The sequence below is a fragment of the Hermetia illucens genome, chromosome 4, assembly GCF_905115235.1.
Source record: "Hermetia illucens chromosome 4, iHerIll2.2.curated.20191125, whole genome shotgun sequence".
Taxonomy (NCBI): Eukaryota; Metazoa; Arthropoda; class Insecta; order Diptera; family Stratiomyidae; genus Hermetia; species Hermetia illucens.
Genome location: NC_051852.1, coordinates 136,927,265 through 137,215,622, shown reverse-complemented (window position 1 = coordinate 137,215,622; position 288,358 = coordinate 136,927,265). Strand labels below are relative to the sequence as shown.

The 288,358-nt window shown below is 41.7% G+C and overlaps 1 protein-coding gene across 1 annotated transcript; it reads left to right on the top strand.

Moving 5' to 3' along the window:
* The first annotated feature begins 45,694 nt into the window (after positions 1-45,694).
* Positions 45,695-276,906, top strand: LOC119655525 (putative transcription factor SOX-15). Its single transcript, XM_038061436.1, has 3 exons — positions 45,695-46,093; positions 165,686-166,362; positions 274,510-276,906. The coding sequence occupies exons 1-3, from the start codon at positions 46,050-46,052 to the stop codon at positions 275,991-275,993; spliced, it is 2,205 nt and encodes a 734-aa protein (XP_037917364.1). The 5' UTR covers positions 45,695-46,049; the 3' UTR covers positions 275,994-276,906.
* Positions 276,907-288,358: the final 11,452 nt, after the last annotated feature.

Here is a 288,358-nt window from a genome sequence, read left to right as displayed (position 1 = left end):
TCAATCTGGAGCCGCCTTTATTGCACTGGGTAAAACGATCATGGAACTTTATGAATTCATCAAGGAGCGCTGAAATATACACCAGAATATAAGGGCTATGATAAGAGGCATCCGACTGGCGTATGGCAAGGCTAAACATGAAAGAGAGGTGAAGGCGTCGAGCGAAAAAGTGGCCAGCAGGCACGGATAAACGGTCGTGTGAAAACTGGGTATTAAATACCTGGGGGGATAATTGACGCCAAACTGAATTTAAGGGAGCACCTAGAGTACGTGCCGTGCCACTGTCACCGAAGCACTTGCACAAATGCTGGCGAATATTGGTGGCCGAAACCCTGTCGGAAGTTGCTTCTAGTCTGAAAGTTGAATCCATTCTGCTTTACTCGTCACCTGTGTGGGCAGAGGCGCTTGCATTCTCTCAGAGTTGGAAGCAGGTGAATTCGTTTTAGCGACTGCTGACTTTGGGGGTTTGCAGTGCTTTTAAAACCATATCAGATGAGGCAATACCGGTGGAATAATTCCTGTCAATATTCTGGCGAAAGAAATGAGTGTGCTATACCATGCAAGATGTATGGAGAGGCACACGGAACGCAGGAATGCGGCAAGATCAGAGTTGAATGATCTCTGTCAACGCAGATGGGTTGAATTTACGAAAAATTAGGTTTGGTGGACGCACGGACTCATTCTCAACATTAGAGTGTGGCGTAAGCGAAAATATGGGGGAAACCAACTAAGATATTACATCGCTTTGGATTGGATGATTCACCGAATTGTCCTAGATTCGGTGCCATACCAGAGGATACAGAGTACGTGATATTCCACTGCCTAAGGTCTGCAATGGAGAGGAGGTATCTGAACCAACCGATGGGCAGGAGTGTAAGCTTGGAGAATATAGCTGCGGAGGTGCATGCGATTTAAGGGGAACCGGCTTACGATTTTTGCCGCAAAAGGTCCAGGAGAACTTGGAACCGGGAAATGTTGTACTCACTATGGTTTGCTGGACGTGATGCAGTAGACATATGCTCCAAGCTTCAATCAGGGCGATCAGGCGCGAGTCTGCACAGGGGCTCATCTAAAGTGGCTTTAGGTCACGAGACCTTACCAGGTATTTATTGGTACCATTGAAACCGGGATAGCCCCTGAATTCACATGTCACAGGAGAATTCCTGTCTCATCTTCGTTCAGCTCGGTTGTTGCTGTTGGCCCCCTAGTGGGAATTCCATGAGAGTTGTGGTTACGTCTAGGCGGACAGAGACCTTCGTGCCTCAAACATGGTGTTCCGTCTCAACACGGGTGCTGTATTCCAAAGTTCGGTAGAGATTTAGGTAGATCTTGCATCCACCAGTATAGATTGGGACCGGTGCGCTTATCGCAGCGGTGCTTTGATTGAGGTCATAAAATCAACCCATGTTTTAAGAGGATCGAGCAAACTTGACAGATACCCACATTAAACTACCGAGAGGTAACCTAAATGTTTTTCTCGCTGGGCTGGGGTTAGAGAGGCGGAGGTAGTTTTTAGTGGGTGCGAATCTCTTACTCACCTTTTTTACCTCAGATGTTTGTTCGGCGCAGCTGCAACGGGCGTGTCTTTCTAAGATTTTCCTCCTCCATATAAGGACAAAAAAGCATAAAGGGAGCATCCAGTAACATGAGTTCAAAAGCCATCACTGAAATGTATCGATGCTAGGAACTATGGTAATCTAATCTAATCTGCAAGGTATCGACTTGCCCACAGCTGGGAGCAGAGGGCCTGGCGTCATCTCCACGGCGGTCTGCTTGATAATAATGGATGAAATTCTACGTATATTGGACAAAGTCGGGATAAAGATGATGGTGTATGTCGACGACCTGCTAATATTTATGACGGGATGTTTCCTTCCATTATGAGTGAGACTATGGAGGGCGCGGATTCTACCTCGAGTGGCCAAATGGACCTAGATTGTTACTTCCTCCCAATATAAAGTGTCTAGGTGTGATATTGCATCTTTAGTCAAATTGGAGACTAAATATAGAGCTGAGGGAACTCTGGTCTTCCGAGCGAGCTTTTAGAGGAATTTTGTTGTAGGCTTTCCAATCGGGTCAGAGTGGTAGGCTATATGTTGCGAGGTTATGACACTATATTTTTCACCACCGGATCAAAAATGTGTGGCCTGTGAAGTCGGTGCAGGAGTATTGTCGCCCACTTACAGTGTAGCCGAGTCGTACGGTCTTCCTGGATTCGTCTGCGTATTCCAGCCGGAGGGATTGGCGGTACTGGGGGCCTGTCAATGGGTTGGCATGATTCGAGCACACACATGACATTAACCGCATTATGGAAGTTGTGAAGAGAGAGAAATCCTCAGATAATTATTTTGCGGCTGGCTAACTCTAGCTAGAACAAGAATGAAGATACTGGGTGAACAGTTATTTGAGAGATCTCTAATTGTAGGGTGGGGAAGCAGCTTCGTAAACGATGAAGATTAGAGACAACTAGATTGTGCTTCCCCTGTCCTCCCTACAATAGTCATTATCTTAGGAGTTGGTGGCATCAAAACGGCGCATCACAAGGCTAATTGATTTCACCGGAGCGACCACTGATGCCTCCCTATCTACTTCAGCTAAGAACACCAAATTGGTTAATTTTCACCTTTACCGGCAAATTAGTATAATTTCTGCAAAGTCAAACTAATTAACTAAATAATTTGTGCAAATGTTCCGCTAACATGTCAAAATTAAGCAAAAATTACAACATTAGAAACGCCCATCAACCACAATAGATGTTAATCCTCAAAAATTAGAAGCCAAATTTTTATGTCACGGATGAGCCTTTGCGAAAATAAGAGCAACCCCTTATCTGAGATGTGCCTCAATCAATCTGAAAATTACACATATGAAGATGTGCATTAAGAGTGCGACGGTGCTCAGTGAAATGTGTGTTTTATTCGATGGAATTTACCTTGAGCCTAAATAACAATCATAGAAACTCTCACTTTTTTCCTCACTCTGATTATTGCAAATTCCTGCAATTTCATTGTCAGTGAATATGTCGTGGTTGCCGTGGAAGTTTCATGTCATGCGTTTCTTCCAGCAAACATTTCAATCACGGCATGGAGTCGTTGAAGAGTAGTTTTCCTGCTCGAAATAAATCGTGTGACAAATTGGCGTCGTTTAGGCCTCTAACTACCACAAACCCGCGGAGCTGGAGTAGAAGTTGAACGAGAAATGCGCTGCTACTGGAAATGCAGGGCAGCGAATTGGAAATTGTTATTAAAGAGTGAAGGTGATTGCACCTAGAAACCGGTAATTAAATGAATCCAGGAGAAAGCTATGAGAAAGGGTCGCCTGACTAACCGTGAGTGGTGTGAAACTATCGCAATTTCTAGTGTTCATACCAAGTGAGACGAATATTTTTGGTGGCTTACGTCCTTCAGTGCAAACCACAAATTAACTTGGCAAGCCCAGTAACGACACGAGTAATTTCCATAACGTAAGGTCAGCAGGATTCCCCTTTTAACATTCATTCTGGGTGGTTGAGTTGAAGAGCCTTTACCTGAATGGAAACTCGTAGAATTCCGCCTTCCGCAATGTGCATATATCTGTATATCCCAGGCATATTTGCACACTGGAATGCATACCTGCCAATTTCAGTTCCGTATACAAAACTCGGAGATTTAAGATCTTATGAACTTTATTATATTGCCAAGAGAGGCTCGCCAAAAGGCTCAACATCACAAAATGTCTGATTCCAAACCGAGATTACGAGTTATTAGAGGCGTTCAAGGAGGTTCCAGGTTCGAACCCAGCATCCATATCATATTTGCAATCCGTCGTCATTATGAAAGTCGCATTGCAAAGCCCTGGATGGATGGGGTCGTTCCAAACAAATTAATTAGTGTGGGTGTACTTTAATAAGATTTTTATTTATCCATAATTATTGATATAGGGTCTCCACGTTCGGCAATAAAAAGCCTTGTTTAATTGCGATCAGAGATGCAGATATCGATGCAAATGTAACGAGCCATCATGTGGTACTCACGTTCAATATGGAGTTGATGCTGCATGATGCATCGACATATGCACCTACCCACCTTCCTTCTACAGCGCAGTGATCCGTGATCCGTGATCGGTTCATGAGTGCATTAAGGCCGGAATACGAAATTCGTACAGATGTACAGTCACTTGGACGTCAATCCCCTACGCGGGAAATGTTATGGGAAGCATACGGAATGCATTTAAGCAACATTTAGGAATCATTTTGTCGATCGCGGCTCCTACTTCATGATCTCTGAGCAAACTATGGCGAGTTATTGTTGATCGATGCAGGTCGAACCTCTTCAGTAATATTACAGAGAAGACTAATTGAAGATCTGATTTGTGCAAGGCCAACGACTATCTTACGATGATTTGCTGACCGGTTAATAAAACGCAGTTTTACTGAAGCTGGAAATGGTAATTTGCAAGGGATCCGCACTCGATCCAATTGGCTGATATGAATCAATGGACGTTAGAGCAACCAACAAATTGAGTCATAATGGAACAAACCGATGCGACATATTTGGCTGGAGCACTGATTGCTTTTTGTGTTTATCTTTTTAGAAACAACTATATAAAGGTTGGCTTAGGATGAGAATATATGCAATGAAAATTATTTTTCACTAACTCATGAAAAGTGGCCAAATGAAGATTGCTTTTCCAGTTATTACAATCTCTGTGGAAGCCAAATTTCATCCACTGTGACAAATACGCACTGAGAAATTATTCTACTAAAATTCGTCCTTTATTTGAAGATTAGCTAGAGGCGTCGTCTAGGAATTAGGTAATAATTATAGAACATTTAAGTGAAGTGAAAAAAGGACATCCAAATCTTAAGGGACAATAAAAATGACGCTTCAGAGGTAACTTCACAAGGACTTTTCCCTACCGGTAGGAATTCAAATTTCTTCATTCGCTCCAGTGAATCCTTGCAACTGCCATCTTCAGAGAACACTTGACAAATTCTGGTTCAGGTCTCCATTGTGGAGTCAGTACCTTCGATAACCAGTCTGTCAACTTCCTGTTGATGTTTGACTACCCTGGCTACCATACCAGGAATGTTTGATACAAACTGGTTTGATATGGTGTAGAGCTGATAACGCTGCTTAGATATTGGAGCAGATTCGACTGGTGCGATTCCGCAATTTTTGTTATAGACATTTTCCTGCCGCCAAAAAAGGGGCTTATATCTCCACTTGAGCTATTCTCGTCATTTTTCTAGGGTTTGGGTCAGTTTCTTAATCCGGTTTTCCAAAAGCACTCCTAACCCTAATCCACCTTCCATGACTGGTTCATCGGTGAAGATTATTACCTTTGCAATCCGAAAGGACTGGTGGCCTTTTTTCTTTTTGGCGGAGTATGGATTCTTAAAAACAAATCTGGAAACCATATGATCAGCGGGCCTTGCCTAGTCACTCAACAAATCGCTTCGAACGGGGCACAGCTGAGGTACCTTTAATGTCCATGAATGCGTGCAAAGGGTATTCCTTTTCAGATATCGCCTTCTCGGTTTGTGGACTGTCATCTCTGTAGAATTGCCTAGGTAGGCATGCTGTCTATAGTTAAGCAGTCATCAGGGCATGCACATATTCCTTATAAACCAGTCTAGTCCTTTAAGCAGGAAAGGAAGTTAGATTGATCGTTCAAAAGCTTTTTGGTTCCGTATAGTCGGATTGAGCGTAAATATCACCTTTACTTCACGCGAAGTAAGCATACTAAGCATACTGCCTTCTTTCCCTATCCAACCCACTACTATTAATGATGTTATCTAGATCCGTAGAATTGTATCTTTGGGACATGTTAAATATCCATCTAACTCGCGCAAGTAACACTATTTTCTATACCGTAGTCCAGTTTCTGAGGTGGAACCGTATATCACTGTCGACCCTGGCCTGTAATATAGTGCTATTTTTTTTTCTTGGAACTTTCTGGGTCTCCTTTTACAGATTTCAACCAAACAGTTGAATCAAACTTCGAAGCTCGTTTGAGGAGTGTTCTTCACGTTCTTCGGGTTTCCAGTTTCAACATAGTATTGTATTTTTTGTTGCTTGCGGACTTAGGACTCCTCAAACCCCAAGCGAAAATTGTGCGGCGTAGTGATACCGGGGACAGTGCGGCCGGCCAGCTAAAGAAAACCGGGGCTACTTCACAGTTTTATCCCAGTATTGTGTGTGCGTGTGCGACGGCGGTTATTTGGAGGCACACGCGCCTCATATTAGCCGCGGCGTTTAGGGCTAATATGGCCACAGTGACGGCGACCGTGGATGTTTTACATTCGAGAGAGCGGTCGTCCGACGCCGCGGTCCGCTGACGCTTTGACCCGGCTCTGCGAGATCATCCCATTCACATTCGCATGCAGTTCTTCAGAGCCTGCAGTCGGACTTCAAATACAAGTTCAAGGAGTTTTCTATTTTCGGCTCACATTCCTCTATACTGTGAGATCTCTGAAAAGCGACCTAGGCCATATATTCCATCCGCTTCTCGTAAGAAAGTGATTCACTAGGTGTACTAAATTGCGCACCTCGGTATTCGGACAACGAACCAACTAGTCTCTAGGAACTATTTCTGCCGTCAATGAACAAGGTCATGAATTCTTGAGCTAGAGAGTGCATCGCATGCCAAAGGTGTAAAGTCAGATATGTTAGGAAGGAAGCGAGTATATTCCCTAAGTCTGCAAAGCTCTTCCACACTATACACCCTAACATTATAGGCCCTTTATGAAACTCGTGCGCCTACAAGTATTGCATCACGATCATTGATCGGTTTACGCAGTGGCTTGAGGCAACATTTCTGAAGGACGTAACAGCACAGATATGTGCTGAGGCCCTATTTCGAGAGTGGATTCCGCGCTTTCGTGTTCCCGACAAAATGAGCACAGACCTGGGAATGCAATTTGAATCTTCTCTCCTAACGTTGGTATCGGATGTTGAAGGTAGCGATTATAGTGTGCAATGAGCCGTCATGGTCGCAGGTCTTGCTTTTCGTTCTGTTTGGCCTCCGTACAGTCGTCCGCGAAGAGTTTGTTGCCAGCGCGGCCGAGCTGGTGTACGGGGAGAACCTTCGACACCCTGGCGACCTGGCCCTCGTCGAAAGAGACGGCCTTGGAGGGACCGAATAGTGGTGTTTACTACGAGAGGTCGTTTGCAGATTAAAGTCTTTACACGCAGGCGGCGGCCCACACCCCTAGGAGACTCGAGGTTTGTACCCACGTTCTGATGAGGGTTGATGCTCTTCCCCCCCCTATAAGGTCCTTGAGTGTATAGAGCATGTGTTCAGCCAGGAAACCGGTAACAATCCCAAGAGGATCTTCTTAAACAGGCTGCAGCTTTTCTTCCAGGAAGCAGATGGCACTGGAAGGAAGCGAGAATGCCACGTTCGCTTTGGCGTCCGCCAATGAGCCGCAGCCGGGTAGCCTCGCCACGAGTTCTCTCCCTGCCACCCTTAGGTTTCTACTGGGGGCGGAGTATTGTGACAGAGCGATACCAAGTTCCCGAAGAGGGCACGACCGGCTACGATGCTGGTTAAGGAAAATCGGAATCACTTCACGGTTCAATCTCAGTAATCGTGTGAAGTAGGCCATGGTTTGGCCTGAAATGTAGGCTGATTTTCGTTCAATATAATTCGCACCCATCTTGTGTTTTCCGAATTATAAAAAGGAGCGAATAACACCTGCGAATCGCTTCGGTCACGCTGCTCCTTAGGCAGGGATGGGGGAAGCTTCTAATGAGTTGTCTTGCTCAGGTACGAAACCGTAAGCCGTCTTTAATAATAATAATAATAATAATCGTTGGCGCAACAATCCATGTTGGATCAGGGTCTTGAAGTGTGTTAGAGCACTTCATTCAAGACCGTAACGGTACACTAGGAGGCAATGTGGTCAGCATTGCGCTCGCCCGAGATTATTACCCTGATTTGACTCAGGTACTCATTCACAGCTGAGTCGACTGGTATCCGACGTCAAATCACGATGCAAATTCCACTACTACCAGTGAGATTTGAACCGCGACCTTCCGTACGACAGCCTTGCGCTCTAACCACTCAGCTATCCGGACACATCCGTCTTTGTCTCCTTTTAATTTGCTGTTAGTTGGGAGCATCTCAGTTCTATTTAAATTTCGACAATAGATTTGATGCGTCTCCAACGAATCAGAATGTTTAACACTACCGATACCGGAATGAAACAGCTGAAAGTGCTTTCATGCATATCACGAAATCAATGTGCCTATGATCTAAGAGTGCAGTTCAGTTTGATACCTGCGACTCGCTGGCCAGATGCCATATTCCAGGGGATGCCATCGTGATATCGATAATTTTCCAACCGATTAAAGAAAATGCGTGAAGACCTGGAGTTCTGTCTCTACTGAATATTCTAATAATGCGGATATACTATTGTTATTAGAACTCACCCAACAAATACGGCAGCATTAACATCACATGTTGCTGTTATCTCTATGCTTTTACTCTTGGCATACTGGTTAGGTGTTGTGAAACTCAGTCCTCGTCCCACTACGCAGGCATTAAAGAATCTCCTTCTTGGTTTTTATTGATAATCTCCTAATTGTGGTGGCACTTTCACAAAGCTCCTTAGAATAGCGTGAAGGTCTTTTGAAAGAACAATGTAGGTAAATCAGCATGTCGGAAATTTAAGCCTCTAATTTCGCACTAACAACACTTGGCTTTTCTATACGGTAGTTGAATATCTTGCTGCAATTGATCCGAGGATAGATGGATGTATGATAGTAGTCGTTTTAGAGAAATGCAATTGCTGCGGATTTCTTTCATTGGCCTAGAGAGTTGATGTGTGTAACATGACAGTACAAAGGCCATAGAAATATCCCCTCCAGGAACGACGATGGTAACGAGCTCCTACTCCTGCTCTGTTGTTTAACAATAGGTAGGGGTGTTGAGATTATTTTGGTCAGCAAGTTATACCAGATCCTCAGTGCAATTTGATCCTTGAAACCAGAGAAGCTACATGTTGAACTGTGAAAGCTCTATGACCCTCTTCATTGTTAGTTAGGTATCCTTCCATACGTCATAGAGGGAGAAGTGTCAGCTATTAGTACTGTCGTTGTGAAAATCTGGCTGTAACTTTCAAGGTATACTCCTACCCACTCAAAGCAAATTTTAAAACTTTGTAATGAACTTAAAGAAATAGGAGGGTCAGACGATCATCCTAAGTGACCGACGATCTAGAGGGCAGAGCTATTCAAGAAACCTAAAAAGTTGGCGAAACCTACCGTGAAGGTCCGCCCGCAAAGATTGAAGCTCCATCAAAGTGCTCGGTCGACACGTTCTTGCACGCCTCTGTGCTAGCTAGGCTCGGGAATGTGCGCTTTGATCTCTCACGTGTCATAAAATTCACAAAATCAACGTGTCTTTTCCGATGCGTGGGTCTGGACCGGATTTCAAAAAGACAACAAACGAACGAATTCGCGACGGCCTAACAAATAAAAACCAAAACGCGAGCTAAAATTGAAAAATAAAAAAAACGGCTCGACTGCGCGCGTGGAGCCGTAAGTCTACGGCTCCGAGTGCCGCGATCAAGAGGGAGGATTCACGACGGGTCACAATCCCGATCATCGTTTCTTTTGCTTCAGATCGTGATCGAGGCGCGGCCGCTGAGGTTCCCTCTCTGCCTTGACATCCTCAGGTCATTATTTCAGAGGATGTCCCTAATAAAGGTTTTGCGGGGTCAAGGAAGAGGAGAGAGGGAGGAAGTCCTCAAATCAATCAAAATTATTTAAAAAAAATTCATTGTATATTGTTCACACCAAAAATCAAATATAAAAAATAGAAGAAAAATTGAAAATAATAATATATACTACCAAATGAAATCAAACAAAAAAAAAGAAAATAAAAAAAAATTGAAGGAATAGAAATTAACTTTAAAGAAAAGAAAAATTAAAACTTACACTTGAATCACTCCGAGCTCGGTGTGTTGTGTATAGATGATGATGTTGGTTAGTGGCTAAAAGAAAATTTTTCAAACATTACTATGGGAATTTAAAAATTTACAATCTTCTACTTAGTTTTCCTTTTTCAATACCAAAAAAAACTCTTTTTGAATTCGCGGTTGCTTCATGCTGCCCACTGAGATTTTCTCAAGATCAAGCTACGAAAACTACACTTTTGGTTTGGATTGTGATATCACTGGGATAATTGTTAGTCCAGAAGGTTCACCGACCATCGGAATAACAATGGTTTTCACATCAAGTTAATATGGATCCCAAATGAATTTTCGAGCAAGGAAAATATCCATAATTGAAACACCGGAGAGATGACGAGGATAGTTCTTTCCTTTGGATTTTAGAATTTCTGTGGCAATTGATACACATTAGTTTACAATATTTCTAATAGACACGAATGAAGTCTTTGAACAATTGTCCACAATGGCAGAAGTCAATTCGTGAACGATATCCGCATTGGTATTGGACCAATCACTTGGAGTCCTTCCAGGTTTACGTGGCACGCCCGCTGCGATAACAATTTCATCGGCGCCTTTTTACCCTCCTGTCTCTGTCAATGTCTTGAAAAGATCCTCTTCCAGAGTCCGGACAGTGGCTGCTCCTTACCGCCAAGTATTCCGCTTTCTTCAAAGGCAAGAACGATCTCCTCTTCTTCTCCACCCACCAGTCAAGCTGTTCTTTCTCGCCACAATTCAAAAACTTCCTCTTCTCGTCCTAGGTCCGTCCAGGTGTTCGTTCTCGCCATAATTCAAAAACATCTTCCTTTCGTCCTCCGTCCGTCCAGCTGTTCCTTCTCACCCCCATTCCCCAAAACTTCTCTTTTGTCACCCGCCAGTCCAGCTGTTCTTTCCGAGAACCGCTCCCCAAAGTAGCGGTACTTTCACCTTCAACTCTGTTGAGTTCATGTTGCAACAGCATGCGCGTGCGCCCACGGATGCGGCAAATCATTCTCCTCTGTCAAGATTAATTCGCCCGAATGCATTCAATAATGTGCAATCTGCGGCGAACAGGGTGATTGCACATAATGAAATGCACACAGATTCCGCTCCGGTCGCAAAGCCGCGGTCACTACAACTTCCATCCTCATCAACGGCGCAACAACCAGTATCCGGTCTAGGCCTGCCTTAATAAGGAACTCCAGACATTTCGGTTTTGCGCCGAGGTCCACCAATTCGAAATCAATAAAAGCTGTCTGGTATCCTGACCTACGCCATCGCAATATCTCAAGCAGGGTCTGCCTCGTCTTCTTTTTCTACCTGAGATGTTGCCCTTATTGACTTTGCGGGCTGGATCATCCTCATCTATTCGGATTAAGTGACTCGCCCGCCGCAACCTGTTGAGCGGATTTTATCCCCAACCAGACGGTGGGAATCGTCCATCCTCATATAGGGGGCCAAAAATTCTTCGGAGGATTCTTCTCTCGTACGAGGCTAAGAGTTCGCAGTTTTTTTTGCTAAGAACCGACGTCTCCGAAGAATACGTAAGCACAGTAAGAGCTTTGACCCTATGGTGAGACGTCTGGAGCGAAATAGTTCTGTAAGCTGAAATAGGCAGCCAACAACCGTGCGCGATTTTCATCGTCATAGTTGTTATCGGTTGTTATTTTCGATCCTAGATAGGAGATATTTTCAACGGTCTCAAAATTGTAGTCTTTATTTATCTTTATCTTTATTCTTCTCGTTTGATCAGTGCGATTTGATGTTGTTGGTTCTTTGGTTTTTGGCGCTGATGTTGCCACCATGTACTTCGTCTTGCCTTCATTAATGCGCAGCCCAAGATCTCGCACCGCCTTCTCGATCTGGATGAAAGGAGAGTGTACATCTCGGTTTGTTCTTACATCGGCATTGCGAACCACTTTCTCCAGGGCCAGGTTGAAGAGGACGCATGGTAGGGCATCCCCTTGCCTTAGAGCGTTGTTGACGTTGAATGGTCTCGAGAGTGATCCTGCTGCATTTATCTGACCTCGCACATTGGTCAGGGTCAGCCTAGTCAGTCTTATCAATTTCGCTGGGATACCGAATTCTCTTATGGCGCTGTACAGTTTGACCCTGACTATGTTATCATAGGCGGCTTTAAAGTTGATGAAAATATGGTGCAACTGATGGCCCCTATAACAGTTTTTCCATCACATCCTCAAGTAAGAACGCATAGTAGAATTTAATACTTTTACAGCCAAGTGATAATAAAGTCGAAAAATAATATCTAGAAAAGGAATACAGTTCCTTTATAATAGAAGCCTGTCAAACACAACCCTTATTAAAGCTATATCACATTTGCTGTTTTATCCTCTATTTTTGCAAAAATCCTCTCTTTTCAGCCTAATCCAATAACCCTTGCAAAGACATATTGCAAATTCCAACTGAATCGAATTATTCATACGTTGAATAAGAAGTAAACACACGTTCCTATGTCATTATCAAGTGAAGTCATCCCAAGTCTAGCGTGAAGTAATATTTTGACATACATTTTCCAAGTCATGAATTTTGAAAGTTTCTTTTTCGTTCACTTCAACTTCAACCGTGTATATCATCGTATATCTTCTATCCATGGCTCCATGGCTATGTAAATGGATTTATGGTTTTTGCATTCCAGAAAAATAGGAAATGCTCTGCCAACAAACACAAGTACTAACATTTTAGATGGGTTTGATTCAAATTTCACAGCAAATTATCAAATTAACTTGTCGTGCTTCTGTAGATTAAAAACATCACAATTACGAAATGTTTTCGTGTTAACTGCGATTGAGTGTTATCTGATGAAATCCGATTTAAGAGGAGAATCGATTATTATGGATCTAAGATATGAATCCTTATTTCGGAATTATTCGGTACAATGTACAGTGCAGTAATTCTTCATTTTTTATGGGTTTAATCTTAGCTTGTCTGTCAGTCCATCTCTCTGGGCGGCATTTTACGACCACTGGGTAGCCTTTGGGGATTAGGAATCAAGCCACCAAAAACAAAATATGTTTTCTGGACCAACATCCCTACCTGTTCGAATCGATAAGTAAGCAACGTGAGTAGGAATACTCTCTTCAGCGACATTATGTAGAAATCTCTACTAGAAGTGACAAATCGTTAGCGACCAAAGTCCAAGTACCGAAGCAGGGAGAACGAAGTAGTTCCCAAAAATATATATATGTACATGGCATGAAAATTTTATTAATGGAAAAGCTACGTGGTAGTCAAAGGATAGTATAGGTCCCAGGACGAAACGTGGATTGGTACCCAGGATGGGGCATAAAACCTGGGAAACGCCTACTGAACCAACACCAACAGCTCTACTATCAAACCCTATCTCCACCTCCACAAGGTGACCGCTGAGAGCTCTTTCTTAACGAAAAGCAGCAGACGGAGAAGGGTGAAGGCGAGTCTCTCGCCCTTAAAAAGGGGAAAAGTTGTATCAACTGGTCCTCCAAACAACTATCCTAAGTGGCAGAAGATAACTTAGAGGGAGGAGCTCTCCCAAAACCTAAAAAAAAATGGCAAAGTTACCATGGAGGTCTGCCCGCAAATACTGAAGCTCCATCAAAGTGCTCGGTTTACAGGTTTTTGCGTGCCTCTGTGTTAGCCAGCCTCGGGAATGTGGAGGGGTCCTTTAAGCTCTTCCCTCTAGGTCGTCTTCGGCCACTCAGGATGTTTCCTCACCTTAATTCATCATAATTCATTTCATATGGCGCCCAACGTAGAGCCAAACATTTCCTGGATTCATGTATAATATTTCTTATTTACAGGTTTCCTGAATCAATGGAAGATAGCCTATTGCGGCTTACAATTTCTGAGGTTGGGGTGGCATTTTAGCCATCCGAAGGTTTTGTGGAGTTGATTAAAGGAGTTGAACATTTAGGGAGGACGAATGAATCCACGGTGAGAGATCCTGTGGTTGGATTGATCCTTCCCGGCACAAATACTAACCCATGAGGAGGTGTGTTCAAATCGGTTATGTGGGCAGTAATGTAAAAGGTGTCCTTCTATTATGTATCTGATCACTGACCACTAAACATCAACGTCAACAACGCTCGTCAATCACTCAATTTGCCGCCCTTCAATATCCACGAACACCCTCATCGCGAACATTCCCTTAAACCAAAGGATGAAGAGCAGAGTCGCAGGACTTTCCACGCTGGTAAGCATGTCGGTTTTCATTAAGTGGGTGCGACCGAAGCGCCTCCCACGAATGTGACACTCAATCAAACCTTTCAACAAGAATGAAGTCAAGCTCATTTGTCTGAAGTTCTTTGGATTAGAATAGTCATCTTTTCCAGGCTTCGATATGAAGACTACCGTGACCTTCTGCCAAGAGGTAGACACATAGCCCAAAGCAAGACATGCTAGAAAAATATTTCTTAGCAATCGCTCTAAGGGTTTCATATCTTCCTTCAACATTGCCGGATTGGTGGAGGTACATCCATGCCAGGTGTTTTGTAATGTTCAAAGGACAGTATGGCAGCTATCACCGTGTTGAAGGTGTCGGGACCCTCCCCCTACCACTTCCCTTTCCAGTTCTCCCTGCTGGTGTACTTCCAAAAGGCTCTGTACTGATTCCAGTCTGGAGCTCGTGAAAGTACCATCAGCTTTTCTAAAAGAGTCCAACTTGGCCGACCCATCCCCCCTCTGTATTGCCTTGAAGTCTCTCTTTCGCCTTTCGGTTCCTCACAATACGCTTTACAGGTGTCACGTTTAGAACACTGAACGAGCCTCTTGTATTCATATTGTAAATTCAGGAAGTTTAACCAGTCTTCATTCTTATTGCTTTTACAAGCACGAGAAGTCGCTTAGTTGATTTCTTGAGTTTTTGCAGTTCCCGGTTTCACCAAGGAAAAGTATGTAATTCAGACTTTCCAATTCATCTTCAAACGCCAAAGGAATCCTTAGCCGCCACGGAGCTGTACTCTATTGCCAAGAAGTTCAATGAACTTTGTCCAATCCCTTTTTCTAGGATTCCATCTTTGTATTGCAGACTGTTCGCCAATAGAAGTAAGGTTGAATTCTAGGTAACGGTGATCTGGCAGTGAGACTTCGTCTAGCAACCGGTAGTGTGTAATCAACTTTCACTTTTGAAGTGCAGATCATTAGGTCAATTACTTCACTTCTATGCAGTTATGAGACTAGTTAAAGTTAAAAGATGAAATCAAACAGCTTCTCTCCTCTTGGATTGCATTTGCTACTGGCCTAACAAATATGTTAAGCGCTCGCATCGTAACCTATTAAGAGTTCGAGATCACTTGATTATGCATACGCTACCAGATCCCTTAGTTCTAGCGTTGGTGGAGAATACAAAGAATCATAGGGTAAATAAGCGGAGGCAACTATTATGTTTTTAAGGTTTTGTGTAAACACAAAACCTTATTAAAATCGGTTTACTGTCTGTCTGTCTGTCTGTCTGTCTGTCTGCCCGTCTGTCTGTCTGTCTGTCTGTCTGTCCGTCACACGCACTTTTCTCGGAGACGGTTGTAGCGATTGACACTAAATTTGGTAGAAAGGTGGGAACTGTGAACGCTCATGCATACAGTGAGTTACATCCTTTTACGTTGAATTTAAGGGGGGGTCCCCATACATGCAAAAGGGGGGTGTAAATTTTTTTTTCATCAAATATAGTCATGTAAGGTATCAAATGAAAGGTCTCGGTTAGTACTTTTCGAAGCCGGTCTTAGTTTTGAAATTTGTTGGAAAGGTGGGGAGTGCCGGGGGTTGAAAGTGATCATTCCTTTAAGGGGGCCATTCTCAGAAACTACCAAACCGAAAAATCTGGAAAAAATCAGGAGGCTGCCACTATATGGTGCCTGGGCTCCGAAATACCTTCCATAGTGATATCTGTACAAATGAAGTTAATAATAGTATATTACCATAATTTTTAATAATTGACTGCAAAACCCCCCTTAAGTTCATGCTAGCACGACGAAATTTCACAACAATATAGAGTATAATATAGAGCATGATCTTACCAAGTTTGGTGGAAATCGCATTATTAGTAACAAAGTTATAATACGTCAAAGTTATGGCTTCTTCGCAAATTCAAGACTATGAATGTCAATATCATCCGAAAGTGGATATTCTCACATAATATATGGATATATTACGTACTACGTACTAAGAAATACACAAAACCTTTCGTACCTGAAGCGTCCAGCTTCCGGTTTCCCGACTTGTTTTCTGTTTTCATTAGTCTGGTATTGTACGATGACCGTAGCTAGCTCCTGGGAACAGAATTCTCTCAGCATGGCTCCCTCTAAACGTCTTCACATCAGGACACAAGCTCTCGGTCTTATCGATCTTTCATCGTAGAAGATCCTAGCCAGATTCTATTAAATCGAACCCAAGGCTCTTGTACCAGAAAAATGTAGGAGCAGTCCTGCAGCTTTGTCAGCCGCGCTGCCAGCAGATAGGAGGACGCTTTGGCAGGCTGCAAGTTAATTTGAACAATCTTTATGTTTTTCGACATAAACTTAGGCTAATGTGTAATGGAAAACTGTTAGAAGCGTACCGTACTACCAGAGACTCGATCACCTCGTGTTTGATTTCTCTGAGAATACCCGCACTTGGAGGTAAAGCAGTTACCATGTCATCATCCATGAAAGGTCCCACCTCATCCCGCAGAGCATTCGTCTGTTTAAACTTAACACCTTGACTGGTTTGCGGTGTCCAGTTTGCATAAAATCGATCACTCAAACTAGCATCAAGTCAGTTCCGTTCACGTCTCTTTCTTCCGCCTGTTTCGTAAATGTTGTAGGAGAAGTTACTAGCAAGTTGGATTCACTCAGTAGTCCCTTCACCAGGGCGCTACTGTATGAACTATGATATGATTGAATTTCAATCTATCTATTAAAAAGTGGAGCGCCATTTTGTGATTTCCCCTTCACTTTTAGACTCTTGTGGTCCAGTTCGAATACCAAGCTGAAACCCTCCACTTTAGATTTATCCTTCCTGGCATTCATGAAATCTACGTTCCAGTGTCCGAAGTCCATGGCCGAATTCTACTCATCCAAAATGCCGATGATGCCCTCTGCGTTCCTTCAAGGGCTTGGTAATCAACATCCGACAGGACCCCGAAATTCTTAAAAAAAAATATTCAGTTCTGGCCAAGCTTTGGTGCAAAGTATGAACAGATCTACCCGCAATATAATTCGCAATCATGTTGTGTTTTGCGAATTATATAGAAGAGCACTTAACATCTGCGAGCCGCTGCGGTCACGTTGCTCCCAGGGCAGAGGTGAGGTAGCGTCTGACGATGTGCCTCTGCTCTGGTCAGAAACCGTAAAGCTGTCATCGCCTAATAAACATCCGACATGTTCTGCCCTGCCCAGTTCAGTGTTCACAATAGTGAACTTGGGCCAACGGTCAGAACTCAAAGCCGGAATTACCTGCTGGTGCCACTTTAAACAGCTTCGTCAGTGCTTTCCAAATGGAGAAGCCCATCGCAATAACCATAATTGTTAAATCTTCGCTAAAATTCACGCTCCAGCATTTTTTTCCACAGGTATTCCCAGAGGATTTTTCCATCCTTGGAGAAAACTCGCACGACAGCAGTCAGAACTGAGGCTGCAGGTTGCGCATACCTCCTCTTCCTTGAAGCCTTCGTGTCCGTATTCCTAAAATCAAGAGGATTCTCCTTATAATACCATTGCGCAAAAAAGCTATATGGTAAGGAATGACTGTTGTAAATAGTTGATAGTTAGTTCTTTGTGATCCTCTTGATGAAGCTTAGGTTTCTAAACTAAATAATTAATAAATTTAATATCAAGCAAAGCATTGAAGCAAGTATTGAACATACTTGACATCTATGACACAAAGCTCACAAGAATTTCTTCTGCCTTAATAAGGAACTCCAGACATCTCGGTTTTGCACCGAGGTCCACCAATTCGATATCCCTAAAAGCTGTCTGTCCTGACGTACGCCATCGCTCTATCTCAGGCAGCGCCTGCCTCGTCTTCTTTTTCTACCATAGATATTGCCCTTATAGACTTTCCGGGCGGGATCATCCCCATCCATACGGACTAAGTGACCCGCCCCGATGGTAATTTGTTACCATCGATTAATAACTAATTGACAACTTCTGTATAATTGCCTCTACATTCAAATTTCGGCGTGGAAAATGTAGAATACTTTATTCTCTATTTAAACTGTCGATAAGAACAGACTTTATATTGAAAATGGGTAACCTCCACAGTACTTAGGACTATAGCTATCACAGACGCAGATCTAATATCTGAATTAAATTGGTTCAAACTAATTTTCCGCTTCTTTATCTGCACGAAAAATAACGATCACCCTAACCTTTGCCTTAGTTTAATGAGCAGTTAATCTCGCAGGGAAGCTTTTCGAGTTGCATCACACTAAATCTCCATTAAACTGACTTGAAATGCGTCCATCTAAATCTTCGTTTGAATTTTGGATCATTCGATTTTGAAATCTTGACATTTTCCTAAATTTATTCGCATCAAACGGCTCACCTGTGCTAGGTTGAGTGTGAATAGCCCCCTTCAGGTGTGTAAAGCGTGTATAATCGGCAATGTTGCATATCTTATAATGATGCGAAGCGTTAGTATCCGGTGGTCGATGAATGTTCTTGCAATCAACTCTACACGGATTTCCCAAGTCTTAACCAGCTATTTGCATATCTGCGATCTACTTCGTGGTGGATTATTCACAGGCAAATAAATTTGATCAGACCATGATGGAGCTATAAAAGAAGGAAAAATTTGAAGATTTTATTGAAGGAGGAATTGCTAAATTTTAGCCAAAAGTTGCAGATTGGCCCTCATTCGCTATGCTAATTTTTTAATGGGTTATCCATTATCCAGTTATTTACTGTATACATTTCATCCCAATGATCTCGTTTTGAGTATATCAACTTAATCAACAGCAACATAACTGAGAATGTACTCGTCTCAAATGTTAGCTTAGTTAATATTGTCGCAATGATAGTTGAAAGCCCTTCCAGGAAGAAAAATTATTGAGCGGTTCTTGCTGCTAACTAAAGGATGTATGTTTCTACTATAGGCAGGGCTCAATAAGAGGTTCTATTTCGCCCTATGGGAGATTCCGACTGTCGCTAATAAGCCGTGTCTCTGGGTAGGTGGAAAGCCACAACTAAGTGGCAAACCAATGTCACCTATTTCATTTTGCAGCTTTATACTCAACGGGTTAAGCAAAGCAGAGCCTATTGACAGCAGTACTACCTGCTTAGGTTTTATTCACAACAATGGAGATAGTTTCTAGAATAAAACAAGTCGGAATACCGGAAGCTCGTGCTTCGGGTATAAAGGTTTTGTGTTCATCTTATGTAAGAAATTTCAACGCACATTTTTCTATCCGTGTATAACTACGAATTCAACATAATCTTTCATATTTTTCCAAAGTACGAGACATACGTACATATTACAGCCATAGATATTCCGCTCACCCTAAAGAAACAAACTGTCTATTTCCGAATACTGTACACATGTATGCACGTATATAAAGGGATCGTACCCATATTTCCGATTAACTTCTTATATCTTTTTGAATTAGGAACTACCCGCAAAGTTCATTAGCACGCATATATTATATACCTACATACACACATGTCTGGTTGACAAATAACCAAAAAACTAAAATAAAATAATTCTCTGTGACACCATTCATAACAACTCATTTCGTTGTGGTATTGACGAATTGATATGTGATGATGACGTCATGCAGGTTGTAGAGTGCACGAAATTCACAAAAAAATGTGAAGTTTCACCCCCTATAACTTTGTTAATAATATTTCATCAAACTAGACCCGGGGGTGCCGGGTAAATTTCTAAAATGTGGAAATATACTATTATTAACTTTATTTGTGCAGATATCGGAACCGGATATATTTTGAGGCCTAGATTTCGTAGAGATGCACTACTGCGATTTTTTTCAGATTTTTCGGTTGGATAGGTTCGGAGAACGAGACCTGTTACACTTTTTGGGGATCATATTTTGAGCCCTCACTTCCCTACGTTTTACCCAACATCAAATATTGAACCAGTTTCGAAAAGTACTAATTGAGACCTTTCATTTGATACCCCACATGACTACATTCTGTGAAAAAAAAATTTGCACCCTCCATTTACATGTATGGGGAGCCCCCCTTAACCTTAACACAAGATGGTGCCACTTATTGCATATAAAGGGAACACCAGATTACATACTCTCATCAATTTTCGTGACAATCGGTCTAGCCGTTTCTGAATAAATCGGGTGTGACAGACAGACAGACAGACACCGTCTCGATTCTAATAAGGTTTTGTTTCACACAAAACCTTAAAAAGGTGCATCGATACTATCCATCAGGCTATCAAAGCAAGCGGTGCAAATATTTTAATGGAAAACTACGTTTAGTTGGGATGGTTGCACGCCTGCCGGGGAAATTAGGATTACACTTTGCCAATGAGAGCCCGAAAGAGGGAGAATCGGAAGCATGCGCCACTAGTCTTGGCTACTCAATCTCCAGGAAGTTCTTTTTCTAGCTTCCTAAGGGGGAATGAACTGTTGTTGAATTTCTGAAACAATTTGATGATCCTGATTTTCTAGATGTTATTAGGCAGTAGACTAGGAGTTAGAGTTCATTGGACGTGAGTTTTTGGGGGTATCGATATTCCTGGAACGGGCACGGTAGAGACTTCCAATGTGTATGAGGGGGGGTACATTTGCAACCTTCTTCCGAGGTGTTATTGATAAATTGAATTTCCTCAATAAATAGAAACTCGCAAATAAATTTGGAACTTGCTGCTCTCATTAGCCATCAGGATCAATTACTGCAATACATTCACGAGACATTGGTGGTGTTAGAAAAATTGCCAGTTTGAACATTCCTGCTATTAGATTTATTGCGTACCAATGGAAACGCTAAACAGGAGTCTGTCATTAAAAGGACCTTCAAGATACCGTGATTTGCGATGTACACGATGGTTACATACACCATATCAATCAGAAAGCCTCAACAGAAATGCGAAACCCTTTTAACTTCTCTTTACTTCTATAAGGGAAATAAGCAAGTTCCTCTGACAAGGACTAATGCAGGCTGTTTTAGTCAACTTCTTAATCAATCAGGATGCTTGAAAGATCTCAATGCAGGATACGGTTTGAAGCCATTCGCACCAGCCATTGGCTCCTGGCGGACAATTTTCATGTCGAAAAGATTCATTTGTGAATCAATAATGGTTCTACTCGCCGCGTACCTCTCTATTAAATACTTCCGTTTTTCTCTTGAAGGCAGGCCGCTCACTGTGTTCATGGACTACAAGACTCCTACGTTCGCGCTTAAACAAAAGCTCTCCAACTACTGAGCGTCATCGGTTTGTTTACTTCCGACATCGAACACGTGTCTGGAAAAGACAATATCGATTATACTGCAATCGCCGAGGCGCAGAAAGACGACGCAGAGCTTCAGAGCCTGAGGGCAAATTCCAAATACAAGTTTAAGGAGTTCCCTATCTTTGGCTCACACTCCTACTTACTTTGCTAGACCTCAAACAAGGGACCTAGGCCATTTATTCGGGCGGATTTTCGCAAGGAGGTATTCCCCGCAGTACACCATCATGCGGCATCAGGACGACGAATCTGCTAGTCACCGGAAAATACTACTGGCCATCCATGAACAAAGACGTAAACTCTTGAGCTAGACGATGCATCGCGTGCCAGAAGTGCAAGCTTAACAAACACGTAAAAAAGGAAGTAGGCGTATTCACTTGGTCGACCATGCTCTTTCATACTATCGATCTCGACACGCACGGTTACAAGTATTGGCTCATAATCATCGATAGGTTTACACGGTGGCCTGGAGTAATGCCTCTTTCTGGCATTACTGCACACCATCGGCAGTCCAATGGGATACTGGAACGTTGGCACCGGACGCTAAAGGCCGCCTTAATGGGTCGCGACGATCCGTGGTGGTCAAAATCCTCACCTTTCGTCCTCCTCGGCCTTCGCACAGTCATCGAGAGAAGTTCACATCCGGCTTCGCGGACATGGTGTAAGTTGACTGAAACAAAGTCCTGCGGACAGAATTGCCTCAGCATGGTTGCCTCTAACAATTTTGGCATCAGAACGCAGGCTCTCGCTCGTGAGGATCTCTCATCGAAGAAGATTCTAGTTTCTTTTACTGATCCAATACCAAAGATTTTGTTAAAACGATCCCATAGCTCTTCAACCAGAAATATATATGGACAGTCCTGCAACTTTTCCAGCCTTGCCGCTAGTAGATATGAAGAGACTTAGGCATGCTGCAGGTTAATTTGACTGACTCTTATGTTTGTAGACATAAGTGCAATCTAACATGAAAATCGCCACTGAAAAATCTACTGTGTTCACAACTTTTCCTCACTTTCCGCCGAAAGTTCCGTTTTTTTGCGTCCGACTTCTTTAGACATTGCCACATTTGGTGGTGTAGTAATACCCGTGTCTTCACTCCCAAAAAACTTCGCTTTTTTCGCAGTGCCTTCCATTGTAACGGGCTGGGAGCTTTCCCAGGCTCACGGTGTCCAGGGTGCATGGATCTGTTTTCACATATCGGCATTAGGCTAGTTCTCCTGGTATAGGCGGTGTAGAAGGTTCTGGCAAGCAAGCCTGTAGTCCCTTCTCCCTTGCGGCTGAAGTTTCCTTCTGCCGAGCCTTCCTCTACCGTTTTTTTGGAAGAGTTAGGCAACGGTGTCACCGACAGGCTGGCCGTGGTCAGGTTTCTAGCTCCTCTTATTAAGGGAGCTGCTGTACTTTCTTTTCTGGCCGATCGCGCCGTGGACACCGAGTGCAGGTTTTCCACTGAAGTCGAGAGATTGTCTTCCATAAATTTCTCCGTAGGGGAGCATGGATCCGTTGAGGCCTCCGAAATCCATGGGTCGGCCACAACATAATTGCTCAAAGTCGCGGGTGTATTCGAAATCTGTGTTTTTGGGTACCCATGGTGTTGCAGTAAAGTACTACAGGCGCACCCACCACGACAACGTGGTGTCCGAGAGCGAACCTTGGCTGTTATAGAGGCAAGCGGGTGTTTGTCATCGGAACACTTCGGTGGAGCTTCAATATTTGCTAGAACATCTTTATAGTAAATTTCGACAATATTTTGGGTTTACAGGATAGCTTTCATCTCTTGGCTGTCTCCGACTAGTCAGGATGATCTTCTGACCGTCGACTAATCTCGTAAAGCCATTACAATGGGTAGGTGGAAACTTCAGCGGAGCAACCTGATGCTGCAGGAATTGCATTGTTGTTGTCTTTCAAGAATACATGAAGATCTGACTAGCGTTTCTAACAGGGCATTACCATTAGACTATTACCATAAAATAACTGTACGCAATTTTTTATGAGACTGTTCCTCATACCCAGATGGAGATACATTGTTAGGGTCCACTTTGATTTCTGCCTTTTGAAGCGGTGCAGGCGTAACTTGACTGCACACTATGGGATAGAATATACAATGGACCTAGGTGTTTGGAAGTAGGTAACCTCAGAACCTCTGAACCTGTCTTAGCCTAAGCCAGTCGAAAATGTTTGTTCAGAACTCTTACTTTCCCACATCGGCAACTTTTTCCAAATAGCGCCCAACGTGGGATATGAATATATTACTCTGAGATTTCATGTTACACAGGCCTACAATATGTACAATAATTAGACATATATGCATATAGTTGGATTTTTGGAAAAGATGAATTAGAAATGAGATAACCATCAACAGCATTTTAAAAAGCGATTTCTTTTGAATGCTCTGAGGAAAATTGCCTTAACCGACTCCTCTGGGTGTGCTGGTAGTTAAAAGAGTAGCAGCATCCTGTCCAAGAAAAATGAGTATACCGATTATCTTGCGATAATGGATCCATAACGTAATGTTGAATTCCGACTATAGCTAGAATTACACCTGCTTTTTCTCATTAGTTTTCACTCAAATTCGCGAATTTGGGAGTGAATAAGGTGAGTATTATGAGAACTTCCTTCTCCCTAAATCTTAGGAAAAAGTGAACTCCGATGCAAATTTTCTCTCGACAACTATCCTAATCCTATCCCAAATGCAACGTAGCAATATTTAGATATCATGTGGTACTTGAACGATATGCATACATGTGTGTATGCCTACTTGCGTAGATACATCACCAACTGCTGAGAGACCATCTTTTCTAAGCCCATTCGAATTCGCATGATGGCATGTTTGCAGTTCAGTAACAAGTGCTATTTGGATGTCACTTAAACTTACTTTCCAGAGACAATTTTACCGCTCGCATTCGCATTTTCGCATTTTCTTTTCCCGTTAACGTTAAGTGCAATGCCGACAACGCTTTTACGCTCTGTGCGGTAGAAAATGGCATTGGGTCTATTCGAATAGCATAAATTATGCTACAACAAGCAACCTGATATCAATGCCACCTGAATACCAACATAAGACCAAAAAGGAGAATATTATACTTTGGGGTCTGCAGTAGGTTCCCTCCAAGATGGGCTTGCTAAAATCCACAGAAACATTTCGAAAGGATTTAGTGTATAGGCAAGCGCTTGAGGGAAATGAGACCTGAAGTATGGTGGTGGGACTTTAGATTCCTAGAAATTTCCCAGCTAACATCTCTGTGGCTTCTGTAATTGTAAGAGGGCCTTGGGCAGGTCTGCACCTTTTCTAAGCCCACATATGATTTCCGCACTTCTTTCGCTAGAGAATTATTATTCATTCATGTTCATCCGGAAAATTCATAGTAAGCACTACATGGATCCTTCCTTCCATTATAATATATTGCACGTTTACTAGGAATAGTCCTGACTGCAGGTTCCTCTACATATAAACAAACAAAACGTTTGCTCTCACTACAAAATAGTCGCATGTCCGCTCGTATATTTGATGTCACTTATGTATGTGATTTTACCTTTAAAAGATATTTCAAGTTGTTTGCAAAACATAAAATAAATACAACCAAAATAAACGATATTGCCTTGAATTAAATTGATTACGCCTACGACGATCGTTTCATTTTATAGATATGCCAGCAAGTTTTCATGATACCAAAAATGTCTGTTCAGGGAGTTATCTTGTCACTGATCTGGTAAATATTTTGGAATTTTCGTGGAATATGAGCCCAAGGATCTATGACAAGTGACACGGACACGCTGCCTGGACATGAATACATCATTACAAAATTAATGAGACGTGATTTGTCAAGTGAAAACAAGATGTTGGGTTTGAGTTTACCTACCTGAACGCTCCTGTTGAGAATCCTTTCTTCCTTTAGAAGTGAATTAGATACAAATCACCGCTAGCTACTGAGAATCGCTACTAAGAATTGTATTTTTTCAGTTTTTAAGGAATGAATTTTAGTTTAGTTTACTTTGTGAGGTCTCTCTAGTTCAAGAAAGACTGGAGGATGATTACCTTTGGGGAAAAGTCCTCATTTCAAACCTTTGTTTTTGCACAACCCACTTAGTGGGGGAAGCTGATAGCTGAGTTTTGTTTAAGCTTCGTTTCTGAGTCGGTCTAAGTCCTTTTGGCAAACTTTGTAGCTATTGGCTAAATTGTTACCTAAATGGGTATAAAATATATGAAAAATTCAGTGTAGTAGTAATAATAGAAGGAAGGAATAGCAGATCCATTTCAACATACATCATTTTCATTCCATTCATGGCAGAGAATAATGCGATATTATTCTATCTGATTTGATAGTTTTTATTCAACATTTTTTATGGAGAACAACGAAACCCTACAGCTCAGTACTCTGTGAACTATGGTGATCATATTATAGCCTCATTGACTGGTGTGTATACCACTAATTTAGTAGAAGCTTGGTTTGCGAGTCCTCCAAGAGTTTCGAATAGAATTTGAATTTTATCGGACAAAACAAAGACAAAGTACTGTCGATTGAGCAACGAAAGATTGTCCCCAAGATGGCATGCTATTGCTACTTCTGAGTATCTTGATCGACTCACTATTTCGTGAACTGCAAGGTCTGCCAATACATGCCCAAGTTTATGCGGGTGACGCGACTGTACTAGCTGTTGACCGAGATCTTCTATTTTATGGACAGTTGGTGCCTCAGACATGGGCTTTCAAAAAAACTCAAATTAAACCCCAATAGTATTATTTGCAAAAAGGAGGGAACTGAATGATCTTCGTTTTCCAGAAATATGAGGTGCAATCCTTCCTCCAAAAAAGTGAAATATCTGGGAGTTAATCCGAGTAAGAACCTTCTTTGTGGAGGCACAGTTTAAACAAAGTCTCATGCGTGTACAGGCGAACTTTTAACTTTAATGTGGTAATATGAATATATGTCGCTACTATCAGGTTGATGTTCTTCTCTGCATCAGTAGATTCTGATTCTTAGGTCCTCATACATCTATTTGGTAAAAAATATGACATCATCTAAACGATAAAATGTTGAGAAAACTGAGATAAAGCACCGATGGATCAAAAACGGTTCAGGGTTCAGAAGCAGTGTTCTGGAGCAGGAGTTGAATGGGGGAGTGGCGTTGTTCACTTATCACATTTACCACGAGGTCATTTTGGCTGAAAGTGATCCCGTGTGGGCAGACCCACATCTGTTTTTGGTATTTTTGCCCGCAAACCAGGTATTTACAACTAACATCTGTTATACTGCTAGATGAACGATCCGCAATTTGTTAACATCAGTGCATTTCTGCAAGGTATAGGTGCCATATAAAGTGCCTTCTCAGGATCAAAATATACAAGTCGGGAAACTGGAAGCTGGGCGCTTCAGGTATGAACAACAAATTTCAAAACTAAGGCAGGCTTCGGAAAGTATTAACCGAGACCTTTCATTTGATACCTCACATGACTATCTTTGGTGAAAAAAAATGTACTACCCCCTTTTGCATGTATGGGGGGTCCCCCCTTAAATTCGAAACAAACTGATGTAACTCAGTCTATATGTGAGTGTTCACAGTTTCCGACTTTCCACCAAATTTGGTGTCAATCGCCATAACCATGTAATACACCCAAACTTCGAGAAAAATGCGTGTGACAGACATACAGGCAGACAGACAACCTCCTACAGACCTATTTGTCTTTCGGACACTGTGGGCAAAATGCTAGAGTGAGTAATCTATAATATATTACTCCCGGCTGTTGGGAGCTAGGGAGGTCTCTCAGATCGACAGTATGAGTTCCGTAAAGCCATATCAACCATGGACTGGCTTGGCCGAAGATGCAATCCACGGAAAGGGCAGTACTAGAAAATATTGCGTGGTAGTGACCCTGTATGTGAGAAATGCATTCAATTCGGCCAATTGGAACCTAATACGAGAATATCTGGCGAATATTGGTTCCCGCTTGTCTTGCAGCTATTGTCGATAGCTATTTACAAGAACAGAGGCTTTGCTATAACACTGATGACCGACCCCAGGAGTACGTTATCTCTGCGTGTGTCCTACATGGCTCCCTACTGGGCCCACTGCTGTGGAGCATCATGTAAAACGGTGTATTTAATTTTCCCCTTTCGAAGGAAGCCACGGTGGTGGGCTACGCGGACGATATGGCGCTGGTTGTGGTCGCAAAGCACCTCAAAGATGCTGAGATATACTTATGCGAAGCGATAAGTGCTGTTAAGGGTTGGCTAGAGAGTTCTGGCCAGACACTTTCGGAGGAAAAAACACAAACGCCAACCGCCGTAAAAAAAATTTTCCCAGTATTTGCGAATCATATCATCACTTCTAAGCCTGATGATAGACGGGAAGCTTAGCTGTAAGCAACACGTGCAGTATGCTTATGATAAATCATCTACTGCAAGTGTGGCCTTGGCTAGGATGATACCGAACGTTGGCGGGCCACGGCATGCTTCCAGGTTGCTTATAGCCAGGGTAGTGAGTTCGATCCGGCGCTATGCATTTCCAGTTTGGGGAATGGCATTGCAGGTTATATTTAACGCTAACAAACTGAGCTCAGTCTACAGAAGACCAGCCCTAAGGGTGCGCTCGGCATTCAGGACTGTCTCAGAGGATGCAGCACTCGTCATCTCTGGAATGATGTCTATTGACATCTTGGCAGATGAGATGACGAGTATATATACTGCGAAGTCTATCTCTCTTTTATTGCAGACGAAGAACGCCGAAAGGGAGAGATCTCTAAATAGATGGCAAGATCGTTGGAAACGCTCGGGAAAGGGTGGGTGGACACACAGGCTCATCCCTGCCATCAAGGAGTGGTTAGAGAGTTTTATTATAATCTTACCCAGTTTCTCTTCATGGAAAATATCGCCAGTACCTGTTCAAGTTTAAACTAGATATCTCAGCCGATTGTCCGAAATGCAATGGAGTCCCAGAGGACTGATATCATATATTCTTTCACTGTCCAAGGTTTGTGGAGGAAAGGAAGAACCTAGAAGAAACTTTAGGAGAGGTGTTAGTACCAGAGAATCTGGTGCGAAGAATGTTAGCATGTCATGAAGACTAGGATGCGATCAACTCCACGGTGGCATTTATCCAGAGCAAACTGCGAAAGGCAGAGGAGACCAGAAAAGCGCAGTTACGTACGCCGCGTAGAGACGAAAAGGGACCAAGCTAAAGTGAGCTGACTCCGCCCTATGATGTAATACCGTATGGCGGTTCCATGGGGGAATCGGGGGTGGTTTTAGTGGGGAAGAATTCCACAAGCTGGCGTGTCCAGGCCAGTGTCTTTTGAAGATTTCCACCCCATCACAAAAAAAAAACGGATTATTCAGTTAGTAGTATCACCCGAAATGTTTGTTGGAATTACCTGGTTTACGCGGGAAGTGGTCCATAGACATACGTGGGCCATAAGCTGTCAGGAGTCCATGCAATTACAGTCGAATTGGGGCCCGACGGGCCTATGGGGGGCCGACGTATCGCCTGAATACGGGCTCCGTCCCTACTTGATAGTTGAAATCTCCAAGTATGATTTTGATATCATACCTGGGACAGGCTTCGAAGGTCCGCTTAACTGCCTCGTAGAAGGTATCCTTCTCCAACTCTGCAGTCTCCTCTGTAGGGTCGTGAATGCTTATGAGGCTGATATTTCTATATTTTCCTCGCAAACGCAGAATGCATGTCCTTTCGCGTATATTTTCAAAGCCGATAACAGCAGGTTTCATTCTTTGGCTGACTAAGAAACCTACTCCGAGAACATGGTTTACTGGATAGCCACTATAATATATGGTGTAGCGGCTCTTCTCCAGGAAACCGGTCCCTGTTCAGCGCATCTCTGGCAACGTTGTAACATCAGCCTTACATTAGGACGAGGTACTGCTCAGCAGCATTCGGTCTGTACAGGGAGCGCCCGTTCCATGAGAAAAGATGCAAATCGTTATTCCGTTGTTGTTGTCGGGATCGTCGTTTTGAGATCCATGCTGTCCGAGGTTTCTTCGGTGGTTTCGTAATTTTGGTTTTCCATGTAGCGTTGTCAGCCCAACCCAACCCCCAACTTGGAGGACCAGTAGCTTCCTCTAAACTACAATTTTTATTTATCAGTATAGATATATATTTCGGGAGCGACTTACCCTCTTCATCAGTGAGTCCTTGAGTTTTTTACGTGAGTACCTGTCGTGGAGACTTAATCCCACGGTCTTCTTAAGACACGAATTGATTTTATGACCACAATCAGAGCCTCGCTGTGACAACGGTACCAGTCTATACCAACTGCATGGCTCGCTGGTGGATGCAAGACCTACCTAAATCTGTACCGAACTAAGCAGTACGGCACCCGTTTTGAACCGCAACACCACGTCGAGGCCTGAAGGTCTCTTCTCGCTTGAGCATCACCAACAAGTCCCCATTAGGGGGCCAACCGCAAACAACCGAGCTGTACTTACATACAACGGGAGTTCGCCTGAAGTATGAGAGTCCAGGGGCTATCCCGGTTCTCATGGTACCCGTATACCCCTGGTAAGGTTTCGTGACTAAATTTCTACTTCAGATGAGTTCCCGGGCAGACTCGGGTCTGATCGCCCTCATTCGACCTTTGGAGCATTCGCCTCCTGCATCACGGCCGGCAAGCCAAAGTGCCACCACTATGGAGGTTCTCCTCGGCCACTTGGTTTTGGTTTGGCCGACAGGTTTGCCGCCCCGTCTTCTTATCGCCACCTCTGAGCACCACCTGAATTTAGTACAGGGTGCGGCAGCATAACTTCCTTTTTTAAAATGCGCGCCACTCAGTTAGTTGATGTCATAGCGGAGCGCTAGTGGTCTCGTTCAAGAGGGGATACTGTAAAGTTTTGTCCCGACATGATTCAGTCGCCATCATGCGTTGGAATAGTGAGGAGCGTGCCTTTGCCGTTGAGGTTTACTTTTCAAGCGGATGTTCGGTTATTGCAACACAGCGTGCATCTCGGAATCGCTTTAATTTAGCCGAGCGTAATGCTGACCACATTGCCTCCTAGTGTACCGTTACGGTCTTGAATGAAGTGCTCTAACACACTTCAAGACCCTGATCCTTGGATGGATTGTTGTGCCAACGATTATTATTATTATTTAATTTAGCCCCGTTGGCTCCCGTTCCAGACCGCAAATCAATTCTTACATGGGTCGCTACATTCAGACAAACTGCAAGTGCCACAAAAGGAATTATTGGTCCCTGGTTTTTTGAGGAAAATGAGGTTACAGTGACAGTGAATTTGGACCGGTATGTAAACATGCTACAGAATTTTTTTTTCCCACGGCTAGAAAATTTGGATTTGGGGGATACTTGGTTCCAACAAGACGGTGCAACAGCACACACTTCAAGAGCATCGATGGCTGTTTTGAGGGAACACTTTCCAGAGCGCCTTATCTCAATTAGAGGCGATTTGGAATGGCCGGCACGCTTTCCCGATCTGTCCCCTTGTGATTTTTTTCTATGGGGTTTTTTTGAAATCCCGTGTTTATGTGAACCGTCCAAGAACCCTACAAGATTTGAAGACCAACATCCAAGAAGAAATTGCCAACATAACACCTGCTGTGCTAACAAGAGTCATGACAAACGCCAGAAATCGGTTTACGCAATGTATGGAGAATGGGGGACGTCACCTAACAGATTTGATCTTCAAAACAATGTAAATAAAAACTTTAGACATGTACCTACATTATAAAAAATAAATAAATATTTTCCGATGTATACAATAGTTTTTATTGAGTTTTGAAAAAAGGAAGTTATGCTGCCGCACCCTGTATATAGCTACTAAATTTAGTAGCTTTGTACTATGATAGCATAGCCAGGGTAAAGCTATACATGACGATGAGAGACTTCGATATCCAAACCAAACTGATAAGATTAACTAAGTTGATCCTGATCCACCTGCGAGGCAGATAAAAGCATCAGAATTACTCTCGAGAACATTCAACATCACCAACGGTCTAAGACAAGGGATGCGCTAGCATGCGTCTGCTTTAACCTGGAGGAAGTGATTCGCGATGCAGATGTAAATGCGAGAGGCACCATCCTCTTCAAGTTCCTCCAACTACTACGCTGACGATATTGGCATAATAGGATGAACAACTCGAGATATGCAAACTACCGTCATCCAAATCGAGTAGGCGGCGACACCTCGGTTCTTAGCAAAAAAAAATTCGAACTCTTGAGGATAGACGATTCCGTAGCCTACATAACGACGAAATCTATGAACGATACCACGACCGTCTGGTCGTGGATAAAATTCGGGTCAACAGGTTGCAATGGGCGGGTCACCTAATCCGTATGGATGAGAATGATTCAGCCTGGTAAGTCTATAAGGGCAAAATTTATGGTAGAAAAAAAAGACGAGGCAGACCCAACCTGTGATGGAGTGATGGCGTAGGTCGGGACGCCAGACATCTTTTATTGATATCGAATTGGTGGCGCAAAACCGAAATATCTGGAGTTCCTTACTAAGGCACACCTTGACCGAATACCGGTTGTTGCGCCGTTGATGATGACTGAATTTATTACATTAAATGAATATTGTGTTCTATAAAATTCCACTATATGCCTATACACACATATCATACACACAAAACTGTGCAGTGACCAATAGATAATTCTAACCCAGCGCTCTTATGGCAGCGGGTCTTTGTTTGGTGCTGATTACAGAGGCCTTCGATTAGCACCGCTCCACGGTCCTCTTTGGATACGGATTGGTTTGAAGATCACGATCAGAGCTTTGGCTTGACTGGCATCGCATCATGGAAACTGAGCCCATAGGGAGCTCTGCCCGTGATATGGATGCAAACAAGGTTACTACGAAACTCCTACATGGGCCATCCCCTACCCTCTGTTGAGGTTTCGTAGCAAGAGCGGCTTCAGTTACACAGTCGGTTCAGATCGCCCTTCTCGAGTATGAAATAAGGTCTGTGTAATTTACAAACTAGGATATTTGGGAATTACACTTCGCCGACTGCACCGCTGACAAGCGTGCTTCAAAAGAGGGGTCAGTTTTTTTGGTTTGAAAAGACTATTTTCAGCTTTGAAGTTTTGAAAACAAGTCTTTCTTCGATTTCTGCCGGAGTGTCCAGACCTGACTATGTGACGTAAGTCAACATGGCACTCAATGCTTCTGATTTATAGGACTGAAAAGGGGGAGGAAGCTTCTATATTCCACATGTTGAAAAGGTGAAAAACTATACTGTCACTGAGCAAGAGCTTCCTCCAGCGGTGGAGGTAGTGCATAAATTCCGAGTGTAAACAGAAGGCACAATATTGGAAATAGTAAAAAACCACGCTTCACTGAAATGACTGATGTACCAGTCCGACATGTAAGGTAGACTATCCGGAAGGATGTTGAAGCTTCAGGGATTTTCGTCTTCCTTTTTTGGCCGGAGGAAGAGGCTACTTATTTTTGAGTACCATATTGTTACAAAATTGTTACAATCAATACAAAAGTTGAATTTACTAAACTTTGCCCTTAAAGCGTAACTTAAGATTTTGGTCGAAGTACAACATTGACTGATTAAGATAAAACTTTTAGATGAAGATCTGTGTGTGCATCACTAACTCCCCTGTGATCACATGTTTTTAGGCCATCAAGATCTGCATTTTTCCATTACTTTCCCACAGAAACTAGCCTGATTTGAGATCAGATAAAAAACAAAAACTATCCCGGCCTGCTGATGATTAGATTTGCATGCTTACTTCTATAAAAATGAATACCTAAATCATAAAATTAATGCTATAATTAGTGAAATAGCACCATCAAGCGACCAGGAGAATATCTCCCTAATAAAGTTGCAAAAGAAATCGTGGCGATAGTTGCTTCCATAACTACACTTTGGCGTAGCGGTGACGGTGAAATTAATTAAAATTGATTGCATGCAGTGCAGTTATCTCGGCTTGGTAATTATCACGACCGTCAGCAAATAGACCATTACTCCAGTTATGAAGTTAGTGAGGTGTTGGATGAAGCAAGTCACCTCCACCGCAGCGGCGACAGCTTGATGTCCGTGTGAACCGGAAGCGAATTACAAATGAAAGAAAGTTGCTTTAGAAAAGGCACCTCTGCTTGATGGAAAATGATTTCGTTATAAAGTTGAGTGCAGACAATGCTGTTTTCCTTGGGTTTATAGAGAAGGATTCAGTAGTTCATCGGTGGTCAATACGAGATGAGTATTTATGGCGCTTCATGTTACCGTCTTTAATTGAAACTTCTCTGCTTAGGAAGGCCTCTGTGGATGATTTCATAGATATCTTATCTCATTCAAATAAGATACACTCCGTCTAAACACACCTGGTCTCCGCATAGACAAATACAGCCATTTAGCCACTAACACAGAAGACACGGCAGCGACCATCTTACTCACCTGATGAGCCCGAGGCACCTCTACTCAGTCACTGCACTATGTCGCCGAGTAATTTATTCAGGGGGAGCGAAATTCTTTTACGGTACCTGTCACGTTTGCGTTATTTTTTACCGCAGCGTGGGAATCCTATAACGTAAACACTTTCAACCAACTAACAAAGGAATTTCCAAACTTCATGTCTTACGGCGGCGCTTCATTTCCACCTTTATATGGAGGTAATATAAAAGCGTTCATACCTAGGCGACATAGGAGCAAAGATACATATATACTTAGCAGCGCAATGGTCCGCAAGATGACCCGTATTTACCTGTGAATGCCTTGACTTTTCAAATTATGGATGTAATTCGGTCATATCATCGTATCAACACCTGTGCTGGACTAAGGAAGTACTTGTTTCCAGGAAGGAGTCCTTCGCAGTACTTGCGGGCGACAGTTGGATGTAAAAATTCTTCTGCAAACGTAAGAACGTGTTATCCATCGCCATGCATGAATGCACCTACTTCAGTTTAAATAGGTTTAACGAGGAAGGCGACAGTCTTTCCAGTTTTTATAGCGATTTGAAAATCAGTCAACCGCTTAATCGTCATAAATAAATTTTGCTGGTTCATGAAGGAAGCACTATTTGATAAGGGTGAACGACCCTTGTCATGTGCTATAACGCATTTGTATCTCTGTTGCTTTTTCTTTTTCTTTTTTGGTAGGGAAGACTTTGAAATTCCTTAGAAGACCTTATTAACAATTACATCAAAATAAGCAGTTTTGACGAAAATTTCATTATAACTTTATTTAGCCCCTGCGCCGGACGATTGGCTTTGATGTTTTTTTGAAGACAAGATTGAATTAACTTTCTGTACATACGTTGGTGGCCAAAGGGTAGTATAGGTCCCAGGGCGAAACGTGGATTGATACCCACGATGGAGCATAAAACCTGCGAAATGCCTACTGAACCAACACCAACAGCTTTACTACCAAACCCTATTTTCACCTCCACGTGGCGACCGCTGGGAGTTCTTTCTTAACGAAAAGCTGCAAATGGAGAAGGATGAAGGCGAGTCTCCCGCGCCTAAAAACGGGACAAATTGTACCAACTGGTCCTCCAGGTTGGGGGTTGGGTAGGGCTGAGAACCCTACACGGAAAACAACTTGTTACGAAGCCACAACAGAGCCTCGGACTGGACTGATTATACAACGACGAACCCGACTACGACAACGGAATAACGATTTGCGCTTTTTCTAATGGAACGCGCGCCCTGTACAGAGATGAAGCTGATGAACAGCTAGCCGATACCCTGTCCCAATATAGGGCTGATGTAATAGCGTTACAGGAGATGCGTTGGACAAGGACCGGTTTCCTGGAGAACAGCCGCTACACCATGTATTATAGCGGTCATCCAGTAAACCATGTGCTTGGAGTAGGTTTCTTAGTCAGCCAAAAAATGAAACCTGCTGTTATCGGCTTTGAAAACATAAGCGAACGGCTATGTACTCTGCGCGAAATATAAGTCTCATTAATGTTCACGCCCCTACAGAGGAGACAGCAGAGTCGGAGAAGGATATCTTCTACGAGGCAGTAGAACGAACCCTCGAAGCCTGCTCCAGATATGATATGAGAACGCGGGCACGCGCAGAGACTTATCACGAACTCCCGAGAGCGGAGAAGCGACTTCACAGACGGAAAAAGGAAACCTAGGAGAACCAACAAGTCTGTGAACTAGAAAAGTACAGGGGGCAACCGCACCAGGCGCGGAAGTTTTGCCAACAAGTCAGCAGGATGAAGCCTTATACTCCTCGATGCTCATCCTGCCGAGACAAAGAGGGAAATCTGATTTCCGACAGAATGGGCACATTGGAGCGATGGGTTGAGTACTTTGATAAGCTACTGCACACACCAGAACATCGGTGAGTTGGAGTCCCACCAACTGAAGACGACGGACAAATACTGCCTGCACCAAGTTTAGGAGAAACACTCCGTGCAATTCATTGGCTAAATAATGATAAGTCGCCAGGAGCCGATGGAATTACAGCCGAATTGGTTAAATATGGAGGCGACCAAGTGGTTCATCAACTTGTGCTCAAGTTATGGGACAGCGAATCAATGCCTGACGATTGGCAACGAGGCATTATCATCATACATAAAAAGGGAGATATCACACAGTGCAGCAATTATAGAGATATCACGTTTCTGAGTACCATCTATAAGATATTCTCTACTATCTTGTTAGACCGGATAGCCCCATACGCCCAGAACATCATTGGCCCATACCAAAGAGGCTTCACTCCAGGCAAATCAGCAACAGATCAGATTTTCTCTGTGCGGCAAGCGATGGAAAAACTGTTGGAATATGGACAACAGTTGCACCATCTGTTCATCGACTTTAAAGCCGCCTATGATAGCATAGCCACGGTAAAATTGTACACGGCCATGAGAGAATTCGGTATCCCGACGAAATTAATAAGACTGACTAGGCTGACCCTGACCAATGTCCAAGGCCAGATAAAAACAGCAGGATCACTCCCAAGACCATTCGGCACCAACAACGGTCTACAACAAGGGGATGCCCTATCATGCGTCCTCTTTAACCTGGCCCTCGAGAAAGCGATCCGTGATGCTGAGGTAAATGCAAGAGGTACGATCCTCTTTAAGTCCACCCAACTATTGACCTATGCAGACGATATCGACATCATGGGAAGAACGACCCGAGACGTACAAACTGCCTTCATCCAAATCGAGCAGGCGGTAACCGGCGCGAGATCTTGGGCTGCAAATCAATGAAGGCAAGACAAAATATATGGTGGCAACATCAGCACCGAAAACGAACCAACCAACAACATCAAACCCCACGGGTCAAACAGGAAGAATAAGGATAGGAGAATACAACTTTGGGACCGTTGACAATTTCTCCTATCTAGGGTCGAAAATCACAACCGATAACAGCTACGATGATGAAATCCGCCCACGGTTGTTGTCGGCCAACAGAGCCTATTTCAGCTTACAAAGACTGTTCCGCTCGAAACGTCTCACCATAGGGTCAAAGCTCTTACTGTACAAGACTATGATCTTGCCAGTCCTCATGCATTCCTTGGAAACTTGGGTTCTTAGCAAAAAAATTGGGAACTCTTGACCGCGTTCGAGAGAAAGATCCTCTGATGAATTTTTTGTCCCCTACATGAGGATGGACGATTCCGTAGCCTATACTATGACGAAATCTATGAACGATACCATGACCGTCCGGTTGTGGATAAAATCCTGCTCAATAGGTTACGGTGGGCGGGTCGCTTAATCCGTATGACTGAGGATGATCCCACCCGGAAAGTCTATAAGGGCAATATCTATGGTAGAAAAAGAAGACGAGGCAGACCATGCCTAAGATGGAGCGATGGCGTAGGGCAGGACGCCAGACAGCTTTTAGCGATATCGAATTGGTAGACCTCGGCGCAAAACCGGGATGTCTGGAGTTCCTTACTAAGGCAGGCCTAGACCGGATACCGGTTGTTGCGCCGTTGATGATGACTATGACCTACGTTCTTCGGGAACTAGTTGCGCGTTTCTTCAGGACATTTCCAACTACATATATTAGGTGTCACGCTAATTAGGCAAAGAAGGAAACTAAGAAACTAGGGGTTTAGAGATACTTGAAGGATACCCTTATCGTAGAATGCATAATGTTAGGAAGTAGGTAATAAGCACCTACCAGGTACTTCATTTGCCAAATCTCTTGCACGTAATATGACTAGACTCTCTTGTGCACTTAGTTCCCTGCAGTTGCTGCATTCCCTAATTATATACACATCGAATGTAATGTTACGACCTTTTTCTATAATATGTCTTGATCCCATCGTTTTTCGAGATGTGCGTTGCTACCATTGATTTCTGGATCCTTTTCGTTTTTCTTCCAAATCGTTTCCCTTTTTTACGCATGCTCTTCCTAGCGTATCAAAACTAATCTTCTGGTTTGTCTTACGTGAATCTTCTCACAGCCTAGATACCTTAGCTAATTAGTTTAGTTTAGTAGGGGGAGTCACTCCACTCGAGAGGCAGGGAATTCGTAAACTTTTCGTTGAAGAAAACCTTACCAAGGTATCTTCGTCTGGGGTCTGAGGTGGCCGGGCAGCTGCCGCTTTTTCTTCCTCCTCATGATTTTTTCCATGTGACCGTTTAAGGAGCAGTGTCCTGTTAAAAACGACTAGAGTTTTTAAATCCCATTTCTTAAGGGATAAGAAAAATTCCACTCTAACGGCCCCGGGTTCTTTCACAAAGATTTTCACTTGCCGACAGAAGTGGTCGGTTGCATGAATCCTTGCAATTTCCCCCCTCAGAGTAGACTTGACAGTAGATGGCAGGATGCCAAAAGTTGGTTCTAGACCCTTCATTGTGGATCTAAACCCTTGGCGAGCGAGTCTGTGAGCCTCCTCAATACCAGCGATGTTTGATTGCCGTGGTACCCACTTCAGGAAAGTTTCAGTAGCGCCTGGTGATAACTCTACCCCAACTGGCTCAATATGTCGTTGCTGTTTAGTGCAGATAATACTGCACGATTGTCGGAGAAGATTTGAATGGTGCAACCTATCCATCTTTGGGCAAACATTTTTCTGCTGCCAATAAAATGGAATATATCTCCACCTGGAATATGGTCGTCATTTTTCTCCGGGGTTGAGCCATAATCGGATTTCCCCGAGAACACCGCTGCGCTCGATCCGTTTTCCATGGCTGACCCGTCGGTGAAGGTTATTCAGTCTATAATCCTCGTTACCATCTATCGACCATTCTTCTCTTTTGGAGATTACGCTGGAGTATGTCTTTTCGAGTACGAATCTATAAACCGTATGATCGGTGGGCATCAGAGCCACCTGATGTTTGCAAAGAAATTTCCAGATGAACGCATGACCGTATGATTGGCCTTCTTTCCATGCGCCAATAGTATCTAGCCTATATGAGCCGTTAGTTACTTTCCTTTTGACCTCCAAATGGGGAACTTTAGAATAGCTTCAAGTGCCGCCGTTGGCGTACTATTCATTGCTCCGATAATATGATACATAGGAAACCGAGCCTCGGAATCTGGTTCAGCAGCTTCCTGCTGTTAAGTTGTTCAGTCTCGGTCACCAGATGATGCATGCATGTGTGTGTGCTTGAGGTGGGGAGAGGTAAAGACTCTGAGCACTCAGATCCGAGTTGTCCTTTGTACTCGGTTCCCCTGTCTAACGCAATATTCCGGATTCTTATAAACGAATACATAAGTATCGCAGGATTTTCGTTAGTGGATGTGATGCTACCCAATGCAGTTGTAGCACATCAGAATCAAAAATTTGATGTCTGATGCGTCCATGGGCGGGTCAATGCCTTTCCCATTACAGGAAGGACACGTATCACCTAGGAGAATTCCTATTCTGAACACATGCCCAGTCCAAATACCCACAATACTTCCGCAAGTCTTCCTGCCTTTTGGCAGGATATACTTTGGGGTATGTTTGTTTGGTTCTGACAGGAAAAGTTTGGTGTGATTACCAACATTAAGGCCCAGTCACCTATCATTACTGGAAACTTGTTCCCAGGTTTTGATAGCAGCATGAACCAATGCGACTGACACACCAATTGCTGGTTCCGGTCGGGGCATGGGGGAAATTGAACCCTCTTTTGCTGAACCATTCGAGATTTCATTTCTCTCTTCACCACAATGACCGGGTGCCCGAAGTAGTTTCATTGTATTGAACCTAGAAACAGAGTTCAATCGATTTCTACATTCCTGCACGATTTCTGAAGTGATCAAAGGACAGGATCGCAACAGATCGCGATGCGCCCCTCAACCGCTCGACAGGATCGCTTACACTTTAGTCTGAAAGACCGTTGTATATTGTCCTAAGGGAAAGGCCCACTTCTCGCTTTTATTCGAGAGGTAGGCTCCCGCTCCAGAGCCCTGCTCTGTTTTTGAGCTGTTTTGGGTGTAGAAGATCTCAGTATATCCTGGCACGCATTCTTCTGGTTTGTCCCAGTTTTCTCTGCGTTTTAAGATAACATCATATCTTCTACCAAACAGTTGTGTGGGGATCCGAAAATAAGAGAACATTGCGAAAATCGGATTCAGTTTTTCCATTATTTCTTCTAAAGCTCTCTGCCACCCACGTCCATTGTTTCCCTATAGATCTAATCGAATTAGGCTGTGAGTTGCTCTGATTGCAGTGCTCTAAATAAACAAATCCAAGGGTTGCAAATTGAGTAACGCATTCAGAGCTGCGTCGGAAGTCGTGCTCATGGTACCGGTGAAACCCAGAGACTATTCTGTCTCACCGTAACGAACGAAACTACGGATGCATACATCAAAATGGGTTTAATTTTGGATGTATACATCTAATGAATCCGTTTTGATGAAAGTTCCTAGATCTTACCTATCGCAGTCCTGTAGCACCAGAGCAACGTGCAGGATTTCTGGTATTGTTCCTGGATATGGCGCTTCCACTTTAACTTGCAGTCGAGGTGTACTCCTAAATATAATATTTGACTGTTTGTACCTGTTGAATTCCTGCATCTGCTAAGTTGAGTAGCGTGTAGTTGCCCCACCTGACCTTCCTAGCGAACACAACTAGTTCAGTCTTCCTAGCGTTCACCGTGAGTCCAATATGGAGGTACCAACTGTGGATTACCCGCAGTGTTGCATTCAGGTGGTCATACATACAGTACCCGGAAACTTGTCGATAATTATTATGGCTAGATCGTCCGAAAATGTTTATGCGAAGACCTTTCCCTCCAGTGGTGGCCATAACTATGAGCCATAACAGAGGAGAAAGAACGCTCCCCTGTGGGCAACCTCTAGGACACCCTGCCTCAATAGACTTCTGCCTGACCAATCTTTCCCCACGTTAGCATGTGAAGTATTCAACTGATTAACAGGCATAATTGAAGGCGCCTTCGATGTTCATGAATGCCCCTAAGGTGTATTCTTTATCGAGCATTGCCTTCTCAGTTTTTACCGATAGTTTATGGAATTCTGTCTCCGTGGATTTGCCTTTCTGGTAGGGATGTTGCCTACAGTGAAGTGGCCACTTAGGGATATATGTATTCCTTATGAACCGATCTACTAGCCTTTCCATCCTTTTAGTAGAAAGGAAGTTAGACTGATCGGTCGGAAGCTTTTCACGTCTGTCTAGGCGGGTTTCCCTGGTTTATGAATAAATATTACCTTCACATCACTGCAGCAGATTGGAATATAAGCGTGTACTAGGCAAACACGGTATATATTCCGAATGTTCAGACCCAGGGCATCCATTCCCTCTATTACTAGAGCAGGAAAAATACCATCCGGACCTGCAGACTTGTATCTATGGAACGAGTTAAATGTCCACTTTACTCGTACCCATGAAACTATTTTGCATGCTAGAATCCAATCTTCCGGTTGAAGACTGTATGTATCTGTCGGCTCCAAGATGAGATTTTGGATGCCGCCTGGGAAGTGCACTTCAAGCAAATGGTTTGCCGCTTCTTCATCGCTTTCTGTGTACCTCATTCTTTCTTTCTTTGACACGGATCCATTTTAGTTTGACACGGATCCATTTTAGTTTTGAGGTTGCCTCAAGAGAGTTAGTCGCTGAAACGTTTCCATGATGATCGTTTGGCCGACCTTATGCTCTTCTTTAGAGCTTTTTGAGCCTCTGTATACCGAATCCGGCCAGCGGCTGAATTAGACTTTAGAGCATGGTTGAGGAGCACCCTTGTCGCTCTCCTCTGTTTTCTCGAATCTGAGTTCCACCTATTTTATTTTACCCTTCTTTGGCATCATAAGTAGATAGCTCTATTCGAAAGCTTCTCTCATGCTTGTTGTGATCATCTGAGTTATTTTCTCCATCCCAGCAATAGATTTGATGCGTCCCCCAGGGATCGTTACTCGGGCGCTCAGTTCTACTTTATAGTGATATTAGCATCTAATAGCAAAAATAATTTCGAGCAACTTGTCCAAAAATGGAATGATCGTCTGATGCAACACGGTCTCAGATTGAATCTGAATAAAATTGAATTTTTCTCGACCGATCCCCAGGAAACAGGCACAATCACTCTCAACGACACCTACCCAGAACTAAGCGATTTAAATACCTCTGGCCGACGCTATCAGCCAATGGACAACTGCGTTATGAAATTGCTGGAAAACATCATCTGCATACTGCATTGTATAGGGTGCAGGCCGTTGGATATCCTGTATGACGGTGTCCATAATAAAAACAAAGAGGAGTGGTGAGAGGGCATTTCCTTGATGAACACCAATAGAGACACGAAGCGGTTTTGATACACCCGCCACTCTTCGAACTTTACTTTTCGCATTGTGGTAGAGCAATTGAACCCAGCGCACGGTCAAACGCTTTCTCCAGATCCAGAAATGCAATGTAAAGAAGGAGATGCTTCTTAGGGTGTTTCTCCATGAGTAACCGCGCAGCGTGTATCGCGTCAGTAGTTCCACAGTTCTTTACAAATACGACTTGATTCACGGTTATTTCAACGATTTCGCGAATACGGTTGTCAAGAATGCGTTCAAAAATCTTCATGGTATGGGAAATTAACCGGATCGGACGGTAATTTGAACATTCTACTGGACTACCTTTCTTTTTCCATATTGGAACAGTGGTACTTTCTTGCCAGTCAGATGGTGTTCTTCCTTCCTGAATAAACCGGTTAAAGAATTCACTGAGCCACAGTGTTGGGTCCCAGCTTTTCGCTTTCCAGAGCTTAAATGCGATGTCGTCAGGTCCAGTTGCTTTCCCCGATTTCATTCGTTTTATTGCTTCCTCGACTTCCGTTGCACTGACATGAGGAACTGTTCCAAATTAGACAATGATTGTGGAAGTGGAGGATGAGCAAATTTTTCAGTTGAAATTTGCTAGAAGTATTCTCGCTGGCTATCCGTCACGGCTCGACAATTGGTAAGCAAAGTACCGTTCTAATCATTAACGCGACAGAAGTGTTCGCTATCCTGTGTGCGTTCATTTCGGGTTTTGGGCAAGTCGATACACACCTCTCTCGCCATCCCGAGTGTCCAGTTTATTGTAGAGATTTTTGTAATGGTTCGCTCGGATGAGAACGATCGCTTTCTTTGCTTTCTGGTTGGCATTCTTATAAAGTTGCCAATTGGCGAGCGTTTTATCGTCGAGAAACTCGTGGTAGAGACGTTTTTTCAACGGACCTTCAGTTCAACATCGTCATTCTAAAGCGGAGTATCCCGGTTGATGTGCCGCTAATCTGGCTTGCTGACCCAGAGGGTTGCAGAGGGTTTGTGGATCGTCTTTAATTTGGTTTCACGAGAAAATTTCGCAGGACGCAATCATCGCCGATGTTGAGGTGTGACGGTCTAATAAGGGACGGCTTTGCAATCAGTGACGGTGGTAAAATGTGGGCGTCTTATGAGAATGTAGTCGGTTTGCGTTTTACTGTTCCCACTATAAAATGTAGGAAGATGATTTAATTCTTTGATGAACCATGTTAAGGTCATGGTGTCTGCAAAATCGATTATACGCTCGCCAACCTCATTGTGCGTTCCAAAACCCTTTCCCCATGCACCTGTTACCGTCTGCCTTTTCACCCACATGACTATTTGGTCAAAATAGAGAAGTTTATAGCCATTTTTACCACGTTCGCGTTCTAGGTCGCAGCTTTTGGCACCAGACTATCGGTTTTTTTTTTGCAGAGCGCAGATATCGATGCGGCTTTTCCGAAGGGCTTTTGCGAGTTCCTCCGTTTCTCCAGTTAGGGTGTCAATATTTACCGTAGAGACACGTATTTGTTTTGTTTGAACAAACTTATTTACTTCCTGACGCCGTCCATGTGCCAAGAACCCTTGCCCATTTCTCGATAGGATCGGGGGCCGTCCTGCCGCGCTCACTGAGGTAGACGCCCTAGCACAAAGTACGTTGCCTCAAACCCTCCTCCTCCACCTGGGCTTGGGACTAGCATACTATGTTAATAACATGGCGGAGTTCACATTATATACAAACATAAAGTTTAGACTATTAATTGCGAAAAATCGAAACACTCAAATGAAAATCATGCATAGAGGAATGTATATTTATATGTTAGAAATCCCAAAAGATAGTTCAAAAGGGAACTAATTATAAATTAAATTAAATTCCATGATTTAATGTTTAACCTATATCTTGAATAGTACGTTTAATCAGCCAACTATAAAACAGGGGCTTTAAAGCTCCTAAATCATTTGGCTAATTTGAAACTTCTTAATATGGATTAGGCAAGCATTACCATTTAGCGTTCAGAGAAAACTTTGTTCCTAGTGCATTTGATTCGGAGTCGCCAAACAAATTTACTTCTTCAAAAATGCTTCAAAATTGATACCATCAGTTCAAACTTTTTCTACGTCCCATAGATTCGAAGATACATATAAATATGCATATAGTATCTCATTTATTTTCTTAGCAGCAACTTTATTATATTTTGCAGAGAATGGGTCTACAAAATGAACTCTTGGAGAATACTCATTTAGAATTTTTTAAATAAAATAAGTGGCAAATGTTTCATTCGTCATCACTCTCATATCGATAAAACCAGCAATCACTTTTATAAAATTTTCCGCATCTTCACCCATTCCAGCACATCTTCCAACTAAATACTTATCGACATTCACTATTATCAGCGGCCATTTACAAATTGACGTTACCCGCGACTGTAAGCACAACAACGGATTTATCTCCTGTGTTTTCACTGGTGTATGGCCACAGGTATCATCGCTGGCGAGCGTTACAGGTAAAAAGAAGACAAAACCCAACAAAAACAAGAAACCATGGTAATTTCATTAGTGGACAAGATCGGTTCAGGTTCTGGCTCAGGTTGGCCGTGCCAGATCAGACTCAGCCTCACCACTCGAAGCCCAGCCAATTGGACGGGTCCGTACCCACTTCGGCCTTCCCCTTCCCATGCTGGTCAGATCATTGATCGACCACGATTAATTCCATCTCTAATTAACCATATAGGCTTGATCTCCTCACCTGAGATTTACCTGTGCGCAGTGGAGATACTCACCTTTCGCTCGCTCTCTCACTAGTCACCGAATATAGGAGCTGTATTATCTGAGGTCTCTTTCTTCTTGGATGGGTATCTGAGATTTTCGCCAATAGGTCTGGTATCTGTATCTCATTTGCCATCGCTGCACTAGGCATGACGGCTATCTCTGTTTGCCGCGATTCGAGCCGACTAGAGTATCTCCAAGCGCACATACTTCACCTCGAGAAAACATACAGAGAATGATAAACGTACGATTAATTTTACGGATTGCGCAAACACACCTGTGCGACTACTCAGGTAAGACTCCAGGTAACTCAACTGTGAAGCGCAGAGGAAGAAAAAAAGAAATTGAAGAATTAAAAACCAAAAGAAAATAACAAATAAAAAAAAGATACTTTGAAACGTGTTTTGCTTTGGGCCGAGTATTCTCCGAGGGAACCTCTGAGAGAGCGCGTATGTTCTTATTGGACCTTACCTGTATGTATGAGTCGTACGAGTGGTCTTGGTTGATCGTGGCTCGAGAGTTTGAATTAATTTTACCTGTTGCCGCTTTAGTCGGTGATGAAACACTGCACAGTGTTAGCCTGCGCGGATTTTTTCGCGGCAACGCATCTCTTTTTCGGCAACGCATCAATCTGCTTGTGTCTGCGCGGTGCGGTCTCATTATCCTGAAGGTGTACGATTTCATCCCTAAAAGTGGCTCAGATATGCATGGAACTGTTTAAAAGTTGAAAGATACTTGGTTGGGGTGTGCTTCGCGCCCCTTTGTTTGGTAACGTTTTCCAGTGATTCTGTTTTTCCCGTCCCGATTGTGTGGGTTATGTCCTTTCTGCCTAAATTTGCATACACTTAGATGGATATCTATATAGGTCACTCAGAGAAAACAGGTGAAAATGATCAAAACACAAATAGTGACTGATGAAATATGTTGTGGTAGATTATCGTGGATAGTGCAGATAGTCCAGGTGGATATTCGGCGAGTTATGTGAACCTCATATGGATCAAAGTTTTGGTGTTTTCCAAGGATCTCGATAGTTTTCAAACGGTGGTCAGGAGTTCTGAAATTTGTAACCGTAATTGTTTTTGAGAATTTTGTCAACTTTATCTAATATTATTTTCGGAATCTGACCGGATAGTGAATAGTGATACATATAATGTTAGTTTGTTTAAAATTTTCGGAAAATTCGAGGTGAATTTGAAGTAAATACATACATACCCGCTCCCCATACACACTTCTTGTGCAGTGAATTTGCAGGTTAACTCCTTTCGTGTGCATTTAAGTAGAATATTACTCCCTTTATCGGAGGTGATAAAACACCCTCTATTCCAATTAAATATTCAAACTTCACCACGTATAAACCGCGCTTACATTCCTTCTATAAAAAATGGATTCGGAACGAGAACACGACAATAATTTGAATAATTACAAGTAAGTGAAGATAAGAATTTCCTCCAAACATTTAAATCGCTTTATTTTCCTTCAATTCTGTAAATATTGTAAATTTAATTTGATTTTCGCTACTTGAAGATAACTCACTGTCTCTTCGGAATTTATATGCATAGAGGGTATACGTACCCTTGCGGCTACGTAAATACAAATTTTATTTACGTTTTATACTTTGATTTTACTTTTCGTATTTTTTCTATAAAAAATTAAAGCCGAGGCTTTGCAGATAAGAGGGCAACATTATCTGTGCAAGCATTGAACGCAACATAAGTTTTTCATTGAGATATTTGGGGAAAATACCCTGAAATGGGAATATTTTATGTTTTCATCGGATTCGCATTGGACAGTTGATTGTGATTCGCCTTTGGATACTGTGGATAGTATGACAGTTAAACTTAAAGAATAAGTGGGATTTATGTACACACTATCATGAACTGAATAGTCATCTCCGTTCTCCTTCGCGAAACCATCTACTCTGCTATAGATATTTCGAGCGCGGTAGGTACGGCAAAAACGTAAATTTGAGACTTACAAGGGGGAGTTTTTGTTACTTTTATTTTGTCAAACCCTTTTTGAAGTACTTCAGTATTATGTAAGGATTCGAAAAGAACTTGTCAGTTCAATAAACCCACGAACTAAATAGCTGTCCTTACAGTGTTCGTCCTGTGTGCTTTGCTGAGAACTGCTACTTTGATAAGGATGTATGCCCCTGATTCATAGAAATTCCATCGAGTTGAGGTATTAGCAGGTTGACAATACCCAAAGTAGCTGGTGGTATACCCTAGATATAAGCTGGACAAGATAAAATTGGCTTGAGTCAAGTCAAGTCATGATCCTTTTCCTTTCACGGTCTTCTGGGTCGCTTAATAGTAATGCCGAGTTTGTGGGCACATGATTATTAGCACCTCGAATGTTATGTAATCAAGAAAATTCACGGAGCTTGGTGATCAGAAAACTTGTTTTTAGTCATTTCTTCAGCGTTAACTTTTCCATTCTTGTAGGCTTACCACCTGTGGAATACCAAGTGTGGTGATAATGAGACTGAAGCGCAATTTCATTGAAAATAAAGTGAGAATAAAAATAGCAATACGAAAAAGAGGTTGGTGTATCTTCGAAACGAGTGAACAGGGAGCACAGATATGTTCAGTAAAAAGAGTGAAATGTAAATTTGTCAGAGAAAGAGGAAAATTCAAGAAAACTACCGAAGTGGTCAGTTTCCGGTACTGGGAAGGCAGAATTCACACCAAGAAGAACAACTAGAAAAGTGCAAAGCAATCTAAACCTTTTATGGAATGATCCCAGCCAAAAGTAATAATTGCGTAATCTGAATGAACCATTAGGTGACATATGTAATGTTTAATATGGAAAAGAAATATAATTGAAATAATTCGGTGATTGGAATTCGGCACCACTTTCATTGCTCTTTATTATTCCTTTTCTCGAGTTAATTCTTAAGAGTATCTGCTCGGGTTGTGAGATAAAATTTGGGAACAAAGTAAAAAATATACAGGATCTTCAAAAAGTGCACACTTAATTTAATTTTTTAAACTTTTCTCTATTCTGAGCCTCTCCAGAATTGCCCGAGCCCGAAGGAAGACAATGTCTTCCGTTTGTTGATAAATAGATTTGTAATAGACGGTCCGGCGGCTAAGTTGGGTTGACCTCTTCTACTTTTGTCTGACACTTCCTTCATGATAAGGAGCTCTGTTGATAGGCCATGCAAACGTTTATTCCTTTTAAAAATTATAAATCGTAAGCATGCATTATAAAACTAGCAGGATCATGGCAGACATAGCAGGATCATGATCCAAACCAAAGTAGTTATTTCCAAAACTGCACATTGAAACGTATGACTTCTACAAAATGCCCATAATTTTACTAAACCTTGGGTAATTTTGCATTAGGATATGAATCTCCTGATGGAACCAAATGAAAGCCACGATCCACAAGGCGGCCTCTGCAACCCTCGGGATCACCAAGCCGGCCAAGCGGTACATCAACCGAGATACTGGCTTTGGAATGATGATGTTAAAATGAAGGTCCGTGAAAAGAAACGCCTCTACCACAAATTTCATGACGATAAAACACCGGTCAATTGGCAAATTTATAAGAATGTCAACCGGGAAGCAAAGAAAGCAGTCGCTGTCACCCGAGCGGACCATTACTAAAATCTTTATGATAAACTGGACACTCGGTATGGCTAAAGAGATCTGTATCGACTTGCTACAAGCTGTAACGAACGTACACAGGATATCGAACACCTCTGTTGTGTTAATGACAAGAACGGTACTTTGCTTACCAACCGTCAAGCGGCAACGGATAGATGGTGAAAATATTTCGAGCAGATTTCAACTGAAGAATTTGCTCACACTACTTTCACAATCCTCTAATCCTCCTCTCCTAAACAAACAGGCACAATCACTATCAGCGGCAGTGACCTGCCCATAACTGAGTGATTTAAATACCTTGGGTCAACGCCACCACCCAATGGAGTACTGCGTAATGAAATTGCTTCACGCATTAACGCAACCTGAATGAAGTGGCGTTCCACAACTGGTGTTTTTGTGATCGGCGTATCAACGAACGTCTCAAATCTAAAATTTGACGCAACGTCATCCGTCCAGTCGCTCTCTATGGTTCTGCGTGTTGGCCGACTATAAAAGACAATGAACGGCGTCTTGCGGTAATGGAGACAAAGATGTTACGTTGGACTAGTGGCGTGGCACGGTCTGATCACATCCGAAATGAGGGTATCTGCGATCGTGGAAAAATTGCGAGAGAAGGGTCTTCGATGGTTTGGTAACATAATTCGTGCTAACGAGAATTCACTGGCCAAGATTGGTCTGAACGTCGAAGTCGATGGTGAACGACCAAAAAGCCAGGCCGAAACAAAGGTGGCTTGATACGCTAGATGGGAATTTAAAAGCCTCGAGATTGCACACAGATCGGGCATTTGATAGAGTTAACTGGCGAATCCGATCACGACGACCCGACCTCGCTTGGACAAAGACTGAAGAAAAAGAAGAAGAAGATGAATGTCCTGATACTTACAACGCAAGAAACCTGCATTTGGTGAGAAGAAACCAATTAGTATAATGCCTATTTCTACGAAATCCAGTCCAAACACGGTCGTTAGCATAATAAGGTAAACCACCATAATGATTCGGTCATCCAGCATTTTATTTGCGAGCATTAAAACAGCCCATCTATTGGTGGGTGAAAATATATGCTTAAGTGTCATCAGTGAGACTTCACCCATTTTTCTAAAGCTTGGTCGCATTCTTAGTTTAAAAATAAATCAAAAATTTCTTACGTACATTTTTCCATTCGTACATAGCTAAAAATTCAAAATATTCCTTCTTACTCAATTGTGCCGTTCATATGAGTTCATTTTATATGATAACGAAATCATACACGTCTTAAATTGCAATAAATTCACGTGAACTTCAAAATTTGAACCTTCTGTAACTTTGTTAATAATAGTTGGAGTTTTTACAAACTTCTCAAATTCTGTATTATATTATTACTTATAGCAGTACGAAATTTTGTACTTCTGGGATGAGGAAGGAAAGTAAATTTTTTTTTGCTATTATTAACTTTATTTTAGCGAATATCAGAAGGGGATGTATTTTGAGGCCTAGTTTTCGTATGCATTATTGTGAATTGTGAGAACGAGATCTCACCAAATTTCGTGACAATTGGTTCAACCGTTTCCGAGTAAATCGGATGTGGCAGGCAGACAAACAGACAGACATTAAACCGATTCCAATAAGGTTTTGTTTCACACAAAACAGCCGTAGCCGTAACAACGATTTCGCCACCATGAAAAACCGTAAGTTCTAACCGATTGAGTACAAAGCGTACATTTTCAACCTTTGTCTTTCTAGAGCTTCCTTCTTCCTAGGTTCCACGTTGAGATTCATATAGTTTGTCTTGATTTAGGAGCGCTGTATATGGCATTGGCGAGACGGGAGATGACGATTTTGATTGGGAATAAAGTCATTGAAAGGTCCAAAAATTAAAAAAAAAATTTCAGAGTTGATGATTTCTGTCCGAGGGAAAACTTTGGAATTCAAAAAATCTTTGCAGACGAACGAATTTTGGTCAGTTTTTATGTGGCCTCCATACCTTTCCTCGGTGGACCGTTTCGATTCAGACCTAAGGTGGTGACCACGTGCCTCAACTCACATGACTAGAGGACTAACAAAGCTTAATCTTTCGTGGATATAAAGGGCCGAAAGTTGCTTGCATGTTCTGGAGAGCCAGAAAAGCGAGGAACCCGTTTCTCAGAGATTTTCAATAACTACCATCACTTATATTTCCCGAGGAACCAATTTCAGCACCGATGAAACTGTCTACATTCCATACTTATTGAGAAGTTGGCCTTCGATGGTAGTTTGAATTTGACTCTGGTTTTCCACAATTCCTCCACTCACATGCTTAAGTTGGGATTATAGTTCTGTCCCTAATTTGAATCATGAATAAGTACAGTCAAAAATCCAGAAATAATCTATTTACAACGGAAGTAAAATCTTTTTTTCGCTTATTGGTCATCAACTAATTAAGATGGAAATGTTTAGAGAGTCCGATCTAGGGGTAGTCTGACTACCTTGTTAGGCTTGACAAAAATTCTTTTAGATATTTGATTGTGCCCTTTAGTCGCAGTATAAGAACGGTAAGACATACAAAGTAAAGTAGTCCGTCAGTTGCATAATCAATAATTCAAGAAATGTTTTTAATCTTCAAACTGATTCTTTTGGTCTTTCGTTTCAACCATATCAGTTGTACCAGAAACATATCCCAGAGATGTAATATCATTGACTTGAAACAACAGCCCCTCCACTCAAAATTGTTGAATCTTCGACGAACGTCTGTAGGCAAGCCTGAAGTAAAAATAAGGGACGGCAGATTTTAATTAGACTCTTCTTCTTCTGCCTTTGTCGCATTCAGAAGCGGTCTCGGGTCCTCTTTATCGGTTTCGACATTATGCTCTGTCAAATGCCTGATCTGGATGCAGTCGCGAGACTTTGAAATTACCATCTAGCGTATCAAGTCACAGTTGTTTCGACCGATCTTTTGGTCGTTCCCCATTGGCTTTGATGTTTATACCAATCTTGGCGAATGAATTTTCGTAACGTGACCATACCATCGAAAGTGGATCACTCGCAATTTTTTCTCACCGTATCGATCGTGGATATCCTCATTTCGGATATGATCATGGTATTTTACGCCACTAGCCCAAAGTAACATCTTCGTTCCCATTACCGCGAGACGTCGTCCATTGTCTTTTATTGTCGAGCAACACTTAGAATCGTAGAAGGTAACAGGGCGAATGACACTTCGGTAAATTTTTGACTGAAGACGTTCGTTAATTGTCCATCAACAAGAAGCCAGTTGTGGAATACCACTTCATTCAGGCTGCGCTAATGCGTGAATCAATTTCATAATGTAGTTCGCCATTAACTGACCCAAGATATTTAAATCGATCAATTCTGGGCAGGTCTCTGCCGCTGACAGTGATTATGCTTGTTTCATGGGGATCAGTTGTCATAAATTCAGCTTTACTCAGTTTCAATTTGAGACCGTGTAGCATGAGGGGATCGTTGCATTTTGGAACAAGTTGTTCGAAATCAACTTTGCTATTATCATAGATGCCAAGAAAACATCATCTACACAAAGCAATGTATATGGCGCTGGGATTCTTATTTAGATGTGATAATTCTGAGCTCTGGAGAACAGTGAATACTTTTTTTAAGAATCTCGTGAAGAAACTTGCCGACGGTGAAACTTGCTTATTGCGTGCTTGACGTGTCACTCCCCATATTAGTGTACATAGAAACGGCGTAAAATCGTTAATGGAAGAGATATAGTGATGGATATGATTGTTATCATTGTGGTGAATTTTTATTCGACAATTTTTAAATAGAAATGTTCATTGCAAAATATAACATAATATTTTAGCAAATTTTGGGAACCGGAAAATTCGGTGAAGAAAGGAACAAATAGTTCCCGAAATAATGTACATATATGTAATAAAAAAGAATTTTTACTTTTAAAAAAAATAAACAATTTTTACTTATATAAAAAAACCGGTTAATACAGTCAAATGAATGCAGGGAAACTTTTGGAAACTTTTTGACGTGAACAGTTTATAAACACGTGCCCATATACTCTGTTCACTTTTTCGGGAGCTATAAGGCAATGTTCCAAATTCACTACAAATAATACCGCATGAGGCAACATCCTTCATCTTCTTTAGCCTGCATCCCATAAGGTAGCGACGTCGGCTTTCTAGATAGGATTTGCCAGTGCGCGTCACACATAATGAACTTGATAGAAAGATACCCAGAATCATTAGTGATCATTCCATCAAAATTCGAACCAGCAGTCCGTCCCTGTATGGTCACCTAGCTATAATCATTATTGTTCTCCACATAAAAAATCAACACTTTGTTAGGTACCTTTCATGGCCATGCAATGAGCAGGTCTAAAATAAAACTAATATTCTAAGACCCATTGTCCTAACATCTGAAAAACTGCGAAATTCTCGTCACCCATTTAGGGAATTATTTAAAAATATGAATAGTCGATTCCAGAAATTCAGAAGTTGTGCCGCATAAATGGAAAATTTTAACCAAGAGCTGTGTTTCGGGAGCATGAATGGATTTGAAATAAGAAAAGAAATAAATTTTTAGTAAAGCAAAGGGGAAAAGATTGGAATTTTTAATTCTAATGAAAGGAACGTTTTGGAAACTTCTTCTCGTTCTTTTTCTTCAGCCTTTGTTCCGTTCACAAGCGGGGTCGGTTCGTCGCGATCGGTTTCGCCATTTAGCTCCATCGAATACCTGATCTGGGTGCAATCTCGAGGCTTTTAAATCCCCATCCAGAGTATCAAGTCACCGTTGTTTCGGCCTGCCTTTTGGTCGTTTATCATCGACTTCGATGTTCAGACCAATCTTGGCAAGTGAATTCTCGTTAGCACGAATTACGTGATCATTCCATCGAAGACGCCTCTCTCGCAATTTTTCCACGATTGGTGCAATCCGGAACGATCGTGGAATCCTCATTTCGGATGTGATCAAACCGTGTCACGTCACCAGTCCAACGCAACATCTTCGTCTCCATTACCGCATGACGCCGTTCATTGCCTTTTATAATCGACCAACACTCAGAGCCATAGAGAGCGACAGGACGGACGACATTGCCGTCAATTTTAAATTTGAGGTCTTCACTGATACGTCGATCACAAAGAACACCAGTTGTGGAACGCCACTTCATCCAGGTTGGGTTAATGCGTGAAGCAATTTCATAGCGCAGTTCTCCATTGGCTGATGGCGTTGACCTGAGGTATTTAAATCGCTGAGTTTTGGGCAGATCACTGCCGCCGATAGTGATTGTGCCTGTTTAATGGGGATCGGTCGTCAAAAATTTAGTTTTGTGGGAAGTCGAAAAAATTTGCCGGCAACTGAATCCACTTTCTATAAAGTTTGAAAGATACATAGATAAATCTAGTTTTGGGCGGAAGTTTTTACTTCATTTTCACAAATATATATGGTACATCATTTCCAAAGCCAGTTGTCCCTTTCTTCAGAAAAAGATCTTGTATCAAAAGAACTGGTTTCCGAATACTAAAGCAAAGGGGAATATGCGAAAATGTAGTAAAAATGTAGCTTGGAAATGAGTTTTATAGATACTCAGTTTAGTTTAGGTAGATGCTATTCAATTTGGCAACTCTCTCCAGAATTTTCACGCTGTTGTATTATTTTTCCCGTTTCGGAAACTTCACTCAAGCATCTTCGTTAAGAATTCGGTTGGAGTTCATACTGGTTTTCAGTTCAAATTTTTGGAAAAACCCGGAATCAAATTAGTTCAATCCTGGCTGGGGGGCAAAATTAATCATTTAGATAATTTACATGTTATATGGATTACATAAGTCAAGTGGAAATCTCCTAAAGGCTGGTTATGATTGTCACTGGAGCAAGGGTGGTACCTGAAGAGTATAATTTTCGTTTTTATTTACTTTCAGTGAAATTTAGATTTAAAGAGCCAGTTGGTTCCTGTAAAAGCTACACATTTCTTCCTTTGAATAATTTTAGTATATTCTTTCTCCAACCATTTCGATCCATCGATCGCGTCCTCCAATCTTGAAATTCGAGCAGTGAAGCGCTATCTTCATCAACAGAGTCTGTCCAGCACTGTTGGGGTTTTCACACCGTTCTTCTGTGCTTTCTGTGTCAACAGGCAACTTCGTATAACCTGCTCCCATTTAGATTGAACAGTAGGGCTCACCTCCTAGTTTTAATCCAACGATTGTCTCTCAAGCCCATCTGTCTTGCTATCATTAACCTGCGCTATTATCATTGTCATTCTAGTAAGGCTTACTAGTTTTGTTGGAATTCCCAAGTCAAACATTACCTTGTACAGTTCATTCCAAACAAGATTGTCATATGCCTGCTTAAAGTCCACCAATATTGGATGGACATCGATGTTGAATTTCCAGCATTTGTCTAGCACCTGTTTGACCATAAAACTCTCCAATCGTCGTTCTTCAAGTCCGAATACCTCCTTGGTATTCACCAATCATCTTATCAGTGCACTGTTTCTTTCTAGGATTTTTGTGAAGATGCCTCTGTAATTGTTGCATGTCAACTTATCATCTTCTTTGTGGATGACGTATATCACTCTTTTTTACCACTCTAGCGGAAGCTATTCCTGGTTCCAGATGAAGAGAACCATATTGTGGATAGCTTCCATGGTCTGGTCCGCCTGGTTTAAGGAGTTCAGCGGGGATGTCATCTATGCCTGACCCTTGTTAATGTTTTGACATTTTCAATGCTTCTTAGGCTTGTGTTGTTGCTTGTTTTTTCAATTTTTCGTCAAAATGTTTTCGACCTTAATATTTTATTAGCTGCTCGTTGGAGATTTTCGTTATTTTCTCTCTTCGTCCGTCTGCATCGTTTTATTTGTTATCTGCATGCCTCCTTTTCCTTGTCAAGCATCACCGTCAAACCAATAACTTCTCCGGCGCCGGAATTCGTATGCCACCATTCATTCCGCTGTTGTTTTGACAGCGCATAGGCTTCCCGTGAGATTCTGAAGAATAGGGTCTAATTGTTCTTCCAGTTTTGCCTTATATTCTCCCGCTAGTGGGAGGAAGTGGAGGATAGTTTTTATTCCGTAGGTCTTTGAAATTCGGCATCTGTAGACACTTTTTACCATGTAGTGGTCGGAGTTACATCGCTCCGAACCCCTAACTTATCGGAGGTGTGATCAATTAGGATAGAGTATGGTTAAGTTATCCCAACTAATCTGATCGCCCATCTCTTTTTTTTTCACTTTCTTCGATCAATGGTTCTTTTACTGAAGATTATACTAAATATATCACTGCTAACAAATAGGCACCATGTAGACCACACTATGGATAAGGTCGAAAATGTGGCGAAAACACTGAATATTGCGTATAGGTCTAGCCAGGGTTTCCACCCCAAGGAGGCGATCAAACGGCACAGAGGAATTGCTAGGAAAAGCCATAATAGTTGCCCCAAATATACATAGTTGGCATTTGCCCCCTCGTGGAGTATAGCGCGTCATCGATTGCGGTTACCTCAAATCCGTGTTAAGATAGTTGCATTACCTGATTTTAGACAAAGCAGTGAAAGCGGATCTATCGTTGTTAATGCGTTGAGCAACATGCAGTTCAGCGCCACCGTCAGCGGAAACCACACTTCCTAGATATACAAATTCGATGCTCTGCTCATTAAATTGAGATCCTTCACTTTGTCGGTGTTTATCTTCAGTCCAACTCTACTTGCTTCTGTTAACACATGCAGAGCCACTTGGCCAAGTTCCATGACCCTGTGAGAGAACAAATAGATGTCGTCAGTTTAGTTGAGGCATCATTGTCCATTGAACTCGTATGTATCCTCCGGACAAGGCAGCGTGAAGAACGCCACCGATAACTAGAAGAAATAATACCGGTGACAGATCCGTAGGGTGTTGATGTGGCGAATGCAGGAGTATCCGGAGCGGACAACAGCCTGCTCTCTGTCAAGCAAATATTCAAGATGTTCTTTGATGCATTCCAGAATTATTTTAGCTATTATCATTGCATTGCTTTCTACAGCTTCCCTGACCAGCGTAATAGCCGTTCTCCTTTTGTCCCGGCGTACACTACGCTGCACTTTCAGTGGTTTTTCTCTGTAATGGAGTTCGAGTGCATCAGGCCTGCCATCAGTCACAATGGTCAATAGAGCCGTCAACTCCTTCCGTTCATCGATCCGCTTCCACGATTCCACAGTCAGCCTGATCTTATGACGCCCCTTCGGGACGCGAACGATGATTTGCGTAGCATCCGAGAAAATCGCATATTTGATGGCGATCTAACGCTCATCGATATTTCCAGGCGGTTATTAAGTGTATCTGCGTATATCGGTAGAGCAACATCTGGATCATACAAGCGGCCGATTTTGAAGTTAGGAGGTCGTAGCTCTCCGACCCTGCGAGAAAGGACAGACGCAACACGAAAGCGAACGTAAGCAACCATCAGATGGTAATCCCTTTCGAGGTCTCTCTTGTTACGCACATCCAAGAGACAACTTCTAAATCTATTGTTAATCGCGAAGTGGTTAATCTCATTGCTCGTATGGTGTCGGTCAGTTGAAACCCAACTGATCACACCCCCGAGCAAGGTGTTGTCGGAGCGCATCTTGGCATTCAAATTAGGTATCACTATCCGAATGCCACTTTTAGGAAGCCTCTCCTGCTTGTTGAAAGCATCCTTCCCCTCTGTATGGGAAATCTCCTTTCGCGCATAGTACAGTACAATTGTGATACTCCTTAACTTGGACCCGAATCTTGCAGTCAGAGTTCTGTCAGAAACTGGCTCCCAGGTGAAGACAGTGCGCCTTTTGGTTGCCGTCAGTAGCAACTAGCACCGGATTCGCGTTTGCAACCACTCGTTTCCGGAATACAAAAGCGCATTGCCTCAAGTGGAGGGGAGGACTCTCCAAACCATCGGAAAGTAACGACATTGAACCTTAAGTAAGAACATGCTTATATACTGCAAACGAGTAGAGTTAACGGAGATGGAAAAGAGAAATATAGTATATTCGGTGCTGGTTGTTAAGGATAAAAGGTGGAAAGTGTTTGAAGGAATGTGAAGTTGCTTCGTGCAGGAGTATTCAATGCCGCTGATGCCATTGGAATCGAAGAATTATTTGGCACAGCAAACTGATCTGGGCAGACGTCCTATTGGTTCTATTGGGTTTGTGGTTGGAGCAGTGGGTTATCTCAATGGAAAGCAGCGTTTCAAATCTCTCTGGTGACAAAGCGATTTTATGTCAAGAGGGGCTGAATGTCGAACATCTATCGATTCAGTTGTGGATGAGTAACTTAGTGAAATCCTGTCACCGCTTACTTTAAAATTGGAATGTTGCGCCCTTGATTAAGTTCCTCTTCTGTCATATCGGACGCAAAGCGCTAAAGTAGTAATTTGCTTAAAGTTTATTATTTACAAATTGTGAGAATTAATTTTTAACTGTTTTAAGCACGTAACGTAATTCAGCGAAAAGTAAAAACTTTATAGTTAAAAATTAGGACCTTCTGCGAGAAATTCCTGTAATTTATATTGAAAAACACGGTGACATGAACAAACAGAATACCAAAGGTAGTTTGTTCTTCTTATATCATTGAACCTTAGATTACTCAATCGATTTATTTAAAGAAAATCAGTTATCAGTAGCTCAATGCTGAAGTATTACCTAAAAAACCGTAGGTGGCAGCGTTTCGTTTGTTAATCCCCACATAGATTTCAGACAAAAATAGAAATTTTGATATCTTAGGTTAAATAAGCACAGAATTATCTGAAGTTGACTCCATCACCTTTTCGTATAACTCAGTCAGATTCAGAGACGTCTATCGTAAAGACCTACTCTGATAAATTGGGGGTTGATTTAATTTTCATTAATGAGAAATGAAACAGCTGTGCTAGTAATTAACCCTGGTGTTGATCATATTTGAGAGTTCATTGTTGCTCATGGATGGGGGAATAGATGACTAGATATTTTGAAAGTATCGAATATTTTTTCGGTTCAAGCAGCGAACCCCGAATTGCGAAATATGTAAGCTTGTTTACGGTCCTTGTATTCAACACTTGATCAGTCAGTCAAAAAAAAAGTTAGCTTTTCCTAGAATAAGTCTAGTCCAGCAGATCCTGAATTCTTGAAAAATTCCAATAAATACAGGGGGTGAACTCCGCAATGAATATGGCGTGTAGAGCTGGTGACATTTGGATAGGGCAGATCCGAGGACTGCTCTTCTAGCTGCCAAAAGTCAACTGGGAATGGTATTTTGACAAGCCCGAATTACGTACATATGCCCATTACAACTTTTTATCCGTCTTTAAACTATAAACGGCAGCATTTCCTATTATCTTGACTTCGTGAAATTGTAGTTGTCGCTGATTAGACTCTAAGCCCTCCATATATGCCACTCGGTCTTAGTAATATTTACGACTCCTACCTGAAATCCTACTTACTTCGCTTCCAAATTGAGGGTTAACTCAAAAAACTTTTTCGTGAATTAAACGATGTTTACTATTTACTAATCGTTGCAATACTTTTAATTGATATGAGGGATTTCAATTAGACTTATTTTGGCTTAGAATTACGTCCAGATAAGACATCAATAGGTGACCGCCAGATGATGGATGACTTTTCAATTCTAAGATTTCGTGATGCGATTAAATGATTTTGCTGTGTGTAAGCAGTGTTTAGAATATAAGTACATGATTATAAATAATATTCTTACGGCACACATCTGAAAAATTATAAAAAAGTCAAGCTGGAGCTTCTATGACGTACTATGATTATAAATTCATAAGTACCTTTTACCTACGAAAATCTAGGATTAATATCGGGTCAATCAAACCTAGTTTTTGCTGCTAAGCAGCATTTAAGGATAATTTGATATTAAATGATTTAAAAGGTCACGGATTTCTCTAATGACGTAATGGTTAGAACGTTAAGTTTACGAACCGAAGGTTGTGGTTCGAATCTCACAAGAGGCAGAGGGATTTCCATCGTATCGGATTAGGATGACTATTGCTGATTTATGTTGTCGGCAGTCAAGGAGATAAAGGCAACCAAAGTACTTTCCATACTAATGAGATGCAGTCCTTCGCTTCCTTTCTATTGAACTATCTTATCCATATTATATCCAGTCATTATTATAGGAATGACATTATGGACCATCCATATAATATCAAAAAAGCCTAAAGTGAGGCAACCTCTCCGTCGAATACTTCTCTGTATTGCTGTCAATAAAAGCGATGCAGCAGAAACCTCTCAAGTTCTTTCCAATATAACCATAAAGACATCAGACCCTACAGTGTTCATCGATTCGAATCGTCAACATCTTATTTGTTCAGTGTAGCCTTCGACACCAAAAATGTGGTGACCAAAATGCCATTCAACAGTGAATAACCCACTATGGAACATCAATGTCCTGTGCGAATTAATTATCCAATCACATTTCAAAATATTGCGACAAAATCTAGTTAGTTACGTAGTTAGAGGATTCTAATGAATTCCTATTTCAACAACCCAATTCTACCTTCCAAGGGAAAGGAAAGACGTCAAACAAAACGCGCGCGCTGTCCAAGGTAAGTGAACATTTAGCTAGTAGCCACGAGGTCTAGATCTATGGTCTTGAATCATACGCAAGCACATACATTCCGCGATTGTGACTGCCAAACATGTCACTGTCTTCCGGTATTTTAAATTCGCTTCGTTCAACTTAACCAGAAACGGACGAAGTAAAATGCATTTTAGCTACGTCATGAAGACTTTTCTCGTTGAAACCGCGGCACCGATATTAACGATGCGCAAGGACTAAGTATTCTGCTGCTCAAGCTGAAGTCGTACAGCTGTTCCACTCAATAAGAATGAAGAGGCCATCCACGTAAGCAACAGATTCAACCACCAAACTAAGCTTACCCAACATTTCTTCCATCATCATTTATATGGAAATGCACCTGCGATAGATCCCTGGGGGCGGCGCTGCTCCACATTCACTGACACCTTGGATAAATGCTTTCTTACCATGGAAGTAGCTCTTTCACAGAGCTAATTTCTGGCCGTCACAAAGTTTTGATAACATAGCGTTCGCCACTTCTACGGACGAGGTACTGGAGTACATAAAAAGCAAGGTTGGCCCACTTCCACCACTGCCTTGAGTCAAACTGAGCAAGTGATAGCTTATCATTGGCAGTGCGATTGTGGCATAATCGGCAATGCTTCTTTCTGGCTTGACGGTTTGTTCATTAGTTAATACAATGTAAGGGGTTTAAGAACCAAGATGGGGGCCTTCAATCTATCCGCGCTGAGTCAACGATATTTGTATTTTTGAAACCTAGCTTGACGACAATATACTGAACACGGAGCTCCCCGAAGGGTATTTCATTCTCTGCTGCAACAGGCACCGCGCTGCGTCGTATAAGTCCACTGGTGGTGGAGTCCTAATTGTAATTAAAGGTCAACTCGACGCCGAACCCGTCTTTCCTTCCTCTGTCCTATAGTATGATTGTGCTGCCCTACGTGTCTCCCCGTCTAACTCCCTTTTGTGTATTGTATTTACGTCCCCTATGCTACGAAGAATTGTTGCTTCTCGGAACTCCTTATAATCAAATTTCCTTCCCTCTATTTCTTCCACTGCGGAGATTTTAACTTCGCATGCTCGACTGGTCTAATCATTCTATCCTTGCTATTCCTTCTATCAACCATTTCTACTCTTAACTTCTACTCTCTTCCTTTCTGAACACTTGTTCTGCTCTTAATGTCAACACCTCAAAAAGTTTCTAGGCCCACACTCTCGATCTATTCTTTTCCAGCTTCACCAAGTGCCACCTTTCTTCTTTGCTCATCCAAGTATGTCAAAATTAACGCCCACCACCCCCCACATGAGTTTGCGGCGGAGTTCCCCCGCTTAGATGCCAACTCTGCGCGTAATTCCAACTTTAACGGTCTCAACCCAGCCTTAGCGTCAATCGACTGTGACAACATATTATTCTGGGCCAAATTACCCTAAAGATGACCTCACGCTGAAAAAACATTCTTGTCAGATAGGGTAAAGGAAATCTGAAAAACAATGTCATGTCAAATAGCATTTTCTCTTCCGACAGAGAAGAAAATATCACCAAAAGTTGCGGCAACTAACGAACGAAAAGAACTGTCCGCCATGCAGGAGACTTCCAGTCTTTATTCAGAAAATTTCAAATTTTCACAAGGATAACCTCAAGATAAAACATAAAAGTAACAACCAGTGCTAGAATTTGAAACAGCGCGACCGAAAGCTATGTTTTGGCTCAGAATAAATTAACCAAAAATTTTACATATCAAGTGAAAACCGACCTTTCAAACATTGACTGCTCTGTGCCTAGAAAACAAACTATATGTTTGAAGGCAAAGACCCTGAGTCAGTCATCTACTTGATGTGGTCCTGAATCCGCTACATACTTGCGTTACTCCTTCGCACTAGTCCATGGGCAACTCATTTTTTGGTGAATGCCACTCATCAAGTAGATGGCCGGCTCTGGACCAGACAGACACAATTGACAAGAGATAGAGAAATTTCTAAACCATTTACTATAATATTATTAAGTGCAAGTACGACCAGAAAAGTGTGCATGTTCGAACCTTAGTGTGTAGCTATTTTTTCCTCGATAGTTAGCTAAAATCCGCCCAGCCCTACGGATAGTCACAAAATATTAGGATAATAAAATATACTAAAATATTTTAGTGACGTCACCAGCGAGCTGAAATTAATAAACTGCCGCTGCCTAGTAGAATTGACAAAACAAACGCAGCCACCCGGAAAAAGTCGAACCGGTATGGAAAAAAAGCCGATAACAACGTTAGAAAAGTAGATTGTCCGGACGCAATGGAGGACGCATTTTAGTTGGTAATGGCAAAGAAACGCCGTAAAAATGATACAAACCTGCTCCTGAAGAAACAGAGTCTGAATACAAGGACGCGGCCTCAGTCAATGATTCTGGCGGAACGATTAGGGGCGAGCAAACAAAAGCTAATGATGAGGTAGTTGCCCTACGGAGACAAAGCGAAGGACTACTGTTTAAGTTGGAAAAGGCCCTGTCTAAAAATAAATGCCTGGAGGACTCACTAGAGACAACTATCAAAACAACACACGATGGACCTCGCCCCAAGCAAACCAACTGTGCAGCACCAACGCCACCTCGTGCGACCTCTGCTGTGAAATCTAACAGTAAACAGCAAGCCCAAATAAAATCCAATCCTCAACAATAACCGCCACAGGTCCTCGAAGGAAGTTGGTAAGCCCGCAGAAAATTTCAGGGTGACAGAGACTACCATCTCCAATGTCGTAACCAAAAACTTAAAGGTGAAAAAATTGGGAATCTTCAACCACCAAATACTCGACAAATCTAAAAAGGACTATACCGAAGCAAAGAACCTTCTCATGGAGAACAAGGCGAAGTTTCTTACATACACTCCCTCTTAAAAGAAAACCGCATCACTTATTATTCGTGGTCTAGATCACACCTAGTCCCTACAGGAGATAACTGAGGATCTGAAAGCACAAGGTATCTCCAGTGTGCTGTCCATCAAACCCTTGGCCACATCACAGGCGAAGCAAGAGGGCCGTAGACTGGACCTTTGGCTAGTCACCTTTGACGCGTCCTTCGAGGTAGACGATCTCACCCCAATAAAAGCGGTTAATCCGCACTTTAATCCGTTTCGAGTGGAGTATTAAAAAACAGTTTCTGCAGTGCAAAAACCGCCTGCGATTCGGTTATGTGGCACCGAATTGCCACCTTAAATATCGTTGCGTCAAATGTGACGACACATACGAACCAGCTGAGTGTTCCAAGATGCCGGACGAAAGTCCTAAGTGCGTAAACTGTGGGACAAGCAAACACCCCTCCAACTACCGTAAGTGACCTACCTTTGTCAAAGTGATGGCAAGGAGGAACGTCAGCTCTCCTTTCCGGACCAACCCTTCCCAACCCCCTAGAACGAACGTGATTTCAACGTCTGCTTCACTCGGGCTTCCGTGTCTTTCGCTGATGCATTGCGCAGCGGTAACACGACACCACATGTAGTTTCTAACCAAGCCTCCCCGGATCTCCGAACTTTCGCTGGGCAATCCCGGCAGTTCATGATGATGTTCAACACGATTATAAATCTTATGGCGTCAAAACATGGATGTTAGGATCATTGAGTTGAACTTTAACTTTATAGTCAGTCGAACTCGAACGCACTCTGACATTAGGAACCGACTTAAACAGCAGATACACCTCCTGATTGGACTCCTTCACCAATAATAATAGTCGGAAACTGCACCGCTGGTTGACCACATACCTCACTGCTCGTAATATCTCCCATTTTTGTTCAGTACGCCCTATATACAATGTAAGGGACCGCCACTCTTACTTCGACCACTTCCGGATAAGCAGTAACATCAGTGTAAATCCCAATCCAAACATCGCTCCTTACCTTGAAATAGTGACCACGATGCCATCAACTGAGACATCCAACTTCCCGATCGGGATATTCGCCCACAGCTTTGGACTTCAGGAACGTCAGCTGGTGGCTCATAAAGCAACCCCTCAAAGCCAGGCTTTCCCAGCTCCAACTGCCTCTGCATCAGAGAGTTTCTAACGATACCATTGATAGTGCAGTTCGTCAATATACAGAGGCAGTTCAGATGATATGTGGCGAATTCGTACCAACACCCTTCCCCAACTTCCGTAGTCTTATCTCCCTCTCCGACGCCTTCTTCACATTATTAACACTGACCTTGTAGTTGGCACAGTTACGTATTGAGCTAAGTCAAAGTTGGTAACTTCAATCCAGAGCCCCTTGTACATTTTGGTGTTGCTCATTCGTCTGGCGAATTTGTTGGTTGTTTTGATTAGAAGTATTTTACTGAAATATGCGGCCATTGTGTTTGCGCTCTCCTCTTGAGGAAAAAAAGAGGGCGATGAACTTTTACTTCATTGGAGGGCCGTGAATTACGCGACGAATCATCATTAACCTTTCGATTGCAGATGGGAAAATGTAATTTTGAAGAAATTAAATTATTCTTCAATCTTTGCTAACAATTACAGTCGATAACAGTATGAACGAAAAAAATCCGCAGTTTGGTTATCGACACTTATCGTACATATCGCAGAGCTAATCTTCACAGAACTTCGGCACCCTACATAGAAATGACAGTTCTTTAATATCAATAAAATCGTTCGGCAATATCTCGACAATATGTTCGTAGATAAAATCAGGTTCCACTGGCTTCCTTGGGGTGGTCACTTAATCCGTATGAAATAGGAACGTCCTGCCCTGAAAGCCTATGAGGACAATATCTGTGGTTAGAAACAATGAGAACCTGTCTTCGATGGAAAGACGACGTATGACAGGACGACCAGAATGCAATGAGCTGGAAGACCTTGGCGCAAGGCCGAGAGTCTAGAATCTCTGATTGCGCCACAATCAGACAAGACACAGGGTTTTGCGGCACTAATAATGATGAATTTTCTGATGTAGAATATGTTAAGTTGCTTCTAATAAGACGATTCACCTATCTCTATCTTTCAAAGTTTGTTTAAAGTGGTTTACATTAATGCACTCATTTTTCAAGCACAAGACTTCAGTGTAATTGTCACACCATAAAACCGGCTCCCAGTTCTCTTTGGAATAATCTAAGTATTTGGTATCCTTTATATTTTTTCCACAGGTGTCCAAGGCGAGGTACCTTACCCACTTGCTTATCTTTCTTTCATTACTCTGCAAAGTTTGATGACAGATAGCTTTCAAAGCATACGCAGCTAGAGATGACATATTCGGTCAAGGCTCGTCGACACCGATCGAGGGTTTTTTGGACCTATCGCATGGATTATTTGGGCATTGCTGTATTGAGGAGATGACTGATTCAAACAGCTTCTAGCTTTCTTCCCCTTGCATCTTTTCCAATAAACTGACATCAATTCTTTTCACATAAAGAAAAAAGATCCAGGAATCAAGAGATCTTGCAAAAAAGGGATTTATGTTTTCTTACTTCTGTGTATACAAGCAATTTTTTGTTGACGATAAAGGGTAGATATGCAAATTCACTTGTTGATTTGGAAAGGAAGAAAGAAATCTTTAGAGAACAACCTATAGTGTATAGTCGCCGATAATCAATTAATTAATCGCAAAACCTTAAATTCACACGTAACCATATGAATAATTTTTTTGATTATTCTAGATTCAGGTATGTAAGGATCAATTATTCTTGGATTTGAGCTCTCAGATATAAAGCCAACACTAAGCCCCCTCGGATATAACTAGTGGGGCAGGCTACGTCTCGGAAATTTGGTTCTAGGCTCCTTTGTAGACAATTTATGTTATTACCCAGGACTTTCTTAACTACGAGAGACGTACCGCAATTTTGTTTCCAATTCAAAATAACACGCGGTTCATGGCCCTGCTGTAGCGAGCAGGCCAGACTAAACATCGCCAGTCCATCGAATTAAGGCAACATTTTTATTATATGGTTGCTGGTGATGAACTTCCAGACTCTTAATCAGTAATACCGAAATATTTTCAGAAAAAAGAACGTCATTTTGCGCAGAGATTATCTATCTGCTACCGAACCCAATACTACAGTTGATATACATATTTGCTTTCTTTTTCAAGTTTTTATTTATTATAATCAGGAATAATATTTATTCGATAAGATTTCTTCCCCCAAACCTATCAAAGCAATTTCTGGTTCGAGGTAATCACTACGCTCTCCAACGCCATATCTGATCTAAATTTCTTTTTCTTTTTGCTCAGCCACTTGAAGCTTTTTTCCTAAATTTATCTATAGCTCTGATCGAAATCAAAACTGAAATTCAAAATATTAATTTTCTGAACAGACGAGATTACAGTTTTTTTCCTCAGTGCTGGCTCGGAACACAGATTACAGTGTTATATTTAGTACATAACCACTACTTTTATCAAACTTTTTAGCACAAAAATTTATCTGTTAATTCATATAGGTGTACATACTGACCAGGTTTCATTCATCACAGTGGTCAGTTTGAAGTGGGAGTAGATGAATTTCAGGCGATAGTGTTATCAGAATATCAACAAAAGCCCAAAAAAGAAACAAAAAACAGAAAAAAAAATGAAGATTAGCTTAAAATCACGTTTCAGACGTCCACGAATATTGGTAAATTAGATGATAGAAAATTTTTAAGGTTTTTAATCAATCAATCAGGGCGTCTATTTTATTACGAAATAATGAATTTTACTGTGACGAAAAGATACTATCACTCAATATTAAAAAACGAAAATAAATAAAAATGTTCGATTAATAGAAAAGTAATCACGAGCTAACTTATTTGACGATTGCCTAATCGATTTTGTTTTTAATCGGAACATGGTGTCATAGCCTTTAAATAAACCAATGTAGATTGACGAGGCTTGAGAGGAAGACTCCATTCTCGAATACCTTGAAATGAGAGTCGGTCATTTAACTTTAGGTGCAACACATAAACCATCATCTTCTTCCGGAATATCGTAGAAAAGTTTACATTCTTACTCTTGTGGGGCAGTTCATTCATTCGTTTTTGTGAGAGGTATCAGCGCAGAATTTATCCTTATTCATCTAGGAGATCTAAACAAGGATATTAAATTTATATAAATTTTTCCTTCCTTCAAACTAGGATAGTCTGAATTTTTTAATGATATTGTGGCGCGGCAGGATCGCAGCATTCGAAATTTATTTCGAATGTTGCGAATGCGAACAAATAGATGGCGCGGAACTATCCACTTTGTAGAGCTCGCCACGGGAGTGGAAGACTAGCGAGGAAAGTGTGCCATGAGTTAGGGGCAGAAAGAAACACATGAAGCGAGATGATTCTCTTCTGCCTCTAACGTGTAAATAGTCGTTTGCTCTTACTGATTCATTAAAATAAATAAATTATAATTATTTCATCTATCGAGTATTGATTGTAAAAACCTAGTCTATGTTCCGGTGTACCTAAAAATTGTGGTTTGCAAAGAAATGGACTATTTTAATTAAATTGGTGACCCCGAAACAAAAAGTTTGAGTAACGGATCTAAAAATTAAAAAAAATTCATTGCCGAGAATTCGATGTTGTTTGACTGTTTTGTGACTCCTAGTTGGATCATGTTGACATTCTCTGGATTGATCCAGGAAAAGAAATTCACATTAGTTCCTATTCAAGAATTTGTCCATGAAGGAAAACAAAATTCTCATATCCCATTACTTGTGTAAGTGTCGGCTATTCATACTGTCAGAAGACTCCGCCACCGTTGTTGCAATTCTGACTCGCAGCTGCGAACCCATCATTTGCCACGTATCCAGAACCACTCGGAGAGCCGACGCATCAGAAGTTCAGCGAGCGCGACCACCTTTCAACATTGGCAGTAGCAACCAAGAAAACGAACGATTATTTGGCAACCGCGGTCTTAAACTCAAATAAGGTCACAATTGACTTCATCTCAACAGCCACCGCTATCGGGCTGAAGCCGAAGAAACCGCAGCAGTCACCAGAGAAGCAGCCGCAGCCACCAGAGACGCCGCCGCAGCCACCCTCGCCGTCTCCAGCATCGACGCCGCCGCCGCCTTCACCATCAACACCGCAGCCGTTGCCGCCAGCGCCGCTGCAGCCGTCGTCACCTTCACCGCCGCAGCAGCGAATCATTTTAATTTGTTTTGGTTGAATTTATTTATTCAAAAAAAAAAAAAAATCAATAAATATTATGCCCGGTGCAAGAGACAGCGTTCAGGCGTTTTAGGTGCGGATCATCGTTGGTTGTCCGCTCTCTGGGCGAAGTTCTGGGAAGTGGTTTCGGTCTGCGCTGAAAAACGTCCGCTTCGGTGGTGATTTCTTTGTACGTGTGTGAATTTGTGGGTTCGGCCTGCCGTGTAGTTAGAACAGTTTCACTGCGTTTTCGTTTTAACACTTGCGTCGAAAAGAAGTTTCCTTTTTACTAGTCAAGATGTCGATCGACAACAAAGACGCGGCAGGCCCATCGGACCCACAAGTGACCGCCCTCGCCGTGCGTGTTCCTCCGTTTTGTAGGCGGAACCCGGAGCTGTGGTTCATACATTTGGAAGCGCAGTTCCAAATGTCCGGAATCACATCGGACGCGACCCGCTTCAATTATGCGGTGGTCGGCCTGGATGAAGAGTCGATTCTTCTGGTGTCCGATGTAGTGAAGTCGACATCATACACGTAGCTCAAGAGCGAGTTGATCAGGTGCCTGTCGGCAAGCGAGTCGGCAAAATTAGACCACTTGCTGGCGGGTTTAACGTTGGGTGATTGAATTCCCAGCCAATTGCTTCGCGAAATGAGGCAATTGGGTGGGAGCAAGATCGGCGATGACCTGATCAAGTCGCTCTGGCTGCTACGGCTCCCGGAGGGCACCCAGGCGATCCTCGCTTGCGTCTCCGGTTCCTTGGAGGAACTGGCAGCGACCGCCGACCAGGTGCAGGAGGTGTACGTACGCCCAACCATGGCGGCCGTTCAACCACCGTCGGACGAGGTGCGCGACTTGAGGCGCGAGATAGCCGCTTTAACAGCCAGTGTGGCCGAGATGCGGGCGACGTTGGACGCTCAGCGTTCGTGCGCCAGATCGCGAGCTCGCTCACGGTCTGCCACTCGAAAAGGGCGTTCGGGTAGCAGGTCGTCGGGACAGTCCACGGACGGAGGGATTTGCTGGTACCACCGCAGATTCGGCGATAAAGCCACCAAGTGTACTATCCCTTGCAAATTCAGGCCTGCCGCAAAAAACTAGGTCCGCGGGGGGTCCTGGCGACGGCCACCCAGAGCGCAGCGCCACGTCGCCTAACAATTTACGACCCTCTCAGTAGGCGCAACTACCTCATCGATACTGGTGCGGAGGTTTCGGTTCTTCCCGTACCTCGGCAACATCAACTTTTTCCACAACCGCTCAAACTTGTGGCAGCAAATTCCTCCCGCATAAACACATACGGGTATAGACAAGTGGACGTGAGTCTTGGCTTGCGTAGGACATTTTCGTGGCGTTTCATCCTGGCGGATGTCAGCTTCCCCATATTAGGCGCAGACTTCTTGTGTCACTATGGATTGCTGGTGGACTTTCAAAACAAGCCCCTTATAGACCCCACGACCAACCTTAATTCGTCGGGACAAATGATATCTCATCCAGGCAATAATCTTTCCGTTCTTTTAGAAGACATTACCGACTCTCATGTTCGGGCACTTCTCCAAAAGTTCAGCCAGATTACTACCGAGTGTAGTCTCTCCAAACCAGTGAAGCACAATGTTCCCCGATCTTCTCGAAGGTGCGTCCTCTACCATCCCAGAAACTGGCTATTGCACGGAAAGAGTTTGAACAACTCGTTCAACAGGCTATCTGCAGGCCCTCAAACAGCTGTTGGTCTTCCCCACTGCATATGGTCCCTAAGCCAAAGGGCGAATGGCGCCCATGTGGGGATTACAGAAGGCTAAATACACAGACTGTTCCTGACCGATATCCAATTCCACTCATCCACGACTTTGCGCATCACCTCGCGAATTGCCGCATCTTTTCGACCTTCGACTTAACCAAGGCTTATCACCAAATCCCAGTAGCTCCTGAAGACATTCCAAAGACGGCAATATGTACACCCTATATGAGAATGTCCACTTTCGGGTGATATTGACATTCAAAATCTTGAATTTCCAAAGAGGTGACAACTTTGACCTATTATAACTTTTTTAGTAATAGTGCGATTTCCACTAAACTTAGTAGGATAAAGCTCTATATTATAGCCTACATTACTTCAATTTTGTGGTGCTAGGATGAATTTAAGGGGGGTTTTGCAGTCAATTACTGAAAATTATAGTAATATACTATTATTAACTTTCTTTGCAAGGATATCGGTATAGAAGGTGTTTCGGAGCCTAGGCATCATATAGTGGCAGCCTCTTGATTTTTTTCAGATTTTTCGACTGGGCAGTTTCTGATAATGGCCCCGTTAAATAAATAATCACTTTCGATCCCCCGAACTCCCCGCCTTTCCAACAAATGTCAGCTAACACGATCTTTTGCTTCTTCCTTTCAGTCTACTTTTTTTGCTGAAGTCACTTGTTGGTGTTGATTCCTGTTAGGTTCTTTCTAGTTGTAAGCAGTATGATTGTCATGGATTTCGTGTTTGCTCTTTTTGGAGTGCATTCTTGGAATTTGGCGTTATTTTTGATTCACTACTGGAGTCTAATGAGGGCGCGATTAGAGGAGAATGCCCGAAGCTGGTTGTTAAGCCATTGATAATAATGATAAAGTTGGCCCAAAGGCCATTATGGTATTATTGCATTCATCCTCAGTGTCAGATTCGCTGTCTGCAGTAGTCGTTCACACGGATTCTGTTTTATTCTCGTATTCTGCCTTAAACTGGTTCATTGGCGGACCACCGGTTCTTTTAAGTCGTTCCTTATAAGCTATCATATCATCACCCTTCATTAGGAGCAACAGTGCTTTTCAGATTGCTTTCCTGTTGATTTTTATGTTAAATTCTGCGGTGGTTATACATACATATCACCAATAAAAAAAAATGCGGAATTTTTAAAAATAAAAAGGAAAAGGAAAAACGACGATGTTCGAATTTCTCCAAAATATTTTAAGAGATCTGTTTTAAAGGTGTAGGAGATTGTAAAAGTGAATTGCATAATGCAAAGAGTGATTTATTGCAAACTATAATGTTGACTAGAACCTTAAATACTACTTTAGTAAATATAATAGGGAGATGCCATGCCCCCCCCCCCCTCCTACCCCCACTACCGGGTGAATCAAACTATTCATTTCATTCTAGGTTTTTTTTTGTATCCCGTGCAGATTTAATGCAAAAATAAATCCTTTGTTTTACTGTTTGTTTGTTCATCTCTCAGTTTGTCACTCGCAATTTTCTTAGAAAGGCATGATTTTGTGTGAATTTTAAGGAGGGGTCCTCATCAAGTATGGCGGGTGCGGTATGAAATGACTAGTATAAACCCCTCCCTTACTACCGACGCTTTAAGACGACGGAAGAGTCGAGTTTGAGTTTCCCATTCGGGACGCCAACCATTTTGAAGCCAAGAGAACAAAAACTCACTTTTGTGGTTTTACTGGTTCCGTTTAGTTCAGTTCTCCACTCTTTTTGAATGCCATAAACCATTGTTATTTACTGGGTGTTTTAAATGGGATTTTTTTTCTGACTTTGTTGTGTCTTGGAGAGCGCCTCAACTTCGGTTTGTTTGCTTGCGCTCAGGTTCTCTATTTTCTGTTTTGATTCTTAGTTCTGTTCCAGTGGGAAGTAAAAATGCCTGAAAGAATAATAGCTTGACGAAAGCAACAGTAACTACATATTAATATTATGTTTATATGGAGACGAAATAAACATTTAAAAAGCTGAAACACTCCCATTGGGCTTTGTAATTCAATGTACAGGCCCAGTTTGGAAGGGACCGGTCTAAGAGTACGCTCAAGGTCAGAGTCTGGCCGTAAGGAAAGGATGAATTGGTGCTACACGCTGCAATTATCAAATTTGACGTTGATTCCAAAGTGGGGATTGACGAACTAATAAGCCAAAAAATTTTAAAAAAATCTTATCTTTCAATCCATGTGGGGAAAACGAAAGCCTATCTCTTTCAACGGTTTCAACCTTCGAACCCGAGCACGCACCCTGTACATCAGGCTATAAAACGTCAACTTGTGTCCACTTTTGCGCCGCATTTGCGAACTTTACGATCGGCATAACTCTAATAGCTTCACTTGACTATGACTATTTGCCACTAGAACACCAGGGAAGACTGTTTAATTCCATCTCAGTGAAACATGTCTGCTACATAATTCTATCACGCGAGGTAATTTTTGTTACCACACTGACATCTCCGCCAATCAACTAGTTGTTCTTCCGCATGGAAAAACTGACTAGGTCAACCGTGTTCAATGGTAGAGTACCAGATTGGTATTGGGGTTGCTACAAGTCTGGTGGATGAAACGGGCTGCCCTCTTCCCTCATCATGAAAATCTGTGAAAACAGTTTACCAGGACTGTGAGATCCTTAAACTGATGTGAGGCCTTAGCCAAGGTTCATGTGGGGTTTTTTACAGCTAGCATAAAAATGTGCGTTTAATAGTTCATCGTTTAGAAAATTCCTTCTTAGTGAAAATAAAAGTAGTCCAAAAAAAAACATAGAATAATTTCGAAAAGTCTGCCGAGCTGATAGAACGCTCGCAGGAAAGAGTTTTACTACCTGAGAAGCATGAGTTACCTAGTATGTACTTGGAGAGTAGTTATCGATAGACATCATTGCTATGTTATCATCTCCGTCTCATATGGTTGTGCAAACAATTTTTGGAAATTTGTTTTATCTTGCGAATTTGCTAACCACACCTAAATGCTCAGGCCTTTCATAAGGCCCCCTCGAGATAGTGGCTTCCGCTGCGTTTATTAATCTGAGGGCGCCTTCTAAAGGGAAAGATCGCCGAGATTCTGCGTTGAAGGAAACTTTCGCAGGGTATCTTTATCTAAGGTATCAGGATGGATAGTTGCATATGAAATGAAGAACCACCTTCTCGTCTTTCTCGCATTTGGTGCATATAGCCGATGAGCCTAACTCTCCACTTTTTTCCAATTGGTAGTTTAAGAAACACTGTTCCACTTAAATCCCGAGCAGGATGTTCATGACCAATTCTTAAGATACAATAAAAATTCTACCCTACAGGGCACCAGCTCCTTCACAAAGCTGTTCATCTGCTGGCAGCAGCTTTCTTTCAAATTTCTCTATCCAGCTTCTGAAAATTTGTCGCTCACTCTTCGCAGCAAGCTTGACAGTGGATGACCTCAAAAGGAAGACTGACTGAGATCCTACGCACAGTGACAACTTCTCCACTTTACGAACAACATGGTTTGGTCAGCTGCGCAAGCTAGCTCATGTCGAAGATATAGAGTTGTAATAGGTATCCAAGCCATGGCTTCTCTACTGTCGAGAAGGTGAGCAAACTGTGGCTGTCAAATTCTCAGTTTGAGAAAACCAGGCGGGGAGAGAATGAAACTCCGGGGTAACAGAAGTGACGACGCAAAAACTGAAGCGCTTTATGGTTCACTTGTGCAATATTGGCCTCAAATAATGCGTAACCGTTTCTATTACCCTTTGAACTTAGTAGCTAGGCCATTATACCCGCAGTCTTGGGTAAGCGGGTTTTAGGACTGGTTGATATCGGAGCCACCGTGAGTTCTTTACGAGGCAAATAATTAGCAATAGTCAGTGCATACGGGAGAGATTATGCATCGGTCTCCAGACAGCTGACGGGACTTGGCATTCCACCGTAGATAGGGTTTCAGCTCGTTACAAAATTGTAAGCTCATTTCATATGCATATGAAAGCTTTCGGTTTCTTACGTATTCGGCTCATTCTATCAGCGTTATTGTAGCCCTCTTCGAAGCATTGAGAGTATAAAGAAAGTTTTTTGGGTTGGAAATTAATAATTATCATAAAAACATGTGATAATTTACGCCCTTCATTAGCTCATTTTTGCCTATGGATATCTTAGGCAATCTTGTAATTTCGGAGATAAGACTTAGCATCACAAAGTTTCCAATATTCAACTGGTGCGTGCAATGTTGCTTAATTTATCAAATACGACTAAGCATGGCATATTACCATACGAAATCGCCCATCCAACCATATCTTAATTATTCATTTTATCCAAAACTAAGAAAATTTTATTCAACCAAAAAACGGTTTTCTAACTTATAACTTCCTTCGTTCATCATGACCCACGCACTTCTTTTTCTATTTCCATCCATTTCCTTCTGCACTTTTTTCAGTTTCATAAATTTATTCATCGTTATATTACAAGCACCATTAACAACCATCTCATAGATGGTCACTCGCACTATTGACCATAGAGTCCGGCCGGACACACATATGGACTGTGTAAACCAGAGGCTACCATGTCTAATATCAAAACTGCCCTAGTCCAGGAGGTGTACTGGCTAAATGACTGTTTTTTTGCTTACTGACTGGAAAATTTGAGTCTGCGTGAAATATGAAAATGACCATCATTCACACTTTGCTGAACAAAAGAAAAGTCCAGAGTCAGGTACAACACACACTCCGTTTACCTGTACAAATAATATCTTACACTTGGATGAAGGTGACTTAATAATATTCTAAATGCAATATCATATTATTGGTTACGGTGTTAGAACATGCTGGAACCTATGGTATGCAGCGATAAACGCGCCTGAAATAGCTGGTTAGAAGTGCCGAAGTTGCCTAGGAAAATCTAATTAACAGAAGCACTCAAGGAATTTATAGAAGCGGATAATGAAGTGTTTGTGGCTGCAATTTGCATTATAATAATTTGCGTCTAAGCGCGGTAAATATGGAAGCGAGTGATTTATTGGGTTTATTATAATATATTCAATTATGTATTGGACTTCGTAGATTATTTCCGACCCGGTTGAACGATTAGCCTGGGACGATTTTCACTTCGTCCTTCTTCCTTTAGTTGAAAGAAGATACTTCAAATTTTGAATTCTTTCGTAGATTAAATGCAGGAAAACCATTGACGCAAATTCAAACTATTAAGGCAACATACCCTTGGGGCATCAACCAACACTAAAGCTGACTTTTACATAAGAAAATCTCTTTCATCTGAAAGAAATATCTATGCCCAAGACACACAAAAACCGTTCAATCATAGTCAACGTTATTGATCACCCTCTGGACACGATCAATACGCAAAGGAACAGATTCCACTTATTTAGCCATCGATCAGGGCAATTTGTCAAACGAATAAGTTTTTGGTGACCGATATATAACTCGAGTCGATGCTTCCGAATTCGGAGGAAAATTGATTAAAGTGCGGCGACAAGTTCACTTAACCCATATACGAGGCTGAAAACTAATTGAGCAGGCGCCACATTATGATAAAGTGGGTGTGAACAAATTATTAATTAACTGAGTTTCCACTAGTGGAGAAGTAAGAAAAGCTGGTGGAAAAATGCAGTCGAGGAAAAGGGAGGCTTGTGGCTTGAATCTTAAAAGTCGAATGGGACTTTGTTAATGTTAATGATTGGAAAACTTAAGTAGGGATCTACTTGTGGTTCAGTTTTGTGTTGGTTGAGTAGGGTTGATTTTAAAACACTGGAAAGAGCTGAAACACAGGTAAAACTATGCAGTTGGCAATGAAGTATAATTTTCAAAAAAATATCGGTCTAGTGAACGTTAATAACGATGCGTGGGTTAACTCTGTTGGAAGTTCAGGAAGTCCAAGAAAAATGTTGACAGATTTTCATCTATCGCTTGCATACAGGGTGCGTGAGGTATTTGAACTTGAGAGTTTTTTTGGAGTAGGGTGGGTGAATGCGTTTACGCACAGAGTGTTGGACTCCCGCAACAGTACGCTATCGGACTACCAACTAAACACCTCCCTGTCATAAGAGAACCAGCCTGGAACCGTTTGACACATTACTTCTTCACGCGCGACCACCCCTCTTAAGTTCCGGTCCTTACGGCGGTAGATAGCTTTGCGCTCCTTGGCAAGGAGGGAAACGGGGATCACTCCCGCGATCACCACCATGGTCGGTTCGGAGACGGTGCGATAAGCAGATGTCACTCGAAAAGCCTTTGCATTTGAGCAAGGCGCTTACGATGCATCTCCTTGTCAAGGACACCAGCCCATATCTTCGCGCCGTAGAGAAGAACTGACTGCATTGTTCCCATAAGGAGAAGTTTCCTAGTAGATATTAGGCCCCCAACATTCGCCATTAGCCGAATCAAGACCGCGACTCCCGCTGCAGCCCTGTCCGCTGCTTGGATTTGCTCGAAGAAGCCCATCTTCGAGCCGAGCATAAAACCAAGGTATTTAACCGCTGGTTTTTACTCTATAGTCAACTCACCGAACGATATGGGACGCAGGGTCGGGATTCTGCTTCTGGTCAAGATGACTACTTCGGTTTTTTCCAGCGCAAGGCTGAAACCGTGAGCAGTCATCCATCCGCTCACACGTCGCATCAATATGCCAAGTCTGCTTTGTACCCATTCAACATTGCGTCCGGCAACAAGTGCCGCAACGTCGTCTGCATAACCAACCAGGCGCGACTCTTCGGGCATATCGAGTCTCAACAGCCTATCGTAGGAAGCGATCCAGAGGTCCGGCCCTAGGATGGATCCCTGTGCTTCTCCCGACGTGATTTCCATCTTTCAGATAGTCTCTCAATATCCGCAAGAGATAGCTCGGGACGTGGAATGAGTTTTCTAGTGTGCCTAGCATATCTGTCCATCTTACGGGATTGAAGGCATTTCTGACATCAAGCGTTATAAGGAGCACTGTTCGTCGAGATCGGCGGCTGTGTGCCTCGGCTCGATGAACCGCATCTACAACCTCCATAATAGGATCCATTGAGGATCTCCCTGGTCTAAGCCTGAACTGCCTTGGGGATAAGTCCTCGGCAACTCAGATCGCTTCAACGAGTCTACTCTGATGAGCTTCTCGAGCACTTTCCCGGCCGTGTCAAGCATACACACCAGTCGGTATGCACACGGGAGCTCCGGGTCTTCTTTACCCTTGCTGATCAGCGCGAGTTTGGCCACTTTCCAGCGACGAGGAAAAATGCCCTCCTTCAAGCAAGCGTTGAATGCCTCAAGCAGTAATTTTGGCCGTTGGCGGAATACCAGTTTGCAAACTTCCGCCTGGATCCCATCAGGGCCTGGCGCCATCATGTTCTTCATGATGAGAACCGTTTCTTGGAGCTCTCTCAATATGAAAAGGGGGCAATCCTTGACGCTTTCCGCGCTATTGACATCAACCCGTAGAGGATGTCTGGGGAACAATGCCCGCACAATGCGGTCCTTTGGTATTTAGTATGCAGAGCTTTCGCAGAGCCCCGATTTTTCGCTTATACCCAAGTCCCCCCCCTCAATACAAGCTTATAGCCAAGTGATGGTCATCCTCGCGATATTCCACAATCAGGGGGGAGCGTTCCTTAACACCGGATCCCGACAAACCCGTTCTCTCGGCCTTCGACAATTCCGCCGTGAAGATTGGACACCGTCCCGAGCCTGCAGTGTGTGCGACGCTCTCACTAGACGCGCCACGATCCTTGCAGAAAACGTAACTCACGCTTTCATTTTAGGTCTTCGCTTGATGGCCTACTTGGCCGCATTTCCGGGATGCAATCCTTCTGTCCGGTCTCTTGCAAGCTGCTGGTGGGTGCCCATAGTCCACATACGTGTAGCACTGGTGGGGAATATCCGGATATTGCTCGGGGACTTTCACCACGGCTAGCTTTTGGCGTCGAGCATTTACAGAGGTGATACCTATCCGGGCATTGGTTACCTCTGGACATTCACGCTTTATCGCCCCAATATCCGAGGCAACTTGAGAGTTATACTAATTAGCGTTTACTTTTAACGAAATTTAATGAAATTTCCCCAATTGTTTACATAACATTAGCTTATTATCATTCAATAAAATTTCCATTAGCTGCAAGAATCAAATGCTCCTTATCCATATTAACTATTATATAACGGTATTAATTACAGCCTTCAGAGAAGAAATGGTGTTATGAGGATGCTCATTGGTTTCACGCTCAACTACGCCGCATACCTAGAAATCCAGGGGGTTAAGGTCTGGGGAGCTAGGTGGTCATAAATTTGGTGTTATTTGGTCATGGAAATTTTCGGTCCTCCAATCTTATGTCGCTATCGCTTTGTGTGACGGAGCAGAGTCTTGATGAAAGATATACGGGCTGTCACCGCGTACACTATCAATCCAGGGTTCCACTACTGTATCTAGCACCTCAATATATGCAACAGAATTCAGTCGAAGTCCTTGAGTAAAGAAGTGTGGTGGCGTGACATGTCCTTCGTTGCTCACAACACCCAAAACCATAACAATGAGTGGGAATTTCGAGTGCATGACAACAGGAACTTCTGTAGGATTGTAACATAGCCATCTGTCATTTCTGAGGTTGGTCTTTTGGTCTTAGTCAAGATGTTGTCGCCAGCACTTCACGAATAAATTCTGCAGATCGGACAGTGCCTGAAATTTCCTCGAGTTTTTTACTTTTGCAACAGATTCTGCATCGCCATGTGAAGCTGCCAAGTCACGACGAAACTTATGAACGAATGAACGGGCGTAGGAAAATTAGAGATTTCTGAATCGATGTCATTTGCACATATAGCGACGATAACTGCATGTCTCCTTATTTATTGAGATAAGTTGTAGTCCTCCATGTCTTATTTGGAAAAAAGCAAAAAGAAAAATAATGGTTAATTATTCCTTCTCATCAGTTCGGATTCAGAAGAAAATATGGAACTGTTGAACAGTTTCATCGGTTAGCCTCCAAGATAAGATGTGCTTTGGAAGGTAAAAAATAATGCTGGACGTATTCCTTAATGTTGCAGGAGCATTTGACAAGGGTACAAAGGCCTCATCTACAAAAACTGGAAGAAAATTCGTTATTAAGCAAAAAACTTTCGCCTCACCAGATAGTGTCCCAAGCGCTCTGCATTATTTATTTTTGTATACTGCAGATTTTCCCAGAAAGGAGCGCCTATTTACTGACGCTGACGATGCGGCGATGCTCTACATACATTCCAATCCTAGTGTTGCATCTCGAGACACTACGAAAAGGGGTTGACCAATGTTTGCTCCGCTGGAGAATCAAAGTAAATGAAAGAGGGTGCCGTCATGTTATCTTCGCACTGAAGAAAGGAAAATGTCCCCCAGTTTAATTTAACGCCGTATCCATTCCTCAGTCTAAGGAGGTAATATACCTAGGAATATATTTAGACAGAAAACTTCCTTGGAAAAATTACTCTGGAAGACGCATGTCGGAAACACTTCGAAAGCTACAAGGGCTCTAATGACTTGCAGGTCCACAGCAGGAAAAAATGGGGTTGTACTCCGAAGATACTACTTTGGATATACACTGCAATATTAAGGTCAATGATTACCTATGGGACGGTAATCTGGACAGAACCCACCACACAAGCGAGGGAGTTACACAAACTCCAAATACTGGCTTGCGTGTATATCAGTGGGGTAATCAGGACGTGCCCAGGGGCATTCCTAGAGGTCCTTCTGGAATTAAACCCTCTCAATCTGTATATACAGATGCAGGCAAGGAGGGATCTTCAGGATGGCCGGGAGTATCAGCGGGTGCTGGGATAATTGGTCCAACGAAAATGTACTCGAAACCAATGGGTAACCACACTAGCATATTCCGGGCGGAAATATACGCAATTGACATATGTGTCTCCTTTAATCTACAAAGGAACTACAGGGGGGAAAACAATGCTATTTTAACTGACAGTCAAACGGCGATCAAGCCAGTTAGGCCCAACCTCTAAAATGGTATGGAAATGCCTTGAGAGATTGAATACGCTCGGCTCGCTCAATAAGGTCTGGGTACTCTTAATTCCAGACCATGTTCGAAGGCAGTGAGGCAGTGAACTGGGTGGGTCAACCATAAATGGAGCCGTCCAGAGTGTTCACTGGGGGATACGAACCCAAGGGCACAAAGGACTGTTTAAACCTCATCAAGAAGAACCTCCGAAACATAGTGGGATTTCTCACTGGTCACTGTCAATTAAACTATCACCTAGGGAAGCTAGGAATATCTATGGACACTGCCTTCAAGTTCAGTGCGGAGTGTGTTGAAAATTCTAACACGCTCTGGGACAGTGTCCGGCACTAGTGCAAAGTAGGTCGAGGCACTTGGGAGAACACCTAATAACAAATGAAAAGTTGAAAGATTTGGAAGTAGGGAATATACTAAAATCTTTAACGGTTATAGGCTTGCTTGAGATATATAGTTAATTAGTTATTATAATCAGTAAAAAGATTACAATAGTGCTTTAAGGACGCAATGTGACTTCCCCTCAACAGAATAATAATATTTGGCAGAAACATTTTGAGGCCAAAACAATGTTTAAAGGCCCCCCACATTCCTGAGCCTGGCTAGAATTGAGGAAAGCAAGCACGCGCAGAGAGAATACTACTGTCAAATACAGTATTTGCGGGTGGACCGACAATTACGACAATTATTTTTAGTTTTTGAGCTAACTCTTTCCTCTTGGTCGTCTCCAGCCACTTAAAGTGGTCGTCAGGCCATCAAGCAATATCATTTTGCCATTACAGTTTGTAAGAAAAACAATCTTAATTGATTCAATATTGGTACAGCGTCTGATATTATGAACCCTCATTTCTTGCTAGGTTGAGGATCCCCATAAAGACCCCGCATGTACAGCACGATGGAAACATTACATTAGGTGAAAAAATGGTGTCAGATCTTCAAAAAATTTAGCACCTTTACGTAAAGGTTTTTCTGTAAGGCGCAAAATGATGGTGGATCAGAGTCATCATCATGTCCCCGAACTTTCAATACAGAAGATCGTTATCTCAACGTCGATGAAATTGTAAATTGTATAAAATCACGGCAGTTCATGTTCGATCATTTTCGAAGAGTTTGGTTGTTCAAACATATCAACATGGCCTCCTTCTAGTCATTGAAAAAATGTCCGTTTGGAATTGGACGTTGTTCGAAGTTCTCCTTTATTTAAGATATTTTAGATTGGTTTTCTGTAGGAGTTTCTTGCTGGCTTAGAATGCCCACTCTAAATTGGGATGAGGATAATTTTTTGGCTTCCAAAATAAACCTATAATTGTTGTCTGTCAAGGCTAGCCTTTGTCGAAATTCTCGTTTCTGTCTCTTCTCGGCGGCAGAATCACTAAATATGATTTGCTCAATCGAGGTCCAGGGATGGCAGTATTAAGTGTGTCACTCACCACAAAACGATATCGCATTTGTCAGTACAGGAGGATCCAGAGCCGAAACCAGAGTTTATTTCGTATAAGGCGGGCAAGCCAGCAGTCGCCCAAGTCATGGTTTTTCTAGTGATGAGATCAGGTCAGTTTAGCGATTTGACGTTGAACAGTTTGTTTATTTCTTGTCGTTATGCAGCTCCCAAGGTAGTGGTGTGATATCGTCTGAAAGTCTGAGTGTAATTCCGCGGTATTTCTATATTTAAAATAATAAAAAATAAAGTGTCGAATCCAAGCCATCCGTAAAGGTCCACGCTAGCTGCATGCCGGGTATAGCATTGGTGATCCCCACATCGAAGTTATGACCGAGACAGACTTCTACAAGTACCTAGGAATTCTTCAGGGAACCCATGCTCGAGTTGGTGATCTGAAGGATACTCTGCTGCAAAGATGGTGCTGAAATTGCATCTCCCGGGGAAGAAGAAAATAAGCGCATTGAATTTATTCGCTATCCCTTCACTGGCTTATGCATTCGGAATATTGCCGTGGGCGAAGACCGATCTTGAAAACGTCCAGCGGCGGATACGGACAACTATGTTCAAATTCCGAATGCATCATCCAAAGTCTGCCGTGGAGCGGATGAACTTGCCTCGGGACATCGGAGGTAGGCGCGTGGTTGACGTGGCGGCACAACATCATCGCTAAGTCGACTCGCTACGCTGCGCAAAGAGCAGGCGATTCCCTTGCATGTGGCTGTCTGTAAAGCCGACTGTGGGCTGACTCCACTTAACTTGAAGGATCGATCTTTCAATCCTCTGAGTGGGGTGAAATCGGCTCGGAAAATCAAAAGAAATTTGGCGCCTGGAGCGGGTGGTTGTAGTGCCCATAATATTGTCAGCTACAGGTATTGTACCTAAATCCCTCACGGCTTCCCTTGATGTCCTGAGACTTTCGCACAGTCTGGTTCAAACCATGCAGAAGGACACCATTCCGCCTACGTGCTCGATGTTGCGGGGAGTTTTCGACGGATTCTCCCATTGACCTACCAGCGCCCCTTTAGTTTTTAAGTAGGTAGGATCGTCCGAGCCTAAATGCTTGGGACTTAGGTAAAATCCGGGATTTGCGGAGATTGTGATAACTCAGAAATAATAACAAGACTTGTTCGCACTGTTGAAGGGGACACCTGGTTCCCGAAATACCGGAAAACAAGTTTTTATTATTTTAAATCGTTTGAAAGGTTTAGTTAATTTTTTAAAACTATTTAGCCTTATTTCGTTCCCTCATATCCCTTCCTACGGAATCGATTCTTAAGTCGATGCCAAACTATAATTGTTTCGGTGTTTGGCCTTTAGGCTCCTAAAATATTCATCACATACCGTAGGGTCTTGACATTTTTACAGTTCTCCGCTTTAAGGAAATTGGCAATCAATCAGTTTCTCTTTCGAACTTTCTATTAAGGGAAAGTCGCACCGCGTCCTTAAAGAACTTTGGTTAGTCAAGGATTATCATATTCAAAGTTGAATCTGCCTATTCCAACAAATACCCGATTTCGCTTGATTTTTTTCACGCAGACCGTGAAGCTGCTGAGGGAAGATCAGTGGTCGTTTCATTGTATGGTAAAAGTTGAAAGACATTATTTTATCTAATTGACTTCTTACTGATTTCCTGTTTGTGTGTTTGTCTGTCAGGTATTTTCTCATTTTGGTCTGGAAGTTTCCACGTAAATCTTCCTTCATCACGCTCCAGTTTCTTTAAACGTTTATCATCTCCTTGATAATATTTTGTGGAGTTACATCACAAACGGGGTCAATTCATCGTGATCGGTTTCGCCATTTTGTTTTATCAGCCTGATTTAGATGTAACCGCGAGGCTTTCAAACCCCTTTCCAACGTATCAAGCCACCCTTGTTTCGGTCGGCCTTTTGAAGGCTGATCATAGGCTTCGATGTTCAGGTCAATCTTGGCGATTGAATTCCCGTGAGCGCGAATTACGTAATCATGCCATCGAAGTCACCTCTCTAGCAATTTTTCCACGATTGGTGCGACCCCATATCGATCGCGGATATCCTTATTTCGGATGTGATCAAAGCGTGTCACGCTACTACGCCAACACAACATCTTTGTCTCCATTTTCGCAAGACGCCGTTCATTGTCTTTTATAGTCGGTCAACACTCAGAAGAAAATCGCGAACAATATAATATGGCCTGCTCTGGATCTCCAGAGATGTCATTTATTTATTTATTTATTTATTTAATTAAGATAATATACAGCAAACAAATTCCTTGTTACATATTGCCCCTCTGTGGAGCAAGTAAATGGCTTATCTTATGCTAAGGAAGAAGACAGGGTCAAAGGATCCATGCTGTGGGGCGTTGGAGAACCGGCATACCCTTGGGATCGGGGCGTGAAAGTAGATGTTGAGCTCCACGAAGGATACTTCAAAAATGTCCGCACTACATGTTTTATGAGAAGGGTACGCATACGGAGCCGTAGCGGATAGTTTTTACGTTGTTCAATTTCAAGAGCGCGATAACAACGGATGCGGAAGGGGGACGAGACTTCATAGCAATATTTAAGGATATTTCTGACAAAGGGTTAAAGAGTGTTAAGGAGGGCTGAATTGAGGTAAAGTCGGAGGAGGAACGTAGGGTAAAACCAGACATTTTGGAAGTTCCATTGATGATTAACATCACGAAGTGGAATTTGAAAAGAAGTTTGTCAGCGAATATTACACCCAAGTTTTGGAGGAGGTTAGTGATGAAAGGGGTTGTCCACTAACAGAATAGGAAAAGAATGTTGGGATTTAAGCGAGTAGCACATCCAGTGGCATTTGCTGACATTCAGTGTTAGCTTGTTAACCGAAAACCAACAGATCAGAGTATCAAGGTTGAACCTCTTGCAGTCCAGTGGAGACGAAACAGAGGCCAATAATTTAAGGTCATCTGCGTAAAGCAAACACAGGTGAAGGAGGGGCAAGGTCATTGATAAAAAACAGGGAAAGTAGGTGGCCAAGTGTAGAGCCTTGGGGAACAGCAGAGGAAAGAGAGAAGGGTCGAAATGAGTAATCGTGAAAAAAAACTCTGCAGGAACGATATGAGAGATAGGAGGAAAGCCAAGAGATGATTGAGGAAGGGAAGTTGAGTAGGGAGAGTTCGGAGAGGAGAATGTTATAGTCAACGGTATCAAAGGCTTCGATATAAATAGCATGTACCTCCTGTCGTAAATTAAAGCATTTAGCAATGAAGTTGGTAAGCACCATATGTTTTGCAGTCGTAGATCTATATCATCTATGGACCTCACGATCTATGTCTTATCAGCACAAAAGGGATATCATCTAACCTGAATTAGAACCAATTCTTTTTGTGACTTCCATTTTCACCAGGAAATTGCGTTAAGTGGTAATTAATTCTACTGGGTCGTCGCTGAACCCACTTTTCTATAGAGGAATCAGTTTCTGGGTCCGGCTATCATTTTATGAATGACATCGCCGCTGTTGCGATTTTTCCAGTGACTTGATTAAAGGCGCTGCAAACCTTATGTGGGCCTTGTTAACTTCCCTACATAACCTAGTATCTTAATCCTCTCGGACCGGCGCCACGAATTAAACGATAAAGGCATGATTTTTTCTAGCTTTATCTCGGGTCTCCGATGTTGGATATCATTCTTACTAGCGATACCCCTTCTCGCAGGCAAGGGATTTCTCAAAATTTAATTTCGCGCCGATCATCCCCTCTAGATACTTGCTTACTGACAAAAAGATAATAATGCGTTTACAATTTGAAAACGAAGCGTATCGCTTTTTTCTTACGATAGGCCTATTTAAAACCTCACTATACGATTAACTGCCTATCCCGTACTGGAAATCTGCCGCTGCTGCGATGCAATGAGAATCGACCTCCTCTTTTCCTTGCGAGGCAGACATTCAGATTGAGGTCCATTCCTTTAATATATGACCCCCTTGGTCAGTTACCGCAATTTTTTAGTCTATGACAATCCGCGGGATCTAAAAACACCATAAAATCATTTGTCCTTCAAACGCCAAACTTCTGGTTTCCAACTTGTTTTGGCGGAATCTTACGGAAAAAGGAAGTTATTTTTCCAGACTCGGAGTTTCTTGGGGCCTGGAATAGAATGAAATAAATTCAAAATAGGGTTGTAACTTACACTTCGTGGATGAAATTCCACGAAATTTTCGGGCTGGACCTGGATTTTCTCCCCAAGACCCTAGTGAGTGAGGTATGTATATTTTTAACGCTGGGGTATGCTACCATCAATAGTAACAGGATAGTTTGGAATGTTTGTATGAATGTATGTAGTTCCCAAAGAACGCAAAAGCTTTCGGTTTTAGGATCATTTCAAAAGAAGAATATTACGAACTATTTACTCTCAGTCTAGTCTGAAGTGATACTTTGACTGCATAGGTCGACAGGCTTAGTGGGTCCTTGGCCATTGAATTGATACTTCCTAGATATTTATTTGCCAGTAACAGTAAAAATGCCCGAATTAAATTCATTAAAAGGAACATGCATCTACATTTATCTACCCAATAACATTCAATAATGTCCTTATCGACCTATATTTATTCCCAACTCTCCAGAGCCAAACAAAAACCTTCTTCAGAAGTCCAAATTTATTTGTCAAAATTTTCGCTGATCATAATTTTCGAATTTTAATATCAAACCATATATTTTCCAGTTTATGTTTTGACATTTTTCTCTCGAAATTCTTAAGATTGTGACAGTTTTTAGTCGTCACAAAAATTTCATGGACATTATTTTACATGATCGTTTGTTTTTATTTGCTGAATCTGTTTTTCGGAGACAAAAAAAGTGCTCCGATTCTGCCCCCGAAACGGTGGACAGTCCAAACTACATAAAATTTCTGCATAAACTCTGTGAAAACCGAGGGGAAATTGTACGCCAAAAAACACACAAAACCTACTGTCCGTTCAATAAAACAAACGCTGGACAGAAAACGTAGAGGAAACTTTACTTTTTGAAAATGCGGCAAAAAACTACTTTATATGTCGTGTTAGACCTTCAATAAATTTCTTTTCAAGACTGTTGCTGTCGTCTTGACTTCTCTCAAGGGATCCTCTTTTCATTTTTTGTATGAACCAACCACCTTACATGGTTTTTTGCTTGCTTTACCCGGTATAGATCTTACATTGCTGGTTTGTAGGGAAGGACCCTGTCACCGTATTTACTGGTCACCGCAAGTCTCACGTAATTCAATCGAAAAGCGAGCAAAATCCCAGTTAAAAATCGGTCAAAGCAATTTACTGATCTGGCGATCTGATAGGAAACTGTACTGATCGCGGCGTGCCCTTTTGAATTTTGTTTTGAATCGAATTTTGTAGTTTAGGGCCAACGGCAATTCGGAATAAATCGAAGACCGCGTTGTGGTCCAGAATTAGGCTCAAAATAAACCAAAATCAATAATAGATTGTTTAGAAACTTCCTTCAATACGCATCTATATCGCACTCTTCAGATATCATACTATCTTCAGATTATCCTGATTAATTAAAAACCACAGACACTAGGGCCGAATTTTTAGAATTATCGATTCCCATTGCCTCGATAAACTTTCTGATCCCTACGAAAATTTACTGCTGAAATTGGAACGAAATCAGAGCCAAAAGAGGGTACACGCGCACATGAGTCGCTATCAGCGGGGACCCAGTCAGAAGCAACAAGGAGCTGGAGCAACCGGGCGGCAGTCTACCTATGGAGGAGACGGTTAAGATCAGTGAAGCCTGTCCAGGACTCCCATTATTTTCCGCATATATGCAGTCGCAAATTTATAGGAGAAGGAATAGCTTCGGCAAATGAAAGCGAACCGTTCTGCGACGATGAGGTGGACAAACCACGAAGGAATTAAGATCAAGAATATCACGGATTATTGGTAGATGCGTTGTCCCTCGATTTCAAACTTAATGTGTGTCGAAAAAAGACCTGAATTAGCCGGAATATTAGCAATACTCCAGTGCGAATACTTATTTTATAGTATAAGGTTTTAGTTCCAGAGGAGTCGTATTGAAGCTTGGAGGTGACTTGTTTGGACCAAGTGATGATCTTCTCTCTACCACTAAGATCTTGCACATATTGGCAATATCAAGTGCAAAAATATTTGCAGCCTTGACTTAAAGCCTCCATTGACTGGAATATTTCCCACATGCAAACTGTACGCATCGATTTGCGATACTAAAGTACACTCAATGACAGCCTTGCCCAAAGCCTGTGTGTATGTCACCGCGAAGGGTTTTGATTTTGATTTACATCAGGTGGACTCCTGTTTGTCTCTGGCGAGTTAACTGGCATCTTTTGCGGTGACGTCGCCATAGTCAATTGGGACTGGAAGCCATGGCAACCGGTAAAGTATCTACTTGAAATTTGTATACGAATATAAGATAGTACACATATCGCCCATTCGCTGGATCGTTCACTGTTGCATTTGAAAACCTGAAGCCGATGATCGCGATCAATGCATTTGATTAAGAACTGGATCCCAGAATGTTTGAGTTATGCCACGCAATGGCACCTGAGACAAGGACACAAACATGGTGACAACCCAGAACCTGCGAAGCTATTGCTCGATAAAAATGCGCGAAAACCTGTAGAATGACGAACGATCGGTAATGCTGTTGCTGAGCCGCCGTGTATGCTGGTGATATGTGAGTAGTAAAAACAAAGGGCAAGCCAGTGGCATTTAGTGTCATCTTTTGATATGAATTATTTTATGAGAATGTTTTTTTTTGCTGGGACAATAGAAGAGAGATGGTTTTCATGTCTTGAAGAACATGGCAAATATGTCTTTTCGCCTCGTAGTTTCTTGGGATGAAGGCATCCAATGATGATTCTGTGGATTAGAGACCAGAACCAGATTGAATATTTTTTTTATCCTCAACTCCTTGATTTGGCTTGGTCTATGTGAAATTAAGAAGTCATAGTAAAGAGAATATTTTCCAATATATATGATCAAGAATCTAATGGAAAATTGCCGACCTATATCATAAGGACGTTACCGACGGTAAATTTCATCACAGGAAATTTATAGAAGCTCGGAGTGGATTTGAAAAGTCCTTTTCCTAGTTGTCATTGGTCATGAAAATTGAAAATAATCACTGTACAAGGGCACCTCCACCTAGGTATCTGACAACGCACACTTCACATTGCTATCTTCAGGAAGCTTGGTGGAGTCCTTGGCACTTCTAACCATCTTTCGACGATAATGTTCTTTTTGAAGAACGGCGGATGCGATATATTGCACGTTCTTCTATCCGTTTCTTCCTTTTAAAGGCACCACTGGATCTGACTGGGAAAATTTCGAACATTCGAGTTGAAACCCTCAATTATACTTACTCGGCTACATAGAACTTCAGAATTTAATGTATCTTTGGAACATTTTTTTGATGATTTGTTTTCTTAGCCTTGATCCTGGTTGAAAACGGAGTCATCTCGTCTGGATCCGATTTGTTACATTTCTTGGTCGTAAGCTTGGTTCGTCACCATCAAGCGCGTCGAACTACTGTTTCGATCCGCCTTTGGGACATTTTTCATCGACATTCCTTGATACGTTAATTGAAAAGGATGCTAGCTATGAAATGCCACTTCATCCAGTTTCTATGGCGTTCCCTACCCACTACTCAGCTTTAGGCAGGTTGCTTTCACTGAAAATTATCGTACCAGTCTGATATGCCTCGATGATAAGGAATTCTGTTTTTTTAATGTAAGCTCACCTACACGGAGCGGTCATTCCATATTTGAGCAAGTCCCTTTGGATGAACTTTGTTACGAGACATTTGGACAGTGCATTTATGCTGAGCAGTGTATAAGGCTCAGTGGTTAGAGCGCTGGACTGTCATATAAAAAAAACGCGGATCAAATTTCACTAGTGGCTGATGGATTTGTATTGTTACTGGAGGATGGATACGAGCCGACTCAGCTGTGACTGAGTACCTAAGTCAAATCAGCGTAATAATTAAGGGCCAACGGAATACCGACCAAATTGCCTACTGCATTATACTGTAGTGTACCGATGCCGTCTTCAGTGAAGTGCTCTCTTTTTCTCTCACTTCAAGACCCTGATCCAATTGGATTGTCGCGCCAACGATTATTATTACTGTATAAGCCGCTGCAATGCTGGATGGCTTGCGTGATCTATAACAAAGAATGAAGAGGAGTGGTAAGATCCCGGTACCTTGGTAAATACAGATGGAAAAGCGAAAATTTTTCAATTAATTTAATTCTGCGTGAAACTAAATCATCAAAAACTTCAATTATACCTTGGATTTGGTTTGGCGGAATGGTGGGAGTATCACAGTTTAAGAGCGACGCTCTATACTAAATGATCGTCTCGAGATAAAACCAGTTCATTTTTTCCGAAGGACAGTATGATCAACACTACCCTACCGCTTGAAAGCTAAAAAATGTAGTTTGAAGTTTATTGAGGAATCGGGGTGGAAAAGCGGCTTACACTACAAAAAAATGTTGGCATACCATCAAATGACATCCAGATTCCATGGTATGCGCGGTAATATAGAACTTAGTGGTTGTACCACGAATTGATCAGCCTATATGTTCGGGAAGGTTTGATTTGGTACTAGGGGAATCACCTTAGGCCATATTCCAAATTGAATTAAATTTTCAGATCTTGAAGTTCATGCCCTCATATCGCAATGAAATGTAGATCCAGATATGCCTGTGATTGCGGTAGATATGCATCTCTTAAAATGGCATACCAAATTGACGCTAATTCTCACATCCTTGAAAATAACCTGGTAGCGCACCTCTTCCAAAGTTCAAAAGTCGGAAAAATATCTTTGAAGCCATTCAATAATGGAAATGGTCAGCATTTTCTTATTATAATGCATCAAATACAAACCAGATTAATTAAAATTTTACGGAAAAGATCGTTTCATTCTTTGCCTGCCTTTTTTTCTGGCCGAAGGTAGACATCTTAGAAAGACATTGCAACAATATCTGATATTCTTAATAACTGAAACCAATTTCGCTTCCTCCTTCTTTTTTACCTGCTGGAGCAGATATGCTCTAAACCGTTAGGTGTGCAACGACATTCAGGACAATAGGAGAATCATCCAATTTGAATCAGTACAGATACTTTTTGTAAGCACCATATCCTGTCACCATTGTGTCAGGTGGTTATTCATCCTTTAATACAGGCAATTACTGAATGGGTTCAACAATCTCTATGCAAACCATCCCCACGTTAATTCCTTGTTCTTTTCTCATACAGATAGTGCGCTCCACTTACCAGAAGATGTATCGGGCCACTTCCTGCAATAACATATACTGCCTCCCCAGTAGTTCTTCCGTTAACGTCACTAAGCGATGCGCCATATTTTCTATCCTAGAATCTCTTTCACATGCTAGCGCTTCTTCCAAACCAGTGCTTTGTATAGCATCTCTTGAAATTGATCTTCACATCACTTGAAAACTGGCTTTGAAGTGATGATTTGTAATTGTATTCTCTCTCCTATGGTTGGTAATTAAGACCGCCTCCGTCTTTTATTTCGCTAAGTAAGGCTTAACCATCTCCAACCAGCGTTTTATTCCAGTCAAACCGTTATTTCAGGAGTGTACACTTCAACATCTTCAGGTTGTATGCCAACGACAATCAGAGGGAAATCATCAGCGAAACCGATTATGGCAGCCTCCTTTAGTACGGGAAGGACAAGTACTTCATTCTTCACAGGGGAGCCTTGTGGTACTCTTATTGTTACCGTGTACTTCTAAGGCCTTTTATCTGTATCGTACCAACATATCCTTTCGAAGAGGTAATTTTTGGTTAGCTTAGTCAAGTGACTATGGACATACAATGCATTTATTTGAGGACATTGCGCCGCAAGTCACTTTTATGCTGCCGATCGGAAAATGACCTTGATGTAAACAAAACTGTCGCTTTCCCGGGCTATCCTTACATTCTGAGAGGGAAATGTCTATTATAAATGACTCTCTCTAGAGTTTTTTTTATCGTGTATAAAAGGCATATCGAGAAGTATGGTGAGGTTTCCCCGGTTGTTAATGCCTTCCACCGAACGTGGGAAATTTCTTCTACCGTTCATGCTTCAAATGCTCTGATAATCTGGCCAAGTCTGTCTTTAACGCGAGTTTAGGAGTTTACTGGAAGGCCTAGTACTTTATTATCGTCGATTCTCCGGTCAATCTTCACAAGTTCATCTTAGTCGACTAAGTTAAATTCAACTATTATTTAAATTCAACTTTTGCGAAGTTACCGTAATAGTAGCGAATTAGAATCATCAGTGTTGGCTTCCGCTAAATATGTGCACCCCAAATTATTTTTGTTCTTTGCATCTTGTTTGAAAATTATAGAACTACCTATAAATTTGTTAATTTGTAAGGTTACAAGGTTCTAAAATATCTATAGAATTTTGTGTCGTATCTAATTTATAAGGAAGACAAGTAACATCTTCACTGAAGAAAGACACACATTTTATATGGTTCTATTTGATTAATAACTAACCTTTTCATATTAGGGATTTCATATCCCTGCGACAGGGTTTGCCTAGTTCCTGTCGCCAAAATCGTCTTGGATAGCGATTGTTTTCGTTCGCATGTCCATTCTAAAGTTCTTGGCTATACTGTTTGTTGGTGTTATACTACCGTAATTTATGTGTATTGATTTTTCGAGGTACACCGAAATTTACGGAGAATCGCACAATGGTTTACAAAAAGTCAACTAATTTGTCAAGGCAAGTTGTCAAACCATCGCAAAAGGCATTATTCCAGAGAGACCTTTTACTAGAATTTATGAAAATTCCAACTTTCTCTATTGTAATGAGATGGAGACTGGTGCGTTATAGATGCATTCCTGCTGTCACTCAAGTGCAGCTCAATAAAAACATTCTCTGGCACGTGTTTGCTTCCTACTCTGCCGGATAGTTTGAGTATGTGGTCAGGGATTTTGTACCTTTGTGAGACGGTAGCAAAAACTCTGTCCATGTGGTCTTTAACTCTCTGACTCTATACATATATTACATATGGTGCTCAACAGGAATTCTGAAAACAATAGGACATAGGGATGCGGGATCATTAACAGTGACATCACAAAAAGAATGAGCAGTTTTTAGACATTACGATACTCTCCTGGAAGTATGTAGTAAGCAAAGGACATCAATTATGTCTCCACCTGCCCCCTCACTACTTTGCCTTATTTACAGGAACGCCGACATAGATAGGTTCTACTTATCGTTGTTAAGTCTCTAGAGTAGCAACGAAGCAACGAACTAGCGAATAGGGATAAAACAAAGGCTCTTTATTGTCAGGGAAAGACGACCAACCAAAACTCGCCAACACATCATTCTGAAAATAACATCCTAGCTACATCATCTAAACCCACGATTGGCCTCAAAATTTGGCTCTTTTCAGATCATTTGTTGGAAATTCTGAGGCCTGAAGTTCATTCAAACTGACGCTTTTCTCTTAATAGATCGGTTTTAAATCCGCTCTTGATGGTCGCATTTTGGGACGAATTCGTAGTGAATTATTATTGAGACTTTCGTTCAATGGCTACTACATCTAGATCATCAGCCAAGGGAATCATAGGGGGGATGATGGGAACTTTTCGAAGAGTAGTACAGCACACGGTTTCTTCATGTCGAGGTACTCGTTAAATGTTAACTCATCTAGACCATCGGTCAAGGGAATCGTAGCTAGTGGGGAACTTTCGAAGAGTATTACGGCACACGGCAACGCTAACTTTCCTTCCATTTCAGTCTCAATCTCACTGTACAGGGCTTGTCATAAAAACCAACGTGATCGATTGCTCGCTCAACAAAGTCCGACAACTTTCTACTAACAATTGGTACATTTAGATGTACGAAACCTTCAATTGTGCTCTGCATAACCTACGGGGTGGTTTGAAGGTAGTGTTGTAGACATTGAGGTGTGATATCCACGATGTAGCGAACCTAATGTATCCGGGCAACGAATCGGTGAGTCACCGCAAAGCATTTCTGGTTTCACATGAACAAGGATAGTAATTCTTGGGCCAGCAGTGAATTGCATGCCAGAAATGCAAGCCAATAAAAGATCTGAGGAAGAAATTAGGCGTGTTCCTTAGGTTCACTAAGTGTTTCCACATAATCCCCCTAGATTTAACTGGCCCTTTGTACCCTCTTTGCCCAGTTTCAAGCATTGCCTCAGAATAGTTGACAAGATCACGCGTTAGCTTAAGGCAATACCTTTGAAAGTCATATCGGTAATATCTAGTGCTGTGGCTTTCTGCCGAAGGTGATTCCGCACTTTAGTGTACTGGCAATTATAATCATTGGCCAGGGAATACATTTTGAATCCTCCCTCTTTTTAGAGCTGGGCAATGTCCTCGGCTTTATTCGGACAAACGCTTACCACCCGGGTGCTTAAAAGGTGGCACAAGACATTGAAGGCCGCTATAATAGCCCAAGATGACCCCTCTTGGTCACAAGTCTCACCCACCACTAGTTTTACCTGACCTCCGAATAGCCAATCGCAAAGACGTGTGCAAGTCGAGAACAGAGGCTAGCGGCCCCGTAGGTCGGGAGCTAACACCACTGGTTCGTTGCGTCGCAGTGCAAAAGCCCGGCAACCAAGCGAAGAGCATGGCCTACGCCCCCAGGGATCTCGGCTCCCGCAAACATGCCTATATTAGGACAGACGCTGCAACCACCTTACTGGGGCCCCTTCAAAGTCCTCCTTCCTGGAGGAAATCCAGCCAGGAAGAAAGCGTGCGGGGGTGTCCACTTTGACTTACAGTAGCTGAGCTGAGGGAGCTGTGCCTCTAGTTTCTTGCTGAAATTCTCTTTGGGGGTGAGGAGAGAAGAAAAATCAGTACAAATCGAAAAGTAGAAAAAATGAAGGACCAGTATCATGTTGTTAATGAGGTTGAATTGTCTTGATATTATTGTGGCGTGGTCGGTTTGGATGGTGGTTTATCTGGTGAAATTTACAGCTTAACAGCTTTAATGGTAAGATCCTAAACTACAAATGAAATCTGGCTTCAAGGTGTCGACTAACTCCTGACTGATGCTATGCGTCGGAGACTAGAGATGGCTATTGGCTGTTGCTTATCATTGGGTCTTGATACAAGAGATGCTTTTATTTGTTGCAGAATCCAGTCAGATCCTCAATGGAACCTCCAAAATACCATACATCAACGCGTAGCAATTCTTTGGAGGGTATCTGTTACACCCTACCCGTCTAGTTGCTGAGGGTCTGCAGATTAAGATCAGCGAGTAAATCTTTCCCATTTGAACTAATTTCCTCAAATCATCATTTCTTACAAAAGTAAACTCGCTACAAGATCTAATCGCGACTAACGAATTCTCCTTTGGATCTTGCCCTTTTTAATAAGAATTTTCTTTTTTAATATTTATGGATGGACAATGTTTATTTCATTTACTCAACCTAAAGGATCTCGAGTGAAACCCTCTTGTTAGAAGAGGCGCAATACGAAGAATAATTGAGGAACGCTTTTCGCTTTATCAAATACCTTCAGGGTCCTCTAAAAGTTCGACAAATATGGGGGTTTAGTCGGCCCTCATATTTTGGGTCCTCAGTCCTCTTTCTTCAAAAACTTTTAAAAGGCTGATACCTTTAATTTGTAACTGTTAATTGATGGTATCTTCATTTTTTGAATTACAGAGCTACCACTTTGTTATTACTTCCAGTGTGATGTTCTTCAATCAATCAATCTGAAAATTGCTACCCCTTCTCTTTTTATCACAAGATTCTTTGCTAGTTATCGCTGTTGTTAGATACAAGCTGATTTGAAGGGAAAAGGACGAACTCCTCCTTTTTCAACCCCTACGAAAACTCGTGACATTCATGTTATCATGGTAAAGTTTGAATTTTTAAATCTTTCAATGGAGAGGGTACGTAACGCCATCCCCTCTCTCCTACAATCCCCCTTACAAACCGTAGTGATGACGGCCTTATAAGTCCCATAAGTTTATTAATGATGTGAATATAGCCTTCAATTTATTAAAGGGGCTGATGAGGGAAATCCTCCTACATAACCTCTTAGTCGGATTAATAAATCGTCTGAGTTGTCATAACTTCTTAAGAAGAGGCCATCACCGCAAACCTCTTACGGGGATAGGTAGACCTCCCATTCCTCCTTCCATGCTTTCTCTACCCCCTTCGGGGACAGGATTCAAGCTAAATCCTACAGTTGTGACATTAAAATTGTTCCACTTGAAGGCGCCAAGAAGCAATTTTTCAACGTTGTTACGAAGGACGGTTCTTCCTTTCCCTCTTACACATCGTTTTTATTGACTCGCCCACCGGAGGTAGAATTGAAGATTCAAAAGTTACCATCGTAATATGAACAAACCCATTTTGAGGGGTCATAACTGTTTAAGGGATGTGCTGCTCCGAACTTTCATTGGTGTTGAAGATTGGAACCCCCCCTCGTATGGAGATATATGGAAACGATAGGCGATTCTGAAAAGAAAAGCGAAATAGACATGTCCCAGAGAGGAATGTAATTGGAAAGGTACTCTCCGTGAGAATCGAGTATCTTATTATTTTGTCAGGCAATCTGAAAGTAGAGTATCTACATTTCAAATTAGTATTCAAAAGAAACGTGCTTCCTTCCCGATGATCTTGTCGTCCAGAATGTAATACCAGTACGTCCAGGTTAATCCATCTCCCGTTACAAGACATCATTTCCAACTCGAAAACTACTTATTCTTGTTGTACGACCTGTTTGTGTTGCAACTTATGACTTCATTACTAAAAATGGTTGTTAAAAACAACGGTTCCGAGTGCGTGTGCAGCACGCGCCAAAATTCAAATTGTAAACCGGTCAAGTCAAGAGTCAGTCAGGTGAGTGAGTGCATTTACCCATTATATTCATGTAGGTACGCATTGTTACTCTATTGACGCGGCCGGCGGTCTCGCGTCTTTTTTCATGTTCGCCGGTGCTTTATGTTAAATTCAATTGTTCTATGAAGACACACCAGTAACCTGTCTTGCAATTTCTACATCTGTACATGAAAATAAAATCATATGAGGAGCCGAAGGAATTTTTTTCCGATATACACGCAAAACCACTCTCACTACAGGTAGCCAGCAGCGTGGCGGATGGAGTGTTAGAGTGTTAGGAGTATGGCGAGTTAGTAGTACTCGTTTGTACTCACGATGACAAATGATTAAATTTTCATACAATAATCGATTGTTCTTAGGCGGCTGGCGCAATGGAGATCGAGGGGCCGAGGTGCATTTGAGGCCGGAGTCGGGGTGCACGATTTACCCGTCCCGATATGTGTAAACAAATAACACCTTGACGTTGATATACCTGGCAAACTCCCGGCCAGGTAGTTGCTGCCGAGTGCCATCAACTTTGAGCCAATGTTAGCAAAAATTGCAGCAACTACGATTTTAGTGAGCACTCGTAGGCACAGAGGTTCACATATGAAATCAGACACGCAGACTATGGGGTCCATAAATTTTGTTAGATGGACGTCGCTAGTTGGCATTTGCATACCAAACTTACTACTTTTGATATCAATCTGTTAGGTTGCGGATCAGGATTCTTTTAGATGGTGATGGGGCAGAGAACTTACAGATCAAGTTCTTACTATTGCAGTGCCAAAGAGTCCTTAACCAGATTGCTCCTAGAAGATGGTATTAATTTCAATGTGCTTTCCAACCACGTCAAGTACCACCTAATTACAGTAATCACTGGAAGATTGTCGAAGTACTTGAACTCGGCTCTGAGTGGGTGCTACAGTAGAGGTGGAAGCTTTCTCTGTGATTGCCTGATCCAGTCATAAGTTCTAACCACTTCCTAATAAAACCAAACTGGATTCTGCTGAATGTATAATTTCCACTACAATTCACTGTACTCACTAATAGTACTAGTTCCACGATTAGACAAACAACGCCAACCATGATGATGACGATGATGGTGATGACTACGCCAACAACGGATTATTGGGATGTTTTCCACGGCTAGACACAAGTTGGAGCTGAGGCTAAGACAGCCAAGATATGTTGGTACCCGGCATGCTGGTTTGTGCAATCATCATCGTTCCCGTCGTCGTTGTCGTCAATCCTCTATTGTTTCTCAGAAGAATTTCTTGCATTTTCACAGACTTATTGTCGTCGGTGTCAATCTTTTGTCGCGTCTCAATAAGAATCGTTTTGTCAACTCTACCGTCGAAACATTGCCATTTGATCGAATTGGCTTCAACACAAATGGCTAGACTTATTTCGAGAACAATAAGTAGTAATTAGCTATTAAATTGTACAATTGTTTTCATTGTTATCAGTGAATTTTGTCTATACCATTCTACGGTGATGTCTGGAGTAAAGTAACTTCATTTTGAATGAGTAGTTTATGAATGGAAGACTTGAATAGGAGTGTGTTTGCTTTTATCACTTCAAACTTAATGCTGAGTCGTTGAACATTTTTAATCGTCTCAATGGGATTAATTATTTTTACTAAATAATAGAAGAGCTTTGTTCTTATATCCGTTAGGCTTTTGACAGCCTTTGGTAGAAAATTTACACAATAATGGATGAATTACCCACCTAATTAACTTGTATTACGCTAACTCATTAACAACACAATAAAAAAATCAACAATTTCAACATTTAATTCAGGATTTTGTAATAAAGGCTGATGTTTATTTGAAAAATGTTGAATGCATTTTTGGCGCCCAATGTGGCCGAAAAATTTAGTCTTTTTAGAATTTTCAGTCTATTTGACATTTTCTTGTGCTGATACTCTCAGACAATAATCTTTCATTGAATTCTCTTTCATATTCTTCCTGTTAATCACCGGTATCAATTTTCATCCTCCAATCCTCTTCATTTCTCCGGTTGTCATCCTTGAAGATATATCATTTTCATTTTAATTTTTCTTCCTCTGTTACCAACCTTCAACTTTTGCGAGGTTCGTTATGGTTTCGTGCAGCGTCCGCGCGGTTGTTCTATCTATAGCACTCTATTTCGAAAATAAATGGAAGTAACGCGACTTGATGACACTATGCGCGTCCTTTGCTGTTCCTAAGTTACCTACAGTTTGACATGCACTCCTTGGCACTAACTGTGATCTATCATTTCCCTGCGGATAATTCAAAACCTCGCATATTATGTCTCTTTGTCGTTCTGGGTTTTCAACTGCTGATTTATCAGCTCGTAAATAGCTATCCCCTGTTCTGGTATTACATTCCATTTAATAGTTTCGTCCTATCATTTTTCAGGGTTTCGGAAAGTCTACTTCCTGATATCTGCCGCGTAGTCTCCTTATTCCATATTTATGTCTATCTGCTTACCATTTAGAGTTTTGTTTTGATTAGTTAGTTGTATTTTTCTTCAATCGATTTGAAACTTCCTGCGTGGAGCGTCCATTTTTCTACATTATCATTTGATACCACAAATTCTTAAGGCCATGACTGCCATTGGAAGGGCAAGGACAGCAGAATCCAGCCCGTACTGTTTGCAAAGGATAGCAGTACTTGCTACCTGCAGAGATCTTTTTGAAGTTTCCAAACAATTGTTTATTTAGCATCCCCGGACCGGATCTAGTTTGAGCTGGGCAATCGCAAAGGAGGTTCTTCCTATAAATTGCCGTAATCTTGTAAGCATTTGCACCTGTGTGGCCCAATATCTCTCGCGATCTGGCCTTGTTGTAGGTGGGTCAAACCCTCCCCAACTTGGCGCAGGTTGTGAACCATTGCCATCGTAATCAATTAAGTAACATATAGGAGGGCTGTCCGATAAGTACTTAGCCTCACCGCCCGATGGCGCTACTATCGCAAGATAAATTCTTTGTCGTGTAGTACATTTCCATAAACGACTATTTTCAAAATATAAGCCGAATCGATTTCAGTTTTTGGTAGGGAAATCGCGTAGTGAGATCAAAAAGCGCTTGGATGCTGTGGTGCTGCTACGATGCTACGACGAGTCTGCTGCTGCGATGGCGACTACGGAGGATAACGTGACAAATATACACGATCTCATATTGGAAGACAGCCGAATAAAGGTGCCCGAGATAGCTTAGACAGTAAGCATCTCGAAAGACCGCGTGAGTCATATCTTGCATGAAATGGTGGGAATGGAGGGGTCCCGCGTTTGCTCACTCCGGAAAACAAACGCAACCCAACCGAAGGAGTCTCTGCATTATTTCGTGAACGTCGATGCGATATGGCCCCATTGGTATACACCAGAGACGAAGAAACAGTCAAAACAGTGGACTGCACCCGGCGAACGTGCTCCGAAAAAGACAAAGACTGCCCTATCGACCACCATTTTCTTGCATTCACAAGGTGTGATATACATCAACTGCTTGAAGAAAGGCAAAACGGTCACAGGGCCCTACTATGCCGGATCATTGGGTCGATTTGACGAGGAATTGCTGAAAAAAGGCCCCATTTGGCGAAGAAAAAATTGCTCTTCTACCATAACAACCTCCAGATTTGGCACCGTGTGACTTCTTTTTGTTTTCGAAATTAAAAAAGTCACTCGCGGGGCAGAAATTTGAGTCGAATGAGGAGTTCATCGCCGCCACGGAGACTTACTTTGCAGACCTCGAAAAAGAGTATTTTTCAGACGGGTTACAGAAGTTGGAGCTTCGCTGCGTCAAGTGTATCGAGCTAAGTGGAGAATATGTTCAGAAATAAATAGCCATTTTTTCAGACTGTTCGTTTTTATTTTAGAGGCTAAGTACTTATCGGACCATCCTCATATATTTTGGTTTTGGCTAGTACTTTCAACCCTTCTATATATTGCAGAAAGCTCCAGTAATGTGTGTAAATTATACTAAAAATTTCTGTAAATTTCAAAACTACTTACCAATGCGAGCTATCTGTAGTCAAGTGTTCTATAATAATATGTTCTTAAGCAATTTATGTGTCCCTGCGTTTATGTGCAGAAAATATGTGAGCATTCAAAAAATGTAATTCAATCGAGGTCGAATCTATTGATAATTACAATTTGATGAATTCCACTTAGGTCATACTTCTGTTCACTCGAAAACTAATCAAGTTGTACTTCCGAAGTCAGTGTCAATGTTCAAGTTATTCACAACTATTTCAATTGACAACTTTGACAAGAAAATAGGTTAGACCAATTCAAAGGTTTACGGGCTGATTTTTGGTCCAATGACTCGAAAGTACTCAGCAAATCATCAAACCACTAAACCTTCTTCAACAGTGAAATGGAATATGCAGTAACCAATAATTTTCCTTTAAGAAGCACGAGGAGTTTCATTATATGCAATTTTCATTCGAAAGAGTGCTATGTATTCAATTCAGTGTCAGGTCATTGAGGAATCTTAAAGCTAAAGCATTTTCACCGTACCGTTAGATAATTATAGATTGATCGCTTCCTTCAAGGGGAATTACTTACTTGTTTAAAGGAGTGCGATGAACGGCTCCTTGGGCAGGTCCTCAACACAGAAGACTCGTCTGCAGTTCGAAGAAGCAATAGTAAGCTATAATCTGCATTGTCAAGCCCACAGCATACATGGATCAAATTTGTAGCTCCTACTTAGTTTTGACCAGAAGTATGGGTGCAATTACGTTCAACATAACTCGCACTCACGTGTTTTCTGAAGTATATAAAGGTGCGTTTAATATCTGAGAATCGCCTTGGTCACGCTGCCCCCGGGTGAGTTAGCACCTGATGAGTTTCTTCTGCCCTTATACGACCCCATAACCCGCTTTCGTGGCCTCTTGATTTGTGACACTTGGGTGATAAGCCTAAAAAGTAATAGCCATATTTACTGATGGAACCCAGTTGCATTAATATAGTTTTGAAGCCTTTGGTGAGAATTGCAATGCGTGTTCCCTTCAGATTCTCCGCCAATCAACTTGAGTTAACTGGAAATTCAATTCGAAAACAGTAAGGCTACAATAACGTTATTTGAAAAGCCTTTTTATTTCCCGCTCGTGGTATCCATTTGTTATCACCATCCATTGATACTTCTACGTGAACGGGCCAACAAGCTAGCAAGTCGTAATTACTGGTCATGGGGAGTGATTTGAATGCCAGATGTACCTTCCTGTTGAACTCATATATCAATAACAACGCCTATCTGCCAGCGCTTTCTAAATAGCTATCCTGATGTGGGAAACATCTTCCATTCTAGCTCAGCAATTTCTATCTCTAATATTAAAGGCAACAACTTCTACAAGGACCATTTCTTGACCAACAATATCTTCATAACATCTAACTCAAACCCCTCCGGCTCCAAGAAGCCGTGCTCGACATTACAGAGGAAGAGGCAGAGGCTCTCCGTACTTCTCCGCATTTCAATCCCAGGAATTAACAGCGCCATTGAAGTCGAGGAAGCAATAAAACGAATGAAGTTGGGGAAAGCAACAAAACCTGACGCCATCGTATCTAAGCCCTGAAAGTGAAGAGCTTCATATTTTTTAACATTCTTGATTAATAAAAATCCTAGTGTGCCTTTTATATATATGGTTACCTGCCACCCCTTAGTGAGGTATAGTGCGACAACTACACCAACACGCTATCGCTCGCGGTTTACTGAAATGCGCTCAGCTTTGCACACGACTTCCCGAAACGCTCGCACTCGTCCTCTTTTTTTCTACGCCAAGTGCCCTGGGGAAACGCACTCATCGGCCATCTTCGGAGAGTTGATTCCACTGCATGGTATAGTCCACAATACCACTTTCGGCCCTCCTTAATGTATGCCCTATCCACTGCCAGTTGCGTCTTTCTATCATATCGCATAAGAGTACCAAACCAGTGCGCCGATCAAGTTGTTCATCTAAAATAGAATCAGTGAAAGCGGATCTAGTACTATTAATGCGTCCGGTAACATCTAGTTCGGTGACACACTTCCAAGATATACAAATTGATCGACGCTTTCGATGCTCTGTCCATTAATGCAAATAGGGAGAGTGCGATGACCCATCAGGCTGACAACCTTGGTTTTGTTGGTGTTTATCTTCAATCCAACTCTACTTGCCTCTCTTCAGAGCCATTTGGCCAAGGTCCATGACCCGGTGAGAGAGTAAACATATATCATCAGCGTAGTCGAGGTGTTTGAGGAAAGATGCCATCGTCCAAATTATATAGATGACTGGATGCAACCGTGACCGACTCCGCTTTGGCTCGAGATCTCTGTGCTGCACGTGACATTTTGCGCCATAATATGCGCCTCTGATAATAGCAATTAGTTTCCTAAGAATGCCGCTCTTACGTAAAGCATTCCTGATAGACTCCCTGTTCACCCTGTCGAAGTCTCTCTCGAAATCGATGAAGAGTAGATGCAGCGAAGATCTATGTTCCGCGTACTGTTCCAGAATGATCCGTAAAGTGTTGATATGGTCGATGCAGGAGGGTCCAGAGCGGACAATAATCTACTCCTTGTCGATGAAACTTTCGAGATGATTTCCGTACGAATAGAAGCAGCAGATGTACAGTAACTGCACTCTGCGGAAAGGACGAAGTGATTTCTTTTCTGTTTGGAGAAACAGTTCGTATCCGCATGTTATCGTGACTAGCCATTTGATCCCCAAGAAGAGGAACCTTACCAGATGAAATACAGTATAAGAACCATCATGAAGTGTTCCTTCCACCTCTTCAGTTGTTCATCATGCTGGATGAGAAGTCGACCATTGGCGTTTTTCACAGGACCATTAAAAATGGTGTGCCTTTTAATTCGTCTAAATTTTCTAAAGGAGAATTACCACCATTTCAGCCTTCCTTCAAGTCCTCCAGAAATCTGTCTACAAATATGTTAAGAATATCTCAATTCAGTTCACAAATTAACGAATTTACTAATAATAATCTTTTCTAAATTATATTTCTCTCTGTTTCCACAGGTAAGTTTGGTAAATGCATCCGAATGACGAACCCCATTCGTAAGTACCACCCAAAAATGTACAGTTGTGCAGAATAATGAGCAAATTATGTAATTCCGAAAAATGATTGTGACATTGAAATTTTAACGAACTCTTGACCAGGATGGCTGGTGAGCTACATCGTGGTTAGAATGTCGCCACGAACCTTCAACTTCCATGTTTGTCCATTGCCTCTGGCGAGCACTTCAAATTCTCTTCGCTAATTAATCCTGAAATTAAGTAATCCATTCAGCTACACATGCACCTTTTTATAGCACTTACAATACCGACAACAACACTTTCATGTGTTCAACTTCTCAACTTGGAAAGTTAATTTGTAACAAGAAAATCGGCGCGAATAAAGTTATTTAGAATGTCTCCGCGGTGTCGTTAGCTCCTCCTTGGCCATCCTTGGCTAAGAATTTTTTGCAGAATCCACCACATAATTATAATTTCTATTATGGCTATAACGTCTCCTAGTGCCGCATCTTACATCTCTCTTTCGTAATATTAATCGTGTTCCTCAAATGATTATATCCCCTAAGTGGAAAAAAACTCTTCGATATTCATAGCAAGTAGTGGCCGCGGTACACTGTCCGCAAGTTTAAAGACAGCATTCCGAACAACAATTATGATCAATCGAGGAGACAATGCGACGTGCGTAAACGGCAAAATGATCTTCGATGGATTGACCATCTCCTCATCAGCTTCGCTGAGCATTGATCGGGAAACGCAAACGGAAAAAACATTGCGATCATATCGGAAAAGGACAAGGAGACAGAACCTCCACCAGAACGGTCAGGAAAAACTTTGCGAAAAGATTTTAGCTACCAATCAATCTTTTAGCACTCTACGATCACCTCTTTTTGCTGATAATCCTTGCGAACGAGATGTAATCGAACGATGCTGCACAGTTTTGGTAAGATGATCACAAAAATGCCGATCATTCGCCAGCTAAAAGCATTGCATTTCATCACAACGCGATGCACAAAAAACAATTACAGATACGTGCCTCTGTTGCACTTGTCGTTGCAATCTCGGAACAATAGAATTAACTGATCAAGAACGAGTAAGTTACTAATCAATCGATGACCGTGGTTATATCGATGTAGGATAAATCATGCACTTTGTGCAGCAAGTGCATTTATGACACGAGGGTGATGAATGTCACCTTGATTTTAACACCTGCTGCTGGGGAATAAGAGAAGTTGATTGCGCTTTTCAGAGGGAAGTATGCAAAGGTTGAGGTTTTGTTCTGTATATTGCATGGCATGCTCATAATAAATCAGTAAAAATTCAACCAACGGCAGGATTCCTGGCCTCTGAATCCGCCTGCACGATTATACGCTGGCCGCATGCAACCAGAAATATAATCGTGCTTGGAATGCAGGTGGACTTCTCGGCCTCAGCTGATTTACTCATCTAAATCATTTCTTTTTTAACATTAGAACTTTTGAAGAACATAAATGGGTACCACGTTAGATTTTCCAGGCTCCAGCCATGAAGCTTTAGGGAGGTAAGTACGAAAGACATTCAGCCCATATACCATATAAGTAGCTTTCGCTTCCTGGAGGTATCTCCTCCAGCTACTTCAGTCTAATTTGACCGGACCTTTCATAGGTTAAGCCAGAACATCTTTTCCTTGGCTTTCCCTGTGATCCATTACCGTGCGCTTAGCCTCTAAACGTTCAACTCCCAGTATATCGTGTTACTTGCAAAATTTTATCAAAGGGAATTATGGAAGGTCGTCCTCGTTATATCTAGTTCGCCATATATCCCCTTCCTTGACCGCTTCGTATGCTGGCTACAAGTACCTTCGCATCGTCCGGCAAAGAACTTCTTGCATCTCCGAACCCATATGCAGAATGTTGTATTTTTGCATTCTTTAAACAGAACAGCTGGGAGGTTCAGGGTACCTAGGGAAGCCGTAAGGATTTAGGTATAATACCTGCAGTTGCTTATATAAGGAGAGCACAACCGCCTTTTCGGAATACTAAATTTTGTTGATTACCAAACTAGTAGTTCTTAGTTCATTTCCATTTCTGCGTATTAGCAATTAGGGTATATTCAGACAAGATGGGTTGTCAACTTGAAATTGGAATATGTGCGGTAGTCTTTCTCATATACTATCGCAGCATATGCTTTCGTCATTAGCTTATAGTTTTGGCGTGCCTGAGCCTCTGTTCGACAAAACAGATCGACAAACTGCAACTAGAGACAATTTCGATATTTGTGGTTCATTGGCTCTAACTTCCATTCACCAGACGATCCTGGAGATCACTCCTTGTCGCTCTTCTCAAAGAGTTCAATGAGCGATTCTTCAAATTCATCGGTTCTCATTCTCCGGGGCCTAGATAGAGTCAAGGCAATCCACCCAGATTTGGGAGGTATCCACTTAACCACAGCAAAGAGTACGCACGCTAATAATCACGGATGAAGTTGCAAAGAAACCTCGACGTTGCACGCTATGTGGTGATATTGAGATCAGGGATTTTTCCTTTCAATAGCAGCGAGTTTATAGAGGGAATACTGAACAAAATATCCAACAAAAGCTAATCTGACGCTATTCACCACTAATGAGATACTAAGCCTGTCATTTTCTTCCAAGGTAACAACACAACAACAAGATGGGGATGGGGGGAAGGGAAGACACTTGAATTTCAAACGGATTACGATACATCTAGGCTGGGTTTCAAGAGCAACTTCGGCACGGAAATCCAAACCGGGACGAAGAAGGTGTTGCAAGTTTTGAGTTGAATTGATTTTTTATGATTTCATGATAGAATCAAGAATCAAATTGTTGTGTGCTCGTCTGGCTTTCAAATGATTCGCTTGCAAAGGGTTGTCTTTTCGTATACCAGGAAAACTCGTGGATTTGTATTACTCGAGGGCCCCGTACTACGCACAAGAGCATGGAAAAGCGAAAGTGAAGGAAGACGTAAGTGCCTGATTCAAAACATAGTTCTTCCCGTCTCAGCGGCGGGCTCGGACTCATTTTGTGTAACCGTTAAAAAGGTTTTCCGGAGCATATTAGCGCCAGACTCAGCTCCCGAAGACATTCCGAAAACGCCAATATGCACAACTTTTAAACCCTTCGAGTTCACTAGGATGACTTTTGGACTGTGCAGCGTAAATCTGTCACAAATTCATCCTCTTTGTGCTGCAAAACCTCCACTTTTGTTTTGTTTATTTGAATAATGTTCCGGTGGCGTTCTTTTCTAAGTTCAAACATTCGGAGCACCTCTAATGCACTTTCCAATATCTCCTTGTCTAATACTCAACTTTAAGAAATACAAGTAAGGGTCCTCGCTTACCTGATAACCCTTGAAAGTATTCAATCGGACCCAGTCAAAGTGCAAGCGATTTCGATCTTCCCGCCTCACAAAGCAGATCCGAGAAGCATAATAAAGTTCGTCGATCCTTAACGCTTCCTTGCCTGTACCGAAGACCAAAAAACGCTCAGCTCATAGCGTGGCCCCCGGAAGCTGCGGAGTCGTTTGACACCTCCAAGCTACAGCTGGTTGAAGCTTCACTTCTGCCATTTCCTCTACAAAATGCATCTTAGTCGTATTTATCAATGATTGAGACATTGCTTTAGCTGCTGTTCTTCAGTCAAAAGTGATCCAAATTTGACAGTTTTTTTTAAGCGGAATAACAAAACTTACGCTGGTGAGTTGTTAATTGCGTGCTTTTGTAGAAAATACTTTCGATTTCCCTTGAAGGCATTAGTACACTTTCTATATTCACCACGTATCTGAAAAACATAACGTAGTTGCCGACGCTTTGTCACGTGTTACATCCCCGCCATCGTCGATTTTCTGGCAATGGCGGAGGCGCAGAAATTCGACACAGTTATTCAGAACCTTAGAGCCAACTCCAAACAAACCTTTCGGGAGTTCGCTCCCTTTTGCTCAAAGTCTAGTATATACTGCGAAACCTAAGACAAGGGATCAAAGCCATTCATTGCTGTCGATTTACAAAAGAAACTATCTCACCCCGTTCAAGATATAGCACATCCAGGAATCCAGACGGTCGTTCAGGAGCAAGAACTTTAATTTTTGGACGAGACAGTGATCATATGCCAGAAGTCCGAAACTACGAAACATCCGAGGAAAGAGGTAGACGTGTCCTCTCAGTTATCCAAGCACTTCTACACAATCCACCTTGTGTTAATTGGTCCTTTACCGGACTCGCATGGTTTCAGATATTGTCTTACAAACATTGACAGGTTGCGCAATGATCAAAGGCGATACCTTTGGAAGATATGTTTTCACAATATTGCTCCGAAGCCCTCTATCGAGAGCAGATTCTGCCCTTTAGTGTGCCGGCAATCATAACTACCGACCAAGAAATGCTGTTCGAGTATTGACTTTTCTCGGGGTTAAACAACTCCTCGGCTTCAGACTCCACCAAGATGGCCCTTGTTGGTCACAAGTCCTGCCACTCGTAGTATTTGGTTTCCGGACAGCCACTCGCATCAAATTTTCAGCAATCGCGGATCTAGTTTGCGGGGAGAATCTGAGATCCCCAGCCACTCTGTTCTAGACATTAGGTCAAACCTAAGGATTGATGCGTCTCTTCATACACTCAGTGTGGAAGCGGAAGCCACCACCATTCGCCAACCACGCGAAAAACGCACGTTCTAATTAAGACGGACGCCTCCCGGAGGTCTCTGCAGCACCTTATGACGTCCATTTCGAGTTCCTCAGGCTGTCTGTGAACGCTCTGGAAAGACTCAGTTGGTCTTGACTTCCATTCCATATTCTACAAGAGGACGAACTGAAAACTTAAAGCAGGAATATGGAGGGGAATCTGTGACCCCGTTCACTGTGTTGATTACATAAATGTACTCCTATTCCTTGTTGGCTGCTGACTTCAGATGGCGCACTATCAGTATTTGCGCTAAATTGATGAAAATTTAACTCTCGTGCATCTAAGCCCGGACACGGAACTTATAACAAGACGAGTGCTCTAAGATTTAAAGCTACTGTCTTTCAGAATACCAACCCCCGACGATTTTTTTCACTCGGAAGACCCCATATACATACCCACATTAAAAAGTGGCAAATGATGGACCGCCAATTCGCTCGGAACTAAGTGCAGTCCTATCTCGTCATGGCTTGTAGCAGTTCTGCCCCTCTTTATTATTGTGACGAAAATTCACATATTCGTTCGAGAGTTCACATCTTTCTTATTATTTTTAGAATTGGTTGGCTAGCTTGAGAATGGCTCCCACTGAACAACTCTGTTAAAAGTACATTTTTCTAAAAGAGGTGGAAAACATCTAAAGCCACCAAGTGAGACTTAAACCTACTAAAACCATCTCTCCTTATTCGTTTTGTCCCACGGATTTATATATCGGCAGAATATCGTGCGGCGGGTCAGCCCTACTGGCTTATTTCTACAGAGAGAATTGTTCCCTCCCTGCGTAGGTGCTCCAACCTTCGAAGCTCCTCCAGATGGAGCCACTAACTGCATTTCACACTTCTTGAAATTCAAGCATTTGCAGAATGATCGTCTTCACTTGTAAGAGTCTCCTCATGAAGTTTAGGCTTTTCTCTGTCATTAGGAAATCTCGGGCACATGAGGGGAGAATGCACCATGCCCCGTCAGAAACTGAGTTAAGTGATAGTGGGTATCTCCTTGGCTACGCATAATCCAAAGCTGTATATTTGGAACCAGCCCCTCTCTCCTAGGGAGAATCCAACGCTCCTGCTATATCCTGATTTTGCGCGTTCTCTCCTCTCGTCGTCGATATCGGCATTATGGTCATCGGGTACTTTTCACCATTCCCGCAACTACTAGGGCTGCTTCGTCTGATATGCTTCGTTATGCGCTAGCCACTCTTATCGCCCTCAACCATTTATACTAACTAATTTCCTCCTAAACGCCCGAGCATTAACTACTTTTGTCCAACCTATGCTGGGTACAACAAAATGGATGAGCATACCCTTGCTAGCAACGGCCTCCTCGGAGGTTTACGTCCTTCAATATTGAGCATTATATCAGTTAACACGGCTACAGCTTTCCCTACTCTCTTGCTCAAGTATGCCTTAAAGGTCAATCTAGCATAACACCGACGTATGTGATGAAAGACTTGGACTTGATCACATGTTGTCCCCTGACGAAATCTTAAAACTTCTTTCAGCTTGCGAGAGCTGACTTGTACAGCCTCGATTTCGTGTTCCGCCAACAATCCTTGATTAGCCTGACCGATGTCTCGTACGCTCAGACAATACTCTCTAGATGTTTGTCTACTATACCAATTGCAATTTCTTCTGTATAGCCAAGAAGGGTAGTTTATCGCGGGAGTTTGATGCGCGGGACATAGTTATCATCACGTTCCAGAATAATGGGCCTAGTATTGATTCTTGGAGCACTCTGCCGGTTGCCAAATATTCGAATAGGCCTACGTCAGTGTCATAGAGGAATTTTCTATCCACGAAATAGTCTCTGATGATTGACTGAATATACTTCAGCACATTCAGCTGGCTCTTAGACATCTTTTTATGTGCTGCCATTTCACTGAGTTGAAAGCATTCCTGACATCTAGGATGACGGTAGCACAGCATTTTTGATACCGCCCTGTCATCTTATACCCGCATTTGCTTCCTCCGCCAGATTAACCACTGTTTTAGCAGCATCCACCGTTGATCATCCTACGTAAAAACCGTACTCTTGTGTGGATATGTCTTCTATTTTCTCTGCAATCGAGAGCACTATTTTACATATAATGCACTCCTACAGCTTTCCCACACTTTCTAGTAAAAAAATCCGACCATACGACGATGGCTCACCAGGCGGTTTACTATTCCTTGATAGTAGCACCAACATCTGCTTTTTCCACCAAGTCGGAAAGATACCCTCTTCCAAACAGGAATTAAAAGTGAACATGAACCCCTCCGCTCTTGCTTTTATTGCCCCTTTCAAAACCGCGTTCGGTATTCTGTACACCTCAGGTGTTTTTTTAACCCTTACTTTTGACCAGCCAATAGTAAGCCCATCCTCTGTTATACTTGGGTTGGGCTGCTTTCAGAAAGTACTGGGTCATGGCGATTTCTCTTGGTCCGCTCCGTCTTTTTGGGTTTTTAAATAGTTTCAATATTTTTCTTTCCTTCCTTTGATTGCTTACTTAGTTCTCCCAACTATATCGATATGTGCTGCTAACTAGGATGGATAGACCAAAACAAAAAGATAAGAGTCAGCTCTCTGCAGCATGAACCTCCCCCAACAATTTATGGAATTTTAAAATCATTTGACCTCATGTTTTCCTCTGGTAGATTCTTCACCAAATCACCCTTTATAAGTTTATTTGGTTTGAAAATTTACAACTTGAGGTCCGAAAAGCACATATGAAACTACATGAAAGAAGGAATATCTAAACGAATTTTACCATTAAAAGGAAAACATAACATATTGATTCACTATACGAAAGTGGTAACCCAAATCCAGTAGATAAGTAACACGTTGGGGAAGGACAACAGTTCTACTATGTCAAGATAGTTGACGAGATGGTGGCCCTATGCTTGTCATGTGGTGCCAGTTTTCCGGTATTTGGATAGTGAAAGGTAGTAGAAAAACTTTAGGATTTTTAGATTACTAGGCCAGCAGAGTTTCGTCCCTTTTCACTCACAGTTCTTAAGAATATTGTAAAGAAACCTTGATTCCTAGATAACGTGGGGAGTCAGTGAAGCATTGACATGGGTTGAAAATGTCAACCATTCGTCAAAATTTCAACTTCTACGTCCTATTATTTTTTGGACAATTTAATTTTGTATGTCCATCCAGACTATGTCGATAACTCCTCCTTCTTTTCATCCCATTTTTGGGTGGTCTTCGCCTCAGCAAGTCGTTGTGGGGTACATTATAAAAAAGAACTCAGGTTGGTTGAAGCAAAGCATAGGTGTTCGCATAGCCACTTTTAAGTAGAAGAGAAAAGCCACCGAAACTAATGGAGTCACGTTCATTGAAGTTTATTCATATATCAAGTGTTTAGAGTAAAATGGTTAGTATAAAGAAGTATCTGGTTTACCACGTTAAAGCCCGATTAGCGCACTGGTAAATTCGACTTGAAATTAATGAAGCCTCCAAACGTTTGACATCGATATCGGGGTTTCGGCAACCGTTTACTACATTCCTAAATCCTTCAAACATTTTTAAAACAAACAACTGGTTTCTAGGTTAAGATAACTCGAAGTAAAGATAATTTTTTTCTGTCTTTTTTTTATGCGACTGATTTCAAGGTAGCCAAAAACTGTAAGCGACCCTTATCACTTTCGGCGGCAACTTTGTGTAATAAGTTTTGATAGACCCTCCTTCCGTTGGCGCCACACTTGTTTAATTTGTTTAAGGCTTCGCATATTTACTTTTGGCAATCAATCCGTGGATACGTCGAACGACTAAAAAGATTTCCCGAAAGTTAGCAACCTGCAGAAAGTACTCAAATGATGACATTAGAAAAAAATCCAAACCTCCATGTGACCATCCAACTGATTATTGATCTATCCGCATGTGAATCGGCCAAGGAAAATACGCAATCATTTATAAAAATTAATCATGGCCTCACTGAATTTCCCCAAAAAATCCATCAAAATGTGCAAAATTAAATTTCATTCAATTAACGTTAATGTCCGCGACGCCAATACAGTTATGCCGACTAAATATAAACATTTTTGTTGGCTGCCATATTTTTTTATTTTTTTCCATTCGTTATTTTTGTATGGATTTTTTTATTTGAGAGTTTTACAAGTAATCAAGTCGATGTTCTGCCCTGATAAGATGATAGTCATATGACATGCTGATATCTTGACATCTTCAAGTAGCGTTGTCTGACGCATAGTTGCGGTCAACATGATGACGCTGAATCGATAACGTCGATTGGGAACTTGCTGGTTTCACTGTGGAAATACAAATTTCGGTCTACTGCGAAATAGATAGATCAGAATCTACTCTGAAGGAAATAATGATTTTGGTTTTATCAGTTCTGGGATTTCTATCAAAAGTTCTTCAGTAAATTCTTTATGCATTATGCCATTTGCAAGTAGCCTTAGCCTAAGGAGGAATCCTACTCCTTAATTCCAATTGAACATCCAGATCTCCCTTATTTCAGTCAAATTCGGTCCATTCCTGTTAGTTTTCTTAGTACTTTGTGTATTACTAACTAGATAAATTTTTGGGTGTATGACTTTCATATACCGCCTCAAACTAACTTTAAGGAAAGACTATCATGTGCCACGAATCGCGAGTTTTCCGCCTTCCGATCACCTCGATATAACCTGAAGTGTACCAAATAAAGAAGCACATTCGTCAACGACTAGGCCAAAGTTTTCTTGACTCTGCCCTGCCTTATTTTGAATTCCTTCATTTTCTGCATGTGACCGGGAGATTCTTTCGGAGTCATTTTTTTCTTTCTCAGATTGTTGGTAACATCGTTTCAGTATCCATAGTCACACGCTGCTCCAAGGATTGTTGTAAAGAAATTTCCCTCAAAAATCGGTATGTAGCTTTTCTGGAACCTAAATTAACACCAGAATTTTGCATACTAGCAAGGGTCGACTTTGTAGAAATGTCAGAGATAGAAGTCTTCCAAAGACAATGGTACAACATAAACGATTTTGAACCCCGTAACTCTTGCCCTCTTTCACGAATCAGCGAAAATTATTATGTCGTGGGGTTGACTAGCATTTCCCAATTATTATACGTTATACTTTGCGTTGCTATTTTCTCCGCGTCTCCTTTAGATCTTTCCTTTCCTCCTCTGCGAATGTAAGATAATAGAAGAAGACGTGCTTCGGGTCCTCCAGAATACCGCCCCAGCTGGGACAGTTAGATGAATTGTTCGGTTTGAATCTAACATCTAGCTCTATCTCCAAGTTGGGCACCTTGGTCAAAAAACTCTGAATTTGAAGAACGAGATGAGCAGAGTGGCATTTGCAAGATATTGAAGGCGTCGATAAATTTGTCTATCTCGGTAACGTTGTTTCTGACGACGGAGACAAAGGCTCTATGTTACTCGACTGAAAATGTAGATTTATCGCCAATGTTCTCTCTGCATTGTTATATGGGAGCAGACCCAAAGACTCCAAGCCTTTGTCAACACCCGTCTCCGCCATGTCATCAGTATACTCTGGTCAGAGAAAATCTCGGGAGAACAGCTGAGTCGGAGTACGATCCAGGCATCGGTAGATATGTTTAGTAAAAGTGGCAGCGGACAAGTAACTTTTCCATTGCGTCTTGTCTTGTCTTGTCATTTAATAGATCCTACTATCCCGCGTTGGCTGATGGTCGCACTACAAACGCATGTGCGCAGAATAGACGAGGTGGAGTAGAAGCGAGATGAAGCACATTCCGCCAAACCGGCAACAGTGACACGTGGGTGCAGTAGACGACTTCAAGCCAGAAGAAGTTTCATTTGAATTTCGGTAGCCTAGTTACATTGGGGTATTTTTTCTGAAAATATTGTCAACCCAATTTTTGGAGATGGTTGAATTTCCACTCAAATGGAAGAAGCTCCAATTTTTAAAATTATGTATATGTGCCTTACTGTGGGTCCTCACCAACTACTTCCTTGAATAATAGGAAATTTTAACTCTCTTTCCTAACTTCATGGCATCTAAGTATATTGGTGAAACGTATTTTGCGATCCTCAACTCTTTGATCAACTGCTCCCTGGGGAAACCTATTTAAAAAATATACTTCTTTAAATAAAATTGATTAAAAACCATTTACCTGGTTATTTCGTAAAGCACACCATGTAAACTTTTCAGGTGCTACCTTCCATTGGAGCTGCGAATAGGATGACGCCAATCTGCTGACTACTCATATTCGATTTGCGCAATCCATTGAACATGGCAAACACTTTGTTACAGAAGTAGAACTTCTAATTTGTGCAAGTGAATGAAAAATTCGTTTGATAACTTCGATATTTCCTAGTCATGCCGTGGTTTATGAATTATATAAAGTCAACCGTGATTTGACGGTTGACGTTATGCTTTTTGCGGTACCGTGCGAAGAAAGCAATAAGTTTTTAAATTTAAATTTAACCTAAACCTTAAGAAACTGAACTGATTTTCCGCTCACTTTAGCCATCTTATAGGTAGAGGGCAACACGACATTTAGAAACGTTAGTCTACTGGTACCAATTTACTAAACTTAAACAATTTCATGGCCGATTGTTGGAATTCTCAGCAGTAAATACACGTTGTCTAACAGATTTCTATGAAGCCTTTGACTCTGTTAATCACAAGATATTTCTGTCCAAACTCGTCTGACTTAATATTTCCCCATCGTCCACTAGATAGCGTACATCCTAACTCTTGAACCGTTCCTCTCCTCTTTTTCTGGGGTAGAATTTTGGTTTCACTTCTATTATATTTTTATTCTTCATCAATACCTTTCGATCTTCGATATACAAGGTCTTTCCTTATCCCGAGCACCTTAAGCTGTTTCCTTTGCAGCTTTTCTTAAGACTGTGTGTTTCTATAGTCAAACTTAAAGACCCTGGTTCTGTTAATGAGTTGATCCTTTATATAATACAAGCAAATGGCATTCGATGTCCTACCCGCTTAAATCCTCTCCCACTCTTTCTTCCAGCTTTTCTGGCGAACACCCCTTTTTGCATACTTGACCTCAATCCATGATCTCTTCGTAACTTTTGATTAGCTCCGTCTTGACAAACACGTGTGTAGCTTCATATTACGTTCCTTTTCTGAATATCAAGCTGATCAAATCACTTTAGTACTCTCCAATTCCTTCGTCCAAAGCCTCCTCTATTATCGTCCGTTGTTCTGGTCCGCTACTCTTAATTATGTTTATCCCGCCCTTGCAAAAGGTTAACACAATTTATCCAATCCCTCCGCTTTATGAAAAGTCATTCTACCCGTTTCCATATTTTTAATCCCAGTTACTTAGAACTATACAAAACCTTCCTCGACATGTGTATTTCCTTTAAACTCTCTACCGGTATGATAGGCTACTCCGCCTCTACGAAGTAATTCCTGCGGGATCTGCTTCGCCGAACTTGAATGATTTTCATAATTTAAGGCTAGTTTACCAAATTGCTGACGGGTTTAATGTTACTCACCTTAGCATACCAACATTATGTCATCTGCATTATTGAAATTTGTTTGAATGATAGGATTTTAAATTCCTCGAAGGCCGCTCTTTCGTCGAGACTGCACTGCGCTTGGCAAGACGACCGATGGAGCTGCCCTAATAGCTGTTAATTCTATACTTTGTTGAAGTTATAACAGCTTGATCTCTTAAACTTCTCTTCTTTAAGTAGATTAGAGAGAGAGGTTAAGTAGGTTAGGTTAAAGTTCTTGGTTTCTCCCCCTCCTAAGGGCAATAATTAGTTGGTTAATTTAGTTTACCCCGGGGTAGCTGCAGCTCCGAGCCTACGGCGTTCGCAGGCTTTAGCGCATCTGAGAACATTCTCCAGAGGCAGAGAGTGTACAGATTCTTCATTAAAGAAAATCTTACCAAGGTGTCTTCGTCTAAGATCTGAGGAGACCGGGCAGCTGCATATGAAGTGCAGGACCGTCTCTTCCTCCTCCTCATAATGGTTGCATATATGCAAAACCACCATCCTGATCTTCTCCATTTGGTAGTTTAAGGAGAAGTGTCCCGTTAAAAGCCCTACTACGGTTTTCTAGCAGCCCCAGGTTCCTTCACAAGGATTTTCACCTGCCGGTAATTTCACCCTTTGGAGTAGACTTGACAGTGGACGGTCGGATGCCAAAGGCTGATTCTGGTCCTATCATTGTGGATCCTGACCCTTGGCGAGCCAGTCTGTCAACTTCTTCATTACCAGCGATATTTGAGTGACCTGGCACCCACATCAGAAATGTTTCATTCAGTGTGCTAAGCTTCACCAGCACCTGATAACAACTCCACACCAACTGGCTTGATATGTCGTTGCTGTTTAGTGCTGATAATACTGCCCGACTGTCGGAACAGATTCGAATGGTGAGATCTCTTCATGTTTGTCGCAGACATTCTTCTGCTTCCAATGATCGTCAATTTTCCGAGTGGTCGGGCAGTTCCATAACCGGATTACCCGAGAACACCGTTGCGCCCGATCCGTCTTCCATGAATGACCCGTCGGTGAAGATTATTAAGTCTTTAATCTGAAAAGGCTCATGGCCATTTATCGACCATTCTTCTCTTTTGGTGATCACAACAGTGTATGCCTTTTCAAAAACGAATCTGGAAACCATGCGATCGACCGGCAACAAAGCTACCGGATGTTTATCCAGGAATTTTCAGATAGACGCATGGTTGAATGATTGGTTACCTTTCCACGCTCCAATTATATCAAGTCTATATGCGTCGTTGGCTGCTTTTCGTTTTACCTCCAAATAAATGCAGGGTAGATTCAGGATAGCTTCGAGTGCCGCAATCGGCGTAATACTCATTGCTCCAATAATACTATGACATTATTAGGCCTCTAAATCTGCTTCAGTAGCTCTCTGTTGTTAGCAAAATTCAGTCTCAGCCACCAGACGATGCATCCATACAACAAAATGGATTTTGTCCCCAGGTTTTACCTATCGCATTCCTACAGCACGAGAGCAATCTGCAGGATTTCGGATATTGTTCCTGGATATGGTGCTTCCACGTTAGCTTGGAGTCGAAATGTTTTCGGGACTAGACTGTTTGTACCAGCTTGTATTCCCCTGCTAAGGTGGGCAGCGTATAGCTGGCCCAGCTGACGTTCCTAGTGAGCATAACAAGTCCAGCGTTCCTGGCGTTCGCCGTGAGTCCATTGCGGAGGCACCAATTGTGGATTTCATGCAGAGTTGTATTCAAGTGTTCGTATACGGTGTCCGAAAACAGACCATTAACATATAACTGTTGCAACATTTCCTTACATTTTCCGAAAGATGAATTCGAGTTCTTGGTTGCGTTTTTATATTTCAAAACATCCTCCATCCGCCAATAACCCCCAAGTAGAAGCGCTCTACATCGCCCAGATCCAAAAATTATCTTATTCCCTAATAATATATAATATCAAAAGTTCAGTATGTTACTATCCCTCGTTATAAATATTGATGTATTAACAATCTGTAGATTATTTCATAAAGTTTAATTTTAACTCCTTTTACTCAGTTTTAAGTACGTAAATTTCATAACTCTCCGAATTAGATCTAGATTTCCGCCTAATCCCATGTAACGATAATCCACACCAATCCACCCACATTTTGCCGGATGAACGCGTCTACGGACAATCTCAATTTACCAAACTCGTATTATATAATCGTCATGTAACCTTGAGAAATGTCGTAGCAAGCGAGTATCTAATTAAAATCCCTCAGCTAAATTGAGATCGAAAATGCTAAAGCAAACTATAACCTTTTGTTGCTTGGCTTCTCGTCAAATTGTTTACTGTAGTTTGTGAATTTTTTAAAATCGCGACTTCCTCTCGTTTCACGTAAACGACAGGAAATTACGAAAATTAGTCACCAGTTGCCTTCCCAACTCAGTGACAAAGATTGAAATTAACTTTGTAATAATCACATACAGATACATACATGCGAATGTCATCAAGTATAAATTAATGATGGATTTTAACCGTTGGGAGTCTGACAGTGAGAAGACCTTGTCACCAAGTGGGTGGTTGGTAGTGGTTTCGTTTTAAATAGAGAACAATTTATCATCTCTGATGTGTGAAGATTGTTGCAATGAAAAAGATACAATGTCCGTACGTACAAAGAAATGCAGAAGTGGCGGATAAACAATTTACACCAAGTTTGGTAATGAAATCTTTACGATATTGCGTAGTGCATAGAAGGGGATAGAGGGTGCCCTAGTGGGACAACTTACAAACTGGAATATCGATGAGTTCCCCAAAGAATACCGAAGTTTGACTGTTCAGATAACTTGACGAGGTGATGATGAACCACAAACCGAAAATATGATGGTGGTACACACTTTCTAGCCTTCCTAACTGAGCGAAAATGAAGGAGCTGGATTTCTAAATAACCCGCTTGGCATGACGCTCACATTGGCCTGGTACGTTTTCGGGGTTACTCCTCTATACAGTTGCGAAACAGTTTTACATTTCGGACTGCTTTTATTTATATCACTGGGGTAACCATACGTGCGGCATCACATCAAAAAAAGCAATCATCTCTAAAATGTTGGTAATCGCAGTATAGTCTTAAAAGTTGACTTGGCGACTTCCTAAGAAGTCACAAACGTTTGTAGTTGGTAGTTTTTTCTTGTTTTCTCTGAAAATTTGCCGGCATACGACAGACTGACCTAGAACGACAAAGAAGTTCACCACTGGATAGCCAGTACCGTCCGCGGTCATAAAACTTGTTAACCCTAGAATAGTAAATGAGATTGTTACGGTTGAGTACTAGCCTCCAACTAAGTGGTAAACAGAGCAATATAGAAGATTTGTATCTTTTAAGGGTTCTTCTACGATTCAAGAAGCATTTATCTACATGTTCACAGAATTAGATGTATCTAAAAAACAATTTCCTGTCTAGGCCCTCCCACACAATAGAACGTATAAAATTTACTGGTCCTCATTAGCACTCCCGGATTAAAGGCAATTTAAACTTCCACCATGACCATAAGCGAACTTTACCAACTCCGCTCTAAATCTCGGTGTCGAAGTCACAAAATATGCGGACAAAAATATGTGACGTTCTTAGTTCGAGATGTTATTTATCTTCTGCATCGTCCGAACCAGAAGAGATTCCAGATTCAAGATTAAGGGATTGCTTGCATTATAACACCACCAAGTTGGATGGTCAAAGGGTTTGCATGTACTATGAATATGGTGGTGGCGTAGGGAGATTGCTAGCGATTTTATCTTTGAATTTTGATCGAAATCAAAATCATAATTTACCAAACGGAAAATCTGAAATTTTTTGTCCTTTCTTAGATCGTTCCGAAAGTGTTTATTGCAGATTCAACATTTTGTAGACAGTTTTAATTAAGTTCGTTTTCGTGGAACTTTGTCCTTTGTGTCCTTTGTTTTATATAAAAATTAACGGGCTGACCTTTTTTATACGTTTGGCTACTGAAACAGATTGACTGGATTTAAGCGGTTCAAAGAATTTGAATAATTGATTGGCTTTTCGCAGGTCAACAATTGTAATTATGTAAGCTTATCAAAGATGAATGAATCAGATGATTTCTTGAGTATTTTTGAAAATATTAGTATTTCATAGTTCACATATGGTCCTGATTTAAAAAATGGGGGATTTTTTTTGTGGCTGAAAAATCCAATTAAAATCCAAAAGCGGTCAATTGACGGTAGGCCGAAAAATCATCAAATTTTCAGATGCATTTACATTTTATATTATGTTCGAGTTGTCACAATCTTAGCTTATATCGGACTTCACCTAACACTAACAGTAGGTACCCATTAAAAAGAGTTCTTGGGGAAATTCGTTGAGAACAACATCGAACAGGTTTACAAAATGGTGTACTTCTGTATGTTCCAAATCAGATTGTTCAACGGTCCCAAGGTATCTAGAAGATCCGTGAAAAATTTATGTACATTACCTGTAACTGACAATATTATGGGAACTACAACCACCCTTTCGAGACCCCACGTCTCTTTGGTTTCCCTAGTAAGTGCAGATAGTTGCCACAGTCCTCCACAAACTCTTTCCTTCTAAACTTTTTATAAGCACGGTGGCGACTAAACTGTCTTCGATGGCGCCCATAAATTTCTCCATCGCAGCAAGGAGGTCCCCGCATCATGTCCTTTTTAGAGGAAAGATATTAAAGGTGGAAATTGTGCCAGCAGACTAATGACCTGGTTTATACTATATGTTAACTTACCGTATATGTTTGTGAAGTTTTTGTAGTCAAAAATTCTGCACTCGATTCAGACGAGGAGTATCCAGTTCTTCTACATATTTATCCTCTTCGGAAACATCGGCTAATATTATGTTGAGGAATAGCAAGACAGCTGCTTTCGGCGGTTACCCCCAAAATCCGCACCAACACTCCTCTGCTTCCGTCACTGAAAGTGGGACCGTGATCTGAAAAATCTCCTCTGGTTCCTTACAATCGTTATATTCTGCATGCCTGGAATAACTTTTGCCATTATTTATGACAATTTAACGTAGTTTTTTCTGCTGAAGTATCTATATTGCCGGGAATCAATGTTTGCGATTGCTGGCTAGCGGCCAGCAAATTTTGAAGTTTTACCGCTACCGAAACGTCAATAATGCCTCGGATAGGGACTCACCTCACGGCTGGTTTCTGGAATGTGTCTACGATCCTTTACAATAGTATAGATGGTCCCCAAAACACTCGCTTTCTCCAACTTGCGCGTGAATTCCAATGATATAAGATAGACATTCTGGGCTTAAGCGAGTAATGTGGTGAGACTTCGGAGAGTACTCCTCTTTCTCTTACCACATGTGACCATGTGCTTTTTTACTCTGGAAAGCCGAGTAGTGGCAGACGCGAATCCGGTATTGAGTTGCCTCTAATGGCTACCGTCCGCTTTCTTGGTCTGTGAGCCGGTTTCTGATAGACTCCTGTCTCCAAGATTCCGGACCAGATTAAGGATGCTCAGATTGTACTGTGCTATGCCGCGGAAATTGTACTGTGCTCCAGCGGAGACTTCCGATATAGTGCAGAAGGATACTTTCTATGACCAATTACGCAGCTCAGGGGTGGCTTCCTAAAGTTGACACTACGATTGTGATGGGTGATCTGAATTCCACTTTGATGGGGAATCGTGGTATAGGTGATTCTAACGATAATGGTGCGAGATTTTTGGAATTCTCCAGCTTTCACTGCCCAGTCATTGGTGCTATATTGTTGGTGCAGTTGGGTACAAGCTGACCAAAACCGTACGAACAATCAGATTGACCGATTTGTGATCAGTAGTAAATTTGTCTCTTGAAAGTAAATAATAAATATCGGCCTCGAAAGGAATCACCATCAAATGGATATGTTATACCAGCCGGCTCAGCTGTGAATTAGTACCTGAGTCAAATTAGTGTAATAATCTCGGGCGAGCGCAATGCTGATCATATTATCCCCTACAGTGTACTGTAGTGTGCCGTTACGGCCTTGAATGATGGGCTCTAACTCACTTCAAGGCCTTGGTCCAGTATCGAACCTTTCGATGGAACTGTGACGGATGTTAACGGACGATCCATCATCCACAATGACAACCAGTTGAAGTGGTGGAAAGAATACTTCACCACGATTCTTAACCCTATCACAACGGGTGAGGTTCCCCTCTTGTGGATGAAATGGCTAATGCCCGTAATAAGCGGATAAGGATGATTCCTCTAAGCAGAAGAGAAATGATCTCGGTCAAAAATTTACTCAAATGGAGTAAAGCCGTCAGTGTCTCCAGGTCTGCCAATTCCACTCGTATGGAAAACTTACGAGTTTGAGAACTTTCGCAGAGAGTGGAAGAAAAGGATGATTGTTAAGCTTGTAAAGAAGAGCACCCGGGTTGAATGTGGCAATTAGAGGATTACTTGCGCGCTCCCCGTCGTTGCAAGGATAATAGCCAAAATAATCCCGGATCGAAAAAAGAACATATCGAAAACCTGATCGACAGAGACCAGGGTGGTTTGCGTTCCGGATCCTTCTGCATTGAAGCATGTGGAGTTGAATTGAAGATAAACATCAACAAAACCACGATTCTCCGTTTGATGAGTCATGTTACTCTGCCTAGTTGCATTTTTGAGTAGAGCATCGAAGGCGTTGATCAATTAGTATATCCAGGAAGCGTGGTTTTTGCAACTGCAACGAACTGGGTGTTTCCCGACACATTAACAGCGCTAGATTCGCTTTCGCAAACCAGCAACCACACCTTTGCTTCGGCACACCGTATAGTATTGAACTCTCAATTCAAAAATACTGGAAACACTAGGGTCACCTCCAGCATTCCAAGTTAGGTGCACCCTTTGTGGATTATTATAGTGACACCGTAAAAACCACCAAGTAAAAGCAAGTTAATAGTTAGGTAAATTAAAAAAATAAGATGAAAATCATAATGAAGAAAAACTGTATATTGCTAAACAATCATGAGCGAAAAAAATAAAGTTAAAATAGAATATTAATTGTAGGTTCTCCCCCGATTTTAAACTTCATAACTAAGCCAGTAAGAAATGATGCAAGTGGGGAAAGACGACAGTGAATGGGACAAAGTCAAGTGACAAATATGTTAACCATTGTAAATTAAGGGGTTTTCCCGGATCCTTCGACATTGAAATCGTCCCAAAAGAAAAATAAATTTTACATATAAGCATAGAGAGTGATAATAAGGGTCATGTTATTGTATGAATGCGAGAATCCAGTGCAACCTTACGCTGTACCACATTTATGAGGGTCCAGGTGCATCCATCACAATAAACCCACTTAAATTTAAATGGATTGACCACGTGGAACACATGGGTAATGCGAGGAAATGCATACTGAAAGGAACTCTATCTTTCACAATCAATGGTTAAATCAAATCAATTGAAGAGGATGTATTCTGGAAGAAAGGACTTGATTCCGGCCAGGGGGATACTGAAAAAGAAGTCCTGATTCGAAATTCTTAAACAGCTTAGTTTTGGGCATCTCGCTTTTATTCACAACGGTCTTTTCGGCTTAATTGATTGTCTCGGTTCTCTGATTGAATCGAAGTAGACTAGGCTATGATTATCAAGTTGAAAAAGATAACTTTTTCCAGCAAATTGCTACTGCTGTAGATGTCCTGGACCTTTACAAACAAGTATAGAATGGCAAAAGGAAAAGGTAGTGCCTATAACAACCCAATATGGCTTGTCTCGTTACCCATCACGGTTCTTTTGGGTCTCCCTAGTATGTTTTTTCCTGTCATTGAGAAGAATCGCTTCCTGAATTGAAATCCCATTTGTTCTGGCAACTTTCAATCCTAAAACGATTCTCTCCGGTGACAAGACAATATGAGCCCGGAGAGCGTTTTCCAAATTCATGAACAATTTGACAGGCAGCATCGGTACATCTTCCTTAGAGTACTGATTTATCACCTACACTAATGGTTGGAGCACATAAACAAGCGGACGAACCAACGCATCCAGAAGTCAGATATAACAGAAGAGTTCCAAGAGGATCAAGAAGGGGGAGAAAGATGCCGTGGCAGGCAGGCAGACAGTGGGTAAATTTCTCGTTGAAGAAAATTTTACCCAGATACCTTCGTCTGCAGATTGAGGATGCCGGGCAGGTGCGCATGAAGTACAAGGCCGTTTCCTCCTCTTCCTAATATTGGCTTTATATGGACGAAACCCATGTTGTATTTAAAAAAGCAATGTCCTGTTAAAACCCTACCAACATTTGCCTGTTCCACTTTTTAAGATACAATTGAAATGCTGCTCTAGGGATCCAGCGTTCTCTCACTTATGTTTTCGCCTGGCGGCAGGAATTCAAATTTCTCCCTCCGACTGCGTGGATTCTTCCACTCCATCCTTTAGAGCAGATATAACAGTGGATGGCTGGATGTTAGATTCTAGCTCAGGTCTCGCCATTGTGGAGCCATACCCTTGGTGAGCTCTCTGTCAGTCTCCTCATATCCCGTAATGTTCAAATGTCCTGGTGCCATATTAGGAATGTTTCGTTCAGTCGGCCCATTTTTATCAGCAAGTGGTGGTAACTCCATCCCAACTTGGGAACTGCTGTTTTCATTAATGCTTAATGCTTATTACATTCTCCGACTGTCAGAATAGCTTCAATAACAAAACTTGCGCCAGGTGAGCTGAGCAACAACGGTCGAAGACAAGGGGATGCCGTATCATACATCCTTCTTAACGTAGCCTTGGAAAAAGTGATCCGTCATGCTGATGTAAATGCGTCAATTCAATGCAACTACTGCTGACTATTTCAACATCATGGGGAGAACACAGCCAATTTCAGGTTCCAAAAACTGTTCCGCTCGAAACGTCTCAACATAGCGTCAATGGCGTTACTGTACAAGACAATGATCTTGTCAGTCCTCACTTGGGTTCTTAGCAAGAAAAATTTCGATCTTTTGCCCGCGTGCGGGAGAAGAATCCTCCGAAGAATTTTTAACCCCCTACATTAGGATGAATGATTCCGTACCCTGCATAACGGCGAAATCTATAAGCGATACCATGACCACCTGGTTACGGTGGACGGGTCACCTAATCAGTATGAGTACGATGCGGCCCAGAAAGTCTATAAGTAAGTCTATGGTAGAAAATGAAGACGTGCAAACCCTGCCTGAGATAGAGCGATGCCAGACCGGGATATTAAGGCAGGCTTTGACCGGATACCGGCTTTTGCAGGATACAATGGATTCAGCCTCACTTCATTGTGCTTATCATGAAAATTTGGGTAAGTGTGACCAAAATGTGACAACCCAAATGCTAATCATCAATTTCTTCCAAAAGTATTTATTTAATCTTGAGAACTCCCGAAGGAAATATATAGTAGCAATAATAGTTCAACAAACTTTTATCTGATACATGCAGAAGTGAATATTATTAACATCAAGTTGAGACTATGGTTAAAACCCAGGCCATTTCCTAGTGCTTGCGAGAGGGTATCTGCCTTTATAAATATTATTCCCAACTAAATGGGATCAATATTCAATTTTAAATATTGTTTTCGATAATATCCGTGCTCCACTTAAACAATCAAACTCATTTTTTCGTTAAGAACAAATTTCAGATCGCCAACCATGTGCATACGAACGAGACCAGAACCACGTTTTGATCTAGATACCGAATACTATAATGTTCAAGATCGTACAGAGGTTGCGCAAACCAAGATTAAATAAAAGGAACCGGTCGCATTATATGTATGTGATTCGGTTCATTCTTGGCCAGCTTGCAGAGGTCTTGCGGGCATGTGATACACGAAAAACGTGTGCCTTCTACGAGCCACATATTAAATACATGCATGTATGTCCGGCCAACTGAAGTGGACCTCAGCCCCAAAGACCTCCAGTGTCAGATTCAGTACGTTACAGTGATAGTACTCGTACAGGGACGTATGCATCTCTACCACTAACCGAAACTCAAGCAAGATTACCGGCAGCAACAATATTCCGGCAATTTCCATGAGGGATATACCAAAGTTCATAAGATATAAAAAATTGTAGAAACAAATAGAAGACCGAAAAAAGTTATTATTAAAGTTTATCTTACGCATCGCATCGTTTAATGTTTTTTTAAGTTAAAAAGATACTTTGGCATATCTCGGCGTACCGCTCAACATTATCAGGAAGATTTTATAAAGCAGAAAACGGTACCAGTCTTAAGACCTCGGAACGTCTTTAGGAACTTGTTTGGTTTTGGTTGATGCTTGCAAAGTTTTTCGGTGTAGGGGAAGAGCAAAGAAGTAATCATTTCTGGTGTTTTTATGGAGCGTAATCTGAGAATAAAATAAATTGGATATCTATTGCCGTGTTGATAGGTTGGCATTGGTGCAATGATGACCGTACTTTTCTTGGGATCATTCTCTAACTGTAAGGAAGTCTCGACACCCAAGAGTATATGATCATCATCTGGAAAAGCTGACGTTTCAAAGCTAGGATATTATAACTTTCCTTTGTCCTTTTTAAACTAATGGGGTTACTAGTGTTATACACCTGCAGACTCCACTAGGTCTTGAACAACCTAGTCTTAAAGTATGCAATGGAGTCTATCATCTCAAGCGAATACCCTCCATAACTCTAGACTCCGATTTCACCTAGTACCCAAGATTTGTACTCCGACAAGACGGGCGGTAGTGGTCATACAAAAATAGGTTTATTCCCGGTGATTACCGGACAACAGACCTGAGAATCTGATGGGTAAAATTTCGCAGAAAGAAAGCTAGAAAGAGAGTAATGAAAAAGCCTACATTTGCCATTTTTCTTTGACAACAATCTAGACCGAGATACTGTCTACAGAGGCGCCGGCTTCGCATTTTTTTTACCCAGAAGAAAAGATTTCAACGTTTTTATCTAGCAAATATGTCATGGTTGTAATGAATTTCAATTTCTCGTAGACCTCGTGTAGCTACTGGATTTCAAACGCATTCTGCGCTCTTGATGCGGCTCAGACAACTGAAAGAAAACATTTTTTTTTCCAGAAATTCGTTTTTAAAAGTTTATTAGCTTGTTGATAGCAGTAATTGTGCGAAAGATTAATTGCCTGGACAGTTTTACAAATTGCAAAATGCTCATTTTGGCAATGTGGCGGGAAAAGGTAGCGCCATATTAATCACTTTGAGTAAATATGATTTTGACGTACAGAAACATTATTTACTAATCATTTTCTATTAATATTTGGATGGATTTTGGAAGACATAACAATTAATTTATTTATTTATATATTTTAGAATAAACAAGAAATCTAATTATTTATCGCTCAAACAGCTTTAAAAAATTCTCTTTCCGAAAACCTTATAATATGGAGTCAGTTGAGTATGTTGCCGACAAATGCATATGTCTCCACATCATTCTTAAAACAACGAGGGGTTTGACACCCTAAAAATATAAAAGCAGGCCGGTTTTGTGTTTCCCTATGTGAGAAACTTTAAGTCCATCTCAGTCAGTGTCCTTCAATAACTTTGTTAATAATGATTACATTTCCTTCAAACTTTCCAAAATTCTGTATTATATTACTACTTACTACTTAGCTACTTATACTTCTAGAGTAAACTTAAGGGGGGTTTTCAGCCAAATTTCCAAAATACGATAATATGCTATTATTAACTTTATTTGAGCAGGTATCAGAATGGAATGCATTTTGAAGATTTTCCGTAGATGAACTACTATATTTTATTTTAGATTTTTCGGTTAAATAGGTTCTGAGAATGAAACCTGTTACACTTTTCGGGGCATACATTTTAAGCCCTCACTCCCCCGAAAAGTCCTAATCGAGCCATTTCATTTGATACTCATGTGACTATATTAGGTAAAAAACAATTTACACCTCCCTCCCCCTTTTCACATGGGTTCGAAGCCCCCATTAAACTCATCACAAAGTGGTATCACTTGCTGTATGTAAAGGAATCCATAGACCACAAGTTCTCATTAAATTCCGTGACAATAGCATAGCGTTAGCCGTTTCCGAATAAATCGGGTCTCACAGACAAACATTGAATCTACTCTAATAAGGTTTTGTTTTCCGCAAAACCTTAAAAAGAGCTGGGAAGCAGGAGCTTTTTCATATGTGGAATTTTAATGCTTCGCTGGAATGTCAATTATTCTCGTTAATTATGACGTCAACATCTCCCATCCCCAATGGTCGAAAGAACCGGTGGTCGCAAGAGCGGCATTTTGGTTGTCCCTTAAGAAGTGGAACATGAAAACCCCAGTAGGGCTTTTAACGGGACACTGCTCCTTAAATTACCATATGGAAAAGGTTGGGGTGGTGGTTTCGGCTATGTGCAGCGAATGTGAGGAGGAGGAGACGGCTCTGCACTTTTTATGCAGCTGTCCGGCCTCCTAAGATTTCAGACGAAGACCCTTGGTAAGCTTTTCTTCAGTGAAGAATCTGCACACTCTCTGCTTCTGGAGAATGTTCTCAGATTCACTGATACCTGTGAACGCCGTAACTGGGAAGCCATGGAATAGGCGATTTACGGAGATAGTACAATGGGTATAACAATGGCCTAAGTGCTCGGAGCTACGGCTCTCCTTATAAACTAAACTAAACTAAAGTAAGACCTTTCATTTGATATCCCACACGGGTACATTAGGTAAAAAAAATTGTACATCCCCCTTTTTATGTATGAGGAGCCCCCTTTAAACACGGCCATGTTTCGGATTTCATAATTCCCATATGGCCACCAAATTTCGTGTGAATCGGCGTTGCCGAAATTAGTCCGTGTTTAATTTCCCACAAAACCATGAAGGTCGACTCACGCTTGTATGGATGGAGGCGGATGTTGTTTCGGACACTGCAGTCTCCCATGTGTCACTTATTAACATTTCACCTGTTCTGTAACGGATTCTGGGGGACGCACTGGAACCTGAAATATACCAAGGGGAACATCATGCGAACTTATAGTAAATCAGGTGGAAAACTGAGCTGCAAATAAAAAATATAGGCTTGACCGCGAGTTTAATTTTGTGACAGGCCCACTAACTGAACCACTACAGCTTTCAAAGTCTCCAAAGAAGCACTGTAAACTCGACGCAATATTGACCTTCCACCTTCTACGATCCCTCAAATTTCGCGCTCGACCCAGGCCTGTAACAATGGATTAACTGTAGTTGGAGCCATTGGACCTCATTTAAAGAAAGCTTGACCCGATGAAGCGGAAATGTGGTACATACGACCGGAAACTACTGGCTATGTAGCAAGCGATAAAACACTTCGTCGTATGGTTGAAGCAAGGGAGTTCACCATCAAAAGTGACTAACCTTCGACTGACCTAAAAGGAACTAATACTCATTACGTCAATTTGGTCATCTAGGTTACATCGGGCAGTTAATCATCGATGTCGATGGATGCGTTTTCGCATATTGAGAAGTTGGAATGAGGTATTGATAACTTAAAACTTACGGTATCCTGAAATTCTGCAGTAGTAAGACAGAACAATCGAATTCTAGGGTTCTGAGGGAGAGGTGCAAGGTATAGTGTGATCTGTCTGCTGATATCCTCTAATTCTAAATTACTCTTCCATTCCGAAAAAATGTTTTCGACAGCTTGCATCACCTAACCCACCGCAGAAAAAAAGCCACGGCTATATTGGCAACGCAGGTATATTTGGCTGGCTATCAATTCCGATTGCAGGCACTCCTCTCCTCTCCTCTTATTGCCACCCTATCGGAACTCTCAATCTTATCATTATGCAACGCTACTGCCTGACCATGATAGACCTTTTCTCACGTCCGTCAAAGGCAGCACTACTGCCTGACCAAAGCATTCCTCGACATATAAATCTCCAGATTTAGTAATCTGTCCTAAGTAACCCATAAAAGATCTACAAGGTACCATCCTCCAGCTAATGTTATGGTCAAGCGTTTTCATTCGTTCGAACCAACAATACATTATCACAATAAACGTGCTGCTAAGCATCCGCATAATTTGCAAGGAATTCGAATGCGCAACCACTGCGGAGATGGTATGTCAATAGCGCCTTTCAGGCAAATTCTTCAACTAACAATCCAATAACGACAGCGACACGATAGCAAAAGGATTTTAATATTCAGTGATTTGGCAACAACAAGCTATGTCTTCATCCGTAAAGACGGTCCGGACGAAAAAATGCAATAGCTACTACAGTCCACATTCGGTAAACAGCAGAACGGATTTAGAGGGCATCATTTAAGGCCACTGCACTTTCTAGCGGAGATAGAGGTGCTGGGAAAACGACAACAATAACAACAACCACAACGGAATAACCGGAATAGCCCAAATTTTTAGAAGGAGTAACAATACACTACGCTCACCGCACCGCGTTGGCGCAACAATCTATATTGGATCAGGGCCATGAAGTGTGTTAGAGCACTTCATTTAAGACCTTAACGGTACAATACAGTAACACTGTAGAAGCCAATGTGGTCAGCATTGCGCTTGCCGAGATTATTACTATTCACAGCTGAGTTGACTGGTTTTCGACATTAAATCACGATACAAATACCAATGCCACCAGTGAGATTTGAACCGCGACCTTCCGTACGACAGCCTTGTGCTCTGATCACTCAGCCGTCCGGGCAAAACAGGTCCGATTACATATGCATAATACAGGCATATTAAGTTTATCCAAAAAGCTTCCAATAAATTTCTAACTTGTCACAATACTATATCATTCGATGTAATTTCAAAATTATACAAATTTCCGTTCGGTCCCCAGCCAAAGTACTGCCGTACTCAAGAATGCTTAACTTTAGTGATTGAACCACAGTTGCTGACTGAGTAATAATCATCAGTTACTATAATGTTTGCACTGTATAGCAGTCTGGTCCTGTAATGGGACACTAGAATTTGAATCACAATTTCTGCTTTGATGTGAGTTTTTAGTTAAAGCGAATATATTTGGGTTTACGAACGCGCACTCGAGGCTTCGACAATGAAAGCGAGCAGGTGCGACTATGAGTCCGCGAAGCACTTTCACATCTTCTTCATGTCTTTCGTGTTGAAGGACGATTAGAGAGAACGGTATTCTCCAAGTCTCACCACACTTACTTCAAAGTCAAATATGCAGAAACCGCTCTTCGCAATATTATCAACACGATTAAGCGGTCGCTACACTAAAAACCATATACCCTAGCCCATTCAAAGGAAGCATTCAACAACGTTAATACCAAAGTTAATCCGAAGTTCTCACGAGAATAGAATCGGATGGGTATATTATACATTAGATAGTAGCTATGCTAAGAATCACGATAATCCAGCCAAATTTGGGAAGTAGCCCCTTTACCAGAGTTGTGAGCAGAGAGACGGAGTTTCTCCTGTGCTCTGATTGCTAGTGATGTATGAAGTGTGTTTATATGTAAAAAGAGGTGCTGTGTGCAGCGACTTGGTGTCAGAGATATTTGGAGGGTACGTTGAAAAAGTTGTGCCTGTAAGCTGCAAGATGCTAACTCGGCATAAATCTAACCAAAATGGAACTAATGCTATGTATCAAGCCAAGGATCCTAGAATTGCACTTGACGCGGTTAAATGAACAGTGATTGTCACTTTCCTACAATGTAATGAATCTATGGGTGATCCTTGTTGCTAAGTTAAATTGGAGTTAGAACGTAGAACTGAGGGTTGAAAAGGCCAGTATAGGCTCCAACATCTGCAAGGCGGCTTTTTTAGGAAAATGGGGTTTATGACCGAAGATGGTAGTCTGGGTGTACACAGGCATGCTTCGAACCCAGCCTATCGTATGATTCTACTGTGTGGTGGCAGCTTCAACAAGAAGTACCACAGAACCAAGCTTAATACGATTAAAAGAAAGGCGTGTGCAGTCTAGCCCTTAATGCACTCTCGCACCTCGTCCACATTTTATATGTTGTAACGTGTAGTGCTGTCAGACTTCGTGAGTCCGAATGTTTGACAACGAAACACTATGAACTCTGCCCCAGCCAGATATTATTTTATGAGAAACACACAAAACCTTTCAAATCCGAAGTTAAGTCGAAATCCAAATTGTAATTTAGTAAAATGTTCGACTTTGTGCCTAAGAAAAGTTACCAGGATCAATTAAAACTGTACCATATCTGCATGAACGATGGCTCCAATGGTTGTCTTCGAACCAAAATGTACACATAAAGGTTTAAAATGATCACAGCTAAACGACTGACCAATCACTTTGTTCCATTTAACTTGTCGAAAAATGCTACCATGTCGAAGAAATACCCAAAATTCACTCTGACCGAAAAACACATTCTTATGTCTCTCTTTGGTAGAATTCCAAAGGATCCAAAATTTACCTTTCATATCTTTCTCCACAACCTTTCAACCCACAATTATTCTCTCAAACTCTCCCAAAAACGGCCAGTAGTGAAACACCACAGCCACAGCGCACGACAACCGCAAGAAAAGAAACCCCAGTATAAAAGTTCGTCTTACTAGCTGTTATTCAGGGTGCGGCAGCATAAATTCCTTTTTTTCAAAACTCAATAAAAACTATTGTATGCATCGGAAAATATTTATTTATTTTTTATAATGTAGGTACATGTCTAAAGTTTTCATTTACATTGTTTTGAAGATCAAATCTGTTAGGTGACGTCCCCCTCCATACATTGCGTAAACCGATTTCTGGCGTTTGTCATGACTCTTATTAGCATAGCAGGTGTTAGATTGGCAATTTCTTCTTGGATGTTGGTCTTCAAATCTTGTAGGGTTCTTGGACGGTTCGCATAAACACGGGATTTCAAAAAACCCCATAGAAAAAAATCACAAGGGGACAGATCGGGAGAGCCTGCCTGCCATTCCAAATCGCCTCTAATTGAGATAAGGCGCTCTGGAAAGTGTTCCCTCAAAACAGCCATCGATGCTCTTGAAGTGTGTGCTATTGTACCGTCTTGTTGGAACCAAGTGTCCCCCAAATCCAAATTTTCTAGCCGTGGGAAAAAAAATTCTGTAGCATGTTTACATACCGGTTCGAATTCACTGTCACTGTAACCTCATTTTCCTCAAAAAAGCAAGGACCAATAATTCCAGCTGAGGAAATTGCACACCACACTGTGACTTTGGGTGAATGCAAAGGCTTTTGATGCAATTCTCGAGGGTTAGTGTCAACCCAGTAGCGCATGTTTTGTTTGTTAACCGACCCACACAAATGAAAATGGGCTTCATCGCTAAAAAAAACAATAGCACCCTCGGGAACGACATCAAGAAGAAGCTCACACGCGTTCATCCGAGAATTGAAGTCACGTTCTGAAAGTTCCTGCACTATCGCCATCTTATACGGATGAAAATGAAGATCATCACGAAGAATTCTTCTCACAGAACGATCGGATAGTCCAAGGGCAGATGCGTGTTTGCGCGCAGAACGCCGTGGTGATCGCAACATTGACGCTCTCACTGCTTCAATGTTCTCAGGTGATCTAACGGGCCGAGGGACTCCAGTTCTTCGTTTTGTCGCACTTGCAGTTTGTCTGAATGTAGTGACCCATGTAACAATTGATTTGCGGTCTGGGACGGGAGCCAAAGGGGGCTAAATTAAAGCGATTCCGAAATGCACGCTATGTTGCAATAACCGAACATCCGCTTGAAAAGTAAACCTCAACGGCAAAGGCACGCTCCTCACTATTCCAACGCATGATGGCGACTGTCGGGACAAAATTTTACAGTATCCCCTCTTGAACGAGACCACTAGCGCTCCGCTATGACATCAACTAACTGAGTGGCGCGCATTTTAAATAAGAAAGTTATGCTGCCGCACCCTGTATAATAACAGGTAGCGAAGCTTTAATGCTGCTAGACAGATCAAACTTTTCCTGTCACAACCAAACAAACATACTGCAAGGTTTATTCTGTCGAAAAGCCGGAAATATTACAGAAGTATTGTGGGCATTCTGACTAGCCATAATTCACTAGTTGGGCGTATGTTCAGAATAGGAATTATTCAAGATGATACGTGAACATCCTGTAATGAGGATGCAGAACATTTTCTATGTGATTGTCCCGCCTATGGACGCATCAGACATCATATTTTTGATGCTGATGTGTTCAACTGCAGTGGGTAGCATCACATCCCCTAACGAAAATCCTGCGATACATAAACGAATCCGGAATATTTCGTTAGACGGGGGAATCGATTACAATGGATCACTAAGGTCTTAGTGCTCAGAGGTTTTGCCTCTCCCCCACCTCAAACAGATACACAACCCAAGCAAACTCTAGGAGTTCTAACAGCCTTTGGTTGCCAGTCGAAAATATTCACATGTGCTTGAATCCTGCAGAACATCTGCTTATACGTAGAAACATTGAAATTGTCACAGAAAAATTACTGATCGGTCACTTTGTTCAATTCCACTTTTGCAGAAACACTATAACTTCAAAGAAACACCAAAAGTTCACTCTAATTGCAAAGCACAATCCTAGGTCTCCCTCTACATAGGAATCCAAAGTTGAAGATTTCGCCCATTTTGCAAAAACACGGAATTAGCAACCCATCAACTCATTATTCTTCTCTGAATGTTCCCTAACAGCCACCAATACCGAAGCACCACAGTTACAGCACCCGGCAACCACAAGCAAAGAAACCCCAGAATAAAAAGTTGCTATACTAGCTGTGATACTAAGGTTTTTTGAATCTTGTAGCTGTTTTATTTGCATAAAAATTCCTGTATTTCTTGTATCGAGCCGCAAGGTGAAATGCATCCGATGGCATGCAGTTTGGAGAAAGATACGATGATATCATTTTAGCTTGCAATTTATGCAATAGGATATTAAATAGGATTTTAGGGGTGCCGAACTACCAGGATCGCAGAGTTTTTGATAAAAATTTCAAAATGAAATTAATTTCGTCAATTGATATTGGTAAGATTGGTTTTGGTTAATTTGACATAAGGATAGATCTAATATTACCACCTTAGAAATTCGTATAAAAGTCGACGCCGTTTAGATGGGTATGGAGTTGGGGAATATTGTCAAAAGTCAGTAGCATTAGTTTACACCGGTAAACACACTTTGTTTGCTGTGGGTATTTCCAGCAAACATATCCAAAGGTAGAAAATTTGTAGATTCTACTAAACTTCAAACAGAAGTTGAAATCGCTTATCCAAATTCAAAATCAGTGAAACGAGAATAGATATCACAAAAAAATATCCGCAAAATCCAGATACGTTAAAAAGAATAAATTCTTGGTTTCCTGGCACCAAAGAGAAAAAAACATTCTAGTAGTCCACGGCACCTAGTGCAACATATTATTTGTCACCAAATCTCAATTCACTTGATATGTTATCTGATCCTGACATTAACCTAAATATTGCGTCTATTTACTTGAAGATTTTCCAAAACTACGATGAGATTATTTTATCTTGATTATCATTCCGCCGAATTTTGTGAGATTAGAAAATAACATCGGTCACATCTACTGTGCATGTAGATATTTATCTGATAACGATACGAGTAGTTATTTTATGTACATATGAGATTTTACTTCAATATCTGCACTGATTTGTAGATATGATAATGCATGTCATGTTCGTGATCGAGCTACTGTCGTTTTAACACTATTCGGACCCATGGCCTGATATTCTCCTAAGCTAAGTACGAACTGAAGTCAGCGATTTGCATGCCATTTATTTGTAGTATTTGAACAAGAAATTAAAGGTTTAAATACAGATGAGAACTTTATAGTTGGGATTCTGACGAGGAGCTGATGATAAGAATGATTTATTATGCGTGTGTTTGGAATATTGAAAAGCTCTGCCAGTTACTAGACGGCAGAGTACATACAATATACAAAGTTTCATGAATTCTGCAAGAAATATGAGCTCCTTCTTTTTTATGAAGTCCTTCCACATACATGGTAATTGTCAGCCCTTAACCTCAACTTATCTGCAACCCCCTAATAAAGATACTGTTGAGAAAGCCAAGATCCTGTTTCTGAGAAGAGAGCAGGACCCTTAACAGAAAAATTGAACCCTTTCGCAGTTCCCATAATTTCACAAATATTCTAAAAACTTTCACCACTGATTTTCACAATCCGTTTTGCATTTTCTCCAGTTGCTACTCTACCTCAAATCAAACCCGAATAAGACAAGTACAAATAAATAGAAATACTAAAACAAATAACTATTAAAAACAGATAAAAAGCAAAACCGAGAGCGATACATCAGCTAATATTTATTCGGAATTGATAAGCTCGTGACATTCTGAATCTTGTTTATCATGGATTTCCAGATACTACAAGCTACTGTGTGCTGGAATAATGTTGTATGTATATTCGTGTGCCTATGCGGATGTGTAGATGTATGTCACATGAATGAGAGTGATGATAAAAGTAACGATAAAATTTTAAAAAAAAACAATAGTAAATATAAAAGGCAAGAAACCAACATGTGGGCACTTTTTAACAGAATCTTGAATTAAAGAAAGATGAATCCGAAGTATGTCAGTGAGTTTTCTACAAATGTTGAGGTGTGATAAGTAAACTTATCACTTGTTTTTCAGATAAATAAGTCGCCTCGAATTACCCAATACGTTATTATATGTCTTGGACTTAAGCTTAGTGGAGAGTACCTTTTCTCGGTGAATTTATGTCATGAATTAAATACGAAGTATGTGCCTAGTAGGAGTAGGGATTAATACTGCTCTCGAAGTGACCACAAGATTTTTAGGATAGTGAAGGCAGATGGTCCCAACATAGAGACCTCAAATTGAAAAGTCATTTTAGGCCAGGGAGCAGGCAAAGTGATTAGCAGGCGGGAAAACACTGCAATGAGATTGAAGAGATCACCTCAAAGGATGAGGTTCGTGAGGACCTCGAGAGAAGTTCTTTCTTATCTATCAAGAAACAGTGTTGAAGTTTATACGAAAAGCGATACGTGGGACACAAACCGCCTATTCTGGCGGCAGGGAGAGTAAAAAGTGGCTGGGTTAAGTGTCGCCTTAGGGAACAGATAACACTGAAACCTCAATCATTGTGAGGCAGCGCAGGATTTACTCTCAGAATCCATCCACACCCAATTAGTAATCCATATTGAAATCGCAGAGGTGGCATTTGGGTCAAAGTTCGAATGGGGTAAGCAACGTTATTGGCTTGCGAATAATAGTCCTTTCAGGGGGATTCACAAGAGCTCAAAAGAAAGGAATCCAAATGTACCGCTGCTATGTCCTACTCACCGCTACACTTGCCAAATATGAGCAGGTGCTATGCACTCTGGTCTTAGATGCAAGTTAAAATCGTACCAGAGAAGTTTAGCCTATGACCTCTTAAGCCGGACAACGAATGTGGAATGTGGAATATCAATGAGGACTATATTCACAATGACCATCAGACAGTCGGCAAGGAAATCACAGGTGAATCCAAAAAGAGTTCCCGTAGAGAGTTGAATACGTTGCCAGGGCGGTCAGCGAAGTTTCTGGGGAGTGTACATTTTCCGCAGCGCACGAGCCTGGTAACGTAAAAAATCATCAAGGTCACCGAATGTATGACGGAAATATGGAATGCTACTATGCCCAGAAGGCAGCTGCCTTTCAGTAGGCAACATTCGGGGAACAGTAAAATTGCAGTTTTGCGAGCCTCATGTTTCCGGGCAAGAAGTCTTTACCAGCAGCTTAAAGGAGAACTCAGCACCTACGGAAGACAGGGGCCATACAAGCAGCTATGGGCCCGAGGCCCGCTTAAAAGAGACTATTTGAAGAAGCGCGTCCGGATAGCTAAGTGGTTAGAGCACAAGGCTGTCGTATGGAAGGTTGCGGTTCAAATCTCACTGGTGGCAAAGTATCGTGATCAGCGTCGGATACCAGTCGACTCAGCTGTGAATAAGCAACTGAATCAAATCAGGGTAATAATCTCAGGCGAGTGAGAGTGGTAACAAAAAGGCAGCAAAAATCATTCCTAGTACCCTGCTTGCGTCTTCTCATTAAACATTGTTGCCACTCAGTTTCCTCAACACCAAAACAGTGGAAAGTAAGCGATGGTCCAGGTCATTGAGTACGTGGTATCTCCCGTTACTGAAGAGGAACTGAGGGAAATGTGTGGTAGGATCGACACAATAACACTCCGGATTAAAATGGAATGCGCAACAAAGCTCTGAAACTGACAGTGAAGACTAAGCCTTTTCGCCAACATCTTCGAGGCGCTCCTCAAAGAAGGAATATATCCGGCTCAGCGGAAAAAGCAAAAAGTTATTGTTACTTCCGAAACCAATAATCCGCCTGGATCCAGCAATGATCCAGCACCATATCGCCCGATCTGCCTGTTAGATACAATGAGGATAATGCTGAAGAGGGTCATCTATAGAATGTTAGCCATCGTCGAAAACGACAACGGAGTGCCAGGGTTGACTTCGGTGGATGCAACCAGGATGGTAGTGTATCTGGAAAGGAATAAGGGGAACGCGGATTATGTGCCTTATTGGCATTGGCGAATGAGACCACCAGAGGGTATACCGTCACAGCGAGGGTATACCGTCACAGCGAGGGCATCATAAAGTGTGGTAGTGGATCTCCGCTGTAGAATATCATATATAATCGTGTTTTCGTTCTTCCTATCCTAAAAGAGGCTATGAATCTCAGCTTTGTAGTTGACTTAGCTATAGTTGTTAAAGGAAAGCACGAAGAGTATGTGCAGTTCTATACAACGTAAACAGTGAGAGCGATGAAGACTTGGTTGGGAAGGCCCGGCTAACTTTGGTGAAGGGGCAAGTGGAAGCGATCTTAATAAGAAACCGGCGAAAGAAAAAAAACAAGTTGATGAGCATGCAGACGTCTCTAAGCCGGCTATCAAATGCCTGTGAAAAATGGTTAACACTAAAGTGAACTTTAAGGAGCATCTAGAGCATGTGCGTCGAAAGGCAGCTAGTGCCACTGCGGTACTTTCCAAAATGTTCCCGAATGTTGATGGCCCGAAGCACTGTCACAGATTGCTTCCAGCCGGAATGGTACGACCCATTCTGCTATACGCACCGGCTATGTGGGCGAAAGAGATAGCAAAATCGTAGAGACGAATGCAGGTGAGTTTGGTTTACCGGCTAATCACTTTGGGAGTCTTCAGCTCATTTGGACCTACATCAGGTGAGGCAGTACTAATTATGGCGAGTATTATCCCCATCAACACTTTAACAAGAGCAACGGCTCATAGAACGCAGAAATGCAGCAAAGTCGCATAATCCTTCGCAATATATATGGGATGATTCTCCAAAACTGTTCCGATCGAAACGTCTCACCGTAGGATCAAAGCTCTTACTGTACAAGGCAATGATCTTGCCAGTTCTCATGTATTCCTCGGAGACTTGGGTTCTTAGCAAGAAGAATTGCGAACTCTTGGCCGCGTTCGAAAGAATCCTCCGAAGAATCCTTGGCCCCCTACATGACGATAGACGATTCCGTAGCCTACATTATAAGAAAATCTATGAGCGATACCATGACCGTCAGGTTTTGGATAAAATTCGGCTCAATAGGTTACGGTGGATAGGTCACTTAATCCGTATGGATGAGGATGATCCAGCCCGGTTGCGGACTTAATTATTTCGCATACTGCTGCAAATTTCCCTCGCTACTGAAGATACCACTGCCTTGTCTAAGGAGTTCCTGAATAATCTTTAGAATCTAGCGAAAGCAAATCCATTTCTGTGTATAGGAGTCAAAAGCAATCTCCCTTGGTTCGTAGTTAAAATTTACATTTGGCTTCGCTACTTAGCCCAGTTTTGTGCGACCTTCGTTGGTAATATACTTCTCAGCCTCCTGCTCAGTTCAACCTATTGAAGCTTAGGTTGTTGAGATGATTTGCTATTCGACCGTTGTTGGTCATTCCACTGAGGAAGGATTACTTCCAAAATATTAGGCGGGCTGTTCAACTTTACTGTAAATTCTTCCAAAGAAAGTGGGTTGGGGGAAGTCGACGTATCCAAAATTATGGAATATGCCGCGAAATCATGCAACGCTATTTATCAAGACTAGAAGGGAAAATTTTTACAGTGAAGAAAGGGATAAAAAGACTTATATAAACAGTCAGGATGCAAAGTCGTCATACAGAGAAGAAAAAAGGTTCTAACCAACAATAAAACAAAACGAACATAAACCTCCAACTTGCCAAATCGTAATAGAAAGGTCGCAGCGGCTGATCTATCCGCGCCTTTTAAAAAGCATATTTGATATACTTTTTTTATCATCATATAAACAATGAAAGCCATATCATAGTCCAATCCAACCCAAGAACCACGACGAACTGTGGGAGGGTTGGCGACAAATAGGTCTGATGTTCGAATGGCCTTCCCAATAAAATGTTGAGATTAGCAGTGAAAATAAAATGCGATTTATTCACCAACAACCTTCGGGACGTTTCTAGAGTGAGGGATATTTCCTGCTTCTTGGATACAGGTTGGAGAGTGATCTAGGACGGATTTGTACCAATCGCTAAAAACGGCAATGGTGACAGTATGGATCACTATGTCAACAAAGAGCCTGACTGGAATAGGGGAATCTATGGCATCGAGTGTAATAGAGCTCTAGAGAACAGACCACTATCAGAGGGCCGCAAAACTCGTTACTAAGTATCTTGTTATAGAATGCATGACCGCGCTCCTCTGTCGGAAAGGAGAGACTGTCGGTCTTGAGTAACCGGGTTGATCTTGCCGGATGAGAAGACCAAAGCGCTCATAGTTTAAAAGAAAAACATAGACAGAATAGAAAACCTATCTCGAATTCCAAACAATCTAGCGTATTACGCAAGAGGCTGATATAAAAAGTCTTCAGGCCGTTTTAGAATTTTAACTTGTCCAAATTATGCATACTGCGTAGATGCGGTCAAAATAACCAGAATACATTCATGTATATTGTTCAATTGCATACGATTTGAAGATGGAAAAAGAAACTTAAAAAAGGTGCTGAAGACAAATCCATGCCGATAGGGTAGCAAGAAAGGGAGTTCCTATCGCAAGGGCAGAGGGCGACTTTTAATATCATGCATACCTGTCCAAGATTTTGTATTTTACACAGCTCGAGCTAAAGCTAAATGAAGAGGATTGACAATGGCTCTGTTTATTATAATAGGATTTCCACCAAAGTTTCCAATATCATTCCGTATGTAAAATATTGGAAAAATTTGTACTTCTAGTCTGAACAATACATTTCAAAAATAAATATAGAATCATTAATTTTGTTTTAGCAGATGTCTATGTAGATGTATGGGGGTTATTTTGAAGTCTAGATGTCATCAACAGGCATCACTATAATTTTTTTTTTAGACTTTTTAGGTTGGTAGTTTCCGAGAATGGTCACTCGATATAAGTGACATCTTTCTTATTAGTTTCGAGAAAACCTTAAAAGGAGCATTGCTGAGAATTTTATAGTTCTGGATTGCAACGCCAATTAGTGTCAGTCAGATTTTCAGACCCTTTGATTTCTTCAGTATTCTGTAAAAACCAACTGCTCTCAGTTATCATCGATATCCCTATAGTTGTTGATATTCTTTAAAAATATATATTTCCCATAAACTTTAATCCAAAAATATACTTGAAAATGTGAAAGCCTCCGAGGTTTTCTTATCATTGAAGGCCTTGTGACTATAAAGGGGCTCAAGGGCCTTGTGAAAAAAATATTGCTTTCTACCATACCACTAATATCACAGTTAAATTAAAAAAATCTAAAATTTGCTAAATCAATACTACGTTTCCAATTTCTGGGTCTCAAAATGCAACCGCACTTAATTCTATCTAAAACTAAGCGCAATATCGCTGACATTAGACCTCACAAGCGAAACTAACTTGACTACCAAAATCTAGATTTAATAGTTGCATACAAATTGCACTTCCATCTTGATCTCCCGCCTCGATCATTGTCTACCGCAGAAGCTTCTCAGTTTTTTCTTTCAGAAATGTTGTAAGCCACCCGTTCATGTAAGGAGCTACCCCTTGCTGTGATGCAGATCGTTTCACGATTGATTCACGATTTTCCACCAGATCAAAATAGCAAACTTCGATGTCATTGCAACAATCGCTTTGCTCCTATTTGTAGCTTTCAAGACTTGCATCTTGTGCCTCATAAACGATCTTTTCGAGGTTATTATGAATAATTGTTATTAGTGTTCCTATCGAAAATATGAAGAGAAAACATGAACTCGTTTTCATGTTCGGGGATGGCAGGGAGCCGCCGATACTCCTTCAGATTTCATGAGTTCCGAGTTTAGTTTTGTGGAAGTTTGTCTTTTTTTTCTTGGTCATGTGTTACAATTTAGAGTTTTGTACTGTTTTGTGTAATTTCAGTTGATGTTACAGAATTGGAATAGAAAATCTGAGTAGCAGAACAACGAATTTTAAGAGAGATCTTGGAAGCTAATTTGCATAAACATATTTTGCCTATTGTTGCGAGGTCAAGGGTTGAAGAAAGGGTTATGACAATACAAAACTGTAACGAGAAATCACGTGTTAGGAGGAATGAATTGGATGCAAATAAAATGGTGTCACTTTTAAGATTGGTAGTAATTCCTTTTGTACTTTAAATTAATAAATTTATTCATAATTAATAAATTAATAAAGCCATTCAAAAACAATGGCTTTCCCGGGAGTCGACTTTGTACGGGCGAAAGTCAACGACTTCCATATCTACAGCTAGTATGCTCTTCCTAGTGCAACATTAGCGCAATATGAGGAGATGCTAGACGGCTTGGTGTTGGACGCTAGAGACTAGAGCCCCAAAATCATTGCCGGCGATTTCAACGCGTGGACTTTAGACTGGGGAAGTCGAGTGATAAACAATAGGGGCCAAATCTTGCTTGAAAACTTCGCGGAGCTGGACATCGTACTCGCCAATGTTAAATGCGAGCCCACTTTCCGACATAGAGGACAAGGATCAATCGTCGATCTAACCTACCTCAGTACCTCGTGGGCGAGAGGGATGGTCTGGCGAGTGAGTGAGCACTATACCCACAGTGACCATCAGAACATCTTTCTCGACATCAGGGACGGGGGGGGGGGGGGCGGGGGGCGACAGTCTAGTGAGCACCAAAAGCGGAAAAACCAGGATAGCTGGTTGGTCCCCTGGAGCTTTCGAGGCAAAGACATTCCTGTCGGCTTTAAAAGGAGGTTCCGACCCGAAGGAGGCGGCGCTGGAAAAAGTGAGCCAGTTATGTCAACGCATAACTGAGACCTGCGACTCTACAATGCCGCGACGCAAATTCCATCACAGCAGGAAACCAAAATACTGGAGGAAACAAGAAATCGCGCTGCTGAGAGCATCGTGTCTGCGGGCGAGTAGGCTTTGCCAAAGGACGAGAGGGAAGCCAGAACATCAGCAGTCATAGAAATAATACCGCGATCTTCGTAGTAGCCTTAAGAAAGCTATACCGGAAAGTAAGAGGAAGTGCCACAACCAGTTGTGCCTTGAAGCAAATACGAACCCGTGGGGCGCTGCTTACAAGGTTGTAATGAACAAGGTTCATAGGCAAAAATCAGCCCGAGTGACATGCCCGCAACTCTTGCTTAAAATAATCGCAATCCCTTTCCCACAACAAGAAGAAAGCGAACCTCATCCAATGGTTCAACAGGACGTCTTCCCAATACCCGGGGTAACTGAGGAGGAACTACGGAAAATCTGTGAACGAATTGGAGACAATAAGGCTCCGAGATTGGACGAAATTCCGAAGAAAGCCCTGAAGTTGGCTGCAAAAATCAGGCGCGCGTGGTTCATAAGTACATTTGAATCATGCATGGTTGAAGGAGTGTTCCCCGCTTTGCGGAAGACACAGATGTTGGTTCTGTTATCGAAGCCCCAAAAACCTCTTGGCGCACCCTCTTCATATCGCCCTATCTGTCTCTTAGACACTATGGGGGAGGTGTTGGAGAGGGTGATATACAATAGGCTGCTTCTGTTTGTCGAGCTAGCGGGTGGTCTATCGGAGCGGCAGTATGGGTTTCGTAGAGCGCGGTCCACGGTTGATGCCATTGCAATGGACGTGGACCTGGCTCGGGAAGCATCGGCGGTTGGTAAGTGCTGCGCCGTGGTAACGCTGGATGTCAGCAATGCCTTTAACTCAGCCAACTGGGGTTGAATTTAGGGCACCCTGACTAAACTGGGTGTACCTGGTTGCTTAGCTCGGATAATCGAGAGTTACTTTTCGGAGAGACTTCTTTGTTACGAGACGGACGATGGACCGAAGGAATATATTGTGACAGCAGGTGTCCCCAAGGCTCCGTACATAATGTATGACGGAGTGCTTGGCCTTCACATACCAAGGGAGGCAACATTGATTGGTTTTATATACGACCTGCAGGGTAGTAATTGCGAAAGATCAACTATATGCAAGTGAAACCATTCATGCTATCAAAGCATGGAGGAAGATAAGACAGAAGCGGTCCTTACTACCAATCGCAGGAAGAACGATAGCGTCAAAATCCGGATTGGTAATCACGAAGTCGTTTGAAAATCGATCATTAGATACCAGGGGGTAATGATCGATGCCAAGTTGAGCTTCAAGGAGCACATAAAGTGGGAGTGGGCGGTAAGTTCGGCATACCGACCAATCACGCTTCTGGCGAATGAGGCGCACTGTCTCTACCGGAGAAGGTGGGTCAATCCAGCCGGAGGTGACTGCGGGCTTCCTAAAAGGCTCTAGAAGAAACTGACATTGTAATTTTTACCGGTGGATTATAGTTGGTTTTCAAGTCGATACAGAGTTTTGTCGGATACATACAGTGTAGCTAAGTCGGCCGTATGACCCCGGGCCCGGGGTTACCAGTGTATTCAAAGTGGAGATACTGGCGATACAGTAGGCGTGCCGATGTCAGGGCTGTGATGCGTGCCTCAGGGGTAACTTAGTCATTTATTTCGGCCGATGGCCATTAAGGCTATCTATTCACTGGCAACATCCTCCAAGCCTTTGACAGACAGTGCATGCTCAAAGTCACCTTCCAGTGAGTTTTCGGTCATAGAGTCATGGAGGCAATGAACGTGCTAACCGACTGGCCCGGTGGGGTTCTGTTTTTGTAAAAAGTGGACAATCGCTTACTTCAAATGGCGAAGACTCATTACCTCTGCTAAGTTGCATTTGCTCCATTTATAAGACTAAGACTAAAAGCGCACAAACGCGGCGGTTTATATGGAGCCCTCTCCTGTAGTGGACTATTCTACCTGACTTCATGTTCTACAATTTACATTGCCAAAGTGCTAGAGAGGATGCCCATTTCTAACTAGAGATTTTTTGGGAGCCTCAAACATATCTGTGCTTCCAGGTTGCGAGACGTAAACGCTACGGGCTGTAAAAATTTGAATCGGGTGGATTCCGCCCTTGCTTTTTCAACAGTAGTGACATCAAAACGGCTCACCACAGCGATAGTTGGGCTCAGATCGGCCAATGATAGCTACCTACCTACTATTAATCTTACCATTCTCCTAGTTTTGTAGACAAAAAATTAATATCATCCAACTGACGTGTCAGCAAAAAATTAGCAGAGTATCACAACACTTCCTTTGGCAGGTCTTCAGGATCATACCTATCCACACCTGGATTAAAATATAGGTTCTACTGAAGGCGGGATCCGGGGACAAGTTGCAATCCTACTAATTCAGGCATTTCTTCAATTTGCCAACTAAAAATAAATGGTGGTAATATGATAACCTGACACAATAAATCTTCGGCGTCTGACTTCTGTGATTTTGTTCAAATCGCCTGACTTATCGGCTACCACTTTTGGCTTTCGAAAAAGAACTTGATTGGTTTCTGCCAGCTCCACACGCTCCTTAATAAGTGTTTCAAGGACCCCTAGAATACTTGTTTTTTCCAACTTGAGTAATAATCTCGGAAATATCGGTTGGGCATTCTAGATCTAAGTGGAGTGTAATGATGATACTCTGGTGAGCACTGCTTTGTGCTTTTGTACTCTGGTGGGCCTACTAATAAGAAAAGAATATTTTCTACCAATGAATGCAGTCTAAGGAAGGTTTCGTAAAGGTAACATTCAAATCATATTGGATGATCTGAAAGGCTAGATGGGCTTCGAAAACCCCTTCCTCAATGGTGTGTTGAGGAGGCATAGTCTAAGTGACTGTAATAAGCCTTTCCGATTTCTAGAACTATCATCGAAAGAACCAGCGATAGGATCAAATCGATAGAAGACATCGCCCTCAACAGTATATTTAGAAGTTGCCTTTTGAATGTGTGCAACAAAAGGGGTGCTAACATTGACATTAAGCTTTGCTTTGAGTCGGTAGGTGTATACCGTAAAATGTTACGGCTACACTTTGCCGGCGAAGACAGGAACGAGTGGCTCAGGCAGTACTTCTCCTCCCTCAACGATGTGTGGAAGGGTGCGCGACTAACCTTGAAAAGGATCTCGGAGCTTCCATCGTTCAAAAAGTGCTTCCTCTGCCGGGGTTCCGGAACCTGGTTGCTTCTAGGCAGCAAAACAGGAGAGAGAGCCGATAGGCCGAGAACTTTTCTCACTATGGTCGGTCCCGAACCCGATGTTAAGAAGGTTCGAGAAAAATCGGGCTGCCGGCTCTACTATGGGCTAGGGACCGTCACGTTGTAAATATCGACTCCTAAAACCATGGAAAAGGACATGTAGCCCTCGGCATCTTTATCTGAAACGTAGATGAGGTGTCGCATTTCCCAAATAAATTTGCAGTATTGTAAAGTGGCGACTGCACTCATCAGTCGTCGGATCAATAGTAACAAGACATTTATATACATCATACAAGAAGTATGGGTTGTTTGTGGGGTAGTCAGGGGCCTAAACTTCCAACATGCTGACCTGCTGTATGCCATTGGAAGCGACCGACCCCGCTCCTGCATGGTAGTCTCAAAAGACTTCCAATTTGGTTAACGGCCTATGTGATGGTGACACCACATCAGCTAAGCTAACGATAAAAAGTCAACAGGGAGATGAAGAGATACTATGGTGCTCTGCATATTTTCCTTATGACGCAGAAGTCGTTCCCAGTAAAACATTCATCAGAGCTATCCAATATGCCAAAAGTAGAGGCGTGGGGTTAATAGCAGGATGTGATGTCGACGCTCACCACATATGCTGGGGAAGTTCGAACACCAATGCAAGAGGATCGAAGGATGCGAAGTATCTAGTAGGAATCGATTTGACATATCGGTGGCATCTCCTGACATCGCGGCTCTTATCGGAGAGTGGAAAGTATCAAATGATATTACGCTCCCGGATCACAGACGGATAGATTTCGTAATGGGCATGGATCCACCTCCTCCCACTCCATTTCGGAATGCGCGGAAGAATGGGTGCCCTGAATCGCACATGCCTAGCACATGCTTATATTCCAATTAAATGGCTTGATTTGATGGGGTTATCCATTCCCAAACCAGGGAAACCCACCTACACGGACGCAAAAAACTTCCGACCGATCAGCCTAACGTCCTTTCTGTTAAATGACTAGAAAGACTCGGTTCATAAGGGATACACACATTCCTAAATGGCCACTTCACCATAGGTAACACGCCTACCAGAAAGGCAAGTCCACGGAGACAGCACTCCGTGAACTTGCGGCAAAAATTGAAAATGCAATGCTCGAAAAATAATACACCTTACGCGTATTCATGGACATCGAAGGTGCCTTCAATTATGCCTCATTCGCGACAATTTGTGATGCGGCAAGACAGCATGGAATCGAACCGATGCTAATCAGTTGGATCCTTCACATGCTAGAGTGGAGAAAAATTCACATATCGGTCGGCCAGAAGTCTATTGAAGCAGGCTGTCTTAGGGGCTGCCCACAGGGAGGGGTTCTCTCTCCACTGCTATGGCTCTGCTGTGGCTCCTGGAGGACAAAAGCATTTGCGGACGACCTAGCCGTAATAATTACCGGCAAGTTTGCGGACGCAGTATGTGACCGCCTGAATGTAACGCTGCATGAAATCCACAGTTGGTGCCTCCGCAATGGATTCACGGTGAACGCTAGGAAGACTGGACTAGTTATGTTCACTAGGAACGTCAGGTGGGGCCGCGATACGCTACCTACCTTAGCATGCGCGGAGTACTTAGGAGTACATTTCGACCTCAAGTTAACGAACAAGCTCTTGGAATCCGACCATTCACTGTTAAGTCTACTCTGAAGGATGAAATTGCAAGGATTCACGCAGCTGAATGGAGAAATTTGGACTCTTGCCGACAGGCGAAAATCCTTGTGAAAGAGCCTAGGGCCACTAGAGCGGCATTTTTGTTGTCCATTAAGAAGAGGGACATGAAAACCCTAGTAGGGCTTTTAACTGGACACTGCTCCTTAAACTACGATATGGAAAAGATTGGGGAAGTGGTTTTGGCTATGTGCAGCCAATGTGAGGAGGAGGAGGAGACGGCCCTGCACTTTTTATGCAGCTGCCCGGCATCCTCAGATTTCAGACGAAGACACCTTGACAAGGTGTTCTTCAATGAAGAATCTTCACACTCTTTGCCTCTGAAGAATGTTCTCAGATTCGCTAAAGCCTGCGAGCACCGTAGGCGGGGAGCCATTCAATAGGCGATTTACGGGGATAGTACAATGGGCCTAACAATGGCCTGAGTGCTCGGAGCTTACCCCGAAAAGCAAAAGGGTTTTTATTTGTTTTATTTGTTTTGGAATCAGAAAAGTAAATTTTCATTAAAAAATCCACGTAAACAATGTCGCCGAAAAGCAGCAATAATTTACGATCTCGGGATCTCTTGAATCATCACCGGAGATAACCTCTATGCAATGGAAAAATATAAAGCGGATCAAAATGCTAAGCAAACACATAAACTTATCTATCTTTTCTCTTGTTCCACGTACTTTTTTAAACAATTTTTTTATTTATCTTTCCTTCAATAATAAATCTGGTGGGGCATAACCAGGAGCTTATCACTTATGTATATCAAAAAACAATCAAATAAAGAGTCATCCGAGTGAGCCTTCGTGGGTTTACTTACATGCGTATATGAAATGTTAGTCAGCAATATTTAGCAATGATAATTTATGTATTTGACTTCCTGACAAAAAGCGATAATTGACATAGGCGCGAATCGTGATTCTTGTTCTGCGATATGTACTGCAAAGTAACACCAATCGGTAGCTAGTTTCCCTTATCTTGAAGCCAAATTTGCTTCGATATTTTTTTTAATTTGGTGAGCGCCAGTTTAACTAAATGTTTGCGAATATCTAGATTTAAGGTATGTTTTTTGTCAAATCACGGAATTGAGGCGCTCACATTTTTTATTAACTTCTATCTTTAATTTAAATGTGCCTATCATGGGGATATCATAGGTGCGGCACGCAATCTTATGTGTCTTGGGTCAAATTAATTCCTCTAATTTGGAAAAATTGGCGGAAAAATTGATTTCAATAAACCTGAATTTATATTGATTTGAAATTATTTCATTTTATCAGATTTTGTTTCTTTTTTTATTTTAGAACGTAGATAGTTTATTTCCAATCACCCCAGACAAGTAATTTTGATGGATTGGTTGTTATTCCACTGATATTAGAATAAAATATCATATTACATACGTAGAATCCACAGTGTAGATATCTAAGTATATATTGTTACGTAGTATAGAATATACTTGAATTAAATATCGTTACGTAAATCCATGAAACTTCCAAATTTCTAATTGAGGAAAATCCCCAAACTTCGGTAGTTGGAATTCTTAATCGTATGTCCAACTATTCATACGCTCGTACCAGTCCAACTATTCATACGCTCGTACCAATAGTACCCTTCGATGCCACAGATTTATTTTACTGGATTGCGTAGCTCCATAGCACCCAATTATTTACCCACAGTAAATTTATAATTACATCTACATTCGACTTGAAAGACCCTATCACCTAGCGAGCGTTACGACTGCGCCTTGGTTGCTCAAATCACTATCACATTGTGAATATCGGCTCATCCCCAGGTTCCTTCTGTCCTCAATAACGCGCCCATTGGTACTGATCTGGACCTCTTGTTGCACCATTTTACAAATGGAAATGCATATCTCAGCTCTTCCTCTCTGCCTCTACTTATCGCCTGAGTAGAAGACGGTCGCGTTCTTGGGGCGACTCTAAAAATTCACTCACCAAAGAGCGATGTGTTCCCTCATACTCCTTCATACTTTCAAATTTAAGGCTAGTACCCTACCGCCTTTAAGCCGGCTATCCACGATCAGGCAGGTCTGCCAGGCACGCCTGAACAGCTCCCGGTCTACCCAGTGGTCTGTTGGACTGTAAACACTATCTGCGTGCCGAGAAGGTGGACAGCACCACCTGTTCAGCTTTCAGCATGAAAGGCATTGAGTAGCAAATTTGAGATATTTTTGTGCATCAGCACTCATAAATAATTACCAGCGATGAAGATTATTATTATTAAATTCACGCGCATTGCCAAGCCTGTGTGGCGACCAGCGAAGGGCGCATTAACGCATACATATAGCCTTATCTCCCTTCCGGACAACCAGGTATGTGAATCGCTTTTCAATAGATCATCAGCCGTCTGAACTGGGTAAACTGAGAGGCTGGCATGTGAGTTGTCAGTCGTAACTGACAGGTCAGCATGATCGTGGAAAGTGGCTTTTATTATAGTAACCAACGCATTATTTTATGTGGGGGAACAACAGCGGTAACGCATGTCTGGCTGGGAATAGTCACTGTCAAACAACCGCCGGAGCGGTGTACATTCTTCCATCCTATCATGAAGGCCAACTCCAGCCTGGGATTTCTGAAAGTGAAGTCGACGTTCAATATCCATCAGACAACTCTGGACGAAAGTGGCCGACATTTTACTAAATCCCCCACCGATCGAAAGGTATGCTTATCTGAAGACAATTATACCCAACTTCCTCATAGACTCTGGTAATAGCTACATCCACTTCACACCGAATTGGAAGTTAGCGACAAGAAGCTCCTCACGTGAATACTCTTTGGCAGAAATAGTCATCATCGATGAGGCAATTATATATACAGTGGTTGGATTTGTGGCCCCAATCGTAAGCACACTATTAAAAGTATTTGAAGCATTCAATGTAGACATACAGGGTCGACTTCTCGGATCCTTCCGTCTCCGTCATTGGTACGAAACACCTATGCCCTACTGACTGCGCGTAACCCCTAAAACAAAAGAAATACGTCCCAGTATAGCCAAGAAAATTTGACAAACAGTCGCCTCCTTGTCTAAAGAGCAACAGCAGCGTCAACAGTGTGCAGCCCGGTAGTCAATCCAAGATAGGAAGAAACTGACAAAGCTGTTACGGTTCCCTTAAGAGAAAAATACCATCATGTTTTCGATCGGATCATTCCTATAAAGCTTCTAATTGACTCTGACACCGCAATCTATCGCTTTCTGCAGCTATCAAAAGAGTAGGCGATTCCAGCGCCAGCCTCTAACTATCCATGCAGCCAATATCCTGCCGATTGCTACGTGGGGCCTGTACACAATGACGTCGAATATGTACACAATGACGTTAAACATGAGTCTCTGACCCATGGCAATTTATGGTCGCGTATATGCAATATCTATGGTAGAAAAAGAAGACGAGGCAGACCCTGCCTGAGATGGAGCGATGGCGTAGATCAGGACGCCAGACAGTTTTCGATATCCCTAGAATTGGTGAACCTCGGCGCAAAACCGGGATGTTTGGAGTTCCCTATTAAGGCAGGTCTAGACCGGGTACCGATTGTTGCGCCGTTGATAATGAGGATGATATGCAGTAACCTTTCATCGACGCAGGCTCCTTGTGCCGGCCCCAGGTCTCGCTTTGAAGAGAAGCGTTAAAATACCTCCTATTCACAGCGTCTCAATCAAGCGTGGTCACACCACTGGGAGGGGTTGTATATCGTTACTCCTCCCTGTCACTGTAAGATAAGAATAACTGCTCTCTGGACAATACAACAGCTCATCATCCAGCCAGTGGGCCAGTCTATTTCATCTCATCTTGAAGACTGACGACACATGACGAATCACCGACGTATACATGCGTTTATATGCCTGAACCACATGAAATCATTTTGCGCAGCCTATCCTGAACGATTTACTAGAGGAAGTAAAAAGCAATGCATTCTCATTAATCAGGATCATCGAGGCCTCTTAACAAATCTCTATTCGAGCTTTTCGAGTTTACTCGATCATCGATGGGTCTACGCAACACAGACCAATTGTTCAAATGCAATACCTCTTGCAAGACTGTTCATTTGGCAATTGCTACTTGGATGACACTTTCATAGCTCAGGTTCATCATTTCAACATCCTGCTGCAATGAGGCTACATATCAATCTGAACAAATGTATCCTCAGCAAGAGTCAGATAGTATCCCTCGGCTACAGCTACGAAGTTATCAGGCCTCTATCGCGTAACATCCAAACCATCGAACATTTCCCGAAACCAGAAATGCTTGCCGCGCTTTATTAGTTCTCAGGAATACTGAAGTCTCACGGCCACCTGCGTATATAAAATGATATTTTCACTGAGCAAACTACTGCAGGAGCTGCCTAAAAAGACGAGATGACGCTAGCGGTTTAACGTGAGCACCTGTCGTGTAGCATAATCTTCTTCGGGCGGGGATTGATTTGAGTCGGAGTCCTATTGGGAGTAGCATAGCGGTCCTGATTTGTACTGAGGGCAGGTTTAACTGAATTACATCAAAAATACCCTCAACTGCATGTCGTCTAGACTGCAGATGTGAGGGTCCACCGGACAGTGACTGAGAACATGTAACCAGTCAAATATTCCGCCAAAGGAACAACTCATTCAAGGTACTCTGCCCAGTAAGGAGGAAGCGGACCTTAAGCCCGAAGTCTAAAAATGAGGTTTCTCTGGCAAAACTAGATAAACAAGGTGACATACAGGAGATGGACGGTTTTTAAATAAAGAATACTCGGCCAATTTGAAAATTAATGTATATTTGTTGACATTAAATCAACCAGTGTTTTAGCCATCTGAGGATTACGACTGGGAACAACTCCATGCCGATCGACATTGAATTATAAACGAAACAATCGTTGCGAAGCTGTAACAACAAACGACGTTGGAACTCCCGCTGCTCAATTGCAACTAAAATGGCGTCAGCACAGAGGACCAACTTAGGTACCTATATGCGCCTTTCGAATCCACAAAGTTTCTAAGAATGTATTTGTCAACACAACGGGCAACGAAGTCTTTAACATACATCAAAGCATCATTTTGACCTCTCAGTTCGAAAGTGGTACTGGCTGTCCGTCATAAGATAGGATGTTTTTGTTCTCAGCCGGGAGATCATCATTTCCAGGACTTTCCACTCCAGAACTATTCTTCTCCAGTACACTTAAAAAGAATAAAAAACTTTGTATAGATGCATAAACAAGAATCTGCATCCCTACGAGCAAAGTAACTCTCACCAGCTCTACGACAACTTGGTTCCTCAAGCCAAACGGCATATTAACTCTGAGAATGGACGTTTCCAATGCTGCTACTGATGAGCAGGTGTTTCCCCGTGATATCAAACACCCACTTTGATTTTTGTTTTCGTACTGTTTCTTCAACGTGTTCATCCATAATCGATATCTGATCCACGCCTACCAGCAAAACTCATGCAAGCCTTCACCCAAGCAGTCGCGTCAACTGAACTACGTCCTTCAACATCGAATTACCTTTAAGTACGTGAAGAGGGGGGGGGGGGGGGGGGGGGACAACGAGACAGATACTCTATCACATATCTGCGGGGTTATTATACATGCTTCCTTGAACTCGCAAGTCCTTGTCGAAGCAACCAAGAAATACACCATCACCACGGATATCCCAATTTAGCGTTTCCTCATTTGGACTTGGCCAGACGCCTCGGTCACGCTCCCCATGCTCCCTGGGCAGAAGTGAGGTAGCATCTGATGGTTTGCCTCTGCTCTGGTAAGAACGTTTGGGTGCTAAGCCCTAAACGAGAGGTCCGTGAACCAAAAGAAAGTGGAGTAAGTTGCTCCCCATTTGGTCCGTTCCGACATCAAGTGAATGCGGACTTAGGAACCGGCAATTCCTAAAAAAAGAGACATTTTATCTTATATGAAATCGCGCTGAAAGCGATAGATCTTACCAGCTACGTAAGACAGCTTCTGAAGCATCTCGCTACCTACCTCATCCTAGAGTAAGAGCTCCAGCACGCCTGCTTACACAGGAAGCTCAACCATTCTAACGTTCAAAGTGCGTCGATGCAATCGCATTCAAACCTCTAGGTGCCCAATTACACCATCGACCCGATAAAGCAGCCACAGGTGCAGGAGTTACCATATTGCTTAAACAATATCAAGCGATCTTCTTGGCAGTAACGTGCCATCCCACTACTAGACGAGCGTGTTCCGACCGTTGCGAATGCTCTGTATTCTCAGTGCATCTGTATTTTCGGTTCACTACTTACTCTTGCTTCTGACAATTCAAGCCAGCGATTTGCACCGAATTGGTTTAGTTCCTCGGCACAAACTGAATTCGAACAATCCTGCATCACCCGAAGTCAAACCTGGGCTGACTTGCTGCCGGTGATCTCTTCCGCCTTCGAACAACCTTCAACGAGGACCTCCAGGACTCGCCAGCCGAGATGCTTTTCGGAACGCCAGCACTAGGAGACTACAAGGATTCGAGCCGATCGCTGATCGCAAAAGGAATATGTTACCTCATGCAGGCTATCAATTCAATTTCACTGTCGAATCGATGCATATATTTCATCATCATGAATTCGCAAAGTGACACGCATGTCTTCATATATTTAGACCCTATATTAATACCGCTGCAACAGCCTTATAGAATTCCGCACAAGATCATTCGCCGCATCGCTATTCACGCTTTTGTGATTGACACCAACGGCTAGTAGTGCATCTCTTCTACCACCGTCCTAAGCCAGCAAACCTTGAGACAACAGATCTCTCAGCGTCTACCTCTTCGTCTCCATAAAACTCTTCGAAGGAAAGACAATGGACCACTCCCGCAACCCAGAATCGGAAGCTTCATCTCCTCTGGACTCTCATTCGAAAGACCTCACTCAATAAGAGAGATAAGTCGGTTATTCTTTGCGTTTCTGATTCTGCTGCTCAAATCAGTTTGGCACTAAAAGTAGAGTCTCACACCAAGATCCCTCTTTCTGTCAGCCCTTTTAGCGCTTATTTGTTTTTGTTAACAAACAGTGGCCGAATCCCTGAGCTTTCTTGTGAAAAGAGAAAAAGACGAGACTCTAGAACTTCGTCAGTAGAAGATCCGACCTGCTTTCCCACCCCCCTACTTCCCAAGAAGAATGCTACGAGTCAAGGTAGAATTTTCGACCCCGTCTCCAGAGGGTATGAAGGTAAAAGTGGAATGTCCTGTCCTTCCGACCCTGCAAAAATGGTGACGGTGTCCTTTCCTTAAAAAGGGTTAGTGGGTGGTATTTTGACATTATCCTCTAGTGTGGAAGGAGATAAGGAAAGTATGCTCGAGGGAAAGGAAAGTTCCTCTATCTAGCCTTGTAAAAGCTCGTAGTAATCCGTTCCCCTACTAAAAAAGTTGCGACGCCTATTTTTGTATCTGCTTATTGGTGAGACATAACTTTAATTTGCAAGGGTAATTAGAATGGTTGGCCGTCCTGTCCTTCCCTATACGCTTCCGCATTCGCGGATGATCCCCGTAATTTTTGAAAAGGATTAGAGAGGCAGACCTTGTTCCCGAGACATATAGAAAAAAAATACTAAAAGATGTATAGATTGTCCGGAGCTCAATAAGATCACTTACAGTATATTCACAACTTTTTAACGTCATAGGAAGAAACAAGGATGCGGGTTGCTCTCGGAGAGATGATCCATGACATGTTATTATTTTATTGTCTAAATTTCTGATTCGCTTGCCTTCTTTGTCTCAGAAGGAGCTTATATGAAAAGATTTTGGAAATGCAAAGATTGATCTATCTAGGAATCCTTTTTCCGACAAGGCTGTAGTATCAGATACATGCATACATAGTTGTATTTTATGGAACCCACAACTCACCCTGGCTCATTCTTCTCACTTTCAGCCCAAGACTATTTCCAGTAATCACGTTGTATTCTAATCAATCAAAACAATTCCCTGGAAGAATTTCTAGCTACAAATTTCCAAGTATCACATTTCAAATAATTTACAGGTCCCCATAAAACGAATCATAAAAAAGTCTGTCAAAATTAAACATAAATTTCATTTAAGTGTAGGCTTAACGTGCAAAACCGTCAACGAAACATCGCAAGGTATAAAATGGAATCATTGACAGTTCAATTCAGAATTTGATTTATTTCTATCACTTTGCGACCAAGATCGCACTCGCTCTGAAGCCATAAAGAACTGCATCAGACGCTCCAAGCAGCTCCCCGAAACCGGGCTTCAGCCACTTGGGGAGCTCTCCCCGCGGCTCGATCAGCCATCGGAGCCGGTTAATGACATTATCATTTGGCGTATAATAAAAATATCTTTTAAAATATGAAAGAGCGTTATTTCGAACGTAGATACGGAGGCCATCAAAATTGATAGTGCTATCGAGTATCGATAAAACTTCTTTCGACCACGAGCGAATTTAATTAGCCATTTGCCAAAACTTTCACGTTCCATATCGAAACGGTTAAGTTGCGAATACTTGGCTAAGCGTATGTTCCTGGTGATTGTAAGGTATGCCAAGCTTGAGATTCGGTCGAATAGTGTTGTCGATAGTGACGTGAGTTGATTCCGTCCACAAATGACATCTACTCGAATATCTGTTATATGCGATTAACAGCAAGATAAAAGTAGCACGCATTTCTCAGGATGTTCATACTCAACTCATAGTTCAGTTTAAAGAAATCATGATTTAGTCGTTATAGCAGCAACAATTTGCTATTGTTAAATCACGCTACGTCATTCCATTCTTTGTTACAAGGGTCCCTAACTAATGAGTCAAACTTCCTTAAGGACCTTATTATTTGATAGTCACGTGAATAGGAACATCAAATGTATCTTGAAAGCGTAGCTCACTAGCTATTAACTTTCATAGCTGTCGACCCACTTCATATCAATTTCTTTTCGTATCTATAAAATATAAGACCAGAATGGATTGGTTATAACCGAACATTTGCAGTAATTTCAGACAAAGTTAAAAAAAATGTTTTGTAGTATCTGCATTTTTATGGCGGGCAAATCATCCTGTTTTCTTATTCACAATTTTTTGTAGGATTTTGCATCGTAATGCTATGTAGAAGTCTGTGACATCATGTAATTGAGTGTATTTCGCCCAAGCATTTCCGCCAGGCAATAAGAGAATTTTCAAGTTGTCAAGCTGCACTATTCGACTGCGGCATGTGCAATTTGGAATTTTTGTTGTTTGGCGCTGAGGTCGTAATTTTCGATGATCGTTCAGGATTCTTTGCTTCGGATATGGACTATGGAACACCGGCGACCAGGCTTGTGAAAACAAAACCGAATGTAGCATTTTTTTTTTTTGTTTCGTGCGATCGGAAAAAATCGCCTGACAGGTGACAGGGAATAGACGACTCGATGTTTGGTGCATAAATGGGAAAGTGAAATAATTGTCTAGCGTAAGTGAATGCCGAATTTTAAATTGGCTACGATAATGGAAATTGAATGAATATTTTGAGTGTTCCTCTAAAAGTTCACGTAAAAAATTAAGAAAAATGTTCGATATAAACTGAAAAAGCTGGTTTTATACGGAGTGGATTTGAGTTCGACTTGCTGCAATGTCAGTTTAGTTACTGTAACGATAACTCTCGACCTAGAATTTATAGAAATATTGAAAATCATACCACAAGATAGAATTCCAAGATTAGATGATAATAGAGCTAAATAAAGTGTAGTTTTAGGAAAACAGTGTCTGATGGTAGATTTGTAGAAGAGAATCTAAGGTTGGATGAAAGAAAATTTATGTCACGCAAGTGGAAGTAAAATAGTCGTAGGGTCAGAGGATCAAGAAAGCCATTCAACTCCACCACATTGAAATTGAAAATGATACGATCTGCCGACTTCAATTGACAGCTGCTCATTGGATTTCTTGTGCTTCTTGAGAGTTTGAACATCTCCCAAGTTCGTTTTGATATATCAGATAGAGATGCAGCGGTTTCTCGACGTTGTTTTCGATTAGGCTTCACTTTCACTTGAATTCATCTTCTAAATTTTATTTACACGCGTTTTCCGAATGAAGCAAATTATCCTAAGCTTCGTTCCTATCCTTGTAAAGTAGAGTGTTCCTTCTTGTTCTTTTGCTAGTATATGTCAAAAGTTGGTTATTTTTGTGTTTGACCTAACACCTATCGTCCCGTAGGCAATTGGCTTCCAGAAATCTTTAGATTTAAGGACCTTTGTGGATGCTGAAAGACACTGCCGTCCCAGTTTCTGAGGGGTTCCATTTCTTATCTACGTGTTAATTGACAATCTCTCTGTTAAATTGATATAAACAGTTTTTGGCATGTTTTCACCTACGACAGAGTGAAAGAAAATTTTGATGTGCTCAACCTGCAACTACTTCGTCCTCAATGTAACGCCATCATTTTGCTTTCTGATTTCAAACAGGGGGATTGGATTCTGTTGATTTTCTAATCACATATTCTGGATTTGGGGCGGTTTTAATGCACTGGATTAAAGGACATGTGACATTTTTATCAACAGCTGCTGTAAGCTCATCACTTGCACAGAGTTAAGGGTGATGATAATAAAGAAGGCACAATCTGACTGTGCGGTCCTCTAAGGAGGGAACAAGAAACACTATATGAGGAGCGAAGTGCGAAAAGGAAACCACAATTTCCTAAGCCTTGTAACGTGACGTACAATAGAGTGTCGACCCCATAAATCAGTGTAGCTGCGCTTAGGTGCTGTCGAAATTCCACCTTTAACTTTCACTTTTTCTTTAAATATATTGGATTGCGCTAGCCTCGTTGTTGACCATAGGCATTCTGGTCATTTCCAATTCAATATTCATTACAGCTTGTGTCTTTCCAAGGTTCGAAGAATTTTTCAGAGACTGTCTTAAAATATCAAGGGTTTCCATAATCTTACGGAGAAGAATGGACACACAATTCCCTAGGAAAACACAAAGAAAACAGCATCGTATATAGTAATCTTGGCGGATTGTGCCTGTGTGGGGTATCACTAAATGTTCACGCTTGCTCATGGAGTATCAAAAGCGACAAAAGCGTTGTCGCAACAATCCATATTGGATCAGGGCCTTCATCTGTGTTAGAGCACTTCATTCAAGACCGTAACGGTACACTACAGGATTACAGTACCCTGTAGGAGGCAATGTGATCAGCATTGCGCTCGCCCGAGATTATTACCCTGATTTGACTCAGGTACTCATTCACAGCTGAGTCGACTGGTATCCGACGACAAATCACGATACAAATCCCACTGCCACCAGTGAGATTTGAACCGCGACCTTTCGTACGACAGCCTTGCGCTCTAACCACTCAGCAATCAAATAATCAACCAAAATTGTGCATTTTTAATATAAAAAAAAGTGATCATTGTTATCCAGGGAAGGTCTAATGTAATCCTGGAGAAGGTTTCGAGAAACTGAAGCGTATTCCTTTTTTCAGGCGCGTTTAGCCTTTTCAACACTTATTTCATGGCAGTTTTGAGACATTTCATTTCGTCATACACAAATTGGTAGGCTCTACTTACCGAACAGCAATATTCACCATCCACTTTTGGAGGTTTTCATAATCAGATCGACATTTAGGCTGTTATCGGAGGCCCAAGTGTTCGTTATCGAAGATCGATTTTCGACTTTCCTTAAAATATTATCCTGGAAGGGACTCAGGGAGAACCATGGATCGAAGTGTATAGAGCTCCAAGGATGCTACTTTCGAAAGTCAAACCTTCTTTCTTCAATCCAGAAACCCAAGGACTTTTAGCTCCACCCTAGAATCACTCAGGGGATACCAAACTGCATGTACTATAACACGCTTCACAGAATATTCTTGGATTTAACTTCGTTCTCTTGTTTTCTAAAGTTAAGTTGAAAACTTGCCTAAGTTAAAGGGCAAAGAAAAGTGAAGGCAAAATTAACAAATTGGGAACTAACCATGGTCCACATAGGCTGCATAAAAAATTAATATTCACCCTAATTTTTAATGTGTATTCAACCAAGAAGGATTAGTGAACTATTGACGCCTATCAAGTTGACATAGATAACTAAAATCGACTTTAGATTTGATAGTAACTACGGGAATCTAGAGTGTTCTGCTGAGCTGAATGATCTGCCTGTCTAATCCCATGTAGTGAGGTTCTTAGGGGCCAGAATAATTGAGACGCCGGGGTTGAAACTTAAACTAAAATGTTTTTTAAGCCCGCCACGTACAGTTTTGCCTGTGAGTTACGTCTGTATAATCCGCATTTGACCGGCGACCGTAACGTGGAAGGGATGCAATTTGTCAGTCAGTTTTGACTTTTCTGGCGGCCGTTGGTCGAATAAAAAATGATTCAACCAGGTAGATGGGCTACGAGCGAGGATTTCATATTTAATTAGGCTGTGAGGGAGAATTTTATGGGCAACTGGCGGCTCGGTGCACTGCGAGTTCTTCCGGCGTAACTGACAGACTGAACCTCCATGGCCGCCTGCAGACTGAGAAAACTTACCTTTCTCCGTAAATTTCAAGGTGTCAACAACTAATTACTGAAAGTTCGCTCAAAAAGACAATTCATTCATCAACCGATTCACCAGTGCTGTAAACAATGTCAATGCACCAGTGCCGCAAACAATCATGGTGGATGGATGAGATCAAGCTCCATAGCCTGTTTTTAGTCAGCGCTTCTGCAGAAACAGTCGTGTTTCTAATTAGAGTTATTTTTATCTGTGCTTATGTTTGTCTTTTTGCGTTGAGTTATCGGTTGGGGCTAGACTTGTAAGTGATTTAGCTGGACTGCATTATGAGGCATTTGGTTAGAAATAATCTTCAAATTTCAATAAATCTACGTGTCAATGGGGACAAGAAAACGGATTACACCGCAGCAACGTCGCGATCCAAAGGTTACAAAACGAAGATTTCACATAGTCAACTATAACAAAACGAATCAAAATTTCGCTGAATCTGTGCTATCAAGTTTTGCAGTACGTAGAAGAATTTTTGTAAGCTAAAATAGGCTCTGTTGGCTGCCAAGAACTACGCGCATACTTCATCGTGATAGCTGTTATCGGTTGTGATTTTCGACCCTAGATAGGACAAATTATAAACGGTCCCAAAGTTGTAGTCTCCTATCTTTATTTTTCTCATTTGACTAGTGTGATTTTATGTTGTTGGTTTTTGGTTTTCGGTGCTGACATTGCCACCATATTCTTCACCTTGCCTTTATTAAAGTGCAGCCTAAGATCCTCGACAGCTCAATCTGGTCGAAGTGGACTGTACATTTCGGGTTGTTCGCCAGCATAAATCAGTAATTGCGTAGACTTGAAGAGGATGGTACCTCTCGAATTGACATCAGCATCAAGGATCCCTTTTCCAGTGCCACGTTAAAGAGGATGAATGATACGGCATCCTTGTGACCTGTTGGTTGCCCCAGGCTTCTTTTTTCTGTCTGTGAAGCCGCTTCTCTACTTGACAGAATTCACGATAGGCCTGTGTGTGTACTCGCGTTCTTTGAGAATGCAGCATTGCCCGGTATGCAACACTCTTCTTTTCCGTTGCAAGCTTATATTCGACAACGGTGTTTTAATTCGAGCCCGGAGCACAACGTCAACGAGATAGTGGCCCCAGCCTGTATTGACGCCAGTATGTATTCCGACATTCATCAAAGTTGAGAGGTGAGGGCATACAATCAGCACGTGGTAATTTTGGTTGAAAGCGGTCTCGTCTGGAGAGCCCATGTACGTTTGTCAACAAATAGAGGTGTTTCCAACAACCATATCGTGCGATATTGCTAACAGAATAATCCGCAGTGCGTTAGCATTTGTGTTTTTATGTAAGCTATGGGAACGACTTCTAAATGCGGGCTCCAGTCCTACTTGGTTGTTAAAATCTCCAAGTATGATTCTTATAACGTACTTGGGATAGCCTGCCTCGTAGAAGGTAACCGCCTCCGGCTCTGCAGTCTCTTCTGTAGATGTCAGATGATAATTGCGAATAAAGAAAGATCAGCCAAATATTAAGTTGTAGGGTGTTTGTTACACTTTTATATTGTTTTTTTTACATATTCATGTGCTTGTAACAGTTTTGTTATTTGCACTTTCAGGGCATCATTTTTTTATGTGTTCAATATTCTTCATTACATATTTTAGCACACCGATTGCTCACCTTCGTCCCTGTTTCCCTATTTACATGTTCGCTACTGCATATAAAATATTAGGGTTGAGTAAATTCACCCGAAAAGGAAAAATTTCGCATACTATAATTTTGCTAACAATAGTAAGAATTTCATCAAACTTTCCAATATTGTGCCCGATATCGGCTACACTCATAGCTACTTCCAGGATGGATTTGAGGAGTATTTCTGAAGAATTTCCAAAATACAGTAATTTACCACTATACTTTATTTGGGCGGATATTAGAATAGAATGCATTTTAAAGGTTAGATTTTGTATAGGTGGATCGTAATGATAATTTCAAATTTTTCGTTGAATTAGTTCTGAGAACAAGAGCTATTTCATTTTCTGGTCCGTACGCTTTGAGTCTCGAATACTGAAATTAAAAGTCAGATTAATTTTCAAAAGTATCAATTTACACGCCCCTTTTCCTTCAACTCCACACAAAATAGTGCCAAGCGTTGCATGTAAAGGGTGTCACAGACCACACATTCCAGCAAAAATTCGTGGCAACAAGTTGAGCCTTTCTCGAATGAATTGTGTATTGCCGACAGACAGACATTCAGACAAACAGATGGATAGACAGATAGGGTATAGATATTAATAAAGGTTTGCTTTACATAAATCCTTAAAAAATATTTCTATCTATTTAGTTTCCAAAGATGATCTTAGTGCATGTCAAAAGCAATGCATAGTATAGCCACTAGTTCTGTCAGTCGATGCATATAGCGAGAAATTTTAGGCCGCCGAAATTGGTAATACTGCGCACGGAAAGTACCTAACCATACCCCATTTCCGTCAGACTTTCAAGTTCCGAAGGTTAGTAGCGCATGAACGACAACACGATGAAGTTCGGTAACCACGAAAAAAGAATCGCGATTATTGCGTTGCACCAATGTGGGAATACGCCGAAAAAGATTCATAGTTTGTTAAAAAAGCTGCGGGTAAAGGAACGATTCGTTTTTAGGACATAAGCTCGATACCGTGAAGCAGCTGATGTGGTTGACAGGCCTCGGGAGGAGCGCCCGCGCTCTGTACGTCGCCGGAATGTTGTGCATGCTGTACGTGAGCATGTTCGACGCAATCCTCCCCGCAAGCAGAAACGAATGTCGGCGAAAATGGAGGTTTCGACTCGAAGTATGAGTCGTATTTTACGAGAAGATCTCGGTCTCGGTGCGTACCGGTGGTGCCTTAGCCATATGTTAACGCCAAAACTGAAAGAAATACGGCGAACTCGGTGTCTATTGTCTGATGAAAAAATGTTTACCATCCAGGAACATTTCAACCGACAAAATGATCGAGTATATGGTCACAAAAGCCAAAGAAAATACTCCGTGAGTCCAACGCCGCCACCATCCGTCTTCTTTCATGGTATGGTGAGACGTCTTATATCAAGGAGAAACTGATATTCATTTCTACGAGGCCGGCATCGAAACCAATGCGAGCGTGTACGACAAGATGTTAGAGGATGTAGTAGAGCCATTGAGTGAATCCCTATTCGCTGGAAAGTCGTGGTGCTTCCAGCAGAACTCGGCCCCCGCGTACAAAGCCAGCAGTGGTTGGCGGCGCATGTTCCTGACTTTATAACCGCGAATGAATGGACCTCAGGCAACCCAAATTTGAATCCTCTGGACTACAGCCTTTGCGCTAAGTTAGAGGAAACCGCATGCGATGGAACTTACACCCATTTGGGAGTATGAAGGCTAAAATCGTCCGTGCAGCTCGGGAAATGCTGCTTCACATCGTGCGTGAAGCGATCGATGTATGGCCTCACAGACTCCGGGCCTGAATAGGTACTAACGACGGCCATTTTGAATATTTTTTTTTCGTTTGAAAGCTCTGTGTTTCCCTTTCTAATGGTGTACTTTTAGATTGATCTGGTCTATTAATTCGTGAGAAATAAAGATTTGTTTGACTGACAGAACTATGTACATTCCTTGATCACTCTTAAATAGTCCTTGTGTAAAATTATTCACTTTGCTAAATTCTAAACCTGTTCCGAATATGTGGAATACAAAAAAAAACTTTAAATAATTCGAAACCCAACCAATCGACAACCCTACATTACCCACAACATATATCAAAATCATACCCCGTAAATGGTTTAATAAATTCTCCACAACAAAAAGAATTATCTCCTCTTGAACTAAACAACTCATCGTTGAGTCCATTAAGGTGCAAAGAAATGCTTCTCAGCAAAGTGTCCAGCGCAATACCAACCGATAATAATGTAAATAAAATTGAGGAAAAATAAAAATTATTCGAAAAATAAATTTAATATGAAAAATATACAAAAAACTTTAGAAGAGTATCTGCTAAGGAGAAAAATTTATGCACTCGGCAAGTTGACGCCATTTATCGGTCAGATATGCCAACGTGCTCAGGCGGAATAATAAATCAATTTGGTTTGCAAGTTTCACAAAATAGTGAGAAGAAATTGAAAACTTTAATTAGATACATTCCTGATTGTCTAGGAAAAATACCGTGAATATTTTGTGGTGTTTATTATGATTTATGTGCATGCAACGGAAAAGCGTTCCTGAAGTTTTTGCATTGAAATAGCAGAAATACGCAAGTAAGATCATTAAAACCCATTTCAATTGCATATTCAATTATTCAACAAGGAAATCAATAAATTAGATAAATATCTGACGATAACCCGAAAAAAAGTATTTTAGTAATTTTGTAGGTCGGGAAAGGAAAGGAAGATAAATACGAGGACGTTTTGACGCCCGTAGTGTGGAATGCCTGCTTAAGGTTGTAACTTGCCCAGATATGACCGTCCTCCTCAACTGCCTCTCTCCAGTCTTATAAGCAATGAAGCGAGTCTTTTGATATCCTAACCTGGGGCCTCGAACATGTCGAGCACCTCACAAAATTGAAAAAATCATTACCTACAACATTATGAGGGGTATAAATTCTCTATCGGGGGATTGTGCACTTCACGATCTATTGTTAATTAGCCCCTTTTAAAATTACACTACCCTGGGCTAAGATTCAATCAGCACGTATTATGCTCACTCACCTTAGTGTTATAACCTAATGGACAATTTTCTCATTGCTTTTAGCTCATTGATAGTGCTACGTACATATAACGATGTTGCAGATGTAAACTTCATACGTAAAACCGACTCCCTTGTCTTTTTTTTTTAAGTACTACTTTGCGGGGGAGGCTCTGGTTCGCTATACCAGCTCGTCCATGTCGCGTCTCCGTCGCGCCGCCTTCCGAGCTCGATCCAACTCCAGGAGTTTTGTCTGCACCACGGCTACTGCCTAATTTACCGCCATCCAGTTTTCCTCCGACTTCAGCATCTCTTCCAGCAGGTTGGAGGGCTCGATGTCCGCCGCTAAGATGCTATTCAACCTTCTTTTCTGCTGCAGAAATCTGGGACAATGGAACATAACGTGCTCCGGGTCCTCGGGTGTAGCACCGCATTCAGGACAGTTGGGAGACTCGTCCAACTCGAAGCGATGCAAGTACTTCCCATAGCCACCGTGTCCCATAAGGAACTGTGTCAGGTGGTAATTCAATTTTCCGTGCTTTCGGTCGACCCATTTCTCGAAATACGGGATCAATGTATGGGTCCACCGGCCCTTGTCGGAGTTATCCCACCGTTGTTGCCACTTGCCACACAACTCTCTCCTGATGGCTTTTCGGGAATCCGCATTCACCTCGGCTGGATTTGCCTTCCGTTTTTCGTAGAGCCAGTGTGCCTCGCTTGCTAGAAGATCTATAGGTATCATTTCTGCGATGACACACACTGCCTCCGTCGACGCCGTCCTAAATGCACACCCTTAGCGCAATTGGCCGGTATGCCGAACTTATCTTCCTCCGGTTGACAGCGTGGTTCAACGCTCCCGCCCAGACAGGGGCCGCGTATAGCAGGATCGACCTCACCATTCCCGCGATGAGTAGCCTGCGACTATACTTCGGCCCTCCCACGTTAGGCATCACCCTTGCAAGGGATGAGCTGGCATTTGCTGCCTTCTCTCGCGCATAATCCAAGTGTCCCTTTAAACTCAGCTTGGCATCGATCATCACCCCCAGGTATTTGACAACTGATTTTGAGACGACCTCTCGACTATCAACCCGGATGGTAACCGTGTTGTTCTTCCTACGGTTGGTAATGAGGACCGCCTTCGTTTTTTCGTCCGCCAAGTCTAGCTTGGCCATTCGTAACCATGACTTGATGGTATGAATGGCTTCATTTGCATAAAGCTCCACGTCCTCGGGATGCTTTGCAATTGCAACTACCGCCAGGTCGTCCGCAAAACCAATCAGCGTTGTCTCCTCCGGCACGCGAAGGCCAAGCACTCCGTCGTACATTATGTTCCACGGCAGGGGTCCCAATACAGAACCTTGAGGCACACCTGCTGTCACAATGTACTCCTTCGGCCCGTCGTCCGACTCCCTAGTCTGTGCTCCGGTTCGTCGAGAATTTTTACTCGATTCGGGGGGTTTTCAGTTCTAGTCAGTTCTAGAAATGGGAGCAAGGACGTTTTGAAGACTGCCAAATGGTATATTTTATCCAGAAGAAAAAATCTTGTACCAAAAATGTGGGCACGCTCTCTGGATGGAGTCGATCACCAACTGGATACAGACTCAAAACTCTTTCAATTAACGAAACGGAGAATTTATATATTTTAGTTATCATTGCATTTATTTTTATTAGAAAGACATTATAATATGCCTTCTGTTCTCTCTATCTTTTCAGCTCTCCACAACATCAGCAATCCTACCACCGAACAATCTATCACGATGAATACGTGACACATTCAATGCAAACTTACCCCACATCCGTGACATCAGGCAGTGCATCACCCCTCCAAAACCATTCCTCGCCACAAATGCATCACCACCATCAGATTTCTGGACTTGCCGCGCCTCATCCAATGATTCCACCACCGAGTCCTGGAGCAGGTGGTGGAGGAAGCGGGGGCAGTGGAAATTCAACAAGTAGCAATCAAGTTTTGCCACAAAGCCCAATGTTATCGTCACCACTTATGACCTCGCACTCTCCGCTTCTAAACTCAAACTCACCTCTCCTGAATTCAAACTCACCCCTCATGGCTGACTACTCGCCCTATTCGAGCATAATACCAACCACGATACTCCCACAGGACGGATCCGCTGCAACTGTGGGGTGGGGATTCAGTTTAGCCGGGGGTGGATATCAAAGTGAATTTTGCCCCACAAATTATAGTGTTTTGCAAAGACAAAATTTTGGACCTGGTGGTAAAATTGGTGCTGGCGCGAATGCGTTGAAAAGTGCAAAGGAAACAAGGATACGACGACCTATGAATGCATTTATGGTGTGGGCGAAAGTGGAGAGGAAAAAGCTTGCAGATGAAAATCCTGATTTGCATAATGCAGATTTGAGTAAGATGTTAGGTGAGTAGATTAAAGATAATTTTTTATTAATAAAATAAAATGAAAAGAGGTCATAAATGAGGGATTGTATCTAGTTAATAAACAGTCTAATGATATTATCCCTGATGAAGGGAAAGCAGCGAGACTTTGCAGACGGACGAATGATGACTAAGTAGTGAAAAATGATTCGAATTTGAAAAACTTTTCGATAAAAACATGTTAAAGAATGGTTAATGGTATGGTTGCTCCTATCTATTTGATAAAAAATAAATGGTACATAGATATATCTTTTGAAATTATCGAAGAATTACTCTTATATGTTAATAATATAATAATCCCATGTTAATTTTCTTATAATATCCTCATAACAACAGAAGTTCGGAAAGGGCGTGAGTTGAATACAAAATCAGCCACAAGAAGGAAAGATATCTTCGAATGGATAGGCGAAGTTCAAGTATAAACCCGATTTTTGCTTTAGATCATCATAGGTGACAATTTCCTTAAAGAAATCTTCCCCCTTTGTAGGAAGATGGTTTACCATCTGATCTTCCCTCAAGTGGCGAGGAACTCACTTTGTGGACCCTTTTTGGTAACCCAAGTCAGGCTTGTGCAGTAATTTCTGATATTGCGGTCTTCTTCAATCATATCACGGATCGATTTGAAAGTCGTATATGGGTCTCTGAGAGTCTTTATTCTGCGAACTGTGAAATTAAATTTCGGCAAGTTGGAGACCCGCAAACAAACGCCACTAATAGCCAATTCGTTCATGCGAACCGAACCGATTCACTTGGCAGCCAACAGAGCCTATTTCAGCTTACAAAAACTGTTCCGCTCGAAACGCCTCACCATAGGGTCAAAGCTCTTACTGTAGAAGACAATCATCTTGTCAGTCCTCATGCATTCCTCGGAGACATGGGTAGTTAACAAGAAAAATTGCGAACTCTTGGCCGCGTTTGTGAGGAAAATCCTCTGAAGAATCTTTGGCCACCTACATGCGGATGAACGATTCCGTAGCCTGCATAACGACGAAATCTATGAGCAGGCCTAGACCGGATACCGGTTGTTGCACCGTTGATGATGATATGTTTGATAAAGGCCAATAATACAGGAATTATGTAGAAAATAGTCTTATAATACTCGTAGCATCCCATCCTCTTTGCGGCAAGACGCAGCCCTCACGCGACGAAACAACAAATTTTATTACTATTCGTTGCTCAGCAGACCACTTACGCGGACACATAGTCAATCTGATCTGGCAATCCGAAATGATTTACTCCTTTCCGCTTTACCTCCCTACCCAACATACCTGAAGGCTCACTTCCCTTCGGCTAATATCTGATTTGTCTTTAAGGGAGGATAATTAAAACATTTTTTAAGGACACGAGGAAGTTATTTTAGTCATGAGCCTCCTATATTTCTGTTCTTTCAGCGTCTGGCCAATCAGTGTTGCGTCTAAATATCACTACATCGTCTTTTCCAGTGTCCCATTCGCAGAAAATGTACCCGAGAGGGGATTGCCAATTCCGAGTCCCCCTTGTGATTAGACCACCATCGAAAATTGTTATCTTCTGACTAGTGGTTGGCTACCTACGGGTGGCAGAAATATAAAATTATAAAGTTAAAACGTGTCACTGTTTCATATTCTTTCTCCTTTCTTGATATTTTTATTTCTTGCTTCATTATTACCGAGTTTATACTCCGCCACATGGCAGACTCCTACGGCCCATAACCCGTTCCTGGTAATGTGCTTCCGCCTCCCCACGACTTTTCGAGGAGCTTGCATTCTTTCCCACTTAGCTATCCTATGTAGCCCTAGGGTGATCCACTCGTCGACCATCCTGCGATTTTGGGTTTCATTGCATTGCATAACCTCCAACGAGATGTCGCTCTTTTTCAATATTTATTTATTTGTTAACGGACAGTGAGCACAGTAAACTCCAATAATTTATTGTCCTCAGAAGGAGGAGAAATCGAGAAAGTTTAGAGTATCAAGCTATGGTTTTGTAATATCGATGATCGAAGTCTTAGATTCGGGGAATGGGAATAGATTTCGGTTTCCGCGAGGAACACATTGAAAATATCCGCGGTGCGAGATTTTGGGCATTACCGCAAGACAAACGATATGGTGGCAACGTTAGCACTGAAAACAAACCATCCAACAACATCAAACCGCACTGGTCAAACTGGAAGAGTAAGGATAGGAGAATACGACTTTGAAACCGTTGATAATTTCTTCTATCTAGGGTCGAAAATCACAACCAATAACAGCTAAGATGATGAAATCCGCGCACGGTTGTTGTCAGCCAACAGAACCTATTTCAGCTTACAAAAACTCTTCCGCTCGAAACGTCTCACCACAGGGTCAAAGCTCTTACTGTACAAGACTATGATCTTGCCAGTCCTCATGTATTTCTCGGAAACTTGGGTTCTTAGCAAAAAATTTGTGAACTCTTGGCCACGTTCGAGAGAAGGATCCTCTGATGAATTTTTGGCCCCCTACATGAGGATGGACGATTCCGTAGCCTACATAACGGCGAAATCTATGAGCGATACCATGCCCGTCCGGTTGTGAATAAAATCCGGCTCAACAGGTTACGGTGGGCGGGTCACTTCATCCGTATGGATGAGGATGATCCAGCCCGGAAAATCTATAAGGGCAATATCTATGGTAGGAAAGGAAGACGAGGCAGACCCTGCCTAAGATGGAGCGATGGCGTGGGCCAGGACGCCAGACAGCTTTTAGGGATATCGAATTGGTGGACCTCGGCGCAAAACCGGTATGTCTGGAGTTCCTTATTAAGGCAGGCCTAGACCGGATACCGGTTGTTGCACCGTTGATGATGATGAAGGTCGTTAATTAAGAATAAAAATAATAAAGGGCCTAGAATGAAGTTTTGAGGGACCAAAGTGGGCGGACAACTAGTCACTGATATACCTCTCCTATATTTTTAAATAGGGAGAGAGGACCAAAATAAGACGGTGATTCAAGTCAAGATCGCCGCTTTTGTGAATAGGAAGTAAGGAGGGGAATGGCGGGAAATATGGGGTAGGTTGTATCCACTGGTGGGAGAGAAGAAGAGTAGGGAAAGAAAATATACACTAAAGAAAAGTAACAACAGAGTAAGTCGCAAGATAGTTGAGGGCAGTTAACATAGGAGCCAGTAAATTAAATGAAAGAAGGAGATAGCTGGACGGGATTGCGGGAGTTGCGAATGTGAGAGTAGAATTGTTTGAGGATTCCATGCGTCAGTGAGGCTTTAACACTGGCTGGATATTTCCTTTTGGAATTAAATATTAGAAATCTGACCGATGAATGCAAAGTTTTGGAAGAAAAACAAAGTCTTCATGGGTTCCAGAAACCTTTTCCTTGCAGCAAATTTTTAACGAAGTTTTTTGCGAACTTCAATGGATGATCAGCGACGGCATTCTTCACAGTGGACAGTGAATACATTACAAATCTCAATTTGATGTTGGTATGAAAGAACGGCTGACGGCTTCATCGAAGGCCGAGATAACTTATTAAACGCTGCCTCATTTCAAATGCAACCGCAAACACGACGTGGATGCGAATAACATATTTCCAAGTGACAGACCTAAACTTGCTCGAAGTAAATTTTGATTGAGCTTTTATTACTTGCCTCGTTTGCCAAATCCAGAGCCGATTCGCCAAAGGTTCATTACTCGGTGAGATGGCAAGCAGATATCATATCTGCTGAAATCTGAAATCTTCTAACAGTTTTCATTCTAACGCTGTTGAAATTGCGCAGATTTTGTCTTTATTTTGATGAATCCTAAAGGGAGCATGGTTATTCATGGATCAGATCCTTCAGTCTGCTAAAGCGTTTCTTGCAAACGAAAGACCCCCCCAATAATTTGGCTACTCGCTTTGTGTTTGCTTCTTAGAAAGATACGTTCGCTAAATTTAGACCGATCGAGTATACACGGAACTATTAAAAGCAACTGCCAACTCTAAGATAAATGTATGGAAGGCTAAGAAAGTATAGGTTCACAAGAAAATTTATTTTCAGAACAGCTATTTTAGCTGTAAGAAAATCCAAGTGCTTGGCTAACTCTTCAGTTAGGATAGCATTAGGATTAAGTATTGCGCAAATTTTGGGTTTTGTGTTTTGCTAACATGTCCACCAACGATATTTTGCGTTATGTTGATACCAAGATCCCAAGATTGATTGATAATAAAACAGTTTAACACTGTTTAGTATAAGATTCGCATAGAAAATACTAGAACCCACGATGACTACTAATAGAAAAAGTGGGTAGCTGACGTACAAAGTTCAAATATCTCTGATGTAGCTCTCCATGTCCAAACTGATATTATACCTTCCGGTTACATCGCTTACACATTATCTATAGACACGCAAGTTCCAGGCTTATTTGCACCTTATATTTGTAGTATGATTAATGGTGATTATGCCCGCTGATATAATACCAGACAGTAAGGCTTAACGCCGGTATTAGTCTAGTCTTTCGAAAGTCAAAAATTGACAGTTTGCTTTTCTCTGACCAAAGCATACCCCAGCTTTAGCACATTTTCCGGTCCCATGTTCACTTTCAATGTTTCCTTCATCTTTTTTCTCTCAGCCTCAAAATTTGTGACAATGGAGCAATATATGCTCTAATTTTCTGATGTTTTCTCGCATCTAAGGCGAATAGGGAAATCTCCAGTCGCGTCTTTCATTCAGTTCAGTTCAATTTTATATATCTCCGTCATGCTATAGATTCCCCTCATGTTGGTTCAGTTTTAGGATGAACGAATGTCCACCGACTTCCTCTCTGATATTTTTCTTCCAGCGTTTGGTGGTCATGGCTACTTCAGCCTTCCCTTCCACCAAGAGAAAATAAGCAACTTTCTCTAGTATAGGTTTCGCCGTTTTTATTTTTCCGGCAGCTTAGACCTCCGGATATTTGTCAGCGACAAACTATTCCGAAACGTAAACTATCGTTACCTTTTTTCCGCATTCACTAGCCAGATGAATCAAATCAGTTTCTCATGCTGATTTTTTTCCTTTTTAGGATTTTTTTTCCGTTTGGCAGCGCAATTCGCTGGTTAGAGCTGGTTGATAATTTCTTCCAATCATAAGTGTTATTCTGGAAAAATCGAGTAGTTTTTATATTGTTGCCTAGTCTAGTAAACCATCACTGCCTCCAGCGGAATTTAGATCATTTGCGATTGATTTGAATTTTAAGGCCAAATTGGGTAGTGCTGAAGGATATTTTAGATAAAAGGCACTCGTTGATCATCATTATCAACAGCGCATCATCCAGTATCCAGTCTAGGTCTGATTTAGTAAGGAACTCTAGACATCCCGTTTTGACGCCGAAGGCCACTAATTCGATATCCCTAAAAGCTGCACGGTATCCTGGCTCATGTCATCGTTCCATCTAAGGCAGGGGCTGCTACATTTCCACTTCTAAATACTATCATTATAGACTTCCGGACGTGATCATCCTCTCCTATACACACTAAGTGACCGCCGATCGCAACTTATTGATACGTCGTCGTATCGCTCATAAATTTCGCTGCTATATAGACTACGGATTAGTAGATTCTTTTGGGAGAGAAACATTTTTCAGATGATTCTCCGAGGAGAACATGAGGACCAGTACGATTATTATCATGTATAGAGCTTTCATTATATGATCAAAGTTATAAGCTTCCAAGCGTATATTTCTATCCGGCCTAGTAAGATAGCGGAAGATATCTAAAAGATTGTTCTCAGCAACAACGAGCCTCTATAATTGCTGCACTGAGTGCTACTGAATTGCCAATCATCAGGCATTAATTCGCTGTCGTTGAGTATAAGTTAATGAACCCCTTGGTATAGTTAATCGCTTTCATATTCAATCAATTGGGCTGTAATTCCATCGGCTCCTGGCGACATATGACTTTTAAGCCGATAGATTGCGCAGGCCGTTTTCCCCATATTTTGTGGTGGCACTTTTTCGTCGTCTATTCTGGATTTTGAGCAGTTTATTAAAATGATCAATCCAATGTTCCAATATACTGGAATATCAGAAATCAAATTATCCTTTTTGTCATGGCGGGATGACATCCAGCTGACTGGTTGGTAGAACTTCGCTCCTGGTGCGGTTGCTCCCTACATAAATTTCACAGACTTGCTGCTTCTCCCACGCTTTCTTTTTCTGTCTGTGAAGCTTTTCTCCCCTTGGACAGATTTTGCATGCCCGCGTTCTTTGGGATCTCTACATTGCCCGATATACGGCATTCTTCCGTTTCGTTGCTAACTTACATTCATCGTCGACCCAGCGCTTCCGAATTTTTTACAACTGGAGTCAAGTATAATATATTTGTGGCCGTATCAATGATAACCTTCTTCAGGTGATTGTGAAGATTATTTGTCGACGCTTCACCTCGAGGACATAGGCTAGCTGCAGTTATTGGGGCATCCATTTCCTTTTTATAGGTGTTACTTGAATGAATTTGACTTTATTATGAATGGCTTTAGTGTCGACTTTCACCTGATTGTTGGAGATGTCGGGGTGTTGTTGTTATTTAAGTTTGGGGCACCTTGACAGCAAGATGAAGATCCCTATCTATATGTTCTTACTAACTGTGCTGACTGAGAGGGGGCGACGTTTGATTAGGACGTGATCAATTTGGTTGAAAGTGGTTCCATCTGGATAAACCTACTTTTGTTTGTGGCTCTTTGGGTGCATAAACCAAGTACTCCCAACAGCACTGTTAGTTGAATGATCCGCATGCAGTTAGTATTGGTAATTTTGAGCGAGCTCATAGATATTTTGACCAATTGCGGAGCTTCATTACTAAGTGTCACTAATCCAACGAAAAGAATCGGATGTTATCTTAGTGAATATTGGCGGCAACGAGATGTGACTTTATTTACCTCCCAGCCTTCGACGTCTGTTTTAAGGATCATATTCAAACCATATTGGTACCAGTAGATGTTGCTAAAGGGCTAAGCGTGATATTTGCATGATGTTTTCCTGTGAGTAACCAAACGGGGTGGATGTCATTAATAATATCAATGCAATGGAAAATTAGCCTGTCAATTTTTATGGCCTAGGATGACAGCTAAATCAGACAATTGTCTGACTATTCTAGAGGACTGTTTTTCTCTGTCTCTACTTTTTTTTTAAGGTAAAAATGCCTTTTGTAATTTGTACGAATTGATTTAAAAACATCAAAAAGAAAATGACTTATAAAATTAAGGAATGGCCAAAGAACCATCTCATAATAGCCTATGTAAAATGGCGCCCAATGTGGGGCCGGACATTTGGTAGGTTTCGGCACGATAAATCTGTGAAAGGTAGTCTTTTTCCGCTCTCAACTTCGTTTTGGTGTGTCGAATGAATGCATTAGTTTCGCTATATTCCGGACTAGGCTCTACGTTTACTTGGCTTCATATTTCAAACTTTAGGTTATATGTCTTTCCATGGAAGCAAGTGTTTCTAAGCTTCATTTCCATCTTATTCTGTAAGGTATAGTCTTCTGTCCTTTTCTTATATGAGGCTTGGGAACTATTATCTAGTAGACGGTTTCCTTTCAGATGTCTCTGGATATACAGGCCTTTGTGACTATAAGCTTGAAAGGTATTGCCCCTCGAACTTCTGAGAAGTGTCCTTCCTTATCTTTGTGTAAAACAACCATGTCTGATTCAGCTTTTTAAAAAGTTTCACATTCATTGTTGTTGTTTGGAAGCGGCTGATGAGGTGCAACTTTAGGCATTTTGGCAATCTGTGATTTCTGTGAGGGATTTTGAGATAGCTGTACTCTTTTTTGGTTATCCTGGGTCACATCTTTAAGAATTACAACTGTACAAGTGAGTGAAAATTTTCGAGTTGCAAGCGATGTCTCTCCTTTGGCTTCTTTAAAATCTTCTCGGTAGCTGCTGTTGCTTTTTCAATCTATTGCCTGCCTTCTTCAGAGGGCATTTTTATAGTTTTATATATTCTCGAACGGTAACTTTTTTGTCAGCTTCAACGGAGTAATAACTGGATTAGTAATAAGTTTATATAGCAACGACTTGTATATTTATTGAAAGTCGATTCTCTGTTAAAAGCGGCAAAGTGTGACTCTCAAGGATGTCGAAAATTGATGTTGGCATTCGATTTCAAACAAATTTTGGAAGTGTAGTGCCCACCACTTTAACGGTTTATCAGCGCACTTTCGGAAGGATACCTCCAACTGACCTCCGCTTTCTATTCTTTTGGCATAGTGCATTGCATTTTTTTCAAATTCTCCTCACCCCAAACTTCAGTCCAAGCCTTCCATAACCACATCCTCGTATATTTAAAATTATTATGTGTAATATTTTCTTTGTAAGCAGTTTTATATCGCCTTAAAGTTTAGTTGCATCGCCCGTGTTAAATATACGTTTAGTTACCTTTAAGGGAAAGCCCCACGTTGGGCGCCATTGATTGATTCTTCCGCAGATGATTTTTAGCAATGGCTTCCAGGGGACCGAAGTAAAAAAAGGATCTAACTCATCTTCTTGAACTGGTTCCCAAAAAATCCAAGTCCACATCAATGGATATTACGAGATAGTCTACTTTAGTCGCGGCGAGATTGAACTATCAAAAATTTGTCACTTTTTTCAGTTTGTTTGATAGCTCTGTCTTTCTAGATTGCACTATTTAATTTGGCTGTAAATTTTGGCCGCATCTAATTTTCGGTCAAAGTTTGGGTTTTCCTATGACTGTATTTTCGTAGTAGTTACCTCTACGACGTGAAAAGCTTAGGATTGCCAGCCTAAGGCATGGAAATTCCACAAATAAGTCTAGAGTGAAACATAGGATCCTTTTCCATTCAAGTAATATTGCCACTAAAATCCTTTAAAAAAATGCAACAAAATGAAAGTTGAGGGCAGTTTAGTATTGGCTCCAAGCTTCGAGAGTGACCAGATTGTTGAAAAGGTTTAAGACAACCCCACAATGTTCGTTGTTTTCCCAATCTTGAAGATAGAAATACGTAGGATAGGCTAATCCAGTAGTATCAATTTGAGTGAATTTTCCGCTTTTCCATTTTTCGGCTTTCCTGAAAGGCAAGTAAATGTGACGAAATTGAGTAAAATATGAAGCAAAATAAAAAGGTTTATTAGCATTTGCTTAAAAATCGCGTTTCACCTTTATGATAACCATTTGAAAAGATGGATTGTCAAAGTCCGCATTCTTTTGAGCCATGTGCTGTCGAGGGTACCAAAATAGACTTTGGGACGCTATTGGTACTAGCATTATCGTTCTATGTGTAGTGTAAGATGCCACTTAGTATGTCCATTCTGCACGAAAACAACCAAGCCTAAACCAACAAACAATTTAGTCATGTAAAGGTCATACACTATTGTCCCATACGACATTCAACCAACTTCTGTTCAAATATTTGAAAAAAAAACATAATTACTGTCCAGAGCTTTTTTTCAGATATTTTTTTGCTATTTCGTTTTATGTCTCCAACTCGGCATGCAGGTTCAAAGCGTACTTGGGTGCGGCCCAGCCATCAAACATCATATTCCCTCGGACATTTTGTGTGGCGTGTCTTGTTGTTTTGCATTAATTTGATTTTTAAATCAAACTCACCTTGATGATGTCGCCAAAAGCCAATGATACCCAGCAGAGTCGGCATGTTGGACAATTTGACGAATTACCAGACCAATGATCCACGCAAGCTTTCTTTCACTTTGCATTCAAAAATTTTTGGATCTTGACCCCGAGTCCAGCATTACCCATTCAAGAATCTTATCAGTACGTTTATATCTTGGAGTTTTGGCGGCACCCAGGGAACCTGATCATGATCAGCGAATTCGCTTCTGGTGCGATCATCTCTTTCTTTACTTGATCGAGCATCATAAATTATAGACTCCGCCTACAAAGCGTGATTGGTTCGTTGGTCGCCATCTGCGCTTGGCGCACTCCTCCAAAACTCTACTTTTCCGTAACCAACTACATGCAATCCATTGAACAAAATGCGAGCGTAATGACATTTTGGGTCCGATCGTGGGGACCGATCTCTGAGCTCCCCTTGGCCGACTGTAAAATGTAGAGAAATATGCACCTCGCGCGTGGTATTAACATTTTTTTTCCAATATGAATATGTTGTTTTGCTGGCGGTTACAGAAAACTTGTTTCTGGAGAAGCCAGTTCTGTTCTGATTTCAATTTGATATGCGGAATATATCAGGCAATGGTACATAAATGCGGGTTGGAATGTTTTTTTTTTATCACGGAGCGAAAATTTTAATTGAAATCAATATGTGACTAGATATCTGAAATAATATGGACCCAATATTATAAATAAAGTCGATTAATTTAATTGGGAGCCGAAAATTGAGATTAAAATCTGTTTATTGCGAAACAGCAGATAAAATTGTACATTTACCTAAGAAGGTCTTAAAAAGAAAGGTTGATTTACAACTTGAGCTATTATTTGACTCTTTCACCAGATCACGCAGCGTACAGTCAAGTCTTAACTTTTCAAAGCGGACGGTACTCAGCGTATATCATCATCACCATAACAAATAAAGCAAAAGAATTCAACCGAGATCACAGCGTGCGCAGCATATTACACATATGAAAGTATACGCGCACCCAACCATCGCAATCCCTTCATAAAAGCCAACATCTTATCAGAAAGGTTTGAATCAAATTTAGAATGGGACTCGTCAGACCAACTGTCCAAAGATAGAAATAAAGAAACCATAACCTTGAACCAAGGATAGTTATAGTCAATATGTGTTCACAGTGTTTCTAGTGAGAAGGTTAAGGAAATAAAACGTAACACCATCTTCGTCGCTAGTGGTTGGGGGGGGGGGACAACTTGTTCCCTTCTTCAGGGCCAAGTGCCTACCTAGTCTACCTAGAAGACATCCGACATGGAACAAACAAGTTGTTCCCGAAATATCGATATAAATATTTCAATTCAAAACCACTACTAGCGACGGGGATGGTGTTGCGTGCCAATCCCTCAAGGATAAAAGAAAACTATTGAAAGGAAAGGTTTCCAATTTAACTATAGAATTTTATTTATGTTGAGCAAACACGTGTTTCGGACAGAACATGTGTCCTTCTTCAGTGCTTATTTTGTAATGATTTGTATTACTTAACTCTATGCCTTATATACATATTATATTATATATAATTGACGACGTCAATTGTTTCCTGTTATAGATGGCCTGTTTCTTCCTTATTATAGCATCTATAATGTCAGTGCTATAATCGTTCTTTCTCGCGGTGTCTTTTATGTAAACCAGTTCTTTAATATAACTAGGATAGGATCACTTTCTTGGCATACCATCATTATCATTCACGGCGCAACAACCTTGCCTTAATAAGGAACTCCAGACATCCCGGTTTTGCGCCGAGGTCCACCAATTCGATATCCCTAAAAGTTGTCTGGCGTCCTGACCTATGCCATCGCTCCATCTTAGACAGGGTCTGCCTCGTCTGCTTTTTCTACCATAGATATTTCCCTTATAGACTTTCCGGGCTGGATCATCCTTTTCCATACGGAGTAGGTGACCTGCCCACCGTAATCTATTGAGCTGGATTTTATCCACAACCTGACAGTCATGGTATCGAACATAGATTTCATCGTCGTACGGAATCGTCCATCCTCATGTAGGGGACCAAAAATTCTTGAGAGGATTCTTCTCTCGAACGCGGCCAAGAGTTCGCCACTACTTACTATACTTTTGCTTATTATTCAAATTGAATACTGTTTCTTCATTCCGGTCATGCGTAGGTGGATATCCTCTTAGATCAAATGGTTTCCAAATACGTCCAAAGACGTTAACTTTGAATAAAATTGGCTTTAGTGGCTAGGAATCGGCCTTATTTACTGTGCCACAACTGGGTCCGGGTGAGCTCCATTAGTACGTCCATCTTCCGGTTCAAAATCATATACAGTTGCAAGGCCATTTTGAATATAAATAATAGAAAATCTTTTCCATCAAATCTAAGTCGTACCATCTGGTTAGAGGGTGGCCCATACATTTTTCAATTGAGAAGATGAAAGACCTTTGATTAAATACATCTAAAAGCCGTAGTCCTTACACTAACCTTGACGGCCCTGATGAGTGCCCTTTTGCAGCGCTTTTTTCCATCCAAAATTCTTCCCCTCATTTCAACAAACTTCGAATCAGCAGTAGGGACTGCGGAAACATACAATAGGGTTTTGGATTGAAATTTTATTCTAAAGATAAAGCTTTATCAGAATTCGGATTCAAAAATGGACGTATGGTTTTGTGGGCATATTTAGGCTATACTTAAAATTATGGAAATAATTGATGAAACATACTGACTTACTTAAGTTCTTTGACGCATTTGTCATATCCATGGAGACAATTTATTCTTTGGGAGTGAAGATCCTCCTTTTGGGATAGTTGACAATCCCGGGTTGAAGGTGGGCCGGTGTACACCTTCACGTCTACAGGAATATTAATTATTAATTTCGCGCTTTGTGAGTCAACCCTAAATCATATCTCCCGGACGACCAACTTTAACTTAGGCAATTGCTTCATTAGTGCCTTTCACCGTAAAGAAATTACACTTACACACCTCTCCCAATCCACGCTGCAGTGACGATTTGCAATAACTAACGTTAAGTCGAGACCTTAACCCGGCTTCATCTCATTTTTAAAATCGATATCCATTTTCAGATATTCCAGTGTCCATTATACCAAAAGATGATACTTCTCTGCCAGGTCTTAAGATGTTTAGATTGAGTGGCAACCTCAATAACAACTGAGGTAGTGATAGTGGATTGACACCCCTCCCACCCGGCTGACATCATCTTGTCTGACGGCCGATCGCTATTTGGGTTATAGTATCCACTTTGGTACAAGCTCCGAACACAACTGTCTCAAAACATCGCGAATTTTGGCAATAACATGAGAGTGGGGAAGTGTAGTTACCTGACCCACCTTTCCGAACCTAATAGCAATCAAAGCAGCATCTGTACTTAGGTGCTAGTCCACCCGAGTTTTAACAATTTATCACTCCCTCGATTTCGTTCAATGGTTTTAGCTTGACACTTCACTGCCATGTGCAAAACCCACTTCCTTGTTGCACATTTTACGTAGCTTCTGTATTATAGCAACATTTCTCAAATAGCCTTACTTTTTCCACCCACTTTTTAGGCAAAAATTACTGTTTTTATTTAGATGTCGCTACATAATCTTGAAATGACCAGTCCTTTATCTGTCAAAACTGCTTTTCAAATTGACGGCTCCTGTGTACTCGAATGGATGACGGATTCATCAGTCCGTTTTCCAAGATTTTCGTGAATATTTTGCAAGCCAAACAAAACAGTGAGACGCCCCTGTAATTGTCATATACAGCTTCTCGCCTTTTTTTATGGGTGGAGGTGGAAATCTTAAAAAGACGCTGCTCCGCGAGATTGCCACAGCGTGTGGGATTTTTTCCCACTAAAACTATTCCACTTCTACGCCAATTTTCCCGCAAGACTACCGTGAAATACTACTTCGCGAGGAAGGCTCCGGTTTAAGCGTCCGTCGCGCTTTGCGGGCTCGATCCAGTTTCAGCAGCTTTTACTATTGCGTTTATCGCACTCCAATTTGCTTTCGACCTTAGCATTTCTAATACAAGATTATGGGGTCCAATGCGTTGCGGGCGTCGTTTATCTTCCATCTTTCAATCCCGAATCTTGGAAAATGAATGAATGAAATGGCGCGTTCGGGACAGTATGGGGGTTCATCCAATCCGAACGGATTCAAGTACTTCCATAAGGAACTGTGTTATTCAATTCTCCGTGCTTTCGTTCAACCTATCTCTGAATACACGGCGTCAGTGTATGGATCCAGCGACCTTTTTCGAGATTATCGCAGCATTAGCTTTGTACTGATGAAGGGAGTAAGTTGCTCCCGAAATATATATATACATAATAAAATAAAATTGTAGTTTGGAGTAAGCTACTGGTCTATCAATAATTGCTACCATCTCACGTACACCTCTTTCCTAGTTGATTTTTGAAAGCCCGCAGTCACTTCGGTAGAGACAGTGTGCCTCATTCACTAGAAGATCCAACGGAATATATGCACAATTTCTTTCCGGATATTGACCTATATGCATTGCACACCCTCAGCGCGATTGGTTGGAATGCCCAACTTATCCTTCCCTGGTTCACTGTATTATCCGGTGTGCACGCCCGGACAGGAGCCGTATATAGTAGAATGGATGTCGCCATCCCTGCGATGTGCAGCGGTCGACTAGATTTTTGCCTTCCAACATTAGGCATCGTCCTTGCTAGAGATGAGCTAGCCTTTGCTGGTGCTCCTTGAAGTTCCACGTCCTGGAGGTGTCTCACAGCTACTGCCACCGCCAGGTCGTCTGCAAAACCCATCAACGTTGCCTTCCTTGGGACGCGAAGGCCGAGCACTCCGTCATACATAATATTGCACATCGGGCGCAGCAATGCAGACCCTTGAGGAACACCTGTTGTCACAACATATTCCGGCCCGTCGTCCGCCTCGTACCAAAGAAATATCTTTACTGCCGCTTCGGTAAACCACCCATTACCTCGACAAACAGAAGCAGCATGTCGTATATCATCCTCTCCAACATCTTCTCTATCGCGTTTAAAAGACAAATAGAGCGATATGAGGAGGATGCGTGAGGTGTTTTTTGGTTTCCGCCTTTTTTAAAAGTTGGACACATTACGCTTTTATGCCATCCCGGAGGTGGGGGGGGGGGCGGGATTTCCTTTTCCTACCATATTTGCTAGATAAGTATATAGATGTTTTTTACTGCTATTGTTAGTACCTTTCAATAGTTCCGCGTGAATATTGTCAATTTCTGGTGCCTTGTTTGCTTTGAGATCCTTTGTCGCTTCATCAATCTCCTGTAGGGCTCCAACTTCAGTTTCAGTGTTCTCCGTTTGCGGAATTACTAACTTGCCATATGGTGTTCTGAAAATCATGTCTTTTATTTCTTTCTTCTTTAGTTTTGTTTTGAATAATGTAGCAGAAAGGGCTGCTTTAGCGTACAAGCTTATGGAGAGTCATCGAAGAACAGCGAGAGAGAACTACCATGAACTAGAAAATCTTCACAGAACGGATCTACACTTTGATTTAGAATTAATCCTATACTCATGCATCTAAGATTATTATTTTATTAGCAATCGACAAATTACCCTTTTTTCATTTGAGATTCCTAAAATGTGAACTCTCAAATTCCAAATGGTAATCATAGCCTGTGTTACCAATTGATTCGACTCCTGCACAAACTTACGATTAAACTCACTTTGGCTTGAAGAAAAATCATGATCACCCTCGAAGTATTAGCAAATTGTCAAACTAGTGTCACCAGCTAAGTATTAAGGAAAGAGAGGGAATTCTTCATGTTAATCGTGTATCATTGTCGATAGATATTGTAGATTTGGACTTTATCCTTGCAGATTTTGAATTCATTTTATGAAAAAATGCAGAACTAGATATCTTTTTGTTTTTACCCTAAAACGAAATTTATTTATCCTATCTTTGGATAACCAACGAAAAGCCCATTAATTAAAGGTGTTAAAGAAATTCCATCTTGCGATTAAACACAGGAATGTCAAGCATGCACTTGACCTAAAGATTAAAAGAAGTGGTCAACCTCTCTGCTTCTGTCTTGCCTATTTCTACGTCCCTCTTTTAAGACCAACAACTCTTTACAAACTAACCGTTCTAAGCAAATCCCAAAATTAAAATATGCCCTAAAATCAAAGCAAATATAGGGCGAAAGCATCGTTTTCATTTAACGCTTGAGCATTAATTTGATTTGGAAATCAAATCGAAATTCTAGTTCTCTACCCAGCCATCTTCGCTACTATAATATTTTAATGCCAACGTAGCCATCCCTAGTTTCTTAATTGATCCATTAGCATTGCATTTCCCAGTAGATACAACTAATGATACTGAAATGATACACGAGATAAACCTTATGTTCTCTCTTTATCATCATCAGCAAAAGGAAAAGATTTAATCTTGAATCTATGATAAACTAGAATGAATTCATGTCGTGTAACTCATGTTAATGCTAATCAGAGAGTGTGTTGCATAAAATTTCAAGGTTTTCGGTTGCATTTTGCAATAAATACCCGACTACATATATATTTCTAAGATACTGCGCAGGAAAAGCAGCGAAATAACAAACACTCCAGCAGGTACAGTCATGTTTTGTATGCATAATAACCCACTGATTGTAGCTTGAAGTCTACACAAACTCCCGCTTCCAACCTAGACAAAACATTGAATCAAAGATATTGCACTTGGGGTCCACCTGAATAAGATTGCATGGTAGAATTCTACTTCTCGGGCTGTAGTAAGCCATTGCACCTATGTATGTCAATTTACGCAATTATTCATTAAATGATCACCGAAGTAGCAGCAGAAATGAGAGAGATGAATTTATTAGATGGTGTGGTTAGGCTGACAATTTCCAAGGATTTTTCTGTAAGTTGGGTTTATTGGACTTGACGTTCACCTGGATTCGGTTTGAGTTTGATGAATATGTGAAATCCATGGTTGACAGTTTATGGTAGCTGAGTTTATAAATTATTTCTATGAGTTTCCGTGGAGTAACTCATGCTTAAATCATCTCGATATTTCTTAATCTGGGCAGGAGCTGTATTCCATAAGCAGTGAAAATTCCTCAGAAGGTCAGGGCCATTTCTTTGCAGTGTGACAAAATATGACAGCAAATAAATCGAATTATATATTTCTAAAATTTATTTATCGTTATTAATGGCATTTTACGTATCCCAAATCGCTGAAAGCAATTTCAAATTTAGCGCCCAATGTGGGCACTTTTCTGTACTGGGGATTATTTATTGAGAGCGACCAGCGTTTTCTTTAAATGAAAAGGTATATATTGATGGAATTCGTAATTTGCTTTAAAGGCCTGTCAGTAATAGCAACTAGCTGGAATATGACCACATATAAATGCTCTCGATGACTGGATACGTCGGACCTATTTTTTTATGACTTTTTCGCAAAAATAGGTCAACTTCCCAAAATTTTACGACAAGCGATGATTATCAAGCCACCTAAAACTATTGGACTCTTAATATGAATTAATAACTCATTGCAACTCCTACTAAAGAGAAAAGTCTAAAAGTTCGGTATTGCCTGTGCTATTGGCAGGTCTATTTTTGGTTGTAACTACCGCTGACCTTACTCTTCAAATTGTGATTTTCGCTTCAAAAAGTCAGCGTCACTGTAGGCCATCCCTGGATAGGGTTTTGCGATGTGCCGACAACCCATCCATGTAAAAACTAATCCATGGAACATTTGCCTCGGATTGGTCGAATAAACGACGACTATCAAGCAATCGTCTAACGAATTATTCTTCCGAATTCTGGAATGCACGTTCCTTGAACAAACCAGGGGCCGTCAAGGCCCTCCTTCAACACGTCGAAATTTACAAAATGAGGATAGTTGCAGTCCAGAAGACAAATTGAATTAGTAACGAAATAAGCGATATGAATTCTCACACAATTTTCAAAAGTGTCAAACCCTCGGGTCACAACAAGTTTAGAGTTACATTTATAGTGAGCTTAAGCCGCACGTCATCGACTTCAAGCCTATCAATAAAAAGTTGTGTGCGATTCGTATCAGGACGCATTTTTTCAACACGCCCGACTGAAGACATGAAAGCTGAAATAAAGGATGAGCGTTATACACGCCTGGAGACACTGTTTGATTCACTCCCAAAAAAAGACGTTAAAGTACTGTTGGGAAAGTTTAATGCGAAAATCGGAAACGAAAACTGACATCGGGGAACTACTGGATGACACAGCCTCCATGAGGAATGGAAGCATAACGGCCACCAATAAAAATCTTGTCGTAAGCTCCACATGCTTCCCGCACCGGCTCATTCACAAACAGACCTGGAAATCAACGGACGCATATAACGTCAATCAATTTGACTACGTCGTCATTGGTGAAAGATGGGCATCCAGTATATTGGATACACAATCCCATAGAGCAGTGAACTGCGATTCAGACCGTCACTTGGGGAAGACAATATATCGGTGCAGAATCTCCTCAGTGCACCAATCGGGAATCAACTCTACCATAATCTTCGCAGCTGATAAACTCCTGAGCAATGCTACGGTACAAGCATATACAGCCGCCCTGAAGGAAAAACTATCACCTATGCAACACAACACCAGCAACACAGATGTATACGGGCTCCGGGGAGAACTTAAAGGCACCATCAGGGAAGTCGCAGAGAAGGTTGTGGGATACAAATCCCGCGAATGAGAATTGACTGGTTTGACGATGAATGCAGAATATAACTCGATACAAAGAAGGAACCCTACAGGCAATATATCCTGCATGCATCCAAAGCTTGGCTTTAGTTAAAGTCCGGTGGAACGGGACTACTAATCGCGATATTGGGAACAGGAGGAGATTCCAGATGACTGGCGCAGGAGTATCATCTGACCCTTCCTTAAAAAGGAGATTGATTGCGCTTTGATAACTACAGAAGCATTTCACTAGTTTGTTCCTCCAATAAAATACTGCAAAAATTCTGTAGAATAGAATAAGACCATACACCGAACGACTCATTAGCGAGTACCAAAGTGGTTTCATGCCGGGTCTCTCCACAACAGACCAGCTTTTTACCGTTGAACTAATCCTGCAAACGTTCTGGGTATATAACGATGGCGTGTACCAAATCTTTGTCGACTTCAAGCAGGCATACGACAGTATAGATCGTGGAGTACTGTACAACATAATGCTGCGATTTGGTATAACAACTAAATTAGTACGACTGACGAAGATGACTATGACCAACTCCATCTCGCAGGTTAGGATCCAGAACAAGTTGACTGATCCTTCTGAAAGTATTGGTTTAAAGCAGGGCGACGGACTGGCACCGACGCTCTTCAACCTAACACTCGAATACGCTATCCGAGCAATGGATATCAACACCAGCAGGGCGATACTCATTAAGTCGACACAATTGAAGTCCCAAATTGTGTGTATATTTCTCCCCCACAGACTACGAATCCGACGCTAGTACTCCTGAGCAAAGACTATTCTAAGTATTAACAAAACTTCCGCTCGGAGCGTATGAGTAAAGTTTTGTTGATATAAAGAAAACCTAAAACCAGCTTCGTTTTACTTGAATTCAAACCTAAGCGACAAGTGCTCGCCAAAATAAACATATTTGCCAAAAAATAAATAATTTTTAGTAAAGTAAAAGGAAACTCGTTTTAGATTTTCACTCTTTTAATATTATCATGCAAATTATCCTTACCATTACCATTAAGGTACAGTTTCTGCATGGTGGATGTTTAACTAGGATACCTTAGTGCTGGTCATTGGCCCCATTAATACCGTCCTCCCCGTCCGACATGTCACTTCGCTCAATGCTCGCCCTGAGTCTTAGCAGATCCAACCTTAGGTCGCCCAGCTTCTTCTTAATAGGCAGCAGGCAACTGTTCCGCTCGAAACGTCTCATCATAGGGTCAAAGCGCTCTTACTGTACAAGACAATGATCTTGCCAGTCCTCATGTATTCCTCGGAAACTTGGGTTCTTAGCAAGAAAAATTGCGAACTCTTGGCCGCGTTCGAGAGAAGAATCTTCTGAAGAATTTTTGGCCCCCTACATGAGGATAGACCATTCCGTAGCCTACGCAATGACGAAATGTATTAGCGATACCATGACCTTCCGGTTGTGGATAAAATCCGGCTCAATAGGTTACGGTGGGCGGATCACTTAATCCATATGGATGAGGACGATCCAGCCCGGAAAGTGTATAGGAACAATATCTATGGTAGAAAAAGAAGACGAGGCAAACCCTGCCTAAGATGGAGCGATGGCGTAGGTCAGGACGCTAAACAGCTTCAAGGAATATCGAATTGGTGGACCTCGGCGCAAAACCGGGATGTCTGGAGTTCCTTATTAAGGCAGGCCTAGACCGGATACCGGTTGTTGCGCCGTTGTTGATGATGATGATGAATGACACCGGCACCCGCTCCCTCTGCTGTGAAGAGTCCGTCAGTGTACAAAGTAATCAGTTACTCCAACATGCTTCAAACTTCTTATCGAAGTGAAACCTCGTTCTCATGTTATTCCTTGATATCAATAATTCGGAATACCGACTAAAAAGAATTTCAATCTTCCTTCGATTTAGGCAGCTCCCCATCCCACTGATACTAGCGGCCATCCTGAAGATTGTCCTCCTTGCCTGCATCTGTATGTGCAGATAGAGAGGGGTTAATCCCAGAAGAACCTGCACGGATGCTATTGAAGGTCCTCATTGCCCAACTGATACAAACGCAAGCCAGTCTTTGGAGTTTGTGTAACTCCCTGGCTTGCGTGCTGAGTTCGGTTCTTTCTACTCAGATTGCCGCCCCATAGGCAATCATAGACCTTATTATTGCAGTGTATATCTAAAGTAGTATCTTCGGGGTGGAATCCAATTTTTTTACTGCTATGGACCTGCAAGTCATCAGAGTCCTTGTAGCTTTCCGATAAGTGTTTTCGACATCCGTCTTAAAGAGTATTTTTTCGTCTAGCGTAATTCTCAGAAATTTGACAGCTGTTTCCCGTCTCACCTCCATATCATGTAACCTTATGACTTTCAGATGATTAAGCTTATACTTCCTAGGGAATGGTGCTATGGTGGTTTTGGCTGGATTGCAGCTTTCCTGCAAAAGGCACTAGTAACTATTAATCCAGCTTGGATTCTATTGCATAGGATATCCCCATATTTGCTCCTACATATTAAAACAATGTCGTCTGCATAACCCTGGACATGTATTCCAGTATTTGTTAGCTTTGTTAGAAACATTTCTGCAAGTGACAGGCCAAGAACGAATAGATTTCCCCTTTTCTCCCCCCCCCCTTTTCTGCCGGAATACATAGCCGTTGACCCAACACAGCTGTTCATTGAAGTTCTAACGTTAGTAAAAAAATCTGTCCTTTTTCCCCTGGCAGATAAAGTGCTCCCGCGCATCCAGTTTACTATAAAACCAACAATAGCATAAGAATTATTATAAAGAAAGAAATTCCAAACAGACAATTTCCGTTTGACACTATGGATGAAAATTTTAATTGAGATATTAATACCGTAGCACCAAAAACTCGCGTTGGATTTTTTTAAAAAAAATATCGCAATACCTTTTGTGAGGCTAGAATGAGTCCACGGTTTCTCTAATACTATTTTAATCTGCTTAACGCTTAGACCAAATAAAGAAGTTTCTCTCCACTAACTTTTAATGGGTAGACTTATCAGAATTTTCATTAGAGACTCCTTATCGCTTTAATCAAAGCTACTTTAAATACCTTTCGTAGAACATAATTTTTTTCTAATATCTACAGGAAAATGTTATTTCCTCAGATTTGTGACTTTGATTCTATCTTACATAAGACAGTAGATTGATTCTATACACTCACATGCTCGTTAATGTTTACGTGCATTCATGTATATTTTTAAATTTGCTATCATGCACCCACTAATACCTCAGGCGTCAAGGTTGAACGCTCTTGACCAAATAATCAGTGAAGCGAATATTTCAGGGATTGTCACTTCCTGTCGTTACGCAAAAGATTCTCATCCATTTTCGTCGTTTTTCATTAAGTTTATGTGATTCTGACCTGGTGAAGTAAAAATAAATTAAACCGAAATGCACACATGAATGAACGATTCAATTATAAGAATATTAATATTATCGATACGTTTGGAATGGTACTTACTCTACGAAAATATATACTTACTTGGACCGAATCTTTTTCGACCATTTTGTTAAATCTTAAGATACTTTTTTTAAATTCGTTGCGCAACAATTTCGACCCCAGTTTTGCATATATGCTGCTCTGCAGAAGTTGTTTTGCAAATTACGAATATGATTAAAATAAAGTTACTCCTCTAATTTATTGGTTAATGGCGAATTCAAAAGGCTCCTCCATCGATCTGACCATTATGAATATGTATTTAGAAACCACCCAAGCAGCTAGAAAAGTTTTAAAAAAAAATATTCCCTAATTTATGAAGTGATTGCTTTAGGTGAATATTATTTTCAGGATGGATAATTATTTAATTTCCTGGTACTATGCATACCATCAAAGTCACCCGGCTGAACTTGAATCTAACACATTCCAACGTTTCACGAAAAAAATTAGATCATTAAACCTACACCATCAGCAATTAACCTTTATTCCTCGGATTTTCATCCAGAAAATTAATATTATCTGGTTCGTTTACTGCAAATAACATAAATTACACAAATGCTATCTAAGCATCTTAATCAGTTACACATTTCCATTTTAAAGCGTCAAATTAGACAAATTATTCAAATAGATAAATATCTTTAAGGGTCAATAACATTTTTTTTCGCGGTTGAACCCGACTCCATTGTATCGGGCGCAGTATTTAAAGATGTATGCATACACCTAAGTCTAATATTGTTTAGATAAAAGCTAAAGATACAACAGAAATAAAATGAATGTACAAACGTATGTATGCATTTATAGTACAAATTCATTCATTGACTAGAAGAAAAAATATTATTGTACATTAGATATAAACAATATCTGTCCAAAATTCTGGACACGGTTAAGCGCAGGTGAGTTTTATTACCTAACGGCCTATTGTTTAATTTTTCTCTCCTGCAGGCCGAGAGCTTTGTCTAAGATTTTATTTGAATTTGCTTTGATACATTACTTGACGTTGATTATCGAGCGTTGTCTGATTGGAGGCGGAGTGGTGTGAGTGTAGGGATGGTCTCTGAAGTATTTTGCTTTATTTGTGCAAGGTGCACCGCAATGCTAATACATATACCCATACATCACGTGTGCAAATGCGAATTATACATCGCTTATCGGTTATTTTGCACAGGTATACTATCCTTGAACCAAATGAATGGAGTCTCTATTTTAACTTTATACAAAAGCGATTTCTGCTAAAATGGTAAATTGGAACTAGTTAATTCCAGTATCTTAAATATTCAACAATTTAAATTTAAATAAAATTTTATCAATAACATAGTCAAAAAGAAATTTAAGGTTTGTAGTATCGAGTCACCATACTTTTAGAGAACATGGAGAGAATATTGAATTCGAGCCTTTTTCTGCAGCCTATAATGAAGATAAACGAAAATTCTTTCTTCTAAGATAATTTTGCACTAAAGCAACAAAAACATTAGGAATTTCGTTGGTTTTGACATTGAACGGAATATGGAAGAGGAATACTTTGACCTATCATAACTTTCTTAGTAATAGCGCGATGTATTATTGCCTTATTGCTTCTTGATTCTAGGATGAACTTGGGGGTTTTGCAGTCAATTACTAAAGATTATAGTAATAGAATACTATTATTAACTTTATTTGAATAGATATCGGCATGCAAGATATTTCAGAGCGCAGGCACTATACAGTGGCACAATCTTGATTTTTTTCAGATTTTTCGGTTGGGTAGTTTCTGAGAATGGGTCCATTAAAGAGATGATCACTTTCGACTCCTCACATTCCGGACCTTTCCAACAAATGTCAAAACTAAGACCGGCTTCAGAAAGTACTAATCGAGACCTTTCATTTGAAACCCTACATGACTATATTTGTTGAAAAAAATGTACACCCCCCTTTTGCGCGTATAGGGACCCCCCTTAAATTCAATGTAGAATTATGCAACTCACTGTCTTGTAGTGAGCGTTCACAGTTCCCACCTTTCCACCAAATTTGGTATGAATCGCTACAACCGTCTACAAGAAAAATACGTGTGACGGGCAGGCAGACAGACAGTAAACCGATTGTAATAAGGTTTTGTGTAAATAATAATCGTTGGCGCAACAATCCATATTGGATCAGGGCCCTGAAGTGTGTTAGAGCACTTCATTCAAGACCGTAACGGTACACTAGGAGGCAATGTGGTCAGCATTACGCTCGCCCGAGATTATTACCTTGATTTGAACCGCGACCTTCCGTACGACAGCCTTGTGCTCTAACCACTCAGCTATCCGGACACACTTTTGTGTAAAACAAAACCTTAAACCGGTTAAAAAGGACCAGATTCCCCCTGGCCCTTTTCAATACTTTAACCACTCCTTCCTTCTCTGTAAGCGCCAAACGATCCTTTATTGTGGTAATAGTTTCGATACAGAAAATTAGCACTAAAGAAGGGCACATATTTTGTCCGGAACACGTGTTCCAGACGAATTCTAAATTAAAAACAAAATTATAATTGAAATTTGTTGAAAGTGTGATAATTAAGTAAACAACTCTTCATTTTAAAACCCACACTATGAAGACATTCTTAGACCTGTTAGCTTTCTGAGTTTTCACAATTATTTGACGTGTGATAAGTGATCGCTTACGGTAGGCTTGAAGGATAAGCATCCTCTCACCACTACTTTTTTTTCTTGTTATGGACACCGTTATACGGGATATCCAACATTCAGCACCCTACACACTGCTTTATGCAGATGATGTTTTCCTAACATCTGATTTCAAGCAACTTCTCCAAAAATGGAATGATCGCCTCTTGCAACACGGTCTCAGATTGAATCTAAACAAAGCTGAATTTTTGACGACCGATCTCCATGAATTGGTGTACCTCGGCGCAAAACCGGGATGTCTGGAGTTCTTTATTAAGGCAAGCCTAGACCGGATACTGGTTGTTGCGCCGTTGATGATGATGATGATCTCCATGAAACAGGCACAACCACTGTCAGCGGGAATGATCTGCCCAGAGCTGAGCGATTTAAATACGATCAATGGTTCTGAGTCTTGGTCGACTATAAAAGACAATGAATGGCATCATGCGGTAATGGATACGAAGATGTTGCGTTGGACTAGTGGCGTGACACGTTTTGATTACATCCGAAAAGAGGGTATCCGCGATCGTTATGGGGTTGCACCGATCGTGGAAAAATTCCGAAAGAAACATCTTCGATAGTATGGTCACGCAATTCGCGCTAAAAGGAATTCACTTGCCATCGAAGTCGATGGGGGCTTGGATGGGGATTTAAAAGCCTCGAGATTGCATCCAGATCAGGCATTTGATAGAAACAAATGGCGAAACCAATCACGACGAAAGGACCCCGCTTGTGAACTGGACAAAGGCTAAAGAAAAAGAAGATTCTTAGAACTGTAATTTTCTTTACTGTATAATATTTACAATGCTTGAAAAACTCTTTTCTTCTTTCTAAATGTTTCTTTATTGTGGCAATATTTTCGATATTCAGATTTCCCCAGTATCTATCACATTCCTAGCGTAAAATGAATAGCTGCTCCCCTACTTGGAGCTAAATAAACTTTCCTTCAGGAATCGACAAAAGCAGAATTCGAATATAAGGAATTTTCCCATGCAAAGTAGAGGGAATCCTGATTCTTGCGAACGAATAGCCGACTACGTGGTGATGGAGTGATGTTATGCTATTAAGTGATGTTCTGATGCTGAGTGATGTTATGATTATTGGATCGCGCCCAGTACAGCACATTTTAGAAGGCTATCACTTTTATAATATAACCTACATCACCTACTCATCTGCACTGTGAAACGGAAAGGTTTCTCAACAAAATAGTAACTGCCCTTGTGAGTACTGATCAAACTACCGGTCTGGGTACGCGTAGATCAAATTGACAAAAGATAATCTTTTCGAGGGCACTATAGTCGAACAAAAAATTCGAACTTAAGCCACTGAAACGTGGCCGTGATAAGTCAAGGAAAGGCGAGATCCCAGAAAACGGGCCGAAAGCATTTACTATACACATTGGCAACCTAATTATCTTTTTCTTTAATAAAATTGGAGATATTTGGGAAGATATTTGCAAGAAAATTACATCCTTGATTTTCCGCTCCTGTTCTAAAATGTTTTTATGTTTAGGTAGGCTCTCTTCGCATTGTCTCTAATTGAATAATTACAGTGAAATATTTACTAAGAACACTAGCTTCCCCGGAAGAAGATTAGGAATGACCACATTTGAAACGATTAATTTTCAGATTTTTTCATTATTTACGGCAAAATAATAAAGATTAGACTGCCATCAAAGATTGACATCATGAAATTGTAAACAGTGTCTGTAGTATGTAGAGCCAGAATTAATGAAAACGGAATATTATCCTAGAGTAATCAGACATATGCCAATGAAAAGTATCCAAGCTAAAATCAACCGTTGGTTGATGATGGTGTGCAACCCGGGAAGTAGCTACAATATATGCCAACTTTGAATGGAATCTCACGGGAAGGTTCGCGACCACTACGGACCGGCTTTCAGTCTCCGGTGCAAACGTTCCAGCATATTATTGGACTGCAAATGGTATGCAGTAGGCCTATGCCATTTGAAGCCAAGAAGCTTCGCTAACTTTGCGAAAAGAGTAGATTTAAATTGCATCCCCTGGTCCGTGATGATAACGACTGGAACACTAAAGTGCGTAATCCACTGTCGACACAGGATCTCGGCACATGATTGCGCCGTAATGTTCGACAAAGGTGTTACTTCAGGCCACCTCGTAAACCCGACGATGATTCCGAGGCTATACTTGAATCCGTGGGAATCTCGCAAAGGGCCGATGATGTCGAGATGGATGGTGTGAAACCACTTAGTTGACCGAGGGAAAACATCTACTTCCTTTCGAACGCGTTTGTTGATTTTGCACTTCTGGCAAGCGATGCACTATCTGAAGGAGTTTACGTCCTTGTTCATGGTCGACCAGAAATATTTATCAGTGACTAACCGGTTCGTCGTAATGATGCCTGAATACTTCCCCACAAAAATTGACCGGAATGAATGGTTTGGGTCCCTTATCTGAGATCTCGTAAAGTAAACAAGAGTTAGAGCCGAAAATAGGAAACTCCTTGAGTTTCTATTTGAAATTTGCCTTCAGGCTCTGAAGCTCTGTGTCGTCTGCTTGTTCCTCGGCAATTGCCGCATAATCGACCACAACGGGGGGTACTGTGACCTCCGAGATTCGAGACAGAGCATCAGCAACCACGTTGTCTTTTTTAGGCACGTCTTGGATATCAGAAGTAAACTGGCTGATTAAGCTCAGTTGCCAAAGTTGGCGAGAAGAGGCTTTGTCGTGCTTTTGTTTAAGCGTGAACTTAAGGAACTCAATAGTTGTTAGATTTGATTCACCAATTGATGAAGATCGGCGCGTATCGGTATATCAGAGGCATCAACGAGCACAGCTGGCCTAGGAAATGCCAGCAGTGTTGCATTAATAAGCTGTTGTTTGACTGTCTCAAACGTATGCACGACTACAGCAGACCACGCAGCCTCGCGGGAGTCTTTAGTTTTGGGCCCAGACAAATAGACGTTCAGGATCACTTGATGATGAGTGGCCTTAGGCAAGAAACGATGATAGAAATTTAACATGCCCAAGAACCTTCGTAGATCCTACACCGTGCTTGGTAGTGGAAAACTCTTAATCACCTCAACCTTGCCTGGTCAGATTGGATATCGTCAAGGGTTCCTAAGTAGCCGAGAAATTTCACTTGCTCTGGAGGAATCTGCAATTTTAAAGATTGAGTATAAATCCGGCGTCAAGGAGATGTTAAAAAATGATGTTCTAAGTGCTCAGATTCTGAAGAGGAAGCGACCAAAACATGGTCCATGTAGACGTTTCGTAAGACAGAGTGGATGAACCTCTGAAAAGTCTGCGCAGCGTTGCATAAGCGGAAAGTCATCCTAGTCCGATAGGTATGCAGATAGCCGTCATCGGAATGTCTTCGGGAGTGAGAAGGATTTGATGATACCCCTAAATCCAAGAACTACTAACTACACGGCAGTTCGCTAGCGAGTGCGCAAAATTGGATGCAGCGGTGGAGGTGAATCCATAATGGCGCCCAGTTTCGCGCTTCCGATGTCCCGCCACAATTGAAACTTTTCATGGCCCTCCGACTAGGCGGTACAAAGAACGTTAATAATACCAAAATATCAAAAGAAAATGACATTGATGACTGAATGTGTGTGACTTCGTTTTGAAATTTATAGCCTCGTAAGTATTACCTCGAATCAATACATAATATGTCACTTCATTAATAGCTATTATGCTCCTCCTGCATGTATCCAGAAATATCCACAGGTTAAACATGACTGCTCTTTGTCGATCGAATTTTCGAAATGTTTTATAATACATTCCAAGGTCCTTTGACCTATTATTTTAGCGACAACGCAGAATTGGAAAATTCCCTTCCACCTATTGCATTTAAGAAGGGGATTGATAATTTTAAAATAAGTTAACGTAGTAGATTCGCTAAAACTGCAGGGGTTGAAAGAAATAGTTCCACAGGGAGAACATCAAACTGCGCAGTTTCACTATGGTTGCGGACATTGACTTCTAGTCTGTCTTTATTTCTTTTGGAGGAGCTGTCCATATCGTCATGTTGCGCAAACCAGTCATTTCACACAAGCCAAATAGAGCTTCACTGGATGTTTTATGGCTGAGGATTGTGGTGAAGCTGCTCGTCATCTTGGCTGCAGAGACTACTGTCAGCTTGCATTCAGCTTCCCCAGCTTCTTATTTCAATGCTGTTTAGTGTTCAGCGAAAAGATTTCCCGGTGAAAATGTCGATTTAAGTCTGTTCTGGTCTGGTCCTGTTCTGCTTGGGTTGCTATTATACATAGGTTGCTCTTGCTGACTGTAATCGTGATACTCTACCCACTTTAGATTTATCCATTGATCGTATTGTAATTCTGTGTTCACCACTATTACTATGATAGACTCCGTTTTAAGGTTATTTTGTTCTGTCAGCACACTGAAAAACTGCATTTTAGGGGCTTTTTGATTGAATAATTCCATTACCACAGCCATACTCGTTGTTAATCTATGCTTCTCTGTCATTTTAACGGAAATTCGTTTCGAAGCCGTGTCCCGGGTTCAAATCCCGGTTAGGTCATGGGTAGTCGTGTTCTACCTTTGCGTTCATGTCGCTGTTGCAGCTCCGTCGTTTCACATGACCCGGACGATAAAAAAACTAAAAAGGACTTTTAACAATTATGAATGATGCGACAAATTTGCACAAACAGAAAATTATATGAATGCTCCTAGGTCCACGAGGAATTGTACCAAAACAATATAAGCATATTTTTTATAACAGATAACCTAACATTCTGCTCTGAACCAAAATGTGTATCTTCCGTTTTCTTGCTAGCGGGTATATGTAAGCTGCACGAAGGTAGCTTTCTTACACTGTTATTCACATTAATCCAATCAATTTTATATACTCCAATGGTCAACTACTTTCTAGACACGTTTTCGGCATGATGGCAGCCAAAGAAAACATGTTACCGCGTCATGCCGGAGTATGTAATTGAATTCATTATCCGGTAATATACAAGTACCACATTTGCCTAGGAACCCATGGCACATGGAAGCCGAGTTGCTCCTCTGATAACCTCGGTTTTACCAGTATCTTACTGAATGAAGTCGTGTAAGTCATAGGGACAAAATCGCATGGCGTAATGGTGCACACACGGATGAATTCCAAATGACCCAACTATGCTTAGGCATTTTGGAAGAATTTTCGATTGACAAGAAAATATTACACGCATTGAAGACAAAAAACCATTAAACTTGTTGTCTTTTTCGGTTTGAATTTTGAAAGCTGGTGGTGTTGAGGTGGCGGTACTGAAAGCTTGAAGAATTTCTCAGAATTCTTTTATTGTTTTTTATGGCTCGTGCCACTTGAGAACAATAGGATGCGAATGGAGTATTGGTTCCTGGTGCCTGCAAAATGAATAATATTGTCTATGTCATAGTTTGGTGTGCGTGTTTTTCGCTGACTCCATTCATTTCGGGATTATTCATTGTGGCTTTATAAAATCCGAATTAATATACATTTTACTTTTCATATTTCAACTGATAAATTTTGGGGTTGCATGAATCAACCTAAATAACTCAGATATCTTGGACAAAATACGTACATACATCATTGTTGCATTCAGAAATTTCAATGGCGATCAGCTAGCCATTGTTTTAATTCATACATTTGGGTGGTTTCCATTGGGTTTTGTAGCCCTCTTCGTTTTTCTTAAGGAAATTTGGTTTTCCTATCTTCTTTTTTTACGATGAATAAACAAAAAATTATTACAGTTGAATTTATTAGCCAAATTTCATGATTTGAGTATGAAACAAGGGAGATATTTCCTGTCTCGACTAAAGCCATCACATACGAGTTTATCATATTTCGGGAATCAGTTTGAGTACAAACCGAAGAAAATGTTTCCTTTTTTGACTAAAGATTTCATTCCACTTTCGCATACTCCATTTTTGGGAAAGTAAGTTGCCTACTTCTTCGGTATGATTCATTTCAATGCAAGATTGAAGAAAGGAGCAACTGGTTCCCGAAATATAAACTAGTCGGGAAACCGTAAGCTTGACCCTTCAGGTATAAAAGGTTTTGTGTTTCCCTATGTGAGGAGCATAACGTAGTTCTTCATTGGTTTAAACGAGTAGCATTGACTCGAGATATTGAAATCGTTCAGTTCTGGGCAGGTTACTGCCATTGCCAGAACTTAGCGGTTTAAATATCTCGAGTCAATGCTATCAGCCAATGCAGAACTGCGCAATGAAATTGTTTCACGCATTAACGCAACCTGGATGAAGTGTCATTCCAACATTCCCCATTCAGTCTGCCACTCTCTATAGTTCTGAGTGTTGGCCGACTATAAAGGACAACCAACGGCGTCGTGCGGTAATGGGGACGAAGATGTTGCATTGCACTGGTGGCGTGACACGTTTTGATCACGTCTGAAATGAGAATATTCGCGAACGATATGGGTTTGCGCCGATCTTGAAAAAAATGCGAGAGAGGCGTTTTCGATGGTATGGTCACGTAATTCACGATTACATCCTGATCAGGCATTTGATAAAATAAAATGACGAAACCCATCACGATGAGTCGACTCCGCTTGTGAACTGAACGCTGAAGAAAAAGAAAAAGATGTGAAGAGCGACGAGTGCACAACGGCTACGTGTCACATAGCTAAAAATTCCAATGCCCTCTACTTTCTAGAAAGCGATTTAAATAAATCATTTGATTGAAAACTCTGTATTGATAATTTTCAACCTCATACGCTTCACACTCTGACTTTAATATTATTAGCAAATGCCAAGAATTTAACCAGCATCAAATATAAACAAGTCGGGAAACCGGAAGCTAGACAATTCGGGTATAAAGGGTTTTGTTTGCTTTTTCTTTGAGTATATTTAAGTGTAGAACTATTCCATTTGTACGTAGCCCGTTATATATTTGCATTTAGCATGTCTGACCACCCACTTCAATGTGATATTGATATTTAGTTGCAGTAAATTTACAGGGGAGAGTCAACTTTGAGCTACTGTAACTTTGTTGGTAATAGTATAATTTTGATTACACTTGGATATAATATGCTTCATATTATATTTTATACTACTACCACTTTACTTTTATAACTCTGGGATAAACTTAAGGGGGGTTTTACTCAATCTCCCCAAAAATATGGTAACATACTATTACTAACTTAATTTGAATCAATATGGAGAGTATTTTGGGGCCTGGGCACCATACAGAGGCAGCTTCAGGAATTATTTCAGATTTGCTGGGCTGGGTAGTTTCTGAGAATGGGTCCGTTAAAGAAATCAACACTTTCCAACCCCCCCCCCCCCCCACTCCCCGCCTTTGTAACTAATCTCAAAACTAAGACCGGCTTCGAAAAATGCTAGTCGAGACCTGTCATTTGATACCCCATATGACCACATTCGGTGAAAAAAATTTGTACACCCCCTTTTACATGTATGGGGACCCCCCCCCCCTAAATTCAACCTAGAAGGATATCACTCACTGCATGTCTGGGGGTCCACAGTTCCCACCTTCTCACCAAATTTCGTGTCAATCGGTATAGCTGTTTCTGAGAAAAGTTCCTGTGACAGATAGACAAAAAAAAACAAAGTTTCACAGGTCGTGGAAAAATTTCAGCGGGCATGCGATGCCGCTATGCCTCGACGTAGCACTTTCCGAAGACGAAATCCTAATTTTTGGTGGAATTCCGAAATTGAGAAATGCCGGAAAAAATGTCTCAAAGCTAGGAGACGCTCCCAGCGCAGAAGAAACCGACCTGAGTTCGAGGAGCTACACGTGCAATATAAAAATGCGAGGAAAAAATTGCAAGTAGCTATCGCAAAGAGCAAATCCGAACATTTCAAGCGGATGTGTACTGAAGCTGACTCTGACCCATGGGGTGGCGCATATAGGTCGGTGATGTCATCACTAAAAGGCCAGCGCTCCCCACCGATTACTTGCCCAGAGTTGTTGCAAAATATAGTGAACACTCTATTCCCAGTAGATGTGAATTGTACAAGTCTGCCTGCAGTACATTTAAATCCCGACGAAGTCCCCATAGTGGTAAATGAGGAGGTTCTAGACGCAGCAAAAGGATTGACTGAAAAAAAGACTCCAGGACCGGATGGAATCCCTAACATTGCCCTGAAAGTAGCCGCCAGAACAGCGCCAGGTATGTTTGCCCAAGTTTTCACGGCATGCCTTAGGGAAGTAGAATTCCCCGAGCAATGGAAGGTTCAAAAGCTAATACTCATTCCGAAGGCAGGTAAACCATTTGGTGACCCCTCCTCATATAGGCCGATATGTCTGGTTAATACCATTGGCAAACTATTTGAACGAGTAATATATAACAGACTGCTCGCTGTTGCGGAAAAGGAAGGAGGCCTTTCCAACAAACAATTCGGATTTCGTAAGGTGAAATCAACTGTCGACGCAATCAGCATACTGACTGGCTTGGCTCAGGCTGCAATAGATTGTACGCCCGAAGTACATTGTACGCATTGTGGTCGAGTTTCTCCTTGGGAGACGACTTTACTGCGACTCGGACGATGGGCTAAAAATATTCCCGACAACTTGCGGAGTGCCACAGGGTTCTGTCCTGGGTCCCTTGCTGTGGTTAGTTATGTACGATGGAGTGTTGACGCTACGCCTACCGGACAACGTCACAACAATTGGCTTCGCCGATGATATCGGAATAACAGTGGTTGTAAAGCACCAAGACGAGATCGAGATCTATGCAAATGAAGCGATATGGGAGATCAATTCCTGGTTAAGAAATTCTGGCCTTTCACTTGCCGAACATAAAACAGAAGTAGTTCTCATTAGCAAGAGAAGAAAGAAAACAACTGTGAAAATCAAAGTTGGCGAAAAAACAACAACATCGCTCAAATACTTGGGAGTAATTATTGACAGAAGACTCAACTTCAAAAGACACATTGAGTATGCCGGAACTAAAGCGTCTTCCATCGCTGCAACGATCTCGAGGATACTACCGAACATTGGTGAGCCAAGACAAAGTCGACGTCTTCTGCTCTCCATTGTAATCAGCTCCGTGCTACTCTATGCAGCTCCAGTTTGGGCAACTGCTCTGAATAACAAAGTGAACTGCCAAAAATTGGGAATGGCGCATCGGCTAAGTGCACTCCGGTGGCAAAAGCGATGGGACGAGTCCCAAACTGGTCCTTGGACATACCACATCATTCCGGATATTCGGAGATGGTTTAAACGAAACCATGGGGAATTAAGCTACGAGTTAACACAATTCTTAAGTGGACATGGAGGTTATCGTGCTTATTTACATCAATTTGGTCACAACGGATCACCATGCTGCCCAAGATGTGGTAACGTGGCTGAGAATGCGGAGCATGTCATATTTGATTGCCCCAGGTCGCGCACTGAAAAAGAATGGAAGCGGTCGCAGACAGGCGTTTAACACCCGAAAACATTGTGGAGTTTATCCTGGAGTCAACGGACGCCTGGAACCAGGTTGTAAGGGAACTGCAAGCTATTTACCAACAGCTTAGGCAGGAAGAACTACGACGAAAACAAGGAAGGGAAAGAACCATAATGAGCCGCAGTTAAAAGCTGATCCAGCCCCGCGACGCAATACTTCATAGGAGTTCCGTAGGGAGAGTGGAATGAGGAGGAGGTGGTTTTAGTGAGTAGAAGTTTCACATAACTGCGTGGCAGGAGCCAGCAGTAGATTTTAAACCTTTCCACCTTCCAACGCCGAAAAAAAAAAGACAGACAGGCAGACAGACATTGAACCGATTTTAATACGGTTTTGTTTTACTTAAAAAGGGCTAGGGAGAATTAGATTCTTCTTGAATGGAATTTTAATTTCACTCGAATGTCAATTATTCTCGTTAATTATGACGTCAGCATCTTATTTGTATGCTGTTAATTAGCACGAAATTGATAAGTTTGAACTTCTATAACTTTGACACTAATATTTGGATTTTCATGGAACTTGGCATGTGTATGCAAGAGTCCTCTATGTCGGTGCAAAATTTAGTACACCTAGGATTAACTTAAGGGGAGTTTTCTAGTCAATTTATAAAAGTTGATAATATACTATTAGTAACTTTATTTGAGCAGATATCGGAATGGGACATATTTTGAGGCCTAGATTTCATCTAGGCGGTCAAAGAAAATTTTGAATCCCCCCTTTGCATGCATGGAGAGCCCTCCTTTAAACTCCACCTAAATTTATGCCACTCGCTGTATGCGTGGGATTTCATAGTTCCCATCTCTTCACCAAATTTCGTTCGGATCGGTTCAGCGGTTTTTTTGAGAAAAGTGCATGTGGCAAACAGACTGATAGACAGTGAATCGATTTTAATAAGGTTTTGTTTTACACAAAACCTTAAAAATTATACTAATTTGCTCCTCTTATAAACAAATTATAAGTCCATACACTTGGATATCCGTCTACGAAGCATTTATTTGGATCTCCTGTCAATAATTCCAACTTCCTCGGACACCAAAGACGCTGAACCTCTCTTCAACAACATATACTCGTACAAACATAACTCCACGACGACAACTCCACCAAGTAGCATTAATTTTCACATTTTCATTCCAGTTTTGAAGTTTTCTCTTCATCGCGTTATAAACTTTTATATAAAAACGTAATCATACATTAATCTAAAAGCAAACGATACACGAGCACATTCATCATATTGCATGTCCCCTTTCATATTCATAACTTGGCCGTAATAAAATATAATTAAAATTATAGAAGTGGTCATAATTCGAATGCTAACATGAAAATGCCAGATGAAGAAATGGGAGTGTGGGAGAATTTTTTTATTGTGGGAAAATTTCGACATTGCCTCTTTCTAAGTGCATACACATGTACGGGGCTATCTGCAATGTAAATTAACAATAGAAAATGGAATATATGAAATCGTGAAATGTTATGGAGATTAGCTTTTTTGAGTACCGTATTTTGAACTTGTTAGTGTTATTATTATTGGATTATGGATATTTTATTTGGTGTATGATTTCAAAAAATTAGCTTCAAATTCTCAGGAAGGAGAACTTTTAATATACAGTTAGCAGTGCCCCGGCGGAGTCATTAACTCCATGAATTTACAAGATTCGGATACGTTTAAACTTAGAGACAGAGGTAAAGTTCTGTGGAATCGGAAACGGTTTCATGGCTAGTAATCTAAGAAATGAAGAGGAATGGTTGAGGGAATTATACTGGAAGGGCCTACCAGGGATAGAGTAGTCCAGGGTGCTTATTGGGGGATACGAACCCATACGCACAAAGGATTGCTTAAGCCTCACCAAAAAGAACCTCCGAATCATAGTGGGAATTCTCATTGGTCATTGTCGGCTAGACTATCACCCAGGGAAGCTAAGGATATCTACGGACACTGCCTGCAGGTTTTGTGAGGAGTATGACGAAACCTCTATACACGTCCCGGGACAGTATCCGGCACTTGTGCAAAGTAGGTCGAGACATCTGGGAGAACACTTAATACCAGATGCAAAGTTAAAAGATCTGGAAGTAGGGAACATACTAAAGTTCCTGACGGTTATAGGCCTATAGGTACACTATAACTCGTAAAAGGGGCACAATAGTTCTTTAAGGACGCGGTGCAACTTTCCCTTAACAGAATAATAATAATAAAGTTTGTTTTATTATTTTTGTTTGCCTTGCTACCAAGGTCGAAACTATAACAAGGTTTGAAGGGGATGAAAAATGTTCCTTCTTATCATTTATGTCTGTTGAAATTTTCCTATTCAAAAAAAGCCAGAATGGCTAACAAGTGTCACAAGACTTGTTAGCACTGATGAAGGGAACAAGTGGTTCCCGAAATATCCGAATTTGCAAGCTATTAAATATTACCAGTGAATAGAAAAGGCAAGTCTTAATTATTTCAAATAATTAAATCGTTAAGAATCCGTCGAAATTACACTTAGAAAAACTAACACATCCTGCAAATTTCTAACACCAAAGTAGGGCTTTTAGTAGTTGCCGTTATATGAAATATCGACGGTTTTGCAGTCTTTTGTACACCACAGTACTCCCCATCCACGTTTCCATCCAATTTTCCATTTACCTCTGATATCCAATCCACAAATAAAAACCTAGTTTTTAACCGTTTTGGTAATACCTTAGGGCTTAAGGGGGTCATCCCGTATAAGGCCGTTTTTCCCCTTTTTTAGAATTTTGTTTTGCGAAGAACTGGATAAAGATACAAATATGAATTTTTCAGAATATATTTATTAATATCTTAAGCATGCGTAGTAATTTTTCCAGCCCCATAGCATACGTCATTATTGAAATACAGAGCAATTTATACACCCGTCTCTAAAAAAGGTGTTTTTCTGCTGCCACACTAGAGGGCGCTGCGCTCATTTGAAGAAAAAAGGAAACTGCATTTTAACGTACAGACCTAACCACAGTCCGCAAACTAGGATTATTAAAAAAGATAAAAAGCTTAATTTTTGGCGGCGTTTTAAATTTTTTTTTTTTGTGAATTTTGATGTTTTTACAAGGATTCTTTAATGAATAAAAAAGACAACTAACGAATGAATCGCAATTATCCTAGTTATCGGACCGCAGAAATATGTTCTGAAAAAATCCTGAAAATTTCAAATAATTCCGTTTGATAGATTTTGAGCTATGGTGGCAACGGATTTTCAATATGCAATTTCGAGAAAAACGCATTTAAAAAGGAGAATGTGATTTTTAGCCATAGAATCTTAACTGATAACTAATCTGCATGTGCTACACCTAGTCCATAAACCTTAGGTTTCTTGAAGAAACACTTGTACAGCTTCGGCTTCAAATCTTATCATTTTAGTGAATGCGTTCGAACGTCATTTGGACCGATAAATACGCGCTTTATTACGGTGATCGACATAAATCATGTGACTTATTACGTCTTTAACACTATAATTTCCGAACGACTCCGAATATCAAAAAATTACTTTGCCCATATATTCTACACTATATCTAGATACAATTGATGCAAAAAAAAATTCGATTCCGCATATCCGACACACGGGATGACCCCCTTAAACTGATAATCAGTTTTCGAAGGATCTAATAATACGGACCTTTCATTTAAAACCTCCTCCCAGCTTGAGCTCTTATTTTTGTCTCCTAAAATTCGATTATCTTCATAATTGAGTCACCTTCATTCGCTTCTTTAAGGTGTATGGGTTTAGACCGCTCTTTTGGTTTATATATGGTCGCCATTCACTCCTTGGTAGCGTATAGCGCACCATCCATCGCGGTTTACTGAAATGCGCTTCAGCTCCTTCCAGGACTCCCCAAGATGCCTGGACTCCTCCTCTCGTATCGTCGTCTCCACTAGTCGACCATCTTGAAAGAGTCGATTCCAATGCATGGTCTGGCCAACAATGGAATTACCGCTCTTTCTTAGTATGTAAACTACCGACTGCCACTTCCACCTTTCAACAATATCGCGCCGGACAAGTTTTTCGGTTGAGATAACGAGACTTGGAGCTTTTGAGTAATAGTGGGGTCACTTTCTATATTCTACTCCTACATACCAACCCAAGAAGAACATTAGCCCAGAACAATCTCAAGTGGATCTTGGTGTTGAGGTAACTACATTTCCAAATTTTAGACAGGGAAGGGAAGACGGATTTACCGCCGTTAATACGTCGGGCAACATCCAGTTCGGTGCCATCGTTGGCAGAAACCAAGCTTCCTAAATATAAAAACTGATTACCCATTAATGCGGATAGGAAGAGTGCGATAAACTGTCAAACTGAGAACCTTGGTTTTGTCAGTGTTTATCTTCAGTCTAAATCTACTCTCTTCCCAAATCCAGAGTCATTTGGCGAAGATCCATGACTCTGTGAGAGAACAAACAGATGCCATCACCGTAGTCGAGGTATCTGAGGAAAGATGTCATAGTTCATTGAACTCCTCCACGCTCTCTGAACAAGGCAGTAGGAAGAACTTCACCGATAACAAAAAGACATAATAACAGTGACAAAATGCGACCCTGACAGTTCCGCTTCATATTGTTAATAGGTCATGGTTTCTCCGGAATACCTTCCCTACGTAGAGCATGCAAGATACACTCCCTGTCCACGCTATCGAAAGCAGCAAATAACTGAACTCCCAAAATGATTACTAATCTTCCTCTTTTCCACTTTCCGGGAAAGGCCCAGGATTCAAGGGATTTTTGTAGGACTTAAGGAGCAAATCTGCAGAAACTGCAAGTCCAGTGATAAATAACTCTGCGGAGAAACCGTCGGGTCCAAGGACTTTACTCCGTTTCGGTGCATTGATTGTCACGATGGTATTTTTTTTTTGTTTGGAGGAACAGTCCGTCTCCGCATTTCATCCATACCGGTTTTATAACACCATTTCATGACATGGTCGGCAACCTACTTAGCACCCGAGAAAAGATCATTTTTGATGACGGCCCCATGCTCATCGATATTCTCAGCAAGATTTGATTCCCACTGTCGTGTGTCAGATGGATCATACAAGCGGTCAATTTTGAACTCGGGAGGTTGCAGTTCCCCAACACTGTGAGAAGTGTCGGACACAACAAGCAACTAAACGCAAGCGACCATCAAATCTCTTGTTACGCACATCCAGGAGACATTTCCTAAGCAAGCTGCAGAAATCTACAAACCTCCCATCATTTTCATTTCGGTCGCCAAGACAGTGCTCTCCTATCAATTATCCGAGCAACTTGTTGATAACCTCACCTTACTATTCAAATCGTCCATAACGATCACAATGTCACCCTCAGGGAGCCTCTCCTACACTGCGAGAAATTTCTATAGCACTGTACAATTCTAATGCTCCTTAACCTGGATCGGAATCTTACAGCCGGAAGTCTCTCAGAATCCGGCTCCCAGATTAAGAGAACCTGATTATTGAGTCAAAGACCCCAATTTGCCTACCAGTAAGTAATAAATAAACAAATAAAGTTTCATTGGCATATTGACCACTAAAGTGCAAAAACTAGATCGTGGAGCCGACACGTTGAAGAGTACCTGAACTTATGATGTTAAAAGAACCACATGTGCAACATAATCTAATCATTGGTTGCGGTAATACATAGTAAGATGATCCCTTTTTAAGGGTTTTTTAAAACCTTATTAAAATCGATTTATTATCTGCTTGTTTGCCTGTCTGTCTGTTAGTCAGTTACATGCATTTTTCCCAGAGACTATTATAGTCATAGTTATAGTATGATACCAAATTTGGTGGAAAGGTGGGAACGTAAAGGGGGTGTACATTCTTTTCCATCATTCTCTGTCCAAACCATGAGACCTCTCTAAATCACTAAGTACTCACATCCAGAAAAAAATATTACAACAATACTCGGTGCACCTCGCTACGCCACCTATGAAATTATATAATGCTATAAAAAAATCAACACGGTCTACCCGGAAGCCAAGCTATTCAGGATAAGATATGTTTCAAGATTTCATAAGTACTCAAACCCATCAGCACCAAATATTCTGAAAATCAATAAAATAAGGAGAATTGTCCCGTAGCCCATAATATAATAAAGCCGTTTACCAGAAGGAAAATTGGAACTACAAGGAGGAGAAGCGGACAACGTGGGAACGGTACAAATCCCACTATGATTTGGAGGTTCTTTTTGGTGAGGTTTAAGCAATCCTTTGTGGGCATGGGTTCGTATCCCCCAATAAGCATCCTGGACTGCTCTATTCCTGGTAGGCTCACCCAGTATAGTTCCCTCAACCGTTCCTCTTCATTTCTTAATGTCATAGCCATGAAACTGTTTCCAATTCCAAAAAAGGGTTCTGGTCCGTGTAAAGGCGTCCCTGCTCCCTTCTTGGCTAGTTTGCCCCCTGTCTCATTGCCTTCGAACCCAACGTGACCTGGAGTCGTGAGTATCCAGACCTTGTTGGACGAGCCGGGTGTATTCAGTCTCTCAAGGCATTCCCGCACCAGTTTAAAGTTCACCTGGTTGGACCTAAGTGCCTTGATCGCTGCTTCGTTGTCGGTGAGAATAGCAATGTTCTGCCCCCAGTAGTTTCTTTAGAGATTAAAGCAGGCACATCTGTCTATGGCGTATATTTCCGCCTGGAATATGCTAGTGTACGCATTGGCTCCAAGTACATTTTCTTTGGACCAATAACACCGGCACCCGCTCCCTCTGCCGAAAGGGATCCGTTAGTGTACCAAGTAATCAGCCACGCTCTCCCAGCTTGCCTTGTTACTCCAACGTGTTTCAAACTTCTTATCAAAGTGAAACCTCGTTCTCATGTTATTCCTTGGTATCAGTAATTCGGGATACCGCCTAGAAAGAATCTCAATTCTCCCGGCCATCCTGAATATTGCCCTTCTTGCCTGCATCTGTATGTACAGATAGAGAGGGGTTAATCCCGGAAGGACCTCCAGGGATGCCGTTGGGATGCCCTTATTGCCTTACTAATACATACGCAAACCAGTCTTTGGAGTTTGCGTAACTCCCTGACTTGTGTGCTGAGTTCAGTTCTTTCTGCCCAGATTACCGCCCCATAGGTAATCACAGGCCTTACTATTGCAGTGTATTTCCAAAGTAGTATCTTCGGGATGCAATCTCCCTTTTTTACTACTGTGGACCTGCGGGTCATCAGAGCCCTTGTAGCTTTCCGATAAGTGTTTTAACATGTGTCTTCCAAACTTATTTTTCGTTTAGCGTAATTCCCAAAAAATTTACCGTCATTTCTGGTTTCACCTCCATGCCATGTAATCAAATGGCTCTCCAATGATCAAGCTTACGCTTTATAGTGAATGGTACTATGGTGATTTTGGCTGGATTGATCCGCAGTCGCACTTTCCTGCACCAAACACTAGTAACCCTTTGTCCAGTTTATCCCATAGGGTATCTTCAAATTTGCCCCTACAGATTAAAACAATGCCGCCAACGTAACCCTGGGGCTGTATTCCAATATTTGTTAGCACGTCCAGGAGTTCGTCCACTACCATACTCCACATAAGCGGAGATAGTACCCCGCCCTGTAGACAACCTTGAGTAGTATTCATGACAATAGAATTTATACTTGTCGGTACTTCTATTTGCCGACTTTCTAGGATTTTGCCCATCCAGAAAGCCAGGACGTTTCCCACTCCCTTGCGGCTTAGGGCATCTTGTATCTCTGTGTGCGATGTATTGTCGAATGCTCCTTCGATATCCAAAACCGCACACAATGCTATTTCTTTTGTTTCTATGGCATCCCATAGTATATCCGTCAGCTGATACAGAGCAGTTCAGTTGACCGTCCTGCCCGGTAAGCGTGTTGACAGTGATGTAGGGGATTACGCTTTAGAACGTTAGTTCCAATATAATTGTCTATGACCTTCTTCACAGTTTGAAGGACCAACGATGGTAGGCAAATTGGTAGTAGGTCCTCAGGCAAGAAACATCCTTTTTCTTAAAAAGCGAACTCCATAAAAGGTTCAATTATCTTACTTTTCCATTTCCGGTGTTAGTTTGGGTGACTCCCAATATTATGTTATCATGAAAGGCTGCTCATAGTAATTACCTTCAACGAATGTCCTCTCACGTTATAGGCTAAATTAGGTATCCTAAAAATGTTAGTCACACCCAAAAGTTGGGCTCAATTGAAACGTGATAAGATTTACTGATCTCCAGATACGCTCTTCTGGCTGCTTCCGTTTTTCATAATATTCCATTGCGAATCCTTAGTAATAAAAAATAAGATTTATTGCACCATTCACTACCCTATACACTCCCATAAATTGTAATTCAACCGTGGTAATAATTGGAATTTTGATGAAGACGAACTTGTCTGCATCTACACCAAAGGTAAAAATCACCTAATTTATATGGACGTTCCATCATAAATGCAAAATTCACCTGGCAAAATGCAAAAATGCTAAGTACCCGACAATCAATGGTTTTCAAAAAAATAACCCGGTAGTGGTTCGCTTGGCACATAGCCCCCACGTTAAATTGTGGCGTTAATATTGACGCGCGGCCACACATTTTGTCTTTTCACCTGACTCAGACCTTCATTTGTAGTACTGAACGGAACGTAGAAAGGTTCTGTGTTCTCCATACTAAATGCACAGTGCGTACGCCGGCATACACACTTTAGTGCACTACGCACGTAAGGTTAACATACTACTTTTCAAACATGTCTTGCTCATACTTATCGACGTTGTCATGGTGGCCATAGAGGAAAAATACCATTTTATATGCGTATAAAACATCTTCCGTGACATAACCGCGAATTCGAATAAAAGTCGTTTCAGTCGTAAGAACTTTCTTTGCTTGTTACCCTTTCTTGACTTGTTGTTGTGTCTATGACTCTTGGCTGAATTTTTCTTGAGCAGCGGTTACGAACTGGCAAAGTTGGTGGCTCCGGACACGAGCCATAAGCAATTTGAGCCTTCACTTCGCTTTGGTATCTAATTTTCATATCTTAAAGAAAAGTCATCGTCAGATTGATAATAGCTTAGATTTTGCCTTCAGGACTGATTTAACCATTGTCTAGACTAATGAATTCCCCTCAAAGATATCCGCCTGCTCTATATTTCGCTGTCATCAATGAGGAAAATATGACTCCGGTGTGAAATGTCTTTGTCATGAAAAGTAATCCCTTGCGGGGCAATATCCGGAATCAATAACTAGTGCCTGTTGTCTTCTATCGCACTTATTTTTAGGACATCGAAAGGCTCATACAGAAAATGGGAGGTCTAATTTTCCTTTAAGAAAAGTATTCATATCCGTAGGAAAATTGAAGAAAAATGTCTAGTTAAGATCATTTCTTATAAAAGCCCTAGTAAATGTAGTAGAGAGGGAGAGTAAAAAAGTAGAATGAGCTAAATATCATAAAAGGATGCCAGACATGGTTACCTTTTACATATGTTCATCCATATGCCATCGGAGGCCTATTTTTCCCTCTGTAGGTTTTCATAATTTCCAATTTAATCTGGTGCTAATTCGTTGCATTCCCATCACTTTTCAAATAATGCACAGAAAATTCACCAGTGTCGGTTTTGGCCTACAGTTCTTCAGTAACCTTTAACAAAACAATGAATTACAAGTCTCTGTAATCATCCAAGGGGTGCCATAGATCATGTTCTACGAAAACTACCGGTCTGGAAAACTATTATCGAAGGTGCGAATTACTCACAATCAAAAGGGGGTTGTTTTTTGCTCCCCGCATTATAATTCCTTCTGGTGTTAGCCCGAAGATATTAAAGCTTCTACAGCGTAAGGATCAAAAAGGGCAACAAATAAAATTGTTGACATGAAGCTAAGTCTATTCGTGACGAATAAATGAAGACCTCCAAAATCTCATTCACTTAGTGTGTCTCTACCGCTACGCAAACAGCCGAATCTTTACTTTATTCCTTGTGGCACACAACCAATTCCTAACTAAACGTATCTGAAACGTGACTTTCCCATCATCATTAGTGCATTCTTCTCCTGATACAGATCATTTGCTACTCACAGCAGCACTGAGCTCGCAACTTACGAAATTAAGCAACTCCATAAGTAGAATTGGAATTGAGCCTACCTCAAAGCCCCTAAGTGGGTAAACTAAACTTTTCGTAGGCATTTCCATACGAAGACAATCGAAACTCAAAATGGAGACAACCTTCCCTGGCGGACTATGTCTCAGCTGTCATTAACACATCCAAAATATCCAGTCGAACGCTGGATCCCTAGTAATTTTATACTTCCAACTCTACTCCTTGGACCACGATAGAATAGTAAAACTCAGCAGATGAATTTCCCCACAGTGCACACCATATTAACTTGTGTGGTACACGGTTGTACACCTTCACTATAAAAGAAGAGCAGTGTAGAGAAGGCGAGGTCTCCCAATCAGCAATCGAATGTCGTAGTACCAAAGTTCTTGACAAAGCCAATTTGATTCACGGACGCCGAACTGTTTTTAAGGTTTTGTCTAAAACCTTTAGATATTACATCACGGGGCGGAGTTAGCTTACTTCATCTAGATGTCCTTCCGTCTACCCGCAGGGTTCGTAACCTCACCTTCCTCACTTCTTCTGCTTTTCGCAGTTTATCCTGGATTACTGCGATTATGAAATTGATCGCATCGCAGCCCTCCTGGCAAGCTACCATTCTCCGGACAAAATTTTCCGGTGATAGCAGCACTTCACCTTGAGTTTCCTCTAGGTTCCTCCTTTCTTCCACGAACCTAGGACATTGGAAGAATACGTGCGCTGGGTCCTCTGGGACCCCGTCGCAGTTTGGACAATTAGGTGAGGTGTCCAATTTAAACCTGTACAGCTATTGACGGTATCTTCCATGGCCGGTGGGAAACTGGGTGAGATTATAATTGATCTCCCCATGCTTTCTCTCCAGCCTCTCCCCGATGGAAGGGATCAACCTGTAAGTCCAACGACTCTTTTCTGGCTGGTGTCATCGCTGTTGCCATCTGCTTATGGATCTCTCTCTTTCGGTTTATTCACCTGCGATAAAGGAGAGATGGACCTGGTGTTATAAATGTTCATCATCTCAGTTGCCAAGATATCAATGGGCATCATTCCCGAGATGACGAACGCTGCAACATCTGAGACGGTTCTGAAGACGGAACACACCCTTAAGGCTGTTCTTCTGTAAACCGTACTCAGTTTATGTGCATTGCCTGCTATGAGCAGCTTGCAAGTATGCCGCGGTCCTCGTACGTTCGGCATCATCCTTACCAGAGCCATACTCACGGTGGATGCTTTTTCGCAAATATGCGCTACGTGCTGCTTAAAATCGAGTTTTCCGTCTATCATCACCCCCAAGTATTTGATAGCCGGTTTGGAAGTGATGACACGATTCCCGATTCTAAGGCAGGCGTAATTTCTCTTGCGGCGCTTAGTGATAAGGACCGCTCCCGTCTTTTCCTTCGTCAGTATCAGTCCAGCACTCCCTACTAACCTCCTCCGGAACCGGAAGGTTAAGAACAACATTATACATGATGTTCCACAGTAGTGGGCCCAGTGCAGAGCCCTGTGGGACACCCACGGAGACAGCGTACTCCTTAGGTCCATCATCAGTATTATACCAAAGTATCGCTCATGGAAGTAACTATCGATAATAAGGGCGAGGTAGGTGGGAAAACCAATGGCCACCAAAGATTTTCTTATAAGGTTCTAATTGGCCGAGTTGAATGTATTCCTCACATCCAGGGTCACCACCACACAATATTTTCTGGTACAACCCCTTCCGTGAATTGGATTTTCGGCCAAGCCAGTAACCATTTTGATGGCATCAATGGTTGATCTGGCTTCACGCAACCCATATTGCTTATCTGAAAGCAATTTGGCTCTCGACGGCTGGGAGTAATTTATTATAAATAATTTCGAGGGGCCCCGCGAATATATCCGGTCTACATTTGACGGCAAGTTTGAGGGCTTGATTCGGTATGCCATCCAGACTCGGGGCTTTGCTGTCGCCTATTCGACTGCAGATGCAGGCACTCAAAAGTATCAGTACCCCCCTCTTCTTGCTGAAGGGTTTGGAAAGACTGGTGGAGCGTCAGATTCGTGGAAACGCACTTGGTCGCACTCACTTAATGAAAACCAACATGCTTACCAGCGTGGGAAGTCCTGTGAGGCTGCTCTTCATTCTTTGGTCACAAAGATAGGGGATGCAACTTTGAATGGTGAGTACGCGATGGGGTGTTCGTGGACATCGAAGGGGCTTTTGACTATGCGCCTTTTCAAAAACTTTGTGATGCCACCAGAGCGCATGGTGTTGATGATGCTTTAAATAATTGGATCCATGCTATGCTAACGCAGAGATTGCTTTGCACTGAGGTGGGTGTCGATCGCTATTTCACTGCAGAAGCAACAAAGGACTGCCCCCAAAGGAGGTGTGCTTTCGTCAACTGCAAAATTTGCCAATACATGCTGATGTCGTGGCTGTTCTTACTGTTGATCGGGATATTGGAACGGTGTGTAGGAATATACAACGTGCCGTTGATTTGATAGACAGCTGGTGCCTCAGATATGGGTTTCATTTAATCCAAATAAAACCATAATGGTATTATTCACCAAAAGGAGAAAACTGGATGGACTTTGCCGGCATGAGAGGGGGGGTACTACCCTTCAACTCTCCGAAGAAGTGAAATATCTGGGATTCACTCTAGATAAAAAACTTCTTTGGAACAAACATGTAGAAGTAAAGATGAAAGGAGCTCTTACAGCTTATGGGCTGCGAAGACGGACCTTTGCCTCGACATGGGGGCTCAGGCCTCATCTGGTAATGCGGATATACGTTGCCATTATCAGGACGATGTTCGAATTTGCATCCGTAGTGTGGTGGGTTAAGCTGAGACAAAAAGGTTATCATCGTAAACTAGCCGCACTGCAAAGAACTGTGTGTCTGGGTATCACTAGTGCCATGAACACGACGTCCGGCGCAGCTCTGGATGAACTACTCAATTTGCGGCCTCTAGATATATTTATTGAAAGCACTGCAATGAGAGCAGCTCATAGACAAGTTCGATTAGATCTACGGGGAAAACAACGGATGTGGGTGCACAGAGCATTCGAAAAGTGACTGGGAGGACTGAATCTAGTTCTTACAATGCCTTCCGATTCTCGTGCCCCCATACCTCTCTTTGGTAGAAGATATGAAGTTACCCTGAAGCTTAGAGAGGACTGGGAAGTCCCAGGGGAATATGTGGCGGGATATACGGAAGTCTTCTACGACGATGGCTCAAAAACAGAACAGGGTTCTGGAGCCGGAGTCTACCTATAATAAAAATGAGAAGCGGGCTCCCCTATGCCGGGACCGAAACCAGCAATTGGAGTATCGGTAGCATTGGCGGTAGCATGGCACACACACACCCCTCTTGCTGGGGAAATAAACCCTGGATTATTTTCAACAAGGGCATAGAGTACGAGATTAGTAGTAGAGTAGAGATTTGATCAAAATGAAAGCCCCACTGTGACAAGCAAGAACGGTACCAGTCTATACTGAGTGCATGGCTCAGCATTCATACTGGTAGATGAATCCGAGTTGTTTGAGGCAGAAGGTTCCTGTGCGTTTGGACGTAACTGCAAACCCCAGGAAACTCCCACTAGAGAGCCAATCGCTAATAACCGTGCTGAAAACACCTGCACCAGGAATTCTTCTGAAACATGCGAATTCAGTGAGCTATCCCGGTCCCCAGATACTATATAACTTCTGGTGAAGCTTCGTGGCCAATGCCACTTGAAATGAATTCCGGTGTAGGTTTGAGCCTGATCACCCTTATTAAGCCTTAGAGCATCCAAGTGCTGCATCACGACCTGGTAGTCTTGTCAGTCAAAGTGGATACAGCGTTTTGCGGTGTTAGCACATGGAGGTTCCCCTCGGCCACTTCGTGTTGATGCAGATGAAAGGGTTGCTGCAATACAAAAGTTCTGGGGCCTAGTGACCAAGACTTATCATTGTGTTCGCAAGATCCCCACCGCATTTTTGAAATTTTCGAATTCCTTTTCTGAGAGTTCAATATGACTTGATGTCCAAGACTTGCAGATAAATGTTCCACACATCCTCGCGCTTCTCCATGAACGATATTTGCATGGCAAGCATGAACAAACAATATCATCAAACCAAATGTGGGTAGGTAGCATTGATCCGAATATATTATCTGCCTGCCCTGCCGAACGCTCAAACAAAGAGGTGCGAAGACACTGATCAAGCCATTATTATTATTATTGTCATAACACACTCTTCGTACCTTACCAAAGCCTACATAGTTGTTAGAGCGCCCCAGCCAAAAGGGTTCTAGCTTCTAGGCTAAATTATAGGAGCGTGGAGCATATTGCACGATCATCACTATCATCATCATTGCCATCATCATGACGATCATCAAGTGATCACCTGGATGGAAAATTGATTTTTCAGGTTGTATATGGCCGCGCTGGTGTGTGTGAGTGTGTGTCAGGCAGCAACAAAAAGGCCGAGGCACGCTTCAGTCCGGAAGGTGTGTGTCACGTGTTTAGCATACGAAATGACGTCACGGGATTGTCAATCATCAATTGAATAATAATAAGGTGATTTCTCGATGATCGTTGGAAACTTGCGCGCTTGCCCGCGATCATTTTAAGCTTCTTCCAATGCTTGACGTTCGTGATTTTGTGGCGAAGATCACAAGAATTTCTGTAGAAAAATAGAATAAAGCAAAGTCCAATTGCAGGTATATAACCACATGTTTGTATCTTAAGTCTTTGTTTAGCAACACACACGATAGTTTGCTGAAATGCCGAATGTGTTATTCGGTTAATTCCTGGATGATTAATACATTCCGTACTTGTCGCATCTCATAAGTGCACGTATTTAGCCTCAATGATTTTGTTAATTTTACCTTTTGCCTCCTTTGTGAGTTTGTGATCGAACCGAAAAAGATATGAGTATCTTTGGTGGAGATTTTTGTACGGACGGCACATGGTTAGACCATGTTTGGTATGTTCGCATTTCCATTTTCAGCTGGCTGGAGCAAAAAATCCGCCATACGTTTTTATTGGGGTTTCAATTCTTGATTTTCGTATTTAACTGTTTCAAGGTTTGTGTGGTGCTAGGTGTACTGGACCTGATTGATTCACTTATTAAAATGTACAGGTTGCATGCAAAGATAATGAAGTGTTTAACTTAGTGACGATAATATTATTTATACAATATCTCGCTTCATATACTCGTACTTGATATATCCCAAATACGGAGAGACAAGCACAATTTAAAATAGAGACGCAAAAAGTGTCCTTGTCATTCATCCCATTTGGAACTTTATTGAAGACAGGATAATCAAAAGTTGGGTAATGCTTGGTTAAGATCCTTTTTGTACAAGGTCCAATAGACACAATGTATTAATGAGTAAAATTTACTTACGCCGGAATTCAGCCGGAAACCGGACGACTCCTTTATCATTTCAATACCTCAATTGGTTAGGTCTCGCGTAATATTTTAGATGTTAAGTTCTCACATCTCATACACAAATTCTGACTTATAACTGCTGCCCAATAATTAGTGGAGTTAAAAACGAAGAAAATATACTTCTCGATAAACTTGATTAGAAGTACAGATTTGATTTATGTCAAGGCTCTAATAAGAGCGATAGAGTAACCTTTAAATTCATTTTCGGTAATCCTTATGTCCCTTGCTTTCATAACCTAGCCTCAGTTTGTTCGTCTAAGAATGAGCATCGTCTCATTTTGAATTCACACTCCCCTTCCTCGTAATTAATGTCAAATTTAAGACCAGTTTCCTGAAGTACTAATCAGTACCTTTCATTTGATACCCAAAATGGCTATATTCAGAGAAAACAATTTCTTTACTTGTTTCAGGAACCTGTCCCCCCCCCCTTTCTCCGAAACTTCTTATAATATTGCACTATCTCAAACCCAATGGTACTTTCACGAGCTCCAGACTGGAATCAGTACAGACCCTCCTGGAAGTACATCATCCGGGAGAACGGGTGAGAGAAGTGGTAGAAGGAGAGTTGACGGTTCTTGCAACCTCTCCAACACACAAGCGTTGCAAGGTAAAATGGAACACTGCGGAAGCCGTTGTTACTTGTAAAAAGGTGAGAGCTGCCATACTACCCTTTAAACACTTCAAAGCACCTGGCATGGATGGCATCTACCCAGCGATGTCAAAAGAAAGTATGAAGCACTTAGAGCGATAACTAAGAAATATTTTCCTAGCATGTCTTGCTTTGAGCTAAGTGTCTACCTCTTAACAAAAGGTTAAGGTAGTCTTCATGCCGAATCCTGGGGAAAGATGACTATTCGAACCCAAAAAATTTCAGGCAAATAAATTTAACATCGTTTTCGCTGAAATGTTTGGAGAGATTGGTTCAGCATCACATTCGTGGTCACACCCACTTAATGAAAACCAACAGCATAGAAAGCCTTGTGTTTTCAAAGATAGAGGATGCAACTCTGCCGGGTGAGTACGCCATGGGGTGTCCGTGAACAATGAATTGGTGTTTGACTGTGCGCCCTTCCAAAAGCTTTGTGATGCCGAGGTGTTGAGGATACTTTAATTAAGTGGATTCATGCTATTTTAACGCAGAGATTATAGTGTGCTGATGTGGGTGTCTATCGCTATCTAGCACCAGACGAACTCCCCTCCGAGGAGTTGTGCTGTCGCCAGTTTTGTGGAGTTTACTGATCACTTGCCACTATGCGAACTGCCAATACACCCTTAAGTTTATGTTGATTGAGATCTTGGAACGGTGTGTAGAAATATAGAACATTCCGTTGATCTGATAGACAATTGATGCCTCAGGCATGGGCTTTCAGTTGATCCAAATAAAACCTCAATGGTGTTATTTACAAAAAAGAGAAAGCTGGATACAACCCTTCAGCTTCCCGAAGAAGTGAAATATCTGGGTCAATCTAGACAAAAAGCTTCTTTCGAACAAACATGTCGAGGTAAAGTGGAAACGAGCTCTCACAGCTTCTGGGATGTTCAGACGGACCCTTGCCTCCACATGGGGACTCGGGCCCCATGTGGTAATGATGATAAACGTTGCTATCACCATCAGGCCGATATTCGCTTATGAATTCGAAGTGTGGTGAGTTAAAGTGAACCAAAAATGTTTTCACCGTAAAGCAGCCACGCTGCAAAGAACTGTGTGTCTGGGTATTATTGGTGCCATGAGCACCACATCTGGCGCAGCTCTGAATGCAATACTCAATTTGCAGCCCTTGGATATATTTATTCAAAGCACTACAATGAGAGCAGGTTCCAGGCCAATTCGTTTAGATCTATTGGGAAACAACGATGACTCAAAAACGGAACAGGGCTCTGGAGCCGGAGTCTACCTCTCGAATAAAAACGGGAAGTAGGCTTTTCCCTTGGGACAATATACAACGATTTTTCAAGTTGAAGTATATGCAATCCTTAGGGCGGCAAACTGGGTGATTGATGAGTGATTGAAACCAAGCGCATTGCCGTGCTAGCCAAGCTGAATTGGGGGCGTTGAGTAATCCTTTGATCTCCTCGAAATTCGTTCAGGAATGCAGAAACTGTTTGAACTCTATCTCTAGGTTCAATACGATACCTGGTCAGTGTGTTGTAGAGAGAAATGAAATATCAAATACTTTAGCGAAAGAATGCCAGGATCGGAACCTGCAATTATAGTGTCAGTGGCATTGACTGGCTGTCTTCAAAAATTGGAAACAAACTTCCTACAATGACCGGTGGCAGAGCCTAAATGCTGCTGGGCTCACCCAACTTTTCCTGTCAGAAGCAAATGTGCATACCACAAAGTTTATCTTGTCGAAAAGCAGAAGGACTTGCAGGACAGGCCATAATTCACTAGCTGGACATATGTTCAGAATAGGAATTATTCAAGATGATATGTGTTCCTCCTGTAATGATGAAACGGAATCCACGGAGCATTTTCTATGTGAATGCCCCGCCTATGGACGCATCAGACATCAGATCTTGTACCGATGTTCTCCAGTTGCAACAGGTAGCATCACATTCAGTAACAGAAACCCTGCGATACGTTAACGAATCCGGGATATTTCGTTAGATGAGGGAATCGATTGCAATGGGCTACCACAGCCTGAGCTTCTGGCCACGCCAAACACACACACATCATTCCATGTATGCATTAAATTCCCCAGTCTCAGTATGTCTACTCGATTTCGTCTCAATAGTCTTCGTAGATTTTCGAGAAAAATATATATGACAAAAAGACAGACCAGGCAGGCTGGGCGATCGAATAGGACTTGACCGTGAAGTCTAGATAAGTTCACTGAATAGATCCAAGCGTTTATGTCCTCAGGGCTATTTCCTGATCGATCTGGTACTCAAGGAATATGTTGTCCATGCGAGTATCCTAAAGTGGGCTCACTACAGTGGAACATTATGTGACTTGTGGTTCTGGAGGAGGCTACGCGGACGACATAGCATAAATATGATCATTAGGATATGAAAGAAACCAGAAATGAACAGCTCGGAAGGCAGGTCATCTCAGGGGCAATTAGATTCTTAGGCGAAAATTCCAGACTATGGGCCTCAACACATCATCAATTCCCAATGTAAAATATTACCAAAATATTTTGACGGGATAACGGATTCGAATCCTGGTTCGACATGGATGTTTGTGTTTAGCTTTGTGTTATTCCGCTGCTGCACAGTGTTAAGTGCAATGATAATGAAAGTAAAGTACAATCTCATAGACTAAAATAGGACAAAAATAACTATATGCGAAAAAAAGACTGCCCGAAGTTGCCCTACATTACACAAAGGAATAGCCAGGAACCATGGGATATTTAGATTAAATTAAATTACCTTGGAATGTCGGCTCGTGCTTGATTTTTCGAGAAAAGGTAGATGATGCGCCAGTTTTTTAAAACCTATGCTGCTTCCACATTTTGTAGATTGTAGATATTAGTGTCATAAAGTTTTGTGTAGGATAAAATTACAACCCAATTTTGCAGCGTGTTTCTTTAATATTATTATCAAACGTACCCAATCAAAAACTTTAGTTACTTCTGTCCGAACTGGACTGGAAACTGGACCTCATTCTCAAAACCAACCAACCGCAAAGTATGGAAAATAAATAATGATGTGCCAATATGACATCTGAACTTAAAACCTCGTCCAATTCAGAAGATTTAATTTTGGAAAGTTTGGTGCAAATATGCGATTATTAAGCAAGTTATATTACGTTAAAATTATGTCCTCTGTATACAAAACGTTTCGGGATGGTAGCATCACAATACAATGAACGTCCCGACACTCAAAAATACAATGCACCATTCTATATGGTGCAGCAACATACCCTCCTTTTTCTAAACTTATTAAATATGAGATTTTTATTATTGAATAACATAATTTTTATTTTTTATAGTGGTGGCGCATGGCTAAAGTTTTGATTTACATAGTTTTGAATAGCAAATAAGCTAGATAAGGTCCCCCATTTTCGATACACTAAGTAAACCGATTTCTGATGGTTACCATAATTCTCGCCAGCAGGCGTTATGTTGGCAATTTCTTCCTAGAAGTTGGTCTACAAATCTTGTAGAGTCCTTGAACGGTTCACATAAAAACGTGTTTTCAAAGAAGCCCCAGCGGAAAAAATTACAAGGGGCCATATCAGGAGAGTAATCTGACCACTCCAATTTGCCCCTAATTGAGCTGAGGCCCTCTGAGAATTACTACCTCGAAACCGTCATCGATACTCTTGAAGTGTGTACCGGGGAACTGTCTTGTTGAAGCCAAACGCCCATCTAGCTGTGGGGAAAAAATCCTGTAACTTGTATGCATACCGGCTCAAATTCACTGCCATTACAATTTTCCCCAAAAGAACCGGGGATCAATAATTCTGGTAAAGGAAATTGCCCACCACACTATGACTTTAGATAAATGCCAACGCCTTTAATACAATTTTCAAGGATTGGTATGGCGCGTGTTTTGTTTGTTGGCGTATCGACACAAATGCTGGCTTCATCACTAAAATGCGCGTCCTCAGAAAACGCTTCGAGAAACATCTCACACGCTTCCACCCAAGAATTGAAGTCAGGTTCAGAACGTTCCCGCAACAGTAAATTCTAGCTGCCTCAATATACTCAGATGATCTAATGGAAGGACTCCTGTTCTTCGTATTGTAGCACTTGCAGCTCGTCTGAAAGTAGAGACAACAATTGATTTCGGGTCCGAGACAAGGACCAACGAGACTAAATTAAAGCGATTCCAAAAGCCGCGCTGGGTTGCGATCACAAAACATCCGCTCGAAAAGTAGGATGCAATTAAGCTGGGCCGGGACAAAACTTTATTTTTTCACCTCTCGCGTCCTGGAGTATAGTCCCTAAAGTCTCCAACATAAAAGAATCGCAAAGCTATGACTGTTCGGATCTAATATTAAAGTTTTTTCGGTTACCTAAAATTAATTTGAAGAATAATCATAAGCCTTAAGGCATGTCAATCTATGAGATTCTAATCAAGCATTCCCCTGACAAATTTTGAGTGATTTCGCTCTAATTCTTCATGCTTCTGTTGCTAGTTTAACTACACTAACGTCCCGTCAAAGACCAACTAATTTTCCTGAAAGCTTTCTCCTCATATGTAAATTTGCATATTTTACGATTCACTTGCCACCCTGTAATTATTCAATCCAAGCACTTTAGATAGTGACCCAAATAGCCAATGGAGCTATTTGAAAAGCTGACCTTACAATTAACAGACGGACATAATTTATTGCCTTAAAATCTTTGAAATTGCATTACATAACTGTATAAGGCGCCGCACCTAATGATGTTTTCCATTAAATAGCCCCCAAGGCAATGAAAATGCCTAAAATTGAAGTTACCATTTTGCCGTTCCTAATCAATGAACACTTCTAAGGTAATGATCACTATCGAAAGCAATGCAGTTTGATGGATTTTTGAATCTTTTTTCGCAATTTTCGTCTTTCGAATTGATACTCCTCGAGTGAGTATCCATTCGAGCTAGCTTTTAGCGATCTTCTTCCGTTGCCATTTTTTTGTGGAAAATTGTATTACATTTAGTTGGTTAACATTTTAAGGAAAGTGTCCAACTTTCACGATCATTTATACGATCAAGTTTCATTCTTCTTGGTGTACTTGAATGCAACTAAGAAGTACTTTGGAAGATGCTAAAAATATCGCAACATAACATAACCGCTAGATAGTAAATTCTGTTAGCTCTTAAAACTATCTAAACTTTAGAACTTTATTGCAACACCGTCTAAATTTGTTACCAACAGCATTGCGAGGATTACTGCAGTTTGCGCTTGAGTACTACTGAGTAATAATTAAAAATGCCATTTGTATGTGCGGTTGAGCGTAAAGTAATAAAAAATGCATTTCCACTGGAGAAACGAGTCAAAGAGTCGTCATTAGGTTAGAAATTAATGGTTGAATAACAAATCCATGCGACAAACATGTACAGGCTTAATGATTTTCCATAGATGCTTTATTCAATTTTATTACCTGCATCTTTTTGTAGGAATAGAAAAATTATTATTTCTTAGAAATTATGTTAGATGCTGGAAATTACTCATTTATGTAGTGTATTAAGGTCTTTCAAACTCTAAAGAAAATACTATCTCAATCAGGCAGTTTCGTCTAGATACCAAAATTTATCTTGCTCATCCAAATGAGTCAAATATCTTTGAACTACTTCATTTGTGTTTACCAGAGCTCGTAATAAAAACGATGCTAAAAAGGCTTCTTTAGTGTAATTTAAATATTTCCTGAGAATGCACTGCACAAACCCAACATTATACTCTTCATCGCTTTTTCCCTCTAATATTAATGTTGCGGTCACCCATCTCCGGGATATTACCTGATCTTAATACTCTTCCTTAGTAAGATATTCTCCGTTCTTTCCGAACCAGATATTAACCTCCCATCAAACACAAAAGCCGATGTGGAACCTCTCAAAGTTCGTTCCGCATGAAAATTAAAACTGTTCTGCCGCAACAAATATGCAAATAAACTTTAACCGCTAATATCTCATCTCTTAGCACAAATCTTAATTATTTCTTAATAACAACGATACACTACGAAACATACCTTCAAGATCCTGACTGCCTTTAAATGAGTGAAAATTAACTTAACTGTTTTTGTTCTGCCTCTCGACATTTTACGTAACTAACTTCAGTAATTAAAAAAAAAAATCTTACAACTTCCGGTCGTTTCAGAAGATACGAGTATGTATGTGTATGATGCCGTCTAGTGCTTTCAACAAGTTCCAGATGTTACAAATCTACTGAAACCCGACTAATAGATACGGGGGAGCTATCGTCCATATTATGTGCGAATTCATTACTGCCTACAGACAAGTTTGGGGTCTAGTCGCAAGCAGCTTACCAACCCTTTTTTTCCACAAAACACCTACTCATGCCATCATCATGTATATGTATAATATGTGTAATCAGTCAGTCCACTATCTGCTTCACTGTGTTTTTTTTTTGTATGTTTTACGTTTTCTTTTCTACGCTCGAGTGATTCGCCGTGAGAATTTCTTCAAGTCTGGGAAAATTTTTATTCCTATTAGACAAAAATCAAAAGACTTAAGACAGTAACTCGAGTTTTCTCGTTTTGTATTACTTTCCATGGTACATTTTTGCTTGACTGTGTAGATTGGTCTTATATAAATTATTCTGTGCCGGGGTTGGGTGGGGTGAGGTGGAAAACGGTATATGGAGGTATTTTTAGAGTGATTTAATCTAAAGCAAAACTTCGTTTGTGGCGGCTTGCGGGGGTCAGTGCACTCAATGAATTGCATTACATCAAGCTTTCCGTTTAAAAGACTGTACTTATGTGTTATTATTTATTAATTTGGGATCAAAAGGCAAATTTCGTCAATTACGAATTCCACTTTCTTATTATTAAGTTACGCATTACGCCAATGACATTACGAAATCAGAATTAGAGTCTTTTCCATTCAATGTTAAAATCAGATAAAATGTTCAAGAAAATCGAAGGGAAAAAAACTTAAATTAGCAATTTCGCATCTTATCTCGCTGTTTCAGGATTCTGTGAAGAAATCCAACATTAGCATCTGTGGGTTTTATAGATATGCATCTCCCACAATAAAAAACAAGCTTGCTGAGTTACTGAACAGAACGCTACTACCAAAATACACATAGTAAGAAGGACCCAGAAATTACGCTATTCAATCCTACCCTGTGGCATGGAATAGCCTGATTTCGTTGGAAACTCGAAAATTATTAATCCTAGGGCAAAAAATACTCTTAAGACTAACTATCCATGTATCTCCACAAAACTAGCTTCAGAACTTTGTATACCACTAGCAGCTACCACACTAAGAAACGCAGTGAACTGGTAGAAAAGCTGAAGTGCATAAGCGGCCAGGGCCCATTGCTCCAACTGAGGCAGGATCTGCATCGTCTTCTTTTTCTACCATAGATATTACCGTTATAGACTTCCCGACCCCATCCATAAGGATTAAGTGACCCGGTCCACTGCAATTAAGCTGGTTTTTGTCCACAATCAGTCGGTCATGGTATCGCTCATAGATTTAGTCGTTATATAGACTACGGAATCGTCTATTCTCCTTTGGAGGATTCTTCTCTCAAACCCAGCTAAGAGCGAGCAATTCTCTTGCCAAAAACCCCTCTCTGAGACTTGAGAGCGACTAGCAAGAGTACTATTTTGTACAAGTTAAAAGGGATGCATGGTAAGGCTTCCCCTTGTCTTAAACAGTTGTTAATGGCTAATGGCCCAGTCTAGGCAATCTTATTAATTTTGCCTTGGTCGTGCACGTGATTATTTATGAGGCGATAATCTGGGCAGAAAGAACTGAACTCAGCACACAAGTCAAGGAGTTACACAAACTCCAAAGATTGGCTTGCGTATGTATCAGTAAGGCAATAAGCGCATCCCAGCGGCATCCCTGGAGGTCCTTCTAATACTAAGCCCTCTCCATCAGTACATACAGATGCAGGCAAGGAGGACAATCTTCAGGATGGCCGGGACTATTCGTGAGGCGGGGAGCTGCCTAAATCGAAAGAAGATTGAAAGGCTTTCTAGACGATACTCCGAATTATTGATATCAAGGAATACCATGAGAACGAGATTTCACTTCGATAAGAACTTTAAAACACGTTGGAGTACCAAAGCAAACTGGAAGAGAATGGCTGTGACATACGGCTTAAACTAGCAACTCATTACTTGGTGCAATGACGGATCCCTCAGAGCAGAGGGAGCGAGTCATTGGTCCATCGAAAATGTACTTGAAGCCAAAGGGTAGACACACTACCATATACCAGGCGGAAATATAAGAAATAGACAGATGTTCCCCCTTTAATTTCTTAAGGAACTACAGGGGGCAGAACATTGCTATTCTAACTGATAGCCAAGCGGTGATCAAAACACTTAGGTCCAGCCAGATGAACTCTAAACTGGTACGGGAATACCTTGAGAGACTCAACACGCTCGGCGTTAATGAGGCTTCTTTTTTGTTCCTTGAATGAGCTTGTTTTTGTAAGAAAATGATTACAAGGCTGTACACTACTCTGAGTTTTAGGAATTTGAGATGCAGATTTCTGCATAAAGCTGCGGTCGAGACGAATATCAAGATAGTTCTTCTGCTCTGGATGGAAATTGGATCAACGATGGAACCCTGGAAGCCTCATGCTAGACCGCTGCCACTATATGGTGCCTGGGCTCCGAAATACGTCAAAGTTGTCGCTTCCTTGCAAATTCAAGACTATGAATGTCAATATCAATAATTTATACTGATTTCTCCAAAGCCTTTGACACCGTTGACCATAACATTCTCCTCTCTAAACTTTCTTCGCTAGAGTTCCCTCCCTCAGTCATCTCCTGGCTTTCCTCCTATCTCTCATACCGTTCCTGCAAAGTTTCTTTTCATGGTCACTCATCTCGTTCCTTCTCTCCTTCCTCTGGTGTTCCCCAAGGCTCTATACTTGGCCCGCTACTCTGCCTCTTTTTTATCAATGACCTCGCCTCCATCCTCACCTGTCCGTGTTTGCTTTACGCAGACGACCTTAAATTGTTTGCCTCTGTTTCCTCTCCATTGGACTGTGCTCTCTTACAATCCAACCTTGATAATTTAGCCCGTTGGTGTTCGGTCAACAAGCTAACACTGAATGTACACAAATGCCACTGGATGCGCAATTCCCTGAAACCCTCCCCATCATCCTTTTCCTATTCTCTCAGTGGTCAACCCCTTTCACTATTGACCTCCTTCAAAGACCTGGGTGTAATATTCGACGATAAACTTCGTTTCAATTCCCACTTCGTTGACATCATCAATAGAGCTTCCAAAATCTCTGGTTTTATCCTACGTTCCTCGTCCGACTTTACCTCAATCCAGCCCTCCTTAACACTCTTCAATTCCCTTGTCAAAAACATCCTTGAATACTGCTCTGTAGTCTGGTCCCCCTACCGCATCCGTGACGGCCGCGCTCTTGAAGCTGTACAACGCAAATTCACCCGGACCCTCTTTTACAAAAAGAACCTTCCACGGGTTGATTATCCGTCACGACTCCGCACCCTCAATCTCCCCTCCCTACAGCAACGCCGTATTTTCCTTGATATGTGTACTCTTTTCAAACTCTGCAATGGTCTGATGGACTGCTCCGCCAACTCCGATATTACTCTCCGTATCGCCTCGTCTCATGACACACGTAATGCGGACATTTTTGATGTGCCCTTCGCCGAGCTCGAGATTTACTTTCACTCTCCGATCCCGAGGTTTTGTCGGTCCTACAATGCCCTACAGCTGGGTTCATTTGACTCTATGTCCCTCTCTAGCTTTAACCGCAAAATATGCCATTTACTTGCTCCTCCCTCTGAGGACAATATGTAATAAGAAATTTGCTTTCTGTGTATTGTCCTCATTAAATAAATAAATAAATAAATCATCCGAAAGTGGATATTCTCACATAATATATGCATTTATTACGTGCTACGTACTAAGAAATACACAAAACCTTTCGTACCTGAAGAGCCCAGCTTCCAGTTTCCCGACTTGTTTATGTATGAAGCCGGTAATCCCTCATTACCAGTGATGAGACATTGATTTAGTGTCTTAAACCTTGAACAAAAACTGGTAAACCGCTTAATGCAGTTGGTCGACCCCATATTTAACCAGTTCGGGTGTAATTCCAGCGAGCTTATGATCTTTAATACGATTCCCGTTTCTTCCATGGTTGCATTTGCATTGTTGTGTCAATGCCGCAATGTCGTCCGTCCAGTCACTCTCTATGGTTCGGAGTGTTGGCCGACCATAAAAGACAATGAACGGCGTCTTGCGGTAATGGAGACGAAGATGCTACGTTGGACTAGTGGCGTCACACGTTTAGATCACATCCGAAATGACGATATCCGCGATCGTTATGGGGTTGCACCGATCGTGGAAAAGTTGCGAGAGAGGCGTCTTCGATGGTATGGTCACGTAATTCGTGCAAACGAAAATTCACTTGCCAAGATTGGTCTGAACATCGAAGTCGATGGTAAACGACCAAAAGGCAGACCTAAGCAACGGTGGCTTGATACGCTGGATGGGGATTTGAAAGCCTCGAGATTGCACCCAGATCAGGCATTCGATAGAGCCAAATGGCGAAGCCGATCACGACGAGCCGACCCCGCTTGTGAACGGGACAAAGGCTGAAGAAAAAGAAGAAGATTTGCATTTGTCGATCGCCTTCAGTTGGCAGGACCTCCAACTCGCCGATATTCTGATTTTCATCAAAATAAGCTACGAATGCTCATACTGTCGGTCGGAAATCAGATTTTCTTCTTCGTCTCGATGGAGAAGCAACAAGCTATATTTGACTGCCTTGTTGGTAAAACTTGGGTGCCTAGTGCGGTTGTTCTCTGTACTTTTCGAATTTGCGGACCTGCTTGTTCTCCTAGGCTTCTTGTTCTGTCTGCTAAGTTGCTGCCCACATTCTTTAAGATTCCAGCCTTGCCCGGTATACAATATTCCTGCGTTCTGTCACTAGCTTACAATTATCATCGAAACAGTGGCTCCAATTTTTTTTTTTTGACTGGGGCCAAATGATGACATTTTCATGGTGTTTATGAATATCATTTATCAATACTTCATTTTCAGGACGTTTGATAGCTGCGGTTGTTGCGGTATCCATTACCTCCTTATAAATGTTACGGAGGACTTTGTTATGAATGGTTTCACTGCACAGTCTCTCCTGCTTGTCAGAGAAAATTCATTCAGACCCGGAGCAGCAAACCATCGAAATAGTGATCAGAATCGATATTGGTATCCGTATGTGATCTGATATTTATCAAGGAAGAGGGAGGTGGAGGCGCTAGATTAACATGCGGTCAATTTTGTTGATACTTGTCCCATCTAAAGAGACCTATGTTTACTGATGGATCTTGATCCATTGACCATTTCATGACACATTTCATTCATAGCTGAAGTAGTAATCCGCAGTCCGTTGTCATTGCTAATTTTATCCAGGCTATCCCTATTTGACCGGGAAAATCTCCAATCACGATTTTTAAATCATTGCTCAGTCCAAGGCTTCTTCTGTGGCTTCGTAGCAAATCATTTTCTATGTAGGATTGTCAGTCCTACCCAACCCTCAATATGAAGAACCAGGACTCGCCTTCATCCTTTTCTATCTGCCATTATTCATTAAGAAAGAATTTGTAATAACGAATGAAAATTGGCGATAACCACAAGACCATCCTGAGTTTGTGGAGTCGACCAAAGGGGAAAAGCTATCCCCAAAAACCCAAAACTTTGGCAAACTCTTTTCTGAAGGCCGTAAATACAAAAACCCCAAGTGTTCCGCCGGCAAGCGCTTGGTAAATTTTCCTCGTTAACTACTTGAGTGGAAGACAATTGTGCTCTTCCTCCACTACCAGCTTTACTTGATCAGTGTGAAGTTAAGGATCAATTTTCGGGACCTCCCACTCAAATTTCAAATCGAAATCTTTTTCCTCCGTAAAATTGCGAACTCAATAGGAAAACGATGAAACTCGAACAGCGGCCCCGACCCCGAGTTAGCTGACTCCCGGTCCACTTGTCCCGCTAATTTTTCGTCCCAGTCCTTGAACACACAATTTTCCGTCAGCTGCGATAACAACAAAAGGTGCCCCGAATTTTTCTACAACTTATAAAGAGCCGTCCTACCTCATTACAAAAACAAAATTCCCATCATCATTTGCGTTCGCATACATTTCGCTTTAGCTAGAAACACGTTAATAATACATTTCGTAATATGCACTATGAGTAAATCTATGCGCCAACAATGGCAAAAAAAATTAATCATAGTTTTCGAAATTCTTGAAACTCTCTATAGCATTTAAATAAATTTTAGGGTTTCGTGGGTTAAAAGTTCAGAGAATTTGATAAAAAACAATATCATTTAAAAATTAATATTTTAAAGTAAGTGGATGTTGGGATCAGAAATAGGACGATAATCACACGGAGGTGGAGATAGGGTGTGGTAACGAAGCGTTTCATGTTGACACCAATGATCACATTCAACGCAGTGCAAGTGATAAACGCACAGCAACCACCCACGCAAGACGAACACAAACAGGTGAGTTAGAGGTGTTCGGAAGTTAATGACGCAGTGAACGCCAGATGTGGGTGACTTCATCGACCCCCTCCTGGTATAACGATCATAATGTCGCCGATGTTGGAGGACTGACACCACTCACCAAGGAAAAAGAGAGCATCCTTAATTTTCGCTTTTGGGGAAAATTTGCACCCCGGTCTGGACACCTACCTCTACTTCGCCACCTTCCGCACGACTTTTTGGAAAGGGCGCCCCCCTTTATATTGGAATTTAATTTTTCCTCGCTTCCTCTGTTTACGAAGGCAAAACCAAACTATAAGTTTGCTTCCGTAGCGTTATATTATAAGCATTACGTCGCAAAAGCACTCGTCACTAATTTCCCCGTCCAAGATCAAAATGTTCAAACCATCAACTGCCAATCACTACTTAACTTTTTTTATTTCCTCCGCTACCAAAACTCAGTTTCTAAAATACCCATCTGCTCCCCAGAAAAACCAAAAACAATCTTCCCGGTTCAGTCGTTCTGCTGTCTATCGATCGGTCGGTCCCGATCCCGCCAATTCCCCATGAAAAATGCATTTTCAATCACCTCAACCAAAGACAAATGTTAGACCCGCATTCCACAATATATGCATCAATCCAAAGGCTGGGCAGCTGCTGCAGTTTGATCAAAAGCTATTATTAATCTTACATCGATCTAATGAAGCACCACGTTGGGTAGAATTACCACTTTTTTGGTTACATCTCTGTTCAGACTTCCCTTGGAAAAATCCTGATGGCTCCGATTCCTGCTGCCCATATGATTTTCAGATTCATTTTTGGATTATATTCTCCACCGTTTAGATGCCCCTGAACATAGCAGACCCTTTCGTATTACGTCACAGTCATAGAAAAGTGAATGGGATCAGGAAATCCCACAACAGAAATAATCCAAATCCTCGGAAAGATGACAGCTACATTCCCAGTATAGATATATGGCCTTCCACTAGCTGCATAAGGATGTCTTTAACAAACCGAGGTAGCAATATTTCGTATTCTCCCGGCATTCAAGTGTCAAAAGCGCTAAATGGAAACAATGTCTCAAGTCAATTGATAGGGATCTGCCATCAGGCGCTGGTTAAACTGGGTGACAGGACAAACGTCTGGCTCCACAATTGTCAGACTAGTACTACCTTTCGGCGAAACTACAAGAATAGGCCGAATCGTGCAGATATTTATCGAAACCTGCTAAATATGCCTGGGTTCCCTACTACGGAGGCGGATGATAACATACATAGGGATTTCAGAGATTTGTTTTTGAGTTAGCTAGACTTGAATACCCAGGACTATGGCATCACATCATGGTCACTAACGGCGGGAACACTTTCCAGGGCTGGAAAAGTGTTTGATTTTGAATTTCCTTGATGTTCTTGCTTATTAGGAAATTATCGAAATATAAATGGTTGTTTCTTAGATTGAGAAGCATAAGATACAAGTGTGATCCCGTATAGTTGGATATGTTGTCAACCAGCGGTTCCCGCTATTTTTTTTACGTGCACAAACACAAAGATTCGACTCCGGAGCACGAGATTGAAAGGCTCACTTCTAAGCACCTCGAGCTCGCACATCAAAATCTTGAAAGGAACCATGAGTTTTAAGTAGACAGCCTATATTTTTGCGTGAAATTGCTGGTTTTCCTGCAAATCGATCAAAAATCGAATTTCCCTTTTAAAATTAAGTGCTTTCAACTACGCAATTGACAATCTTGTATTTTATTTCCCTTATTTAACATCTGAATACAAAACATTTGTTCGATTCAAACAGTTTCCGCAAACAATTTCCCTTGGTAAAACACCTAATTATTTGGTTGAAATCTTTACGTAAATATTGGTGTGGACTGATGTGAAAAACACCTGAATAAAGTCAATTTAGCGATAATACGAAAATTGCTTCAGTCAATTGAGACAGTAGCTAACCATTTAAGTGAAGATTGCATATCAAATATGACCAAGTGATTCATCTGCTTTTGAGGTCTATTTTGTGTGCTTTATTAGTACATTTTTAACACATAACGTGGGAACTTTTCAATGGAGTTAAATCCACAACTTTTTGACTCATGGACATCTCTATGTATGAGAAATATTTTGGGTATAATTCGGAATGTAAACTAAAAGTACTTCAAAGTTTCTAAATTGAAAAACAATTTTTTCTGTTGATTTCTTTTTAAATCTCAATTTTGTGCCATTTGTTGAATAGGTAGCTAATAAAGGTTCAACCGCGAATGTTTGCGAACACACTTAAAGCCCTGCATTTTCCAATCTAAGTCCATTAGTCCTACCACTATTTATTCAGATTGAACCCCCCGTATGTTACGTTCCCTTGGAAAGGAATGAACATGGGGGTCGAATATCAATAGGACTACCGACAATCTGCTAGTAGTTGTCGGTTTCTCGCTACAAAATTTATGTAGACTTTATAATGGGGTTGACTAATCTAAACTGGAGTAAAATATGCTATCTTCCTCGGCCATAGGCTTGATCCAAGTGAAATCGAGAAACGCTCAAATTACCATCTAGCATATCAAGTCATCGCCGTTCCAGTTGGTATTTGTGTCCTTTCCATCGACTTCTGTGTACAAAGCCAATCCTAACTAGTGGCATCGCATGAAATGTCTCCACTGTGGGTGCAGCCCCATATCGATCGCAGGTGTCCCTATTTCGGATGAGATCATACCCGGCCAACACTAAGGACCATAGACGGTGACAGAACCGATGACACTCGGTAGATTTCAATTTTGAGGCAGTCGATGATGCCAATTGAATTTTAGGCAATGACAACACCTGATAATGACAGCACCTACTTCTTTGGGATCAGTCACCGAAAACTCTGTTTTACTCAGATTCAATGGCGGATCGCACGACATGAAGCGCTCATTCCACTTTTGGACGAGTAGCTCCAGATAAGCTTGAGGGAGAGTCATTAAGAAAATATTATCTACATACAGCAGTGTGTAGGGTGTCGGATATTGAATGCCTCATGTGACAGTGTCCTGTAGAAGAGCACGGAGAATTGCCGCAAATACGCTATTTAATATGCCTGGCAAACATCGAACTTTACTATTTGGATCGCGGTAGAACAATTTAAGCTAGCGCGGTGGCTCTCTAGTACTAGGCATTGCAGTAGTGCATACCAGATGAGTTTTTATGGTTAAAGTGTTCCCTAGATCCAGAAATGCAGGAATGAGAGGGCGACGTTTTTTATGGTAACCCTCTAGGAGTAACCACCCAGCACATATTGCATCAGTACTTCCATAAGTTTTGACAAACTCGCCACTAATGTGGCTGTCAACGATGACTGCCTTTTTTTCAGATTGAAACGGTCGTACTTTCTTGACTGCAAGGTGGTGTTTTGTTCTCAATAACGCCGTTGAAGAGCTCATATGGTTACTTCTCCAAGCTCTGTACTGCTAAGTGGTAGAATTGTTCCAAGTGTCAGCAGTACTTGCGATTTGCTGAATAAGCAAACTCTGCAATGTATGTATTCTTACTATGACCACAGCAGAAGTATTCGACACCCTGAATGCGTTGGTGTCGGTCTTTGACAATTCGTTCAGCGTTATGCGGACGATATTTCCCTAACGTCTTGAAATCTTGACCACTTTGTCCAAAAGTGGAATGATCGCCTCACACAACACGGTCTGAGATTAAATCTGAATAAAACAGAACTTTTGACGACTGTGTCGTCCGCCCTATCGCATAGTTCTGAATACTGGCTGACTATAAAAGACAATGAACAGTGCCTCGCAGTAGTGGAAATGAAGATGCTATGCCAGCGACGTAACATACCATGACCTCATCCGGATTTAAAACACTCGTGATTTCATCTATCATAGAAAAACTGTGAGAAAGGCATCTTCGATGGTATAGACATGTAATTCGCAGATCAATAGGAAACGATCTAAAGGTCGACTGAAAAACTAACTGGCTTTATATACCTGATGTTAATTTGAAAGCCCCGCGACTGCATCCAAATTAAACCTATCGTCGAACAAAATGGCACAACAGATTAAAACAAGCCGCCCTCGCTTCTGAACATGACCAATGCTGCAGACGAAGAAAAATACTGATCTTTTTTGCCGTCCCGAGTACCCAGTTGAAGATCTTTGTAAAAGTCTTCGCTCCACTGTTCTCGTCCTTATAAATTTGCCAATTGCCCAGTGTTTTATCGACAAGGAGTGATAATGCAAAGGTAAAAGGTCTTTATATGGATCTCATCATTCCAAAGCCAAATGTCACGTTTGATAAGTCTCTTAAGGGTGATTCCGAGGGTTGTGTAAGCCAATTTGTAGACCGTGTTGTTGGTTTAATTCCATGTTTCATTGTTTCTCGCAATAGTCGACAGTCGCAGGACTGAGCCTCTTTTCTCACGAAATTTTCTACAGGGCAGTGCATTCTCCAAGTTGTTTTAATGGTGTGTATTAAACCTAAGGGAAATAGGATGATCAAACAATCATCCTGAGTGGCTGACGGCGACGAAGTTGAGCCCTGATCCCAAAAACCTGTAAAAATAAATTAAGCCTGAATCCAGGAAATGTTTGACCCCACGTTGGGCGCCATTTGTAATGAACCTAAGGGAAATAAAAAGATTGTATAGACACGTTAGTTTTATACTAATGACACGTGAGGGATCGAAGCGCTCAAAGAACCATTTTACTCGGTCCACTGAGATGGACGACATAGTAATTTTCCGTTATTTGGTGCTATTAATTGGTATGATCCATTTTTAAGGTTTTGTGTAAACACAAAACCTTATTAAAATCGGTTTACCGTCTGTCTGTCTGTCTGTCTGTCTGTCTGTCTGTCTGTCCGTCTGTCTGTCTGTCTGTCTGTCTGTCTGTCTGTCTGTCTGTCCGTCACACGCATTTTTCTCGGAGACGGTTATAGCGATTGACACCAAATTTGGTAGAAAGGTGGGAACTGTGAACGCTCACACATACAGTGAGTTACATCCTTTAACGTTGAATTTAAGGGGGGGTCCCCATACATGCAAAAGAGGGGTGTAAAATTTTTTTTCATCAAATATAGTCATGTGGGGTATCAAATTAAAGGTCTCGATTAGTACTTTTCGAAGCCGATCTTAGTTTTGACATTTCTTGGAAACGTGGGGAGTGCGGGGGGTTGAAAGTGATCATTTCTTTAAGGGGGCCATTCTCAGAAACTACCAAATCGAAAAATCTGAAAAAAATCAGGAGGCTGCCACTGTATGGTGCCTTGGCTCCGAAATACCTTTCATACCGATATCTGTTCAAAGAAAGTTAATAATAGTATATTACTATAATTTTTTGTAATTGGCTGGAAACCCCCCTTAAATTCATTCTAGCGGCACGAAATTCTGCAGTGATATAGGCTATAATGTAGAGCATGATCATACCAAGTTTGATGGAAATCGCATTATTACTAACAAATTTACAATACGTCGAAGTTGTTGCTTCTTTGAAAATTGAAGACTATGAATGTCAATATCACCTCAAAAGTGGATACTCTCACATAATATATGGGTATATTACGTGCTACGTACTAAGAAATACACAAAACCTTTCGTACCTGAAGCGTCCAGCTTCCGGTTTCCCGACTTGTTTTTCTTGTAAAGACGTACAATGCGTTTTCTTGGTCAATCTATCGCGGGCCCTGTCATCAAGAAAGGGTCGCTCGGCTTTAGCATAGTGGAGTAACTTCAACTATACTTTATTTATGTCTTTCCCCGACGATCTCAGCATTTCATTTTTATTTTCTAGAGGATAGTTCTATGCACATTGCCTCAAACCCTCTGCCTATGTTTAAGCTTCAAGCGAACTTGTTATAGGAATTGCATGGTGGAGCTATTGCCACCAAGAGGTCGCGAGATTATTAATTGTAATATTTTCGTACTTCCTCTCTGGGTCAGGCACATAGATCTCTGTTTGAAAAACAATTATATGTTGACCTAAGGATTGTGGGATGTCGGAACTCGTGGTCAATTTAAGTACCCCAGCCTTCATCTAAAGCGGCACGCCTCAGTTTTCAATCAAGCGTATTTGGACGAGAGCTGAATGCTTTCTGTAGACATTTGACAGCAAACGCAAAAACCCCCATTCAAGGCGTTGGCCATGGAATGGTTGATTGACGTAGGGGCAATGGCAACTAAACCGAACAAAGGCAAATCCATACAATCTCACGATCAGAAAATTGGAACCAAATTGGAGTATTGCTGAAATAGCTGACAGCTCAAGATGCCGATAAATACACTTTCGATGAGGGATAATGCACCGCTGTCAAAGAGAGGTTTGGATGGCATTAAAGGAGAGGTCTAACCCTAATACACTTGAACCACCTTGGTATACTCATGTTACGGTTTGGGCCAAAACTTTATGACAGCATCAAACTCTTGGAAAATTACCATTGGAGTATTCCTTTTTCTTCAATGGATCGGCAGTCGAAAACGGATTTTGGTTTCCGGGATGGATAATCCAGCATTGCGAACATATGGAGACAACAATAGCACAGCAAAATTGAAAAAGAGGAATTAAGAATGTTTAGTCTCCTGGAGTCATCTTTCTTGATGTGGTACGATTGCCCAGTTGTTTGTGTGTCTAATGTTTTCAATACAGGCAAATTGAGGCTTATAGGCGTGAAGCCTTTCGCGGACTCAAGGCTTTGTATTCCCGCCTTTGGGACGAAGCTAACTCGTTTTTAGGATTGTAGAACATGGTTAGACCGAATAGAGTCTCCGAAAACCTCCTTTAGCCGCATGATTACTATCCGCATTTGTCCTGCAACATGGTCGATACATCTTCTCAAAGCCAGGAGACTTGTGTACCAAGAAGTTCTTGATAGCTCATCTTATTTTTTTTTTTCATAAAAAAATGTGAAACATCTACGGCCCTGCTATAGGCTTCTTTATAAAACCTTGCGGTTTTATCCTGTCGTTTAATATGTGCACTGATTGGTTTGATCCACTTCCCAAGGCGATTGATTATACTTAATCGATTGCTGCTGCTCCACTATATGCCTGTTGTATCAACAATGTCACATACTTGACCTTATCCTCATCATTATCTCACTGATCAGGATTCCTCCCTTCACATCCTTAATTGGCTTGGAAAGATTCCTGTTCCTGATTTTTGGTGCTGAGCTAAATCGAAGCCATGCGAATTTTTTAGTCTTTGGGTTTCGGAAGCTACAGTTGGTGGGCTTTCCACTTGGCTTATCAAACCTCGTAGATACTATACATAGCTCAACCTCATTGCATCTGCAACTGGCGACTCTCCCTTCAATGCGTTTGGGACTAAATTTAGGACACTCGCTTCAATTTCTGATTGTCTGGAAAGTAGGCGCGGGTACTGGTACTCTGTACATTTGTCTCGGCTGATAATTCTTCTGAGATCATTTTTTCTGCTATAATTGATTTTTTATTTTCCATCTCTCTTTTGATTTGGTTCCATCCCTTGGTCCCACGAAAAAACTCGGAAAACAGCGTCGAGGAGATTGTCCATTGAAATTTCAGGAGGATTGATATAGATTGCTATTTCTAAGTGGTATCAGTTCTCATTTTTCTCTCTGCGGCAAGCGATAGAAAACACCAGTTGCACCATTGACTTTAAAGCCGCCTATAATAGCATAGCCAGGGTAAAACTGTACACGGCCATGAGAGAATTGAGGTATCCCGACGAAATTGATAAGACTGACTAGGCTGACCCTGGCCAATGTACGAGGCCAGATAAAAGCAGCAGGATTACTCTCAAGACCATTCGACATCAACAACGGTCTAGGACAAGGGGATGCCCCATGCACATCAATGAAGGCAAGACAAAGTATATGGTGACAACGTCAGCACGGTTGTTGTAAACCAACAGAGCCTATTTCAGTTTATAAAAACTGTTCCGCTCGAAACGTCTCACCATAGGGTCAAAGCCCTCACTGTACAAAACAATGATCTTGCCAGTCCTCATGTACGTCATATGATCCTCATGATCTATGAACGACACCATGATCGTCCGGTTGTGGATAAAATCCGGCTCAATAGGTTACGGTGGGCGGGTCACTTAATCCGTATGGATGAGGATCCCACCCGGAAAGTCTATAAGGGCAATATCTATGTTAGAAAAAGAAGACGAGGCAGACCCTGCCTAAGATGGAGCGATGGCGTAGGTCAGGACCCCAGACAGCTTTTAGGGATATCGAATTGGTGGACCTCGGCGCAAAACTGGGATGTCTGGAGTTCCTTATTGAGGCAGGCCTAGACCGTATACCGGTTGTTGCGCCGTTGATGATGCTGATGATCAATTCCCTGCTTCATGCGGCCATGTGACAGGTAACATCGATTGATCACTGCAGCACAACACGATTTTTAGCTCCACACTAGTCAAAGAAAGGTAGATTAACACATGTACACAACTTACATTTTCACAAAAGGAGCCAGTAAGGACTTCTCAAAAGTATCCTCTAAATATGAAATCAATTCATTGAAAACATGGCTTTGTAACGAACCGATATAAACCCACATTTGAGAGAAACCCATACCCTAAACCCAAGATACTGATTTTATATTTAACGATGAAAGTATCTGCACGCTCAAAGGATATTAAATGGAGAAAGAAAGCATTTAACCGAAATCAGTTAAAGCCAGCAGAAACCTATCTGTATCTTTGAAATTATTTATTCCGACATTGAACCTATAAAAATATTCTATACGAATTCACCGGCATTCCTATGAAAGCTCAACGTAGACTTTTTGAAAAGTTTCTTTGACTAGAATATTAAAGTTTCTTATTTCAATCCATCCCATTAAAAAAACAAACATTCACTTGCGCCGTTTATTTCCTGTCTACATCGCATCCATTTTAACTTCAACAAATGCGCGTAAATCGAAAAGTGTCGCGTCAAAGAATCATTTTCCATAATTCATTTTTGGGAGACGAAATATATACATCCCCGGAGTCAAGCCGCATTTCTGGCGACAAATTGCCTCTTTGATTTTATCCGAAAATTCGATGAAGATTTACGCCAAGGGAAAAATCAAAATTAATTTAAATATTCAAATATTTTCGTTGATACTTTCCACGAAACCCAAATGGAAATAATTACGCTGATGGCGACGACAATGACGTTGTGTAATTGCACGTCGAAAACGCCTGGCTATCTTTTTCGATTGTATCTTTTAAGTGGAGAGTGCAGATTTGGATAGCTGGGATAGTGCTGGGGCACGTACACACACCTGTCTGAGGTGGCTCATAAATGTCATTAAAATAATTTCCTTTAATAGCCCCGTTCAGATTTTGAATAGTATCTTCAGTGCGGAGACTGTACAAATTGTTGGTTGTTTGAGCGCGTGTGGGATGATAACTTACTTCTTCAATGTCTCGAGGTCTTCAATTATTGAATGAATATTTCACATGATCTTGAAACCAATATACGAGTCTGCGGATCAGTACGGACAGGCGAGATGCTGGAGATGGGATGATGACGACAAAACTGGAGGATGTCGATGAGATTTTTGGAACTAATCATCAGATCGAATTACACACTTGGGTGTGGACGCCATATAAGAGTAATTGTGTACTTCCGACACTTCCTACGGTACTGCGGCGTGGGCGAAGTGATTATACATCAGGTGATTCCAATGTCAGGAATAAGTAAGCGGTTCGGTTGTTAAGAGTAAGTCAGTATCAGACTTGGGACCGAAATCTAGAGGAAATCAATTCTGAACTTTCCTACTTATGTTTGTATACTGATATCATGATCACAGGAACCCATCAATCATTTGCTAGCAGCTATTAAGTGAACCAAAGTTTAGTTTTTGAAACGAACGCTTTTAGAGCTGCAAGAAACCAGAAAAGTTGGCAGATGGCGCCCAACGTGGGTTGGAGAAAGTAGCTTTTCCAATACTAAGAATGGTTAACAAAACGAAAAACACTAAGTAAATTTGGACGCTGAGTTTGAAAATTGGTTGATATATATGCCTCATTCTTCTAAATCGAATTTGTCTAGACCAACCTCACTTCTAATAAGCCCATGAAAAAGTTATAGAGAAAACTTCTCATTCTGATGACTGTATACCACACGTTCCGAAGCCACGAATTGCTTTAGATCTTTCGTATTCGTCTATCCACAGCTGGAGGAAAAAGTAGTGCCAGCAGCAGTAAATTGAGTAAGAGGAAGTAGAATTGTTAAAGCCCAGTGCCGAAACACCAGCTAGACTAAATGGGCAAAGAAAGAAGCTATTAGCAAATCCACAATAAGCCGTGTTGCTCTTAGCTGAAATGGGAGGAGATTATGAGGATGAATTTTGCTGCAACCTCTAGTTTACAATGTTTTACGTCCTCCAACTAAACATGCCAGTCAAGTGTGAGATGACATTGCTTCTATATTCTTCTACTGCAGGACTACAGGCTACCAGGCCCTCTGAGCGCATACATCCTAGGAAAATTCCTGAAGGACATACCTTCGACCCAATTGGCCCCCTTATAGGAGTTTAATGGTGGTTATCCCCATATCACGGGCAGAACTCGTCATGGGCTCAAGCGCTCGGGCGCCATACCCGTTAGTTGCGGTAGATAAGTTGGATGGGCCTCGCATCCACTAGTATGAATGCTGAGACTGCATTGACTATAAACCACCACCGCTTTGTCAGTCATGGTGGGATCCTGGTTATGGCCTCCAAATCAATCCGTGTACGAAGAGGTCCGTGGGACTATACCTGCACGACAGGAACTTACGTTAAAACCCCAAGGCCTTCTCTATTCTTCTTGATCATCGTTCTCCAATAAGTGAAGCTGACAGCGTACGGCTCGAATTGCCTTTGTCCTTCACTGAGGATTGTGTTGTGCTGTTCGCTTTCATTCTAGCATAATGACCAGATTTCCTAAGGTGACTACCAATGCAAAGAAAGTTTTTGTGATTTCGTAGGAGTTTTTTTTCGTTTCTGCTAGATATTTTGATTATTCCTTGGAAGACATTTAGAGGTTTTCATACGGTGAAAATAGTATGTTCTTTGATTTCCGAAAGGGAAGAGATTATTTCAGCAAATAGTTCAAATAAGAGGTACCTTGGGTTAAAGTAAAGAAGGACAGAGTGACTGATCATTCCAACAAGGATTTTTTCCGATCACGTATAAATTGAAAACGAATGTGAACCATGTGACCGTCTTTTTGAAGGTATAACAGTTCGAAAATTTGAAAACTCCCGAAGCAACGAAATCCGGAACTTATTAGAAAATGTCTTTAATTAAAGTACGAATTTTCCTTTAATTTTGCTTCAATTTTTTTTTTTGACGCTAATATGCATATTTAGACTACGCCTTTCCTGTGTTGCGAAATTTATCTTCAGCAGCTTGGTCCGCCGGGTTTGTGTCTTAAATCTGAAACAACGGAGTAGTACGTGCTTTGAATCCTCTGGTATGTTTACGCAGCTGGGATATTTCGGAATATCAACCGAATCCTATGAGAAATGGCACAGATTAGAAATTCATATTCCTGTTTCCGTTTATGCATCTGACTAACCTTTCGCGAACCCGTTTCATCTGCTTTTGAAATCATTAGCCGGTTTCGTTCGATCTATTCATAATTTGCACTCATTGTCAATAAATTAGATCAATTCTTTCACATATTTGATAGCGGACTTCAAGATAACCGTTTGTCCGTGAATTTCTATTTTGGCAGGGCTAATATGGAAAGATTAAAAGTGACTTGCAGTGGTAACCATGGCCAATTCATCTACAATTGTGATCTCGTGCAAAGCACGACAACTTCTTTAGACATCATATTCTATTCTACAGCATGTGTCCCAATAAGGAACCTTGGGGAGAATCAGCGTTTACAATGTATTCTTTCGGCTCCTCATCCATCTCGTACCAGAAAAGCCTCTACCAGAAGTAACTTTGAATTAACTGAGCTAAGTAAGCGGTAATAACCAGTTTAGCCAAAGTGCGCTTCACACAAACCCTAGTTAGCCGAATTAAAGACATTCCTAGCAGTGAACCGTATCATTACCGCGCGGCACTTACCTATAGTCAATGCCTCCCGAGACAGATCCACGACCGCATCTACCGCAACAGCCGCAGAACAAGCAGAATGCCATCCATTCTGCCACTCCGATTGACATTCGGCCAGCTCGATTTACGGGAGCAAGCAACATAAGAGCTTCGTTCGAAATTCAATCCAAACCAAGAAAAATTCTTCCTTTCTCCTTTCATATAAAGAGACCATAGGCTTCTGAATTTGAAATTGCGCGTCAACTGCACTTAAACACTTTCACTGTCAATTCCTGTCAACGCTCTTCCTTTCCACCCTGGAAGCTTACACTGTTCCTCCACTATTTTGCGCCATGTTGCTCCTTAGTGACGCATTCGATGGCCATCATGAGATAGTCCTTTCCATGGCATGACATAATCTGCAATGAAATTAAGGTACTGTCCCAATATCTGATCTAATCACTGCCACTTTCGCTTTGTAGCCAACAGTTCCGCAGATATTTGGCATATTCGCTAGCATGACGGTATGAAACAGACACGACTTCAAAATTATAAGCTTTTCAGTTGCGGTATCACCTTCCAAGTGATAGCACGGAAATCCATTAGCGGCAAAGAGTCTCAACTTGATGTTGCTGATGAGGCAGTTCCATTTCTAGATTTTGGGCAAACCTTGCTAATTATGCCCATATTGACATTTCTCCATATGGTGTGGTCTCTGGATGGTCTGTGATAGTAAATCTTGCGCTGGGGCGTGCTTCCCTCTATGATGTGCCAGTTTTTTTTCTTTTTTCTTTCTGGACGTTTCCGCTACTCTTTCGTGCTCTCCCTAGCATACCAAAACCAGTCTTTTCGTTAGTCTCTATAATTCTTCTCGCAATCAGCACACGTTACTTTATATATTCCGCTGGATTCCTACTTTAATTTGCGGACTTTGGGGGATCTATCCTGCTTTTAAGTGGGTGCATTCTACTCGATGCCACCATGCCGACATCCAACCCTTTCATCATTCTTTTAAGTTTCGACGAGACCGCAAAGTGGGTGACCCCTATTCTTCTTTTTCCTTCCAAGTTGTTGACGAGGGATGTTAGTGCCCGCATATCCTGCAGTTTCGACGTCTTCCTCATTAGACTTCCAATAATAAAAATCTCCACTGTCGATGATGTACTCGTTTCCTTCATACATCTTTTAGCACTGCTACGGCTATTTTATATGAATGAGAGTGTTTCGAATTTTCAGAAATTGTTCGCTGTTCGTGTAGACTTCAAATATCAAAAGAGATCCCCCTTTTCTCCCCTAATAATTCTTAAATCTAGAAATGCGATTCAAGTGTTAATTATTTCAAATAATTCAATAACTTGAAAAACCGCAAAGTTACACTTAGCTAGAAATGAGAGTTCGCCATCGTCTTCGTTCTCCATTTTAATCCTTAAGTTCCGAAGTACCTTCTTCAGAACCTCCACCATCGCCTGCACTTTGTCTTTATGGACAATGGAGAAAATGTCAACTACGTTTATCCAGATTTAACGGAGTAGGCTTTTCAAATGTAAATTTTCATGTGCATTCCGTTTTCTAACTTCCATGTCAAGGATACGGGATTTTTTCTTAGTAGGCACTCCTCCAGATAAAAAGCGCTCCCTTCACCGGAATGCTTGATAACAAGGCTTCCACGTTGAATGACACGATTCGTTCTTCTGGCTTCGTGAACTCTACATCTTCCAGCTTCCTGGTGAGATCCTCTCTATTCCTAATGGTTTTTCCACCGGGTAATACCCCTAGTTCTTTAAACTTACTCAGCCAGCCAATAGGCGATATTTTGCGTGAGCGAATTTCTATATCTGTTATAATTTCCTGGAATTCGTTGGTGTTAGGTAGACCCTTTATTCCTGGCTGTATGGGGTTGGGCATCTTCAGTTTCGCTAGATTCTCGATGATGCAGCGGCATTCGTTCAATACTTTTTCTACCTATTTGACTGAATCCAGCAAAGGGTCTTTCCTCCATCCAAAGTATCCTCCCATCCGAAATTTTCCAACATTTTCACGTCATAGTCCGTTTTATCCACAATTACGACTACATTCCCTTTGTCCCCTTTTAAATAAACCGCTGGTTTTTCTTTCAGTTTCTTTGTGATTTTCGCTTGTCTTGGCACTATCCGTAGTTCAGACTTCACCCAGTGAAGAAGTGGCTTCATAAACAAAAAAGGAAAACGTGGGAAATCCGACAAGTCTGCCTGACACCTGCAATAGACACCTAAATTTCACCAACAAATCAACAAGATGGAGCCATGTATACCTCGATTCGCATCCTGCCGAAACAAAGACAATTGATGCTGTCATGCGGATGCGGAAGTCGCGGATGCCGTTCGACGAGCGGAGGGACATAGTCACCGAACTCGACTGGTGGTGCTCCTCGTAACGCTTGACGTCAGAAACGCCTTTAATTCCGTAAGACATTCTACTACCTCTTACGGATATTGAGAGACTATCTGGGGAACCGCTCTCTGCTCTATGAAACGCTAGCGGGTCAGAGAAAGATGGAGATCACTTCAGGGGTAGCACAAGGATCCATCTTAGGGCCGGACCTCGGGAACGCTTCCTATGATAGTCTACTAAAACTCAACATGCCAGAATAGTCGCGCCTGGTCGGTTATGCACAAGATTTTGCGGCGCTTGTTGCTGAACGCACTGTCGAACAGGAGCAAAGCAGACTCGGCATATTGATGCGACGGGTAAGCGAATGGATGGACTACTCATGGTTTCAATCTTGCACTGAAAAACACCGAAGTAATCATTCTGACTAAAAAGAGAATTCCGACCCCACGTCCCATATCATTCGGTGAGTCGATAATCGAGTCAAAACCTGCGGTAAAGTACCTCGGGCTGACTCTTGACTGAGCTTTTTTGAGCAAATCAAAATAGCAACGAACAAGGTTGCAGCTGGAGTTTCTGGGTTAAATAGGCTAATGGCAAATATTGGGGCCCTATGTCTAGTAGGCGACCTCTCCTGATGACTTCAACGCAGTCTCTCCTGCTCTACGGCGCAAAGATATGGGCTAACGCTCTTGGCAAGGAGGTATATCGTAAGCGTCTCGCGCAAGTACAGAGACGGTCAGTTTTGCGGGTGGCGTTTGCGTACCGCACTGTCTCTGAACGGACCGTGATGTTGATCACGGGAATGATCCCCGTTGCTCTTCTTACTAAGGAGCATCAAGCAATATAGAAGCGCAAGGGAGAAGAGCCAAGGCAGGTAGTTGCTCGTGAAGAACGGCAACGCACCCTGAGTGGCAACTCTCTGGGAGAAATGAAACTAGACGAAGATGGGCTGCGCGGTTCATCGGCAACTTAGGTGCGTGGCTGAATCGGAAGTATGGTGAGACACACTATTTTCCTACCCAGTTCTTTAGTGGGCATGGAGGTTTTCAGTCTTACCTGCACACGATTGAAAAGGAACAATTTCCGGATTGTATGTTTTGCAATGGAGTTGTGGACGACGCCCATCACACCTTCTTGTGGAAGGTGGGATGGGATTCGTCAACAGCTCTATTTGAACACAGGGAAGACCTCTTCAAACAACATTGTCGAGAAGATGCTGAGGAGTGCTCACAGGTGGAGCCGTGTTGCTCATTACGTTCAGGTTCTTCTCGTTGCTAAGAAGATAGAGTTCGACCGGTGGAGGAGCCGGATGACAGGGGGTTCCTTGAACTGACAATTCCCTTCCTCCTCTTCCCTGCCTTTGGTGAATGGAATTCCCTAATTTGAAGGCTCCGTAGGGCGGCAGAGTCCGGGGACTGGCCCGAAGTAATATGACAAACGGTTCCAAGCTAGTTCTCTGACGATGCGAAGGTGTTTAGTTCGAACCGGGAGTCCAACACTCTGCGCATAAATGCATTCATCTACCCTACCCCCCCAAAAAACCTCCCTATTTCTGGGGATACAAATACAAACTTCTAAACGATGATACCAAAAAATCACATTTTGACGCGCCATGCATTTTTAAATGAAGACAGTGACGGATTTTCATTGCGGCTGTAGAGAGGGACGTGCGCCTTCCTCTAGATAACATTCCCATTGGGATGAGGTTGGGAAAAGAAGTTCCAAACATCTGGAAGGTGTGCATTTCAGATATTTGATTGATAGACTGAATAACATTTCAGGGTCACTAAAATTTTGACTCCTACCAGCAGTCTACAATGTCAGTCGATGTCGCTCCTGGATTGAATATCCAGGTAAGGTATAGAGGTTATAGTCTCATAAAAGTTGTCTTGAATTATTATCTGATAATTTTTCCCTAAATCATTCTGAAATTATCAAAGCCTTGACAATCCAAAATTCAAATCCATTATTGCCACTAATTGCATACCTTTGCATTTGCATTTCAGGCACAGTCTTAACTGCATTGCAATAAAGTGCAATGTCTAAACGCTAGCCCATATGCAATATTCGTTGCGACGAATTTTACAACTTCCCAAAAACGTTGAACATTAAATTGAAGGTGTAATTGCAGCATGACGTTCACTCGATATAAATATGGGCGACAATGACCCTTGCATGGACGGTTATACGAGTATATGAAGCTCCTCGTACAGAACAGCCAGGAAATAAAAATGCAAGCCATCAGCTCAATAACTGAGGCTGAAACCTTAGCCGCGCGAATATTTAAAAATCTATGCCGCGAAACATACCAAATAAAGGCGACGAATTTTAATAGCATTCTTTTCGTTGCTCGTTCATCCACCATACTACAATATGCCGGTATGCCCACAAGTATATTCTCTTGTGGATGATCTTTTTATATTTGAACGTTCCCGAAAAAATCAACGTCCCTATCTGCGTTGCATTTTTGATTACAGTAATTTTCGGTTACAGAAAAATAAACATGCATAATCACAAGCAGCGTTTCAACAACCACATCCATGAATCGAAGACAGTCGATTTCTTTCAAGACGCTTTATATCAAATTTATTTCTTTTTGCTTGTTTTATTCTTTAAGAAAATTTTGTAGAATGTTAATTTGTAATTTTCGAGCACACGCGACAAAGAAGGTGCGGCGGCGAAATTTCGGGGTATAATTCGTCTTCTTTGTTAAGTTTTCGTAAAAAATAATGACATATGGCGGTCAAGTTGGGAATGAATTAATCGGGGTTGAGGGTCATGTGGTTGAAGCATAGTGGGATGAGTATCTTCAACTGCAGCAGAAAACCTCTTAAAGAAATTCAAATTCAGTCATCTATCTAGTGTTCCACCAAATATTTCGTGCACTTTTTCCTTCAAATGGTTTAGAGGTTGGTTTTTCCACTACTCAAGAAACTCTTTACAACACGAAGGACGAGGGATTGCGGCAGGATATTAGTCACTCACTCAAACTCACCCGCGGTAACCTTTTGAATTATCGTTGGAAAATTTCGACCAAGTTCCACCCCTATTGAAGATGGTTTCCATCTAATCCGCTAATTTTCAAAGTGCATGACTATTCACAACTTCTATTAGGTTGTTGCACATGAAATGGCCGATTTGGTACTAACATTTGAAACGACTGTAAAGCTTACAAAAATTTATTCAATTAATCAAAATAGGTGCCAGTCGATTCAAAACACTTCTCCCAGCGAGATACAAGAGCTTCTATGCCAGTTTCGTAGAAGTCCAATTTTCCGGGGTTGATAAACTCGTCGAAGGCAATTTTGATGGGCTCTTCATTCCTAAATGGTTTTTCCGCCAAAAAAATGATTTAAATGCTTAAAAAAGTGATGGTCGGTTGGCGAGAAGTCCGGTGAATATGGTGGATGAGGCAGAGTCTCATCCTGCAGTTCGTGGAACTTTTGAACGGTTCTTCTGGATACATGAGATCGTGCGTCGTCGTGTCTCTATTGACTAGTCTCGACCGTTGAATACTCAATTTTACGGTGCATTTCCTCGAGTTTGGCACAGTATTTATCGTTTCTCCAGGTGCCAAAACAGAATAGTAGATAGGATGCAGGCTCAGTTTTGGCATATGCGGTGACTCATCAGCATCTAGCCATTGTGCTGATCGGCGACAATTGTCGTATAATATCCACTTTTCACCACATGCCACAATTCTATGCAAAAAGGGAACGCTACTGTTGCGGGAGAGTAAAGAACTGCAAATTTCCTTTCGAAGCGCCATGTTTTGCTCCGTAAGGCATGCGAAACCTATTTGTCGAACTTTCCACCTTTCCAAGTTGTTGCAAGTGCCGGGAAACTGTCGAATAGTATATATATATATATAGTTCAAAAAGCCCACGGACCCTCTTCCCGCCCAACCGGACCGAGGGGCGACCAACCTAAGGATGGGCTGAAGGCAACATCCAAAGGCCCGCATCACAGCGATGATGCGTTTTAACGCAAAATGTGCGCGACCATGCGAAAATGTATTGCTACATCTCGATTGTCGCAAACACTTCAGCCAATGACGCGGAGGTCCTACACTACAGAGACATGGATCTTATATTGAAGACAGTGCGGATCAAGACTGAAACCCATTAGGTCAGATTGTTACCGGACAGGACTCTTCGGACTATAGCACAGGTTGCAAGGATAACTGCTTTTTGCATCTCCATGTATAGTCCAGCCCTAAGATCGAGCGTTTTCAGCGCTTTATGTAAGTTCTGCGGGACTAATCCCGTCGCTGAAATTATTACTGGGACTACTTGGATCTTTTGTAGTCTCCAAGTCTGCTTCATATCGTCTGCCAAGGGGCCGTAGTTCCGGATTTTTTCGTGCTGTTTTTCAACAGTGTTCCGGTCCAACGGTACGGCTACATCGATTATAAAGCACGCTCGTTCTTCCTTCAGAAGCAGAACTAGATCGGGTCTGTTATGATTTACACTGTGGTCGGTGGCAATAGTGTGATCCCACAGTAGTTTGACCCGATCATTTTCCAAGATTCTCTGCGGAGTATACTTATAGTAAGGATGGTAGGTTGCCACTAAGTTATACTTCAACGCAAGGTTTTGATGGAGAATCTTGCAGATGGAGTTATGACGATTGGTGTACTCGGTACCGCTCAACATCCTGCACGCAGATGTTATGTGCTGGATGGTCTCCTCTTCACAGTTGCATAACCTACAACTGGAGTTGGTGATTGAGGAGTCGTGAAGAATATACCGTTTATAATTTTTTGTTGGGAGCGAAGCATCCTGAATTGAAGTTAGGAATGCTTCGGTCTCATAGAAAAGTACACCATTTGTCAACCATTTGTTGGAGGCTTCGATGTCAATGCCTGACAACAACAAATTTTTTATATGACCTCCGTGAATGGGTTTCTCTTTCCACATGTCGATCTTCTGTTGGACTGAAGTAACATTCGACATGGGATCCCATTCTCTGCTTCTCAAGTTCAAAGGAGATAATTTATTATCTGCCATGACGGTAGCCTGATGTATTTGGCTAGAGGATTGTTTCTCATAGAAAAACTCACGAAGAGAATGCACTTGATTGTAGTGCAACGTTTTTAAATCAAGTACCCCCCTTCCTCCCTGATGACGTGGGATAGTGAGCCTCAATTTTTCGGCAGCTCTATTGTGCATGTTGTTGTTTGCAAGAACTACCCTTACCCGTCTATTGACAGATTCTAAATCAGTATTACTCCACTGTATCACACCGAAAGTGTATAGAAGGACGGGAATGGCAAAGATGTTGATTGCCATGATTTTATTTTTCCCGTACAGCTCAGTTTTAAGGACAAGATCCAGACGCCGCTCAAATTCCCCCAGCAACTTAGATTTAATTATTGCTACAGCAGGTGTTGTTGCTTGCAATATGCCGAGGTATTTGTAGACGTCGTCCGAATCCATGCCCTCAATTCGGATGTTATTTTGGCTGTATCCTTCGTTGTCGGTGTGTTTTCCCCGAACAATTGTTTTTATGCGACATTTCTCCAAACCCAACTGCATGCCGATATCCCTGCTGAACTGGATGGTGATGTCCAGCAAGGAGCGAAGTTGGTTCTCGTCTTTGGCATACAATTTGATGTCGTCAATGTACATTAAATGGCTTAATGTACATTTCGACAATATGCCATGCTTGACTTGGAACCCGTATTTGCTTTCATGCAAAAGATGGGATAGCGGATTCAAAGCCAAACAAAACCACAGTGGGCTTAGAGAGTCGCCTTGGAAAATGCCACGCCTGATTGGTATCTCTCCTGATGTTCGCGAAGATACCGATAGCTTCGTGCTCCAATTCTTCATTACTGTTCTCAGTAGAAGAACAACATTCGGGTTGATTTTATACAAGCGTAACACTTGTAGTAACCACGAATGTGATATGGAGTCAAAGGCTGATTTATAATCGATGTAGGCTGTCGAGATGTTTCGTTTTTGGTGGACAGCCTGCTTTACAGCTACCGTATCGATTATAAGCTGTTCTCTGCAGCCTCGGGAGCCTTTTGCGCATCCTTTTTGCTCCTCAGCTATCAATTTATGAACATCAAGATGTTTTGAGATGTTCGCGCACAGAACTGAAGTGAAGACCTTGTAGATGGTAGGAAGACAAGTAATTGGTCGACATTTTGAAGGGCAAGAGAAACCCTGTTCCTTGGGGATGAGGAAAGTTATCCCCTTGGTGAAAAATGGTGGAACTGAATCAGGATCGGCAATCATCTGATTAAATTGATTTGCCAATATCCTGTGAGTGCTCTTGAACCGCTTCAGCCAGAAGTTGTGAATTTTGTCAACTCCTGGCGCCTTCCAGTTACCTGCCTTGTCAAGGACTGCTTTAACGTCGACTTCAGTTACGTCAGGCATGGTCATTTCGGGGAGGGCCTCGCATGAACGCATAAGGTGTGGGAGCCACGCTGCTTCTAAATTGCAACGACTGGATTCGCTCCAAACACTTCTCCAGAAGTCTTCTGCCTGATCCAGATTGAGGTTACTTTCCCTACCTGAGTTGATGAGATTTTTGTAGAATCCTCGTTGGTTCTGGAAGAACAAGGTGTTGTCTGTCCTTCGCTGAAAGCTTTTCTGATACCTACGGATACGATTGGAGCATACCGCAAGTTTCTGCTTCAGCACCTCGAGGATTTCTTCGATTGGCATATCATTGGACAGATGGTAGTTTCCAATGATGTTCGCAACGCATCTGTGCACTCTTGGTGATGGATTTCCAAGGAGTGCTTGCGTCACACGACCAATCTCCTTTCGCAACTTTTCGACTCTTTTGTTGAGTCGAAACACCCAGAACGGTAAAGTCCTTCTGCGCATACCTCTGTTATTCGCTCTAAGATGTTGGTTATGGAGACGAATAACCGTGGCAGCTGCAACGTAGATCAGGCTGTGAACCTCTGTAGCAGTAATCTCGCTAGCCAAACGATCAGCCAAAATTCTGTCAACGGCAGCAATGATGTTAGTAGTTGCCGAAGTAAACTTCAGTTTTGGGATCTTTGGCCTAGCGTCTGGGAGAATCTCAGCATACTCTGTGAATGCGACCTGGAATGCGGTCAAAGCCTCATTATAAATTGGGTCGACATCCCCAGTTACTAAGCTTCTCCTGACTACTAGATTCATGGAGTGCCTTACAGGTGGAGTACTTATGTCACTCCTTTGACTAGTCCGGTAATTTGATGACTCCAGCCCGAGCTCAAGTGAAACCTCTTGAAAGATTTGTTGCCTAGTTGGTAAGGCAACTCGGTTGTTATTCACTATCACCCGGTACTGGTTGACGACGTTCTGTTCCGGAACATGACTTAGCTCCGGAAATCGGGTTATGAACGCGTCATGTAGTCGATGTCTGTACCCTGATGGATTCCGTTCCAAATCCGTGACACGGTAATAGGCGCGGACGATAAATTCGTTGAGTTGGTTCGTCCAAACCATACGACGCCTAGGTCTCCCGTCCCTGGTGGTTGACGGCATAACCGCCAAAACACCCAAGGGCGAAGAGCCGCTCTGATGTTGTTGAACGACCCTTAACCGTGTTGGGTACTGTCTTCGTGTCCCTGGGGTCCCATTTAAAGAATTTAAACCAAAGTCCCCAATTTTATTCCCACGAGTAATGGGGAACCAGTCAGCCCTGCAACAGCTCCCCAATGTTGCAATGCCCCATGGTTACCTCCAAAGGTAGGGAAGGTATTTGGAGGGGAGCCGCTGAAATACAGTGTAACGTCACTGCAATTCATCCGATAGGCGCGTCGATCCCTTCACCCCGGATTACGGATTTGTTAAGGAGGTTTACTCCCCCTGAACGGGAAGAATCGGTAAGGGAGGACGAACACAAAGGGAAACATTCTGCTTGTCCGCGGCTACTTATTAACAAGATTAACTTGCGATATTCGTAGCTGACCCGGTGGGTCATGTCATTATCCGCAACCCATGACACGCGCCTGGTCGCATGCAGCTCTGCGTTTGCAACTCAGGTGAGGATATACCTGGTACGCCAGGTATATATATATATATATATATATATATATATATATATAGAATATCTCTACAATGCAGATACGCTGTTAATGTTCCTGGTCGCCTGCGCTGCTTTATGACCGAGTATAAACTCATACAGAAAAAGCATACTTTTTAGGCCATTTTCCATTCTTTTTTTCCTTTTTATTCACTGCTTTCACAACGCTGGTCAAAACTGAAATGACTCCTTGATTAAATGCAGGAGTATTTATACTTCATTATCCGGCAACAACAGCACCAACTGATGGTGGTTTGATATAGCAAAATTGCAACTAACTTCACTAACTGCCATTGTCCTTGTTCTCAAAGAAACTCAATGCCTTTACATATTTAACTCTTCATTTAAGGATATTTAATCTGGTTCTTTCCTACTTCCTCTTTGAAAATTTGGATGGACCATGGAGAGACCAATCGAAATCGGACTACGTATCTTTTTCAGTTTTTGATATTTATCTAAAGTGAATTTTGATGCTAAATCAAGCAGACAGAATTTAACTCTTCCGAATGCAAAAATTACCAAATTGAACCCATCCATAATTTCCAGTTAAAAAAATATAATTTACAATAAAGGAGTTACCCCTTTTTATAAGAAAATCAATCAAAAATTGCATTGACATCATCAAGTCCAGCACCCACTTTCGGAATTTCGTTTTATCGATAAAAAAATTAATTATCCTGACATGATGACCCGCTTATTTTATTTGTATATTAACTGGCCACCTGATGTGTTCCAAAATGTCTTAGAGATTAGAGCGAAATGATTGAAAATAAATATTGATGGACGTTATTGCCTTCCGATGTTTACCATCCCACATAGACTCGATGTGTAGTAACACATTTACTTATATTTCAACAGTTTGAAATCAAAGTAATATAACGTATTTTTGGACATATATAAAATATCTCGACCCGTAGGAAAAATTTTGTGAATTTTTTATGTAGGAAAATTTGGATACCGAATGGTTTCACTTGTACAGCTCATACTGTATATGCGTCGAATACATACTGATATATTATCTCTTAGCGAGCAGTAATTTTAAGCGAAAGAGGCAACTCTGATCTTTCAAAACTTTGTTAATAATAGCAGGATTTCCATCAAACTTTCCAGTACAGTGTTCATATTAATATCAATACACTATAATTAACTCTATTTGACCAGATATCCTAACGGAGAGTAGTTCGAGGCCTAAATGCAATGCGCGTGGCCCACTATAATTTTGTTCAAATTTTTTGGTTGGATGGTTTCTGAGAGTGGGTCCTCGAAATAATTGACCCATTTATAGACCCCATGTTCCTCAAATTCCTTGTAAAAGACAAGGAATATGAAAACTGAGGCCTCAACAATAATTGGAACCTTTCATTTGATACCCCACATGGCTACATTCCCGTAAAAAAATCCACTCCTCTTTTGCATTTATTGGATTCCTCCTTACGTTCAGCGTAGATGAATGTAAGCTTCTTCATGCGCGGGGGTTTACAGTTCCAACCTCTTCACCAAATTGCATAGCATGTGGTTTCTGAAAAAATTGCGTTTGTTTTCCACAAAACCTTAAAAATTTCGAAATACGACTTACAATTTATTGCGGGTGCAAATATCAATCACTTCTTTAACTTAATTTCCAAATTGTTGTTAATGCGTCACTTTCCTTTCTACTGATTCGGTAAATCCTTCCTTATAGCTTCTCTTTATGCGGATTCGTTTGATAGTTACTAGAAATACAATGGATGCCACTTATAAGACTTACTTTGGAACCGGCGAAAAGTAAGTCTTATAAGCGCATGATCGCGACTATGGTTGAAACAAATTTATTATTTTCCCTCATTTCATTAATATATTGCTCATATTCGTAGTGCTCTTCGAAGTGAGACCGCAGGTGCTGGTGGGCTCCGTTAAAAAATCCTATACCTTCAAAACCTTTGAATTTGAAAGTGGACCTCCGACTTCGTCAATCTCCTCCGAACATCGTCATCGTTCATGACGGACTGAAGATTGCGTTCATAATTCTTTATATTTATATTTATTTAGCCCCTAAAGTGGGCAGTTATCTTCCTCCTCCAGTTCTCCATCAGTTTTCACTAGACTACCGTACCGAAAGCAGTTTCGAATGATCACGTCACGAACATTATTGCACATTTCGTTGGCCAGGTCTAGAGCCCTGAGAACGTTTACTTTCTTCACGAGGGTACTAGCCCTCAAGTGCTATCATCTACAACAGGGATATGGTATGAACGATTCCTTATAGGGTCCATACACTGTCAAACAAATTTCACAGCGGAGACGCAACCCCATCGTTTAAAGGGATGGTGACCGACGCAGGCCTTTAACAGGGTTAGAAAAAGATAACCTTTCTTTTGAACCCTGGAAATTCAACTTGGCCATGATGATATAAAATGAACCCCAATTCGAGAGTCATAACTTTTTAAGGAATACGGTCCCCACGAGTTTTGATCAGGTTTGAAGTGGGGCACCGCCTCCGCCCTCCTCCATACACCACCAGACACGAAGCGATTCTGATACACCCACCACACTTCGAACTTTACTTTTCGGATCGTAGTAGAGCAATTGAATCCAGCGCACGAGTTCCTCTGACACTAGGTGTTGTCGTAGAGCATACCAGATTAGTGCATGCCGCACACGATCAAACGCTTCAGATCCAGAAATGCAATGTAAAGTGGGCGATGTTTCTCACGGTGTTTCTCCATGAGCGCAACGTGTATTTCGGCAGTAGTTCCTCAGTTCTTTTCAAATCCGGCTTGATTCACGGTTATTTCAACGATTTCGTGAATACGGTTGTCAAGAATGCGTTCAAAAATCTTCATGGTATGCAAAAATAACCGGATCGGACGACAATTCGAACATTCAGCTCAACTACCTTTCTTTTTCCATATTTGAACTGTGGTACTTTCTTTTCAGTCAGATGGTGTTCTACCTTGCTCAATAACCCGATTGAAGAATGAACCACATTGTTGGGTCCCACCTCTTGGCTTTTCTGGGTTCAGATGCGGTGTCATGAGGTTCTGTGGCTTTCTAATCTTCTCCTTTAATTGCTTTCGCGACTTCAGTTCCACTGACAGGTGGAATTGCTCCCAATGTCGGCAATGATTTTGGAAGTAGAGGATGAACAAATTCTTCAGTTGAAATCGCCTCGAAATTTTCTCAGCATCTATCCGTCGCGGCTCGTCGGTCGGTAAGCAAAGTATCGTTCTTGTCATTAACACAACAGAAGTGTTTGATCTTTGCAATAGACCGCTCGGAGGGCAGTGATCGCTTTCTTTGCTTCCCGGTTGGCATTCTTTTAAAGTTGCCAATTAGCCAGTGTTTTATCGTTGAGGAACTTGTGGTAGAGCGTTTCTTTTCCTATCTCCTATCTCTTCCTATCTCAAGATCTTCATTTCAAAGCCAGATATCTCGGTTGATGAACCTTTTACCTGACCTGATGATCCCGAGGATTGCATAGACCGCTTGGTGGATCGTGTCTTTAACTCGATTCCACGATTCTTCCATATTCGTAATAGCTGACAATCGTCTAAGTGAGACCATTTCTTCTTTCTTCTCGCGAAATCGCCAACATTTAATATGCGGCGGGTCAGTGCCTTCAGAACGTTGTTTTATCGGTGGCTTAATTCGCAACATGACAATCAACGGTCGATGCTGAGGTGCGATGATCTCATAGAGAGTGGCTTTAGAGTCAGTGACGGCGGTAAAATGTTGGCGTCTTATGGGAATATAGTCGATTTGCATGACCATTAACCATAACTGCAATTATGACATAGACATAAGCGCGCATGTCATAGGTTTTTGCATCGAAAAGTTGCTAGAATGCATCCTTTTCGGCATCAGGTCGACCTCTCTGTGATGCGGACGCGATGAAGAAGTAAATGGTGCGATCAGCTGATATAATGGTGAACTCCATCAGCCGGTAATCAAATCTAAGATGGCAATGCCAATACCGTATTCAGTGTGTGGGCTATGAAAGTGGAGAAGTTTATAGCCATTTTTAACACATTCACTTTCTTTGCCCCAGCTTTTAGCACCAGACCATCAGGTTTCTTATAAAGCGTAGATATCAACGGGCCTTTTCCAAAGCGCACTTGCGAGTTCCGTGGTCTTCCCTGTGAGGGTGCCAATATTTAGTCTGTAGACATGTATTTGTTTTGCGCAGACTAACTTACTTTCGTCCTAACGCCGGCCATGCGCCAAGAACTCTTGCCCATTTTCGACAAATCTTGCCCCGCCGACTGAGGTCGCCCTAGCATTTTTCCGACACTTGCAAGTCAACCCGATCATTTGGTTTTTAACGACATTAGGGGGAGGGGGGCGGGGTGGATAACAACTACTCTAGGTAGTTGATGGCCTGAAAGTTTTTCAGAATGGCATTTTGATTTCCATAAAGCGATTTCATTACCTATCACGAACTCCGCGCCCGATTGTTGACAGCCAACAGAGCTTACTTCACCTTATAAAAAGTCCGGAGAATGGACGATTCTGTAGACTATTTAACGACGAAATTTATGAGCGATACCACGAGCGTGTGGTTGCCGATAAGGTCTGGTTTAATAGGTGGTGGTAGGGGTATCACTTACTCCATATAGCTGAGGTTAATCAAGCCCGCGAGATCTGGAAGAGTTATACGTGTGCCTCAGATGGACGAAGCCGTAGGCCAGGATACTAGATAGCTTTTATAGTATGTCTGGAGTTCCTTACTAAGGCAGCCAGGAAACCGATTATTGCATCCTTGATGTTGAATTCATACAGCCGAATCAACAAAGATCTCCAGAGTCGAAGTGGAAATATTCTCGGATGCACACACATCGAGTCTTAGTCCAGAGTAGGCTTCTTCGGAACCTCTAGGGATTCAGAGGGCCTATCGATGGTTGGAGCGTTATATGAGCTTCACCGTTAACTAAGTTATTATAACCAACAACCAAGCGGCCAAGGCCTCGCATTCAATCACAACATCCTCTGAGCTCCTACCATAGGAATGTAGATGGGAATGATAAGGGTGATGGACTGCCCAGGCGAGGTTCCGCTCTTGATAGTTCGTCGGTGAGCACATTCTACGTCTCCTTGATAACTATTCAGGATGGAATCTACTCGAATCACTTGATAGCCGCTTACTTTAGATGACGGAGCCCACCACCTGCACTAGGTCAAGGAGAATCTGACCCACTTACAACAAAACTCAATTGCCGGAGTTTTTGAGTTAAACATGCCTAAATGCTTTCGGAACTGCGATAGTTTGCACAGGCAACCGACCTATAGAAGACTATGCGATCAGACTCGGCATACCCTACAGTTCGCATTATCGAAGTTGTGGAAGGAAGGAAGAGAGCTTCAATCGCTTTACTATTGCCAAGCCCATGCTAGAGCCTGCCTAAACAATCCTTCGAAGACTTTAAAGAGTTTCAGATCAGATTAATCAAATCAGTGGGGGAGCTTTAATCAACCAACGCCGGGGGTCCCTATAGTTGCTAGTCTTCAGAAATCTTTGAAGCAGTTTTTCCTGTAATTTTTTCAGCTACAGGACCCCGTCTTGGAGAGCCTTGATGGTAAGCGTTGCGATGGGAAACATTCATTCCCCTCCCCCTGTTGCTTCGTCTCTTTCGCCGCAACGTATGGACGCCTCGGAATTAAATCAGGTGCCTAGCTTTATGAATCTTGTGTTATCCATACAATACCTTAACTTCCTTTTTAATAAACCAACAATATTGTCTTCCAGTCGCATATTTAGTATCACGGGAACCATTTATTTCAATTTTCAGTACATGATCTTCTTTTGTTAGACTTGATATCTATTGACCATTAATATCAACTAAAACTCAACAAAAGTTCCCTAAACTATTTCTCTCAAAAGGACAGCGGATGGTTTCGTCCTGGGCAGAGGCAAATAACCCCAGAACAGCTTGACCAAAATTTGGATACAGATGATAATCGCTTCTTGACAGATCATTGTAAACACGACGTAGTTGTGAATTCCAGTGCGAAAACTGTCTTTGTTCAGGATGTCAGGCCTAAACTTGAACGAAGTAAAGTCCAGAGTCCGTATCGACTGGATTGATCGGGAAAAACTTATCTCCTACTTTTTTGGTCCACGGATTTTTGGGAAAAGCACCCAAGTTTTTCTAAAAGGACCACACAAGCGCAAGGCGATCAGTGCAGACCCGAATAGAAGTAATTTTTACACTAGATACAATTCGCCCATACGCCGTGTTTGCATCAAAGCACGACTCCCAATGAAAGGGATTTTCGAAAGGTATTTGAATTTTGCAGGATTTAACCAATTTTCCTCAATGGAAACAGACAAAAACCAAATAGGCACTGTGGAATAGATAATTTAATGCGGTTATTTCAAGGATTTTCTTCTTGTTTTCGTTGTTCCCTACATATCTGAAGAGAGAGCTGAAAACATTTTGTTTAAGGATTTATGGGTCCTCCTATTTTCAGCTCTGGCCAAGCATTGGCCTGAAATATGGGCGGCTTAACGCTCAATATAATTCGCAGCCATGTCATGCTCTGCGAAGTATATAAAGGAGCATTTACCAACTGCGAGTTGCTTCGGTCACGCTGCTTCCAGGGCAGAGATGAGGCAGCGCCTGATGAGTTGCCTCGGCTCTGGTAAGAAACCGCAAAGCCATCTCCGCTTACTATTTTTTTTTTTTTTTTAATTTGGCTTCTAACCCCAAAACGGGGGGATCCATGGACCAAAAAAGGAGGAAGTAAGTTGCTCCCTATTTGGTCCGGTCCGATATCAAGTGGATGATGACTTAGGACCCCTCAATCCTTAGACAAAGTATGATGACATTAATTTTTTATTTTTATTAAAAAAGTGTCAATTTTGGGCTGAATATCTGAAAGAACCCCAATCTTTCAACTTCACCTCTTAAATGATATGCATTAGAACTCAAATAATAATCCTAGTGTCCTCCATGACATATGCGTAAAATGAACTGCATGAGTGCACCATACGAATAATTTCGAATATTAATGTACGTATCATGATAATGCTCAATTTAATAAACCCTCATCATTATCATCATCTATTGCATGCAGTATAAATCTAATGCGTGAAGGTGTGACATTCACACATATGAATATACACATGGACCCATAAACTTCGTGTTCCTATGGAGCTGGTTGGACGGACGATACTAAGACTCCGTTCAAAGAGGCGACAAACGGAAATGATTAATGGTCACGCCAAAACCGATTAAGATTTATTAAAAGAGATAAGACGACGTGATCTTGCTCTCCGGGCGGCCTTAAGCCAAGGTGTAGTTACACATCTTAAGGAAAAAATTAAGGGATGCCTTACTTGCAGAAATTGTTAAGAATGCGGTGCTGAGGGGAATAATGAGAGATTTCCAAGGTGAATTTGTTTCCTAAAGTTTATTCAGAACAAAGTTAGCAGACATTAACGAATGGAGGAAAGTATGGAAGCTCTTGGAGGAAGTAACCCATTTAACCCAGACTGTATTCCATATCAATTTCATATTATTCTCGGATAAAGTCCATAATTTCGACCCCCTTATGTTCTCATCTGAAAAAATTATCTAATAGAGAAATATGGTATGCAGATTTAGAAATGGGTAATAGAAATTTGAAAACTCGATAGTGAGGCTTACGACACTTCAGCCACAGTAATCCATTATCGGCCTCTAAAGCACTTTGATAGGTACTTGTCATGCCTCAAATTACGATAGCAGATTATCGGTAGCCTGACTACTCGTCTTCTTCAATTTGATAGTACCCGATTCATTTCAATAACCTACTCTATCAGGGAGCAATGGTGGTCTGAGAACTGTTATTTTACCTACATCACCGCGATAGTTTTATAGAGTGTAAGGTATCTTCTGGCTTTTCAACTGAAAGTCATGTGCTATTGGAGTTGATAGAAATTTGAGTGCATTGCGTTATTAATTGCATTCTCATGGGATGAAAACGCACCAAAAAGACACCCATGCGCCCTAATTTCTAAAAAGATAATCTTACATCTGAAAATTATCTACAAATTATATTGGCCCACAATTAAAACTTCCAATTTATATCACTAAATCACCCAACGACCAAACAATGGGCGTATCTTCAATAATTGCTATCATTGTTCACATATTTACCATAAACCATTAAATCTCTTATCATCTGATAAAATTCTTCATCAAATTTCACGAAAGCCATTGAAATGTGATTTTCACTAAAAATCATCAGATTAATTCCGCGATGAAATCAAACAAGACTTGAACAGGTGAAAACAATGGATACTCGATTAAGCTCCATTAGGTGCCACCAGCATCCAGAGGAATGATCCATCTGCAAATGAGGAGAAAAAGGGAGTCATTCACACGCGCCTACTGTTTGCATGTCGGATCGGAAGGACAGAGACCGGTAGCCGATAGTTGATCGCGTGTAACATAATACTTTTAGAAGATTATACTTTTGGTAAAGCAAACAAAAGAGGTAACCAATTTTAATAACGACACACCGGACAGTGGATGCTAACAATTTGAATGTGGGGTCGGAAAATGTGAGCTTTGGATAACGATTGTTTAACGAGGAGTCTCTTAGGACAAGACAAACGATGTTAAGGGATTACTGGTATCTAAAAATGCAGGGTTAAGCCAGGTAGACTAGAATAGACAAACCCCCGCAGAGAGCTGAGAGAAGATGAAATTTCCACAAAAGCACGCTTCACAGTCCTCTAGCATCCCCTGGAGAGTGCATATGTCGTAAATGAGACATCAATTGGTTGGCATGTACTGTTCCATCTGTTGACCCTTTCCAAGTTTCTTGTTTTTCTCGTTGGCCCTGATGATGTTTTCACCTATACCTTTCATCTCACCTGGTTGCAACAATATGTACAAGTTAGTGTTGTTCAAGTCGTAAAGGTGTCTACAATCCGGTGTAATTTATTTGTTTTAATTCCAGTTAAGCTCCAGGTCTTGAGCCAATGCTGAGAAACAATGTCGTGTTCATTTGACTTTATTAAGTTAAACAGGCATTGTTTTGAAAAAGATGCTATGCGGTATTTTGGCACAAGTATCCATGTACTTGTACAATAGTTAATGCTTGCTCTTAACCAAAACGTCGCCATGTTCTTGCGTTGCATTCAACAGCACGCGACCCAAGAATAAAATAAAATAGAAGCCGAGTGGAAATTGAGATCATTGGGTTACAATGAAATTACAGAAGAAAATGGGAACTTGGTTTAGAATTGTTGGATATTGGGTTAATGATGTTATGAAAAACCTATTAAGTCAACTTGAGTGAGACGCATGATATCTACATTTGAAACTTGGGTAATTGCTTTGAAAGATTCGGCGTTACGTAGAATACTCCAATGAAGGTAATCAAAGAACTTACATAAGCTGGTCAATTTTGCATTTTTCAGTACAATGTATGGTTGCACTATGGCGTGCCATCATCATCATCAACGGCGCAACAACCGGTATCCGGTCTAGGCCTGCCTTAATAAGGTACTCCAGAAATCCCGATTTTGCACCGAGGTTCACCAATTCGATATCCCTAAAAGCTGTCTGGCGTTCTGGCCTACGCCATAGTGCGCTATAATGGCGGCCTTCAGCGTCCAATGCTAACATCCCAGCTTCCCATTGGCTCGCGGATAGCATACTCTGAAAAGAGAACAGATTCAAACTACATTCCCTGGCCTGTAATTATAACGGCTGGGACATTCAGGCGCCGTACCCACCCTCGACAGAGGGCCTCAGCACATGGCTGCTTGTAAAGTCCTTCAGACGTATTGCCACGCGTCACTCATTTTACAGTGATCAATGGCAATCCTCTCGTTACCGGCTAACTGGCCACTGAAGGTTAGATGCTGAAGTTGGAGAGAGGACGCATTGTCAGACTCCGTGAACGAGGTGAAAAGCCTGGAAGGCAAAAATGAAAATGTTCGATGCTGAAATATGATTAATAGTACACGATCGTATGCGCTGTAGCTCCATCAAGAGGGAATCAACTGCTTCGAGAAAAATTTCGATGACTGCCAGCTTTGGTTCATCTTCTGGTGAAGAGCAGCGCCCACTGCAATGTCTGAGACATCAACGAATACAATTGGGGGTACAGTCTGCTGAGGGAATGCCAAAAGCGTAATGTCTACTGCTTATTTCTATAGATATCAAGGATAATGTTCAATCGACGCCTACAACTAGAGCTGGACAACGTTCAATTAAAAAATGGCATTCCCCAAGGATACGTTTTAAGTCCAATGTTGTTTAATATCTATGCAACATCCCTGCATAATAAATGCTCTGATAGCATTGAAATCTTCCATATACGGACGATTTCCTCATTTTGGCCACTAGAGACGATTGGTAGTCGACTTTCAAATGTTTGTAAGGGCAGGTAACAGCGTTTTTTAATGATCCCCATATCCTTCAGCAGGGTAACACCCGTCATTAAAATTAATAATCTTACCCTTGCCCATGTCAAATCCATCACATTTTTAGGTAGGAAGATAACGAGGACAAGTTCGATCAGACACCACTCGAAGGTTGATTAATTTTTCAACTGGCTTTTCTTGAGGTCTCACACGCCGTAAGTCCATCAATCTCTACAGATCTGTGGTAAGGCTCATAATAGAGTATATCGCTACATCCACTATAAATCCGCCAAAATATTTAAAAAAACAAGCTCAACTCAATACCTCTTTGTATCCTAACAAGATGCTTTGGGCTGATCAGATTCACCCAATTGCACCAGATTTTTGCTTTGGCCAACAAGCCACCTCTCCATTGCAGAAGACCCCTCCTGCCGCCCAAAGAACTTCTTAAATTAAAGGAATCATTTAGTGGTTCAGAACCCTGATGTTGAATATTACCTCTCCTCGATCTAGAAGTCGTGCTTGCTTGACACTGTAATTCCCAATATTATTCCCGCAGCCTGTGATAAGGTTATCCTATTGTATGATTTGAGGGCCACCTGTCGCAGAGTCCAGGTGGCGGCTGCGTGTGGAAAGGCGATGGAGAGCATCAAATCAAGGGGTTTTCCGGTCTTGGCTTCTGATACTGCGTTCATTCGTGGTGGGTCCAGGTGGAACGCAAGTCTCATGTTTTTCCTCTGATGTCAGTTTGGTTTTGGCTGCCGAACTTTTTGCCGTGCTTCAGGCCCTCAAGGTGGCTGAGGTGAAGGTTGCTATCATTACAGACTCCCCATACTTATAAAGTACTCAAACAAACTACGCCATCGCATCACCTAGTTAGCAAAATAGATGCCCTTACTTCTGACCCCCTTTTTAAGTCTTTAAAAGTTCTATGGTGCCCGGCACTCGCGAGACACCCATTAGATGAACTCGCCCATGTAGAGGCCCGTAAAGCTCTGGGCTCTAGTTCTATAAGTTTGGTAGAACCCTCCCCTGTAGGGGAAGATGACTTTTTGGCGATATCAGGTGTCAAAGGACTATTTTTCTCTAACATTCACGCTGCTTTACCCGTAATTTTACCCGAGGTTTCGCGTACGCTTACAGCTTCCGAAGAAAAATTACTGAATCTCCTTCAGACCAATCACAAATACAACAACATTTTTCTCAATACTTGCATGGTTAGAAAAACTAACAAACACATAATTAGATGGTATAATAAGTTTTTTAACCGCCAATAAATCTTTTTGAGTAGAGATCCTTGCATGATTGATGACCTTTTATATTTCTTTAAGGAGGCTAGTGTCAGATTATAATACCTATAGTTTCAGGGCATTTCCTGCCATCCCCGTTCATTTTTCTTGCATTGATCTATCATCATCACTCGGCGATCCAATGGTTCGTTGAGTTGCGGAGAAGTACCTGATCTACATGGTGTCAGATACCTACCGAGCAGACTCTATATGTTCGTGGATCAAGTTGCTACCGGCTTTCTGGTCTGGGCTGCAGACAACCTTTTACTTCATTTGTTTTTGTTTGAGGATGCCGGGAGTCCTGAGTCCGCATCTACTTGATGACGGACCAAAGCACTTGGGAAGTAACTTACTTCCTCTCTTGTGGTCCACGGACTCCTCTTTTTGGGTTAAACACCCAAGTTCAAAAATAGATGAAACCGCCAGTTAAGATTTTTTCTTCTTCTTTTATTTCACCCGAAGCAATACTGAATCTTGGTTTTCCGGACCTAAACCACCCCCGATTCTATAATGTAATCTTTTTCCCGGAACTCATTTTTTTTGTATACTAAAACCTATAATTCATCTTGGTCATCATCATCAGCTACGATAATCAACTCATTAATGGCTAAACATTCATAACCCTAAAGCATTAATAACTAATACCTGTTAAGCTTGCAACACGTGCCCAGTCTGTTTGGGCAGGCTTTGACACTTATGTGTTTGAAAGTGTGTCGGCTAATTTAACAAAAAAAAAAAGGAATCAAACTTAATAAATTTGTATTTGGCTGTTTTTAGCCATAAACGATAGTGTATTTCTGGCAACATAGACTGAATGCTTGCCATAGTTCTGTTGGTGTACTTCGTGGGTGGTGTCAGGTCCTGCTTGGACTGTTAACCTACCGATTCCCAGGGGACAAAACAACAACAACAACACTGCTTGGTGATTTCAAAGATCTGGACAGCTTCAGCAGACCAAACAATGTTCCGTGATTTCTTGGTTTTAGGGCCAGACAGGAAGCCATCAAATAAGACCTAGTGGTGAGCGACTTTGAGCCGGAAAGGACCGTAATTGTCCATGTTAAAGTACCCTCTTAAGCAACGGAAAGTTTGCGGTCGTCTGTACCTTGTTTGGGGCAGGTTGTAGGCCGTCAGCAGTCATAGGCTGGCCTACAAATTTCATCTGCGGTTGAGGAAATTTCAATTTTTCAACTTTGAGAACTAGACCATGGTCACGGAGGCTTTGAAAAATGAACTCAAGATGGGCCAAATAATCGATAGAGGAAGCGACCTGATTATCATTGAAGTAGACGAAATAGGAGACCAAATTTCGTAGTATAGAGTGGATGAATCTCAGGAATGTTTACGCCACAATGCACAAACCAAAAATCATCCGTGTGAACTCGAACAGCCCGAAAGGTGTGCAAATTGCTCTCTCTAGAATATCTTCGGCATTTGGTCGTGAACCATGGCGAAATCCAATGTCATGAAATTACGACAATTTGGTTAATAATGCGCAAAGTCTTGGGTGAGAGGAATTTCGTTCTGATCCGGAATCGACTGAGCATTCAGTCATCTATAATCTTCACAAGGTTTTCATTCACCGTTAGGCTTGGGGACCAGATGGAGTGAAGAAGATCAGCAGCTATTTTGGAAAGTATATATAGACCCTGGTAAGTTGTTCAAGCTTTTTCCGTGCAACGGTGAGCTGCTGGGGTGCTAAAGGACGATCTTTCGAAAAGATTAGGGAGCTAGTAGTGATGATGTAGCGCACATTCGGAAGTTATGTTGCCGTATTTTTGAAGGAATGCGCGAATTGGTGGATCACGAACCATCTCAAAAATAATGGGAAGAGTGCTGTTGTGTTGAAATGTGGCGACCTATGCTGCATATCCACCAGCAGCCCATAGTGACGCAGGAAGTCTGCGCCTTATATAGAGAGATCCTGATATCCACCAGAATGAAGCGCGCATGAGAAGACCCTACGCACGCAAGATTCACGTCTACTTGCCTGTAGCCATAAATGTTTATAGGTGTAGTAGGTACTGCCACTAATTTTAGTTGCTGTGGAATTAACTTGTTGGGTCTGATGACAGACAGGGGCGAGACCTCCGCGCCTGGATCCACCAAATTGCGTCTACCGCTGCTTCCCTCAGCAAACCAACCTAGTCTTTTGATTGTGTTCCGATAAACGTTCAGCAAATCTACGATAGTACCAACACACGCTGTAGAAAAATAGAATAGAATAGAAGTTTCAAAGAAAAAAGAGATGATAAGCGGTTCCGCATAATTTTCTGCCCAGACCCATATACGAGTAATTTATTAAGTTTTCTGGAGAGCAATAATTTATAATTCCAAAAAATGAGAGCAATTTACGCAACGAAAGAAAACTAGGAACATCTATGCTAAGGGCGATATAGGAAAAAATCGAACGGACTAATCTCTTTTCATAGGGAGAGGGAGATATGAAGCTAAGTTGTGAAGGTGTGAAACTAAGTGGACGTGAAGCCTGGCCATGAAGCAAATTAAGAGATTAGTGTCATCTTTATCGGATAAGCCGATAAAAACGACAACAAAGTTTGAATCCAGAATAGGTTATTTATTATAGTTTTAATGTCTCGAAGCCTACCAGTTTTTGTCCTGCTGCTCAACATACTCGTAAACATCTAGTTAAGCAGGCTGTTTAGTTTAAGGTGTTCAGTCAAGCTGTTTTTTCTCTCTCTCCTTCTCTGCATTGACTTCTTAGTCAAACCATCCACGATTAGGAGTTCGTTGAACCAATATCTAGCTATGATCATAGATGGCAAAGTATCCCCATAAACAGCATCCAAGTTAGATTTTATCTCCTCGCAATATTTCCAATCCAAAAACAAAGAGTGAATTACCTCTCTTTTCCGTTTTAGCAGAAATCACGTAACACGTCTTACTCGAATGGCTGCCAAATCCCAAATAACCTATTAATCAGTCGGAAATTTTGCCATCGTTTGATAGATGGCAGCACACCATGATAATGCCAACTTCTCTCAAGAGCCTTCTTCAAACATGGAAACTTATTGAACCGCCCTCGTATATAGATTTCTTTTGGGTTGTAAATTTTGTAAAAAGCAGGATGTGATGTGAGTACAGGCACCCATGAACAAAGATACAAATCAAAGGGAAGATCGAAAATATTCATTACGCTATTCTTTCGCAAATAAAAGGCTGAACAAGTGTAGTCCCACTTGTCAACGTAGAAATATTTATAAATGTTTCTGGGGTAGGCGGCCATAAATTGCATACATTCCTCAATAAGGCATAAACCAGCAAGAAAATCATTGACTAAAAAAATCAAATTAAGTTTGAACGATTGAAGCAGGAGGATTTCTGGACCAGTTAGGAGTTTCAGATTTCGTGTACACCCCGATAGAAATCAGAATCTAGATCTTTTTTTGTAAGGGAAAATTATTCAGGAAATCCTAGCGGGAAACTTGGAATATATTAAATTTACAAACTGTGAGGCGTTGGGCTTCAAATGAGCAAAGAAAGAACTTCATTTCCATAGGAAGAAGCAAGGGAGGACTCGTGTGAAGCGATTGCGAAAAAAGAGCCTCCAAACATTGCATCGTACTGAAAACAACTTGAAAGCTGAAGATAAGTACACCATTAATAAAAGAGGCCCCATACGCGGAAGTAGTAGCCAGCGGAATATCAATCTCTACACTCCGCCACTAGCTCCGCAACTACAATAATGCACCAGAAAAGCCTCCAAACCACTGCGGTCAATGTGAATTACACCAAAAAACGAATTTCATCATCATCATCAGCAACACAACAACCGATGTCCGGTCTAGGCCTTTATTAGGAATTCCAAACTTCCCAATTTTATCCGAGATCCATCAGTTCTACATCCCTAGAAGCTATCTGGTATCCTGATCATCATTCCATCTAAAGCAGTGTCTGCTACGTTTTCTTTTTTTAATATAAATAATACTGCCTGGTATGGCCCTATTTTCTAAGTTCCCTTCATTTAGAACCTACTATAACTTTTAGAGATTACGAACTCATGGGAAACATCTTGTATTAACTTTGGTCACACTGCTCCCAGGGCAGGATTGAGGCAATGTCTGAGAAGTTGCTTCTGCACTGGACAAGACTATAAGTCGTGTATTTTTGGAAAAATAGGTGCTAGTCTAAAGCAAAAAGGACCATGGGTTGGGGACCGAAAACAGTGAGAGTGTATTTCTCCGTAATTGATCTGGTCCTTAATTTCTAAATAAAAAATTTAGTAGGCACACTTCGTAATCAAAAGCCATAAAAATCATAAAAGGAACAAAGATGCTCAAAACTTGAATGAAGGGCTACTAAATAGAGAACCTCTCAAATTGAAGAATCTAAAGTTGGAAAGATAAGAATTGCGTCCTTTGTATAATACTTTCAGGAAGAATAACAGAATTTACAGTCAGATTCTTCCCATTCATTCCAATCGAAAGACCCGCGCACTGCAGCCTGTTGAACCTAAATTTGTGAATGGCTCTATGAATGCCCATCCTCATTTGAGGGGCAGACAATCACCAACTACTAAAATACTATTTCAGTATACCAGCCCAGCTCCTCTATTTAATAGAGCATATCGCTCTGGGTTTCATAATAGCTGGTACTTTCAAAGCCCCTTAACTGATGAGGGGAGGAATCGGAAATTCCTTTATCGTTATATCCTTTCCGGTGAAACTCGACTTAGAATATCGATACAAAAATACCGTCTCAGAAATGCACAACAGCATGATGTATGGCTAACATAAGCAATAGCCCATCAACTCCCTTTTTGACACTTTAACGAGCAAATCCACAAAACATGCCTGCCCCGCAGCTTCCCGAACTGGACGCCTTTCAGACGCGTGCCGTGATTTTTATTAATGATTTCTTCTGCACCCAGGCTTGCAGCCCACTAGCTGTAAGTTGCTCAACAAAACGCACGCGTATCTTACGGTGGTCAGCAAATATTACTAAACTGCCAGACGATGAAATTAAGAACAGCAGCCTCCAGAAGATCATCACCATCTACATGATTCCATGCCCAAGGAGATAAAATTAATGATTGCAAATTGATTTTGACACTTTCTGACCACAACGACGGCGTGGTTTATAATGTAATGCTGCCGCCCAAGGAATGGGTTAAGGTAGCCGTAAATTTACATATTCAGCAACGAGTTTAGTGTTAATTACTGGCATCTGTATCTTGTTTTGAAAGATCATATATTTCAATTAGTGATCGTTTGTAGTCAATTTACTGTCATTTCGATAGTTTATGGTGGTAAAAAATTAGATTGCGGGATGATATGGAGGCTATTTATGCGTTTGGATGCGGTGATAAGTGTCATCGTAGGTAATTTACGGAATCTGCAGATATTTGTGAAGGGAACTAGATAGTGGAAAAGTGTGGTTCCGCTAGCTGGCTCACGTCGAGTTTGTTCAAAAAGTTATTCCGTCAATTTATCGCTTTTTGAGTACTTTCAAAATTACGCATTCCAGTGCTAACTGTGCTACTTATTTCCATTTTTGAGCAACCCCTTAGATTTTCAAAGCATGTGACCGCAAATATTACAAATACCTAATTGCGAGTGAAAATCGAATATCCAAATATGTACAAATTTATCACAAACCCAATATTGACCAGCAAACACACATAAACTGTAAAATCGTCTGCATATTTAGCTTAGTTAGCCCCCAAAGCGCTACTCAAACACGCACTAAGCCCAAAATTTGCTTACCAAAGTACTGTATCTATTGTTCGCATAAAAGTGATAATTTTTTACCTTTTCACCCGATGCCGTGCTTTTCGGTCACCGAAAAGTCATCTTAATCGATGACATGGGATCTTCATAGTTCACAAATTTACACTCAACTAGAAAACGTTCTCACACAATACAATTGCATGCTATTAACTTATTACCCACCGTGTGTACTCACCTCATTATGTAGGCATTTGAAGTTCCATTCTAATGTCGCTAATATCGTGGAAATTTTCTAAATGATATTCCACACGGTAGCCGGGACTATGTGCAACAACTGCTCATGGCTTTCGTAGGCAGCATATCAATTTCTTATCGATTAAGTGGTAATAAAGTGCTGGAAATTATTATGCGGGTTGATTTTCGTGCGGAGTTAGATGTTCAGGTGAAATGCGGAAATTAAGATATGCAGCTTAGAAAGAAAAGATACTTTTTGGTTTGGGTTGTACAAGTAAGAAAGGTCGGGGGAATGCTATTTTACTTATTTGCCATCATCGAGACTTAGATCGAATGTTGCACAGACAGCCCTGGCTTCCAAACTTCCAATATTAGTGTCCAGTCCTTGAGATACTCGTGAACAAAAATGCAGATAATCGGTTGGGCCGAATTTTAAACCCAATCCAGGTACTTATTCTCGAAAGGCAAAATGCTTCGATACAGAGTTCTAGTTAACGATGGATTTTCTACGAAATCTGGACCCTCTTCTCCCGTTAATCAATTAGTTCTTACAACCAAGCAAGGACGGTACCTAACCTCGTTCAAAAAATGAGGAAGTAGAAGGTTCAGTCCATTTTGAACTGCCGAGAAAAATCTAAAAATCGGACGCCCAGTGATTCAAAGTAGTCCCAAACAACATTACTTGTGAAGTGTCCTAAACAGTTTCTTTGGTGTCACAACAGGGAGTTCAGATATTGAAACTACGCAGGCTATGGAAACAGCAAGTACCAGTAAGCTTACAAGCATGGGTCCAGGAGGATGGGTTACAACCGATTCGTAGAACACGCGTGCTTGATGGTAGGTATTAATCTAGGAAGCGGTTGCAACATATTATTTAGATTAAACCATAATATGAAGGAAAAATTGAGAAATTTTCGTCGAGGTCCAGGACTCCTTGGAATCAAATCTTGTCATCCACAGCTCTCAGTCCTCAGCTGCAACCAAGTAGTTTCGCCGAGAAAGCTAGCGGTGTGGTTACTCGGCCACAGTGGGTGGCTTGCGGACGTTAAAACGGAGGCGTAATCTAGTAACTTCTATCTCTAAGAATAGAGGCTTCCATCTGTCTAAGAAGACTATCTGATCCCTCCCTGAATCTGAACGTGCTGTCTTCACGCTCGAGGACCTTATAAGAACCGAGTGGCATCCGTCCCCACCAGAACTTGAAGGCAGACTTGGAACTCCTTAGAGACGTTTGCACTGTCGAAAGCTGCTTCAAACGACGACCCGTAGTAGGCGCAACAATACAATCCCCCTAAGACCGTCTCTCTTGTCGATGACCAAATCGCCGGAGAGTCGTAGATTCTCCCCGTACACCAGATTAATAGGGCTAGGAGCAAACCTTTTTGAGGGGCGGTTGTTCGGAGACCAAGCAGAACGAGAGACAAGACCTGCGACCAAGACGGATCATCGTGTACCATAATCTGGAACGAAACTGGAAGTCTTGGTTCTTTTAGTTGAAGGCTCAGTTCAGTGCTGAAGTGTTCCGCCAATACGCGCTTCTCTAGTTCTGGGGTAAACTGTACTTCAGTTTCTCTCATGTCATTAATAAAGTTTCGCGCATCCTTGATCCGGTGCTTAGATCGCCGAAATCTATTGGAAAACACTTGCGAACTAAGTCAGGAAAGATCGAATTAGTACGAGCATGAAGCTTAAAACTTGTAACCCGACTGCCGTGATCGACAGGACCATGGCAGCCTCCAGCATAATAATTTATGATATCTCTTGTGCCATTTATAAAAGATATGCAGAATAAAGCCGCTAAATTCGGTAAAGAAAATCCATGGATCCTGAAATGGATCGACATGTATAACACTCAAAAAAAGGCTAGATGACCAAGGAGGGATAGAGATAGAGAGGCTGAAAATTCAAAATACGGCTTTAAGCAAATCCAAAGAGTACAGCCTTGTGATGAGGGGAAATTCCTAATATCCTGTAAGGGGAAATATTTCTGATATTCCTCCCTGTATCGCAGAAGAACATGCGGACGATCAAAGAATCTGACCCATTTTAGATCCATCAGTGGAAAATTCAGTGGCATAACCCTTCAGGACCTTATCAATCATCTGCTCTGCTCTAGTTGCGAATCCAGCAGTAAACCTTGTCTTGAAGCCTAACATTTGTATAATATAATCTGTTGGAGCTGCCTAAAATTGACCTAGTCTCGCTCCAGGATATTATTTCATTATGGAGCATTCTAATTTTCGAAGCCTGATAACACTGGACTGCACTCACTCTATTGGGTAAGACTTCAGAAGTGTCCAAATATGCAGCTCTTTCAATTTTGGTAGGCTTTGTCCTGTTGTATTTTGTGCTTAGCGCAGGCAGATTGATACTATCCATTGCTTAAGACAGCCATCTAGCCCCACTTGACCACTAACATTGTTGAACGTTCCTTCTATGTTCAGAAAAGTACCTAAAGTGTATAGCATGGAGCGTATCTACAACTCATGTGCATACAGGCTGCAAGTAATGCGCATTTACCGGGAAAAATAGATTTATTCATCCGTTTGGTACAGACGGTTGAAATTCTTCAAAATATAAATAAAAAACAATATATCTGCGGAGACGATTCTGCCATGCCTGGAAAGAACCGTGAAACTTCTCGATTGGTCTGCCTGTTAGGAACATTCTAACTTGAGCTTGAATGTTCTCCACCGACTCCCAATGTCTTCCTTTCAGCTCTATTTTTCAGTCGGGGGAACAAAAAAATGTCAATGGAAGTCAGGGATATAAGGAGGCCGGGGCACCACGGAGGTTTTGCTCTAGGTCAAAAAGTTGGTAACGACGAAGGCCGTGTGACTGGGTGCATTGTGGAGGTGGAGGTGAATGAGCTTTCTTTGGAGCTTATTTTTAGTCATAGCACCGATCCGCGGATTTTCTTTTAGTGCAACGTCCATGTTTCTTTCCTGGGGAAGACCAACAGATTAGTCAAAGAATGAAATGTCGTAAGTACTACAGCATTTCCTGTATTCACGGGGGGTGGACATCTCGGTGGCCATCTAAATTTCCGTGTCTTTCAAGAATCCATTAGCAGTTGTCGACTGGATCTTAGTCTTCGCCCAATTTCGAGGAGGAGAAACCATAACCTTTGCCCTCCTTATGTCAAGTCCTATTTTTCAGTCCGGTGCGCTTCTGAGCTATGTGGAGTAAGAAAGGCTTACAGTTCATAAAGATCGCGATATTGTGAACTTGCAGCTGTTAGACAAGCTTATCCTTATCACATTCCCCCACCGGTTGTCACTTACTACAACATGATATTCCCAGATCATCTCGGAGGCATTTTTGGTCCAATATACTCTTAAGAATGCATTCGATAATCATTTTTGATAGCTCGGACTCCTTCTTTATCTACTGCTACTAATGGAGTTACTTTCTACCACAATATGGGACTCAGCGTTTGTAAGGAGTATTGGCGTTGCTTTGTGATAGAGAAGCCTCTCGACTCTCTCAAATGTATCGCTACACCGAAGGAACTAGATTGCATTGCATTGATTGCATTGTTGTCGATTAAAGAGAGCAGAAAATATGAAAATATCGACATGAGAACACAACAGAATCGCAGTAAACCGTAAAATAGTAAAAGATCAATCAACGGAGGAAACTTTGAGACCATTGAAAATTTCTCCTGAAATCCGCCCACAGATGTTGGCTGTCAACAGTGCCTATTTCAACTTACAAAAACTGTTTCGCTCGAAACGTCTCACCATAGGGTCAAAGCTCTTACTATACAACGCAATGATTTTGCCAGTCCTCATGTATTCCTCGGAGACTTGAGTTCTTAGCAAGATGAATTGCGAACTTTAGACTGCGTTCGAGAGAAGAATCCTCCGAAGAATTTTTGGCCCCCTACATGAAGATGGACAATTCCGTAGCATACATAACGACAAAATCTATTAGCGATACCACGACCGCCTGTTTGTGAATAAAATCCGGCTCAACAGGTGCGGTGTGCGGGTTACCTAATTCGTATGGATGAGGATGATCCAGCCCCAGAAAGTCTATATCTATGGTAGAAAAAGAAGACGAGGCAAACCCTGCCCGAGATGGAGCGATGGCGTAGGTCAGGATGCCAGAAAACTTTTAGGGATATCGAATTGGTGGACCTCGGCGCAAAACCCGGGATGACTGTAGTTCCATATTAAGACAGTCCTAGACTGGATACTGGTTGTTGCGCCGTTGATGATGAAATAAGAGAACAAAAGAGAGCCCTGAAATCAAAGCCTGGCAAAAGCGACCACAAGTAAAGGGCGACCAATTTGATATTTCCCGCCTAGTCAACGCTTCGCTTCTAAAAACTTCCTGAGAATTTCCGTCTTTCTAGGATATAGTACATTTGACCCAAAACTCATACAGAATAGGGGATCTTCTTTGAATTTTTTAACTTGATATGTTTTCACAAAGATATATTGCAGGATCATCTGTATGAATCCTCTGAATATTATTCGCAGCTGAAACGCTTGCCTTCTAGAGACTAGTTATATTATAATTATATGTACTTGCTACTGTCTAATTAAAGCACATTCAAGTTGGATTAGCTCAGTGAGGGAATCAGAAGCTCGAAGGACTCGAGCCTAATTAAGGCCATTGCATTGTCCCCTAAGGTCGCGTGTTCAACAGCTTTTCGCCTGTGGCGTTTGCAGGCTTTTTCGACTGTGAGGATGTTATCCAGAAGCAGAGAGTACCTAGATTCCTCCTTGAAGAGAACCTTTTCGAGGTATCTTCGTCTAAAATCCGAGGAAGCAAGGCATCTGCTTATGAAATACAGGTCCGCCTTTTCTTCTTTTTCACATTGGCTACATATCGCCGAGATTCACATCCTAATTTTCTCCATGTGGTAATTTAAGGAGCAGTGTCCCTTTAAAAGCTCAGCCAGGATTTTCATGTCCCCCTTCTTAAGAGGCGAGGAAAATGCCTCCCATTAGGAATTCAGGTTTTTCCATTCCGCTGACTTGACAGTGGGGGACATGCAACTGATGTAGCTAATTCACGCAGCTAATTCTTTAATGTCCTAAATATTTTAAGTTTTTGTAAAGCGCAATCTTAACTCGATGCAAAAATAGAACGTGAATATCGAATTTCTTGAAAGTTGAACAAATGAGAAAATTCCCCTTTTTTGAACGGAAGTTTCCAACCCATTCAGGGAAATATTCGTTACATTTTTTCTTCAATACACTTGCTTACTCATCCAAAACGCTTGTTTCATAGTTTGGCCTCCAAAATTTCAGCTATGAGTGACTATGCTTGAAGCCACATACCAAAACTATATTTCGCAAACCAAACACGTTCCATCATCTTTTCTGGATCTCCGATAAACCCCAATCACAAAACAAATTATTCATGAATCAAAATTCGACTTCCAAACATAAAAATACAAATTCGCCCGAACAAGGCATGCACAAAATTTACCAGTTACACATCTTGATGTATCATCTTATCACAAACTTAGCTAGTGGTAGGTTTACGCTGAAAACTAAGGTTCATTTCCCCGAAATACCCGAAAAAAACGATGGTAAAAAACATGAAATTAAGCATACGAATCAAGAATTAATAGAACTCCCGGACCTCCCTGCAATTGCGGGGGGAAGAACGTAATAATAAAAGGCAGCGCGTCTTTTGATCTCTAGCCAATCCGTAGTTCGATCAATAGTACGTGTCCAATCTCTTCCCCCAAGAAATCAGTTGGAAAGATAGGGAGAGGAGACAAACGGGCACACTTGAAATTCCAATGCACATATTACACTCATAAACTGATCCCATGAATACTAATTAGAAACTCATTTCGATCGCATTTCTGATTGACTATTTTTGAAAATATTTATTTCTTGAAATTCATCTTATTATTTATGAATAATTCCAATCAAATGCGTCGCTTGAATGCCACAATGCACACCCATACCTTGCAAGATGACACTAAAGATTTTTATTTCTTATTTGTTACAGGGAAAAAATGGAGATCGCTGACGCCACAAGATCGACGGCCATTCGTGGAAGAAGCGGAACGATTAAGGGTGATTCATATGACAGAGCATCCTAACTACAAGTACAGGCCGCGAAGGCGGAAACACACCAAGGCAAGATCATTACAAAACGGACAGCAAGGATCCTCGCAACAGCAATCACAATCTCAAAACTCACAGCAACATCAACAACAGTCTACTCCTAATACTCAACAAACCTCAGAATTGCCGTACGAGGGAGATGGTTCCAATAGAATAAGCCCATATGCCTACAGTGCCTACTATGGATCTAATAACTCGATGCATACCCCCGAATCCAGCCCCACCCAGTCTCCGGAGCCAAACAGCAGAAAGTGCAATGAAGTGAATTCAGCCCTGCAGGATGTACCAGCGCTGCCAACACCCGAAATGAGTCCTATGGAACTGGAGAAGGATAATTATAACATGTCCTCCGAGAAGAAGAAGTTGGGATACACGGTGGATTATAGTCATATAAAAAGTGAGAAACTCCCACCCAGTTATAACTCGACCTACAAACACGAGAATGATGCAATAAAGCGAGAATATTCCAACGCAGGGAGCTATGACATGAACACAGAAAAGAGGTATTCATACGAAGGAAATGGTTGCGCAGATAAACGGTCTTACTTGAATGCTTCCACTTGCCCGTCCACAACTATAGTAGCCGGAAAAGGAATGTACGTGACCTGTTCCAGTCGCGGTATTTTAGATCAAGGACATATTGTCCGAGGAACATACTACCCACCGCTGCCAACTCCACAGGATCATCAAAATCTGGGTACCCTGCCCATAGCATCCTCTTCTTCATCAATAATTTCGAGCATGCCCAATATGACATACTCACATCAAAGTGGAACTGCTTCTAACTCATCTAGTTCAAATGGGCCACTGAGCAAGGAGGCCAATGCAAATGGCACTGCCCATGGTAATGAAATATCAATGGAGAACTACTATGGTGTAACCACGGTATCTGCTCCGGTCGCAACTTACCCATATCAATATAAGGAATACAGCAACTACCAACCTCACATAATGACCCCATCGATGTCCGTTGAGGAAGTAGTAGACACGCGAGAATTAGACAAATACCTTAAATATCCTGACAACAATCACAATTTCAATGACTATGAATATCACACGAACCACATGTATCATCACCAAGCCCAGATTATGACCTCAGCAAACGCGAGTTCAGCACTGCATCTTCCTCCCTCCCACCATCATCCCCATCAGGAATACTATCAGCACTATCATCAGTCAAATTCAACCCTTCCACCAGGAAATATCCCCAGCAGTCAGTCCACGATTGCCAAAATGGATGCCATGATTGGAGCTCCACTTGGAGCTGGATATCCTACCATGATCGGGTATGACTCGGAATCCATGAAGGACGATGAAATTAGCAATATCCTAGCTGGGGTGCGAAAGACATGTTTCAGCAATTGAGGCGATGCAAAATTGTTGTAAATTATTATGTGATGTCGCCAGTGATGTGATTTTCCAGCACCAGCCTCTCAGCCTTTAGAGAACAAAGGGTAGACAATCAGAGGTACCACTGGCCGCATGCGTCCCTACTTACCAATTTCCGAAGTACGGGTATTTGGAGTGTCGATAATCGCCCAACCGTAGGAAGTTTCGGTTTAAGTATTTAAATTCATTGTTGTGATGATATCATTGGTAATTTTTAGGGTTTTGTAGAGAGCCGAGCTCTCGAATTTCTGATGTGTTTTATTGAATCATTTCTCTGTTTAATGTAAGAAATAAATTTGGTCTCACCTTCAATAATGACCAAATTTCAGCAGTTAGGAACAATCTCTGAATGTATTTCTGTTCCATAAATATTGGGACTGTAGTTTTTGTAGATAAAAGTCCAAATCACCACTTGTTAGTTAAGCAAAAAATAAGAAAAAAAAATTTAAAAAATCAAAAGCTTTAAGTCTCGTTTTGAAGATACAAAGCGCTATCTTTCGCTTAAGATAGATAAATGTGAAGCAAATTTAAATTTTTCATTAGATTTATCTAGAAAATATTAGTATTGTATAGACCTTAAAAAAATCCTTTTCGAGCCTTTTAGATGGCCTAACCCACAAAAATTTCCCATCACGTTCCAATATTTTAGCGTAGAAATAATAAAAATAGACAAACCCCTTAGATAGCGTAAGTTGTAATTCAATTATGATTGCAGTGAATTTTAGCTTACAAAGTAACTTAATAAATACGTTGTGTGATTTTGTTTTACTTAACAAACAAAGTTGGATAAGTTCATGTGTGCTGATGTTCATAATTTGTAAAATAATGTAGCAATATAGGTTTTAAGCAAAACTTGAAAGCTTGAAAAAAAAATTGAGAATAAAATCATTTTGTTGAAAATATATTCAGTTATTTTAATGCACAAATATTATAATAGGAATAATTTACTAACAAAATGAAACGAATATTTGGTAAGTACACAAAACCTTATTAAAATCGGTTTATTGTCTGTCTGTCTATCCATTCGTCAATCTTTTTTTGTAAAGAAGTGGAAATCTTCAAATGGATCTAGCCTGGACACGACATTGTCGTATTTTGACCCATCACCCATGACTTCCCCCGCTGCCCCATGGAACCACCGTAAGGTATTAAATCACGGTCCCTGAATCTCGGACAGTGGAAAAATATGTGCCCTTGGTCCTCGGTGACTCTGACGCAGTTTAAACAATTGAGCGAATTGTCCAATCTGAACCTGTAGAGGTACTGGCGATATCCCCCATCAGAAACTGGGTGCGATTATAATTAAGCTCCCCATGTTGTCTTCCCAGCCACTCCTTGATGGCATGGATCAGCCTGTGTGTCCACCGGCCCTCTCCCGAGCGGCCCCAACGCTCCTGTCATCTATTTGCAAATCACTCCCTTTCAGCGTTCTTCGTCTGCGACAAAGGAAAGACTGAATTTAGATTGTATATAATCGTCGTTTCATCTGTCAAGATGCCAATTGGCATCATTCCGGAGATTACGAATGCAGCCTCATCTGAGACGGTTCTGAAGGCAGAACAGACCATTAGGGATATTCTCTTGTCGACCGCATTCAGTTTATGACCATTACATGATATTCAAAATCCCTTTCCACAAATAGAGATGACATAAAGCAAAATCGAGCTCACCACCCACCACAAGCATATTACACGTGTTATTTGAAACTTATTACTCATTATCTATCATCACTCTCAAGTATTTGATGGTCGCCTTGGAAGTGACGATGTGATTGCCGATTCTAATTCGGGCGTAATTTCGTTTCCGGCGCTTTATGATGCGACAACAACCAATGTTATATCATCGGCGTACCCACCACCATGACCTCCTCCGTAACCGGAAGGTTAAGTACATCATTTTACATGATGTTCCGCAGTAGCGGCCCAATTACGGACCCCTGCGGGACACCTGCGGAGACAATGTACTCCATCATCCATCTTCGGTGTCATACCAGAGCGTTCGTTCTCGCAGGTAGCTATCGATAATAGCTGCGAGATAGGTGGAAACACCCACCGTCGTCAAGCACTTTCGAGTAAGGTTCCAATAGGTCGAATTAAATGCATTCTTCAGGATCCAGGATCACCACCACGCAATATTTGCTAGTACTACCCCTTCCGTGAATTACATTTCCAGCCAAGCTAGTAACCATTTTAATGCCGTCAATGGTTGATCTGGTTTCACGCAACCCAAACAGCCGATCTGAAAGGCCTTTCTGGAGGATCGGGAGTAATCTATTGTAAATTACCCGCTCCAACATTTTCCCCATACTGTCTATAAGACATGTGGTTCACCTGGATATCCCCTCGGACATGCACGCTTCGAATAATTCAGCAAACATGTCCGGTCTGCATTTTATGGCGAGCATAAGAGCTCTGTTCGGAATGCCGTCCAGGCCCGGAGCCTTGTTATCCCGATTCTGCTGCAAACTTCTAACAGCTCGTCCGTGGTCACTGCAGGAAATGCCAGTACGTATAGAGATCTGTGAAATTTGTCAGCGCCCCTCTCTTGCTGAGGAAATAACCCCTAGAGGATTTTCAACAAGAGAGTAGGGCACATGATCTGCAGCGATAACCGTCCTCTCAACTGTCTCATTACAATTCTCTATGCACGCCCCCAAGGATTTACATCCACTTCAGAACAGAGATTAGTTTACTTTAATTTACGGGGGGAGCCGCAGCTCCGAGCACTCAGGTCAATGTTAGGCCCATTGTACTATCCCCGTAAGTCGCCAATTCAATGGTTTCCCGCCTATGGCGTTCGTAGGCTTTAGTGAATCTGAGAACATTCTCCAGAGTCAGAGAGTGTGTAGATTCGTCATTGTAGAAAACCTTGCCAAGGTGTCTTCGTCTGAAATCTGACGAAGCCGGGCAGCTGCGCAAAAAGTGCAGGGTCTCCTCCTCACATTGGCTGCACATGACCGAAACCGCCACCCCAATCTTTTCCATATGGTAGTTTAAGGAGCAGTGCTCATTGAGAAGCCCTACTAGGGTTTTCATATCCCACTTCTTAAGGGGCAACAAAAACACCGCTCAAGCGACCCAGGCTCTTTCACAAGGATTTTCGTCTGCGGGCAAGAGTTCAAATTTCTCCACTCGGCTGCGCGAAACCTTGCAATTCCACCCTTCAGAGTAGATTTGATAGTGGATGGCCGGATTCCAAAAGCTGGAGCCGGCGAGCCAGTCTGTCAGCCTCCTCATTACCATCGATGTTAGAGTGCCCCGGCACCCACATCAGGAATGTTTCGTTCAGTCGACCATGTTTCAGCAGCACCTGATGACAACTCCACACCAACTGGCTTGATATGTTGTTGCTGTTTAGTGCTGATAATGCCGCCCGACGGTCGGAATAGATTCGAATGGTACGACCCCTCCACTTTTGTCGCAGACATTCTTGCCAATGAAATGGCATATATCTCCGCCTGCAATATGGTCGTCATTTTTCCGAGGGACCGGGCCAGTTCCATAATCGGATTCTCTGAGAACTCCCCTCCTCCCGATCCGCCCTCCATGACTGACTCGCCGGTGAAAATTATTAAGTCTGTAATCTGAAAAGACTCATGGCCATTTGTCGACAGTTCTTCTCTCTTGGTGATTACGACAGTGTATGTCTTTTTAAAGACGAATCTGGAAACCATATGATCGGTCGACATCAGAGCTACCGGATGTTGCAGATAGACGCATGACCGTGTGATTGGCCGCCTTTTCACGATCCAATGGTATCGAGTCTATATGCGTCATTGGCTACTTTCCAATTCACCTCCAAGTGAATGGGGGGTAGATTTAGAATAGCTTCAAGTGCCGCATTTGGCGTAGTACTCATTGCTCCAGTAATACTTAGGCATCCAAGCCTCTGAATCTGCGTTAGCAGCTTCCTGCTGTTGGCAAAATTCAGTCTCGGGCACCAGACGATACATGCATACATAAAAATTTGTTTTATTATGGATGTATACATACCGTGTATCCATTTTGGTGAAAGTCCCCAGTCCCACTATCGCATTCCTACAGCACCAGAGCAATCTGCAGGATTTCTGATATTGTTCCAGAATATGGTGCTTCCACGTTAACTTGGAGGCGAAATGTACTCCTAAATGCTTGACTGTTTGTGCCAGCTGGATTTCCGCTCCTGCTAAGGTGGGTAGCGTATAGCTGCCCCACCTGACGTTCCTAGTGAACATAACTAGTCCAGTCTTCCTAGCGTTCACAGTGAGCCCATTACGGAGGCACCAACTGTGGATTTCATGCAGAGTTGCATTGAAGCGATCGCATACTGTGTCCGCAAACTTGGCAGAAATTGTTACGGGTAAGCCGTCCGCAAATGCTTGTGCGCAGGTTTTTTTGTACTCCAGGAGCCACAGCAGGGTATCCATTACCAAGAGCCATAACAACGGAGAGAGAACCCCTCCCTGTGGGCAGCCCCTAAGACGTGCTGCTTCAATAGGCTGGCCGACCAATATGTGGATTTTTATCCACTCTAGCATGTGAAGGATCCAACTGATTAGCAGCGGTTCGATTCCAAGCTGTCTTGGCACATCACAAATGGCCGCGAATGAGGCATATTTGTTTTCGGACATCGCCTTTTCAATTTTTGACGTGAGTTCATGGAGTGCTGTCTCCGTGGATTTGTCTTTCTGGTAGGCATATTGCCTATGGTGAAGTGGCCACTTAGGAATGTGCGTACTCCTTATGAACCGATTTACTAGCCTTTCTGGTCCTTTTAGTAGAAAAGACGTTAGATTGATCGGTCGGAAACTTTTTGCGTCTGGGTAGGTGGGTTTCATTGGTTTGATTATAAATAACACCTCCACATCACGCCAGTTAATTGGAATGTGTGTGCTCGGCATGCGCGATATATATTCCGAATATGTAGACCCAGAGCATCTATTCCCTCTATTACTAGCTCAGAAATGATGCCAGCCGGACCTGCAGACTTGTATCTACGAAATGAGTTAAATGCCCATTTTACTTTAGAGCAGAGCTCTTTAAAGCATTCCCTCTTGCTCCGCAGAATGGCAAGCTTGAGGGTTTTGCGGGCTACCTTGTAAGCATGCTCCTATTGTCCCTGATCACCCTTCCTACCGCCTTCTGAGCCATTCGCCTGGTTCGGTGGCAAGCTGATCGAAGACTGGCCAATTCACTATTTCAACAGTACTTGGGTCTTTTAGTGGGAAATAAGCAACTCCTTGGCATGGATGTGTCACATTCCTTGACGATGCATTGTGTGATATGGACAACTCTCACCGGACCGCCTGCCTTAAAAGGTTGCCCTAGCTACACTTCCAAGAAGTTTCCTTCGTCTAATCCTTTTGCAGACCAGCCTGATGACCTTTTCGAACAGGTGTCCTGTTTCCCTGCCCTATGGCTCCCTCCTCAGTCCAAACATATTTGCTTGGTGATCGCTGTCGGCTTTGTCCTCGTTAACGTGCCAAGACATACCAGCTACCAATGCAGGGCTGACAAAAGTCAAGTCTTCGAGAACTGGATGAGGATACAAATATTTATTAATATCTTGAGCATGCGTAATAATTTTTCCAGCCCAATAGCATAGTTCATTATTGAAATACAGAGCAATTTATACACCCATCTCCAAAAAAAATATTTTTCTGCTGCCATATTAGAGGGCGCTGCGATCATCTTAAAGAAAAAAAGTAAACCGCATTTTAACATGTCCGCAGTCTAGTCCACAGTCCGCAAACTATGATCATTAAAATATATTAAAAGTTAAATTTTTGGTAGCTTCTTAAACTTTTTTTTGCGAATTTTCGTTTTTTTTTTTTCAAGGCTTCCTTAATGAATGGAAAAAACTACTGAATGAATCGCAATTATCCTAGTTTGCGGACCGTAGAAATATATTCTAAATTAGTCTTAAAAATTTGGAAGAATTTCGTTGGATAGATTTTGGGCTATGGTGGCAGCAGATTTTCAACTTGCTGTTTTGAGAAAAACACATTTAAAAAGTAGGATGCGATTTTTAACCATAAAATCTTAACTGACCATTAATCTGCTATATCTAGTCCATAAACCTTAGGTTTCTTCAAGAACCACACGTTCAGCCTTGGCTTCAATTCTTCATTTCAATTTAGCGAAGTCATTCAAACGTCATTCTGACCGATAAATACGCGTTTTATTACGGCGATTGACATAAATCTGGCATGTGACATATTACCTTTTTGCCACTGTAATTTCCGAACGACTCCGAACATCAAAAAATCACTTTGCCCATATATTCTACACTATATCTAGATACAATTGATGCCAAAAAAAATCAATTCCGCTGATCCGACACACGAGATGACCCCCTTAATTAATTAACTATAGAAAACAAAGGAGTTTTTCTTTGCAAAACCTAACTAAATCAAGAGTCCACATATATTGTACAAACATACACACGTGCTATTTTTGTTTGAGGATTGACCGGACTAATGTAATGAAACTTTCTTTCTCTTTCTGATGCGTTGCAAGTCTAATGAGATTCCTCTACAATGGGCGATACCATCAGCCACTCTTAAGGTTTTATGTATAAGAAAACCTTCTCAAAATGGGTTTACTGTCTCTTTGTCGGTCTATCCATCACATGCAGTTTTCTCGGAGACAGTTATAGCCATTGACACCTAATTTGGTTTACTACCGCGAGTTCGGAAGTGAACTTTTTAAGGTTTTGTGTAGAACAAAACCTCATTAAATTCGGTTTACTGTCTGTCTGTCCGTCACACGCATTTTTCTCGGAGACGGGCCTAATGATTGACAACGAATTTGGTGGAAAGATGGGAACTGTACACACAGTGAGTTACATAATTCTACATCGAATTTAAGGGGGGCGGGGGTCCTTACACATGCAAAAGGGGGGTGTAAATTGTTTTTCATCAAATTTAGTCATGTGGGATATCAAATGAAAGGTCTCAGTTAGTACTTTCCGAAGCCGTTTTGACATTTGTTCGAAACATGGGGATTGTGGGGAGTCGAAGATGATCATTTCTCTAACGGACCGATTCTCAGAAACTACTCAATCGAAAAATCTGAAAAAATCAAGACGCTGCCACTATATGGTGCCTAGAATCCGAAATATCCTATATACCGATATCTGTTCAAATAAAGTTAATAATAATATATTACTATAATTTTTAGTAATTCGCCACAGAACCCCCCTTAAGTTCATTTTATTACAACGAAATGCGAATTGCAACATTGTAAGGTATAACATAGAGCATGATCCTATCAACTTTGATGGAAATCTCACTATTACTAACAAAGTTATAATAGGTCAAAATCGTTGCTTTTTTTCAAATTCAAGACTGAATGTGGATATTCTGACATAATATATGCATATATTACGTGCTACGTACTAATTAGGCAATTGCACACTTAAATCTCTTTATAAAAGAAATTCACAAAACCTTTAATACCTGTAGCGTCCAGCTCCCGGTTTCCCGGGTTTTTAATTTTTTGAATTTCTGGGTATTTGGCTCAAAAAAGAGGGGTCCGTGGACCACAAATGTGGAAGAAGGAAGGAACCCAACAGAAGTGAATAATTTTATCTTCTCGACTCATAAAATCTATCACCGACTAATGCCACCCGAAAAATTCCATTTCCTTACGACTTCTTCGACTCTCTTAAGTATATTTTGGGGTTCATTACCATTTGCATGGATGAGTTAACACACCATTAGCGCTACACCAATAATGTGCTACGAGTCAAGAACACCGATCGTTCTGTGAGAAGAATTCTTCGTGATGATCTTCACTTTCAACCCTATAAGATGGCGATAGTGTATAATAAACACTCTTTACAAAACTCCCCAGGTATCTAAGAGCACTAAAAACAAATCAATTCAAAAGAGCTTTCCGTCAAACAGACTGGAACATTCATATATCTGCCCAGACACCCAAAAACGGATATGATGTAGTTAATTTGTAATTAAAGTGACTTCAATGACCTTAAAATCTCATTCAAAATACATTTAAAATTATTCAACATCTCGAAATTGGCACGCCAAAGCCTTTTGAGCACATTTTCTTAATCGTCTCTTTTCTCTTTTTTTTTCGGCATTTTCTTCACCTTCATCTGAGGCTCCTTGCCTTTCTCCTCATCAATTGTCTTGTAAAATTAATCATTTCGTTAACGTACTCTGTCAACCGGAAACCTGGTGGTTGCATAAATTGCCCGATGCTATGACGACAACAACTGGCAACAAAGGTACTGAATTTGCTGTAGGATTGACCCAACTAGAGATCGGTTTGTTGAGTTATGGTGGAATTTCTCAATATTTAACTAGAAATAATTTAAATTGAATCAGTACTTTGATTGCTCTATGCTGTCGGGAGTTAGTCATTACTAACGTATATGGCGGTGAGGAGATAGAGATCCAAACGAATAGTACGAAATTGAAGTTATGTCCACCTTCACTGTACTAGCCATCAGGGACCACATAGACCAGTTGCTCTTCGAGCTGTTTTGGAAAGCTCCCAAAAAATGCAAACGTTTCTGAGGAAACGAAGACATTCATGCATAGAAGACTCCAAATGTGAAATGGTGTGCCAACTACGCTATACCCATAGTACGGGCAGATTGAAGTCAGACCGAGAGACCACTATCAGCCAAGGGAGTCGCTGAAGAGGTTTACATATCTTAAAGAGGCGAACCTCGTTATACGACCCCCAGCCGGAGTCAGTCAAGCGAACACCCACTAAACGGAGGGGACCCAGTCCATCAACCAAAGTAATACCGGCTGCCATCCATCCATTTTTATGTGTGAATAATTTCCACGGACTATTTTCTCCCTGCATAGCATTGCTAGAAAACTTGGTTGGATATTTTTCTTTGCGGGCATCATCCAGTTAAGATAACACACACACTCCTATGTACATAGATTCGCAACAGAAATTGACCAGAAATATGGGCGAAAAATTATATAATTTTGTGTTTTAAGATCAAAAATAGGAAGATATAAGGCAATCCGGCGTACAATAATTAATCAATTGTTACAATAACAATATTGTTAACCACCATTGGTAAAGTTGATTCCTAGCCCAGGGATGAAAAATGTTCAGAGAAATAATTTCGACGTTATGGTCGCCAAGAGGACTAAACGTTACCTTTTCGATTTCGTTGCGCCAAGTTAGCATTCCTATTCCTCATGGATGTGATTGTCCCCTTGCTCCAGGCTTATCACTTGCTCAGCGTTAGGTACCATGGTAATACGAAGGAGGAATAGTGTCTTTCAAAATGAGTCAGTAAGAAAATAGTGCAGAATAAAGAAAGGAGGTTTTATTCTGTACGAAGGAGTAAATTCCGAGTCTCAAGCCCACTGCCAACTGAGATTAGAGAAAGTCTTTCTTTGGAATCTCGACGAGCGAACTACCTTTAGAAAAATATTCTTATGTTCAAATTTTAAGCGAAAAATATCTCAGTTGGTAGTCAAGTGCGATGGCAAACTCTCCAAAAGCTGCCTCCTCGTAATACAGTGAGTAACACGACCGCAATCAGCCGTCAAATGATCTCTAAATTATACCAATTTGGCGTAAAATAAAAGTCAGCAAAATCTGACCAGCACCAATTTCTTGCAGCTTTTCCTTCGTTGGTCGAGTGCCGAGCGATTTGGCGTTGCTTTTTTGGATAAATGCCCGCTTTCAATTATACATACAATCGGTCAAGTTGGTCACTTTAAATGTTTGCATGGAGTAATACCATAAAGAGCCATTTTAAAGTAGATCGTCCTCTTAAAACTCCCACCAGCTCATTTCTTGAAAAAATGATCCCTTTAACCATTAGCTTCCACCACTTGAGCGGGGTCTAACCTTTTCTTTTGCTTACCCGGATTGTAAAACCGAAAATTCTCTACCTGTTCAAATTCGCTGTATTGATTGGGTTTCCCATGGCTAATGTGGCACTTCTCGATAAGATCTCTTCAATTTTTGAACAGCATGCGGACGGTCAAAAGGTAGTATAGATCCCAGGGTGAAACGTGGATTGGTACCTACGATGGAGCATAAAACCTGGAAAACGCCTGCTGAACCAACACCAACAGCTCTACTACCAAACCCTATCTCCACCTCCACGTGGGAGTTCTTTCTTCATGAAAAACTACAGACGGAGAAGGATGAAGGCGAGTCTCCCGCGCCTAAAAACCGGACAAACTGTACCAACTGGTCCTCTAGGTTTGGGGTTGGGTAGGGCTGACAACCCTACACGGAGAACCGATGTTACGAAGCCACGGAAAGAGCCTCGGACTGGATGGATTTTACAACGCCGAACGTGGCATCGGCAACGGATTACCGATTTGCGCATTTTCTCATGGAACGTGCGCATTTTCTCATGGAACGTACAGCCCGAATGCTGCTGAGCAGCTAGCCGAAACCCTGTCCCAATATAAGGCTGATGGAACAACGTTGCAAGAGATGCGATGAACAGGGACCGGTTTCCTATAGAAGAGCCGCTACACCATATATTATAACGGTCATCCAGTAAACCATATGCTCGGAGTAGGTTTCTTAGTCAGCCAAAAAATGGAACCTGCTGTTATCGGCTTTGAAAACATAAGCGAACAGCTATGCCCTCTGCACTTCCTAGTCAAATATAGGAATATAATCCTCATTAACGTTCACGCCCCTACAGAGGAGACTGCAGAGTTGGAGAAGGATACCATCTACGAGGCAGTAGAACGAACCCTCGAAGCCTGTCTCAGATATGATATCAAAATCATACTTGGGGATTTTAACAGCCAAGTAGGGACGAAACCCGTATTCAGGTGATACGTTGGCTCTAATAGCTTACATAGGGATACCAATGATAACGGACTGCAGATTATTCAGTTAGCAGTATCGTACGAAATGGTCGTTGGAAGTACCTGCTTTGGCGGCAAAGCGGTCCACAAACATACGTGGGCCTCTTCAGACGGGGACACTTTCAACCACATTAACCACGTGTTGATTGAACGCCGCCACCTCTCAGCCTTGATGAATGTCAGAACATACAGAGAGGCCAATATAGACTCGGACCACTATATCGTTGGCATAGTGCTCCGAGCTCGAATTACGACACCACCTACAATCCTCTCTGAAAATCAGGTGGGAGTGAATGCTGAAGCCATTCATGACACAGCCCTCAGCAACACTTATAAGGGCGAAATGGATGCCGTATATCAAGTCAAGCTTGATATACGAGCTTTGCATTAAATACGAGGTTGAATTGTATATAAACTGGATTTTTATTCCCAGATAATTATAAGATCGACAGTACAGAACCTATGCATCTAGTCAGATTGGGTGAGGTCATAGGGAGTGGGGATTTCATTCGCGATTAAAAATTCATCAGTAGTACTCACAATGTCACAGCAATAGGTACACCCTTCAGTTGCGCAACGCATAACCATAAAATGTCTTGTTCATTGAGGATCAACACGACAGGAATCTTACACATTAGCTTTGCATTCATTTGTTAAACACTGCCAAGGACTCGTGTGTTTGCCTGGCATAAAGGTTTCGAGGTAATAAGGGTGGCAAATCAGAAACAAGTATGGAAAGAAAGGAAAGGAAAAGCAAATGACCTAAAGTTTGTCAGAGAGTTTGAATCGGATTCCCACCTGTCACGAAATGTGGGTCCACCATTATACTCACTAGTCGAAAAGAGCCAGTATATAAAATAGAGGAAAAATGAGAAGATAGACTCAGTGAAAACCAAAACTCGACTCCCAGCTAACAGGGTACATCTATCAATCTTCTTTGTCCATCCAAGCAGTTTTCTCATCGCTTTTTTGAATGAGAAACGCACAATCAATGCTGATTATTATTGTAAACGAGTGAAAAAGTTAAGGTTACATATTAATTCAAAAGAGGAAATCAACGAACTCAAAATATCATTCTCTCATCAGCCTCTCAACTTAACGAAATGCATTGGACTGACTTGATCATTCTGCTTACAACCCGGAAATATCGTCTGAAATATTCATTTTATTTGGACCGTTGCAAAAAGTTATAGGAGGGCAATGGCTCGAAAATGATGTAGGGATGGAAGAGTTCATACGCAATTGGCTCCTGTCTCAACCAACTTCATTACAGGGTACTGAAATAAGAAACCTTCGTTCCCGCTAGGTAAAAACGAAGCAGGAAGGTATGCACCAAAATAAATTTTATTTCTTTATTTTTTAATGAATAATCATCTTTGATCCTCCTATAAAACGAGAGAACGTTGCTTCGGTTCTCGGTGACATCGAACATGTCAGTTTCTTTTCACAATTTTATCCACAAAACTATCCTACTTATTAAACTTCCCAAAACCCTAAACTCCACTTCAATATTTCTAATAATAAG

Coding starts and splice junctions, on each gene's coding strand:
- LOC119655525 (XM_038061436.1), top strand. CDS start 46,050: ATGGATTCGGAACGAGAACACGACAATAATTTGAATAATTACAA. Junction 46,094..165,685: donor AATAATTTGAATAATTACAA/GTAAGTGAAGAT, acceptor CTATCTTTTCAG/CTCTCCACAACATCAGCAAT. Junction 166,363..274,509: donor AGATTTGAGTAAGATGTTAG/GTGAGTAGATTA, acceptor TATTTGTTACAG/GGAAAAAATGGAGATCGCTG.